General features: G+C 42.9%; 20 protein-coding genes and 1 long non-coding RNA gene across 38 annotated transcripts; 8 read left to right on the top strand and 13 right to left on the bottom strand.

The window, feature by feature from the left end:
• Nucleotides 1-10,438: 10,438 nt before the first annotated feature.
• si:dkey-12j5.1 (uncharacterized) lies at nt 10,439-32,125 on the bottom strand. 2 transcript variants are annotated; one of them, XM_056443664.1, is made up of 11 exons: nt 31,964-32,125; nt 31,687-31,799; nt 31,437-31,582; nt 31,160-31,313; nt 29,362-29,474; nt 29,118-29,241; nt 26,964-27,056; nt 26,250-26,318; nt 21,245-21,298; nt 17,952-18,104; nt 10,439-12,641 (listed from the first exon to the last, which is right to left on the bottom strand). In XM_056443664.1, exons 1-11 carry the CDS (start codon nt 32,025-32,027, stop codon nt 12,468-12,470), a joined length of 1,257 nt encoding a protein of 418 aa, XP_056299639.1. In that variant the 5' UTR covers nt 32,028-32,125; the 3' UTR covers nt 10,439-12,467. The 2 variants fall into 2 exon arrangements, with proteins under 2 accessions (XP_056299639.1, XP_056299640.1); XM_056443665.1 differs by having other exon boundaries at nt 29,362-29,471.
• Nucleotides 32,126-32,540: 415 nt separating this feature from the next.
• Nucleotides 32,541-52,136, top strand: mindy3 (MINDY lysine 48 deubiquitinase 3). Of its 3 annotated transcripts, XM_056443663.1 has the most exons (17): nt 32,541-32,631; nt 33,548-33,628; nt 33,746-33,863; nt 34,194-34,273; nt 34,547-34,607; nt 34,692-34,904; nt 35,042-35,084; nt 35,786-35,900; nt 36,171-36,244; nt 36,386-36,465; nt 36,664-36,734; nt 37,569-37,649; nt 45,969-46,041; nt 48,047-48,119; nt 49,515-49,602; nt 50,397-50,468; nt 51,209-52,136. In XM_056443663.1, exons 3-17 carry the CDS (start codon nt 33,770-33,772, stop codon nt 51,356-51,358), a joined length of 1,368 nt encoding a protein of 455 aa, XP_056299638.1. In that variant the 5' UTR covers nt 32,541-32,631; nt 33,548-33,628; nt 33,746-33,769; the 3' UTR covers nt 51,359-52,136. The 3 variants fall into 3 exon arrangements, with proteins under 3 accessions (XP_056299638.1, XP_056299635.1, XP_056299637.1); XM_056443660.1 differs by having other exon boundaries at nt 32,542-32,631; nt 33,548-33,863; XM_056443662.1 differs by lacking the exon at nt 32,541-32,631 and having other exon boundaries at nt 33,273-33,863.
• A 2,388-nt stretch (nt 52,137-54,524) lies between these two features.
• On the top strand, nt 54,525-92,563 carry itga8 (integrin, alpha 8). Of its 2 annotated transcripts, XM_056444556.1 has the most exons (31): nt 54,525-54,885; nt 55,193-55,323; nt 57,717-57,817; nt 57,897-58,020; nt 59,871-59,932; nt 60,396-60,441; nt 62,703-62,828; nt 62,976-63,020; nt 64,438-64,481; nt 66,228-66,284; nt 66,461-66,513; nt 66,595-66,800; nt 67,069-67,140; nt 69,165-69,362; nt 73,386-73,431; nt 73,606-73,713; nt 79,598-79,653; nt 80,017-80,174; nt 80,304-80,435; nt 81,719-81,786; nt 82,386-82,533; nt 83,157-83,249; nt 85,634-85,713; nt 86,180-86,260; nt 87,151-87,256; nt 88,439-88,597; nt 89,809-89,919; nt 90,034-90,147; nt 90,793-90,894; nt 90,992-91,114; nt 91,199-92,563. In XM_056444556.1, the coding sequence occupies exons 1-31, from the start codon at nt 54,692-54,694 to the stop codon at nt 91,286-91,288; spliced, it is 3,234 nt and encodes a 1,077-aa protein (XP_056300531.1). In that variant the 5' UTR covers nt 54,525-54,691; the 3' UTR covers nt 91,289-92,563. The 2 variants fall into 2 exon arrangements, with proteins under 2 accessions (XP_056300531.1, XP_056300532.1); XM_056444557.1 differs by lacking the exon at nt 67,069-67,140.
• Nucleotides 92,564-93,528: 965 nt separating this feature from the next.
• LOC130213311 (ataxin-1-like) lies at nt 93,529-106,493 on the bottom strand. 2 transcript variants are annotated; one of them, XM_056444803.1, is made up of 3 exons: nt 106,317-106,493; nt 98,164-100,198; nt 93,529-97,652 (listed from the first exon to the last, which is right to left on the bottom strand). In XM_056444803.1, the coding sequence occupies exons 2-3, from the start codon at nt 99,964-99,966 to the stop codon at nt 96,957-96,959; spliced, it is 2,499 nt and encodes an 832-aa protein (XP_056300778.1). In that variant the 5' UTR covers nt 99,967-100,198; nt 106,317-106,493; the 3' UTR covers nt 93,529-96,956. The 2 variants fall into 2 exon arrangements, with proteins under 2 accessions (XP_056300778.1, XP_056300777.1); XM_056444802.1 differs by lacking the exon at nt 106,317-106,493 and adding an exon at nt 103,605-103,944.
• A 4,813-nt stretch (nt 106,494-111,306) lies between these two features.
• Nucleotides 111,307-114,372, bottom strand: LOC130212841 (protein FAM8A1-like). Its single transcript, XM_056444082.1, has 5 exons — nt 113,946-114,372; nt 113,183-113,303; nt 112,945-113,068; nt 112,656-112,795; nt 111,307-112,548 (listed from the first exon to the last, which is right to left on the bottom strand). The coding sequence occupies exons 1-5, from the start codon at nt 114,364-114,366 to the stop codon at nt 112,404-112,406; spliced, it is 951 nt and encodes a 316-aa protein (XP_056300057.1). The 5' UTR covers nt 114,367-114,372; the 3' UTR covers nt 111,307-112,403.
• Nucleotides 114,373-117,338: 2,966 nt separating this feature from the next.
• On the bottom strand, nt 117,339-118,839 carry fabp4b (fatty acid binding protein 4b). The gene is given in 5 exon segments (XM_056444103.1): nt 117,339-117,448; nt 117,547-117,665; nt 117,721-117,900; nt 118,768-118,815; nt 118,818-118,839. Coding segments are annotated over 5 exon segments (420 nt in total). The 5' UTR covers nt 118,837-118,839; the 3' UTR covers nt 117,339-117,394.
• Nucleotides 118,840-128,869: 10,030 nt separating this feature from the next.
• hey1 (hes-related family bHLH transcription factor with YRPW motif 1) lies at nt 128,870-130,907 on the top strand. Its single transcript, XM_056444376.1, has 5 exons — nt 128,870-129,035; nt 129,193-129,265; nt 129,370-129,453; nt 129,574-129,655; nt 129,759-130,907. Exons 1-5 carry the CDS (start codon nt 128,950-128,952, stop codon nt 130,364-130,366), a joined length of 933 nt encoding a protein of 310 aa, XP_056300351.1. The 5' UTR covers nt 128,870-128,949; the 3' UTR covers nt 130,367-130,907.
• A 1,245-nt stretch (nt 130,908-132,152) lies between these two features.
• On the bottom strand, nt 132,153-136,032 carry stmn2a (stathmin 2a). The gene is made up of 5 exons (XM_056444757.1): nt 135,905-136,032; nt 134,185-134,280; nt 133,835-134,007; nt 133,548-133,739; nt 132,153-133,406 (listed from the first exon to the last, which is right to left on the bottom strand). The coding sequence occupies exons 1-5, from the start codon at nt 135,921-135,923 to the stop codon at nt 133,347-133,349; spliced, it is 540 nt and encodes a 179-aa protein (XP_056300732.1). The 5' UTR covers nt 135,924-136,032; the 3' UTR covers nt 132,153-133,346.
• An 870-nt stretch (nt 136,033-136,902) lies between these two features.
• Nucleotides 136,903-142,285, bottom strand: upp1 (uridine phosphorylase 1). The gene is made up of 8 exons (XM_056444756.1): nt 142,177-142,285; nt 141,603-141,647; nt 139,378-139,489; nt 139,132-139,290; nt 138,910-139,024; nt 137,859-138,068; nt 137,598-137,744; nt 136,903-137,489 (listed from the first exon to the last, which is right to left on the bottom strand). The coding sequence occupies exons 2-8, from the start codon at nt 141,641-141,643 to the stop codon at nt 137,347-137,349; spliced, it is 927 nt and encodes a 308-aa protein (XP_056300731.1). The 5' UTR covers nt 141,644-141,647; nt 142,177-142,285; the 3' UTR covers nt 136,903-137,346.
• Nucleotides 142,286-146,680: 4,395 nt separating this feature from the next.
• Nucleotides 146,681-152,941, bottom strand: rbm12bb (RNA binding motif protein 12Bb). The gene is made up of 2 exons (XM_056444403.1): nt 152,854-152,941; nt 146,681-149,697 (listed from the first exon to the last, which is right to left on the bottom strand). The coding sequence occupies exon 2, from the start codon at nt 149,673-149,675 to the stop codon at nt 147,753-147,755; it is 1,923 nt and encodes a 640-aa protein (XP_056300378.1). The 5' UTR covers nt 149,676-149,697; nt 152,854-152,941; the 3' UTR covers nt 146,681-147,752.
• An 863-nt stretch (nt 152,942-153,804) lies between these two features.
• Nucleotides 153,805-171,577, top strand: setd2 (SET domain containing 2, histone lysine methyltransferase). Of its 3 annotated transcripts, none has more exons than XM_056443874.1 (22): nt 153,805-154,102; nt 157,714-157,735; nt 157,826-161,805; nt 161,921-162,052; nt 162,391-162,519; nt 162,636-162,759; nt 162,870-162,947; nt 163,032-163,129; nt 163,313-163,445; nt 163,598-163,732; nt 163,820-163,948; nt 164,072-165,145; nt 165,265-165,313; nt 165,391-165,673; nt 165,795-166,131; nt 166,240-166,587; nt 166,865-166,990; nt 167,520-167,656; nt 167,743-167,857; nt 168,991-169,065; nt 169,186-169,287; nt 169,856-171,577. In XM_056443874.1, exons 1-22 carry the CDS (start codon nt 154,068-154,070, stop codon nt 170,015-170,017), a joined length of 7,803 nt encoding a protein of 2,600 aa, XP_056299849.1. In that variant the 5' UTR covers nt 153,805-154,067; the 3' UTR covers nt 170,018-171,577. The 3 variants fall into 3 exon arrangements, with proteins under 3 accessions (XP_056299849.1, XP_056299848.1, XP_056299847.1); XM_056443873.1 differs by adding an exon at nt 155,434-155,555 and having other exon boundaries at nt 165,795-166,587; XM_056443872.1 differs by having other exon boundaries at nt 165,795-166,587.
• A 1,244-nt stretch (nt 171,578-172,821) lies between these two features.
• On the bottom strand, nt 172,822-181,090 carry nradd (neurotrophin receptor associated death domain). The gene is made up of 6 exons (XM_056444157.1): nt 180,721-181,090; nt 176,925-177,057; nt 176,382-176,735; nt 175,499-175,706; nt 175,228-175,370; nt 172,822-174,534 (listed from the first exon to the last, which is right to left on the bottom strand). The coding sequence occupies exons 1-6, from the start codon at nt 180,757-180,759 to the stop codon at nt 174,221-174,223; spliced, it is 1,191 nt and encodes a 396-aa protein (XP_056300132.1). The 5' UTR covers nt 180,760-181,090; the 3' UTR covers nt 172,822-174,220.
• Nucleotides 181,091-185,113: 4,023 nt separating this feature from the next.
• On the bottom strand, nt 185,114-215,671 carry nbeal2 (neurobeachin-like 2). Of its 3 annotated transcripts, none has more exons than XM_056444170.1 (55): nt 215,103-215,671; nt 208,224-208,312; nt 207,908-208,072; nt 207,450-207,531; nt 206,986-207,098; nt 206,669-206,751; nt 205,986-206,071; nt 205,586-205,889; nt 205,362-205,468; nt 204,977-205,063; nt 204,048-204,131; nt 203,705-203,803; nt 202,925-203,559; nt 202,708-202,840; nt 202,245-202,364; nt 201,800-202,127; nt 201,519-201,601; nt 201,316-201,408; nt 201,012-201,183; nt 200,492-200,625; nt 199,372-199,531; nt 199,003-199,105; nt 198,697-198,847; nt 198,285-198,440; nt 197,988-198,147; nt 197,578-197,666; nt 196,732-197,439; nt 196,435-196,616; nt 196,133-196,289; nt 195,165-195,308; nt 194,063-194,386; nt 192,888-193,037; nt 192,615-192,772; nt 192,336-192,460; nt 192,126-192,243; nt 191,805-191,962; nt 191,579-191,712; nt 191,383-191,490; nt 191,209-191,304; nt 190,961-191,085; nt 190,682-190,822; nt 190,436-190,566; nt 190,217-190,326; nt 189,984-190,101; nt 189,722-189,819; nt 189,518-189,631; nt 189,340-189,426; nt 189,110-189,219; nt 188,385-188,557; nt 188,204-188,298; nt 188,001-188,117; nt 187,061-187,222; nt 186,809-186,957; nt 186,567-186,702; nt 185,114-186,353 (listed from the first exon to the last, which is right to left on the bottom strand). In XM_056444170.1, the coding sequence occupies exons 1-55, from the start codon at nt 215,175-215,177 to the stop codon at nt 186,249-186,251; spliced, it is 8,424 nt and encodes a 2,807-aa protein (XP_056300145.1). In that variant the 5' UTR covers nt 215,178-215,671; the 3' UTR covers nt 185,114-186,248. The 3 variants fall into 3 exon arrangements, with proteins under 3 accessions (XP_056300145.1, XP_056300144.1, XP_056300146.1); XM_056444169.1 differs by having other exon boundaries at nt 196,435-196,619; nt 215,103-215,670; XM_056444171.1 differs by lacking the exon at nt 204,977-205,063 and having other exon boundaries at nt 196,435-196,619; nt 215,103-215,670.
• Nucleotides 215,672-216,800: 1,129 nt separating this feature from the next.
• Nucleotides 216,801-222,598, top strand: ccdc12 (coiled-coil domain containing 12). The gene is made up of 7 exons (XM_056444067.1): nt 216,801-216,913; nt 218,583-218,650; nt 220,905-220,984; nt 221,196-221,257; nt 221,348-221,382; nt 221,490-221,566; nt 222,219-222,598. Exons 1-7 carry the CDS (start codon nt 216,830-216,832, stop codon nt 222,296-222,298), a joined length of 486 nt encoding a protein of 161 aa, XP_056300042.1. The 5' UTR covers nt 216,801-216,829; the 3' UTR covers nt 222,299-222,598.
• A 363-nt stretch (nt 222,599-222,961) lies between these two features.
• si:ch211-257p13.3 (kinesin-like protein KIFC3) lies at nt 222,962-234,689 on the bottom strand. Of its 2 annotated transcripts, XM_056445014.1 has the most exons (21): nt 234,422-234,689; nt 231,747-233,974; nt 231,425-231,547; nt 231,095-231,191; nt 230,767-230,924; nt 230,394-230,646; nt 228,287-228,459; nt 228,082-228,147; nt 227,764-227,901; nt 227,456-227,653; nt 227,146-227,319; nt 226,458-226,605; nt 226,120-226,250; nt 225,893-226,004; nt 225,639-225,820; nt 225,462-225,566; nt 225,208-225,338; nt 224,997-225,117; nt 224,772-224,901; nt 224,204-224,433; nt 222,962-224,124 (listed from the first exon to the last, which is right to left on the bottom strand). In XM_056445014.1, exons 3-21 carry the CDS (start codon nt 231,524-231,526, stop codon nt 223,999-224,001), a joined length of 2,775 nt encoding a protein of 924 aa, XP_056300989.1. In that variant the 5' UTR covers nt 231,527-231,547; nt 231,747-233,974; nt 234,422-234,689; the 3' UTR covers nt 222,962-223,998. The 2 variants fall into 2 exon arrangements, with proteins under 2 accessions (XP_056300989.1, XP_056300990.1); XM_056445015.1 differs by lacking the exons at nt 231,425-231,547; nt 231,747-233,974; nt 234,422-234,689 and having other exon boundaries at nt 230,767-230,917; nt 231,095-231,113.
• Nucleotides 234,690-235,112: 423 nt separating this feature from the next.
• Nucleotides 235,113-240,829, top strand: cep72 (centrosomal protein 72). Of its 3 annotated transcripts, none has more exons than XM_056443818.1 (13): nt 235,113-235,188; nt 235,415-235,542; nt 235,743-235,935; nt 236,018-236,126; nt 236,426-236,574; nt 236,663-236,721; nt 236,813-236,855; nt 237,184-237,384; nt 237,496-237,674; nt 237,785-237,878; nt 237,961-238,139; nt 238,236-238,362; nt 238,978-240,829. In XM_056443818.1, exons 1-13 carry the CDS (start codon nt 235,113-235,115, stop codon nt 239,064-239,066), a joined length of 1,626 nt encoding a protein of 541 aa, XP_056299793.1. In that variant the 3' UTR covers nt 239,067-240,829. The 3 variants fall into 3 exon arrangements, with proteins under 3 accessions (XP_056299793.1, XP_056299794.1, XP_056299792.1); XM_056443819.1 differs by having other exon boundaries at nt 236,423-236,574; nt 237,292-237,384; XM_056443817.1 differs by having other exon boundaries at nt 236,423-236,574.
• Nucleotides 239,880-253,555, bottom strand: LOC130212695 (tubulin polymerization-promoting protein). 6 transcript variants are annotated; one of them, XM_056443825.1, is made up of 6 exons: nt 252,048-252,212; nt 251,573-251,630; nt 247,219-247,299; nt 246,176-246,502; nt 241,935-242,088; nt 239,880-241,857 (listed from the first exon to the last, which is right to left on the bottom strand). In XM_056443825.1, exons 3-6 carry the CDS (start codon nt 247,230-247,232, stop codon nt 241,648-241,650), a joined length of 705 nt encoding a protein of 234 aa, XP_056299800.1. In that variant the 5' UTR covers nt 247,233-247,299; nt 251,573-251,630; nt 252,048-252,212; the 3' UTR covers nt 239,880-241,647. The 6 variants fall into 6 exon arrangements, with proteins under 6 accessions (XP_056299800.1, XP_056299801.1, XP_056299799.1 ...); XM_056443826.1 differs by having other exon boundaries at nt 251,573-251,625; XM_056443824.1 differs by lacking the exon at nt 251,573-251,630 and adding an exon at nt 251,407-251,572.
• Nucleotides 253,309-255,325, top strand: LOC130212697 (uncharacterized). The gene is made up of 2 exons (XR_008835398.1): nt 253,309-253,465; nt 253,551-255,325. It is a non-coding gene; the product is annotated as an uncharacterized LOC130212697 (long non-coding RNA).
• Nucleotides 254,087-259,589, bottom strand: zdhhc11 (zinc finger DHHC-type containing 11). Its single transcript, XM_056443820.1, has 11 exons — nt 259,337-259,589; nt 258,363-258,581; nt 257,781-257,959; nt 257,570-257,671; nt 257,338-257,462; nt 257,070-257,225; nt 256,860-256,972; nt 256,728-256,777; nt 256,583-256,646; nt 256,417-256,495; nt 254,087-255,571 (listed from the first exon to the last, which is right to left on the bottom strand). Exons 2-11 carry the CDS (start codon nt 258,579-258,581, stop codon nt 255,444-255,446), a joined length of 1,215 nt encoding a protein of 404 aa, XP_056299795.1. The 5' UTR covers nt 259,337-259,589; the 3' UTR covers nt 254,087-255,443.
• Nucleotides 259,590-260,013: 424 nt separating this feature from the next.
• brd9 (bromodomain containing 9) lies at nt 260,014-265,801 on the bottom strand. The gene is made up of 17 exons (XM_056444006.1): nt 265,653-265,801; nt 264,777-264,997; nt 264,564-264,689; nt 264,266-264,476; nt 264,117-264,174; nt 263,460-263,604; nt 263,214-263,324; nt 262,914-263,101; nt 262,687-262,819; nt 262,437-262,512; nt 262,261-262,356; nt 262,035-262,167; nt 261,821-261,932; nt 261,611-261,667; nt 261,422-261,527; nt 260,509-260,679; nt 260,014-260,285 (listed from the first exon to the last, which is right to left on the bottom strand). Exons 1-17 carry the CDS (start codon nt 265,699-265,701, stop codon nt 260,200-260,202), a joined length of 2,079 nt encoding a protein of 692 aa, XP_056299981.1. The 5' UTR covers nt 265,702-265,801; the 3' UTR covers nt 260,014-260,199.
• Nucleotides 265,802-265,855: 54 nt separating this feature from the next.
• trip13 (thyroid hormone receptor interactor 13) lies at nt 265,856-271,812 on the top strand. The gene is made up of 14 exons (XM_056444058.1): nt 265,856-265,940; nt 266,591-266,674; nt 266,908-267,067; nt 267,181-267,307; nt 268,408-268,463; nt 268,563-268,653; nt 268,753-268,825; nt 268,911-268,974; nt 269,067-269,153; nt 269,295-269,401; nt 269,591-269,744; nt 270,661-270,773; nt 270,904-270,973; nt 271,054-271,812. Exons 2-14 carry the CDS (start codon nt 266,601-266,603, stop codon nt 271,147-271,149), a joined length of 1,272 nt encoding a protein of 423 aa, XP_056300033.1. The 5' UTR covers nt 265,856-265,940; nt 266,591-266,600; the 3' UTR covers nt 271,150-271,812.
• The last annotated feature ends 1,679 nt before the right edge of the window (nt 271,813-273,491 follow it).

Genomic DNA, 273,491 nt, shown 5'->3' with positions numbered 1-273,491 from the left:
ACAGTTTGCGGCAGGTCCTGCACCGGACAGCATAAATAACGTTGCTGGCTGTCGGTAGCAGGACCTGGTCCACGTTAAAACCAATTCTAGATTGGGGGTTAAAAATGTGGGGAAGACGAATAAAACCGATCTCCGATACCCGAAGCGCTTCCCTCCCGGTCTCTTTTTTATTTAGGTTGGTGTGGACCAGGATGTCCTTCAGGTTTTTGTTTCTCCTGAAGGCGGAGATCACCCGGCTGGCCCCCAGGGCGGCGCAGTGTTCCCTCGTCCCGTTGAAGTCCTGTTTGATCTTTGTAATGAAAGTATAGATCCCTTCAGAAAATGTTAAGACCAACGGGACAAGGGAGTGGGCCGGTGGTTGGGCGGTGTAATTGCCGCCCCTGAAGGCCACGGCGACCTCCGCCCTGATTGTTCGGAGGAAGCGCCTCGAGTATCCCCTGAACCTTAACGCGCCAAACAAGGTGCTGGTTGCCTCCTCCACATGGAGTGGGAGGGTGCAGATTCTATGAAACCGGATCAGCTGGGACTTGATGAGGCCTCTGTAGGTGTGTTTGGGGTGATAACTGGTTTTGTGTAAAAGGGCATGTCGGTCGGTGTTTTTGAAGAAGACCTTGGTTGCCAAGGTCTTGCCGGGGTCGCTGGATTTCTGGAAGAAGACCCTTGTGTCGAGGAACTCAATGGACAGTGCTTGCAGATTATGTTTTATTTTGATGTGTGTTGAGGATGTTGAGAAAGGTGTGGAAGTGGTCCACCGGATGGTCCCAGAGGCTGAAGATATCATCCAGGTACCGGCAATAGAGAAGTGGTTTGTGGGTGAGTTTGAGAAAATCCGTCCTCTCCCAATGGGCCAGATAGATATCCGCATACGCGGGGGAATACTTCCGGCCCATGGCACACCCGCAGAGCTGGAGATAGTGTTTGTTATTGAAGGTAAAGTCATTCCGAGTCAGGGTAATATAGCTGGATGATTTCAGAGAATCCCTCTCCAGGATGGACAGAAGCAATAGATAGGGTTAGGGGTTAGGGTTAGAGTTAGGGGTTAGGGGTTAGTGTAGGGTTAAGATTAGAGGGTTAGGGTTAAGGGTTAGGGTTAGAGTTAAAGGGTTAGGGTTAGGGTTAGAGGGTTAGTGTTAGGTTGGGAAAGATGTGGGGTCCTCCGAGGAGAACCAAGAGGGGCACTGGCACAAGTATGAAACTCTTGGGGTCGCTACGGTGACCCCTTTCCCAAAACAGCTTTGAGTTACATCCTGGTGAGAAGGAGTGTAAGGAGAAGTGAGACCACTCAGGAAAAGTCACTGCATCTCCGTCTCGCTTTCCCTGGTTGTGTCTCTCTGCGGTGTGTCTGGTGAGCGGCAAAAGAAAGTTGCACTTGGATATTACATGTCGGGTGGAAAAAAAGAAGAAAATCCCTTTTTCATCATTAATGAAACATTGCTGATGTTCTTTCGTGGCTGTCTTGTCGAAGGCTATAATGGTTATTAAGTGTTCCAATGCATCCATGCTTGGTGATTGGTGAAGGCGCAGATGTAAATGCTGCTTGCCAAGCAGTTGATCACTGCAGCGGCCGGCACTCGGGGAGCAGAACACAGAGGAAAACAGAGCGGCATCCAGATGGTCTATGGACTTGGACTACCCAGAGTGCTTTGAGAGATTGCATTGATTTGCCCTCCGTGTTATCAGTGAACACAGCCCAGCACACAGCAAGCGGTGACATAAAGACAGAAACAAAAGCAAAACACAAAATGTACACTGCAGTCCTGAGGTGAAGGCTGGAAATATAAGTCAACCCCTGCAGAGATTCGAGCACTATTCTTCTTTCTCCTCCTTGTGAACCTTGAGTATGTATGTATATGTGTGTGTGGGGTTATGTGTGTGTGCGTGTATGTGTGTGTGTGTGTGTGTCGACAAATGTGTGAGTTTGTGAGAAACAGAGAATCCCTATCTCTCTTCACAGGACAGGAGATCAAACAGAGTATGTGAAATATAGAGCAGCAATAATTAGCATCAATCCTCTCTATAATAATAATAATAATAAATTTAATTTATAACGCACTTTACATCCAACGAAGGATCTCAAAGTGCTACATTGCACAAAAAGGGGAAAAACTAAAAACAAACAAAGGAGAAGAATTAAAATAAATAAAATAAAACCAAACATAAATGACTTTAGAGTTTAAAAAGTAGTCAATCAAACGCTTTTCTAAAAAGATAGGTTTTCAGGCCTTTTTTAAAAGAATCCACAGTCTGCGGTGCCCTTAAATGGTCGGGGAGAGCATTCCACAGACTGGGAGCAGCTGTACAGAAGCGCGGTCGCCCATGGTTCGGAGCCTTGTCCTCCGAGGCTGGAGGAGGTTGGCCAGTCCAGAGCGGAGATGGCGTGGGGAGGATTGGGGGGTGATGAGTTCTTTAAGGTAGAGGGGGGCAGTGCCATGGAGGCACTGGTGGGTCAGCAGGGAGACTTTGAATTTAATCCTGTACTGGACCGGTAGCCAGTGGAGGGATTTGAGGGCGGGTGTGATGTGGTCGTACTTCCGCACCCTCATCAGGATCCTAGCAGCACAGTTCTGGATGTACTGCAGCTGCTGGATGTTCTTGCTAGGGATCCCGATGAGGAGTGCGTTGCAGTAATCCAGCCTGGAGGAGACAAAGGCATGGACAAGTTTTTCGGCATCAGAGAGAGTGAGTGTGGGGCGGAGTTTTGCAATGTTCCTGAGGTGGAAAAAGGAGGTCTTGCAAAGATGTTTGATGTGGGCCTCATAGGTCAGGTGAGGGTCCATTCTGACACCGAGGTTAGTGACTGAGGATGAAAGGTGGATGTCGTGGCCGGAGAAGTTGATGCTGGTGATAGTGGATGACCGGGTCTGGTGTGGGGTGCCAATGAGAATGGCTTCCGTTTTTGAACTGTTAAGTTGCAGAAAGTTAGCCGTCATCCATGCCTTTATCTCCTCCAGGCAGGTGGAGAGTGTGGATAGGGCTGCAGAGGGGGTTGGGTTGGTTTTGATGTAGAGTTGGGTGTCATCAGCGTAACAGTGGAAAAATATTCCATGCCGGCTGATGACACGACCAAGGGAGCATGTACAGAGTGAAGAGGATGGGGCCAAGGACTGATCCTTGAGGGACACCACAGCTGACAGGGTGCATTTCTGACTTAGCACCTCCGAGGGACACATACTCCGTTCTGTCCGTGAGATATGATGTGAACCAGGCCAAGGTAGAGTCAGAGAGTCCGATGGAGGAGTGGAGGCGGTGTAGAAGAATGCAGTGGTCCACGGTGTCAAATGCTGCGGTGAGGTCAAGAAGGATAAGTAGTGATGGAGAGCCAGCATCAGCCGTCATCAGCAGGTCATTTGTGACCCTGACCAGAGCAGTTACAGTACTGTGGCCAGAGCGAAAACCAGACTGGAATTTCTCATACAGACTGTTTGATTTGAGATGGTTGTGGAGTTGGGCAGAAACTACCCTTTCCAACACCTTTGATAGGAAAGGGAGGTTGGAGATTGGGCGTAGTTGGCAAGTACTTGGGGGTCAAGGCTGGGCTTTTGAGTAGCGGCTTGATGACAGCAGTTTTCAGAGACGTGGGGACATGGCCAGACCGGAGGGAGTGGTTGATGATTTTAGTGATCAGGGACTTATTGCAGAGGAGTGGTTTTTTATCAGGGCTGAGGGAAATGGGTCCAGGGCACAGGTCGAGGGCTTCATCTTCCTCAAGATGACTTCAACCTCATGCTGTGTGATGTCCGTGAAACAGCAAAGGGGCTGAGTAGTTCCGGACAGAGGGTCAGCGGATGTGACTGGAGATGCAGGGGCAGAGAGGCTGGAGAGAAGAGGAGCAGGGAGCAGGGACAGCGGGGTGGCTGGAGAGATGGGGGCAGGGAGGTAGGGAGGCAGGGGCTTGGGAGAAGGGGGCGGTGAGGCAGGGGCAGGGGCTGGGGGCAGGGGCTGGAGAGAGGGAGGGGGGGCGGGGAGGCTGGAAAGAAGGGAGCGGATGATGCCTACTTTTGTTTTGAAGAAAGAGATGAAGCTGTTGCATCGCTCCTGCGTGTTGTCTGAGTGTAGGGGGGTCCGAGGTTTAAGGAGATGATTAATGGTTGAGAAAAGTTGCTTGGAGTTACCAGGGCTATTGTTAATGATGTGGGAGTAGAACCGGGACCGTGTGTCACTGAGGGATTTGCTGTAGGCCTTCTGATGTTCCCGGTAGGCTAGTTTGTGAACAGCAAGTCCTGAGTCCTTGAAACGCCTTTCAAGGACACGCCCCGTTCTCTTCAGTAGCCGCAGCTCACTGGTGTACCAGGGAGCTGAACATGTGAAGTTGACAGTTCTGGTCTTGACTGGGGCATGGCAATCTACCCCTCGCTCTCTGACACACACACACACACACACACACACATACATACACGAGCACACCCTACTGCTCAGTTGTTATCCCTGACTTTAATTTAGAGATACTAATATGAGCTACGACTTCTCAGTCCTCCGATACTGATGATTGTGGAGATGATACAAAAGCAACCCAATCCATTTCTTGCTACATTTTCTCTTCGCTTCTCAAGCATTAAAAATCACTCCCAAAGTCTTCAGGGGAAAAGGCACGAGAAGAGTCGCATCACAAAAAGCTTAAAAGCAATTACAGTACTAGAACGAAATGAATGTTATTTTAAAAGCAAATTCATGCATGAGTGCTTGGGTCCTTCTCTGTTTTATAAAGGAAAACATAAAGTCACACATACACACAGGAGTTATCCACACGAGGGTCATGTGGAAATAAGTAATCACGGTATCACTGTACTTTCTGTCAGTGACTGATTAAATCATTACCTAAGCCCTGAGATTTGCCCTCGGGTGTGTTCATGTTTTGCTGTTCTGTGTGGTTTGATTTATGATGGAGAAGAAGCGGTTTCCTCAGTCAATCGCTCCTGTGAATTAATGAGGTATAAAAACTAAAGCTGGCACTCAATCAAACTCAGCAGCAATCACAGAGAGCTCACTGCTCATTGGCACCACATTTGATTGTTAGATTGTGGGTATAGATTGCACAGAGGAAAAAGTGCCCCTCACAGCTCCTGAAGCGATCCATCGACCCAAATTACAATGCTGTATAAATGAGACACTTCCCGTCTCTTGCCCTCTCCCTTTCTTTCCCTTTTTTTTCCGTGGTCTCGCCTCTTAACCTTCTCTTTGATTCAACCAGGTCAGTGGGGCTGCGTTCAGCTCCCCCGGCTGTTCTCTGACTGCGCTGAAGAAAAGGCACCATTACATTTCGTCCTCTCAATTCCCTTCATTCAGAGTCTACATTTGTTTCTTTTATAATGTCGAATGCTGCACAGCGTCGACACTCAAAGCACACGGTGCTCTGCAGTATTGTTATTACACAGAGAAAGCACTTCTCATACCTTTTCTCTCGCAGTGACATTCATTAAAAGTTTTCTTGAGTCGTGGCAGAGCGAGACATACCGGACCAGACTGTTCCACTCCAATTTACATTTTTTAACTGAATGTCTTCTCCTCTTAGGAATAGTGCTGACAGCAAGGGTGATATTTCCACTCTTCAATTGAGCCAACAAATGACATTCAGAAGTTACAAGTGAAAATAGAGTTCAAAGGGATCAGTCCTCTCAAGATATAGAATAGAAATGATAGTTTTCATCAGTTGAAGAGCCGGGAGAATTCTTAGTTATCACATGTTATCATAAATATCTGATGATTTTAGGTGCTATATATGAAGAGCTACGTGGCTTAACCCTCCTGTTTTGTTTGTTTCTTACATACAGCCATGATGTTGCCGGGTTAATGTTGAATCACCCAGAAATTGTCAGAAACCAAAAAATCCTAATAACTATAGTTTGTATCTCATCACCAATGTAATTACTAACAATTCAATCAGTTTGTAGTGGAATGCCAGCACACAGTCATCCTCTTGGTGCAGTTGTATGTATCTGCAGAGTGTTATGTTGTAGGACTTCTCAGCAATCATTTTGTATGTTTGGCCCCTTCCTTGATAAGTGTGAAAAATAAAGGTTCCCATCAAAATAGTATCTGTATTTCTCACACAGGTGGGGTCATTAGAAGGAGATTGTGTGTGTGCGTTTGAGATTGGTCAGTCAGTCAGTCTATTAGAAGTACTATAGGACCATATTTATTAGGATAGGCATGAAAGAAACCCTTACATTAGTGTCCCATGTCCAATAAAGGTGTATTTAGCGGGAAAGTGAGAAGATGAGAAACATTGTTTAGTCTGGATAGTGTGCTTAACTTGAGGTGATGGGCACACAGCATGTCACAAGAGTATTAAGGTGGAGCCAAATGCACGACTCCAGAGACAGACTGCAAATAATTATCTTTACTGAGAGAATAATCCAGAACAGAACACTAAGAAATACATTGACTCATCAAGTAACACACAAGGGCTTGGGCTGGAAACACAAGCCAATCTGGCAGAGGACAAGTGCAAGTGAGGGGACCTAAGTAGACAGGGACTAACGAGGGAATGGGCAACAGGTGAGACGGGCATGAGGACCAGGTGAAGGGAATGAGGGATTTACTAGGGAGTGATTAGAGGCAGGTGAGAGAACAGGTGAAGGGAGTTGGACTGACGAGGTGGGAAGCAGGATCTGGAATGACATGATAGTTAGTGAGACAGGATGAAAACAATTAATAAGAAGGAAGGTGTAGAGTTAAACTGTTACACAGCAGGACTCCTTCACTTCGAGCTAATCACTCGAAATCCAGACTGTTTGCTGTCCTGGCTCCTCAGTGGTGGAACGAGCTCCCCACTGACATCAGGACAGCAGAAAGTCTCTGCATCTTCCGCCGAAAACTAAAAACACATCTTTTCCGACTCTATCTGGATTAAAACACAGATTAGCACTTCAGTGGCACTTAAATGGCTGTTATTATGGTACTTTTGTTGTTTGCTTTTTTTTAAGAAATGTTACTTTCTGGATTCTTGTTGTTCTGAGTTTGTACTCTTGGTTGAATGCACTTATTGTAAGTCGCTTTGGATAAAAGCGTCTGCTAAATGCAGTGGCGGGCCGTCAGGGCCAGCAAGGCCTTCTCTGCTGGCCTAAACATCATCAGAATATATATTTTTTTCTAAATATATTTCCCCACAAATATGTATTCAATTATTTCCCAGAGTAAGAGTTATTCTCTTAATTTCATAGCGTTCCTCTTGGTTGCGCTGCTGCCAGCGCCAGGTTGAGATTGGGAGGGCTGGTCTTTATGTTAGATCTTTTATCCAATCATATTCAGCCATCGTGTGTTGCCAGGGGGCTAACATCTGCCCTTAGGCCTTCAGAATCAACATTGAAGGCGCTGGTAGCTTCAAGTGAATGGGAATGACGATGTTGTGTCAAGCAATCAGCTTTAGAGTTGGCTCCTCTAGGCCTTCTCGAAGGCCCCGGAAGCGGCACAGGAGCCAGCTAGCAGGCGGAGTGCTGCAGGTCTTTGATTGGATTACCAATATTGAGAGGCGGGTCCTATGGGCAGGTAGATGCAAAACCTCAGAACTAGGAAACTGAATTTGATAAAGGAATTAATTCGCGGACTACAAAGCTGTTTTTTCAACCCACAATGGCGGAAGGAGGAGAAGATGTCGATTTGGTCGAGCATATACTTGAAATCTGCTTTGGGTGCGACAATGCCCTGTTTAGTGAACAAACGAGTGCAAGTGACTTTTTCTTCTTCTTTTTCTCCGTCCCGATGCGCGCATTCTGCAGCGGGCGAGACGGAGAGCCGAGAGAAATGACATGCTGTTGTGTAGATACGATCAACATCAGACGGCTGTTTAGTTTAATAAATGAACAAAGACGTGCTATAGAGAAAATGACGGGGGCGGGCCAATTTTTTTTAATGTCATGCGATCTACCAATACTACGCCGCGATCGACGTATTGAGCCCTGGTCAAGACAGGCGCGTCTCTAGGATTTGGATACATCCGGGGCTTAGCCAGTGCGAGCGTTGTTACGTGCGCCTGCTGCCAGTCTGACTCCGCTGTTTTGGTTGAAAACATTCGGGGCTAATGAAAAAACATCCGGGGCTTTAGCCCCGGGTTTTTTAGCCTAGGGACGCCACTGAGAGCCATGGCATCATTATGATAGTAATAAGAGGTGGATTAATTCGGGTGGGACTGTGTAGGACCTCACTGAAGGCCCAGGCCCCAGGCCCACGGCCCGCCACTGGCTAAATGACATGTAATTAATGTAATGATAGAGATGGTTCCCATAACAACCACCTGATTCTTTTGTTTGAAGTTTGAAATGTTTGAACTTCATATATAGGGCTTTAAACGTGTGTGCGTGTGCGTGTGCGTGTGTGTGTGTAAACATGGTGGGAGGGAGTAAGAAAGACTGTCCCACATTTACAGAGAAAGAAATGGTCTAAACTTAACACTTCTGACCACTTTTAGCCTCCACTTTCACTGCTGGGTCAAGTTGACCCGAACATCATCTCAGTAATATAAACCTGCAGGGGTTGTAAATACATGATTTAAAAAAAAATTTGATTACACTAAATAAGGTAGCCTAATTAGAAGAAGTTTGATACAGAAAAAATACTTGAAACAGGTCAATTTGACCCACCACATAACGGGAGGGTTAAGGCTGATTAGAGCGTTTACATCAAAAAGGTGTATCACCTTGTATATCAAAAGCACCTTTATCCTATCTATTTTCTGTGATATTATATGTTACACTGTATGCTTGGCCTTGTTGAGGAGAGACTTGTTTGTGTAGGACTTGTTTTATCCAAAAGTAACTATGTGAATTCTGTTCGACGATGGATTTAAGGATTAGAGGAGGTAGTGGGCTCCGTGATACTCTTAAAATTGTCAGGCGCCCCAAGGACGACACTGTCAGCACAATGCTTGCACTCAGCCGCACACACACACACACCTACACAAACACACACACACACACAGGTGTAATAGGGTATAATTTAGGAGGCTGTAATAGTGAGATGTGATGTTCGGTTGTGAGACAGCATGGCTAATTCCCTGGATATGTTATCGCTGAGAGACAGATGTTCCCAGGCAAGATTAGGTTCCACAAAACAAAAACCACGCGCACACAAACTGTTCATGCATCTGTGCACGGACAACTCTCAGACAATAAAAGCAGCAGGGTAATCTAAAATAGCCTTATTGACAAAAACACACCAATCAATGATCAGGACTTTCTCTGAGAGTTAATCATGACTGTTAGTAATGAGTTTCTGCAGAACACAATGGAGAGGAAAGCACGGGAACTTTTCCCCAGCAAACATTTCATTTTAAATCGTGAAATTATTTGAATTATGGTCATTGACTTCCTGCCATATGGATTTCAGGAAAAGCACACATTCTCCCAGAGGACCACTGTGATAAAAACGATATCACCTTTTAATAATCACATTAAGCGCCATACAGCTGTGAGTTTTAACCCTTTATGTTAATCAGCTGCAGAGCTTTTCCCGCATCAGATGCACTTCATCCATCACCCAGGAAATCCATCCCATTGAGGAAATGGTTTCACTGCAGAGGATAGAGCTGATTCATGGGCTTCTCACAGTAGCTGTCAGGAAAACCCTTGGGTCAGATAACCATCACTCCCATTATGTCGTTGACTCCCAGTTCAAATGCACGGCCACAGCATAAAGGGATGTGGATGAGTGGCATGGAGTCCCTATCAGTCAAGCCACACGTCAGGGGAGTCGATTCTGTGCTTGGTCTTTTCTTCTCCGTAGTGCTTGTCTGCATTTCTGTCTCAGAGTATCATTGAATATCCATTTAACCTCTCCTGCATCCAAACACATGGAGCTCGTAAGAATTCAAATAGCAGCTTTGAGAGGTTGAAACAATAGCTTGCACACCGTGAAGCAGATTAGAGTGCTAGCACGCAACTTCAAGAGGACAATTTACACACAAGTGAACATCTGAATGTGTGTAAACGGGAGGACTGCCTCTCAAACTTCCTCCTCCTCTGAGTCCTGATCTCCCTCCTCCTGTTCCCGTTTAACTGGTTTCAGCTTTAAGTCTCCAGATTCTGTTAATTTCCCCCTTAATCCCTTCAGAGGAACACCCCGCTTAAATCTCTAATTAAGTCCATGATACACATATACTACATCAGCACAGAATAAACAGCACATGCACACAGCTTCCTGACAAGTGCTGTGCATGTGTGTGTGTGTGTAGTTGAGGAGTGTTTGTGTGCATTTTAATGATTAAATCCAAATCGGGATGTTGTTATGATGACAACACATTCATTTTTAAGCTGTTAATCCAGGATTATTCTCCCCTCATCTCATTATGTCGATTATTAAAAAACACATACACATGCACATACACACAAACACTAATTATGGGTTAGTTTCCCTGGAGACTGAACTCATGCTGCTGGTCTCCAAAGACAGCTTGACATACAGCTAAAAAAGACATACCTGCATGCACCAACTGTTGCAAACAATATAATAAGTTTGTGTTTATTCATATTTGTGTCAATTCGTGGACATTTGAGACACAAACACATGAAAGATCAAACCATCCAAATCGACAGCGTAGACATATACAAGGCAGAATAATTCAGAATGCAAGTAAACCGTGATTGAATGTGTGTCCGTGTGTAGAAACTGCACTCTCCTCTCTCAGCAAGTGAGAACAGTCCTGCAGTGCCGAGGCTGATGTACAGGTGAGAGAATGACCGAGGACTTTGAGATCACCAGAGGCTTTGTGTCCACAATGGCCAGCTCAGAATAACCAGAAAGGGCTGACCGCCGATGTTCACTCACCCCTGGAGTCATTAATCACGGAGCACTGCAGATAAGCCACGCACGCGCACACACACACACACAATTATAAAGCCAATTGCTAGATGACAGCATCGCTCCAGGTAGTCGGTCCTCTAGGCCTGTACTCCTGGTGCATTATCATACATTCAACATCAGGCATGAATATCTCTGAGCCAAGCTGTGTCAACAAATAAAAACACATCATATCACATTAAGCTATCAATATCTGCAGCATATACACACACACACACACACACACACAGTGTCATATCTGTTGTTTCTCCTGAGCTTTATTTCACACTCCTTTAACACGGTCAGATCAAGGTATCTGAACTCCTGTGTGTTTCAAAACAGGTTTCCAGCTTGTAGCTGGGTCACTATCAGGAGCAGCATCTCAGATAACATTTACTGCTTATAAAATTTGTCAAAGGTGCCACGCAGCAGTGGATGCCAGTGGTGTTTTTTTTAACAGGCATGCTGCATTGAGATATACACTGTGTTATATGTGTGTTATATGCATGTCACATACTGACTTGGACGATAAACATACCAGGGCTTAAGCAAAGTCACAACTGTTATCGCCAATATATTTGGCAAGTTACATATAAACTAATGTAGAAACTGCATTCATGTTTATATGGCTTAATTAAAGACAGATTAATAAATTGAGCCAGTTAATCCCAATTTTGAATGTGTGTTTGAAAGCTTCAGATATATCAGGTGTTGTAATGTAGAAAAGTCCACATCCTCATAAATGCTCCACAGAAAGTGGCTCCACGTGTTTCTTCTACCACTTAGTTCCCACTCTTGCTCTTCACCTTGCTGAATTCAATTGTAAGAAAGCGTTGGTCATTGTGCCATTCCATTACACAAACCCATGCCGTGGCTCTGCGTAGCCTTGCCCGAGGATGTTAAAAGGCTGAGATGTGGAATTGAGTTGAAAAGGGTTTCTCATCGCTCCTTTCTGAAAGACTTTGTCGTGGCCACTTTGAACAGTCTCGAAGACAGAAAAGTGCGGGCTGCACAAGATAATGTGAAATTATCTCTGTTGCCTTGTTGAATCCAATAAATTAACAAAAAGAGGAGGAAAAACAAAGCAGAGACGGTAAACTGAATGGCATGAAAGTTTAAGATTTGCACATGAACGTGGAATATTAAAAACCGTGACATGTAACGACAGCATTGACTGGTGGCAGACACAGTTCTCTAATAAGGCTCACTTCCTGTTGTGAGGCAGTCAGAGGGAAACGCTGCTGCTGCTGTTGTTTTGAGGTGAAGTCATTAACGTGAAGCTTTTGTGTTTGTGTGTGCGCACAAGTGCCAAATATGTTTTGCTTGTAGACCAATGTGTGAGTGTATAAGAGAGGAAATATCATTCAAATGGTGTTTTGCTTTTGCTGCTGGTAAGTAGTAAAGCTCTGAAACTAATTTATTTCATCAAAATCTGTCATGGAGATTAAGGGAAGCATTACTCAAATATGCACTTATTTCTCCAAAAGCATTAAACAACTCGCAAAATAAATTGAGTAAACTTCTGCTGTTAATGCCGCTCTCTTGTGCATCTCACTTGATTTCAAATGTCCTCTTTGATAAACTGGTGTGAGAGGATAGTCGGTACAAAAGTCACTTTAGAGAGTGCATCAGAACATTTTAACAAGAGGAAAGCATGACGGGGAGAAGGGCATCGGAGTACAAGCAAGGGGCTGTTGTCAGTGGTCCATGGGGGACTCTGCATTGTCCTCCTCGTCATCGCTACAAGGTTCATAATCTTCATCCAAGACTTGGTCCTCCTCCTCTCCCTCCAGCTCTCCTCCCAGATCGCCTAACAGCTGCTCCACATGCTCCAACATCGGCTGATCATCACATCGCAACTTACTGTACAGCTGGGGAAAAGGGAGAGAGGGAGGGGGGGGGGGGGTCAAAAAGGACAGTGTTAGAGTGTAATGGCCCACTACGTAGACTGGAAATATTGAAAACTCAAAATAGAAAGTAGGTTATACGGCAGAAATGTTGACACCCAAAATTGAACCGTGGAGGCAATACACAGAATGAGATATGGAGAGGGAAAAGCCCTCGACTGAAGCTCCTCCATTGTGTCACTGAAGATAACGGTGCATCACCGCAGCATCAGTGAGCAGCAGCTCGGAGTTGAAGGAAGCGAGCAGCCCGAGGTTTTAAGTCTCCAAGTGCTGGTTAGGCCGCCTGAAATATCCAACAGCAGCTGCATTCTGTCACGCTCACAAAACGCTGGTAAACACTTTTTGTCTTTCATTTGGCAAATCAGCACATTTGATACAACGTTCATCCAGACCAGAGACAAAAAGACCATTTATCTTCCTTTTGCGGTCGCATCATGCACACACACACACACACACACATGCAGAGAAATGTATCCTGGAACACCTTGGTTATGTGGCGTTCATGTGCGCACACACATAATCAAAGTTGTAATCTCAGTGAAATATGGTGTGAAGGAGCAAGATAACAACAACAACAAAAGTCCCGTTCTCAAAGCAGCCAGCACATTTATCTCTGTGAAATATTCTGCTTGTGTCTAATTACTGCACTCAAAGTTAAGTTGGATGATACAACTACTGGGACTACCACGAGGACAGCAAAGCGTAACACTGCAGACTGTGTGCGCATACAGAGTACGGGGAACTGATACAGCAATTTATAGCTCCGCTTTTTCTTTCCAGAGAAAAAGAGGGTGAGTGAGGAATGGTTCATAAGATCTAGGAATATTATTACATTTTAGTCACACACACACACACACACCCACACACACACACACACACACACACACACACACTAAGCAGCAGAGTGCCATCATTCTTACTAAAAGTGTAACGAGGCCAGAAGAGTGAAGAAGAGTGTGTGTGACTGCTTTGCCCCAGGACCAGTCTCCAAGCAACAGCGGGACCAGACAGGAGACACGCAGCCTCCCGGGAACTCATTTGGAGTGTAAGAATGAGTAGTGTGTGTGTGTGTGTGTGTGTGTGTGTGTGTGTATATTTAGGTGGCTGCTGTCTCTGCAGGTTGGAGCTCCGGGGAGTTGGAGCGTGACCCAGGTCCAGGCTCAGTGTCTGATACCGGGGAGAGCTGACTCTCTCAGCCATCTTAAAGCAACACACACACACACACACACACACACACACACACACACACACACACACAGGAGGGGGGAAAACACAGATTTTCATTCTGCCAAAGTTACTCTGACATTCTTGGAGATGTTTATCCACAACAAGCCCTCTTAATAAAAGTTGGGTTTGCTTCACAATAGGCTTAGCTCAACACCGAGAGTGATAATAAACTCTACGTTCTACAACACTGAAGGCCATTTATAAATTGTATTTATAAGTGGTGATATTTCCGACCAATCCGTGTGTCTGCTGGATAGAACGTGATTCCTCATTGTGATGCGTTCAGCTAGCTAGACAAGCGGGAGGTATTCTTTACACATTCCACAGCGAACACCGCTGAGATCAGCATCGCCGTCGCAGGAAACACAGGCGCTTCTCATTTACAACCGCCGATGTTTTCTTTTCACTTTCACGGCCCAGAGAGCTGCCTAGAGAGGGCGGTGTGTGCGTATGTGTGAGTGTATGCAATCGTATTACTCTTTCATGGTCCGCTTTGCTCTACTTTAAGCCCGAGGTCACAGCCCAAAGCACAATTGACCACCACCGTAACAACTCACGTGCACACGCTGCATAATCTAAACGTGCGCACGACGGGACGCAGAGACAAATCGGTTCTAACCGTCTGTTCGCTATTCGTTTGAGCCACGGCTCCAGGAGCGGCCGTCGATATGTCGGTTCGGCCACAGATTTAAATATCGCCGGTGACGCGATGACCTCCTGACGAGCTCGACAAACTGAGAAACCGATTTAAAACTTTATTTTCAAACAAGATGTGGCATACATCAACAGAGCTGGCGAGTTTGACTTCATGACAGTAACGGCTCCAACTCTTGGTCACAGAATTGAAAGGCCTCTGGATTTTAATACAAAACTGAATTATGTTCGTTTAAGGTGCACAATGCAGCAGTGCTGAATGAAGACTCACCCGGTTTATGGTCATTATATTGCTTTCGGCTTGGTTTGGAGTACAGACCGGATAGTGAAAAAGTAAGAAAGAAAAAGGAAATGTATCAATAGATAAGAATACCATGTTGTAAACCTTTAATTAATTACTTTCACTACAATGACCTAATTATTTGGGCGACATAATAGTGTGGTTCAGCGTAGACTATCCTTAAGAGCTTTCGTCCGATGAGCAGCAGACAAAAGGGTAATAATAAGCACTTCATACCTAAATTGATTCTTTTCCCTCTAATCTTTTTGCTCGAAACATTTTCGCACAGCTCATATGGCAGAAGAAAGACAGGCTGATTGTGTGGTGAAAGACTAATCATTCCATCATTGTTCACCTTTGTTCCACACCTATGCTTAACGTCCCCTTTCATTTCAACTCTTCTGTTATTTCATTTTTTAATGACTTCATTCTTCTGACTTGTCTCTTGAGCACTTTCCTTTTGCTCCCACTCTCACCAAATGACCTTCCTGTCAAGGAGATAGATACCGCTTCACACACACCACACACCAACATCTCTGCAGCTTCCCTCGATATCCTCAGTCCTGCCCCCTCCATCCCATTTTTAGAGCAAACGGAGCACATCTCTTCATTAGCAGGAGAACATTAATGAGATGAATCGTTTCAACACATTTTCTTCCTCTCAAAACACACACAGACCCCCTCACTGGCAAATGTGTGACACTGGTGAAGATTAGACCTTCTTGAGTGTGAACAGGGCATGTCGCAGGAAGTCTCGAGAGGGCTGAGCGGCAAGTCTCTCTCACATGCACGCACACACACACACACGCACACACACACACACACACACACACGCACGCACGCCCTTGGTTGAGAAAGGCATTAAAATTACATGACAAGCACACCTTGGACCCGACCCGCAATCTGTGCTCATGGGATACCCTTTCAGACACATCAAATCGTAAAGCTTTTGACCTCCGCTTGCCCGAGCTGCCTCTGTGCACACTCACGCACACTAACACACTCACACACACTAACACACTCACGCACACTAACACACTCACGCACACTAACACACTCACGCACACATATACAATTGTCCTCTGTGCATACACTGCAGATCCTTCTTCAATCGCACCCTATCTGGCTGAGCCTCAAATTCCATTTCACGTCCGGTTTACTATTGATTTTTTACCCTTACCACTATTCACCAGCTACACCCTCTGCACCCACACAATCACACATCCACACACACACCATCCAATCTGTTCTCTCTCTCGCCTCCCCTTTCATTCTCCCACTCCCGATCACCCTGCTGCTCCTCTCCTCCACTTCTTTTTTGTCTTCTCAGCCCATCCGTTCCTCCCTATCATTCTTTTTCTTAGTATCTCATCTGAATGCAATCTGTGTGTCTGTTTTTGTGTTCGAGACAGAGAGAGAGAGAGAGAGAGAGAGAGAAAGAGAGAGCACCAGTATCAATCAGAGTTGAGGTGGCTAATGAAGACACTTCTTAAAACATAATTAGATATGCAAGTTGGCACACAACCATTATTAAATATGTACATCCACATAAGGTGCGCAGAGCGGCATGCATTCTCACAGACACACACACACACACAGTTAGGTTTTGAGGCCTCATTTCCATGTTGGAGCCCATTTTAACTAGCAGACTGACTCATCGTTAATAATTAACACTCACAGTGACGCTCAGAAACAAAGCTCGGATATAAACAAGGGCGAATCTTGACGACACAACAATGCACACCCATATGAGCAAAAGCTGCTTGATGAGGAATTAAGCGAACCACAGTGGGGACTTTACTCTCCACGTTCCACCTCACCGTTGCAAGGTTTTTGTGCATTTTACCCGTCACATTATTCTGCGCCTGTTGCTTCACTCAGTCTACAAAGAAGCAGCTATGGTGTTTACTTGTCACGCTCTGCCGCCTCACTCCCTCACGTCATTCAAGTCTTTCACCTTTTCATTCCTTTGCCTTCCTTTGTAGTACTTAATTCTCCCTATTTATCAATTTATTTCCATTTGTTTTGAACTCTTACTACACAGCTGGAAGCTCAAATATATATGTGCGGTGTGCCTTTGTTTTTCTCCCCACAGTTCCTGTCATTCTCCTTCTTGGCAGCTCAAAGCCCCCCCTCGCTCCTGTCCCAGTGGATGCTGGTAAAACAGGCCAATCACGACACTGCTGGCCAGAGACATTAATATATCGCCACTCTGCTGCCTCTACTCAGTTGGAGAGGAACACAATCTTTTAGGATGAGAGAGCAGGAGGTGGGGAGGTGAAAACGAGAGGAAAGGGAAAAAAAGGGAACAAAAAGAATTGTGGGTGGGTCCTGCTATCCCTCAGCCTGTGCTGTCTAATTTACAAGCCTATTGGATTTTAGGCGAACATGAATCATGGCCCATAGAGGCATTGCTCCCTGACAGAATGACAGAAGGAATGAGACGCATCACTCCGAGTGTGCGTGTGTGTGTTTGTGAGGGGGAATGGAAGAGAGACAGCGGTATATTTAAACTTCTTTGAGATGGTACTAAAAGACATTTCTGTGGTAACAATGGAGCTTAGTTGGAATCCTCTCACAGCCACCGGACTGCATGTACTCCATCTCCGACGAGAACTGCTTCTTCGGAGTTTTACCTTTTCTGACAGCGTACGTACATTTGCCATGCACAGTGGTGGAAGGAGTATTCACAGACGTTACTTCAGTCAAAGTATCACAGGATGAAAATACTCAATAAGTAAACATCTGGCATTTAAAATCTTATTGAAGTCAAAGTATAAAGGTTTTTTTCAGGAATATCCAGATTATCAGGATAGAACCAAAAGTATTGCTGATAAATGGGCCCTTTGTGTGTTGTATTATTGTGTGTTAGACCATAACGTTATTATTACTCATGCATAATTATAGTGTTAAACCCGGGATTAGGGTTGAGGTGGAGCTTAATTATAGTGTCACGGGCTGCAAGGAATGACTTTCATGATGCGTTAATCTGCCAATTGTCTTCCCGATCAAACTATGAGTAGTTTTGTTTGTAAAAAGGTGCGAAATAGTTTTTAAAAAGGCCCATCACCACTAGCCAGAGCTTTGTGGACAGACTTTAAGAGCTGAATTACCTTCGTAGCTTTGGTCAGGTACGATCTGGCCGCCTCCTTCAACGCATTCCACTCCTCTGTCTCCTCCTCTGTCACTTCTCTCCCCTCTCTTTCTTGCTGCTCCTTTGCTTTTTCCAGCTGGAGGTAGCACACCCAGCCGGAGAGGTACCACACCTGGGGGGGCAATGAGAAAGAGAGGCGGTTGGGGGTGTGTGGAGGATTCAGACAGAGAGAAAGTGTTTTTTGTTGCAGTAAGTGAGCTGTGACAAGGGAGACAGATCGGTAACCCTCACGAAGCACGTCTGCATGAAATCTCACATCCGTCTTTGACAAACAGGTTTCACACACAGGACTTTGAATCACAGACACACAAGCAAATCAATCACTCGCATAATAATAATAACTGTCAACCTGATCCAATTTTGACATTTATTGTTCTCATTTACAAATGAAGCATGTGTGTAAATGCACACATGCACAAAGCTTAACAATTAATTCAGACCCGACTTGTGACTCTACCATCTGTTTGTTTGTTATCTTTCTAGAGCAAAAAATGCAATTACTTTGTTGAAACATTAACCAAAACTTAATGTAATAAAATTAAAAATAAATTCCCTCAGGCAAATATCTTCCCTGCATTTAAAATCTCATCATACACACAGGTTGTGTACAATATCAGTCATTAATTTAGACGAGGACATTTAGTTTATTATTCTCTTCATCTGATTATTTCACTCTATTTTGCCTTGATATAAATTGTGGAGGAACAGAAGTACCACAGGCCTGGAGGAGGTTTCAAAAACGTTTTGAGAACCACGGGCACAAACATCTAATTTACAAAACCATAGATAAAAAGACAAAGCTTCTTACTAAGAAAAGCATCCACACACTCTATAGTTTGTGCCATGTGCATTTACTGAGTCTTTTGATCATGTAGGTTCAACTACTGAATGTTTACATGAGACCAGCAGTATCCTCTTATTTTAAATGCAGAGCTTTAGATCATCAATGTGCCTCTTAACCTCTTCTGCTAACGTACAACCCGAAGTAAGATCATGACACAGACACACAGAACTCATCTACAGACGGCACCATGCTGACTAGGTGTGAAGGATCTCTAAACCGGCTGTAATTGAACTTCATGAAAACCTCATGAATATATGTTAAATAAAAAAATAAAAAGCTAGAACATCCCTTGAAAAATAATCCTGTTGCTTCACACAGTGAGTGGAGGCATATTTTAAATGATAAATCAGTATGCTGAAAAACACCAAAACAGTCTTCTCTTTCTTTACCATAATCACACTTTCTTTCTACCACATAATGGAAGTACATATACTTTGTGCTATGCTTGCTCTTCCACTGAAACACAATCATGTTTAACTCTCAGTGAACTTTGAGGTGTGTGTGTGCCTCTCATCTCAGGCCAAAGAACCCACTGTTCTTCAAGCACCAAGACACAAATATTCACTTTATTCATTATTCATTGAGGGCAGAGGCAGTAAGGACCTGCCCCTCTGCCAAATGAACCATTTAGCTATGAAAAACAACACATCCTGAATACCACACTGAATTCAGAAATGCCACTAAGCATGCAGAGTGGGTGGCTACCCCCTGCAGCCAAACTTATCAGAACAACAGCTGCACTGGATAAATGTAGTAATGTGGCACAACCAGCAGTATGATATTTATATCACTCAAATAGTTTCTGTGAATGCAGATATGTCCAGAAAGAAAGTAAACATTGGATTAATTAAATGACTAAATGTATTTCATGTATCCAAAACAGCTAGAACAAGGCATCTTTACAGATGGTACTCTAAAATACATATTACAAATACAATACAAAAAGTTGTCTCATTGAGAATTTTAGAGAACCCACTATTCACAAGCACAAGCCCAGACAGAGGCACACATAATAAAATAAACTTTCGTCTGTCAGTCAAATCACTGAGACTTTTGTCTTTTCAAAGTGAAGGCACGTCTTCGTTCCCATATGGTGCTGCTGGAGGAAGAACAAAAGCACCATGAATCAACTGAATACCTTTGAAACAAGATTTGCAAGGAGCCAGCACAGTTGTTTGTGCAGCCGTAACATTATATAAGCATGGCTCCAACTTTGAGATACGCAAGAGCAAAAAGACGGAGACGAAAGCTAACAACTTATCGACTGCAGTTGAAAGAGGAAATAAGAAAGAGAGTAACACAAAGAGGGGAAAAGAGAGCGAGAGAGAGCGAGAAGTCAAATGCAAATGCATCTGTCATACACTTCGGGCATCACCAATATGACTCCCAACGTAACCGTGGTGCAACCTGGCAGAACACTTTCTGACCATTAGAGCTGGTGACTGTATGCATGTGTGTGATTGGCTGCCGGACGCCCAAATCGATTGTCACGGCTGGAGATCTGTGGAGCAAGTTTAACAGTTCAGCCCCCCAATGATTGCTCTCAATCTGTCAGCTCAGGGGTGCGTGTGTGGGTGGGAGGCTGAGCCTGAAGGGTGGTGCGGGGGGGGGGGGGAGTGACAGTGGGGATTTGGAGCACAATGACAGCACATACTTCCTAAAGTCACTCTCTAATACACATTCAAGTTCTAAGTGATACACCGTCGTGTACGAAAAGAAATCCTGCAAGAGGACCCGAGAAAAGACATCACGTATTCCTACGTCTTGACAGGTAACACACACGCGCACACACACACCCTGACAACAGAGAACCGTCAATTAGTCGAGACAGACGAGCCTGATAATCGGACTTCAGGAAACCATTTTAGTTTCCCTTCACTCATTCTGCCTGACGTGTGTTTGTGTTCACACATTCATTGTTGGAAGGGTTATTTTCTGAACTTTGCTCTGGCCAATCAGGAGGGCAAACTGATGGCTGGTAGCGTTGGTCCCTTTATGAGATGTAGGTTTTTCATGTCAATCAAACAAATATGCAGATTTAAGATTTGTTATTTCTATAAGCTCCATCAACTTCATTCATACTTCTTCTGTTGCTATTTGTTCATGGATGTATCTCGGTGACCAGTTAGCTTTGTGAGAAGTGCCATTGTTACTCCCTACAATGCTCTGATTGGTCAATTGCTTCTAAAGCCGCGTGCACAACATCAGACCGACTGCTGCTGCTAAACAAATAGAGACAGCCATGCTGGAAATACAAAACCAGTTCAAGAAAAAACAAAAACCCACATTTTCAGAGACGCAAGGCTTCCCTGTATTTTTACCAGCTAAATAAAAATAGAAAATGAAAACATGAATAAAGACAACCACAATTTTGAGACAAAAGAAAGCTGGGCCACTACATCGCTTACCTGGACTACTTCATCATCCTCGTCCAGAAGACCCTCCAGCACATCTACCGCCATCTAATGCAGAAAGACAAACAGACATCGAGAGATGAGGGTCAAGAGATTGAAATGAGAATTTAAATATGACTTTAACTTCAGAGAATATTACTTGTTAGGTTCAACAAATTCATCAGGGCACACTCATAGATACATCCTCGATCCATAAACAAGGAGCACACGCACAGATGGACGAGGGCGAAGTTGTGGGTGCTGTGCATCTCCCAGGCAGCTCGATCAATCAGAGTGATCAGAAAGTCTGATAAGCGTCCATGAGATCGTCGACCCAATCACGGCATCATCGATAGCAACCAGACAACAGACATGGCCGTCAATAGACACACTCACCAGTGCTTATCGCACAGTCAAAAGTCACTTCGGCTGCTCGGGTCGTTTGCCCTTTAAATCCATTTACAGACATCAACAATCAATATATTCTGAACCAGCTTCAAGGGACGAATGTCAGACTGTAATATCAGCCTGACCCATCGTCTCTATCACCCCCCCCCCCACACACACACACACCTGCCCCCCTCCAACTGAGGTCTAAAATGAGTTTAATGTTAGGTGACCTTTGCCGTAGAGCATCTATGTCTGGGTCAGACTCTGTGGGAAGTTTCTATTACAGAAAACCGACCTCGACGAAAGGAGGCTGCGTGTTTGGTTTGCTCTGCCTCTCTCCTTGTGTATTCTGTGGTTGGTCGGTTGGCTGAGGTGTGTGCGTGTGTGTGTGTGTGTGTGTGTGTGTGTGTGTGTGTGGCCCCAGGTGATGATATATTGATTTTTGTCAACTTCAGGTTGGAGGTGACTGTTAGCCAATCACCCGTGGTGAAGGGCAAGAATAAAAGACACGCACGCACCTGTGCATGCGCTCACACACCGCCACAAAGTCACACACTATAACAAAGCTACACACAACAGTGAGCACAACAACCAGCACTTGTTTCTTGTTGAGGCAGTCTTATTAGCTGAAGAGCTACCTCATTTTTTCCCCCTCCCACTCTTTATACTTCTCCTCTCTTTTCATTAAGCATCCGTGCTTCCGGTGGCAGTAAAGAGGTCAGCTGCCTGTGTAGACTGAGGGAGAGTCGGGTTAATTGAGGGTATCTCATTAACAGTGCGCAAATGTCCATGTCAGGGAGTCAGGTGATTGATTGCTAGACCAATTATCAGCTCAAAACCAATTGTCTTTAATTATTTAATGACCGATTAAAAGTACACAAACAAAAACACCTAATCCCAGCTGCCGGTGAATGCATTCATGCCCAGCGTTAGAATGATCAACTTGACTTTCATTGCATCAGGCAGACACACAAACCAAGCGCTAGATATACGAGATAGGAGTAAAGATCTGCCTGGGTATTAAACAGCTGACAGAGCAGGCAGTTTTGGAGCAACAAAAATAGAACTAGAGATATCTGGGAGCCGGGATAAGTACGCAATGAAAACAATTATATCATCTCAAACTGTACTTCTTCCTAACTACACTGGTCAACCCAGAGGCGAGTGATTAAAGATTCAGAGATTCTTAAGCCGCTTCACACTCTAAACAACAACACGATTAATATTCGCATGAAGATAAGGGGAAGAGAGGGGGTAGCACGCGGGGAAAACAGTGGGAATTGGAAGGAAGGGCACACTAAAGTATCTTAATGTCAAACTGGTCCACGAACAACGGTGCACTGCAAACACACACGGTACATGCTGTCCTCTTTATTTAAAGGTTTTAAAAAGCAACACTCTGGGGAAGAACGCATTCATAATGGCCATTGTGAGCATGTGCAGTTTGTGTGTGTGCGTGTGTGTGTGCGTGCGTGTGTGTGTGTATGTGTGTGTGTTCTTCAGGCAATTTTGTTTAAGAGAATCATTTTACCAGAGCGCAAAGCAGAGACAGCAGAAAGACAAATCACTTTACAAGCGAGGGCAAGCAGTATCTCTAAAACACAGACTCGTACAAACACACACACACACACACACACAAACAGGGACGTCTACCCTTAAGTAAATAAATCCTGGGGATGTCAGTGCTAACTGTACTTGCAAACAAAATTGGAAAGTACAAGCTGCTCTCCATCATGAGTGAAATTGAAGAAGAGAAATGTTCAAGGAACAACATGAAAGGTGACAAGAGAGACACCGACCAGGAGAGTAACTAACCATCAGCTCCGTGCGGGGGGGGGGGGGGGGCGCCCGTCTGTCCGTCTGTGTGTCTGTCCGTCTGCTATGTGGCTGGTGAATTAACGGTGGTGATAGGTGATGATGATGGTAATTTGTGTGTCTGTGTTTTACAGCGGTGAAAACATTGGTCTCTGAGGGTCGCACTGTTACTACAAAGCACATTTATTTTTCTTTGAATTTAACATGAAGTTACATGTCAGTGTAATGGAGCACACATTTAATGATAATTGTATCATGAAATAATCTCTTTTAGTTTTTGTTATTGAAATTAAAGACATTATAGAAAAGTTTCCTCAAACTGAATATTTAGACCAACCAACTTTTAAAAAACTAAAAGATTTTCTTCCTATAATTACACACAAAAAAGCAGCAAATGCTGAAATTGGGGGGAATAGAACCAAACATTGTCAGGTGTTCCTGCTTGATAAACAACTAAAACTATTCATCAAAATATCATGTCTGAACTGCTTTCGTCTTTAAAATATCTGAAAAAAAAGTGTGAAACATGGCATTCACAATTAGCCCACAGCGATGCCTTCAATTGTTCAAATTCTCAGACCAACAACACAGAAACTGGCCCATAAATATGTAAACAATGATATTTTGACAGTTGTCTCACTTATGCTGCTTTCAATCACCCCTGGTGGGCTTCAACTCAATTTCCATTACAGCTATGGAAATCAGACACATTTGGCATGCATTCAAGTGTTTCTCCTCAAAAGCAATGAAAAGAGGGGAAACAAGACCTGTAAAAGCATTTTGTGTTGCCTGCTTCCCCTTTACAAATGAAGTGCCACAGATCCACATCTTGCTGAGACGGAAGACTTTTGTTTTCAAGTATTTATGAGTAAGTGTTTTCTTTTCAATGCTAATTTATTTACAAAGCGCATGAGACGAGTACAAATCCTCCAGTTGATCACATGCTTTACATTCTCTTGACTCTTTATTATAAGAAACTCAAGTATCATAAAATAGCTGCTTTCTCAGTCATATTTCATTTCATTTTGAACTTCTCATGCACACTCGGCTTACACATTGAGATGAAAGCTGCATTTTAAAAAGATTCTTTCCTCCAAACCATTTTGGAAGTCATGGCCTTGACAGATTAGGTTTTATAAAAGATACATGTTTATATGGCACTAATAGAAAAATCATTTATGCTCAACCCATTATTGCAGAGGCTGTCCACGGGCAAATTGGTGACCACCTCTATTAATGTGATGAGAAATCAATTGGCTTTAATGAAATAACCCTGGAGAAAGTCTCCAGGCAAAAATGGAAGAGGTGCTATTTCAGATCGCAAAGGTCATACATTCAATGTGTGAGCAGTATGTGTGGACCGTCACCTCGTAAAGTCACAAACGATACGATGGTGTCCACCTACCACTGACAGCCTTTGTGGTAAACACCTCAAGGCCCTTTTGTATTTAATGTGTCACCACCATGCTCTACCCCCCAATAACTGTCGAGATAATATCAGTCACCCAGATCATTTGGACAACGTAATCGCAATATCATTTTGCTAAATGTCTAATTTCCTCCAATTCAAACTCAAACCACATAATGGTCCAAACTACATTCATGAGACGAATAGCTTAATCCAACAGTACAGACACATGCTTTTTGACAATGAACATGGCAGTTATTCTACCACTTTTATTCTAAAAGGAACTATTGTTTACCAGAAATAGCATTATACTATAGGAAACGAGAGAAAACACTCATTATCTGATGTGTATCTTTGGCATATATTTAAATTACATTTTCAATTCTATGGCTCAGTTTGGAAGACCAAATTAAATATTCAATCAAGAAAGAAATACAGACAAATTGTGGCGCTCTTGCAGCATTCTAAGAAGGGAAACTGATACGGACTAGAAGCACACAACTTTACAGATAGTTTACTTGTTAATAGATTTATAGTAGATAGTGAGCGCAAAAACGAGTGAATGTGTGGAGTAGAGGAAGGAAAGGGAAGAGACGATATCCCAGCCTCGGAGAGACGGACAGAAAATAGCTTCTTCTAGACGACTCCATTTCTATCCGTAAGCTCAATTTCCCTCAGCAACGTTCACATAGCTGCCGGCTCAAAGCACATGACCAACCTTGTTTATGGATATGTATGTGGATGTGTATCCATACAGCAAAATAAATAACTCAGAATGTGTGCAGTTTGAGTTTCGGGCTTGTTGACACCAACAGGAGGATGAAGACACACGACATGTCAGAAACTGTGGACCGAGACGTTGTCATTTCACTGACACACCTGACAGCCCAGTTCTCTCTCACTCACACAATTTAGGAGTGAGGGTAGGAAAAGGACACAGTTCTCATTTCCTGTCAGTAATAACCATAAACCACTCATCAAGAATGACTACAAATTAAATCGGAAAAATAGTTGAACCGCTGTTGGTGTGGCAGTAATCCCAGAAAATTACTTCAAGTGTTAATGACTGCTCGGGATTTTAGCACCGAACTGAAGGCAGCGAGCCACTCAAACCGAGGCCATTAATACTCAAAATTGATGAGGGATCTAGAAGTGTGCCATATCACAGATTTAGCGGCAATTCATCAGACTAGCCCCCCCCCACACACACACACACACACACACATACACACACTCTCTCTCTTCTATACAGCCCTCCCCCTGTACCTCTCTGTAAATATCACTCTTAAATTATTGAGACTGAACCCTGGAGAGGATAACGGCCTATTCACTAGAAAGGAAGCGCACACACACACACACACACTTCCACACACCCCCACACACACATACACCTACACAACAATTTACCTCAAATTCCTCCGACTCAATGAGCAGTTTGGCAGTGGTGACGCGAGACTCGTATGGAGGGATATTATCCTGGAGAGAAAACACAACACCGTCACCTTGGCAGTGTTCACACAAACATAGTTCTTCCTTTGTCTGATAATAACACGATTCAATTTCAAGGTACGCCACATTCTGCGGCTATGTGGCTGTTAATCACAGCGAAAGTGTTGGCAGGCTGAGTTCAGATCAACCTGCTCCTGAAGATAAGAGTCGTATCAGTGGTGCTACTGGGATTTTAGTCTCAAATCTTCATCCCAACACCTCTTGTATCACATTTACTCAGTATTTGAATGCCATCTATTTGGTGTCATTTAGAACCCATCCTCACTTTAAAATTACAACCATTCCTTTTGCTCTGCCAAATTACCTGAACTAATTTGCTGATGTATCCTTTATACACTTTGCTTGTTTTGCCTTGTGCTTTCATATACACTCTGCCCACACACACAAACGTGCACACACGCAGGTTTGTTAAATAGTTGTTCCATCTTTGTACTTTTTATTATCCCTCATTTTGATATCTCTTACTTTTTATCTCTACTGTGAACTCGTGTTTGTGCTGCATTGCAAAGCACACTGTGAACATCCTGTTAGTTGAAAGAGCTTTATAAATAAACAGGGATCTTATGAGTGTGTGTTGTTGTCAGAGAAGTACAAAGCACATCTCCAACTCACCTGCATTTCTTCCTCTGTGCTGAAAGAAGCTGCACTTTGTTTCTGGGCAGGGAGCCACATTCCAACACTCTTCAACAGGTATTCTTTGCCTTCCTGAAGACAGACAAATGCATACACAATTCAACTACAGCTAAACCTGCATATATATATATATATATATATATATATATATATATATATTAGGGCTGTCAGCGTTAACGCGTTAATCTATGCGATTAATTTGGCCGCGTTAACGCACTAAAATATTTTAACGCAATTAACGCAATTCTTTTTTCTTTTTTTAAAACCGCGGCAGTACGGTTTGACACTGTTTCCGTTTTTAAAACAATCATTTCTCCGCGAAAATAAGGAGCAGAAATCAGTTTAACTCGTGGATGAATCAGTCGGGTTTCCTCCTGCTCCTCCTTCCTCCCGTCTCCCCCTCTGATACACAGAGGAACGAAGGGGCGACGTGTCGGGTGACGCGGCGCGGAAAGAACGCGACACACGAAACCTTCAACGTGATTGGTCAATCCGTTTGTCTGTCAACATTTCGGGGGGAAAAAAACCAATGAACACTCAGTAAATCACAAAGGACCTCCCACCTCACAGGTTAGGCTCATTTAGCAGCCTGTCAGTCAGAGAACCAGAGGACACGCGAGGACAATGAGGCTCATTTCAGAGCTGAGATTGTTCTGGAATGTTTGATGTATAACACGTGGGGGTGTGTCACATGCAAAAGACTTTAAACGGTGAATTTAATTTATTTTGTAAAATGTATAAAATGCCCCAGCCTCCAGAGGGTTAACGTGACATATTTGAATGTCAGTCAGTTACCAAGGCCACTGGTTCTGCTGCTGTTCAATGTTAAAGATGACAGGACCAATGGGGTCTCAATATACTTCTTTTTTTTTTACTAATCTGATGTTTCACTGAAGAAACAATTTATCATCCACGATATTAAATACCTCGCTGGCACTGTATATGCAGGAGCCTCTGAAAACACAGCTCTGTGTGAAGTTTTGTCTTTAAAAAGAATGAACTTTTAACTTTTAACTTTTAATTGCGATTAATCGCGATTAATTAATCGCAATTTCAAAATGTGCGATTAATTAGTTAAATTTTTTTAATCGATTGACAGCCCTAATATATATATATATACACGGACACACACACACACACAGAGATGATGAAGACACAAAAGTCAAATAAAAAGGAAATCATTTGAATACAAATCACGTTTACAGGCTGGATCAGGAATACTCCATATGTCAATAGTCTTTTAATTAAACTGAAGTCAGGTTAATAGTTTTACAAAATGATTCCCAGAGTATTTCTAAATAGATTGCCTTATGTGGGATGATATAAAGTGTGACTGGCGCCAGTCTGACCCCTACAGCCTAAAGCTAGTATTACAGATTCACTTCAGCCCAAGATAACTTTTCTGAAAGAATATGTAAAAATAAAAGTGCCTCTCCGTGAACAATGCACACCATATCACTGGAAAACATTTTTGCTATAGTATTACTTTCTTTATGAAATGGTCTCCCGAAAACAAAATTAGAACATAAAAGAGCTGTAAATGGATGAAAATCATGTGTTGTTACTCAAAAGATACAATCGAATAAATAACTAGTTGCAACATCTTTCAATTTTCTTGCAAAAACAAAATGGGTCGCATTGCATGTTTCTCAAAGAAAGGTTTTGCCTTGAATGTTGTCTACCCTTAATTACAGATGGTAGAGCAGCAATACTTTAAACATATCTTAAAAATTAAAGTTTTTTTAATCAGAAAAAATATTTATAGAATTTGAAATCTAATTAAGACATTCTTCCAAACTCAATGTCAGATGTTTCATACTGCAAAGTTCTTGTGGAATATGTTCCTAATTAAGCCCAATAGGCTGCTGCTCTCTCATTCGTTCGACGACTTTATGACCTCAATGATCTGCACAGTAATTAACATTCCTATCGACATGACCTGTCTGTGTGTATGTATGCGTGGTGATGCAAGTGTCCATCTGCTGATTAATGGCATACAATTCAATTTGCTCAGAATAATTTACTCAGCAGATTCCCGCTTTAATGTGGTGATAACTCATCCTGTGTGTGTGTGTGTGTGTGGGTGCGTGTGTATGTGTGCGCGCGTGCGTACGTACGTGTGTATGGACTTACCTGGTTTCTCTCTGTACTGAACAGGTAACTTGCCATGAGCTGGAGAGCCTCAGGGTTGTCATGGTGATACTGTAATGCACGCTCAATGAACTCCTTGCACTTGTCTGCAGCTCCCTCTTCCATGCTACACGGACAAAGAGACAGACAAACACACACACACACACACAAATCTCAATTCATTAAAAAAGCAGTAAGAGGAAATGGAGCTTCAAGTTTCAGGGCGTTACTCGGTGTGCTCTCGTACCAGAGGTCTGTGAGGTAAATCTCAGCCATGGAGCAGTAGGCTACACAAACATCCTTTGCTGTGGGAAGCTCAGTGTCCTCATCTGGTGGGGCAGCAGCTCCGGCCTGAGCCTGCTTAAAGACCAGAGTGCAGAAGGCTTTAAAAAGGTGTGAAACGTTCTATTAAGTTTCTTAAATCAAAAGATAGTGAACATGGGATACAATTTGTTTTTTAAATTATTAACAATTAAATTGTCAAATAAAGGAAAACTATGCACAACTTTCCTGTATTCCCTGAAAAACTATTTGATATGTCATAGAAGAAAAGGGCTAAATAATAAAAATTAATGCTGACTGAATTCCATTTAGCTGCTTCGGTTTCAGGGTCGTGGTTTTGTCAACGCTGGCTCACTGTCCTGGCTTACTGGGACACTTAAATAGAATGGAGCCATTGTTAATGTTATTAGTATTAGTTTAACAGCTTTGCTTTTTCAAAAAGGCTGCTGTGAAAAAGGCCGATGAAGATTTGAATTAGATAGATAGATGATAGATATTTACTTTATTAATCCCCAAGGGGAAATTTTTCGTCACAGTAGCAGCACCAATAAACTAAACATACGAGAATAAAAAATAAAATATAAAATATATAATACAGGGATGAAAGATATAGAAGTATACAAGTGAAAGATATAGATGTATACAAAGTAAAATATAAAATAAAATATATACACTGCCGTTCAAAAGTTTGGGATCACCCAGACAATTTTGTGTCTTCCATGAAAAATCACACTTTTATTTATCAAATGAATATAAAATATAGTCAAGACATTGACAAGGTTAGAAATAATGATTAATATTTGAAATATTAATTTTGTTCTACAAACTTCAAGCTCAAAGGAAGGCCAGTTGTATAGCTTATATCACCAGCATAACTGTTTTCAGCTGTGCTAACATAATTGCACAAGGGTTTTCTAATCAGACATTAGTGTTCTAAGGCAATTAGCAAACACAATGTACCATTAGAACACTGGAGTGATAGTTGATGGAAATGGGCCTCTATACACCTATGGAGATATTTCATTAGAAACCAGACACTTCCACCTAGAATAGTCATTTACCACATTAACAATGTAGAGAGTGTATTTCTGATTAATTTAATGTTATCTTTATTGAAAAAACAGTGCTTTTCTTTGAAAAATAAAGTCATTTCTAAGTGATCCCAAACTTTTGAACGGTAGTGTATGTATAGATACAACATATATGCATACACAATACAATACTAAAGACTGCAGTGTAAAATTAAATTAAATATAAAAATATTAAATATAGACAGATTTTTTTATAATATAGACAGAAAACACAGAACAGCTTAAGCTTTTTCCTAGTTGTAATATCTTACATTTGCTATGAAAATAATAAGTCAAACACCTTTATGCTTTGTCTTATAAGAACTGTCATAAAAGTTATTTAAAATCACATCAACTATAAAAATGTAATAATGTTAGTTTGACAACTAGAAAACTGTTATTGTAACATTAACATCCGTAGACATAGATAATGTAACACCTTAAAGCTGAGTCATTAGGAATAGCTCTGCGCTGAGTATGTACACTACCATGTGATTCATTTTTTGTGACACTGCTTGATGGATCATGTCATAATAAGTATTTCATATGTTGTTCAACAGCACCCTCTTGTGAAGATAAATACCATCACACTAGCATTTAGCCTTGGGTGCAATAGCATCTCCCCCTAGTTGATGTTACATATGTACAACTAAGTAATAAAGGAAATGTGAGTGCGTATAGGGGTGCACTCACTGTGGTCTGTGCTTGTTTGTCCAATGTAGACAGCAGGACTTGTATTCCTTTAGTGTAGTAGTTCACTGCCTCCTGGCCTGTGTGGATTTGACCCAGGTACATGTACTTACTGTGGCCTTCATCTGGGCTCAGCTCCACTGCATGCAGAAAAGCTTAAAGATAATTGGTCAAGGAGGCTCACTCCACTCAAACAACATGATATATCAGTGTTTAAATGAGATGACTGGGTTACTGACATGCACACAAGAGGAAAGAATAAACCTGCATAAAGGATATTCCCTTAGCTTTCTGTGTTTCCCCTAGTTCAGAGCAGATGTGTCCCTGCATGTCTAGAGCTTGCAGGTTGGTGGACTCCACATCCAGGGCTCGTTGACAGAAAAGGCCAGCCATCTCAAAGTCAAAACTGTCCATGCATTCTTCTGTCTGTACAAAAGATGATCAAATGACATAACGAAGAGATAGATGATCAGAATTAACAATCCATTTAAACAGGCATGTCTTTGACGTGGGTATATTGCCAATATCACCTTTTCTAGTAGCTGTTGCACAGAGTACTTCTCAGCTGTCTTCTTTTTGGCTTTATTGTGTACTCTTAGTTTCATCCTTTCTTGAGGCGACAATCCAACAAATCCTGCATCTGCTGTACATACATAAGCGGAGAGTAAACGTTAGTGTGGGCTTATTTGGTCTTGTTCAGAGTTGAAATCAACGCGAACAGACTAATTTATAATAACATTAACTGTGATCAGAGAGGTTAAAATTACATACGAAATAGCAACATGGTGTGCTAATTAACAACATTACTGTTTGTGCGTGTGTCTTTCCTCTTCGGCTTGCTTTTCTTTTTGCCCTTTGCTTGTCCTCCCATGGTGGTACAAATACAGCTGATATTTTTACAATTTCTGTCTTGAAAACAGACTTTTTCCAAAGTGTGAAGCTCACACGCGTATGTCTAAGCTGGAGTGATTCAGTGCGCATGCTCTAAACGGTAACTGGGTGACTGCTACGGCGAGAGGTAGTGGACAGAACGAGCGGTTTGATAAAATGGGAAAAATAGTATTTACATGGTAACAAGTCTGATATTTGATTAGAAAATGTGTTTGAACGCATAATGTAATACTGACGTAGCCTTAGACTCACACAATGTACGTTTTTTTCACTCAAAGCGGTGATTACATAAAGCGGGCTTTACATGATTTAAACAAATCCCTTTTTGTGGGCGGGTCCTCAATCTGATTGACAAGCCTTGTAGACCAATGAGGTAACGCCTTGAAGCTGAACCCCTTGACGCTTCGAGAACTTTCTGGATTGCAACCAATTGGCAGCCACGTCAAAACGTACGTAAATTTTTTTAACAATACTGTTGTAAATAAACGATTGACAGAGAGACGCTGCTGATAGTGAAATAGCTACCACAATATATAGCTCGCTAACTATCAATACGAATTCCCGTTACTCGACTGTGTATCAAGGTAAGTTAAAGTCAACCTTTTCTAGCTTAACTGATGGCCAACCGTAACACAACAAATAGCTAGCTTTAATGTGAGAGGTGATGGAGTGACAAAGAAATGAAAGATTAGCTGCTATACTGCTAACGCTAACTGCTGACGTTATCACGCCAATGATAAACGAGGTAGTTAGTGTAACAAGTGTCAGCTGTTATCCAATCCAATCCAATCCAAATATTAAAACAGAGGGTTTAACGAAGTGCCCTGGGGGCTACTGCTGAGAAGGCCCTCTCAATTTTCTTAGTTTGATCTCAGAGTGTACACCTGTATGAGGTCAGAGATGTACTGAGGGCCAGCCCATTACAGGAAGCCAATGGAGGGTTCCCAAATGCATGAATTACACGCTCAAAAAGAAGCGAACCACAGAGTTTATCTGTTTAAAAGCACTGTCGATTTTAACGCCAGATTAGAGACCATGGGTTTAACCCAGGTCAATGGTTACCTCCGTTTACTCTCATTTATGTTTAAACATCCAGGCCTTTATGTCATTGAGACAGTCAACAGAGAGCAGGTGGGAGTCGTCCGCATAAAGGTGGTAGGAGAAAATGAGCCCAAGGTATAAGGAAAATAAATGGGCCCTAAAATGGAACCTTGGGGAACTCCACAGGATAGGGGGGCAGAAGACGATGCGAAGTCACCAAGCCTAACAGAGAAAGATCGCTGCTCTTAGTACTTCATTACTAGCCTAACTACTGGACGTTCACCCAACTGTTCGCCTCCTCGGTTGTTAATAATACGAGTAGGCTGCCCAGCGTTACACTGATAAGTATAAACTAGCGAGGTAACTATATCGCGCCATTATCGCCTGGTGCAATTAAAGTATGTGTTTAAACATGGTGTTCCCCTGCAGATGGTATGCTTGTGTCCCATTGCTTTGCAGGCTGCTGTGGTTACGTTGATGTCATTCCCACCCGCCAGTTTGTTGCCAGCCACTAGAGTCAGACTGTGTCGAGCAGCACAGGTAGCTCGTGGCCGATGCCACAGGCTCGACCTGCCGAGAAAAGGGGACTGCCAACCTCAGAAAGATCTGCCAAGTTGGCCTCAACAACAGCCTTACCGTGTTCTCTTGTGCATGTAGACTCACTGGCTGTAAATTAGTGTCATGTCGGATTTAAATAAAGAGGTGGTGGATCTGGTTTGGGGGAGACCCTCTCGTGGAGTTGTGTCAGCCTCCATCTTCCGTCGATGGACCCAAGGTAAGATGCTTTGTTTTTTTAATGTTTTTTTAAAAGGCAAATGCAATCAAACCGGGTTGTTCGCACAGTTGACGGCAATCGAGGGTTTAATTCTAACCAAAAGAGTGCGACAGGTAATTTTTATAATGGGTCCTCCTCTCCAGGTCAGATAAGTAGAAACATACCCTTCTGTTGTGTAGTAATTTAGTATGACTATTGCACATGATCATTCCTACTAAAGAGTTTATTTAGTGGTCTCTAATGTGAGCATGCATGCACTTGTGGCTTGTTGATGTCTGCAGGGTGAAATTGTAAAAGTTGGTTGTCTTGTTGCCTTCGTCTTTATTACAGGATTTTCTTTTTGTGAGAATGAGCAAACTGCACTGGAGCAGTTCGAAGGAGGTCCGTGTGCTGTCCTTGCACCTGTCCAGGTATGTTCTAGTTTTACATCCTTGCAGTATTGTCAGGCCCGAGTATTAATTTCCATTTACTCCTATTTTACAGTGAGCCAGCTTTTACACCTGGTAGACTTACTTTGTTACTTAGTCTGTGAGTCGTATAGGTGTATACATTGGTGGCAATGCTTAATTGACTAAAAGATTATTTATCATACTAAAATAAAGGAAACACACAAGTCTGTATCCATAATGCCAAGTGTACCAACATATATATAGAATATAAGAATAGAATATTTTCCTTTACAGGCTTTCCTCCTAAAGAACATTCTCTTCAACAGAGAAAGTTCCAACTGGAGAAAGATGACAGGTAGCTTGTCCATAGCTTGTGCTATTGTTTTATGGAGTTGTATGGTTTGTTATATCGTCTATCTTTTATGTTTGTGTCTGTTAGAGGAGGAGCAGAAAGCAGCACTGTGTTCCACGCTGAGTGAAATCCTTGAGTCTGCTTGCTCCAGCCCCTCCAATGGTTTCTGTCTGGTGACTTGGGCCAAAGGACAAAGCCCACACACTAGCACACACACTAACACACAGTCGCAAACACAAAAGTGGGACTTGCCGGTGCCAGAGAGCAGCCAGCCGCCACAGGAACAGCAACAGCAACCCAGTGAGTCCTATGTCTGTCACATTCAGAATGACAATGCACATTCTCACTGAACCATTTGACGGTGTGTAGGGTTATTTTCTATTCCATGCTCTGATGTTACTCTGTATGTGTGTTTTTAATGCGTGTTGCTGCTTTAGCTCCTGAGGACCTTGGTTTTGAGCGATTTCACAGTGCTCTCCAGTAAGTGACTTAGATAACACCTTGCGTATTTATACTCTACCTCAAAGCAGACAATCTTGCCATTATATAATACTGTGGGTTTCTGGGGGAATAACGACATCACAAATTCTTGTTTTACAATTGCCATTATGCAATACTGGGAACATCATATTCATCAGATTAGTATTAGTAGAGGGGATGGGTGGTATTTGATTAATCTCGTCTGCAAGAATTGGTTTTCACATTTAATTGGCTATGTCTCTCACAATTTGCTGACTCGGCACTCTCATTGATTGCCTAGTTTAAAAAAAGTTCTTACACACTGTCCCACAGGGCCAAACTAAGTGTATGCAAGGCTGAGTTTGGCCAGTGGAAATATTGATATTTCATCACCCAACATACTGCCAGCTGAGACCACAGTCAGCAGAAAGTAGTGCTGACTCACTCTGAAAAAGTGCATGGTAACTTAGACCATCAACTCTACTTTCTAGCTTTCCAGGGTGGAGCAAAAGAGGTTAGTGACTCTAAATAGACAAGCTTAGATTGTTCTTTGGCTTCTGATGCATTTAATAGATTTCTTAACAATTGTGAAAGTTATTTTTTACTAAAAGTGGACATTGCTATACAATTAATACGCTAGTGTCATTGATCGTATAAGCCAACACATCTTCTCTCTTTTGAGTGTTTTGTAAATGACCCTGATGTTTGTTCCCATCCTGCAGTAAGCGGACCGTAATGTCAGTGTCTAGTCTCAGAGAGGAGGTGTTGTCCCTCTACCACACCTGGAGGGGGTGCTGTGGAGTCTTGCTATTCCTCTACTCTGTCATTTTAACCAAGGTAAAGAAAAGCTGGATAGAGAGATGGATGGAAATATTGAATACCAATTGGAAATAATAATGTTGTCTCTGGTAGAACATTAATTAAGTAATGTGCAAAGTGATAATCAACTAAGACATCTTTGAAAACCTGCTGCAGTTAATTAGATTTGTTCATTATTAATGACTTTATAGTTATTGTGTTATACCATTTTTGTTGTCTTTTTTTCTTTTGTGTCGCATACATGTTCAAATAAACTCAATTAAATGCATATGTATCTCTTCTGTCCAGGGAATAGAGAATATAAGAAATGAGATCCAGGACACAATGGAGCCTCTCATAGACAGCGTGCATGGCCATGGCAGGTATTAAAAACCTTTCTTTATCAGTTAGAATTTTTCTTTTTTAAAGTTAAAATTCATTGCAATGTGTTTTTTGTGTGGTTACATTGGATATCTTTCGTTTTCTCTAAAACTCTTTGTCTCCTTTACTTTCTATCTTTTTAGTCAGAGCTTTGTGAACCTGCTTGTAACTGGCCATGCTGTTTCTAATGTCTGGGACGGAGACAGAGAATGCTCTGGCATGAGTAAGACTTCCATGAACCAACTGCATTTGCAAACACACGCCATGTATCCAACTCAGTTTGTGGCCCTCGATTTGAACTTTTCCACCAGAGGGCAACACATCTTGCATCCAACAGCACTGTGCACAAAAGAGACAAATTAATGCCAGTTTGATGTAATTTAACAAATTCTCATTTTCTTCTTTCTCCATGTCATGGTAGAACTGCATGGTATTTATAAACAGGTATCAGTTGGCTTCCTGACGCTGATGGAATCTCTCCGCTACTGCAAGGTACAGACACATACAGGTTCCCAAAACATTCTGCAAAAGTATAAGCAAATTGTTAAAAGTTTGTTCATGGCAAATTCACATAGGATTTTTTATTTATTTTTTAAGAAGAAGACTCCCTATGAATTCAGATCCCACACTCTATAAACTGAGTGCTAGAAAAAACAAATAAATGCTCACTGTTACTTGTGACTCTAAGATGTAGGTGTAGGACATATCCAATGTTTGAACCCCGACCACAGTGAATGCTGCACTGTTAAAATATGTTTTCTCCTATTCTTTCTCACTACACTTTTATTTTCTGGCACACATGCACTGTGCTAAAAATAGATCAGAAAATACATTTATAAATAAATGTGACGGGACATATTCATCTTAAAAAACAAATATTGTGTTTGGAATCTGTTTATCATTATCAATAAGTACGCTAGAAAAAGTAAGTAGCTGGAACAAGTAAAGAGCAGATTGTGCCTAAGAGTGTTAAGATTGATTTTAGAGACCAACTCGTATCAAATAAGGTGAGATATGCTCATATGTACGCAATCAAGTTCAAGCTGTCTATCTAGATCAGCCAACAACTAAAAAGAGAAGAACCAAGTGAAAATGTGTTGATATTAACATTGATGATATCCATTTCATTACGTAGTAGTATCTGTTCAGGATCTGAAGAGGTATTTTACTGTGACATGTAATCTCTGTTCAAATATGAATGTACTTGATGAAAAGACTAATGTTAATCTTCGAACAATTACTGATTCACGTTGAAGATGACTAAAATAAGACACTCATTTGTTCCATTTATTACTTTCTTTTATTGTATGTGTGTTTTTGTTTCAGGTCGGGACATTCCTCAAGTCTCCAAAGTTCCCTATTTGGATTCTTGGCAGTGAAACTCACCTCTCTGTGTTTTTTGCCAAGGCAAGTTGAATACGCTGCTCCATAAGCAACACATATTTCACTTGCATAGACACACGGTGTGTAAGGTGAGCCAGTCTCCGCACCATGTTGGAAAAAACAAAATATGGAATGTGTTTAACCGATTTAATATAGCGCAGGTCAGATATCAATGTGGGGATAAAAAGGGGGAGAATGGGAGGGAATATAGTGCAGAAGATAGTCATATATGGACATTGCTGATCTTGATTTTTCAGCTATCCAGGGGGAAAAAATGCACGCACACTTTCATCTTCATGCTCTCACTTTCACACACATCTTAACCATCGGTGAGCAACTTAACAATGTATTCATAAAATATGACAGTAATGTAAATGGATGAAGTTGGGCAGCAAATGCAGCGAGAGCTTCCATTTACTGTATATAATTCTGTCTACTCACTGTCAGGTTCATTTCAACAATATGGATCACATATTGTTCTGTCCTGGCACTTGTTCATAAGAAACAACACTCGGGTACTAACTAACTAACACTTCGTTCAGCATATTCATGTTTGAGTTTCCACTGCATCTCAATAAATGTTACGGATAGGAAAATTAGACTGCGATATAGAAGATTTGAGAAATTATGATAATCGCAATGACACACTGTTGATTTACCGAACATTAGATAAATGTCCCAAATAAGGTGTTAAGAGATTTAAAGGAAAGACTTTAAAAAGCAAGACACCTGTCTCAAAGGTAGTGGAGATATTGTGTTCACTCACTTGCCCAGTATCTGGTTTGTTTTTAGTTAGGAATGTTTCTGTTGTTTACATGTCGGTAACACCAAATATAAAACCTGTCTCCACTTATACAGACCCTTCTACAGTTTGTAAAGAATGATGACATGCAGAAGTGTACGCATGCCGTTTGACAAAGGAAGTAAAGTGGAATGCAAGAGCAAAGGTTATGTACCAGAATCAACCGCCAAAGATTGGGAATGCAACCTAAACAAATTGGCTTTTCAGACCTGTGTGCAATCAGTGAGTGGGTTGAATACATTAGCAAGTGGCCGGATATTTACGGGTCAGATATGTATTTGGTGGACACACTTGGCTTCTAATGCTACACCAGTGAGAAATTATGAGACACTCGATGCTTACAACTACGCTGTCTGTGCTCTTGTACTGAAAGTCAAATGCCACAACATAGACTCTTGAGTTTTGAGTTGAGTTTTAAAATCAGCGTTACAAACGTGAGTATCTGTGATCGTGCAGCCACAGACCCAGCCAATGTTTGGATTGATTGAGCGACCATCTTAACCGGTTGCTCTCAGGGACAACAGCTGTTAAAAACGAGGACACCTACAACTCGTTAAAAAAATAAAACTTCAATCAATTTAATTATCTATGCCAACCATTAACATAAGATTATATGAGCAACCATGGACGTCTTTGGGGCATTAAACTGAATCACTTGTTGCTCTGAAAGTGTAGAAGTTTAATCTGCTGTTGGAATATCAATTCTGAAAAATGAACATGTGACAACCAGACATTCTGATCCCGGTAAGCGTTTCACTTCAATGTTAAACGCTTGCTAACTTCTGATGCCAACATCCACAAGTATATCCAAAACGGCCTGTCATGATAATAACAAAGGCTTGATTCTGAAGGACGGCTCTGTGTGAGTTGTTTGCGTTCTGGACGTGTGTGTTCTGTGGGAGTCTGTGCTGCAGCACGGACTCTTGAGCTGTGGGTGGCTTTGTGCGACAGGAAGAACTGGAACCAGGTTCATGTTGTCAAAATGCAGGAAAAACAATCTAGACTTCCTGTAAGGGTTCCTGTGCTCTCTAAGAAGGGCCATGCCATCCTGCTCCTAAAGATGTGCACCATGCCACAAGGTGTATATAATGCACAACCTGATTGAGGTCAACACGTTTTTTATTTTATTTTGAGAGAAACTTTGGCTCTTGGATAGACGGTTCATCAGATGAGTGTGCTTGTGTGTACACACTTGCCCAGTTTCCACCCGGACCAGCATGTTTATCATCTATCGGGGAACATGTTACACGAGACATTGCTGTGGCCGGTGAAGTAAGCTCGCAGGTTTGATTGTAGCAAATCGATTCTCTCTGCTGTTGGGAAAATGGCACCAGAGAGGCAGAAAAATCCCAGGCAATCATCTCCATCATAACGCCACACCCTTATTATGCCATTGATTAAAAGCTCCGTTACATACATTAAGCTCGAGCCTCCGAGGGAAGTAGATCAGATGTCGGCTCGGCGATGAACCATCGTCGTCATGCACGCGCTGATGACCAGACTTACCGATTGCTACAACTCCCCCAACACTAGTGACATGTTCACATATACACACACACATTCCAGAGCCTGGGGAACCTAATCCTGATTAGCATTAGTGTGTGTGTGTGTGTGTGGCTTCAGGTGGATGGCTTCCTGTGGGGAATGTGATTCTAGAGTTCCCATCTGGATCCATTTGTCCCATTGGAGACTGGGAACACACATGCATGCATATGAACTGACGTACATAGCTGACGCTACACTGTGCTGCCTCTGAAACTTTGAGCCTAAGCTGAGGGGGGAAGACATGGGGCAAGGGCGGTCTGCTGGCGGACTCGGAGGGACTCAGTGTGACCCTGTCCTCCTTGAAAGGGAATCAATGTTTGGAGATAATTTGAAGCACACTGAGATTTCCCAGGCTTCGTGATACAAAAATACACGCTACCTGGTTATGTAGCTTTTAGCTCCGATATAGAGCCATCCCCACAAAAGCAGAAAACCTGATCCCTGCTTCTGATGTGTCAGCGGCTCCTTATGTCTGCCATTGGGGACGGGTGTGTATTCCCCTGAGTTGCTGTCGGTGTGTGACTGTGGCTTTCAGACCATCAGCTTAATAGCATTAGTGTTTTTATCTAATCTACCTACACAAAGGCCATTCCACCAACTCTGATTCCTACCCACAACACCCCCCACATTCTGTTGTATTAATGTGTGTGTGTGTGTGTGTGTGTCCACATGAGAAAGAGTCTGAGTGTGTATAATGGCATGTAATGGGATCTGTTTTTGGACAAGAGTTTCTGAGACGCCAGAGGAAGGAGACAGACAGAGTGAAGGAGACGAGGGGATGGGTGATGTATGAGACATATCATGCAATATGTTTAATAATATATTTCTTCCTTCCGTTCCCCATTCCTGTCTTTGAAAAAAAAACTATCCACTGTAAAGGTTTCTCTTGGGCACCTCAGCCAACCTCTTCAGATTATTGGTCCCTCGTGGGAAGGAAAGAGGAAGAAAGGAAGTAGAAAGGAAGGATGCACTTTTAAAGAGTGGAGCAGTGGTCACTCGGGAAATAAGGGTTGGGGGGGTGATCCTCCTGTGACATTTCTTCTCTTTCCTCTCCCACTGAGTGATGAGGTTCACAGACGTGTGTGTGTGTGTGTGTGTGTGTGTACAGTAGTCGTGTTCTGAGTCAGTGATTTACGACAGAGAGCAGCCGCAGTGGCGCTTTGTGTCCCCTAAGACTCAAACTCCTGTCTGCAAAATGTCCTTCATGGTCTTGTAAGGACCAGGAAGTTAAAATGCCAGTGAGCAGACAGCGTCCGTTTATTTCAGTCAGACTTTATTGTCGAAAACAAAGTAATTGTATTGTGCGACATATCAGTACTGTTAAAGTATCGCATTTAAAATCTAAACAATACCCCACGTTATTAGTGCCATCATTTTTTTTATAAGAGACGTGTATGTGTGTGTGAGAAATATGGCGCTAAAGTACTGAAGCCGAGGAGTATGAATTGCGCCTATACTTATGAATCAAATACAATTGTAACCAGTAGGCCCTATTTCTTGCTCCCACCTTGTCCACGGCAGTGTTTGTTGATTACACCTTTTCTTTATTATCTTTTCACAGTAAAAGCCCTAGACATATATGCTGCATCACTGTTTATCAGTAGTAACTTAAATTAGCTAAGTAGCATCTTAATTGCTGAAATTAGTGCTACTTTTTTGTTTTGAATTGAAATTGTCAATGTTCAGAATAAAAAAAGATTTTAAGTTGTGTCTTTTTATCTTATATTTATTTACCTGATCTTTTAGTTTTGGAATCAGGGATCATTAGGCAGGGACAAAATTGGTATTAAAAGAACTACACAGTAATTGTGCCGTATTGCCAATAGGACTGGGCTATATCTTTGAAACAGAATTTTGAGTTTAGAATAGTATATTTCAAACTAAGAGTTCAATAAAGAGACCCCAATATTGATATAGGAGCAAAATATGCTAAATTAGACGAGGTAAACTATGTTCCAGCGTTCTGCATTACATGAGACCAACTTTTCATATTAATAAAACAACCGAAAGCTGCCATAACCAAAATGTGGGTCATTTCTCACAATACAATGCCAGTAAATTTGTATACAATAATATTATATCATACTTGTCCCCCCTAGTGTACTGAAAGGTAGTCGGAAAACAAGTTGTTGCTTTCTTTTAAAGAGGATTACTTTCTGTCCCATGTATGGTCAGAGGGTGCGGGCCACAGACAAACACAAAGTAACAAAGCGGAGTACATTAACAGTCATTAATAATCTGTGACAGGTCAGACCATGGGTCATTGTATTTGGATGCGTGTTCGTTCTTCCTTTTCCCCTGTGTGTCGTTTTCTGTCATTGGACCCATCACTATCTAACTATCCTCTGGTGTTGCCTCTTCTGTGATGAGACACTGTCTTTCTCATCCAAGATGGCTCCATAAATCACTACTTTGTGCTGTCGCTCACATCTGAAACACACACACCATACAGTAGATACTGCAGGCACTCCTTTTGTACTCTGAGAGATAGGTTTTCCATTGTTTTCTGCACTTGTAATCACATGTGACACCGGCTGTTTAAGGTGAAAAAAACAAACGCATACTCTAGATTACACGCCATTGCACACAGATGTCCTCCTCAGCCTGTCATGTGGTGTGGCTGTCGCTGCCTGCTAGGAACAAGGCGGGAGACACTGGCCGAGACCTCTGCTTTGTTGTCTTGAAACTGATCCCTTCAACGCACTCTATGGCCACTCAGAGTCTCTCAGGACAAACAAAAGCTCTTTGGCTGGACCGGAGGGAAAGAGAGTCATTCTAGTAAAGGACTATGCCTACCTGTCTTTCTTGAAGTACCTACCTGCAAGATGAGATAAAGAAGGAAAAAAAGGGGAGGGGTTAAGCAAGAATGGAAGAAAAAGTCAAGGGTTTGAGGGGAGGAAATACTCAAAGTGTAGTAGCTACTTAGGAAAGGGGCAGAATTGGGCAAGAGGCAGAACAAGAGAGGAAAAAGACCCATAGGATACGAGTTGTCAACCTACGAGAGCCACGAAGTCTAGTGGGAAGACGGCAACAGGAGTGCAGATGGCAAGAGTTTAAGGTTTAGGCAGTGGTCAGTAGATCCTCCCCAAAACGACTCGAACACCGAACGTGGCTCTTTATCTCGGAGGGTGTTGTGCAGGAAGTCTGGTCTGATGATAAGAACCACAGTGAAGACCTGTTTGAAGTTCTGCATTACTCTGTGTGTTGTTCTGTTAAGGGCTTCAGGGGGTTTTGCAAAAAAAGTTGGATTGTGGTGATTTGGAATGTGCTCCTTGATTACTTAATGCATTCTGACTCTGTTGCTGATGCCAGGTCCTTTTGTGAGTGTGTGTCATTGCAATAGATCACTGCGTGGATATTTGGGCACATTGAATGAACTGGATGCCAGCTTGTATTTGAGAATAAGCAAACAACCTTCAGCAGGGGACAGGCCTATTCTCTCTTACACAGACATGCATATGCTCACACATGCTGTAGCACAGTGGGATTGGGAGGATGGAAATGCAGAGACACAGAAACACACACACACACACACACACACATACACCTTCCCTGTGGAGTGTGTTAGCTCCATGACATGTTTTCCAACTCAGCAGCGTCTTCCTCGGGCCTCTAATAAAACATAGATCAAAGACAGCCAGGCAGACCTGTCATCGCACACACAATCGCCTCATTTGTCTGAATGTGATCTTTTGCTCACGTCTTTTCTATGTGTTCATTCGCGCCATATTGGCGTGTACAGGTTAGCAATTACAGTACGTTTTTTTTTTTGTAGATGACCACTTTCAAGTGTTTGGCTTCCGGTAAAGTGTCGACATCTTGTAACTGTGTTATTACCAGGTGATTTACTCGGCCTGTGTCCATCCTGCTCCGGAAGATAATAAAGAGTTTTACCGAGCTTTGGTTCACGAGGCTCATCGGACTTTAAGCAGCGTGATTGTATACGACAGCCTAAGATTGGCTCGCCGCTCATCCCCTTGGGAAGAGATGCGTGTGTTCTTAGGAATATATACTGTCTAAATGTAATAAGTATAGTTCTAGCAACAGCTTTAAAAAACAGTTCATGTTTTGAGATGCATGTTCCACTGTTAATCCGACCCAGTATGTTCGTCTTTAGGCTGCAGTCAACTTCTTTTTTTAGCACTTTACTCCTCCAAACACACCAGCATGACCCTTGTTCACCCCTGGAAGTGAAACCCAGACATATCTAGCTTATGACAAATCTACCGTTAGACTTATGGAGCCGGTAATGTTAACAAACCAGGACCCAGCTATCCTCTGTGACAGAGCAGTGTGTGAGCGCGTGTTCAAGGCCTCTGCCTGTTTTTCTTTGCATCTGAAGAGCCGGCAGCTGGGAGTCGTCTCTTCTCAATGTGTGTGTCTCTCTCTCTCCCCCCCCCCCCTCCCCTTCTCTGTTTCTCTCTCTCTCTCTCTCACACACACAAACACACACACTCCCATTCCCTGAGTTAACCCTGAATACGTTAATAAGTTAACCATGAAACCCTCGCAGCCTGCGTGAATCTGAGGCTCGAGCTTTAATAAAGGCCAGCTAGAGGAGATGAGCAGGGTTCATTTGCTTTCCAAAAACATTGTGTGTTTGTCCAGCGCTTTGTTGTCATAAATACCCTCCCTCCCTCACTCGGAAGAAAAAACAGTGAGAACCCTTTGACTCTCGCCTAAACACACTTTGCGTGTGTGTGTGTGTCTTCTCTTTGAGAAGTATCTCATTTCATCCTCTCTTGTAAACATATCCCTTCAATCTCCTCTGATTTTCTGAATTAACTTTCATCAAATGGTTATGTCATGTAATGTATTTGTAAGGAACCATGAGACCCTTACTTTCATCATTGTTTGCAATGTTGATAATCAGAAAGTGATGGTTATTCAGCTTTTAAACGTACTGTGAGCTCTGGGCTAATACGATTCAAGATGGCAAACATAAGACATTCCTATCCCATGAGATCTTTTTCTGGGTTCTGAGTGTTATGTTTTCATTATGCCTAACACCAAATTGGGAATCCAAAGTATCATCCAACCACATCCGAAGGTCAAATGTGTACACCTGTTTATAAAGGCTGAACTCAAATGCACTCTTTTGATGTATTTTGTATTATCTCTCGTGGCATTTATGTTTCGATCAGTTGAACAATGGATAAGGGACGGTGGTAGTCGTATGAAAAATGTAAACGCCAGATGTGATTCTCTGTTTCAGAAAGTTAAACAAATTGTCAAGTGCATTTATGTGAGCTGACGGGGTTTTATATTCCGTTAGATGATCCGACAGGCATTTAGTTTGAAGCATATTGAGTCCCTTAGTGTAGAGGGAACAATGAAGTGTTCATTAAAGTAGCTTCTACATTATAGGCCAGCCTAAAGAGGCATCACACACACACACACACACACACATTTCTATTCTCCCTGCCCACACTGCACTTTGTAAACTTCAGCAACAAACAAACACGATAGAGCTTGTCATAAATCAGGGGTTGTGTATATAAGACTAAATTTCCTGATTGTGTGTTTGGAGTGAACACAAGCCGTCTAACTTCATCAGCAATCAGTTAATAACCCAATGGATTCTGGTGATTGCACTTAGATGACATATAGTCACACACACACATGCACAATGTACATTAGCAGTGCATTGCACACTACTGCTATGTGTGTCTGTATGTTGACGAGTCACTCGTGTGTTGTACATCACTGCCTTGACAAAAACAGTTAACGTTTGAGTTGCAAATAGATGGAGATGGTTGTTCTCATGTTTCAGCACTGATGAAGCCACATTCTTCACAATGTGATGTCATTGTTAACCCCATCCATGCTCCATCACTATGTTCACTGTCTTACTGCAACCCTGACGTTAGTCCCAAATCACTGTGTGGTCACTTTGAGGTCATACCTCTTATGTTGCTATGCTCAATCTCTCACCGTTTGCACTTCTCTATCTCGCTCATTCATGTCTCCCTATCTCTGTTTCTCCTTCCCTGTAGGAGATGTCCCTGGTATGTCCAGAGTCTCCATCAGAACAGGCAAGGAGGGTCTTCCAGTCCTTTGATCCTGAAGGTAATGAACAAGTGTTTCATGGACATTTTCACACATTATCATTACGTTGCTCTCTCGGCCGTCACGCCCACCACACTTGTTTTTATAAACCATTCTCATTAGAAAACCGGCTTTATGAAAACCCTGTCACACCGATGTACTTTGATTAATTCAAACTTTCATTGTAACAGAGCTATGCGCACACACACACTGAGCCAACATCTTACTGGACCTGTTGTATTTCTCTTCCCTTCTTCCTGGTTGAGCAGATGCATTTATAACCTCCACTGCCCTCCTCGCCTCTTCGCTCTTGTTTGTCGTCTACATTATTTTTCTTCTGCAGGCAGAACGAGGCTCTGTTTCTCTCCCTTCAGCTCCACTGTTGTTGTTTAGGTTGGTGAGATCAGCTCCTCTTACAGCTGAGTCAACCATCCCGCTCTTTTCCTCTCCTCCTCATTCTCCTAAACCGTCTTTCTTGTCACTTCCTGGGGACTGATATGAAAGGCACTGGGAAGGAAACGAGGGGACACACAACGACAGCAGACTGTTAAAGAGAAGACAGACTGTCATCAGATGAAGTAAAAGTCGGAAGTCTGCTGCATTTATTGACGTCGCCATAAGATTTTAGCTTGGGATGTGACGTGTTCATGACCACAAGAAAGCGTATTGAAATTAAACATTTAGTCCTAACAGCTGTTCTGTAATGTTTTTCTTCTGCTGTCGAGAGAAGAGAGGGAGAGAGAGAGAGAGAGAGGAGCACAGATGTCGGAAGTCGCACTCGAAACACGTTCATGTCCAGCATGAACATCCCACAGCTATCTATGTTGCAAGAGTGTTCAGCCGAGTGCCTGATTTCATCACCAGTCGATACGCAGACCTTTCCAAGTTATCAGTGTCAAGAAGTATGCTGTTCTCTGTTGCCATAAACACATGATTCACTTCCATGGTTTGTAGGAACAGCATGCTGATGTGTAGAGATCTGTGTCTCTGGTGAAAAAGGATGTTACAAGTAGATTAATCCTAACAGCTGTAGGCGCTCTGGCGACTTCAAAAACAGATATGTAAACCCAACTGTATGTCACCATATTGTTCCTCTTTGTTCTCAGTCTGTCTTTTCCTGTGACACAAAATACAGCTTTGCACGCTGTCAAGTCCACGTCTGCCATGTGCTGCGACAATCTGCACGCCATCTGGACTTTTCCCAGACACACTTGTGCGAAGAGACAAACTCATGCATGGACTACAGTAGATGCATCCACAGATATAAATATACATGTTTACACACATGCAAGGAGGATGCTCTGTACATGACTCACACTAATTCACACACTGCAATGTATACACATGCTGTAGCCAGCAGCACAGTTGAGTGCTGCGTAAAAAGCCCATAAATGTGTCCGTCACATGCGAGTCAGCAGAGCGCCCTGTGTTGTGGAGAAGGGGCGCCAGCCTCACACAACAGTGACTCACCAGACATTCAGCAACCTACTGTCTCAGGATGTTCTTGTGTGTGTGGTGTCATTGTGTGTGTGTGTGTGCTCGCTGTCAAAATGTCAATTATCACTCTGAGAGATCGACATCTGGCATTGAAAATGCGAGATTGAGAGAGCGCTCCTCAGATAATCTTTACAACACGAGGGGTTTATGTTTGCATCTAAACAACAGGCCACACTGGCTCGTCTAAATAAAGACAAATCATTCAGTACCTGGACACACGCAAATACTCTCAGGCAAAAACACATGTTAGTGTTTAGAGCTTCTCCACTCAGGTAAAGCAATCATGGCCATGGAATGTAGGTCAGCGATAAAAGGACACGGTGTGAGTGCGTGTGTGTGTGATTTTTCCTTTTTCTCTTTTAGTTGTGTCCGATGAATTCATTCCACAGGGTCAGTGATGTAAATAGTGTTTGTGCCATATGTGTGAATGCTTCCCCTGGTTCCCAGCTAAAGGCTGTATTTTATGTTCTGTCCGGGGTCAGCCAGTGCATCAGTTTCTCTTTATGTCTCACGCTCTCCCTCTTTCCAGATAATGGCTTCATCCCAGATTCTCTGCTGGAGGACGTGATGAAAGCCCTTGACCTTGTCTCCGAGCCTGAATAGTAAGTGCTTGCATGTTGGTGTGTGTGTGTGTGTGTGTGTGTGTGTGGGGCACCTGTAGAGCTTCTAAGGTTCCAACTCTTAAGTCATGGCCAGGCCAGGTCAGCAGCCCCGCACTCATGTTTCACTACCAGGCTACTATAAAGTCAGACCAGAGAGAGCCCACTATAAAAGTGCATAAAGAGTCAGAAACAAAGGCTTAGAGGGAGATCATTAACAGCAGGAAGAAAGACTGAGAGGGAGGAAATGCTTTAAAGTGCCGCTTCAAACAGAAGCACGTTTTCATCTGAGGAACAGTGAGCCCAAACGCTGCAGCCGTGGGCCTCGGCCAAGTAACTGGACCACTGATTTGCTCTGCAGACCCCCAGATGGGCGATGCATCACAACACGGCAAACAGGAGAGTTTACGTTCCCACACAACAAGAGATACTTCACAGATTCCGCCATGTGAAAATAGTAGCATATCTTAAGTGCTCGGGGGGGGAATGACTAATGGGAGTATAGATGGAATACATTGGGGGCTTTCATCACTCATGAAAGATGAGTGCAAGACCTCTTGTCCAGTTGCCTGTGACTTAGGATTTACACATCCCGTGATCAGCTGATTTCATTTGTGGCAAACCAACTATGTAAACAGTATACACTAACTGTTCAAAGAAAGTCAGGATACAGCTTAAGGATATAGTCTCTTGATTGTTTGCTTTTTCATGTTTGTGATAGTTATTCATAGTCAGGAGCCTAAAAAGCATGTTTTTATCTGTATAATAATTTTTTCCCTATGTAATAACATTATTATATGATTAGAAAAGTTTAAATTCCTTAAAAGCTCTTACTGCCCTTAGGTTTTACCCGTTGTGTATATACCTACATGCATGCGGTGAATACTTTACCACAGCACAAACGGTTGGTTCCTTTTTCCTCACTTGCCTGCAAGGGGAGCAGAGGGTTGCTATGAGCAACACATCTGATGCTTTTATGGATTCCTAGTGTTGCTCAAGCCCCTCCACCAGGGGCCCTGTGCACTCTTTATGTTTCCCTGCTGCAAACGCTACTTGTGGAGATCGATAGAATCGTTCCTTGTATCCCCTCTGTGTCTGGGTATCAGCCTTGCTTCTCCCCTTGCAGCCTTAAAAGGGCAATCTGACCACATTGTTTTATCACAGTGAAATAAAAACACTGATCCAACACGAAGGAATGTCTGGAAAGAGGTATATATAGTCGCACCACGATATTCATGAAAACATGCACAGGCCTCAGACGTCCACATTGAGTGATGAGATAATCGTAAATTGTACAAAACATTGCCGACTGCTATCTTGTACCGTTCTGATGGCTCCTTCCAAGCCCCTTTTCTTTTGACCTCTGCTCACTGCATCTCATCTCTGTTTCTGTCTCAGTGTCAGTCTGGTGAAGAGTAAACTGGATCCAGAGAGTTTGGGAATTATTCTTCTGGGCCCGTTCCTGTTGGAGTTTTTCCCCGATCAGGTGTGTGTGGACATGGACAAAGAGTTGTATACACACACATGGGTGACACTAATGTTTTGTTCCCGAGCATATGTGAATTGCTGTTTTAGAAAATCAAAGGTTTTTATGCATAAAACATTCCTGCGGTGTCTCATGTGAAATGTGTGTGCGTGTTCACCATCACATGGCGATACTTGCAGAGAAGCTGAGAAAGAGCGCTACGACTGCTTTATGAGGCCGAGGGAGGGAGGGAGAGAGAGAGAGAGAGAGGGAGGGAGGGAGGGAGAGCAGGAGAGATGGAGAGGGAGAGCAGGAGAGGGAGAGATACAGGGAACTGTGTTAAAGTGATCAGGGCTTTAGGGACTCACCAGAGGAACGGCCCCAAGCCGCAAAGAGATTATACTACCATTAGCCAACTGGACGCACACACTCAGACACACGTGGGATTGGGGTGAGGGTTAGGGTTTCATACACAGGCATTTAACACGAGAAGCTCGACACACTCGCAGACGACGCATCCTATTAGCATTCTGCACCTTAAGCCAAAGTCAATGGAGGTTTTTGGGCTCGATGTCATTATTTGAAGGTTTTTGTCGTGTTGGATGTTGTATGGTAGTTTGAGCTTCACTAAACAAATACACACACATGGGTAAATTGAACACGTGGGATTTCTCATTAAACTTTGGTTGCAGGCAGAGATGTGTCCGTTTTACTTTTCAGTTAATAAATGTTCTGCGTCTGGTTCCTTCCCTCCATCTCTGTGAGAACAGAGACTCTAACAACATTGCGTGATGTTCACTCTGCCCGTCTTTCAGGATTCAGGAATCCCCGACTCATTCCCCGTCTACCACTACAATGGACTGAAACAGTCCAACCACAACGATCGGGTAATCCTCTTCATATTCCCTCCGTCTGCCTATTGCTCTTCTTCAGTTGCTGTCATGATTTATGAACACACACAGTTGGAGGCGACCGCCCCCTCCAAAATAAACAGTAGCAATCCTAAGCCTAATCGCATGTCCGTCCATCTGAAAACCCTGGCTGAGCCTCCTATTTCTGCAAGTAATGTAAAAGCGGAGGCCGCTGTCAGCAGCCTCTCTGTGATGTCAGCAGACTTAGTTTGATGGATGATCGTCAGGGGATGCAGTTGGTGGCTGTGCAAAAAAAAATGGTACTCGGGAATATCACTTTCTTCATCTGTCCGCTTCGTCGAGTCTAGTTTTTCCATACATCTACGGGGAAATGTAGGAATGGCACCAGATGTGTGCCTCCACAAAAACACACGCCTACACACGCATCCACGCACATGGCGGCAGACGCCTTTAAGGTCGGTGATGGCAATTCCATTCCCATAGCTCCAGATGGGAATAACAGACCTGCTGACAGCAGTCCCCTTCAGCTGGTGTGTGAGGGGGGGAGAGAGAGAGGGGGGGGGGAGTGACTGAGTGTGCGAGAGAGAGAGAGAGAGAGAAACACACATGCCCACAGTACAAGTGTGTTGTTTACTTGCATCTCACCCCGACTCCTTCAGAAGAAATATGGCAAACAGTGTTTACATTTGTGTGTTTAGTAACTGTATATTGACGTTTGTGTGTGTGTGTGTGTGTGTGTGTGTGTGTGTACACAGGTGGAATATGTGGAAGGGACGGCTTTGGTGCTGGGTTTTGAGGACCCCATGGTTCGGACAGACGACACTCCAGTCAAGCGCTGCCTCCAGACCAGGTGGCCCTACATCGAGCTTCTGTGGACCACCGACCGCTCCCCGTCACTGAACTAGCACCAACACAGTCTGTGGACGTGGATGGACCGCTAGTGCTTACACACACACACACACACAGCCCTCTCCGACTTCCCCTCTGCACACTGACCCTTTTGACTGACCCACATCTACAATACAGATGAATGAGACTGAGGAGAAACACAAACTTCCACAAGAAGCTGACACAAACACGTTGATGGACTTGACGTACTTGCCTGAGATCCATTCTTCCATCGTCACTCACACATTCCGCAAGTGTCCAAACACACCTGTACAGTTCATGCTATTGTCTGTTCACCATGGCTTAGATTTGACACACAGGATATCGATGATGTAATTATTTAAAAGAGAAATGAATGACTGTTTATTTGTACAGCTCTGCCCTGTCCTCTGACCCCTGCTCGAGTTAAGCAGTAGACGGCTAGAAACTGTTTGGAGAGCAAACTGGTTTGGTTCAGCGACTTGAGTGTGTCACACACACTCTGAACCACATGTAAAGCCAGTCGACTGTGACGCACTACTGTTGGTGCAGCTACAGGACTGTGAGGGAAAACCTACCAACGCCTTCCACACTTGAGAACACACACTGTCACACTCACAGAGAAGTGTTTAAGGGACCAACCCAGATGCAGAGAACAAAAGGTTTCTCCCTTGTTTTCACTGAGATGGTGCGTGTGTGTGCGTGTGTGTGTGCACATGTGTGCGTGTCTTTCAGTGACACTAGGATGTTGGCCAAGTGTCCATGTATTTATTATCACACTGAAAGGTTTGGGAATAAACACTTCTTTTTGTTCAACTGCTGTGTGTTCTGTAACTTTAAGTCCTCCCTGCTCTCCTCCGTGTCCTTTTCTCTCACGCATCCCGGCTTCCACATAGGACGACCTCAGGTTTAGGACGTCTACGGTATGTCTGCTTCCCTCAACACTAAATCACACACCATCTCAAGTTGTGTGTCCACAGAGACTCTAAATCACTAATTCACTAAATCTCCAAGACACTGACGGTGACTTTAGTGCCTCCTATGAAAAGAGAAATGATTCTTCTTTAGGAAGAAAACGGCTTGATTCTATTTGCTCAACATCAAAATCCCCCCAAACATCGGTCTTTTTATACGGCATCCTAAAACACAGTGGCATGTAATTCTCAGTGCCAAATGTTATAGGGATAGTTTGTGGTACCATTTAAGTACCATGTTCTGGCTCTGGAGTTTTTAACTCGATGTTTATGCATTTGTGTTTGTGTATCTGCAGATAATCTGTCTCCAGTGCACAGGAGTGTTGTAATATTGGCCGGGTGTGTGTGTGTCTAATGGATTTGTCTAATGCAGAAGGGATGTGGGCCTAATCTGACACAACAATCTTCTTAACAGTCTCGGGAGTTTGTAAAGAGAGACGTGGGCGAGTCCGTACAATATAAAGCACTACTGTGCACCTACAATAATCAATCCAGCCGGACCTGCAGTTAATCTGTGATCTTAGACGAACAGTATGTGTGCATTCCTGGAAATGTCTGTGAGAATTTAATTAAATGTAAGACAGTGGAGAACATGTTGCAGATGAAGGCACACACTGAAACTGAGCTGCATTAAAACACGCGCTACCTGGCGTCCCGGAACAGCCGCCCTGAAACCACGAGGCAAAGGAACAGAATTGTTTCTGCTGCCTCGTCACTCCATCGTCATCACTTTTTTCTTTTATGTCTTTTTTGTGCTCATGTTTTTCTTCTCTCTTGAAGTCGCGATACAGAGTTGAGGGAGAACAGGCCCTCCTCTCCCTTACTCTCCTCTCGTTGCACAAAAAGGATCGGGTAAACGTGACGCGGTGAACCAAGTCTGCACATATTAAATGAAACAAAGGAGAGAAATGGGGTTAGTGGAAGGGATTGAGGGAATGATGGAAGGAAATGTGTTGACGGAAGAGAGCAGGGCAGGTAGAGGGCGTGAGGGTGAGAAACTCTTCCATCTGGCAGGTCAAAGGCTTCACTCTACATCCTCATCTCACCTGGTTCTTATGGACTCTCCCGACAGAAAGCGGGCCCTCCTGACTGGTGCTGCTCCCCTGCAGTACAACGGGAGTCTGGTGGTGGAGTTGAATTCATCTCTAATGTTTAAAACCAGTGGTCCCCAAACTAAGGCCCGCGGGCCGGATACGGCCGCCTCCACATTTGGCCCGGCCCCCTGAACAATACCAGAGACGCGTTGTGATTTTTTTTTCTTTCAGTCTGGGCACGCAAATCCTAGACTAGCCCCTGTGAAATAGAACAAAAAGATCCCGGAAAGGGTTATTCATATTTGGTTGTCTGTGGCTTTCTTGAAAACAATAAATGTTTACATTTAGGCACCCCTGCGATCATCACACTTTTTCTGCTACGAACTGACCCCGGCCCTCATCAGAGAATGGACAAGTTATGTGGCCCTCACGGGAAAAGGTTTGAAGTGGAAGTGAGCGCAACATCCATCTCTTAGCGTTGACACAAGTTTTTGATAAGAAACCTGTTCAGAAGAGTGCTGAGCTGAATGTTCAAGAGAACTGCCCGGTCTGGTCGGTCACTTCTTTCAAGCAGTTTTTCATTGCAGGATATTATTTTCTTGGAGAGTGAAGTAGGCCTGTGCTGCCTGGAGGTTTATATGTCTCCTGTGAACCTGAGTGGGCCCAAACTGCCTAAACGTGCACAGCTCAAGCGCTTTCTGCTGTAAACCGGCATGATAATTACTGACGTAATTACAAGAGATTATTCTCAACGGAAATAAATGCAGGTATGATTGCACAAAGTGGCCAGTATAAATGCAATGTGCTCTAAATCAATCTTTGCTTCTGCTCGTGCGCGCGTCAAATCGCCACGTGCGTATTTTTCCTTGCCAGATTTGAGCGGGTGGTTGTAAATCTCACTTTAATAATATTTATTGTTTTAGGTTGAAGCTCTCAATTCGCCACAGACAATATGCCTGCGCCATAAAAGGAGTGGTGACGCGCCTGCTTGTCCCATTGCGCGCTCAGATCAGATGTGGTCCGTGACTTTTAGTGCGTGTGTGTGCGTGCGCGCGCGTGGAGGGGGTAAAGTTGTGTTGCGGGGGCGGGGGCGGGGCTGAGTCGTCCTGGAGCGCAGACTGGGCAGACCTGGTGGTTTCAGGGGGTCAGGAGGCAGTTTTGGGGGGAGCGCAGTGATCCAGTGACAGCCAGTTGGACTTAACCCGGGACAAACCTACCTCACCTGCACGGAGGAACCTCTCTCTCCCTTTCTCTCTCTCTCCCGCTCTCTCCCTCCTGCTCTCTCTCTCTCTCCCGCTCTCTCCCTCTTTCCCCCAGTTCCCTCTCATTTTGGGGGGATAGTGCGCATCTGGCTGTTCTTTGGATGGAGCGCGTACGGAACAGTGCTTCCTCCGTGGGGATGTTTATTCTCGGGCTGCTGTCGGTTCTGTGGCCGGCGCTAAGTGGAGTTTTGAGTTTTAATCTGTATGCAGAGCACCCGACGGTTTACAAAGGTCCTGATGGAAGTTATTTCGGCTATTCGGTGGACTTCTACCAAGCTTCCCCCGACAGCAACACGTGAGTAGCCACAGCAGGACTGAAGTTGTCCCATCGGGGTTAAACTACCTGTACATCTAGCTTAACCTGCCAAGATATGCTTTTCAGTAGACTCAATAGAATTAAATGTAATCCAAATGATGTGATGAGGAAACATATAACATAGTAATGAGACAGAAGGAGCAGTGACTTAGATTCCCACTGCACAGAGCAAACCAGAGTTATGAACAGAACATAATATATGAATCAGAGAGAGAGAGTGCAGTGACTGCACAAGGGTGTGAAATGCATTGTACACTTAACGTGTACCTTGTTTTTTTCTTTTCAGGATCAGTGTGTTGGTTGGGGCTCCCAAGGCGAACACCTCTCAGCCCGGCATTGTGGAGGCTGGGGCTGTCTACTACTGCCCCTGGCCCGGGCTGCCGGACAGCTGCAGGCAGATACCTTTTGATAGTTCAAGTGAGTAACTTGAAAACTTTTTTAAAAATGCATCATTTCACAAAAAATAAATTCATGAAAGACCTCCTGAGAGCCCCACTGGGTTTAAACATGTTCCATAGACTCCTGGGGTGAAGGGTTTGCATTATTGTGTGTCCTTTTTAAATCATAGGTGGCCCTAGATGTTACTCCATCCATTGGGAACCAGTTGTGTAACCTGTGTGTGTGTCTGTGGACTTGGTGCATGTGCTGTTTCATAAAAAAGAGACATAAGACGTATGGGCCTCATCAGCTTCATCTAACTAAAGAGGTGGCTGGCTTGTTTACTGGTACAATCCTGAATCAGGTTGATGATGTTTTTTGAATATGTTATCATCATAGGTAACTGTTCATTCAGCTTGTGTCTGTGTGTCTAACGTCTCTGATGTACGCTTTTCTATCTGAGTAGTGGCAGGGAGAACAAGTGGGAAAACGAGAGACAGGGGAGGGGGCTAAACCGTACGCACATGGGAATTTAGTTCCCTTTCAGGGGAAAGGGGGATTGGGTGAGGTCTGCTTTTTATTAGATTTTGAAAATGTCTCCTTGTCTCCTCTCTCCATCCCTTGTCTCTCTCTTGCTCTGATTTTCTGGGTTTTCTTGTGAGGACTTGTATCCTCTTTTTGAGGACCACAAAAGATGGAGCTGATCTTTTGTTCCACATATAACTTTTGTGGAAGTGGTTCGAGCTGCAACGAGTATTCTGTCGGGAGGAATCATTTATTGGACCGGATCCTGAGAAAGTTGTAAATGTAGATGAACATTAGATTGTAGCAGCGTTCCACCATCAGCAGCTAAAGTCTCACAGAGAACGTTTTAACTGTAGATGTAGATGCAGCAGGAAGTGATACTGGCGTAAGGATGTCAACAGATGAAAGTCGTGTTATAGACACTACTGTGTGCACATTTATTAATATGATTGGATGTTCGGCCGGTCAGCTGCTTGTTATTGTTTCCGCGTCAGCTGATGTTTAAATGAGTTGCTGAAGCATAACTGCTGATAGCCGATCAGCTGATTGTGCATCACATCATCGTGCTGCCTGAACTAAAGAAAGGCTCCATGAAGATGAGGGTCAACTTCCAAAGTGAGGATCATTTTCTTGTCTTTCCCAAAAGTTAATTATGTGTTATTTCCCTCAAAGGGGTTAGTTTTAGTGTGAAATGTTATGAGGAAAATTTCAGGTCTGGGGGGTATAAGAATAAACATCGAGAAACAGATGTGTGTGCGTAGTCATGTGCATGTGCGTGTATCTATACACGAGAATGGGTGGCTGATTGATGGCAGTGGCTATGGTAGATATTTTTAGAGTTACAGCAGACCCTTTATTACAGGTATAAACCAGACCAGGAGACATATATGCTTATGTACTCTGTTAAAAAACGTCAGCATGAGTGGTGCACATCTGTATGCACTGTACCGGTAGATCCATACATCAGCCTCACATGTGACTGAGTATGTGTGTACCTGTGTGAGCTCGTATGGCTTCCATGACGTTATGCAGATGTGTCAAGTGTGTGTGTGTGTGTGTGGGGGGGGGTTGATTGCATGTCCATGATTAGAGACATCTGGTCCCTGAGATCTTCTTTCAGATCAATTGCTTTTTAATCTACCAAGAAAGGATACAGGCATCTTTCATATAATTATTTTGAGACATTTTTACATTTCTCTTTTCATTCTTCAGAGAAACTTGATGTAGCAATGTCGCTCTTGTCTTAGATACGCAATCATTTATATAAAAGCGTGTAAACACACACTTTTGACGAAAGTAGGATCTGCCATATATCCAGTTATTGATGATGGTGATAAGACATACATTTAGACTTAGATTTCAAATAAAATAAACTCTATAACTCTCCACTGTACACCTGCTGCGATGCATGTATTGTCTGCCTGTGTATGCGTGTGCCTATGTGTCGTGTTTATGCATGTGATAAAGGAAGGTGTTTAATGTGGAGGGGTCTGCACAGCTCTGAAGATACCCAGCTGGTCTTTAACAACGCTGGAAAATCTTTACAACGGAGCAAAGACACACAGGCACTCACACCAAATCTAACACTTTATTGTGAATCGGTGTGTGTGTGTCGGCCCAGTTAGAGTCTGAAGTGTTTACTTTATAGGAAAAGCTTTGACTGAACATCTCCCCCAGCATCCTGACAAATGTCTGTTTCTGGGGGGCAAATGGTGTTTTGATGTTGGTTACAGGCTAGTTTAAGACTGGCTGTTTGTTCTCACTTATCAAGGTCAAACGCTTTCCCCTCTCAAAGGCAGAGCTGCAGGCCTGGATCCACAGTCAATATCAGCTTTTACTGGTGTCATTATCTCTTTATTACGTCTCTTTTATTCTCTTTTTTATGTTTTATCCACTTCTCTCTCCAGATAACAGAATGATAAAGGTAAACGGCAGCAGAGAGCCTCTGGAGTTTAAGTCGCACCAGTGGTTTGGAGCGTCTGTCAGGACGCACAAAGGCAAAGTGGTGGTGAGCGGACGTGACATGAACTCATATCCAAAGGCAGTCATCTCTTTAAACGGAAATCAGAATTGTATTTGTTGTGCAGGCGTGTGCGCCCCTCTACCACTGGCGGACAGTGAAACTCCATGGGGAGAAGGACCCCGTGGGGACCTGCTATGTTGCCGTACAGAACTTCAGCGCCTATGCAGAGTACTCGCCCTGCAGGACCAGTGAGTCACGGGGCAGCCGTGTCTCCATCTCCCTTTGACTGCCCTCCATTCTCCCTTCCTTTGTTTTTCTCTGTCTCTCTCAACTGTCAGCATGCACACACATTAACCAGAGCACTCAGCATGTTAGGAACGTGGCTTTAACTGACCACGTCCTAATACATTGGATCTTGAGTCAGCCACATGTGTCATAATATGGCATAACGAATTTAAATACGGTACACTGATCATCATGTCAGGCCATCGATCACAATATCCGGGCATCAAGTTTAACCCTTGTGTTGCCTTCGGGTCAGTTTGACCCGATTCAATGTTTCACCCTCCAGTCGCCTTCGGGTCAATATGACCCGATTCAATGTTTAACCCTCCTGTTACCTTTATATTTACTAACATATTTTACCCTTGAGGTCAATATGACCCCAGCTATTAAAATCTCCAGAAAATTATTAGAATTAATATTGTTTTCCAAGTTTAAGTGTGAGGTACTTTATGTTTGTTTGTTGACTCCCGAAAGAACACCGACATTAAACATTGAATCGGGTCAAATTGACCCGAAGGCGACAGGAGGGTTAAAGGGACGGTTCTCCCAAATAAAGTTCAGAACAATATTTCCCACTTCCCTCTGGTAGTTTGTAGCAATGCCGATAGTTTACGCTTTATTTATCCAGGTTATGATATCTACCTCTGAAAATGCCATCTTCCATCCCACGATGGTACAATTGAGGTGAATGCCATTTTGTTTTTGTCATTAAGTAATTTAACTGCATACATTTCCTGTAATCGTGTGCCTGTTTCTCAGGATAATCCACAGACTTCACTGTGAACAATTGTCATTGGAATGACCATCTACTAAAGAAATAGTCCCAATGACGAACTGTCGATAGCGTGTTAAGACGTTTTAAAATGGTTCTCACAAATCTACTTCCATCAACTTCTGTTGTATTTCCGTGGCAGCAGGCTTTTATTGGGCTCAAAACCTGGCCCAATAAAACCAAAAGGTGAGACAATCTGTCCGTATGAAATGACTCAAAAGCAGCGAGCATTGTGGCGTGGCTTCCCGTCGCTGGTCTTCTTCTTTCTCTTAATGGTTCTGTAGATGAGATTGATGGGATTTTCCGAGTCTTTCTTCATCTCCAGTTGTTTTTCCCTGTGACCCCTCTCCCTCTGTGTCGTGATATGAGGCACCAGCAGAGTATGATAAGGAGAGATGGAGGCTATCAGGTGGCACATCGTAAACAGAAGATCAAACACAGCCCTTATCATCCTGTCCGTTATCTGCTCTGCATAAAATCTCACTTGCGTGCTCCCATACATACACAGTCCAACAGTTATCCTCCTTCTATTGGTTGAAGGTCGTTAAAGATCTTTATTTTGTTGTTTATGTCAGTTCTAACTCATTTAGACGACAATAATCACATCGTAAACTCAATTGTTCTCAAGGGGGGAATAACGCTGAAGAGGAAGTATTTCTTTATTACATGTTTAAGTATAATTTCGCTGCCTTCCAACAGCTGTTTTGCTTCTTAACATGAATCTACCACCACTCAGACGATGAAGTAACTCACCCTTTGTTTATACGCGCATGTGTCGTAACGCATGATTAGTCTTCACCTCGGGGTGCCTCTGAAATGGAGAACACTTTATTATGTGCATATAAGTTATGTTTCTTAAATGCACAGTTTAATGCAGTATTTTAAACAAACACATCTCAGTGGTTCAGTGTTCCTCTGATTGAAGGAATGCTCTCTGCTAAGCAAGTTGAGGGCTTTGTTACATCAAATGTAACATTTTACAAAAGATATGTTTGTGTTTGTGTGTGTGTGTGTGTGTTTGTGTGTGTGTGTGATTTACAGATGATCCAGACCCAGAGGGACAAGGGTTCTGCCAGGCTGGTTTCAGTGTGGATTTCACCAAGGTAAAGATGGTCGCAACACATTATACATTATCACCATGACAACCCTCTGGACACATCTTGTTTCCTGACAAAGTGCAAGCAGAGGGGTTTTCTTCAAACACAAGACCCCCTTCTGAGATTTACGGACACCAGGAAGATGAGAGCCCGTTAGTCCCTCGAGGAGCCGTCCCTCCTGACGTGACCCATCGCTTCTGAACACAATAGACCAAACACGCACACATGCACATTCTTTCACTGTAGAGTCAATGTGAACTGTGACCTCTGTCTCTTGGTCCAACTCTACCCTCCTGTACAGGAAGTTGTCATTCTCCAAAGGAATGACAGCAGCATTCATATGCTCGTGCACACACACACACACACGCACACACAGCTACACATGTTATATACCCCTGTAATCTCAAACACACACACACACACACACATCTGTCACATGACTAACCCTAACTAATTTAATTTATTCCAGGAAGGAATGCTGGTAGTAGGAGGACCTGGAAGCTTCTACTGGCAAGGTAACTGCAGCAGCATTCGTCTCTCTTTTGCAATGATTTCATAGATGGGAAGGTGTTCAAGTGTGGGAAGAGCATGAAGAGGAGTTTAACAGTCGGTCCGTGGAGCACATTCACACGCATGCTCAAGGACGCACTTGCCAAATGTTCTATTTCATTCCAAGAGTCTTACATGGAAAGAAATTTCTCTTTTTCTTTCATTTACTTTCCCTCCCTTGCTTGCTCCTCGACTTCATGCTGCTCTCTGTATGTAACAGTGTAAGAGGAAATGGGTGTTTGGGCTAATCGAGTGTGGAGGAGGAACTGCCCCTCTTCCCCGTGATAAAGCGCAGAGGGGCTTGGAAAAGTTTCAATAAGAAGAAGAAGCTCAAGGGCAGGCAACAGGGTTGAGAAGGATTGAGGAAAGGTGGAGAGAATTTAAAGACTGCTAGAGAAAGAGAGCAGGGAGCCATCGAGGATTGTTAAGGAGATGATAGAAACATGTTGAAGCGTAGTGGGGAGAAAGATGAGAAGTGAGGGAGTAAATTCGACACAAAGATAGGATAAGAGAGATGGATCTTCTGCTCGATTAAAGCAGTGCTGAGGTCAGCTAGTTTTCTGGATATGCAGGGCTAGTCAAAGCGGAGGGATGAAGTGTCTTAATAGGTGGAGACACAGATTGTGTCAGAGTTCAGCTGTTGAAGTGTAGCGCTACTCCCCCTACTCCAGGTGTGTGAGTGTGTGTGTGTGTGTGTGTGTTATCCGAGTTTAGTTTAGTTGAGTGAATCGTGTTCATGCAGCTGTTGTAAGGAGGAAGGAGACGGTTCGTAATCAGTTGCACAAATACATTTCTCTTAACCCTCATGTGTCACTTAACAGCACTTCAATTTTTTTAGAAAAGAAAAATGTAGCAAGAGGTCATTAAAATGAGAGAAAGACAAATAGGGGAAAGTGCTAACATGTTTATATAGTTTGGGGATATTGTTTGGCATTGATGCTGTTGTTACATATGGTTGAATAATAAATGCTCCAGCATACAAAACCACTGTAGACAGACATCACAGACGGCCTAATGGACTGCTCCCTCGATGTGCCCTCAGTGTGGCAAGGCTGGCTGCCTCCAGTTGAAACACTTCCTCTGAATGTTTATAAAAGCACTCAGCCTGGATTTTATAGCTTCTAATATACAGTGATTATCTTCAGCCTTCAACTTGAGTCATCGTGAATAAAAAAAACCGTTATATATACAATCTTGACATCTCTTGGTGTAAAGGGCCCTTAAACTTAGCTGCAGTGACTCATGCGTCTGTATTAACAGTTTGTTACAGTTTGTCTCATCAATCAGAGAGAGGTTTAATAATGAGTTGATATAGTGATATGTTATTCTGGGAGATAAACTCTTAGCGCAGTGTGAGAGAGAAGAGGAGGGAGAGGGGGTGGAAGAGGAGTGGAGGGAGGGTTAAGAGGGCACATTTCCTCCCATTCAGTGCATACACACACATATTAAAGAGGATTTATGGAAGGTTCAGTGCGGCCGTAGATAAAAAATCATTTGTTTGTTTGACCTCTGGCTCAAGAGCAGAGGGAAGGTGTTGTTTGAGCGTGCTCACCTATGATTCAAAATCCATCGCTGCAGAGAGGACAGGCGTGTTCATGACCTTCTAAATCATTTATTTAACCCTTGTGTTGCCTTATTAGGGTCATTTTGACCCGAATCAATATTACACCCTCCCCCCGCCTTTGGGTCATTTTGACCCGATTCAATGTTTCACCCTCCTGTTACCTTTATATTTACTAACATATTTTACCCTTTGGGTTCAATTTGACGCCAGCAATTAAAACCTCCAGAAAATTATTAGAATTAATATTGTTTTCCAAGTTTAAGTGTGAGGCACTTTATGTTTGTTTGTTGACTACCGAAAGAACACCGACATTAAACATTGAATGGGGTCAAATTAATCCTAAGGCGGGGGGAGGGTGTAATATTGATTCGGGTCAAAATGACCCTAAGGCAACACAAGGGTTAAATAACGTGAGAGTATTTTTCCAGCTTTTCCTCTGCCGACGACGTGCTTTCTCTTCCATGTGTCGGTAGCTCTCTGCCTCTTTCGTGGAGAGCAGATGGGTCAGCTCCAGCAGGGTTCTGTAGCAGAGGGCACCGCGGCACCTTTCATGGGGTCTGAGTGGAAACCACTGGCCATGAACAGATGTGACTCACCCTGAGTGTTTGTTTTCTATTTATCCGTGTGTGTGCTTGGTGTGTCTTTGTGTTCGTGTGTGTGCAGGTCAGGTAATGACAGCGGGAATAGCTGAGATACTGAACGGCTACTCTTTGAAGGCAGTCCTGAGACGGGTTCCAGGAGAGAAACACACGCGAGCTGCTGAAGACACACACGACGACAGCTACCTGGGTAACATTCAGTCACGAAACAAACACGCACAAAGTGATCGAAATCATTATGATGCACTGCTTTTTCACATTTCACACAGCGTTCAAACCGAGCATTGCACACAGAGCTAATTCTGCCCGCATGTTATCATGTGCAACCAATTTCTAGGTTACTCTGTGGCAGTGGGGGAGTTTACAGGAGACTCTGAACAAGGTGAGAACACCAACAATTCATTACAACTAACCACATGCCGCAATAGAGAAATACCTTCCTAACAACACGAGCAGCCACCCTGCAACACCGCAGCAACGCTCCACACGCGCCACGTTCTCTCCGGCTGGATGCCAGGACCACGGTGAGCGATAGGGAGAGGACAGCCGGGTGACAGTGACTTGGTCTGAACTCAAAGGCAGTAATGAGAACCGTCTCTGTATGTCTGGGTCGCGACCCTGAGGGGACAGGACTTGGGAACTGCTGATAAAGGTATTTCCTCTCCCTCTTTGTGGCTGATTAGAATGATTAGTGGCAGACTGTGCAGACCTCTTCAGGTTTAGAGTGAGTCTGCAATCTTTTCTGGACTTGAAATATGAGGTGGAATGACAGGCAGGCATCACGCAGCCTCGTTTTATTAAAGTCGTGCAGATGGTGAGAAGTGCTCGTGAGTTCATCTTTGTTGAACCTTTCAAGTGAAAGGCCAACATATTTGATTACTATAAATGTACAAATTGTTTTATTTTCCTTTGATGCACTTATACTCACACTCTGGGGACTTGCCAGCAGTGTGGCAGCGCTACAAAGGAAACAGAAGTAATTCAAAAACAAAGCTCAGCTCTTTTATTAAAGAAAATATGAAGAGATAAAACATGGTCAGCCTAGATCATTTTTGATTGCTTTCTCTTCAAACACTGTCACCACACACTGACTATTCTGTAGCTCTGAGACATGCATGAGACCTTCTCCCCCAAGGCAACTGCAGCTTCCCACTCATAGCTTCCTGTCTATCAGAGCCTCTTTGCTAATCACCGTTTAGTGGGATCTTTGCGGGGCAACTTTGCATTTACATACCCCCCCCCCCATGCCGAATCCAACAAAGGCCCTGAACCCCCTGCGGCACAACACATGTCAGGGAGTCTTAAAGTGAGCCATAAGAGGTTACACATGCCTGTTGATGTGTTATGTTGTGGTCCGAAGCTTGTTGTGTTCTTGCTCCCGTCACCGTCTGGGGCTGGATGACTGGTTGTTACTGGGAATTCTGAGTGAGGATGGAGCTGGGAAGTCCTGGTTTATCGGCTCGTGGTTGAACCTTCTGGGTCGAGCTGGAAGGCAGGAAGAGGAGACCCTGTCTTCTCTCTGTGTGGGTCTCTGAGATCATCGCTAGTAGTCCACTGCACCACACTCATCAATCAATACACAAGCACAGAGCACTCAATCACTCAGTGTGTTCTCAGCAACACTCGGCCCTCCTGACACGGTGGGCTGGGTCGGGGATTTGAGGGTTTAGGCTTTTGAGACAAACCTCTGATGAGCCCTTACTTTCTCTTTAAGTACTTCTCACACACACACACACACACACACACACACACACACACACACACTAGTGTAAGTCTTTCTTTGTTTCTATGTTTCCCAGAGCTCATAGCCGGAGTCCCGAGAGGAGCACAGAACTTTGGATATGTGAGTATGAACTCAAATTAAAAAATGTAAAGCATGTGTTTAGTGATTCAGCACCTGGGAGAGAATAGTCACACAGCAGCTATTTAAATGTATTTATTACATTTATACCCGGCCATATTCAATATGCTCCTAAATTTAGCAATAGGTAACTGGATGTAAGGTCTCAGGTGAGTCATTAAAATCATCAAGAATTATTTAACACTAAAACGTATTTTAAAAGCTCACTAATATTTAACTGTAAAACATTTATTCACAAATAGAGTGAATAACATTGCTCAGCTGTAAATGACCCACCGATTTCACACACTTATGCACCCATGCTACTTCTTCAGTCCCGATAATAATACAGAGTATATATATATATATATATATATAAATATACTGAATTGTTCTATATTAAAATAACTGCCTTTGTCACCGATACCTGATCCAGCTATTTGAGTCAGTATCGGACCAACATCTGATAGTCAAGGAATGGTTTGATGAGTCTGGAAATGACGTGACTCGTATGCTGAGGCCTTCCCGGTTACCAGATGTCGTTCTCATTCAACGCCTTCGGGAGATTTAGATGCGTTCAATGGTAATCTCCACCAACATCATCAAAACGCCAAAATAGGAAAAATATTTTTGACATGTGTTGTCGACCCCTCCAGTATGTTTCCAGACACTAGACTCGATGCCAAGTAGAACTTGCCTTGAGTTATTCTTTACTTTGCAAATGTATGTGTGGCAGTTGAGAGAGATATGAAGAACAGTTGTGTTTCTTTTGCAGACACACGCACACAATACAGTCTTCTAGATTTGAGCTTTTACTGTATACCTACGTATCTACATAGATCCGAGAAGAAAATGTATGTCTATGTAAACTGTAGATGGTCGAGTGTTCTCTTCTGGGAACATGTCCCTAGGGCTGACACTGTCAATCCTCCCTAATGACACACAGCTTCCGCTGCATGTAGAGGGCGGTGACCCCACCTAACCCCACTAACCCTTCTCCACACACGACCCCTAACCCTAACCTGCAGTGCAACCACAGGACTAGCTACACTGCACACGCATTGCAACAGTGGGGCTGGACATTGTAGCTGGTGCGAGGATCCTCCTTCCTGTACAGACAGTGCACTGTGAGTGTCTTGGAGGAGGGGGCTTGCAGATCGCAGCAGGGGGAGTGTCATTAGGGATGCAAGTAGGCCATGTTAGAGGCCCAGATCAGGTTTCTTCTGTGACAACTCAGAGTGCATGAAGGTTAACATTGAAGCTAGTGATTCAATATTGGTGTTAACACATCCTCATCTGTCTGTGTTCATATCCCTTTTTAGTATGTCTTTGAGACATCTGCGAACGGGTCAACGGGCATCCTCCTGCATGCATGTGTGTGGACGTGTAGCCCCCGGCTGTCTCCATGTGGTTGTTATTTTAGGTCTTATGGAGGAATTCTCAGCCTCCCCCCTCCGTCTCTCCCCACGACCGGGGTTAGAATGGGGGGAAGGAGAGAAAGTTGATGGGGGGGGAAATGGTTAAGGGACAAAGATGATGATGGTGGGGGAGGGCAGGGAAAGAAAAAGGGGTTTGAGTAGAATAAAAGCTTGTTTATGCTTTTTTTCCATTACTTTTTTTCAAGCATTGTTCATGTGCCTGTTTGTCAGACTGCTTGGCTATGTTTGCTCTCGGAGTGCTATGAGGACAACGTCTGGTGCTTGACTAGTCACACTGGATTGTATCTGACATTCTATCTGCTTGTTTCAGGTGGCAATGATCAAATCCACTAATCTGACCTTCATCCACAACTTCACGGGGGAGCAGGTAGGAGCATTACCACAGCATGGTCACAGTCTGTCATTTTTCAGGGCAGCATCTATACAGTACCACTGCACTATGGCCACTAGCTCATATGGATATTTAAATGGGTATACAAATTAAATTAAATCATTTATTGGGTTAATGGTTGAAAATATGTTCCTTTCTCGTCCGTCCCTCAGATGGCCTCCTATTTCGGCTACTCGGTGGCGGTCACTGATCTGAATGGAGATGGGTAAGTAGTACATGTCCACGTCACTCTGGACACATGCTCTCTTGTCTTTTGTCGCATTGAAACTGCAGCTTATGTCTCCAGGACCGACGATGTGCTGGTTGGAGCACCCCTCTACATGGAGAGAGAGATGGAGAGCAAACCCAGAGAGGTGGGGAGAGTGTACCTGTACCTGCAGATGGCCCCGCTCACCTTCTCCAAACCTGTCGCACTAACTGGAACACACACCTTTGGGCGCTTCGGCACGGCTATAGCACCCCTGGGAGACATCAACCAGGATGGATACAATGGTATGCTGAAAGAATGAAATGCAGAAAGAGACAGGGAAGAAAGGGAAAGTTAAAAAATGAAATTTAACCAGATGAAATGAATCTGAGAAACATAATATGTAAAATGAGAGAGACAGCAAAGAGGAAAAAGAGGAGGAGATGAGAAGATTAAACAAAATAATGTCACTTGTTGTATGTGCCAGTGTGTGAACCTCTTCCTGTTGTACTTGTCTGCCCGTGTGCGGCGGCTGTCTCCTGTGCCTCTTGGACTGTTATGTCTCTGACTGAGGAAATCCTATCAGATGCTGCTGCTCGAGAAGCTTTAAGCTCTTCAGCCAATCAGGAAGTGCGGCGATGAAAGGTCTGCATGAACTTGTTTCCTGCTGTGATGATCAGGGATAAGGCTGTGTGTGTGTCTGTCTGTGTGTGTCTGTCTGTGTGTGTGTGTGTGCATGTAAGTGTAAGTGTGTGAGTGAGTGTGTGTTGGAGTTATTTTTAACTCGCCAGATGTGCCCTGAGATTAAATCATCTGGCAGTTTCTGTCCGGCAGCCCTGAGTTCATTCCTCTTCAATGTGTTTGTTTTATTGTCACATTGATTGGACAAAGACACAGACACACACACACACAACACACACACACACACACACACGAATCACGGAGGCTGCAGCCCAAATGCTCCATGAAGCTAAGGCATGTTTAATGCTGCTTTAAAAATGAATGAACTGATGCACATCTGGCCCTCATCTGTCCCACTGATTTATGTTTTATTTATTCACGGGCCGTTATTGTGTGTCCCACCCTTGTAAACGCTTCAACAGATCAATAACCGTTGGATCAATACTGAAACTTTTCTCTGGCCTAAAACAGAGTGTAAATCCCACCAGGCTGTCTCTGAGAAGGAGATGGAGCCTCCGCCAGCTGCAGTGATATGCAGAGAGAATGCTTGTTGAGAGTTACTCTAATGAGTACAAGTCCATGTCCGTGCATGGTTTCATGATTCGGAATTACGGCGTCACCATGGAAACATTGTAATCAGGGTTTTCAGCAGCATGTGAAGCGTGTTGAAGTGTACCTGTGCCCTCGTGTTCCATCCGTGCATAATGGCTGACAGATCTCTGTCTGTGATGACACTGAGACTCGGTGTCCTTCCTCCTCCCATCGCAGAGACCTCATCACTCCATTGGATGAATTCTTCATATAAGCAGAACCATACCCAGGTCCTCTCATCTCTCACTTCATCCCAGCTGTAGAATGAAACCTTACAATTTAGCTTATGCAATTTGCAATATGTGGATTTTTTGTTTAAAAAAAAGAAGACATATCCACCCAAACTGAGTGACTGTCACCATCGCTCACAGCGTCAGCATGTTTCTGCCTGTGGGCGACAGTCTCCGGTCGCAGTGATCACAGTGGGTGTTCTGCCATTTTGCTGTGGATGTCTGCATTGAGTGGGACTTTCACATAACTTGAAGACTTTTTAAGTCAAATGTTTTTTTACACAGCTATTCGGAACACATACTAACGCATCGACACACGGACGTACGCACGCACAGGCTCATATTTACACTTGCATACACACATGGTTGCATTTATCCTCTCTGCCCCACAATCTGCTTCATGTGGAACGAGTTGTTTAGGCTGAGAAAGAGGGGGTCCGGAGACAAACAGGATGTCTAGAGGTGTTTGGACAGTCATAGCACCGACGGATAGCCTACGTCTATACAGGACAGTGCAATGAGTGGACATTAAGAGATGAAAGTAAACTAAATCTGTGTGCGTGGTCAAATCTAAGACGTATCTTATCACGGCAGGTGCTGTATATTGATTGCTTTACCTCTTTTTCATTTACCGTGCGCACACATCACCAAGGTAACGGTTAATACTGTTCACAATAAGGCCATTCACACAACAACCACACAACAACTATGCCCCGCAACAGAATCCACACAGCAAATTTCAACCCGAAACATTTGGTTCGTTTATGGCCACAAGAGGAAGTGAGAACAGGCTCTCTGTTAGCAACCCGGAAAATCTCTTCTCAAGGTCACCAGTAATATTTGTGAGTAAATGTTTTCAATTTAAATAATGAATACTGTTGGCCATAGTAGTCAACGCTTTTAAAATACTTTTTTAGAAACAATTGCAAGTGATGCAAGATAGAATGGGATAATCAATTAGTGAGGTTTAGAGGCCAGACGAGATTAACAGATGAGTGAAATGAAAGGAAATTGAAGAAAAGCGGTAAATGATCAGTGCAGGTAAAGGAGGGTCCAGCTCTTTTCCTTCCCTCTTTTCTTCCACAAGTATGTGTTCCACTGATTCTGTCTCAGAGGAGCCTTTATCCCGCTAATGTCTAAACCATGCGTGTGTGTCTCCTCTCTTAGACGTGGCGGTGGGCTGTCCTTTCGGAGGCGAGGAGCGTGGTGGCAGAGTATTGATATTTAATGGTAACAGAGCCGTATCCACGCAAGGCCTGAGGCTGAGCCAAGAGCTGAGAGCAGCCGGGACCCCCAGTGGCAGCTTGCCTGGATATGGATTTACTCTAAGAGGGGGCCAAGACCTGGACAACAATCAGTATCCTGGTAAATACTCTCACTCAACAGATCAATCCTTCTCTTCTCAACTCCCCAAGAACACACTTCTTTCTCAGGCTTGCATTCCTTCACTTTTCCACTTTCCTTCCAGCTCCTCTCATTACAGCCTCCCTCCTCTTCATTCTTGACCTCCACATGTCATGCCCCCCATCCCCATGTTTTCCTGTATTGCTTTCCTCCTCTACTCTGGTAAAGTCATCAGTCAGAAGAAGGGGGTACAGGGATGAGTGCCAATGAACTGCTGCATCATCCATTCTCCGCATGTTCAGTCCGCCAGACAGTCGCGCTTTGGCCCACATCCTTAAACCCTAAACCCTAAACCCTGCAGCATTCAAACAAATCACATGGCGAAAACTCCACATCGTATGTGCACCTTCATCTGCTGACTATACAAAACATTAGAAACCTCATAACAATCATAAGAGACCGGAAAGTCTTTTTTCATACAAGTGCAAAGCTGTTTATGTACAAGAGTTTTTAGCACAGAAAACAATCTATTTGAAACAAAGCAGGTCTGTAAAACCACTGTTTTAATACCTCATTTTCTCCCTAATTTAGAGCCACTCTGCACTCTGCATTACTTTTGCGTTGTGCTTACACAAATTAGGCTGAAAAGTAGAATTTGTTTAGTTTCACCTATTATTTTCTTTGCCCCCACTCCCTTTCCTTTTCATTCTGCTATAATAACGTATTCTTCATTCCACAAACGGGACATCAAGGGACACACAGGAGAACACACAAGTTCACATGTGTGGCTTGCGATCGGTTTCTGGCAGCGAGAGAGTGTGTTGAGCGTGTGCCAGGCTCCAGGTCAGAGCTCGACCCTGTGCAGACCCACTGCAAATCAAAGACCCCGAATTAAAAACATTGTACTGTAAATACACACACTGGGGCTACAGGTTGAAACTTCGGCTTGTGGAGGAGGAAGTGGAGTAGAAACTCATGGGTGGCATAGATTTCAGCCAACACACACACACACATCATCTAAACACACACACACAAAAGAACATGCAGCGCTTGTGTCGTCTGTCATTAGAGAGCTGGCTGACGGAAGTGAAACACACACGTGCGTGCACACACACACACTCACACACATACAGAGTGTCGTTAGCAGGGTAGTAAAGTCACACTGTTCAAAGGAGCCAGAGATGTTTGATCCGTATTATGAGAGGACTGCACAGGCGTCTGGGAGGCCCGCTCAATCCGCCATGTGCTCCCAGAAAAGTTAAATGTCATTAGTCTACTGCAGGAACAGAGAAGAGGAAGACGCTGATGAAGCTCCACTTTTTTAGTGGATTTGATTTCCAAAAGATGAAATCATATATTTATATTTTTATTTGATAGCTTACAGTAAGAAAAAAAAGAGGAAGAGACAGAAATTACAAAGATTCAGAACGAGAATAAAAATGTCGGCCACACAATCAACCTTCATTGAACTTCAGGCAACTGTTGTTGACACAGAAGCAGCACTGAGTTGATGTTTCCCTGATGCAGTGGAGGCAATAAGCAATATGGCTCAGGCTAAAGGTTGGAGTTAAGGTTAGGGTCAGCTCTGTATCGGAAGAGGGTCAGATTGCCTCAGAGCATTTGAGGTTCAGCCAAGAGGTGAAAGCTGAAAAACTGTCAATCAGAGTGACTTTCAAAGAGAGCCACAGACACAGAGACATGTTGGGGTCGGTGATTCGGATGTGTGTCGTTGCTAGGGGTCATTAGTAAGTAGGTGTGAAATGTATTTGTATTTCTGTCTTGTTTTGGAGTTTTTTTCTTTTTTGTTCCCATAGTATTATAATCATATACACCAAATTTACTTTAAAATAAATCCCATTATATTAGTAAATCCTAAGAAAAGCCAATTCCCCTATCTGCAGTGTGAAAAATATGCTTTTCAAGCCAAATATAGAGAAAATATGTAGTATATTTGGAAAATTACCGAATAGCCTTAACATGCACCCATAAATTAAGAAATCATTTTCTTTCTTAAATCTGCCTAGTTTTCCACTGAGTGCCATTGACCTTTGACATTTCATCATGGAGGCCAGTCCCCTGCAGATAAACAGGCAGTCAGGGCGAGCAGCCAGTGACAGCTTGACAGTCTGTCTACACTCGGGATGGAGGTTGTGTTTTCACAGCCACCAACAGCTGAAGCAGCTCAGCTACAGACTCTACCTGCATCTAGACCTGCCACCAAGGAGCAGAGTGTATACGAGAGTGTATGTACCGGTGTGTCAACCCATTTGTGTGGGGGTATGATTCAGTGTGTCTCTATACACACAGACACACTCACACTAACCTCAAATCAACAGTGGCAGTCAAGTATTCCTGTGCGTTAGGAAATAGATTGACACGAGAAGGAAAGTGGGCCGTTCTTTGATTTAGCCCTCGGTGCAGCCATGCACACTCTCAAACTCTCTCTCACACACGCTTAACCCCGAGGGTGCCCTGTCCACAAATCAGTCTCATGTCATGCAGCGGTTTTGAAAGCAAACATAAGAGTGAGGAGTGCAGACCACCACTGTGTTGAAGCTATGGCGGGACTGGAGTTGGATTTCCTGGTTACACAACTCCAACAGCGGGATGGACTGAGGAATTTGGACCGGGAGTCAGGGGGTCCCTCTCGGTCTCTCCCTCTGCTGAAAACACACCTTGCATCTGATGGCTTTCACAGATTGCACTGTGAAAGCCAAGTGCACTATCCTCTGCCCTCCCTTTTCTATCATTCCTCCTCCTGAGCTCTTTCCCCCCCTTTTCCGTATACCTCTCCAGCTGCCCCACAAAACACACATCTTGAGGTCCTTTCTTGTAGCAGACCTTTTGATACAGCATTCACACACACACACACACACACACACACACACACACATACTCACATTGCGACTTAACACACTCCAGGGGAAGGTTTAATGTTGTGGTTTCAGGGGGACTCGGTGACTGCAGCCAGAGGCAGAAACAGATGTTCCTCTCTCAGATTCAATTAGTCCCTTTCTTCTTAAATACGCAGGAGAGGAAAGACACAGCAAATGACAAGCAAGCTCGACAGGGGAACACGTCCACCATCTTATTCTAATACTGCCTGCAGCAGGTGACCACAGAGAATAACTGATATTGAGCTGCTTCTTAAATATGAATGTTTTATGACATAGTTTTATGTCATTGTAAACCATAATCAATTTGTTTTTAGATCATTTTCATGGCAATGTTTACTTTTCTTTTATTATTGATAGCCCAAACAATTCAAAAATGAATCCTAAAAAATAATAACAAATTACTTAATAATGAAAACAGTAAGTAGCTGCAGCCCAAGATGTTATTCTGTCTTTTTCCGGATCACACAACTGCTGCATTTGGCCATGATGGCTTGTATTCATTAAGTGCCTCTCTTCAGTTTCACATTGTTTTAATCATGTGTGTGTGTGTGGGGGGGGGGGGGGGGGGGTTTCATTGATATGTGTCCCCTAACCACAGCCATTAAATACGCGGCTCTATTTTAAACTCACGAGAGCCAATTAAAAGTGTGTGTTCATCACAAAGCCCATGACAACAAATAAAAATCACATCTAGATGAGATCTGTTGCGCTTACAATTAGGAGCTTATGGGAAATGTGATTGGAGCGATGTGAACTTTGTCATGGCACTGGAAGGCAACACGGGGTGCCTGTCTCGCATCAGACACACACATGCACAGACACACACACACACACACACACACATGCATCATGAACTCACAAACAAATAAACGCATCATTAGTGTTTATGAATTGAGTCTGAGCTGGATCATGTGTGAAAGTAAATGCATAGTGATATCAGATGTGTGTGTGTGTGTGTGTGTGTGTGCGCGTCCGCGTGCATGTATGCGCGCGCTTGTGTGTGTATGTGTGTTAAACATGAGAAGTCTGTGTTTGATGAAGATTAATGGAGACCTTGAAATCAATCCCATCTGTGACTTTCTTTGAAGCTCTCTTTTCCCCGTCTCTCTCTCACTTTTTCACTCTCTCTCACTTTCTCTCTCTGCAGATCTAATCGTGGGGGCGTTCGGGGCAGGCGAGGTGTCGCTGTACAGGTAAGAATGAACAAGGCGTTCTCTCTCATTTTAAAATGCTTGTGGATTTGTTTCTCACGTTTGTGCTTCTCCTGGAAGTCTGTGAGTCTCTCAAATGTCTCATGCGTCCGATTGTATTACAATACGTGTATTTGTGTGTGTGTGTGTGTGTGTGTGTGTGTGTTTTGTGTGCAGGTCTCGAGCTGTCGTGTCCGTGGAAGCTGCAATGATCTTGACTCCCAGAATCCTGAACCCCGATGACCGACAGTGTCACCTCCCTCAAACAGATATCATGGTTACCTGGTAAGAAGGAAATGCTCAAGTCTATTTAAATCTGACTGTGTGTGTGTGTGTGTGTGTTTATGTGTGTGTGTGAGAATGAAAGCTAAAGGGATACACGTCCAAAGGAACTTTAGACTAATGAGGCCCATTTCTGTACTGAACCCCATAAATGTACCACAAATCTTACCGCTTCTACTGTGTCGGCCGTCTAAAGTATACGCAGTCATAAATCTCTCACACACCGACAGATGTGACAAATATTTCACCCCTGTGCTCGAGACGTCCACCATCCCCCGTCTCTTTGTCTGTGGGTCTCATGCGATCATTTAGAAGCACACTGAAAAAGGATACTCGTATAACCTGGAAATAAAGATGCATGAGACCCTGTTATTCATTTAAAACAGCATATTTCTATTTTGATTATGTTATTGTTCCTGTGGGTAGCAGGCTGGCTTAGAAGAGTCTGAGAGGGGGTGGGGGGGGGGTTCAGTTGAGGGCAACGGGTCTAAAGGTCACTGCTGCTTCCCCACAGTCTGTTGTTGGTCCAAACTTATTAGGTCTGGAACCATCTGACTATTTGGATGAAAAAAGTGTGTTTGGTTAGTTTAACATCATAATGTCTTTGTGTGTGCGTGTTTGTGTGTGTGTGTGTGTGTGTGTGTGTGTGAGTCTTGGCAGCAGGTGAAAAAGAAACAGGGTTTGGATCGGATTGACAGAAAGCACTAAACTGTGGAATTCTATCAAAACATATCTCAGTTCATTTAAATAAACCGCCATATAAGTTTGGTGGGAGGTATGGAATCAGATAGGACTCGTAGGACACACACACACACACACACACATGCAGAGAGTCAAACAGCAGCTCGTAGAAGTCAGGGATGTCTGGGATTTTGGGATGTTCTGGACATTTGAGTTGTTTCCCTGTGGTAAGAGATGGAGAGACGCATGACTGGAGGTTAGCTGCAGTTGATGCTGATTTATTACCATTACATTGAGGCCCAGGGTAAAGCATAACATTTATATTTTTAAAAAGTATCCCGCAATCTTTTAAAAACCCAGAAAGTCTTTTTACCCTGAACACTGTTCTGGAGGTATTTCCAAAATCAAAATATTGGCATTTATATATGTACTTTATACAGTATTGTCATACAACATTGCAACGTGGCAATAATCATTCTTCTTATGAGATAAATATATATCCATCTATTAACTTCCGCTTATCAATTATCAAATAATAATAATTAGAGAAGTATTGGTCCACTCTGCTGCGGTGAGTTTAAGTACATTATTGATGATTGTCTAGATTACAAATGTACTCTTCTGGTTTCCTCCACCACTCTTATAGTCGGCCAACAGTTGCTGGCGAACAATCTCTCAAATTGGACTCTCTGCTACCTCCCTAAACTAAAGTAACTAGCTAGTGAACATAGTGGAGTATTTTGAAATGAAGAGCTGCAAAGAGCAGGATGTTTTTCACAGGAGTTGGTGGAGACCAAAACCAGTGCAGAAAGGAGAGAGATAATTCAACTCACATTCATCAGGTGGAAAGAAGCGCGACTCCAAATGTCCACTGGTGTTGCCCCGTGTCTGCAGGATGTGTGAACAGGCACCTGTTTGCTAACATGTTTCAACTTAGTAGGAGGTTAGAAATCAATGTTAGAATAACAGCTTGTTTCTGCTCCTCTAAAAAGTGCTAAGTCGACCTTCTGTTGTTTTTTTAAAAAGATGCAGGGAAATAATTTTTTTAAAGTCTGATGCTTTGGTTTGGGTCTTGCATGTAGTTGTGATGCTTAACCCTCCTGTTACCTTAGGGTCAATTTGACCCCATTCAATGTTTAATGTCAGTGTTCTTTCGGGTCAATTTGACCCCAGGCTGTTTTTCACTGTGTCAAACATATAAGAAATATCAACTTTTTTATATATTTAAAGGGCTATTTAGGTAGTCAACAAACAAACATAAAGTACCTCACACTTAAACTTGGAAAACAATATTAATTCTAATAATTTTCTGGAGGTTTTAATTGCTGGGGTCAAATTGACCCCAAGGGTAAAATATGTCAGTAAATATAAAGGTAACATGAGGGTTAAACATTGAATGGGGTCAAATTGACCCTAAGGCAACAGGAGGGTTAAGAGGCCCAAACTGTGGCTAGATGGATGAAGGAGTGTTGGAGAAGGAGGGGCAGCTCCTTAATGACCCGTCTTGAATTAAACGCTCTTTCTTTCTCATTTTGTGAACCCAGAGAAGTTAGGAGAGGGACTGAAGTGTTTCTATTTGCAGGGAGGGCCGTCTGGCAGTGTGTAGGGTGGTGGAGCACAGATGCATTTAGGGGTAAATTACATACAGTAATGACTAACCAAGCAGCAGAGCTGTTGTCAGTAAATTGGGGGTCATTTCCGCACTGCATACGCTTAGGTTTGACACACAGTGCTTATTAGAGTCACACTTGACACACGCACAATCACAAAACACACACATGCTTACATGCAACACATATTAAACACGCATGAAACCACCTGCAGAGGTCAACATGCCTTATGGGTAGGGTTGGGTACCGAAACCCGGTGCCAATGTGGTACCGGTTCCAATACAACCGGTATTACCCGGACCGAAACGCAACGCACATTCCGGTGCTTCTTTCCGGTGCCTGAGCCGATTGAAATTGAAAAAAACTATTGTTGTGAACTTCTCTGGTGACTCCGCCCTGTCAGCAGGTTACGAGCCTCTCATATTTAACTTTGACAGCGGAGGCTGCGCCGTGTGTGACTAGTGAGCCCGTGTGGAGCACACCAGCGTCAGGCTGGGCGCGATGGGGAGACCGTCACCGGTCCCCCTGAACACGGGGAGACCGATGATGACGAGCAGCCGTAACTCAGATTAGTACCGTAACGTTGATTGCAAGTCTTGCATTCATAAAAGTAGCCCAAGAAATAATAAATTAGCCATTATAACCATGTTTAAGCTAGCTCGTAGCTAGCGCTAGCTACGAGCTACGAGCGTGACAGTCTGCTAGCAGATGTGTTGATGTACAGCGGTCCCGGCTGTATACCCGGTGTTACCGGGAATATAATGACGGAGGAATAAAGACCGTGGGGCGTCACTTGTTTCAGTGTAACTCTCGCTGTCAGCAGGGTTGCCAGGTCTGTGTGACAAAACAAGCCCAATGGCCAATCAAAACCAGCCCAAAACCAGCCCAATGGCCAATAAAACCAGCCCAAAAACCAGCCCAATATCAGAACTCAAAATATGCCCATAACTCCTTCATGATGCCCCCCTGAGATAGGAAAGTGACCCACTGCGAGCGGATGTGTCGGCGCGTACGTGCTGATCTGGAGTCAGTTTGGTAGGATTTGGGTATAAATAAATTATTTCATTTTAAATATGGATTTTTATTTAAAGATATTCATGTAATTTGCATGCAAAATAGGTCTACCCGAACCAGCGGACAAAAATTCAACCCGCGGCAACACTTCAAAAGTAGCCCAATTCCGCGGGAAAACCGCGGACCTGGCAACACTGGCTGTCAGAAGCAAAACTTTATTTGTCACATGTCATGTTCAGTACCTCTGATTGGTTGTTCTCTTTGCCCATCAAAACAGTGACAGGTTAACCCTATAAAGTCTGCACATGACAATACATATCACATCATATAATGGAGAACATATATTGTGTATGTTAACAGTCTGATATCCGTTGTGTGTCGGTGCTCCATGATAACGGCTTCTACAGGGAATATGGCCAAAGAGGTTTTTAATGTCCTCATTGTGTGTTAATTAAAAAAAAGTATCGGTTCAGGCACCGTTTAGGCACCGGTATCGTTTTTAAAGTACCGGTTTAGCACCAGTATCGGAAAAAACCCAAACGATACCCATCCCTACTTATGGGGGTCATTTTTAAAATTGAAACCTGTATTTTATCACGTACATTAACTCACATCTGCATCCCACATCATCATCATCATCAGAAAAGACTACCTCATCATTACTGTGTAATCTAATGGGGATACTAATTATTTTTTTTAAACACAAGCATCAACCATCCAACATCTGCTTTTTGGAAGTTGGAGTTTGTGGACTGAAACCAAGCAAACAATATTCCGATGTAGTCATTTCCCCTCATGCCTCATTTTGCTTAGTCTTCAGAATCAGGAGCATTGCATCAGTAGGCTTCCTAAGATTAGTGCCTTTAACAGAGCAGAGCTCCCTGTGTGGGAGTCACTTTCCTGTTCTTGATTAGAGAGGTGATAACACACACACACACACACACACACACACACACAATATCTTACACATACGCTAATACACACTAAAATAGAGGAAATGCAGAAATGCTTCCCAGTCTCCCATGTCTGTGTGTCTAATTGAGGGGCTCACAGGGCCCTCAGCGGTATTTCCCACTGCCTCCTGGAGCACAGGAAGGAATTAATGCCTTGCTTAGGGGCAATGTATTTAGTGATATATTATTTTATGATTTTGTCAATTATGCATTTGTCATGCATTAGAGGGAAGAGTGGTTGCAAAAATGTCTGCAATTAATTAATAATATCATTGGAGCATCATGTGCAATCCTAATTTATCTTTAAATAAGTCACTGCTGTGAAAGGGACCGCATTTCTGGTGTAACTCATGCGAAAATATACAGGGAGCAAATATTACCAGCCGGCATTGGCTTATAAGATACCACAAATAAATATTAACCACGTTCATGCACTGCATACATGTTTTAATAATGCTAAAGTCAAATGTAAATGATAACACGTTCGCTCCGCTCGGCAACAGCCAATCGACTTGTGACTCCTTCACTTCGAGATAATCACTCGAAATTCAGACTGTTTGCTGTCCTGGCTCCTCAGTGGTGGAACGAGCTCCCCACTGACATCAGGACAGAAGAAAGTCTCTACATCTTCCCCGGGAAACTAAAAACACATCTTTTCTGACTATATCTGGATTAAAACACAGATTAGCACTTCAGTGGCACTTAAATGGCTGTTATTATGGTCCTCTTGTCGTTCGACTATTTGAGGAAATGTTACTTTCTGTATTCTTGTTGTTCTTAGTTTGTACTCTTGGTTGAATGCACTTATTGTAAGTCGCTTTGGATGAAAGCGTCTGCTAAATGACATGTAATGTAATGTAATAACAATTCACATCATAATTCCGGACCTTGATTTCTCCAAATAAATGACTAAAACATCATAATATCATTCTGTCTTACAACATACATTCCAGTAAATACAAATTAAAGACTCTGTATTGGCTCATTTTCAAAGCTTTTGAGGAAGAATAATTTACTATAAAACATCAACATTAACCCTTGTGTTGCCTTAGGGTCATTTTGACCCGAATCAATATTACACCCTCCCCCCGCCTTTGGGTCATTTTGACCCGATTCAATATTTCACCCTCCTGTTACCTTTATATTTACTAACATATTTTACCCTTTGGGTTCAATTTGACGCCAGCAATTAAAACCTCCAGAAAATTATTAGAATTAATATTGTTTTCCAAGTTTAAGTGTGAGGCACTTTATGTTTGTTTGTTGACTACCGAAAGAACACCGACATTAAACATTGAATGGGGTCAAATTAATCCTAAAGCGGGGGGAGGGTGTAATATTGATTAGGGTCAAAATGACCCTAAGGCAACACAAGGGTTAAGCAAGCTCTTATAGTGCTTATTAGCAGCACTTTGTTAGAGCTGCCACCCTGAAACTTGCATGGCTGACTGTTCTTACCAGTTTACAGTAATATCCTCTTTTATGGTATCATAAATGGGTAAATATTTCAGAATTAGAGGTGCCAATAGGAATTGGACCTCACATGTTGTCAACGGACAGATATGTGTTAATATTGCACAATATGCTAACGGTTCACACTATTTATCTTCTGATATTCTCTTCCTCCAGTCTAAAGGTGGACGTGTGTGCAGCAGTGAGTGGAGTGGGGATCCCCAGCGCTGTAGGTAAGCATCTGTGCACAATGTGATGGGATGAGAGGGGGAGGCAAAGGGCTTGAGCGGTTGGGACAGCAGTCAGAGCCACCGCCAATGCACATCTCATCAGTCTCCTCTGCCCCACCAATGAGAGTGGAAAACAAGGGCAAGAGGAAGGGTGGAAACCATAATAGGGTAAACAGACTCAAGCAGCGGAGGTTTAAAGTACATTGTTTCCACTATCTAATGATGCTGTGGACACAAGTGCACACGCAAAGGGATTAGAACAGTTGTGTCTAATGGGCTGGATCGTCTTATTCACGCTCACTGTCACTACACTCATGCTTTCCTCTCAACTCCATCTCCATCTGTGTGTCACTACTTTCTGTCCAGACCTGAGAGCAGAGCTGCAGCTGGATTGGTTGAAAGGCACCAGAGGCGGAGTCAAGAGAATATTGTTCCTGGACACAGAGCAGCCTCATCGCACTGGGCTCCTCAAATTGGGACACAACAGCCCACATGCATGTCTGAGCTACACCATTTACCTGAGAGTAAGCGGACCGCACACATATTCAAACACGAATACAGGAGCTTTTGCAAAATGTTATGTATCGTACATCAGCTGTGCAACGGCTTGGATACTATTCAAACCATTTCTCACCTCTTTCTGTTTCTCTCAGGAGGAGGAGGATTTCAGGGACAAATTGACCCCAATCTCACTGTCGCTGAACTACAGCTTGGCTCCACCCAATCATGGCCAAAACCTCCCACCTGTCCTCAACCATTACAGCAGCACATTCCTTCAAGAGCATGTGAGTACATATACAGTACAGATTTTATCCTGCTTTTCCATATTGTCATTTTGCACCATGTTGTTCGCTCCTCTGCTGCTGTTTCTGAGGTTTCTTCATCTACCCATTTTTTAAAGGTTTTTTTGGGGGCAGTCTTTTCTTCCCTCGGGTCTAAAGAAGGTGTCATATGCTGCAAAGATTGTAAAGAGGGACATTTGTGATATTGGTCTGAATAAATGTAACATCCTTGATTTGACTAGACTGAGCCCGAATCTGAGCACGTAATGACTCATAACGTTGAAGAGAAATGAAAACAACAAAATACCTAACGTGTAAATATCAAGCTTAACTTTGCCTTTCACAGGATTGATCAGATTATGTTTGCTGGACTTTTCCTACTTCAAACTACTTATACAGGACTGTCTCAGAAAATTAGAATATTGTGATAAAGTTCTTTATTTTCTGTAATGCAATTTTAAAAAACAAAAATGTCATGCATTCTGGATTCATTACAAATCAACTGAAATATTGCAAGCCTTTTATTCTTTTAATATTGCTGATTATGGCTTACAGCTTAAGAAAACTCTAAAATCCTATCTCATAAAATTTTAATATTTCCTCAGACCAAGTAAAAAAAAAGATTTATAACAGCTGAGTGTTTGTCAAGGCTCAGGAAACCCTTGCAGGTGTTTCGAGTTAATTAGACAATTCAAGTGATTTGTTTAATACCCTACTAGTATACTTTTTCATGATATTCTAATATTTAGAGATAGGATATTTGAGTTTTCTTAAGCTGTAAGCCATAATCAGCAATAAATCAGAATAAAAGGCTTGCAATATTTCAGTTGATTTGTAATGAATCCAGAATGCATGACATTTTTGTTTTTTTAATTGCATTACAGAAAATAAAGAACTTCATCACAATATTCTAATTTTCTGAGACAGTCCTGTATGTCAAAGAAGCAAGCCTGATTAAGAATATGTGAACACACGTTGCATGCTCTTCCACTTGCAGAAAGAGTAAGAAGTGTAGAGTCACGAGAGAGAAGAAAAGATTATTATTATTTTGTAATTGTTTTCATTAAACAACCATCCTCGGTCCGAAGTTGGGTGTGTGAACCAAAGACAAAATAAACCATTTTTTGCAGGACCTGGATAGCACATCAATAGTGTGCATGTTATGAGTCTATACGTCTGTATGTATATAGCACCTGCATCCCACTTTCTGTTTTTGGTTTCATGATGATGTCCAGTGTACTTCTACAATTTCCTCAATCCCCCTCTCCCTGCCCTCTTTCTCTCAGGCCTACATTCTCCTGGACTGCGGTGACGACAATATTTGTATCCCCGACCTCCAGCTCTCTGCCAGCATGTAAGACTGACATGGCCACGCCCCCCTGACCCCAACCTGTAAACACTCAACACTTTACACGACCAAACACAGGCACACACGCACACAGCGAAACTAAAGAAAGTGAGAACGTGTGTCTGTTAATCCTCACACAATGAGAACAGTACACGCTGAAGCTGCTCACATTATAATTCCATTTACCATGTGTGTGTGTGTGTGTGTGTGTGTGAGTGTGTGTGAGAGATGGGGGTAGGGGGGGATTGTGTGCTGATGTGGATGTGAATTAGCCTATACTCTCTATAGTGTTTCCAGCTGTACGATATCTCCATGGCAGCGTTATACAAACATCCTGTCACTGACTGACACACACACACATACACACACACACGCTATTTGGGGGGTCAGGGGTATTGCATTCCATGCAGTAGAGGAGATTGCACGCGAAACAAGAAGGTCCAAAAATAAAAGACATATATTCTTTTCTCTTTTTTTAAACCCTGTAGAGTTGGAGATTCTTTTATGTAACTGCAGCAAAGTCTTTTATTTTGACTGAAGATATTTATTTTCTTTGTGCACTGTTCTCTCTTTTTTTAATACAAAACACACACACACACACACAGGGACCGCTCAGAGCTGGTTATTGGAGACGACAATCTAATAATGTTGACCATTACTGCGGTGAACCGAGGAGAGGGAGCCTATGAGACGGAACTCCACACGCTGATACCACCAGAGGCCGACTACATAGGAGTAGAACGCAGGGTGGAGGTAATTAAACACACACTGACACACACACACACACACATCGGTCTGATGTATGTTATGTTGGGGGTCGGTAGGGTTCAAATGGACATTAGCATTGAGGCAGCGCCAGTGTGACGTATATGCTAAATTATCATACGAATTTAGGAAGTGAGCTATTTGAAGTCGCAGCTACAGAATGACATCACATCCTGTTTTCATGTGTGTTTGTTTGGAGAGATTAAGGCAAGGCATGCTATGCTCCACTGGCAACAGCCCAACAGACCTTTTCATGATTTACAAGCTACATTAGTGAGCACGGAAATGGATCGGGTCAGCGGCTGTGTGTGAGTGTGTTTGCGCGTGTGTGTGCGCTAATGAGTGTGTAATGGGGCTGTTTGATTGATGAGGTTGTTCCTGTCAGAGCATTCATCACTCTTCCTCTCATGCTTCCCCCGTCCCATTACTCCTCTTTTTCACTCAGTCGCTCCCTTCCCCCTTTGATGGTGTGATACGTCCCTTCATTGTTCTTTTCTTTCCCCCTCTTGGCTCTCAATGTTTCCTATTTGTCGGTTTCATTTAATTTTGCCTCGTCATCTCACTCACTGTGCTTGTCGTTTTCTCTCGCCTCTCTTCTTTTTCCTCTCTAGTCCTTATCTCAGCTGAACTGCGAGTACAAGATGGTCAATGAGTCCAGAAGGGTTGTGTGTGACCTCGGGAACCCGATGGTGGCCGAGACAGAGGTGGGTTTTTACACAAAAAAGCACTTATATACACAATTACATTGAAACATCCATTTCCACGCTAAGATGCTACGACTGCTACTCCTCAGGTTTAATTCAAACGGATTGATGGTGCAATGATTACTGATCACCACCTTGAGCCTCATGCCACACACTCCCTTGACTATGCTTCACACTGTGTGTGTGTGCGTTTGTGTGCGTGTGTGTGTGGGGTGTTTAATAATAATCCATTTAGCTCTTGGATGGATGACACATGCAGGATGTCAAGGCTTTGTAAAACTCTGGTTCTTCCCGACATCTCTACCACACCAGTGTTCGTATGTGTGCGACCACTAAGCATGTCACATGTGGTTCAGTGTGTGTGTTTGATCCAGTGTGTGTATGACTGTGACTGTAGGTTTTCTCTAAAGGTGTCAAGGCCGTCACAGAGGGGGTCTGGAGGTGACACATGGGATACTGATAAATCCATTCTGTGGTCATGTTTCACTGTTGGCATGTGAAAGGGACATGACTTGTGTGTGTAAGTGTTTGTGTGTGTGTGTGTGTGTGTGTGTGTGTGTGTGTGTGTGTGTGTGTGTGTGTGTGTGTGTGTGTGTGTGTGTGTGTGTGAGCGTGTGTAAGTGTGTGTGTGTAAGTGTTTGTGTGTGCTCCCCAGCCATCCAGATGTTTCCCATATTTAACTCCCCTTGTCCTATAGGATGTTTAGGAATCCATTACCGTATACAGAACATAAAGACTTTAGTTAAATGGTGCAACTTGTCATCCCTGAAGTTTGTTTGTTGTGTCACACGGCTGTGGCACAACAAAGTGTTGGAGGGACATGGCTGATAGAAAGCTGGTTTTGTCTTTAGCGTGCGTGTCTGTCTCTGATTCTTTTTGTTTTCATTTTTGTTCAATTAGTTCAATGTGTTTGTTTGTTGCATTAAGCAGAAGTTAGCATATTTTGCAAAAGCTTTGGTAGAAATCAATGAATTATAAAATTGTATGTCTGTCATAAATAAAATAATCCTCTGTTGACCATCACTGGAATCCTATAGTGGGGATTTCATTATATTGTTTTACTGTTTCACAAAATTAAATTGTTTCCAAGGTTCAAAGCAGAAAAAGGTGTTATTCAAATAGTTTCTTTATCACATGATTTATTGATAGTAAGGCTATTATAAATCTGTATTATTGAAAAGACTCCAAAATACACATGTATTCTTATAATGAACACATTTCAATCCCAGTTGCAGCTCCGTCAAGTCAAATGACAAATTGTGTTCAGGTTTTTAGCGACGGAGTTTAAATTCTTATTTATTCAGATAGATGCAAATTGTGAAAACTTTGTGTGGCTGACAAAAAGCCTCATAAAGCCCTGAGAAGTTTGTTAAACTGCTGCTGCAGCATAAACCACTTGTGGTTAAATACATTGCTTGTGGCAAATCTTTGTAGTTTCAAGGAGGGCAAGAAACCCAAGACAGAAGCAGTGCATTTAGCCATGTTTTGGAAAAAACATGATTATTTGGGATTAAAATACAGCATTCAATCTGACAACACTGCAAAAGTGCTTTGAGAAAGTTGATGTGGATGCTTTGATTTTTTGTCATCCACCGTAAAATTGTACAATCTATTGTAACCAGCATAAATTCAAGCTGACCACAGCTAGTGGGCTTTCTAAAGGATGAAACAACACTCTTCTAACAGCCACCTTTCAGACGGGGGGGTGATGCCTAAAGGACAATAAGTTGACCTCTTCACACTGTTATTGGGCTGTTTTCCCCCTGGGGCGTCATCACAGCTGAGAGGGATGTCTTCTGTCTAAATGACTCATACTCCTTTGCTGTCTCTTTAGATCTTTCCTGCCAGACACACACAGACACACACAGGCACACTCAGACACACACAGGCCTGCCTCCTGCAGTGGCAGTGTGAGTCTGCATGTTGTCATTTCCATCTCTGGACCATGTGTTTGACTTGTTCAGTACAGCTCACACACGTGCACATGCGCGTCCACACTGTCACACGGCGACCAGCACGTACACACACATCTCGTTTTACAGATGATGATGAACTTAGTCCTCCACGTTTTTTGAGTTAGCCTGAAGGACAGGATTTAAACTGGAGAGACAAGAAACTTAAAAGTAGCTTTTAAGTGTGTGTAGTCTGGATTGTCTCAGATTTTAGAATTATTCTGTTGCCTACACACACACACACACACACAACACAGACAGAGACCCAATGTAACAACAGAGGGGGTTGTAGTTAACAGGGATGTTTCTGTCTATTACTAGTCACTTCCTTCGTGGCCTTTGATGTTTTTCTGTTTTTTTCCTCTCAGTTCAATTTTCTCCGGTCACATGTTTTTCATACATTTTCTCTTTTTGTGTTTTCTTCACACTCAGCTGTCGGTTGGTTTGAGGTTTTCTGTCCAAAGGCTGGAAGACGCAGGACCAAAGATCAGCTTTGGGCTACAGATCCACAGGTGACAGGCCCACCAACTCTCATGCATATCCCCCAATATCACACACACACACAAAGAGCTGTTTGTCTGTCTTCTGAGCCATGTAAATAAGTTCTGTGTGTGTCCTGATCTCGCCGCTGTGGTTTGATGAAACTGACCGCAGAGACAGAAGAAGACAGATGGCCCAGAGGAGCTCCAGAGAGAGACGAGCTCAACACAACATGTCCTCTGTTTGCTTCATTGAATCAATTTCACATCACTAGACACAGACAGTTAAATGTCAGCCAAGCCCACAACCAGGGAAATTCTTCTTGGAGTCAGCTGAACATCAAAACACAGCTTTGATATGAGCGTTTGCTTCTATACATTTTGTATTTTAGCCGTCTGTGAAATGTGAGCAAATTGAGATGCAATGTAGGGCATATAGGCAGCGTGATGTGGGTTTTGTTTTAGATTTTAATCCAACTCCTTTTGAATCTCTCCACAGCTCCAACAAAGATAACTCCGACAGCAACCCAGTCAGTCTGAACGTGTCCATCATTGCCAAAGCTCAACTTGATTTGCGTGGGTGAGTCCAGCCTCTTTGCATGTGAGCGCGATGGCGTCTTTGTTGCCGTGTCAGTTTCACAAAGATACACTTGATCTGGTTTCGGTTTAAACTTTCTGGCGTTTGAAGGATATTACTGCCCCTTTTTATAATGTTTGGTATTTGCAGAGCATGTTTATATACATATGGACAACAGCATGAAAACATTTCTAGAAATACATTTGAACTAATCAAGTGCACATGAGATGCTTGTGAGCCTTTGACATGTTCATGGATGCCCACATGCCCACTGATACACACACAGACACACACTTCAGGGCTTGGAGTCTTCCATGGCTTTGTTTGGGTGTGGTCAGCTGCACATACAAACAGTGGAGGACCTGGGTTGAGATGCGAGGACATACGAGTTCCTGTGTTAGTGTTGTGAAATGAAGCCATGAAGCCTTTTGAATTGAATAAGAAAATGTCACGGACAAAAACTATGAAACTAACTATGACCTCAATTATAAATTTACTGTAGATATTAAAGGACAACTTCAGAAGTCTATCTTCTACTCTTTACAGTACAATGACATATTTATTGCTCTCTGCGGTAATCTCTCTTCCACGAACTAGACATCACACATCCTAGTGCAAACCTACTGTAACAAGTAGTGGCCAAAATCCTGTTGTTTATGTCTCGTGCGAAACATGTATACCAAATTCCAAAATTAATCTATAATAACACTTTAGTTGTCTGAGTTACCAAATCAAATAGTTATGTTCCAAAGTTATTGTGCCTTTGCACCATGGCTCGATCGCTGAGCCATGGTGAAAAGACATACACAGTCAACATCCATATGGAGTGTAAGTATCTTGTTTCTCAGTGTGTATACGCGTCATGTTCACTGGTCTGTTTCTGCTCTCTTCAGGGTGTCTCATCCCTCTCAGGTGGTGCTGCCGTTCCCGCGCTGGGAGCCCAAAGAGAAGCCGGTCAAAGAGGAGGACGTGGGACCGCAAGTAACACACATCTATGAGGTAAATGCACGTCCTGGTTCGAAGCACGGCAGGACAGCTAATGTTCCAGTGAAGAGGAAGGTAGAGGTGTGTTCAGAGATGAAGAAGAAGAAGGCTGGGTTGTTTCGGTTGTGTCGTTGCTGGTAACAAAGCAGGCCTCCGTCGCAGACTGTTGAGATGAAAAGAACAGAAAACTAGGTGTGTGAAGTTGTAAATTAAGCTCCAACAAAAAGGTGAAGGAAATGGCTACACGCACACACACACACACACACACACACACACACACACACAGTAAAACCAGTAGCTCTATAAATAATTGGGCTCTGGCTGATCAAAGGTCTCCAGCTCAGTAGTTAATTACTGCAGTGACGGTGGGGAAAACAGAGAAGAAGGGAGCAAGGAGAGTAAGAAGAAGGAGGAAGGAAGGAAGGAAGGAAGGAAGGAAAAAAAGATTTGTCTTTGACTGGACACAGTGCAATGTGTAATCACCACTGAGGGGTAAAACAAGGTCAAGCAGAGGTACAGACAAATAGATGGAGGGAGGGGGGATGGCAGACTGACTGGCGACAGTTGACAATAGGGCTGTGTGCACGTGTGCGTCTGAGCACCATACATGTGATTTATTTTTGTTTTAAAGGGACGGCTGCTTCATTGGATTGGAGTGCAGCCGTGTCTGGTCTGTCCTGCAGCTGATAATGATTTTCATTTGCGGTGCTTTTCCCAGTAGACAGCTGCTCATAGTTAGAGAGGACAGAGGGTTTTTTTTCTTCTCTTGTAGAATTCTTGCCCCGCAGCAGCAGGATCATGTCCTGTTTGGATGACTTGCTTCAGTGTTAATGACCGTGTGTGTGTGTGTGTGTGTGTGTGTGTGTGTGTGTGTGTGTGAGCTTGTCTGTGTGTGTGTGTGTGTGTGTGTGTGAGCTTGTCTGTGTGCATGTTTGTGTGTGTGTGTGTGGGGGGGGGGGGGGGGGAACATGATTCATTCATCCTAATTTTGATGTGGAACGATGAGCCAGGTGATCCCGTGGGAGTGAAGGCTGCATTACTATTATCTTTACTAAAACACAGGTGGCCTGTGTCATCATCCCAGAGTTATTATAACCTAATTATAGCCAAAGTCACATGATACCTACTAATAAGACAGAACAGAGCTCAATTCTGACGTTTTTTTCTTCTTTTCTTTTCCCCTCTCTCCGTCTCCAGCTCCATAACTTTGGTCCCAGCAGTATTCGCGATGCTGAGCTCCAGGTCGGATGGCCTTCCCGTTTCCGTGACGAGAACCTGTTGTATGCCATGGAGATTCAAACTGACGGACCAATTAGCTGCCGGACGAACACCAGCCTCAACCCACTAGGCCTTCAGGTAAACACCAATATATAATCATTTACACGCTTATGCATGCAGTAATGCAGACACAGTTTCAACAACTCTTATATTTAATTACGGACATATTGCCTGCAGTGGAAATAATATTTATAACTAACTTTCTTGTAATTTCAGACTTATTTGTTACATTGCTAGGGTCCTATTCATCCATCCATTTTTCCATAATTCATACCTGCTTAATTGAAACATAATTGTACCTGTTGTCTCGCTGCTTTCCATTGTCTTTGCCAGTTGGTTCAAAGAAGGGGGGGGGGATTATGCTTTTTTGCAAAAATTAGATACACAATAGTTCCAAATATCTGTGCTATCATCTGTAGTGTAATTCTAAAAGTAAACATGAAGTGATTTCTTTTTTAAGTTTCAGAAAGTGAAGCGCTACAAGCTGTAATCATATATACAAAAAACTAAATGTGGTTAAAGGTAATATCCGATTTCCCATCATCTTCACCGTCTGTCCCGGTGGAGCCGAGACTGATTGATTCTCACTGACAGTCAGAACTATTATTTCAAAAGTTAACATGCATGGAGCTCCATGCTGTCTTCTCCCGGCTCCTTCCTCGGTGCCTCTACAGAAGTATTGATCAATCTATTAATCAATCAGTCAGCTATTGGAAAATGTGTTGATCACTATTTTGAAAATTGCTAAAATCATTAAAGAACGTTGTCTGATGTCCGGTCTAAAGTGACTGTAAACTGAATTAAATACATAATTAAATGTCTAGCTATTGTCCGTGAGCCGTGACTCACGCCCCTCTGTCTGTCAGCTGTCTGAGCTGAACACCGCTAATGTCCTTCGATTAACGTTAACCTTTTGATCAGATCGATAAATGTCACACACGTTTCCACAGCTGGTGATTTCCTTGTACGTTGTTACCTTTCTTAAAACATCTTTAAATTATTGTTTTTACATGCATTCTCTATCCTAAGGTCATCCTTCACTAAACCACCAATATGTTATAATCTGTGTATTTTAACTAATACATGTCCTATAAAAGGCACGAACACATGCTATAGAAGGTTTACTAAAATAAATAACAGAGGATTGTGAGCAGGAAAGCAATCAAGCATTCATGTTCCTTTGTATTTTGCGTCATCATGTCCCATTTTTAAGAATCATTACCAGCTGAGTTGCTAAAATGCAAAAAGTGAAATGGTCACTTGTGGACAACTCTCGTTTTCTCTCTCAGATTTCCTTTCTCCAGGACACACCTGAATTATTGGGCTTCTTGAGGAACACCAGTGCTTCTTCTCGTCGCCACAAACGATCAACTTCTGACGGTTATAGCGGTAAAACCTTGGTGAGCCTCACACACATGAACATTCCCTCAAGAAACCAAATGTTCATTCGTAATTCACAAGTGTTTAATCTGTCTTTGCTTTTTTCTGCTCTGCGTCTTTTTTTTACCCCACAGAATTGCACCAATATCTCTTGTCTGAAGATTTTATGCATCGTTGGCCGATTAGATCGCGGTCAGAGCGCCGTGGTGAAGATCCGCTCCAGACTCTGGGCGCACACTTTCCTGCAGGTCAGTGTCTTAATAATAAGATTTTTTTGGGATGCTTTGCTTTTAAAAACAGCAGTTAATTAGAACGGGCACTCGGTAGAGCGCATACCTTCGCATATCACAAGATTGGGCATTGAATTATGAACATTTTGGCATTAGTTGCCAATTGGATACAAATTGACCGCGCTATGGTAAAAAGAAGATTTTGACCTTTTCATGACCTTGACCTTTGACCCGATCGATCCCAAAATCTAATCAAATGGTCCCCGGATAATAACCAATCATCCCACCAAATTTCATGCAATTCAGTTTAATACTTTTTTAGTTATGCGAGTAACAGGCATACAAATAAATAAATAAATACATGGCGATCAAAACATAACCTTCCACATTTTCAATGCGAAGGTAATAAGGCAAAGTCACCGAGGGGTCCATTTAGTATCATTTCTGGAGCAATTCTGATTACATCACATGATCGTCATCAACAGGTGGAGTTGGACCAGTTGTCATGGAATTGGACACTTTAGATGTTCAAATTATCGTTGTATTAGGTACTCGCCCATGTTACATTAAAGGCTAAACTAAACTCTGATAATTGTCTTACAAAGCAACATAATATTTATAATATGTGGTCGCTCAAATAACCGAGTTGTATTTGTCTCACAGCGGCGTAACGACCCGTACATGCTCAACTCCACCGTGTCCTTCGTCGTCACCGCCCTGCCTTACCGCATCCAACCCTCCACCCTGCCTCAACACTCCACCTCGGTAAGACGCAGGCTCAGAACAGAAGTGTGTGACTTTGAGAAAGAGGCCGCGTGTCAGCCGCTAGCAACACCTCGCCGTGTCTGTGCTTGTCCTGCAGATGGGGACCCTGGTGTTGTGGGGTACTCCCGATGTGTCGTTTGCTGTTCCGCTCTGGGTCATCATCCTGGCCATACTGCTGGGGCTGCTGGTGCTGGCCATGTTAACGTTAGCCATGTGGAAGGTACATGATCTTCATCCAGCATTCCTGGAGGTTGTTTGTTTGTTATTCCAATATTGCACTCATGGGATCATGTTTTCCCCTCAGTGTGGGTTCTTTGACCGGGCGCGGCCGCCAGCTGACGATAACGTCTCCGACCAGGAGCAGCTGACATCTGATCAAACAGGGGACGCCTAAGAGGATACGGACAGCTCCAGAGTGGAGGACGGTGGTTTGAGAGGGACGTGCCCCTTCTGAGTAACTTAAACCAGATCTGAGATCTGTATTAGTTGGACCCTACATTCCTTTGCTGGAGGTCTTCTACCTTTACGGTAATGAAACTGACACACTGAAGACTTCAGCGCCGCACAGACTGGGACCAAAGAACGAGGTTCAAACCAGCCGGAGTGGGGCTAAAACACACTTAACAGGCTCAATCTCACACACGGCCATTGTTTATCCGTCGGGATGAAGACCGAAGACAGAATGGACTTTGTTGTGGAGACAATGCTTTAAATTGTGTGTGTAAGTGGGGCACAAAGATACTTGAGGTCTATGCACAAGTGTGTGTGTCTGTGTTTGTGTGTACCTGTGTGTGTGCGTGTGTGGGTGTGTGTACGCATGTGTGTGTGTGTGTGTGTGAGCGCGTGGGTGTGGGAGTGTGGGGCTGTGTGTGGTGGGGGGTGGGGTGAACTATTCATGTGTGTGTGTTTATTCAGTGCCTCTTGTTTTATCCTTTCATTATTTCCCACCTGATTTAATTTATCCTTCAAATTAACTGGTCTGTGTACAGATGTATTACACACACACACACACACATGAACACACACACACACACACACACACAGATGCAGCCACATGCATAATCACAAAGCCCCAAAGTTGATGTCTATATTTATAAATGTATGTGCAATATTTCAGCGTTGCGTGATACTGAAGCTTGTTTACACTGGCATTGTTTTATTAGAGATTAATGTTTAAATGGTTTATGAATTAATTGATATTTTATATATTATTATTGCTGAGCAACAAAAGCTATTATTAGAAACAATTAGGACCGGTTTACAGAGACGCCTCACCACACTAGTTTGACAAGTGAATGGACAAATAACTAACTTATTATCTCTAATAATAGATTTACTTCAGAACTTTTATTTTGGAGATAACAAACCGTTTCTTATCAGCCGGAGCCGCCCTGCTACTTCGAGGTTTGATTGTATCTGTTTTGGGGGAATTTTTTTAAAGTCACAGTTGATAAGACTTTAAAAACTAGCTGTAAAGAAACAGAAATGCGCTGTAGACGTTCTGTGTACACACACGTTATGGCATTCAACAGTGTGTTTGATATTGCCCATTGTTACTATTAATGTGTTGTGCACAGGCAGCAAATAACTTTGAAAATGTCATATTTTAGTCATATTTGTTTTATCTAGACTGATGTTTTATCTGATTAAAGTGTTCTTTAATTATTCAGTCTCGTCCTTTGCTGTATATTAGTAAACTGAACTGTACGATGTATTCTTGTCCACCACGGTGTTAAGAGATGAAATCATTAATGCATTTTGTTGAAAAGAGCACAGAAACATGAAAAACAACATTAACCAATTATTTATACAAGTTTAAAATGATCGATCAAACATGCTTTGAAAATGATGTAATCAAAGTACATGCGGATAGACATGTAGCTGTGAAGGTATGAAGCCACCACTTTTCAAAGTCTAGTCCAGTCAGTCATCTAATAACGACGTGCCTCCACCTCAGAGGAAGCGCTCTAGCGCCCCCTAGTGGTGCGGTGGAGAAATACACAAGGAAGAGCGGCCAAGTGAAACGTGCGGCTCACGCGTAAGGCGAGACAGCGGCCTCTAGTGGCGATGATTTAAACAACCATGTGACGTCATATGCGTTTAACAGTGGTTAGAAATCTCTTCCTCAATGACCCGGCGACCTCGCTCACCCGATCGAGTACTTTTCTATTACATTTTATGACATACACTGATATGATTTATTTGTAAAGACATTTTTTTGTACACCGAGAAGACTTAAAACAAATATCAACATACGATAATATGAACTTGTTCAGGATTTTTTTAAATATATACTGTGACTTTTAAATGACATACCATATTCTGACTTTTTCGTAATATTTCTTGACATAATATAACTTTTATGACACCATCATGACTTATTTCAAAATACTTTACGATGTCTTCTAATACTATAACCTTTTCTGATATGCTATACCATGACTCGTTTATCAATATGTTTACTGTAGTTTATGTATGTACATTTGTATTACTTTTTTCAACAACATATCCTTTACCTTGTCCTGGTAGGGCATCAATGTTTATCACACAGCTGAAAAAACACATATTCACATACAAAGTGTTTCCATAACGCACACCTCCGTCTTTATCATGCTCACAAACAGAAGAGACATATCACGGTTATTCTTTAGATTTTATTTCTTTGAATATATTTGATCAAATGTCAAATCAAACATTTGAAGTAAAGATTAAACAGTTTCTGACACGCAAACCTCAACACCATCAAAAGAAGGGAACATTATTGATACTTACGACATACTGTACGTAGGACATACTGCATCTTGGCTGAGATGTATTCAACAAACAGACCGATTTACAAAATCCCCCCCTTTTTTAAAGTCTTTTACTCCCATAATTTCCAGTTTTTTGAGCTGGTGCGAAAGAAAAGTATCTTAGGTGACGCTATATCCTTTATTTCTTTCAAATAAATGACGTACTTTTAAATTAAACTTCACTTCAAAGGTCTGTACATCAGGATCAGTGTGTCTCCTCTCCACTGTCAGCAAGTCTTACCAACATTATAATGGAAGACTTTGGCTATTTACAAATCACTGAGATGCTGTACTGATGGAGTACAGCTTCTCTCAGACATGCTGTACATTACTTGTGTATAATTAGACTTAACCCCACCCCATATAACAAAGTGCAATTCCATAGATCACCACAAGGCGGTGCTTATACACCATATGCAATAGTATTTAGAAAGGCTCTTACAAATGTTAGTGGCCCAGTTTAAGCATATTTATGAGCATACACCTCTTGTGGGTGTGCGGGGCCTTTTAGGTACATTGCATCATTTTGGGGAAATGTGCTTATTTGCTTCCTTGCTGACGAGTCGCCTCACTCTCAGCAAGAATACGAAAAAGTGTCTTTCGCAAAAATGTGAAATTATTCCTTTAAGCATCGGTCCTTGATTTTAAAGATGTGTCTGTGTCATGATGTCATTGCAGGTCTGTAATTGGAGGAAAAAAAAGGAAAATAGTACAAACACAGGCCAGGCTCACAAGAGGAAATGACTACAAAGACCCACTGATGAAACAGTACCTCTACTATGCAACAGTGAAGGATATAAGACCACATCATTTTGGTGAAGAACAGTCGTGGGCAGTGTTACGCCTGAGCAGTCAAACACACACAGAAGAGAACAGTCTGGTTACTGGGGTTACTATAAACACCTTCCAGGAGTTATCAAAGGTTAATGGCTATTATGATTTTTTTTAAATGATGTTCTGAGGAGGCCAGATGTACGTCGACGTTTCCAAAGAACTGCAGCACATCCAAGAACATTAGATCAATACCTGAACTGACCGAAACGATAGCAGAACCACTTGATATTGGTGAGTGAATGGAATGATTGAAGAAGGAGGCGCTGTGGCACATACAGTACATAGGCTACATAAAGGTTAGATTATCTATATACACACACACACACACACACATTCACGCACACCTGTACACTCTCTAGGATACACTTTACTGTACATGATCAACTCTCACTGGCTCTACATCTCTTTCTTTCTCTGTAGAGTATCTCTGTCAGTCATCAAAAATAAAGTTGAGATGTGTGTTTACATTCCCTGCCCTGGTATCTCATATTTTCTCTCAATGATATATATCCCTGTGGCACGGATGAAAAACAGTCAGTTGGTTAATCTCTTTATATCTAACCGCTGAGGAACAGGGACACCACCACACTCACCTGCTGGACGCTTGATCAAAGTGCTGCTGCTCAGGACACAAACATGTACAGACTGGACAAACACCTGCTGTCTCGGACCCACACACACACACACACACACACACACACGGTTCCTGAGTATGAACTGCAGAATATGTAGTATGGCTCTACTCAAAATCATTACGTGTACACAGATCTACAAGAAAGAAATTGGTTTTAACCATACAGCCATACTCTGATATAACAGGTATGGACTTAGAAAGGCATGCCAGCATTAAGGAAAACAGGTTTTACCCTAAACTACATGTGGTGCTGTGAACTAGGTATATATATTTATATTATGTATATGCCATATTTACTTTTGTTTTATTGTGTGTTTGCATTTAAAGTAGCTTTCATCAGCATCTTTGTATTAACTTTGTTTGTATAATGATGGTTATGTGTCACGTCAAGAGAGTCTATGGTTGCCAGACTCTGCCGTTGCTCTTTAGCCTGCTTCAGCTCAATGTTTTGGTTTTATGCAACATTCTCTCACCCCGGTGGCTTTGAGGCGCAGGAGGTAGTTGTTTCAGTGAAAAGCTCTGATCAATCCATTCTACACTTCCTGCACAGGACAAAGTTAGAAACTAGCTGGTGACCAAGATTGAGAATAGGAGGGTCAACTGGACTTTATTTATCAGACTCCAAAAGTATAATCATCTGTGTTGATGTATAATTGCTCAGTCGTTTTCTAAGTTTGCCATATAAAATATGTCAGCGTTGCCCTCAAGTGGCAAAATAATAAATGAATGCAGTTCGGCAAGTCGGCCAACTAGAGTTTCTATTGCAGTACATACATATATTTGCTAAAATCTCATTTGTATTATGACATAGAAATACTATGTTGATTTCCTATGTGTACAGATCTGAAATGCTGCACACAGCATGGTTAAGGCTGCACATTAATAAGTGACACATGCTGTCTTTGAAAATAATTATGAGACTTCTAAACTATGGAGGTCAATTTAATGCAGGAACTTCATCGGAGAAAAGCACCCATGTGCAACTGCTGTCCCCCACACATTTTAAAAGCAACGGGATTGAACACTGATTGAAGACTAATTTAGAGACTTACATTCAGGCCTTTTCAGTCTTGATATTTGCAGGTTGTATGGACAACGGAGCTCACAGCTACGGCCACTTAGACACACCGTAATGCTGCGCTCCATCTGACAGCCACACGGAAAACACGGACAGACACACACACACACACACACACACATACACACACAGGCAACTGTGGCAGCGCACACATCTGCAACGGTATGACAATGAAAACAATGTAATTAAATAAAAAGTTCATCCGAAACTCAAGGCAGCAAAGATCCCGGCCTTAGTGATTGAGCATCGTCATGGAAACGCGGTCTCTCTTTGACTCCAACCTCTCCTAAACATCACGACAAACCAAATGAACAGTGAAACAAACCGGTTGATAATCAAAATATGGGTCCCCACTGTGTACACGCTGACATCGGGGTCTGTGCTTGTTCGTGTGATTAGAGGAATGGTCGACTGCCACGGGACAAATGAGTATCGGCTCACGATGTGCGACACGCAGCTCAAAAGTCTCTCGGGGGTCCGACTTCCATTCATGCTCAACATTCACGCTGCATTCATTTTTGCTTTCAGCAATGATTGCACTGATCTCATATTTGATACCACTTGTGAAGGCGCTCTACTGTACTTCATGGCAGATATCAGACTCGGGTGAAGAAAAAGAAAAGGTGTAAATACTGTGTAAACTCAGCTTATATTACAGTAGTCTGGAAAGAGAGGGAATAAACACAAAGCCGACCACAGGTAATCAAAATTCCTCCAAGTTCTCTCAACAGTCTATTCTTTTATTCAAGCACCTTCCACTCCCAATCCTGGAGTGGCCCTCTATGCTGATTTTAACCTCCTGAGGGATGAAGGAAGGTTTGGGCAGAGTCAGAGGAGGCTCCTCCTCCGCTCGGTCAGTCTGGTCGCGCTCTGGAGCTGACCAGCGTCTCTTGCGGGCTGCCGGTCTCTCTGGATCACCGCATTGTATTTTGGTAAGAGCAGGCGTGTCTGTTTTCACTGATTCCTGTCTCACTTCTACAGTCCCAGAGACTGCGAGCATTGGTCCAGCTCCATAGATCCCCTCCCCTGGTCCTGGAACTAGTCCCAGTCCCGGTGGTAGCTCTAGTCCTGGTCCTGGTCCAGTAACCTGCTCCCTCTCCAGCCTGTCTACACTGGAAGCCTTCATGAGGCCGCTATTTCTGCCCGCGGTGTTTCGTCTGGGACTCATTTTCACGACGGGGGGATCCACATTGTGACAAGAGTCAGAGAAGTGACCGGTCTTCAGCTTGGTCCCCAAAGCCTGGCTGTCTGGTACTGAAGTGGTCCTCAAGCTGCGGAGGGTCAGCGACACGCACACGTCACCCACACACAGCTTAGCACAGGAGAGCTCAAACAGCTGGGTGGTCCGGTCCGGGCAGCAGGAGGACCAGCCCTGGCCAAACACAAAGAAGGGATACTCCAGCAGCACCTCCACACACACCTGCAGACGCACAACGGACAGCGTTAGCTTTGAAATGGATACAGGCCGAGATATTGGTGGAGGATTTAGAAGAGAAACACATTTGAACGGTTTGAAGTCCCGATGCGTCTCGGAGTGAGTGTGACCATTTCGGTCGCACATGAAAACAAAAATCTGTCTAGTGTGACGAAACATTTTCACATTTTGCAGGTTTTAAGGGGAAATAATGTTGCTTTTTTTTTTGGACGACTCTGTTAAACATTCATTAATTATTCGCACAGCCAATAAACCCTGAGCTTATCGCAGATATATCAGTATTGTGTTTTAATCACATGTGAAATGCATCATGAGCACAAGGGGAGCTTTGCACGGATCGCTCGTGGATCCCGTTCATCAATTTCTCATCACTACCATTACATTCAGATAGAATGCACAATTATGGCAACTATTTATTTACGTGTGTATTGCTATTATATTATCACTGGCACCAAAGTCTGCAGCATACCAGAATGATGAACGGGGAGTAACTCACCTGGGCTTTGAGCTCTCCCACAGAAAACTGTATGACCACGGCATTGGGACTCTGTCCACTGTCGATCCGCTCAACGGTGCTGGAATCAATCTTCAGCTCACTGCTAATCTCAGCACTCTGAATGAAGTCCTCCGTCTTCAGGTCCTCCACGCGTTTCAGCTCCCCGTCGGCCAGCTGGATGATGGATCCTCGCATGAAGAACGGAGGAAGCGCCACAGGGGAAGAGGGAGAGGAGATGGAGTGGGAGGCTTGGATGGAAACAGGGGCGGGACTGGGGACCGGAGCAGGAGTTGGCGAGGGAGCTGCCACCATGGCCAGAGCCGGGTTTGAGGACAGGACTGGCATCGCGGGTGCCTGAGCGACAGCAGGGGGTGGCTGACTTCCATCTGGCCCAAGCGCCTCACACTTGGACAGAGCTGTGGCCAGATAGGCATGCGGCATGGCGGTGGATATATGAGGGGTAGTCGTAGCGGTCAGGGCGCTGACAGCACGACTCACCTCAATGTCGGTGCCGTTATTGGTCCCGCTGACTGGAATGAGGAGGGACTGGCCACTGGGGATAACCAGGTGCTGAGGCAGCGCCGCATGGTAGCTGACAGCGTGCGGATTTGCACTGGTGATGTAGCCAATGATGGGCGGCTGTGTGGTGGAATACAGACTGGCTGGCAGCTCCTCGTGGGCGAGAGTGGTCTGGATGACTGTGTGAGGAGCAACCGATTTAACCAAATCTGAGGAAGAGAGGGAGGTGAAGGAGGAGGATCTCGACACCGGTTTCCCCAAACAGATGCCTCCCTTCTCAGTCAGGACAAAGGAGAACTTATTGAAGCCAGTTTCCCGTTCAGCTCCATGGTTGGGTTGGGCCAACAGCACCAGGGAGGTCTGGAGTCCTGAAGGGTGTTGGCCGTAGTCTGCAGGCAGGAGGATGTGTCTGGTCTCATAGCTCTGGACATGCTGATGATTCACATGATGACTGGGAGTTTTAGTCTGTTTGACCACCTCAAATTCCCCATTCAGCACACCCGTAGCATGCCCCTCTGGTTTCTTTCCAACTGAACCATCTGCATACTGTACCACAAGTTGGGAGGGAGCCAGGGTTAGCGTTTGAGGCAGGACGGCCGTGTGAGGGTGGAGCTGGAGGTGGGCCGTGGGCGAAGCGATGGTGTTCCCGCTTACAGCCAGAGGCGTTCGGCTGTCCAGATGAATGTACTGGCTGGTGACTTGGGGAGAGTTAGGGAGCGACACGGGAGTCAGTTCTGTGGGGGAGAGGCCGATGTGGAACTGCTGCTCCCCTTTGGTGTTGGGGGAGATGAGGGCAGTGGTGTAGCCGTCCAGCTGGGGCCGCGGTGCCATGCTAGAGCTGTTAAGTGCAGAGCCGGCATTGGCGGAGATGATGTGAGAGGAGATGTAGCCAGCGTAGGGCCCAGAGCTGATGAACTGAACGTTGGGTCCCAGCTGAGCAAACTGGATAGTCCCGGCCTGCTGGTGAAGGGCTGTGGGGTAAACTGCAGGGAGAGAAGCCATGGGCACCGCAGACAGAGGGGTGGTCGAGGAAGGGATCGAGGTGGAGGGACAGTAGGAGGAAGTGGAGGAGATGGGACATCTTGGGGTTTCAGCGTCTCTGGATTTGCAGCGTTCGCTGGCGACACTGGCCAGCCATGCGAGGTTCTCTGTGTGTAGACTATCAGTCACCACTGCAGCTGGAGGGGCTGCTGTGGCTACGGCCATTGGCCTCTGCTCCAGAGCAAGCATCTCCCGCTTCTTAGGAGGCAGACATCCATTACTTCGCTCCAGGTTGGATTTCATTGTGCCAGTGGGGTTTTAATATTCCCAGTTAGTGCTTTTCGGTGGCTCTGGGTCGTCCTTTGTCTCCCTCTGCCTCTCTGTGTGGCTCCGGCTCTCTTTGTGTTCACTGGGAGACAGCTCCAGGTCTCAGACCAGAGAAGATGGAGTAGCTCCAGCTCACAAAATGAGCTCCATAGACTTCATGAGGAATCATCTCTGACCGATCCACCTCTTCCACGACGTCGGCAGGAATCTGATGGCAGAGAAAAGCTCAAATCAGATATTCAGGTAAAATTACATCAAATTCAGTCCAAATCTTATGCAGTTTAGATTTGTAAGCGCTCCAGCTGCAAATGAAAAACACTAAAAAACGTAACTCTAAGAAATGCTTCACCCTGATAAAAGTCACCACTATCATGTTTGTGGAGGTGCTGTTCTTTCTCTCGCCACGAGGCCATTCTGTGTACATATTTCTCCATGATGAACCTCTGAAGATGCCGATTGATGATCTACATCGACTACTCACAACTCAACCAGCAGTTCCATGTGGCGTACTGGAAAGTACAGTACAATGTTACGCGTCATCATTTACAGAACATAGAAAAGACTCTTTCATGTGCCCAGAACAAAGCAGTTACTATGTAGTAAGTGTGTCTAGGGTGAGTGTGCACGTTCATGTGCATGAGCGTTGCTGTTGGCTGTTATCTGGCTCCCGGTTCTGGAGTAAGAAAGCAGAGCGGATAGCAGCACCTCAGAATAACAGCCTCAGAGGAGCTTATGTTTATGTCTTTGTTTTAACACTCCCTTGCATTGTGTTGAGTCGGTGGGGCTACTTTAAATATAACATCCACCTCCAGACAGGAACTCTGGGTCAGTGGGCTCACCAGTGAAAACAATATGTCTTTAAAATGTGATTCTGGAACATTCTGCAAGAAGCGTAAATGAGTATTTCAAAAATATTCTAGCAAAGGCTTTACGCTTCACCCTGTTTGAGTAGTTTCAAATACAAAGTGGACCACAAACAATGAGTGAGTAGGTCCTTGAGTTGGTTTAGTGAGAGAGAGACAGAAGGGCGAGGGAAGTGCTGTTAAAAGCTCTTTATTCTGAGCAAGAAATGTGGAGGTTAGTGGAGATCATGACGTACAGTTAGCGAAAGGTAACTAACTGTGTCAACAAGCCACAACAGCAGCGAGCCGTTATCAATGTTTGACTGCAGCGCTGCCCCAAAACACAGTCTTGTAGACTCAACTCCGATGTATGCATGCTCATGAAGCCTATACATGCACACACAAGAAACCACACACACTGTGCAGTGCAGACAATCATTTAACAACAACTACAAGCAGCATTTTCCTTGCCACGAGCTCACGTTTTTTTTGTTTTTTTTAGACTGCCTGTTCTTTCCTGCAGGCTTATCTATGGGTCAACGCACACGTCTCAGAGTTATTCATTAGCCAGAAGCACCACAGAGATGGAGTGCTTGACACAAACTCACACATCCATTCATTCACGTGTCTACATCTACATTACAATCAGAGGTGCTCGGCTATCTGAGAGGCTAAATTGTATTTTCATATTACAGGAGGAGGTTCACTACAGCAGGCAGCCACGGACGTGTTACATAAAGACAGAGGGAGGGGTAAGGGGGGTGGACACACAGAAGGCGACCTTGGTCAGCTTCTATTTAGCTGCATCTACCTCCTTTGTTGGCTTTGACAAGGTCACTGCATCCAAAAGCAGCAAAACCCTGTAATTCACCTCGCCATAGAGCCTGGTGGATCCACCAGATGTAACAAAGGGGGAAGAGCAGCAGAGCTGGAGAGAAACAGAAAGAGGAGAGTGTGTAGAGGGAGAAAGGCAGAGCAAGATGACAGAGGAAAGGAGGGAAAGGAGTAAGAGGGAGGTGAGAGAAGAAAGAAGATTAGGAATGATAAAAAGAAGAATGGGGAAAGGGGAGAAGACAGAGTGCTGCTTCTCCTGACCCACATTGAGCAGCGCCTGCAGCATCAGAGCGCCATAGCCCCCGCCACGCTGAGAGGTTCCCGATCAGCAACACGGCCGCTGCTACAGCCCGAGCTACACTGTGCAGCAGCGCTCACTGGCAACAACCCCACCTCAGCAACACCGTGTTAACACTGTCATGACATCACATCTCAAGCACAAGTACCTTCTATTATTATAGCAGAAAAATGAAGACAAAGCTGGCAATATTTGATTTTCAAACGGCCACAGAAAACACAGCATCGCTGCCAACAGACACAGGATGCCCTGGAAGACGATGTCTTTCCTCATATGACCTGTACACAGCACTCTCTGCACAGAGTGACACACACGCACACAGCAGCCAAAAGACTCACACAATGTTCCAGCATCAGCCTATATTAAGACTATTGACACCAACAAACATGACGGCCGACATGATACAATGGAGAACAGCGGTAGGCTTTTGAGACGTGACTGTCAGCACCAAGCCACAAAGCACCGGAGCACCAGTCCCCTGGCCCAGGACTGTCACCTCTATGGGGGGATGACAACAGAGAGGGAGAGGGGACAGGACGCTCGCTGTTACGCTCTTCACGCCGACTCACAGACATAGTGGTCGAGCCAGCATTGCATGTGATCCTCTTTCATACTCCCACATGAAAAGCTGCACAAACCTGAGAAATAGGTTTGTGTAGCGGTGTTTGTCTGCCGTCTCCTGTGCAGGCAGGAGAGCAGAAGAAATGTTTTCATTCAACCGCCTCTCTGTTGTCTCCAGGTGAGAGCCCCCCCCCAGCAGCAGAGTTAAATCTCCTCTCTTACGCAGCAGTCGCCAGCTCCTCCAGTCCCCCACCTTGACTCCTATGGGCCTGTGTACCGAGTCTCCTCTCGTGCTCTACTCATCTCATAGATCCACACGGTTTCATAGCAATGGCATTTCTCTGCAGCAGACTGATGCAAGGAAACAATAGAAAGGCAATACAATATTTAGTGTCAAAATATGCCTGCAAAAAGCTAATGCAATGACCCTGTGGGAGGGTGGTAAACCTGTTGTCAATAATTCTATAAATCCTGTTTCACCTGTTATAACAGTCATACAGACACAGTGAATACCCCGTACAGCAAATGTCTATATATAGAAAACAAAAACATCATTATAAATCTGAGCTCTAGCTTGAAACAGGAGGGGGGGGGGAGACAATATGTACGCGCATGCATGTGGGATTTGCAGCATATGAGTAGGACCTCCCCTCAACCCGCTTACAAATACAGCTGCTTTAACCACATAGCAGATCACTACAGTGTACTGCTTTTTTCTAATGCCCGAAAGAGCCATTGTACTGGCCTTCTTTGTACAACAGGGGTGCCTGTGCCTTTAAGAGGCGGAGCGGCCGTGAAGCAGACAGTGAGAACAGGCAGTGGTTCAGGCTGTTTGTCTCCACAATGACTCCAGAGTTCTGCATCACTGCCCGACCAACACCAATCACACAGTGTACGAGCAAAGCCACAACCACACAGCGTCCACAATGCCCACAACTGAGACTCTGGGCAAATGCTGTGGTTGGAGTCTGGGAGGGGGGGGCGCATGAGTGTAGTAGTAGGGCAGAAAATACTATGCAACAAATCAAGAGGAAAAGATAACCCCCCCTCCTCTGGTTAGAGTACTAAGAATAACTCACCAGTCTCTCCACAGCCACTGCTTGCAGAGCATGTCCAATTATTCTTCCTGCCTCTCAGTGTGTGTGTGTGTGTGTGTGTGTGTGTGTGTGTGTGTGTGTGTGTGTGTGTGAGTGAGTGAGTGAGTGAGTGAGTGAATGAGTGAGTTGTGAGTGTGTTGGAGACGCGTTTTCCAGGAGTCCTCTTCCTGAATCTCTCCTTTGTGCCGCTCTCTCCTGCCGTAGCTGCTCCTCTCTGCCTCCCTCTCTCCGGTGTGGAGGCTCCGCTGCGCCTGCAGCGCGCTGACGGTGGAGAAGTTCCCCAACGCTGAAGCGAACACCAAGTCCTGCGTCCAAGGCTGCTCCAAATGTGTGTTATGCAAGGCCACCAGACCGCCAGCTCTCTCTCTCTCTCTCTCTCTCTCTCTCTCTCTCTCTCTCTCTCTCTCTCTCTCTCTCTCTCTCTCTCTCTCTCTCTCTCTCTCTCTCTCTCTCTCTCTCTCTCTCTCTCTCTCTCTCTCTCTCTCTCTCTCTCTCTCTCTCTCTCTCTCGCTCAGTACTCCACTGACACAGCTCCTCCCCCAGCCAGCCTCATCAGTCGCATCAGGTATTCATTCAAAAAAACACTCTCTACTTGGCTTAGCGCCCAGTCTACGATCACACAGAGAGGAAAGGAGAGAGCGAGAGAGAGAGAGAGATATGAAGATTCAGAAAGCGTTTCCTCAGACGGACATACTGCATGAATTGGGATATTCACACGGGCATATATATATGCAGAGACATATAAGCACACACGCCGTCAGAGAGATGAGTGTTCAGTGTGTTCAGTGTGTCAGCACGTCAGAGCTGTTATCATGCACTGCTTCCTTCTTATTCATTTTCATATGCATTTACCCTGCAGAGACAAATCTCTTCCTAATCTGCCCTGTGATCTGCTCTACAATTAGAGTATCAACCTCTATCCAGCTGCAGTGGCTCAGAGTAACCTCCCATCCCCTCCCCAGGTCTCCCCGGGTCTCTGCCTACTCATCTCTTACCCAGAGATAGTTCCCTCAGTGCAGGCGGGCAGCGCTGATAAACACCCCCACGCCACAGCCACTTGGCACTGGGGCCCTCGTCTTCGAAGGCCTCCTCCTTATCCTGTGCACACTGTGTACAGCACATAGCAGAAAGAGCCGTGCTGCAGTGGCCTCACCCCCAGGCCAGACAGCTGTCTGCTCGTCTGCCGGTGGGACAATCAGCCTGTCCCCTCCAGCTCCACTGCAGAGTGGGGAAACACGGAAAATGCAACAAGCCACACAATGCTGCTACGACAACAACGCGCCTAGTGAATCGTACTACACCCATGTAGGATCTTGCCTTGAGGGGTCGGGGGGTCTAAACCATCTCACGGGTGCATCCTACAAGAGTGTGCATAGCTAAAGGGAGTTATGTGACCAAATTGCATGTAGAAATTACCCTGTGAATTATTATAAACAATCAAACCACCTCAAGTATAATTTGAAAAATGTCTTTATCCCTCAACCTCACACACACACACACACACTGAACCACTTCAGTGATAAGATGTATTTCCTGATAATAAAACATAACACTGTTTTGCTCACCAAGAAGCTGCCAGGTCGATGCAAACAACACATTCTACATCTTCTACGCCTGCCTTGGCTGTTAGATGGTTCGATGTGTTTACTGACACACCACACCTCATCATTACAATGAGCAGCAGTGTCACGTGAACCTGAACCACCTAAACCACTGCAGTGGTTAGTACGATGTTGTACCTGCATGATAACAAAAGTGTACAGGCCTCCAGTATGTTCCTGACTATGCACACAACTTCTCATTGTTGTTTTCTTACCTACACGCATGCATCAATGTGTACTGTAATACTGTAAGTCCAAAAACATTAAACTGTAAATTAGGGAGAATTATCTAATTTTTATTAGATACTACTTCATATTATTGAATGCTGATTATTTTGGTCCAACCTGACATCTTACGAACATAAACTGCTGAGAGCTGATGACCCTGATGAGTTGTAGTTGTATAAATTGGGTAAAGTATTTGCAGCAGCGCTACTCCTCACCATCTAAACATTAATTTCTATGCTTCTACATTACATTTCTCAATTTTTCAAACACGTAGACGTGTCTAAGCACTGCTTCTCAGTGCTCTCTCTCCCTCTCCCTCTCTTATAAAGAGTAGCCTTCAGCAGAAACCACTATGAAATGTTGCTGCTGGCTACAACCCTGCATGACCTTTCCTGCGATGCAACACACCCAGTTCTAATTTAAGTTCTGGGTGAACCTTTTCCAACCACGACCTCCTCACTAATCTGAATAGATAGTCACATTACCTTGAAACTGTGCAGTGGCCGGCAAACAATTATCCAAGCACCATTACCCACATTCTGTTCTACATGTTCACCATAAACTCACTGGGGCCAAGTGAGCCTCCTCTTATGCAGCAGACATGTCCAGACATGTAACACTAATCCTCATGCACACAGCACAGGGAAGCACGTATGATGCAAACAGTCACACATGGGGAAATGGCAGGCTGATTCCCATGGTGTGCAATAATTAAATTAATCAGCATTTTTCATCAAGAAAATGTCCAGTAGGCCTACGTCTTTTCAAATTAATTTGCAAAAAAAATACTGCACATAATGGTTCAGACACTAGCAGAAAGTCGGTGATGGCTTACACATCAAAACAGTGTTGTAAGAGTACTCACTTCTTAAACTGACAGCCACGCTGCTTGATTCGTCAACACAATGACGTCACCTGTTGCAACGAGCCTGCATACCAATAATAACTCACTGAAACACCGACAGCAAGTTGTGATGACACTTTCTGATTGTTTTCCTTCTCACTCTGGTTTTTCTTCTCTCGCAGAAAAAGCCTTTATTTATGTTTTTAAGTAACATAACGTGAATCGAGTTTACATAAAGTCCTGAGCACCACACAAGTGAAACCACCGTCTGAAGACGAACTACCGGGATATTTCAGAGGACTAGTGGACGAAACCATGTGCACAGTTTAAAGGGGGGAATTGATATTACACGCTTTTTTAAAATATACAATAGGTTATTTGAGAGCATTCCCAATGTTTGGCCTCAATTAATCCCACTGCTACAGAATATATACTTTAGAAATAATCTACATTGATACCCAAAGAATAACAACAACGCCTGCTGGGGATATTATTAAATTGTTCAGCAAAGTCCAGCTTGATAGCCAATACTTTATTACTACACGTTAGTAATACAGACACCGGGAAGAGGAGCGTGGGCGGCTGGATTAAGAGGGCATCTGGTATCAGAGCGGGAGGTAAATAACCCTGGCTCGGCTCGTCTGAGAGCAGACCTGAGACCTGCTGCGGAGGAACAGCGTGCACGCGCTCCACGCGATGTGGGGAGAATGTGAAAGCGCCTGCTGCCATGGCAACAAGGCAGCCCCATTTAAGAAAGATGGGTGGTAACGTGGCTGCAGCTCAATGGTGGTGTAGCGTGACACGCTGAAAGAGCCTATTGAAAGCCAGTGAATTCAGCAGTTAATGAACAGAGCGGAGGCGCATCGATGCAACAGGCAGGTGAAACTGACCTCACCTCTGTTTGGGTGCACGTGACATGTAAAACAGCTACTCAGCTTCATTGCTTTGATCGGTGCACCTGAGGGTCAAATTCAAGAAAAGATTGTCACGATGAGAGCAGCTGTTGAGTGCTACCTGAGTCCAAATGACATTGAACAGAGTCCTTCATTAAATTATATTTAAAGATTAAATCATTGATATGTGTGCAGGGGGTCGGAACTCTGAAAACAAACAAATGCTGTCCTGTTACGCACATTGCCAGAACATAGTTTCGGCAACTAAAGGATTGGGTAGGAGGGATTTGTGGAGGAGGAACTCAGTCGAATTTGTTCAAACGTATCACCAATATTATCAGAAAAACCCCAAATGGTGTGACAAAAAAAAACCTCTGTGCACAAAGTGCAGTCAGAAAGCAAAGTTAGAGCAGAATTTTAGTTTCCAAAGATCTCCATAATGTGTTTGTTGGATGTTTTAACGGGAAAATAAATGAACTAAGAAAACGTCATTTTAAAAATCCATTGCATTTTGTACCATGTATGTCCTTATACACGTTACAAATAATCAACATGGATCCATGCTGTTGATTTGGTGTCTGATTTGGATAGTCAAGCCAGGAACGAAAAAGTCACTGAAATGACCTCAGTGACCTCAGTGAAAGCCTCCTGCAGTACCAGATTCATGCAGCAGAGGGCAGTGTTTGGCGTTATCACCTGCAGCTGAGACAATAAAACAAGCGAAATAGCCTACTCATTCATAACAATCAGAAGGCCAACAATAGTTATCCCCACTTGTTGTCATATTACAATATTCAAACAAACATAGCCTTTATATTCATACTAAAATAATTGTTGAAAATAAAGATGTGTTTTTTACATTGCTACATCGGGTAAAACGTTGGGATCGCTTTCATTCCTTTGCTGTCAAAGGTCAAGGTCATGAAAAGGTCAAAATCTTCTTGAATTGCATGAAATTTGGTGGGATGATTGGTTATTATCCGGGGACCATTTGATTAGATTTTGGGACAATTGGGTCAAAGGTCAAGGTCATGGAAAGGTCAACATCTTCTTTTTACCATAGCACGGTTAATTTTTATCCAATTGGCATGCAACTAATGCCAACATGTTCATAATTCAATGCCCAATCTTGTGATATGCGAAGGTATGCGCTCTACCGAGTGCCCATTCTAGTTTGGGAAGTATTTCAAGATAATACCAGGGGTCAAACATATTTTAGGACCCTTATTCTACAAACATATAATTGCAGTAAATGCACATCAGATATTGTGCTATTGCAGCTTACGTGGTTGTCTTGACAACTCAAGCTTTTCATCTCTTTAAAAAACACAAACACCCAGAAACCTAATGTTATGTCATAGTAAATGACATGAAGGTCGTCGCGCTCCCCCTCTGACACATACACACTCACCGTCTCTCTTTTTAGTTCTACATCACGCATCCTGAATTTCTACTCATCTCATATTCACTTCTATAATTATACCAGGAAAAAAGGAACTCCAGCATACTAGTCTGGAAATAAAGTGTATTTATATCGCACTCAATCATATTTATTCCTTTTCTTAGAAATGGGTTTATTCATGATCTGTATTGTAAATGGTAGAACATCCCGAATAGTACAGTGCTGATGTGATGCAGTGTAAACTGGCTTCGGGACTGTATGACAGTCATTTGGGTGAGGAGGGTAGCTGAACTAAATTATTTAGTTTTCATTTATTTTTAAACTTTTCAGTGGGCCCTCCCCTGGATTTAGATGAAAACTGAAAAACCTCCTCCCTAATATCTAAAACAACGCAACACATCTATTAACCTATAACAGTGTCCTATTTTTAACTTTAATATGTGACTGGAACAATACCGGGCTGCACAGTGGTGTAGTGGCGAGCACTGTCGCCTCACAGCAAGAGGGCCGTGGGTTCAATTCCCGGTCGGGGCGGTCCTTCTGTGTGGAGTTTGCATGTTCTCCCCGTGGCAGCATGGGTTCCCTCCGGGTTCTCTGGCTTCCTCCCACAGTCCAAAGACATGCTGCAGGTTAATTGATGTCTAAATTGCCCATAGCTGTGAATGTGAGAGTGAATGATTGTATGTCTCTATATGTGCCCTCGATGGACTGGCGACCTGTCCAGGGTGTCCCCTGCCTTCGCCCTATGTCAGCTGGGATCGGCTCCAGCGCCCCCGCGACCCTAATGAGGATAAGCGGTATTGATAATGGATGGATGGAACAATACCTTTCACAATATTAATTATAAATGATGGCGAACATAGAATAGTGCATCCTAACAGGTATTATCGCTGTCTAAAGTGACTTATGGTGGCGGCTCAAGTGGAATCTGAAAGAAAATATAATACTGGGGTGAGAACATTTAGGAAGACCTCTCCTGTTTCTTCCAAAAGGAGACACACTATCCCTGCCTAGTCAACAGGTCTCCTCTTCATCAACAGCCCATTCAGAACCCAGACAGTAATTACTGACTCCACTTGAGAGGAATACCATCGGGCACAGACACACTGGGAGGAATCACCACGCTGCTCAGCTCACCTTTCCACGACTTCAATAAAACCTAGAGCCTGCCCCGTGTGTGGTTGATTGTGCATGTGTGTGTGTGTGTGTGTGTGTGTGTCAGCTGCCATTCAGTACTTATAATAATGAATAATGACTTTAAAGACACACATTGTATCATTTATGAATATGTGAGTCCAGTTGAGCACAGACTGTTTACCTTACCCCTCTGCCCTTTATGGCTCTGTTAACACACACACACACACACACACACACACACACACACACACACGCACGCACGCACGCACGCACACACGGCTGTCAGAGAAAGCTGTGAGCCCCTCATGCTGCCTGTAGATGACTCCCTTAATTGTTATAAGAGCCACAGTGGCAGCCAGGATGCCATGTGACACGCCATGTGGAAATAAAGGACGAGATTTGTCAAATAAGACACCGAAAACATGAGAATATGACAGAAAATGGGGAGCTAAACCGATTGTTTTAGAGGTGAATACACTCACCTCTTCACGCTCCTTTATGCCACTTCTTCTGTCTTGGGTGATATATTCTTGAACAAAGAACAAAGTAAGCCATTTGATGAAGAGACCTTACATTCATGTATACAGTCGATGTGAATGGAAGGAGTCATTCTCAGCACTGCCATCATTAGAGCAAGAATACTGTAACTGTGATTTAACTACATTATTAGTGCTTTAATAATTGCTGATTGCTATTTGTTAACTCGCTGCAAGGGTTGTGGGGTTTATTGCAACATTAAGTAGTTTCACACAAAGGTCTGTCATAAATTGTGATAATAATTGTTCCCTTGAGCTTTTCTCAAATCTTCCTCCTGCACATTCACTTTGGATACCGGCCAGATCCTGTCAACATAAAAATAGATGATAAAATGCCTCAGTTCCAAACCTCTTCATTATACAGTGCAGTGACGGTGCCAGGGAAGTGTCTGCTCACACGTTTCTGTTTCTCTGATCCAGCCCGTCACAATTTGAGCTGTATTATTCCGTCACCTCCAGTATTGACACGGTGCATGGCAGCGCCATGTGTGTGTGTGTGTGTTGGTTGCTCTGTAATCCGGGAGCACCATCTGTGGCTGTCAGGTGAAGCTGCCACTTAGTGGGCCCGACACAATCACCACGTCAACACGTGGCATCCAGTCGGAGCCCCAACAGTCTTCTCCCAGTGTAGAGGACATGCCAGGCTGTCCCTCAATGTAGTCAAGAATCACCCGTGTTCTGGCCTACCGGTTGACTGTAATGGACTTTGTGTGATGATAATTTAGGGTCACACAAATATATATATATTTTTTGTTTAAAACATTAAATGCAGGCATCAGTGGTGTGGTCTTATTCAGCATGATGCATCAACCCAGAGCGATGTCTGTATAACCATCACACATGCACAAGGGGGCGCTAAACCCCTCTAACTAAGAAGAAAGCGATGACTCGGTGGTCTGTAATATAACATTTGTACATTTTCAGCTTCTCACAAAAGAGAAAATCATCAATTTAAAATTACTGCATTTCGGGATTTCATTGATTATGTTACAAGGTGATTATTTAAGACATATTTGACCAATGAAAAAATACATTACCAGACATCCTGAAGTGGAATATATTCACAAGACTTTACAGAGGAAGTAGTTTTGGACAACAACTCAAATTTACTGTAGCATATTAAATAGAAACCTTCAATGCATCTTTAAATACATTATACAAGAACTATGGAGGAGACTTTCTTTTTTATGATTTGCTGATTTTCAGTCTAAAATCTCCCATGGGTCATCAAACTATTCAATGCCCCTTCATGTATGTGAGATTATGCAAATATTGTGTATGTTCTACTCATTTATACACCCCTTGTGTCTCAGAGTATACTTTCTACAGTTTATTACAAAATAAAACTATACTTATGCACCAATCACACGATGAGTCCAAATTAAACATGAGACCACTTAATTTGTATCAAAACATTGTAAGAATGATCCAATAGCAGACAAACACCTCCAGCAGGCAGCGGAATAATGGTGGTTTCATTTAATCTTCTTAAATGCAGAAAAAATTAATCACGTGTCACATATCAACTTTTAAGTCACACACATGCTGTCCAAGAAAAAGGAAGATCATTTGAGATCAGGTTCACATTTCCTTTTGATGCGTTTGCATTTCAGCATCTGAGAAAAAGGTGATCACCAGGTCTTCCCTCAAAAGGTAAAAGTATACAACACTTAAGAGAACATTTTAATACAAAGAGATACTGAAGGCGTAATCTCATTAATATATGATCGTCAACTTCAAAACTGAGTGATACGGGACTTCATCCTTAATCTGGAGGTTTAGTATTTAAAGTGGCAAAACGTTAATAAAATGGTGGCATACACCAGCGTCTTTAAAGGAGCCATCAATTTGGCACGGAAAGTTTGTGAAAGTAGCTTTTAGAAATACATGTAGCATTACATGCAAGAATACAATATGTGTCCGAAACAAACCCGACCCAAGTTGTAGGGAATTGAAATAGTTCATACTGATGTGTATCAAACTGTCTGCAACCATGTCAACACTCCTCTGTGTTATGACAATACCTCGAAAGGCTGACGTCGGAGTTCTGCAGTCGTTTAAAAAAATAAAAATACACACACACACACACAGTGCTTCCCCAATCTTTTTGTAGTAGTACTCTCCTCTGGGTTCTTCTGCGTCATCTGATCCTGGAGCGCTTAACAACAATTGTACCAGCTACCATATCATACACAGTCCTGTTGTGCTGGAAGAAAAGGAGTGTGATGAAGGCCGGAAAAAAGAAGGCGATTGAAAAGTTCTTGTTCAAGGCTCGGACAGTTGATCTGTGGAGGGGGAGCAGAGACTGTGGTTACGATACATACGGAGAGAGACGCCGGGTCACGCTCATTAAGAAACCTCTGACAGACAACCTGTAAAATGAACTACTCACGCAGACAGAGAGACATTAGTTGCTGGCACAACCAGCACCCTGTTAGGTTGAACCAGAACTGATGAGTCACATGTAACAACTCTGAGTCCAATGAGAAACTTCCCTGGAGTGGCTCCCCCTGCTCCCCAAATGCACACAATCTGAAGGGAGAATGGTGTAGGAGCTGTCACTTAACTACAAGAGGGCCTTTCCAAAATGTACAAAGAAACAATTAACAGTTAAGGTTGAGACTACTGTTGTCTCACCTTACCTGTATGCATGTGTAGAAAACCTCTCTATGGGGGCTCACCTCATAAAAACACACTAATATGCGGTACACAAGCGCAACGAGCATCATTTTCTGGAGCTCCTCCATTGATGTGTCCTCATCTATTTCCTCCACTATGAAATGCATGGCGAACTTGGAGACATCCCTGAAAAGCAACGTCAACATATTTCTTCAAACGTTTTTATTCAATTTGTTTTTGCAGGTAGGTCTAATCATTATTTTAGCACCACTGCAATACAGACAAATTAAAGAAACTCACTTGATTCCACTCAGATGCATAATACTGATGATTATGGTTGCTTTGATGAAAAATAGTATGAAGAAATCCACGATCTCGGCCAGGAGTCTTTGGAGAGGTGAAGGAATGATATACTCTCGGCCTGGAGGAAAGGAGGAAAGGCGGAACAAAGCAGCCGAGCAAGTACAACTATATTGCCCAACACCTGGACATTACACCCATGCGTGCCCTTCCTATTCACATCTGTGCTGCTGCAGCAGTCTCCACTCTTTTAGAGCGGCTTTCAACCATTCAGGATCCAGGCTATGTTGGTTTGCTCTCATTTAGCCACAAGTGCACTTGGTGCTGTTGGATGATAATAATGTGGCCTGTAGTTTGTAGTCAGAGATCCAGTTCATCCTGCAGGTGTTCTATGCAATTAATGTAACTTGTCAGGTAAATAATGTGGTCAAATCAAAGCATCATTTGTTATGATTATTCTCACGTTGTGGAGTCTGGTTTCTGGTACACACACTTGTAACGCCAGGGTGCATTCTGTGTCCTGCAGCCGACATAATACATGTTGGCCAAAGGTTGGAACCATTTTGACAACCTGCTGAACTATAGATGTAACGGTTCTGTAATCAGTGCACGAACCTTCATCCACATTAGAAACGGTGTTAACAATAGCAATACTCTGCTGTCTTTGTAGCAGTGTGTCTTGTCGGCACCTGGCAGCGCCGGGTGGTTGTCTGCAACATGCATATGGACGACCTGCAGTCCGCGCAAAGCCTGCAGCGTTTACCTGGTCTCTGTGCGTTTCCATTCTCCTGCTGCTGCGGCTGAGCGACCACCGCGGCGTCACCTGACCGGGAGGTGACCGCAGCCTGAGAGGCCGACTGCGGAGCACCGAAGGGGCCATTATACCAGTTCTGGGTGTTAATGTCAAGCGTCGTGGTCCCAGTGTCTGGCTGTAAATAACAGGGGTAGGACATGGCTGACGCTGCCACCCAGCTCTGCCAGGTGACATATCCCGAGTAGTACTGCCACATCCAGCCCTGCAGCTCCTCGCAGTACTGCGTGGTGGCGCGCAGCTCGCCGGCGGCCCCTTTGCCGTCCACATTGTTCTGGTTGTCTATTCGTTGGGTAATTCCGGCGACGGGCGGCTCGACTGGGTTGGCAAGAGGTGTGTTCTTGTCCATGATTGTGTTTTCGTCGTCGGCCATGTTTGATGATGGCGCCGCGTCATGTATGACGTCATTCCGGTCAGTCCATCTGGTCGAAGATAAGATAACTGGAAGGTGAACATTGTGGACCGAAAATATCTATTGTGGGGAAATATATTTATTTAAATCAAAGTTAAAATACATTAAATATTCCTGGGTTTTTAATTATTGTCTATTTCAAGTCGAAAGGTGACTTTTGTCCCTCCAGTTAGGATATAATGGTACGGTTCAATCAGTGCCTGCTGTTACAAGAAACCACCGCAAGGCGACAGACTGAGGGTCAAGGTTTGCGGTCTTCAAACACATTATGTAATCATTCAGATGAGCATGAATTATTGCCGAAAAAACGTTTCAGGCTTGTTCTCAAAAAAAGTGTAATAGCAGTTTGAGACAATTTTATGTTCTGGCAACTTAAAGTTCTTATTTATATGTAACAAATTAAATCAATTTTAACCAACATATTCAGTGTCATTGCCTTGAATAGATCCAAGGCAACGACACTGGGCTTCTTATTCATAAGCTCATGCTGCAGTTGGGTTTAAAAGGGGTAAAACACAAAGGAAGTCTGCTTCTTAAAGCCTTCACCCACACAAATGGTTAATCCCCGCTGCATATTATCAGGTGCATAAAACCTTATTTCAGTTTAGAATAAAATCGAATATAATGTTCCCAGGAATTCTGCAAAATGCACTAAAACAATGTGTATGTGCACATACATGATCTGAGGCTGTGGCACTCCAGAATGTAATCCACATTCCATTATTCAGCACAATATGGAGTCAATCATTCACAAAAGCCTGGAAATCTTTCAGGATTTAAGTTAGGAACCCAAATTAACAAAAATGTGCACTTGCTTGAACTCGGTCTGTGCATCTCAGACAGGGAGGGAGAGATAGAGGGGGGGGGGGGGGGGCTGGCTCAGAGTAGGTCACTCGACTCCAACCCCAAGCAGGGATTTGGTCTTTCCACCTCCGATTCATCCACAGCCATATCATGAGGACGGCGCCGATACATGTTGCTTTGCATTGTTTGAACAAAAGCCTCAGTTAAGCCTCAGCCCATGTTTAAAAGCTTTAAAGATACGGTTTTTTTCCTCTTTATTGTGAGCTGGCCATTGTATCTAAATGAAACACCATGAAAAACTAACAGGGATTGGGGCTTAACTTTAATAAATGAGCATATGATATTTGAAAATTATGAGCCTTTTTCAGACATCAAGACCATAACAATGCAGGACCTCAGATGGTGCACGTGTATATATATATATACACTACCGTTCAAAAGTTTGGGATCACCCAGACAATTTCGTGTTTTCCATGAAAACTCACTTTTATTTATCAAATGAGTTGCAAAATGTATAGAAAATATAGTCAAGACATTGACAAGGTTAGAAATAATGATTTGTATTTGAAGTATTAATTTTTTTCTTCAAACTTTGCTTTCGTCAAAGAATGCTCCTTTTGCAGCAATTACAGCATTGCAGACCTTTGGCATTCTAGCTGTTAATTTGTTGAGGTAATCTGTTGAAATTTCACCCCACGCTTCCTGAAGCACCTGCCACAAGTTGGATTGGCTTGATGGGCACTTCTTGCGGACCATACGGTCAAGCTGCTCCCACAACAGCTCAATGGGGTTGAGATCTGGTGACTGTGCTGGCCACTCCATTACAGACAGCAGACCAGCTGCCTGCTTCTTCCCTAAATAGTTCTTGCACAATGTGGAGGTGTGCTTTGGGTCATTGTCCTGTTGGAGGAAATTGGCTCCAATCAAGCGCTGCCCACAGGGTATGGCATGGCGTTGCAAAATGGAGTGATAGCCTTCCTTGTTTAAAATCCCTTTTACCTGGTACAAATCTCCCACTTTACCAGCACCAAAGCAGCCCCAGACCATCACATTACCTCCACCATGCTTGACAGATGGTGTCAGGCACTCTTCCAGCATCTTTTCACCTGTTCTGCGTCTCACAAATGTTCTTCTGTGTGATCCAAACACCTCAAACTTGGATTCATCTGTCCATAACACCTTTTTCCAATCTTCCTCTGTCCAATGCCTGTGTTCTTTTGCCCATACCAATCTTTTCTTTTTATTGGCCAGTCTCAGATATGGCTTTTTCTTTGCCACTGCCAAGAAGGCCAGCATCCCGGAGTCGCCTCTTCACTGTCGACGTTGACACTGGCGTTTTGCAGGTACCATTTAAAGAAGCTGCCAGTTGAGGACCTGTGAGGCGTCTATTTCTCAAACTAGAGACTCTAATGTACTTGTCTTCTTGCTGAGTTGTGCACCGGGGCCTCCCACTTCTCTTTCTGCTCTGGTTAGAGCCCGTTTGTGCTGTTCTCTGAAGGGAGTAGTCTACACCGCTGTAGGAAATTTTCAGTTTCTTTGCAATTTCTCGCATGGAATAGCCTTCATTTCTAAGAACAAGACTAGACTGGCGAATTTCACATGAAAGTTCTTTTTTTCTGGCCATTTTGAGAGTCTTATCGAACCCATAAATGTGATGCTCCAGATAATCAACTAGCTCAAAGGAAGGCCAGTTTTATAGCTTCTCTCATCAGCAAAACAGTTTTCAGCTGTGCTAACATAATTGCACAAGTGTTTTCAAATCATCCATTAGTCTTCTAAGGCGATTAGCAAACACAATGTACCATTAGAACACTGGAGTGATAGTTGATGGAAATGGGCCTCTATACACCTATGGAGATATTTCATTAGAAACCAGACATTTCCACCTAGAATAGTCATTTACCACATTAACAATGTAGAGAGTGTATTTCTGATTGATTTAATGTTATCTTCATTGAAAAAAACAATGCTTTTCTTTGAAAAATAAGGACATTTCTAAGTGATCCCAAACTTTTGAACGGAAGTGTATATATATATATATATTTGAGGATGCCAATTATGATTACAGTTTAACCCATATAATATATGCACCCAGTTTGCGTATCTACTAATGCACAATATGACACAGATTGAAGTATCAGTTCAGACTTTATTGGAAATAGCATCAGTCCAAACAACTTGTGAATTAAGCTCCCTTCTCATAGGTCCTCATTGCAACCACATCATCCATGACACATTTCTGTTGAGACAATGTTTCAATATTAGAAATCTTGCATTATATTAAGCAACCATTAAAACATTAGGAAAGCACAGTTGCTCAACGCATTCTTTACTCACGGCGGTCAGTTTCCCATCCTGAACCTCTCGCTCGAGAGTCGTTTTCTTTCCATCCCAAGTCTGCTGCTGCACAAGTTTGCCATTCTCGAGGGTGATGGTTGTCTGAAAGTCACGTGTGGCTGTCAGGCGCTATGCACGCGAGACTGTGTCAAACGAGACCGGCGCAATGTGAACACATCTTGCTGGATCGGCCGTCTGCTGTAGTCTCGTCGAATTCTTCACTCAGCTTGAATTTGATCTCCGAGGTCTTGAACGTCGTGTCAGATTTTATTGAGACGAGCCCAGCCTCGTCCACGCTGATCACCAGGTTCGGCTTGGCCATGTTGCCCATTTGCCGGGTGACGAAGCCCACACCTGCAGAACAATGGAGGGTTACACAAGACTAGCTATACCTCTAGCGCAGCTATTCACAAAGTGTGGGCCGCGGCCCACCGGTGGGCCGCGAAGGTACTGCAGGTGGGCCGCGAGAGGTCATTTACAATAAATAAATAAAATGTTTTTAATTTTCAATTTTGAAAAGTTTGAAATTAATATAAAAATATTTATGATTTAAATTTCGTGTTATTCTTTTATCTGACCTATTTTTCTGACCGCCAAACAAAACAATGTCAAATGGGGCACCCTCTTGTAGTATTAAAGTAAATATATATGAGCTCCGGAGAAAATTGTATACAAAACATACATTGTCGGTTAATACATTTTTAATCGGTTAAAGTCTGAAGGTCATTTAATCATCCCTAGTTTATGTTTTGATCAGAGTTGTGATCAGCGCCGCCGCTCCCATAACGCGCACTACGCGCTGCGCGTAGGCACCAAGTCCTGAGGCTGCACCACAAAATAGGCAACTAAAAAAATCCTCATAATTATAATGCCGATATTATTTCAGTCTAGAAATATTAGGCGCCTTTTAGGCATGTATGTCACAAAACAGGCAGAACAAGAGATATATTTAATCGCTCAGGACCCCCGTTAACACTTCTCGGGTCGCATCGCTCTGCTGTGATGCGCGCCGACACATCCGCGCACACAGGTAAACACACTCCCCCCCCCCCCCCCCTGTCGACAACGCTGGTTGTGATTAAAGGCTTGGGTGGGCCGCAGAAGATTTTCAGATTTCAAATTGGGCCGCGGCATTCTTGAGTTTGGGAACCGCTGCTCTAGCACATCAGTAAACACCATCCTCCATTCACAATGTAACAAGCACAATTATAAGCGACCCACCGATGGCCTTCATGTATTCATCAAAGTTGTCGCTGCCAGTCAGAGTCAGGTCCCAACGAAGCCATCCATGATGAGGAGGAGGAGGAGCGACGTTGGGCTGCTGCAGGAACACGAGGAGCAGAGATTGATGCTGCTTTCACGCCAAAAGTGCGAATTTAACGTGAATCGCCCGGTTAAACACGTGATTGATTCAGGGCAAACCAATCAAGAAAAGGAGCGGATTAGGGGGCGTGGCGTGTCTTTTGAATGTGATTGTTCATGAGATGAGAGAAGCATGTGAGCCGAGCCCGAGTCTGCTGACTCCAGCTTCAGTCCGAGGTGAGGAAGTGGATTTGTTGTCCCGTGTTTGCCCCTGCAGAAGGAACGATGGATGTATATGAACAATAACAGCAACAATGAGAATCACATCAACTATGGATTTACTCAAATCGAGAGAAAAAATAATTATTATATTCATTAGAAAAATGCCAAACAAATCTATTTGTCACACAAAAACAGCAGCTAACTTTATAGCAACTTAAGAGTAAGATATTTACGTTACAACACAGATCTAATGGTGCATCCATATGTATTTGCAATGTCTTCTCTCACAATTGCAACATATCACAATTGTACATTTCTAGTCAAAACAAATCTGTCTAAAACTCCACGTCACCGTGTGATTTTAAAAGTTGTATTGCTTGACTGTGTTTTGAGAGCAATACAATACTTGAACGTGTTCACATTTGGCCATTAAAGCTGATCCTAATTCGTAATGTGTCCCCAAACAGCCACGAACAGCGCCACTCTCAGTGGGAATGTAGTACTGGTTTTCAACCAGTAGATGGCGCCTGTGAACAGCAAATAAAGTCGTTCCCAGAGGTTCTGTTCACGCGCTTTTCTAACACACTTTGTAATATATTGAAGTTTTGGAATGGATCTCCAAAAAGTTACTCTTTTATGTATTTAGACTTAATTCGACAATGCATTTTGTAAGTTGTATTTTGTACAATGCAGAACCTCCCGTATACAGTTGGGTTCATCAATAAGGGACTCCCACTGACTGACACTTTTACATTACATTACATTACATGTCATTTAGCAGACGCTTTTATCCAAAGCGACTTACAATAAGTGCATTTCAACCTAGAGTACAAACTAAGAACAACAAGAATACAGGAAGTAACATTTCCTCAACATAGTCGAACTACAAAAGTACCATAAGTAAGTGCTATTTAAGTGCCACTTAATCGAACACACTTCAAGTCAATGTCTTACCGTTATGTCTTGCACATATTTTTCTCCATTAATATACACATCACATGTTATTAGTGTACTTGTTTTTAACATACTTTTTGTTTGTTTAACATATTTTATTGTTTACCTTTTTATATTTTAAATGTTTTGATTATGTATTGCCTCGTATGTGTAACATACTTGGCAATAAGCAGTTCTGATATGATTTACAATTCAACTGCTTGACTTTTATCACACATTTCAAAACGTAAGGTTACAACAGTGGAGCAGAAAACAATCAGTTATCTGTGTCTAAATGTCATGTACTGCCTCCCAGTGGTTTCAGTAATACATTACAGTAGGCCTTATTAAGGCCTTTAAAAAAATACAACACAATATACTTAACAATCACAAGCCAGTGAGCTAAAGTTGCTTTTTAAAGAAACCAAAAACCCCAAATCGGAAATTGATCAAATTTATCTTCTCCTGCTGTTTGAGTATCCACACGATCTAGTTCAAATCTTTTAGACATGCACAAATAGACATGTCAACAATTACAGACTCCGCCACTGTATAATATTTAATTAAGTTACTATTTTATTAATTTAGTCTAAATCTTCTCCAAAAGCCAGTGCAATGCAACATGTTGACTGTGAATGCAGACTGTTTGGTTCATCAAACCAAGAAAATCAACCCGTGTGAAGGGTGTGAAGGGTGTTCATGAGCGCTGCTGACGGATGTCTGAAGGAGATCACAGGTAGAAATGATTTGAGATGCTCAGAGCATATCTGATTGACATATCTCTTCAGTGGATTACAATGGACTCAGCTGTGACGTTCTGCTTTGATTGCCATCGTATAACAGGAACCTTTCTCCAGCATGCAATTTTGCTCTGAGATTAAAAACTGTTCGAATTTATTTTATTCTGTGTAAAGCCGGAAATAGTTCAAAGAGAAACACCAAAGCTCTTTCGGTTATATAATAAGTAGGCGGAATAATAATAACGGAGCGGCTGACAGTGAAATGTCCCCCGAGATTCCATTTGTATCCTGTTCACTCAAAGAATTAAAAATGTCAATAGAAAGCCATGCAGTAAAAGCTACACAACATTTACACTTGCAATTTAAAAAAAAAGATTTAAATGTAAAATAAAAATGAATGACAGGAATATATATTGAAGTTTGATGATCAAGTGTGACATTTAGTTTGTTTGCACCCCTAAAAGAGTTAGTAGGGCACCAGGTTCTGCCTGCACTCATAAGTTAGTGTGAGTGTTTCTAGCTGTTGATGGGAAATGCTAATTCGTATTATTATTATTAATTAAACTGTCCTAGATCATGGGTATAACCTACATGACAACCCCTTTGAGGTGGACTCGTCCTTTTATCCCGGTGGATGCTTGATGTATAATGAAAAATCAGCCGTCAATATGAAACCAGAGTAACTACAATCAATGCAAGCCATATAGAAAGGCCATAAAGAGACTCTCACATGGCTGCACTATTTGATTTCATGGTCTAAAAGCATTCATTATTCATAAAGCTGAGGGCCAGCAGTCATAATGTGTTGGCCAAAGAGGCCGAATGTGACGTATCGAGGAATGTCGACAAGTTGTTGTTCTGCCACCAGGGGATTTTCCTGCGTACATACAGGTGCCATCCAGCAGGCGCAGGGCCCTTCTAATGAACATGAACTCTTATTGGCATCCGCAGACAAGTCCTTCCCTCCTGGTTTTCATCAACACTTCAGCTCCTATTGATGGGAGAACAGTGGCCATGGACAAAAGCTGTATATACTGTACAAACACAGCTCTGAGCGGCAGCACACTGACTCATTCTTCAGTGTGTGTGAGAACGGAGGGGGACCCCTTTCAGCTCCTTTGTGTTGGTGTCTGTCAACAGTGTCGTTGGAGGCAGAGCCCATTGTGGCGGCCAGTGTTTCGTATTGACACAGGGCCTCGCTCAGCTTGTTCCCAGGGTCCAACCTGAGGACTCATGAATAATGGAGAGAGGATCCTCAGGGCCAAGGGGGAGTTCACAAGTCTGACCGGGCTCGTTATAAGCTAAAACAGCTTTATATGTCGGCAGGTAAAACCGCGATCACGGCCGATCATGTTGCTGCAGCTCTCTGCAGACAATGATCTGACACAGTGGAATTCTGACGGAGGAGGGATGCTTTATAAACTACACTCAATAAAAAGAGACGCAATTATTAAATAACACCTATTTCCAGATCATATAAGAATTCCCTTCCAAGAAAAATATATATTATCTTTTTCCAAGAAAGCCTTTGCCAAAGGCAGGGGATATAATCTCCCCTTGTCAAGATTTTTGAGAGCCTTTCAGCAGTGTCTTTCACGTCGGCCTGTTGTGGAGACATCATCTATTTACTCCACAGATAATTTAACAATTATTAAGGAGACCTGCAGCTGGTTTGTCCTGGAAGCCCCAAAAAGTGTTGCATCAGAGTTTAACAACAGAATTGTCCGGAAATAGTTCAAAGAGAAACAGCAAAGCTCTTTCAGTTATATAATGTGTAATAATAACGGAGCGGCTGACAGTGAAATGTCCCTCGAGATTCCATTTCTATCCTGTTCACTCAAAGAACTCAACATATTAATTCAAAGCCATGCATTAGGCTACATAACATTCACACTTGCAATTTAAAAAAAAGATTTAACTGTAGAATGAAAATGAATGAGAGGAATATATATTTGAAGTTTGATGATCAAGCGTGTGCGTTGGTTCAGGTCTGGTTCCCAGCAGGTCCCAACCATCTGCTGAGAGGCTCACACGACCTGAGCGACGTGCCCTCTTCTCTTTTCCCTTTTCCACGGCTGCTGGATGAGGGATGAACCAGAGGCCGATGTTCTGCATCGCCAGGATGAAGAGAGGAGTGTGTGTGTGGCGGAGGTTAGAGAGGTGCCTCTTGCTTGTGTGCTTTGAGCTGTTTCATGATTCCTGCTTTGATCTTCTCTCTCATCCCTTCATCCCACACGCTCCCTGTGCCTCAGGCTTCTGATTTGCAGCACACCGACAGTGGGGGAGGTGGGGACTGCCTCTCACAGAGACACTGCTTGTTCTGTCGATACAGGGAGAGGGGCTGGGAGAGCAGCCCATGGGGAACAGCCACCGGGTGCAGAGGGCAGTGGGTGGAGGGATCACCAGGAGCTGTAGTGATGCATACTGTACAGCCCTCTGCTCCTCTTTTATGCTCTCTTAGATCCTCCATCAGTGGGCTGGAATTCTTGTGTGAAAAACAACTGCCACAGTGCTTAGAGGGCGGCCTCCTGACCCCTTACTACATGGGAAATTACACCCCTCAGCTGGTAGTTATATAAAGCCTGCATGTCATGAGAATCCCTGATAAAGCCCTTGGCTTGAGGCCTCTCATGTCTCTCTACATCTCACATTGAACGATTAAGTTCTATTGGTCAATAAAATATGCTTTCCGCTTTGTGTTCAAAGTGTTGTTGTATTCGGGCAAGAAGTGATAGTCTTGGGACAACGTGACAGTCATGTGAATATGTTAATACATCATTTGTATCCTTGTCCTATGGCCACCCAAAGACCGATAATCTTCATATAACCCTGGACACACACACACACACAAATATACAAACACACATACACTGCCCCCCCATACCCCACCTGGTGAGCTGAGACTGGGAAACACATAAGCAGAGGCATAGAGCAGCACCCCCTAATTGAAGATTAATTGAAATGGGGGGGCACTTATTTTTATTTAGACATGTGGTACGTGTTAGGTTGTGACAATTAAGTCACCCATGTCAACAGATGACTGCACTCAATATTTCATGACACACTTTGAGGGAGGGGGGTTTTCGGGGGGCTTCTGCCACGCACCGCAAAAACCAAAGAACAAGACTTTCAAGATGATAACAATATCGTACGAATCTGTGACATCTCCCTGGTAAACTAGCAAGTGCCCTCTAACCTTTCCTGTCAATTCAAATCATCTTGGAATCAAATGCGCGTATGACTGTGGACGAGAAAGCTGTAGATACATGTAACAAGTGCAATAGGCCATTTTCATGCTTCTGGGTCTTAATAAATGAAGCTCACTGATACAATTTAACACGTGTTTCAAAAGAAAGATTACCAGAATAATAGAGATCTATACTTTTATCATTGTCAGTATTTCAAAGATTTTAATGTAAGTCTGAAGAAAACATTAAGAAAACATTAAAAGTGTTCACATTTCTTTTCTCAATTCGTCATAAAACCATGATGAATTGAGAAAAGAAATGGGAAAATGACTAAAACATTATGAACAAAGAAGGCGGATTATAGGAATTAACGTATAGAAGCAGTGATGGAATTAACAGTAGGAGTTGGTGGATTACTGATGCATGTTTGTGTGAGTAGGAGAGAGGAGAGAACGAGTAAAGGGGCGGAGCTAACAGGCTTTCTGCACATCACTGGCAGTTTGACTGCAGTGGAGATTAATGGGGCTGGCAGGGCGGAATCAATTACTGGCCACAACAGATTTTCCCACAGGTCGGAGCTTGGGAAAGCAGTACTTTACTGCAGCGCAGACAGCTGGCACAGAGCATCCACTGGGAAAGGAGCCGGATTTTTAAAAAAGACCGCTTTTTTACTTGTGACACACCATAAATTGACTCTTTTCTGTTTCTCGGTTCTGTCTAAAAATATCAGTTATAGTCACTGCTGATCCGATTCCATTCCAAATTGCATCCGGCAAATAAAAAAACTGCACAAAAGCCCCCAAAAGAACCTCAGCCATAAGTGTACAAGGCAATGTAAAGTATAACTCATCCCATGAAAGGTGACCCTCGAGAGTCAGGTTTCTTCTAAAACATGCATGTCCTGTGGCAGGACCGTGTCCTGTACGCCACCTTGCCACATACACACACGCACGCACGAACGCACACACACACACACACACACACACACACACACACACACACACACTCCATTGATATGCAAACAATGTTTTTCCTGTGGCAACACAATGTGTGGCCTTAAAACCAGCTCGCTCCGTGGCCCCTTCTTTCTCCGAGAGGACATCACGTGCTGTCTCCTGTTGCGCTTATTTGGAAAGGCGGTCTTGTGATGTGCCTTCCTTCTATTGTGGACTTGCATAAGTGAACTGGTAATGGGCAGCATACTGGTAAACCTTATGAACAATATCATTGTGAAGGAGTGTGCTCCTTTGTGGAAAAAACGAATTAAATACATTATTATTTATGCAAGAGCGACTCGGTTCTCCCACATTTATTTAAAGCCAGAACATAATGCGGCCCATATCAGACTTTTCTAAACACTGTTCCTGCCCTGTAATTGACGCTAAGCCCTGTAATTGGCCACCTACTGAGATCCTGGTGTCAGTGTTATGACCTGAGGAGCTGTCCTCCTCAGAAAAAAAGGCTCCTGCTAAACAAAGAAACAAGGAAGTCAACATATCCTCCCTGGCTTTACCTATCCAAAAGCACTGGGAGAATGGATGCCAACAAAGGCAGGAAAGTAAAGAATGAGAAGGCGGGTGTATTACAATCAAACAGTGGGAATGGGTCTCAGGTCTGGTCTGGTCCCTGCCCAATATAGCCGCCTGGGTGCTGACTGGAACCAGAGGGGACAGACAGGAAGCTGTGGCCCATAGGATAACATTGTTGTATGGAAGTTGTCTGGGAGACATTTCTCTCAGTCAGACAAGCTATTTAGGACCAGCATGGGTGGCATTTTCTCTGCCTTGGATAACATGAATATGAAATAATATAACATGTATAGATGCAGCACAGTTAATACCCTTTTACATGTAGAGCTATTTGAAAAAAGCAAGGAGAAGGCATGATCTCACACATACACACATATCCCTCGGGTGTCCCTCTCAACACACACACACACACACACACACATGCATGCAAAATTCACTGCAGCAGTTGTTGAGTGACAGGTATAAGATGTCAGGATGGTGTGCACACAGGATGCAGGCACGGCTGCGAGCGCCGCTGCTGCCGGCAGCCCCAACGGTTGACATAGTAAATCAATCCTGATGGGAGGGTTGGTAGGACGGAGGTGGAGGGGGGTCCAAAGGGACTGAGCCGGCCTCTGTCAGACACACTCAGCCACTCAGCCAGCCAGAGAGAGACTGTCGACGGGTGGGAGAACACTCGCCGGGAAGCGCTCACACGGAGATTGAGTTACCACGGAATTAGATCAGGGCTGTGGGAAACAGCACCTCCTAAACACACTCGCACACTCTCGGTCACACACACATAAACACATGCAGACACACCAGCACACACTCTTGTGGCAGCACTCTTGCACACAAAGAGTCACCAAGGGAAACCTGAGGGAAGATTGGGGAAGGCAGCTGGGCACACGCCAGTTTCAAACAAATACTTGCTTATACCTCTTAGCTTCCTGGCACCGGTTTGACTGGTTTCTTCAAATCGATGCCGAGTTAGACCCACGGTCAACACGCAGACTGGCATGTTCAAATTATTAAATGGAGAAGATTTCTAGAAACATGGCATTCACTGACAAAAGAGCTCAAACCAAACACACTTTTTCACATCATCTAAAGTCAACCGGAGTGGAGGCTGAGAAAATGTTGTGATTCCACAGTCAAGGAAAACTCATAATTATGTTTAATGGATCACAGGAATGTCCGGGCCAATGTGAAGGGCCTTGACAGTCAGGTGTGAGGAGAGTGGTTAGTGTCTGCTTAATGGGGACCACATGAACCTGCCTGTCCTGTAGAGCTGGCCGGGTGTCGAGCCCTATTACCGTAATCGCATCGTAAACAATACTGAAGTGATCCAAGAGCTGCCGATCAGCGGAGAGTCATGGGAAGGCCGTGTTTGGTTTAGTCTGGGGTAGAGGGCAAGGAGAGGGCTTGAACTTAAACTGGCTGAGGATCTGCATTCAAATCTCTCCCATAAGTACACAATGTGTGAAGTGAAGAGAAATATACAAGCAATTTTGTCCAGTTAGGGAATGCCTCAGGAGTGCCTCACCACAGGATGATGCACATGTTATGGTCTATAAATCAATCAAATGGGAGAATGGAAGTGAAGAAATGCATGAAATGGTTGAGGATCGGCATACTTTTGAGTGAAAGTGTCTGCTGACAGAGAGGGGAGGGCGGTGCTCGGGATAGTATGAAGGCTCGTCCACTCAGAATGACTGAAGCTTGCACATTGTATCTGTCGCCATCGAAACCCTTCTGACATTCTGGGAACAGCGTGTTGGCCTGCAGTTGCTCCCTGAAATCAAGCTTTCATCCGCACTTGTCTAGCTCCCAACGCATCAAGTTAACAACTGACCTGACGGACAGAGCAGAGAAACAGCTGCTGCTCTACAAGGTACTGGAATGGACGACAGCAGGGGGGTCACGTTCCCACTGATGGCCTTTCCAGACCCGTCAGACTCAGGATGTAGGAACGACACCAGCTTCACGTGCTGTCTGTTACCAGACCTGACATTTGGCTGATGCTTTGTATTTGTGTGTTATATGTCTACTCATTGGATGGCGGTGTTATAATAAAGTAGCAATACCATCATATAAAAATATATGTATATTTGTATTAAAATATAGATACAGTATATTTTTATTGAGGCGTATGTTTTTATCTCTTTCTTCATTAATACATGTTAAACTAGAACGGGCACTCGGTAGAGCGCATAACTTCGCATACCACAAGATTAGGCATTGAATTATGAACACTTTGGCATTAGTTGCATGCTAATTGGATAAAAATTGACCGCGCTATGGTAAAAAGAAGATGTTGACCTTTTCATGACCTTGACCTTTGACCCGATCGATCCCAAAATCTAATCAAATGGTCCCCGGATAATAACCAATCATCCCACTAAATTTCGTGCGATTCAGTTTAATACTTTTTTAGTTATGCGAGTAACAGGCATGCAAATAAATAAATACACGGCGATCAAAACATAACCTTCCGCATTTTCAATGCGAAGGTAACAAAAAGCCGGAGGGGATCACAGTGGAGCATAAACATTAAAAGCTCCCGTGTTAAACATAGTTTGCCCTCTGACCCGAGTGCATGAGAGGGGTCAACATGTTCACACCTTCTGCAGACAGACCCTGCTTCCCATCCAGAGTGGAGTACTCATGATTGCTGCTTATGCCTTTGTATGTGTTTTTAATGTAGCTCACAAGAAAAACATTCATCTGAAGTTGCAGCTTCTAAAAACACGTTTGTTTCTCTTTCCCACTCCGCAGCAGAGCGGGGTTCACTGTTTTCACCCACAGTGGATGAATGATTCCCTGGGAAGGTCTGTCTGCGCCAGTCAGTTGACCTGTTTGCAGTGACTGGGGAGGAGGTGGAGGCGGAGGGGGTTTCCTAGGAGAGCCTGGCAACGCTGACCGATGAATGTCGGGCCTCCCGGCTGATCAATGCTGTTGTGGAGCCTCACAGCTGACAGCAGACAATGAACAACACACTCTGCTAATAGGCCGTGTGTCCTCCACAACACCAAAGAAGAAGAGCGCCCCCGCTATAATGGGGCCTGTTGCTCATGAACTGGGGTCTCAGCAGGGAGACTGTGGACCTGAGGCCAGGAGTCTCCTGGTCAGCCTGAGCTGTCAGGCCTCCAGTACTCTCTGCTAAAAGACATTACAAATAATGCTTTAAATATAACACTTTACATGCTGATCTGAATGAGCTTCAGTACCTCTACTAGAGCTTTACTCTGAAACTTTAGGCTTGTTCATTTTATATTTTTAAACTTCTCTAAAGCCTCAGTCGTTGAAATGCCAGCTCGATTTTAACAGGCTCAAATATTTCCAAGTCCCGCCCACATCGCCCTGGGGACCCCGCCCCCCTCTCCGCGGTGTGAAAATGATCACAGGAGAGCAGTCTGACGTTTAAACTGTTGCTCAGACTGTCTGCTGTCAGATCACCAGCGGAATTCTCTTCTAGGACTACTTTTGTTTTGCCTTCTCGGAAGCAAAATGAAGCGAAGCCACAATTACAGCTCGTCGGAAAGCGACCTGGACGACAATGTGGAGGTGGAGAAGGACAGTGGGGACGAAAATGGGTACGTTCAATATTGTAATGATCATTATATCATGTATACGACAGCAGCATTTCAGCTTGTGTTTTTATATTTGTATTATCTTGTTGATGTAGGCTATTCAGAATAACTCGAGGTTTTGTTTCGATGAAACTTTAATTATTGCTCTCTTACTTTCCAGTCCCCTAGATTCTCACGGCTCGATGTCACCGTCCACAACCACCCAGGTTCAAGCCAGAAAGAGGCGCAGAGGGGTAAGTGAACTCATTATCTGCGGTGCCAAGCTGCGCACTGCATAGATCCCACTGTGTTTCTCCCACTCAAAACAGGCTCCATTGTCTCTTTTACCCATTTTCAGATTATTGAGAAACGGAGACGTGACCGAATCAATAATAGTCTGTCAGAGTTGAGAAGATTGGTGCCAAGTGCTTTTGAGAAACAGGTAAAGGGCTCATGAGTACATCCTTTCGCGTGGACAGTCTCACATTTGATGCCTTTTCTACATGGACTCGCGTGGAAAAATCAATACAAGTTAAACATTTTCTTTTGAATTTATTTGCAGGGATCTGCTAAATTGGAAAAAGCCGAAATCTTGCAAATGACTGTGGACCATTTGAAGATGCTTCATGCATCTGGAGGCAAAGGTAACATATTATTTATTCGTCTTAAATAAACGGATGGGTTCCTTCATTTGTAATTCCTTCATCCCAAATGCTGTGAGTCACGTGTCTGCTCTGCTGTCTTTAGGTTACTTTGAGGCTCATGCTCTTGCTAAGGATTACCGCAGCCTGGGCTTCAGGGAGTGTCTGGCGGAGACGGCTCGCTACCTGAGCATCATCGAGGGTCGGGATGGTGCAGACCCCCTCCGGATACGTTTGGTGTCCCACCTCAGCAACTACGCCTCTCAGAGAGAGGTGCAGACCGGACTGGAACACTTAGCCTGGGGCTCTGCATACGGGACTGTGCCTGCTCATCTCCCCCACGCCCTCCTCCTTCAACACCCCCAGGGCAGGACACCTGCATCCAGAAGCAAAAGTAGCCCACCCTCCTCTTCCTCTTCTTCCTCTACATCTTCCTCCCCCTCCATTGAGGCATCTGGGACATCCCGACTCAGTGTCATGCCTCCCACAGAGACCCTCAGGGTGCCTCCCAACGGTTCGCTGGCCCTCGCTCTGTGTATGCCAACATCCAAGCTTTCGCCGCCACTCCTGTCATCCCTCTCCTCGCTGTCGGCCTTCCCCCTCTCCTTCGGTTCTTTCCCTTTGGTGTCCCCGATGGCCCTCAGCACATCAAGCCCCTCCTCCACTCTGTCAAAGCCTTACAGGCCGTGGGGCACAGAGATCGGGGCCTTCTGAAGCTAGGAAATAGACTGACGGCAACAGCTGAGCTGTGCCCAGCATCACAGACTTGGAAGGACAACCTGCCTCTGTTTTTATAGCAATTCAACCCAGAGAAGAAAGCAAACTGATTTCCTTTTTATACAAGTAAAGAAAAAGTGTGAGAGGTCTTTCTCAGTTTGTCTTTACTCTAAAGAAAGGAATTCTGAATGATTTAATGTTATCCATTGACTAATTAGTTAACATGCACTGTCTCCAGGCTGAGCACTGATATGGGCCATGAATAGATTTACTGTAAGCACAAGTATAGAGGTTATATTTTGTCGTCCACATACTGAAACTTCTTCATTTGTCGAGCATGATGTCTGTATTTAACATAACAGAGTTCTTTAATTCGGTCTGCTTCTTTTAGTGGTATCACTAAAGGAACTCATAAAGTGAATACATATTACATTTGCCATTGTTGAAAGACTAACCACTTAAGAATAAGAACATTGCATTCTTGTATCTATTTGTAATATTTTTGTACCAATAAATTGAGATAAAAGTATAAAACATGGATTCAAACCTACGTTTTTGTTTCTGTATAGCATATGCTCCTTAACGCTCTAGTTTTATTTGTACAGTGAATAATATGTAGTTTGACATGTTACACTTTGTATAAGCAGACTAGCCTGATTAAGACCGTATCTTCCCAAATGACATATTCTGCAGGTGCATTTATATTACAATACTGTGGAAGTTAATCTTGAGATAATAAGGTCCCGGTTATTGACTGAAAGGCAATTCCTTTACTGTGTGCCAGGTAAGTAACCAAATCTGAGAGCATTGTTGCCCTTATGAATACCCAGGAAATCATTAAGAGCCAGAGGAAATCCTTTACAATGTTGCCCTGACCTCACCAGCTCGGGTTGGTCTGAAACGGAGACAATAGTGTGAACAGGATGGGGACTTTGGAGGAAGGCGGTTAAAAAGTAACAACAATGCCCAAGACAGCTGGACCCATAAATCACTGTTCAGCTCCTCTGTGTTGTTTCTAGAACAATCTGAGTGACACAGAGTTTTAGGGGTTCACTGTTTTTTATCCATCCATGCAGCACCTCAGGCTTCCAGCAGGGGATGTCTGTGATTTGTTTTCTGAGGGTTTAGGCCACATGCTATTTATAATATATTTAAAATAGTGTCTTCCTTCAAGTAAGATGTACAAAAGTGTGTATTTCATGTTCTGAGAGCTGATGAATTAATGACACAGACCGTGCTCCCTCTGAATGAGAGCGATATTTAAATTCTAGATCATGCTCCTTATGAAAAGAAGAACACAAATTATCTTTATTAATGTAGATTCAATCTGGGGTTTTCTTGTTCTGTTTTTTCAATATTTGCAAGACTTTGGAAGAAACATAAAAACCAAAACACTGAATCTACAATAATACAAATTATTTATGTTTCTTCACCTGCTTTTGGATCCGTATCATCAGCTGGGTTATTAATATTGCTCATGCTTGGTTTCTTTGGCTTTAAGAAATCTTCCACTGCCACCTAGTGGAGGAACTTTTTCTTGTACCAGAATCATGGATCCATCCTATTTGTTTTAGTATATGTTAGTTTAAATGTCAAAAAATAAGCTTGATCCTATTTTGAAACTATACTCAAAATTATTGTCAATATCACTAAGTGATACAATTGAAACATGAAGACTAGAGGAAGATGGTTTATCTCAGGATGTGTAGATAAATGGTTATTTTATTTGTCAGTTTACATTTCCCCTCCTCTTTTAGCACAGAAAAGTATTGGATGGTGCATGCCATGTTCACAGAACCTCAAACCTTTATTCAGCAAAGCTTTCACAGAGAAACACAAGGAGCAGAGGATGCAGGCAGATATCAGTGGTACTGTATATTAAAAAGAGACTAGTTCAGTGTGCTGCATGTAAAGCATCCTGCATCCATTCTCCATCTAATCCCCTAAAGAGAGCAGAGGCTAATGATGCCTTGTAATAATTACGCATTCACACACACCCACACAGACATACGTGATGGTCACACTGTCAATATCAAGGTGGGACCAACAGCACATCCCACTGTCCAAGACAATATGCATGGTACCAGTATGGTGTCATAACATTCAAGCGCTTACTGCCCAAATGCCGTGTATGAAATAAAGCTTTAGAAGATGGAATCATTGAGAAATGCTGTTGTTAGGGTACATGGGAATATGCAAGTGGATAAACAGTTGCTCCCATTGAGCAAAGACATTCTTAATAACAACAATGCACCTATCAAGTTCATTATTCAGCTCATTTCAGAGGAGGTGGACACTTTATGGCTCTGTGGAGTTCAGCGTATTGTTACGTTCCATGCGTGCGTGTTGAGAATGAGTGGGTGTGCGTGGGAGATACAGATGGGATACGTTGATACCTCGAGGAGTCTGTGGTGTAGGTACACCGACTGTCCTTCTTTACAAAGACACAGAAACATCATCATCATGACATCATCAGGAAACACTGCAAAGGTCAGTCTACAGCCAACTCACAACACCGACGGCCTTCACAAGAAAATGGTTGTCGTCAAATCAAGAACTGAAACGTTAATCAATTACAAACTACATGTTTGAAATTGTACAGCGCAGTACAATACAATCTTGGTATGTACTTCACCTACCATGATAGATAGAGATAAAGAGAAAGAAAGAGGGAAAGACAGATAGATTTTAAGAAAAAAGTATTTACAAAATAATAGCCATATTCTCACATGTTCTTTAAAATCAACAAATTAATTAAGCTCTCAAGGTGAGTGTTAATGATGTTGGTCTCCACTGATAATACTGATAGTGGTGAGTACTGGTGGTGTGGGGTGGTGTGATGTGGAGGTGAGGTCCTCGAACTTCTCGGCCTCCAGTGTTGGGTGTCTGTTGGGTGTCTGAGGGCGGGGCGAGGAAGGGGGGTGGGGCTGGATGGGGGGATGTTGATGGACCATGGGAGTCAGGCCTTGTGCGAGGCTCATGCTGTCAGCTCTTCCCTCAGCGCTTTGTTCTTGCGCACCAAAGCTGCATGTATCTCCTGAAAACACAAGAACAACAGAGAGAGGGAGGGAGAGAGAGAGAGAGAGTAGTAATTATCAGGTGGTGCCCAAACTCGATTATAGCCGTCTGAAGGTAGATTAAAAAAGAAAACACAAACTGAGATCTCATCATTTCTCACCTTCTCCTGTAGACGCTCAATCATGGCGGCCAGATGGGCGTCACGGTTCTCCTTGATCTGATCCATCTTCATCTGGAGCTTCTCCTCGGCCATTTTGCTGAAGTTGCTGTTCTCTTCTATGGCCTTTAGCAACACGTCCCTCTCATGGTCTCGTTTTTCGGCAAGAGCCCTCAGCACCTGGGCCTCCTGATACTAAAGACACACAGAACCAAACATGTTAGAGCATCTGATTAATGTGGAATAGCTTAAAGTACGATCCAACACAAAGCTACAGGTAGAATGCTCACCTTCCTCCGCTCTTCAGCAGCCTCAAGTTTCTTCTCAATGTCCTCCAAGGAGATGGCCCTCTTTGGGGGTGAGGGCAGGTTGTGGGCCCCATCTGACACTGGAGACGGGGGCTTGAGAATCACCTCAAAGGCCTGGCCAGAGCGTCGCTTGTTTATCGCTTTCACCTCTATGTCTGTAAATCAGACAATTATGATGGGAAGACAAGCAAAATCAATATCCAATAACACAATATATCAGTCCAACAATATGTCACTATTACTCCCGTCTGTATTTACAGGGCAGACAAAACCTCCATGGGGGGCAATAGGTTTGATCTAAAAGTAAAATCAATGTTTATGCTGATCCATACTTTCAAACTCAGACACAAGCTTGTTTTGTGCCTCCGGGTAGAAGCAGGAGCAGATGAGGGAGAGGACGGACAGCTCCTTCATCTTCTCCTTATATGCTGTGGGAACATAAACACACCATCCTAGTGAACCTTGTGTTAATCATGAAAACAGTGAAATAGACACGCTGCGGTTTCCTTCCTTACCACAGAACACTGCACAAACAATGTCACACATTCATAAGTATAATTGAGATGTTTCCAAATTAAGATACAACGAATTAGATGACCGATAGATCTGAAATTTATGTAAGTGCCCTGTTCATTAATCAATTGGATGAATTGCAATGATTCTTTGGGATCTTAAGACATCTGTGCCTTGCCTAATGTACCCTGCCTAAACTCAGAATAGACAGGACAAAGCCGTATTTTCAATTTCCTGCTGTCTCAGCATTTTATACCGCCATGCTCACAATAATAGGAAGCATGTATATCCATCTGTCTAAAGCCACCGGATTATTGTCAAATGCAGTTGATAAATGATCTTGCCTTTCATGCTATCGGGGGTAAAATGTGCTTTCACCAATTCCTCACTGTTTTTAATCTCATCGGCAAATTCTGCCACTTCTCTCCTGCGTTTGTCCGAGTGCCCACATGGCTGTCGAGAGAGGACATATTGTGGGTGCTGCTGAGCCTTCTGCTGCAAAGGCCAGTGTGAAGCGGCCCCTTGCTGCAGGGCTGGCCTGCCTCCCACCCTGCTATACACCTGTCTCCTCCGCTACATTTCTGCCACATTGAAGGCAGTCTGCACACCCTGCTGTATTTTAGAGAGATCTATTGGGTTATTTATGTTTAGCCACCACTAATATTTTAGATATACGTGTACAGAGGCGAAACAAACCCATGAAAATAATATGCTAAATGCATGGCCTACAACAATAACTGTCCATCAGAGGAGATGACTGATGCAACCTAGTCTGTTCATATAAGGTGTGCTAGCTCCGACGCCTACTTTGCATTTCATTGAATGCCGATGGGGTATTATTTTGAGAAATAATTAGCAGCATTTCGATCACGAATTCGAGACGCGAATTAAAGGAGAAACCCCAGATAAATGATCAATTGAAACAATCGCGTTCAGAGGGCGTTTGAGGTTTATAAACACGTTTAAAAAACCGTAGCGTTTAATATGGCGAAGTAAAAATGAAAGTCAGGCGGATGAAGCCCTCTCAGCTCTGCTGTCGGCTAAATGGTCGGCAGCACAGCATCTTGGGTGGGGTCCGTCTGCATTATGCTGCATGTCGGGGCGGCTGTAGCAGGTGCGGCGTGTTCAAGAAAGCGGCCATGGGCCAATCCGTGTTATTTTATGAAATACGCGTTTACACAACATATGATCAAAGCAAATGACGACCAGTACTATGACGTAGATGAGGACAATGAGACATTTCAGTAAGCTGACAGAGGACGCTGCTTGGAAGCCCACATGAGTTCATTCACAGACTCTTTACCCGAGACAATAGACTCACAGTCGATAGAGAAATATCAAGGGGATTACATTTATAGTTTGAATCATTCATCAAAAGAGAACATTTCAGAGTGGAGATTTTACAGAAACACGAGCACCTAGACAATACCGGGCCCACATGGGCTCTATACAGAAATGATCTGTCACAAGTCCATCCATCCATCCATCCATCCTCCATCCATGCTTTGGTTATATCGTGAACAATCTGAACACGCTTACCGATTGCTGTTTTGGCCATGGCTGATGTCTTTCTCCGCAGAGGATGCTGTAGATCTGTGCAGGTGAACGGTGATGCTGCTTAAGGCACTGAGTCAGCGAATAGACCGGGGTAGGATCGGACCGCAAACAGGAGGTGGGCACGCACGGGAGCGCGCAGACAGACCCTCCTCCAGTCCTCTGACGCGCGGAGCGGTTTTCAGCATGCAAGATGAGAGCATTGACTTAAAAGTAGACCTGCTACTTGTGTTTCATTTGATCCACATTTAAGATAAAATAAGCATCAATGTGTTGTGTCATTCTTAGAATTCACGCTTGGTCTAGAAATTTCTATTAAAATGTTTTTTTAAACCTGTCAATAATACGAGACGACTTTACTGTCTGCTGTGAGTTGTGACTATTTCGCCTACTTCTCACAAATAATAGAAATGCTATTAGTCAGACCGTTCATTAAATGATGACGTCATCTCACGTCAGTGTTGGCCTGTGGAGTGAGAGCCAAGGAGCAAAGTTGTAACAAATATCATCCAAAATAGCTGGTGTACCTCAATAGATATTTGTAGGAATTCAGGTGGAACCCAGTGACACCAGCTGGATTTCATGACAACAATGCTGTTTGTTGTTATTAAAACTATACACATAACCTGATTGATCTGAAGACAGGAGGCACATGTTCTTGTTTTGGTGTAAGTTTAGGATGAGGAATAATATCTGTGTCACCTAAAATAATAGAAATCCATAGTCAAAAAGTCAGTGGTGGATGTTACAAACCTCCTGCTTTACACAAAGTGCTACCTGCATCCAGAAAAGCTGTCGGATGTTGTGAACCTGTGCTACTCATGAGTCAGAACATCAACCTGCATGAGAATGTAGTGTTAAGACATTACACTGAAAGACACCGCTTGACCTCTTCATCAGCTTAACTTCTTCACTTGTTAACATGCTTGACGATGAAGAAAAGATGGGAGCAGAACTTTGGTAGCACAGCCGTTAGATTTTAATTCATATTTTCTTTGTATAGCCCAAAATCACAAATTTGCCTCAGGATTTTACAATCTGTTCTAAGGATTTTACAATCTGTTCACATACTACATATTCTGTCCCAGGAGCCTCGCATCAGCTAGTATATATATATATATATATATATATATATATATATATATATATGGCAAATGCAGAGTGGGACCCATGCAGAGCTTCAGTGTGCGAAAACAAATCTTCTCACGATTGCTCTTGCATGCGAAGATCAACCCAAAAGGGACAGCTCCTAGGCAAGAGCCTACACCATACACAAATAGGATTAAGGCAGTGGCAAAAGATAAATAAGTACATAATTAAAAAATCTACTGAATAATAGAGCCATTACAGGTATGGCTGTTGATCAGTTTAAAAAATGTATACACTTGCTTTCATAACAATGTAATAACTGTTGCACTTAACTACGATCAGCTCATTTTCTTCAATTGCTTCTTAATGTAGTAGCCAACCAGTATCTGAGGTCGTTGTTGGTAACTGTGAAGAACGTCTTGAGAGGTGTCCAGCTGATCCCCATTCAGGCGATCCAGTAATGTCACACAAACCACAGCCGCTTTACACAACAACAAATACATGTTAGACACTTAAAGAGGTCTGAAGACAACTCTGTTTCTAGACACTGGGACATTCCTCATGTCACGCTGATATTGTATTTTCTTACCTCGCAAACCACTCATTTTGCACATTGCAGCAAAGACAGATGACTCCATTTCAATATTGCAGATTCCTGCTTCACAGGCTTTCTTGAGGTAATCCTGTTTATCCTTTTCGGTGTAGGAGCAGAAGGCCCCATCCAAACGGGCCTGGCCTGCAGGGTGATTGACATGACAGACAGAGAAGATAGCAAAAGATGAACATTTAGTAAAATACTTTATAAAAGGATGAAAATGTGATTCACACATCCATGCATCAGAGAGCATACCTTCATAGAAATCCAGCGTACACATGGTGTTGCCTATGATGGTCTCAAACTGGTTCAACTCCTTGCTGCACTGGAGCAGCTCCTCGGTCAGGCCTGGGTCAAGATCAGTATTGCGTACCACCGTCTTCCCAAGGATCACCTGCTCAAACTTGGGCAGGAAGCTGGCATCCATAGACTGCTTGGTGACAACAACCGTGCCCGGCTGAAGCCCTGAACACCAGAAATGACAAGTGAGATAAACAAATTCTAGTCGAGAGAGTTTCACATGAGAAGTTTTTTTCAAACATGTTGAAACAACATGCTGGACTCATACAGCCTATATAAAGTCAAATAAGGACCATTTTAATTGTAACCATCCAAAGAAATTCTTAAACTACCTTTTTAAAATAATTTCACTTAACATTTCAGTTCAATTAGTAATTAGTCATAATTGCTACAACGACCCTTCTCCCAAATTCTACCAAATTACTCATACATAAATAATCAATCTCGGTTTTCATTTTGATCTCTACTACCCACCAGTAAAGTTTTGTGACCCCGTCTTGCACTGGTGTGATGCTATTGCGTTGGCAACACACACTGACAGACTGTACTCAAAACCACTCCTGGGGTAATTACCATCTTCAGGATAAAATGTTGCCATGGCAACACACACAATCATATCGACAAACCATGTGAAAACAATAGCTGCCACACATTGTCAGGACATTCTTAAAACTGGAGAAATACCCCCATGGGCAAAGAGCAGAAATACACAAACAGTCCTATTGGATGACACAGCTCAGGCCTTTGGGCTCTCTAGTGGTAACACTAAGAAAAGTGGCAATACCAAGAAGTCAAATGTAATTGACTGTATGGCCACAGTAACCCATTTAAGGCAAGGACATCGGACCACACAGGAAATCTATAGGTCAAGTCAAGTAATTTCCTTTTACAGAAGTCTGTGTTTGTCTGTAGAATCACAAGGACCTAGCATCCTTGCTAACCCAACACATGAATAATCAAATGTCACTCAGAAAACCAAAACATATTTCAATAATAATAAGCTTACCTATTCCACCGGATGTGCCAATTCGAACAATTGTAACATCTGTGCAGTGAGCGTGATGGAGGAGCTTTATAAGCTCATGCAACATTATGGCAATAGAGGGGATTCCCATTCCATGCTGCAAGACAAAGCACAGACCATGAACATCGATGTCGATTTTAAATGGAATAACACTAGGCACACAGATTAATATGATTACTAATAGTCATGATAGGTGGTACATACACTGACAGAGAGCACAGGGCCAACTTTGTACATAGCATAGCGGTCCGTTCCAGCACAGATGTTTGGGTACTCAGATTTGGGGTCTTCCATCCTGAGCTCAGCAGCAATGTACTCGGTGAAGGATTTCATTCTCCAAGGACTGCCCCCGATGCACACAAACTGAAAGAAAACATCCACACACAATTATTTGTATAATATTCTTTAATTATATAAATATAGATTTCTTTAGGTCATGAAAATGATTACTTTGACATCACCAAACATAGCCGGTAGGTTGTGAGTCCCGGTTCCTAACCCAAAGTGGTAGAGGATGTCCTCTTTCATTTCTTCCAGGTGTGGGTTGTGCACACAAACAGGTCTTAGGGGGATAACAGATGGTATAGGTTTAGTTGTAGTTAGATAATCAGGCGGAATTACCATTTAATTTAATGAAGTGGCTGACCATATCTGAACTGTTGGCACCTCCATACCAGGTCAAATCAACCAAATCTTAAATACATGTTCTCACTTTGTGTTACCTGGCCATGCAAATGCTTCCGGTTTTAAAAGGATATGAATCAGGTTTAGTGGCCACGTGGGTATGCACATACAAGAAAGTAGACTCAAGTTGTTGCCTGTAGACAACCCAAGCAGTACGCAACTGAACTGGATAAAGCTACAGTCCAAATCTCCATCCCTCATTTATCCTCCGCTTATCGGTCCCATGACCCCTCCACGAGCAAAGAGCTGCTCGACTCTTCCAGAATCACATTGCTCCTCTTGGATCCTGTAGGTTCAACAAACGGTCGGCGCCTCCTTTCCAGCGGTCAGATCGGCACGTCCTGATTGGCCAGCTACGCTCATGCAAATCCTTAGTGGGCAGAAACATGACCTTGATTGGAGGAGAGGATCCCATAGAGCGCAGTAGAGGGCGCAGCCTGCATGAAGAACAGTTCTCCTGTTGTTGTGGCGTCATGTGCTCTGCTGGTGGTGAATGAATGCTCTGCAACGGTGTTACCTCCTGTTTTCTGACTGATTGTCCCGGTGCTTTTTTTATTAGTTTTTTCAGAATCAGAACACTTTATTGCCAACATACAAGGAATTTAGCTAGGTGATGATTGGTGCGTAACAGTAAACACAGAGTATAATAGCATGATACATCATTTTAAAATATGAACATTTACCACAAATTATTGTAAACAAACAAATAAACAGGAATACGTTCAAACAAGTATACTATTAAGGTGTCATGTGTATATTAACAAAGAAAAGACGTGCAAGGTGGAGCCCAGGAAGTGGAAGTACTCCACAGCGTCGACGAGGCAGTCACACAGGGTGATGGGTGGGGCAGGAAGTCCACAACCATCTCCACGGTCTTTAGAGCATTGAGCTCTAAGCTGTTAAGTCCACAGCAGTTCACCAGATGGTCAATCTCCCACCTTTAGGCAAACTCATCCCTACCAGAGATGAGTCCAATGAGGGTGGTGTCTTCTGCAAACTTCAGGAGCTTGACCGATGGTGACTGGAGGTGCAGCTGTTGGTAGACAGGGAGAAGAGCAGAGGGGAGAGAACACAGCCTTGGGGGGAACTGGGATGGGTGGGTGGGAAGCGTGGGCCCCTGCTGATCTGGGGGAGGGGGACCTGGGGTTGGGACTGTCCCATTGTCTTTCAAAGAGACAATAACATACGTTCAACTTGTTTGCCAGGTGGAGGTTGTTCGTGGAGTTTTAGGGATTTCGGCTTGTAGGTGATCAATCTGAGATCCCTCCGGACAGAAGCAGAGTCACTTGCTGAGAGATGGCGCTGCAGATTTTCAGAGAATTGTTGTTTATCATCTCTCACGACTTGCTAAACCTGTTTTGGAGATTCTTTAAACTGTCCTTGTCCCCACTCCTACGTGCCTGTTCCTTTATCAACCTCAGCTGTCTGAGTCGAGTAGTCCACCAGGGTTTGTCGTTGTTTTATTAACCTACCCTGGTGCTTGTTGAAACACACCCGTTTTCCAGAAGCTGGTGTATGACGCCACAGCCTCTGTGTACTCATCCGGACTGTTGGTAGAAGTCCTGAAAACATCCCAGTCTGAACACACCGGAAGATCCTCCCTACTGGTCCACTGCTTTGATTTGATTTCCGGACAACAGGACTTTACCGATCTTTAATGTCTGCCTCTATGCAGGAATCAGGACATTTTTGTCAGATGTAGTTTGAGGTGCGGTTGAACTGTTTTGCATTATATGGAGAATGTTATGTAATTTACTTCATCCTCATGGAAATGATTCTTACCTAATTAATGTATTCACTTAATCATACTAAATAATGAATTAGATACATTTATGTAACTATGTGAACCCAATCAAGTGAGTGTAGATATACTCTTTACATCAGTGAGCAAATCTATTAAGTGAGAACATGTGATTTAGGTGAAATGACCCTTTAAGGTGAGAGTATCTCCTTTGTTCTAGCTCGGGGTTAATTAAGCGTATACGTTTCACCTGCTGCATGATTCGGTCCACCTGTCGTCCTCTGGATTCATTTTCCTGAAAGAGAGCCGAGTAGCCTACGTTCACACTTAGTCGGGGACCGAGAACACAACCATGAACCTCACAACCGATGAGGAAGGAACAGTCTACATTTTAATACAAGATACATTTGACCCCCGCGTAGTTAAATCAGGGCTCTCAAGTTTTGAAGACAGCCCATTTATTTATTTTTTAATTGGCTGATAAGTGGCTCCTCACAACAGAACTCGAGGGGAGGGCTTGATTCCTCCACGGTGAGGGCAACGCGGCCAGCTCATGTTTGCGCGCTGCGGCACATTAAAACATTAAATAGCCGAGAGGTTTTTTCAGCGTGAGAAATACGATGTGTGGCGGGAGTGCGTGAGTCCCACGCTCAATGCGTGACACTTGAGAGCCCTGTTAAATAGTCAACCCGGCATTACGGCAGAGGGCACTTTCTCGCTCACATCCGGGCAAGAGAGACAGTCGGCTCCATCTTTCCCTTCGGGATAACGAAAGCGACACATCCAGAACGCGACGACGAAACACCGGGGAGACGGTCGGTTACCTTTGCTGGGTTGCGGGTCGACGGCTGGCTCCTCGGTTGCTGACAAATTAATTTCGCCCGAAACACTTGGTCAACAGCTCACCTTTAGCCCGCAGCCTGCAATGACGTAACTCCGATTACGTCACGAGCGTCATACCCTAGCCCATTCATTGGAAGTGGAGCACAGTGGTACAGGTCAAAGGTGGTGGAAGAACAGAGGACTCTCTGCACACGTGTCCGCACAGGAAGATGGCAGTGGTGATAGCCGCCACACTGCTCAAGCCCACCATTAGTGCTTCTGGAGTGAAGAGGCTGTCCTGTTGTGAACTATAGGTGAAGTCAAGTACTTTTGAAGAATGGTGTACAGGATCAATCAAATACGGACTTGGTATTCAGCATTCATTCATTTGGTGCCATTTCTGGGTCTGTACAAATGCAACTGGCTGATACGGAGTGAAAATATACTTTGGATACCAGTTTCCTTGATCTTGAGTGCCTTCAATACACCGAGGTCACAGAGGTCCACTTTGAAATACCTGCGGTGTTGAGTATTTAACTAGTTTTTTCGCTGCATAGCAAGTGAAAGAAAGGAAATGCTTGATCATGTGGATATATTATTTTTTAGTGATGTATTATGTGAAAATGAGACATGCCATATCACTTAATATATAAAGTTGAATTAAAGGATTGATATTTACACACCCAACAGACAATTAATGCTCAATATTCACTCTCACTTCAGCTCTATTTTGGGCTCTAGCGATTCCTGTGGGAAAATATTAACGGCTACTCACAAGCAGGTAGAATACAGTGGCTTTAATAGAGCATTTTTATTAGAAACAGCTGGAATTGATGAGATGAGAGTTGAGGGCCTGAAAACTAAGCTCCGAAAGATCCTAAAATGCTCCATAGAACTGACGAATACTGCAGAGTTGTGTTATCTTTCTTCGCGTTTGTTGAGCAATATCTTTCTCATTACTCCGTCGATTGACAATTTGTTTTGATTGTCATAACTCCAGCTTAATTTTGAATTTCATGTAGGAAAGAAAATGCCGTCACACAAAACTGTTGAGCCAAACATTCTTTTATCAGAGAAATGTACATGTTTAGTGAGACACGTTAATATGAGTCTGCATTCAAGGGCAATCTCCCAAGCCCAGTTTCTTTAAATGAAACATAAGTATCACAGCTGAAGAATAGCTATTAATGTCTTGTGTTTAAAACATTTATTTTTTCAAAATGAAAATACTTCACTCTAGCCAACATCTTAGAGCAGAAAATGCAACACTCACACTCGCAAGTAAAATGTTGTTTAGTGTTACGAATGAGTGAAACTTCACCTCAAACTGTTATGAAATCACATAAAGAATAAACATGCAAAATATAACACCTTAAATAAACTTCACCAAGAAGAGCAATACACAAACAAACAATGAAAACAATATTTTCTTAACAATTTAACATTTCTTTAGGTGAGTGAAGCTTTTCCACCGCCCTAAAAACAGAAAATAATGGCAAATAATCAATACACTGTAATGTTCATAAATACTGTTCATCTTAATCGAGTAACCAAACTGAACCCAGCACCAATCGTAAAGCATTAAGTAAGAATCTTGTTAGCCAACCACTAATGAGTCACGGTTAATATAGTTTTTAACTGTAGTGTTATACTAACGTGAATTAGACTTCAAATAGTAAAATGCATTGAATTAAAATCATAATCTCTTTTACTAAAGTGTCAAGAAGGTTTGCTAAAGACACAAAGTGTTCACATTATGACACCAAACTCACACGTCTTCTTTTCCCCCATTCCTCCTCACATTTATTGAAGACCTGGGTCCCCGAGATCTCTCTGTTAGGATACAAACATCATTCAATACAAACAGCAGTTATGACTTATGGAGGATGCCACCGTAAAACTGAAGACATCCAACTTACTGCCGCCATGAGGACAATGGGATGATCTGGCAAGTATTCCGGCCTCTTCTTGGCCTCGGGACAATTTGCCAGACCAACTAAAAAATCTCTTGTGTAAGCTATTCTGACTATGAAAATATAGACACACACACACACAGACACACACACACCACATTACAATAATTAAAATCAAGAAAATAAAAAGACAAAATAGATTTTGCACCCATATCTTGGGTTAAAGTAAATTAGTTAAAATGATAAAAACAGGATTAAGGACTATATTACTAGATTAGACTATAAGTGTACATGAACTGTTACCAAACACGGCTAATTCATTGTTTGATGTAATTTTCTGTTTTCTTTTATGCTGGTTGCATATTTATTTTGTTTGCGATGACATATGTTGTTTGTTTTAACTTGTTTTGTTTGAGGTTGGTTGTTTGTTCTTTTATGTGAAACTTTCTACGCCAACATCTTGGCCAGGACTTTCCTGTCAATGCATGGGCCTTTTGCCAAACCATTACTGTGGCTAACAATTTGAGAAAAACACATCAGTGTTACAATAAAAGCACACGGTTTCCAAGTGAGCAGAAATGTAAACACTTCATTTGTCAATAAAAACACGTTGTCTTACCTTCTTTCTGTTTGTGGAGGTTGACAATCTTGAGGAAGTCCTCTATGCTAATAGTTCTCTATCAACGTTAAAACAGTTTTAGAAAACCTACTGGTACATTTCTCTAAATCAACTGCCTAACAACCAAAGAAATTATCACCTGAAATGATTAGGTGATTGAAAGAAATAATAAATCGTTTTGATAATTTATGAAATTGTTTGTCATTTATCAATAAACACATGTCTGGTTTCAGACCCCAAATATTATTATTCATTATATTTTTAGACATGATCGTTAAACATGTTGCAATCCTAAAATATTGTTTGAGATTTCTTACTTCATTCTCTTCTTCAATCAGTTCCTGGGCACATGAAGTAGCATTTATTTGGGGCTCTAAATGAAGTAAGACAAATCTCATATGAGCATGCCATTATATATGGACACAATAAATATAGAATTGACAGCTTTAATATTCCTATAAGTTTGACCAACAGGTGCAGGCTGCTTACCCATGTTCAACGGGACGCAGCGGCGCAGGGGTCTGGCAGGCTCCAGATGTTTTTGGAGGATTATTCTCCTTGATACCTCCATTCTGGTGTCAGTGAGGTTTAAACATGTGTTCACTCTACCACACTCTGCAAGGTGTGCCAGGCCTACACAGAGTAGTGCTGCAGGAACCACAGGCAGACTTTTCAATATTTTAGAAAGCAATGCATTGAAAAGTGGGGTTTGCAGACCATTAAGGGGCCTGCAGCATGGGGGGGTCACAGGCCAGCCGACACCACGAATGGTGTCAACTCTTTAACTCAGAGTCTGAGAATGTATTAACACGATTTAGACAGAGAAAGTTCACTTGATCTGTCCAAATATCCAAATAAAGGAGTGAGTATCCATGAGCTATGCTTCTTAGAAATAGGCTAATAATGCCAGGGGGAGCGGTTGGCACTGACCAGGTTAAGTGTAGCTCAACGGCTAACGTGAGCAATTCAACAGCATCGGCTGGAATTAGGCAATTAGCTTGATGGCAAATTAATTAAACATAAATCAATGAACATTGTGATCAAAAAGGTCTTCAAACACTTTGAAAAACTATTTCTACTGGGAACGAACACGCAGGTGGAGGACGCGTGTTGCCCATCGCAGTGGTTCAGACATCTGTGGACTTAACAGCAGCTCACGCCCCCGTAGACGTGAGCACCTGTTCACGTGTACGAGTTGACCGTTAACATAAGTTAACGGTACCGACTAATAATCTAGTAACACGAAACACGACTTTAAAAAAGTTAACGTTGAGTGATAAATGCAGCTCGTAAATGTTGCAGAAGTTTTAACTGCGAAACAGTCATTTTAGCCGGTACCAACGGGTCAAATAACGCGAACCGGAAAGTTATGAGTTCACTTCGAAGTAATTTTACTTTGAATGAAGGACATTTTATGATAAATTAGTCACCTGTGTTTTCAAACGGCTCCTTCCGCGTGCTCTGCCTGCCCTGCAGTGATCATGTCAACCGGGATACGGCAGTTAAGGGAAATACATAACTTCCGGTTAACATTTTTCAAAATAAAACGTATTCTCAACATTATCAGACCAGAGGGAATACTTTACATATTGGGGAAACGGCAAGTGTAGATTGTTTCTGATATTGCACATTATAAATGTTGTGATCGTTTTGGATATAGGGTTTGCCTATCGAAGGTATACAAGAACAGTTCACCTCAAACTTTATTCATCTCAAAAGGTTTGTAATGCTGCAATATGGAACAGCAAGCTATTCAAAATCCAAAAGAATATTCCCCAAAAGTAGTTTATGAGAATACATTTGTGTATATATACCTTTTGAATACGAGATCCGTGTCTGAGATTTTTCCTACAGCTAAAATGTTGTGGATGAAACTCAAATACTCTGGCTTTCCATGAGCTGAATATATTTTTACATTTATGACTGATGCATTTGTGTTAAATCCATCTAACTGGAATCGCAAGAGGATGCAAATCAAACTTCATCGTTTTCTTTTATTAGGAGGGACATTTTCACAAATGATACTTTTTATAAAAAAGGCAAACATCCCAACTAAATCCTAACAATTAGATTTAAGGTTATACCCTTCAGAGCGGTGAGTAGCTCATTCCTGTTATTATTGGTGATTAACAAGCAAGTTTTATACACAGTTAATGTAAGCAAAATGCATTCACATTGTATGTGACAGATCTATGAAGAAAAACTGACAATTTAAAAAGGTATGTATTTTTTTATAAAAACACTTAAACACCAGCCACATGTAGCAAAATGCAATTTACATACATTTGCCACACTGTCGGAAGTTAAATCCCCCACAAATGTCAATGATTGAGCAAATGAGAACCCCAAATCGAGTGCTTATTTTTAGGATAAGCAAAGAATAAAAACCCCAAAGTCCAACATGTAAGAAAAACCCACAGTAAGACCAAAAATGTATAGCAAATTTCATTATATTCACAATGATTGGCCACTAGTACATTTGTATATATTTATATATACAAAAAACAAACAAGACACCACAAATGAAAGGGACGCTAATTTATTTAACTAAAGCAAACAAAAGAACAAAGGACCTCCTCATGCTTCTTCTCCCGCTATTGTAAAAAAATAAAAATAAACATAGACCTACCGAGGTTCATGCTGGTCCCGCCCCTGCCTACTCCTACAGATAACCCCAAGTGCCCACAGCATTACCCAAGGAATAAACAAATGAACAACCAAAAGACTAAGTATATCCAGACAAAAAATAATTAAACTAAAAGTTATCAATGAAAAAGCTATCCTAAAACAATCTAACCTAAATAAGAAAACTTTATTTAAATCATTAAACAATGCTGCTTGTAAAAAAACAAAAAACTAAATATTAACAAAATAAATAGCTTCTACAATCACAAAGCCATGGCATAAAGAGTAAAAAATAAAAATCATATAAAAAATAGAAAGAAAAGCCTATAGCTTCCTTTAAATAAACTTGTTTCATCAACATTGTTAACGTGTCCTAACTACACTGCTAGGGCACATAAGGTGCCGTGAAAAGATCTCCCTTTCACACAAGTATTAGATGTATTTTTCTTGGACCAATGGGTCTTCCACTCAGTTCCTCAACTGCCGTTAACGCCTCCTGACGGCACTCAAATACTGCAGTTGCGGTGCCTTTCGGTTTCCCACTCTGGTGATAGTGAAGTGTGACAGATCCAGGGACAATGCGAAACCCATAGCAGAAGTCATAGATTTCTTCACTTCTGATTTGAAATGGTAAGTTAAGTAGCTTAACGCAGGTGTGAATATCAAAATGCTGCACTGGGGGACCAAAGCCACCATGAACACCATTACCTCCGCCGTGTGGGCCGTAAGGGCCGACTGCATAGGGCTGATTCTCACAGCCTCCATAGCCGTGGGCGTGTGTATTAGCCATTGGTACATTACCGTCCTGAGGAATCCTAAGGTCAGGATATTGTGTGTCACCGGGGTGGTAGGACGCCTCGCTTCTCCTGCCTGAGAATCGCTCATCTCTTTGCAGCGGCTGTTGCACAATTGGTTCTTGCACCAGTGGCGGCTCAACACCCAACTGCCGCATCTGAGAACGTGAAATGCATTTGAGTAGGACTTCTGACCCAAGACACCTCTGTCCATTGCGAGAGAGTGCACTCATAGCCTCCGCCTCCGCCCGGAAGAGAACCAAAGCCTTCCCAACTCCAGCACCTTCATGGTCATGCAGCACAAACACCTTGTCCTCTGTGATATTAAACCCGAGGAAGAAGTTCATGATCTCAAATTTCTGCACATCAAATGGTAGGTTCCGCATGAACACACAAACTTTCTCTGAGTCATAAGACGGAGGCCGATCCTGAAGTTCAGAGTTTCCAGAAGGTCCGACATTGGTGCTAGACGGTCCGACATCGGTGCTCTGAGCTTCCAGAAGGGCGATCATTTTCTCTCTTGAGATTGGCCGTGTATAAATCCACCGGTTGAAAAACTGCCGTTTTTCAGGAGATATGGCGTCACAATAGTCAGGCAGATTTTTGAACAGCACAAATGTGGACCTCGTTCTTCTCCCATCATTGCCCATCAAGTAGAGAATCTGGTCATCCTCAAGCTTTGCATTTCGAAAAATACTTTTTACGTCTTCTTTATCAGCTGTAAAGGACAGATTTTCCATCAAAACGCAGTACTCATTGTCAGAAGCGGCAACGGGCATCGGAGCAAAAGGTGATTGTGACCTCACAGGATGTGGATTCCTTTGCTGGCGAATGGGTGATCGGTCCCTTTCAAAGTTATCATCCGTGTTGACAGCCATCGCCATTTTGCCTGTAACCCGGCGCCAATCGTCTGCCGTTGTTGTGGAAATCTCCACATACCTCGAGCCAATGTATCCCCTATCCCTCTTCAGGGATTCATTTGCATCCTCTTTTGTTGCAAATTGGACCAGACCTTTCCCATCGTTTGTACCATTTGCATTTTTCAATAAGACAATTTCATCAATTCGTAAACCACAGAAAAAGTCCCGGACTTCCTCTTCGGTCACAGAAAATGGCATTCCTTTTAGAAACACGTGCAAAAAGTCATTCGAGTTTGAAGCCCTCTGGTGGTGGAGGGGAGAATAATCCGATCTGCTCGCCGATCTCCTGCCCATCTCCGGGTCCACAGATCTTCTAGCGCACCTCGCATTCTCCTCGAGTCGCCTCTTTTGATCTGGCTCTGCATTTATTGCACTTTTTTCAAGCACGTTCTGCATCTCTGCTTTACTACTTAGTAGCAATGCAACAGGTGACCCCTTAATGCAACCTCCTGACCGTATCATGGCTCTTCTTGCATCTTCATCCGAAGCAAAGATAATGAAAGCTTCATCTCGCTCCCCACCAATTATATGCACCCCTCCATCCGGAATTTTGAGGCCAGTGAAGAACTTGCGAATATCCTCAGAACCTGCTGTGACCTTTAGTCCCTGTAAACGGATGACGACCGCCATGCTGAAGTACAAACAACAGCACCTGCAGACAGAGGGGTATAGAATAGCATTATTGCCAACGGAGCTTTTCCAGCTCACTGTCCACTTCCTGGCATTCCAATGTAACGCCACTGAACTGGAATAGCAATGTGAGACCAGAGACATCAGAGACAAGGGACACCAGTGCACTCGGTGTCCACACCACTCGCTTTCACTACCGCAGAGGAATTAAAACGGTTGAGGTCGACATAACAATTGCACATGTACCGTAGCTCACTCTTGTCTCAACCCACAATATAAACAAGCAACTTCTGTTTTTTCAAACAATTCAAAGCCAAATTGTTTCCGCTACATTCAGACGTATCACACATTTATTCATACCCAGCTGCAGGTCCTTCACCAGTGCCTTCAGAAATGCATTCCAATATTGGCTTAAAAGTACAAAAGTCAGCCAGTCAAAATACACAAAGCAACAATCTATCTGGCACCATTGTCCTTGATCATCTTATCAGAACCTCCTATTAAATCACGCCATAGGGTAATTATTCCAATTCTCCATATATATTTCGATGAAAGCAGTTGAAGTTCAAGATCTGAGAACTAGTACTGGATGAACAGATTCCGAAATATGTGTCACAGCACATAATGCGACAGTCCACAAAGTCACAATGGCCATCTTTTCAAATGTAGGTTCCTTGCCGTGATCCTAGTGCCGAGTCCAGTGTGGGTCAGAGATGTTCAAGCTTACCACCAAGTAGTTCCACTTATTCAACCAACCAAATGATCAATAACACCAGTTCAATGCATTTGGTGGGTCCTTGAGTATGGGACAGCCTTGTTGATCCATCATAAATTAGGTCTTGAATTGCAAACTTGTAAGGCAGTTCTTCAAGTGGGACACAGGAAGTAACTCACACGAAAAATATCACTGTTATTATTCGCAGAAACTACTTTCCAACCAAAGCTCCAAATCTGTCACAACAGAACCACAAGACAAAAAGCCCAACAATTTACAATTAAAACCAAGAGAACTTCATTTAAACTCGCACATTTGACTATAGATCCTTTTACAGCCAGTGTCATCCAAGATATGCCCCGGCCATTCTGATGAGCTAGTAAGCTTTGAACCGTGAATCAAAAGTACTGGTTGTTGCATGTCCTGTTGTCAAAATCGATATTCCAACAGCGGCCTCAAGTTCTACAGACTTGCAGAAAGATTACAAGCAAGTGACGAGCTAATTGGGGATTTTCAGCTGAATGCCTCTTTGGTTGATCCGAGTAACATCTGTAATTGGCTTACACAGAAGACAATTCATTTTGAATTTGATATATTGCTTGACAAACTGTTGCACTTCGCAACTGCTGTTGCCAAACTGGGTCCACAATTAGAGATTATTGCTTAAAAACCTGTAAAGGGGTCAATACTTATCCAAGTGGCAGTTGTTTCCTGAATCATGCAGCCGTACATTTCTGTGCAGTTAATGAACAAAACATACGAGCTACAAGGGATGCCAAACTAATTTTGACTGCACATATGCAGGAGAGCACTGAAACCAGGATGTCTCGTCACTCAAAAGGTTAATCGACTGGATCGCAACCGTGCGCTAACAAAATATCCCATTCATGGCAGAACAAACAATGGTGTGGATTGCATTGTTTGGCCATCTACACCACTGCTGCAGTCTGTTCATTCCAGAGGCTGGCGTTCTGGTTAATCCAATTGCGGCAGTGTCCCCTCTTGTTGCTTTTCCTGTGTCATGCTCTGCTCGCCTCAGCAACATTTCCTCTTCTGTATATTCTGGAGTAAACGAAGTATAGTCTAGCAGTTGTCCCGGAGAAAGAGTAATCGTCTCCTCTTCAGAGTTCCCATTCATTACATTTGGGAGCATCGTATGTGCCGCCATGAAGCCAAAACTGTCCTCCATCCAGAAGTCAGCCAAATTGTTTTTATACGCCATACATCTGTCAAACGTATGACATATTCTTACGACACCCATGTTTCATAAACCTTTGTATGCCCGGTTGCATTTCCAAACCTCATAGCTTATAAAGTCAGTCAATGAAGGCTATGTGCCAGCTGAATGGTAGTCCTATAGTGCGATCGTCAGCCAGTCAACGCGCAAACAGGAAAGATTCACGAACCACTACTCAAATGAGCTGAAACAAACAGGCAGTTGGAAATGTATTCAATTCATAAAAATAAAATGTAAAGAAATCCTGCTCTTGAATGTGTGGTACTTCTGTCAGGCAATGGGACGGAGGGACAACCTGGGCTGGAAAAAATCGTTCCCGCAATTAATTGAAGGTAAACAGTGCGTAACAGCGGCCCGATAATCTCTACACAGTCAAAAGCTTTCAGCTCAAATATACCATTAACCCAAAAGCATTTCTTATGAATAATATATATCATCGCCCACACTAAACAAATTTAAATCAAAAGAGCGATTCAAATCAAATAACAAGCTTGCTATAATTCTTACACTATCCGAGTCAGCATAATGCACCTGAGAGATGGAAGGTATTTCTCAAATGCACCCTGAATGACAAAACCCAACCAATATCAACTGCCAAGTAACCAGCATTAGCTCTTATAGTGTAACTTAAGCTCTTATTCTAACAGACTAAATTGAGCTCTTATAGACTAAAGTCAATTCATAAACTCTTATAGACTACGTATGACTAACTTTAGCTCGTATGCACTGCGTTTGGGCTTTTGGTAGCTCGTGACACACATGCGCATTAATCAGAGAAACACTAGTTACCAAATGAAGTGAATGGCATGTAGCCAGCTAAGTTGTAAGCCCACGTAGTAAAATCCAATATGAGGGCACCGACTTGAGAAAAGAACCACCGCCCCGGTGTGAGACGGTCCACAGTGACGTTAGCCCGCTTGTTACCATCAACGCCGCCAGCATTTCATCCCAGATGCAACGAGTTTGAAGCGATTAAAACAGACATAATCTGAGACTACTACTACTACGTTGGGTGGAATGGGACGAGTCCAAATGTGCTGGTTAGCCAGTGAGGTGGCGGACAGCGAGCACGACGCTCTTGCTCTTCACACAAGGCTCAACAAGATGCAGCTAGCTAGGCCTGGAGCGTTAGCGGGTGGCTCATTTGAAGGCCAACGCGATGAGAATACGATCTTTATAAATAACACCACAGTAAAGACAACTCCCCGACCAGCGACACAACTTACACAATCGACAGTCAGAGACTCGTGCGAAAGCAAGATAGCGATCAGATCAGTCTCGTTTGGCTTCGTGTTGCTCAGTCTCTTCTCAAAGTGCATATGGGGGAAGCAATGTTCATCTTCCGCCCAACTTTATGGACTTGTTTGACTCACCGTGATGGGTGAAGGCGCCACCTGCCGGGTCGGGGTGGTACTATCATGATTTAATGAAGGATGTACGTTATTAAAGCATGGATATACAGTATATAGTTACTTTATGAATACCGCAAGGGGACTTTTTTTTCTACATTAGCATTTATACATACAGGTAAGCAATACAATATAACAAATGCAAAATATAAAACTAAATATAATATATTATTAAATTAACTAACAAAGCAAACAAAACAATAGTGCAAAGATGTAGCCAAATAAACACATGTTTGCACTATTGCTTTGTTAGTTAATTATATATTTTATTCTATTCTATTTTAGTTTGTCCCTGACCTGACCTCCACAAATTCAGTGAATCTTTTTCTAAATCAACCCGTCAATATATTCTAATCTAAACCCTTTCCTCTCAGTTAAAGCAAGTTTTATTTCAAGATTTTTGTTGTGAAACACACATTCAATATCAAGGCAATTTCATCTCGTCAGATTATGACATTTTCTGTTTGACCTGAATAAGTAGGCCTACATCTAGCAACATTTAGAGTTGTATCTGTATATTTCGTATAGGTCTAAATTCAGACCAAGTAAAGTTGTTTCCATTCAGTTTGACTCTCGGTCTCCCTGAGGTGTGTCCTCAAACAAGGCACTGTGGGGCTTTCATATGTATCTGTGTAATAATATTATATATATAATTCTGGTCTCGCTCGGGCCCGCACTGCGCTCCAGGTTCGCGCTCCCACGTCATGTGATGTTGTTGGAACAGCCGCCACAGAGACACAGAGGAATACAAGACATTTCAAAGAAATGTTGACAATCCTTCAAGCAGATCGTCGTTGTCACTCCGATTCTAATCCACCAATTGGACCAAACTGAAACACTTTCTGTCGCTGGGTTTCCTCGGAGGTTTGTTGTCCTCCGCCTGACTAACTATGTGAGCTTCTGTGAGCTCGGTAGTTGACCAGCGGAGCCTCCAGCCGACCGTCGTCTCCGACAGCTCCGTGTGGGTTTGACGTCGGCACACATTGTTGCTTGATGTTTTCCAAAAGGCTCGATTGCCGGTGATTTCGAAGATGGAGGAACCGTGTGACCTAAAGCACTTCGTAAAGTAAGTACCTCGTAGTTTGCACTATTTATGAGGTGAAGTAGTGTGGTTTAGTTACACACCAGTCAGACAAAACACGACCAGCTAGCATGCTAGTGAAGCCGGTGCAGAGGCTCGAGGCTGCGTCGTATAAAGAGAAACAAACACTCAAACCCGTCGTTTCTTCTTCATTCAGTTAGAAACGTGACGAGCTCTCCGTGAGATACGTATAACTGTGACTTTCCCCATTCGATCCCATCTCGATAGCAAAACACAAGTTATCAACAGCAGCGTTAGCCCAGTGACTGCTAGTCCCGCTAGCTAACCTAGCTTGCTTTAGCCTCCGATGCTAGCATAATTCCGTCACCGTGTATATACTGATTTGTTTCCTCAGCTGCGTGACCGAAACAACCCACCAAACGTCACACGGATTGCATTCCCGCATACACTTGTTTGCTAGTCAGCATTAACGACGTGGATTAATCACAACATCTTTAATGGTGGCTCTCTGGTCACGTTAGCTGACACACGTTAGCTTAGCTTGAGCTACTTCTGATATATATATTTAAATTTTTTTATTATTAAATCAGCGTTTGCGTCGAACAGTTCAGGTCGTGCCATCTCCGCTGCCAGTTTACTACTTGTATATGATGTAGTATGACTAGTTGGCACATCTTGGTGGAGTATTTCACTGTGTTGGGCGGTTTGCGACACATTCTCCGGTCACAGTGGGCAAAAGCGACCTTTTTAAAGGCCATATTTAGGCTGGATCCAATCCTCCGCACAGGCCATGCTTTAGTTGGTTCCCTAATTAGCCTCGAAACAGTCCCCGTTTGTCTTTACAAAAGGCTCGATGTGCCCCTGCGCTTAAATCGTCATTATACAGACAGCCTTTGTTTTCTGAAGGCCATTTGCTTACTCTTGCTTTCACGTTAACCTTAACGTTACATGTCTGTTATTGAGATGCGTGTTCTGAGCTCACCCTGCATCCATGTTTTTTTTAAATCTTCCACCGTGATAGTAGTATTAAGCTTTACCTTGGTTGTGTATTACAACCTAACAGTTGTAACCAAAGCGACACGAGAAGAGACCACCGAGCTGGTAAAATAGAAGACATTGATATTAAAAGGTGAAACCACTAACGTTATCTTTGCCACATTGCAACGACACATCCCAGAAGTCTCGCGGAGGGAAGCCTGTGTTTTGCAGAAGCAACATTCACTCCTAAACACTATTTAATATGTCAACCTCTAATTGAAATGGACAAAATGACAACAAGTTCCTGACAGAGTAGCTGTAAACTGTTGTAGACAAACAGGACTCAGTTCATTGCAACCCTATCTTTCTTTTGTCAGGTGTGGCGTCACTTTGGAGGGCTCATTTCTCTGATTTGGATTATTCTTGGCCAGCAGCCTCTTCAGGCCTACTAATCCTAGACGAGTTTCTCAATGGACACTCCGCTCAAATCAGAGATCAGGTATTAGACAGCACAAAATGCAACTCACAGTGTATGTTTTGTTTGGAGTAGATTGATATGAAATTGAGAATAATCTTAGTATGTTTTCCAAATTTGATTTTGTTTTGGATGCATTCTGTGCATTTCTTTACCATTTTAAAACATCTTAATATCAAGTTCATCCCAAGGCATTCCCATTATTTATGCACTGAGTTATTTTACAATTTAAACTACAAGACTATCCTCTTCGAAATGTGTTGAATAACATGTCTTCATATGCTTGTACCCATCCATCTTTGCCTGTGACATTGACACACCTCTAAATGAAATGTGAAGATGTGTAATTTAACATTGTTACATACAAAAAATTACATAATTAGTCGGTAGGAAATGAGACTTAGTCACAATATATAAACGATGGATCCAATGCTTGTTCTTGGATCATATGTTCAGTGCTCACAGGTCATGTTTATCACCGTACAACATTAAACAGTTCTTCAATACAGTTACAATAACATCCTTATATTTAGTGAAAAATACACCTGTAACATCAAGCTAAAATGCAAAGTTCTTGGTCTGGTAGGCCAAGACCATTAATCATTTGACTGTAATCTGATTTGTATAGCCCGTTCTATACAAGAGAATGTCGCAGCAGACGTATCTCATTTTGAAGGTCACAGAGAGAAAGGGAAAGAAATAAAATCCCAAAGGATTAAATGACCCAATAGTTGCTCAGCACCCTTATTGAGCCTACCCAGGAAAATACACACACTATAATGGGGGAAACGGAGGAACAAAAAAACAGCTATTCATCTCTGCACATTTTTTGGGTGAACCCTTGGCATCTGCTGGGTCTTTCTTTGGGGGGGGGGGCTGCAATGTAGACAATTTAAGATATATAATGTGAGTTGGAGTTTATTTCCACCCTTGTTTCGGGATCGAGTGTATGCTATATGGGTTCAGGATTAGGAATAAAGACCAGTAGTTTGCACATATGTCATAGTTAAGAAAGGGTATAACTGCAAGGTGGCTCATTGTTTACCACTGAAGCCTCCCAATAAGAGACAGGTCCTCTGGGTGAATGACACACCTGTTTGTTCATCCTTTGCATGGTTTTCCGAGAGGTGCATTGCTGCAGACTAACCTATTACAATATTTGAACCGGTTCACCTAACTATTTCATTTAGTTGCACTAATGCGTTTTAAGTGTTACTTTTGTAATCTGTTTTAAATTTGTCACCATATGTAGTTTATTTAATTATTAATAAATATGCTGATGCTTTTTTTTTTTTTGTTAGATGAGGCCATCTCTGCCAAAGATGTTGGGTTAGATGGCACAGAAAGTCCAAGGGGCTATCAACAACCTTTCAGTTTCAGAGCACTGCAGCTTTTTCTTTGAGAAACAATCAATAGTTCTCTTCATTTAATTTTCCCACTTAATTACCGTTAGGTTTTAAGGTCAGGTGAACCGTTGAAATGAAAATGTATGATTTTTGATGGCAATCGAGAGCACTGCTGTGGATCAGTTCTCTGCATCACCAAAGTCATGCTCCTGCTACTGGCCAAAGCTTCAGCTTTAGAACCGTTTGGTTCTAACATTAATATTTTATTTTAAAAGGAGCTGTCTTGTCGTCATGACCCAAGAACAAGCAGCTATTTTATCATCCCCATCTTTCATGACATTGTCTCTGTTTGTTCCTACTGACTTCATATCATTCTTTCCAAATCATTATATCTTCTTTTTTTATACAAAGGAATTGGGGCCCTGGGTGCCCAAGTTAAACGTCTCAATGGCTGCCTATGCAGTTTTAATAAATACAATCAAATAGATGGATACAATTCTTGCCCTGGGTCATAATTTGAAGCATCAGGGGGGTAGGGCTACAGATGCAGAAAACACATTTCCTCATGTGCTCTGTCTATTTTCAACTTTCAAATTAACTAACTTTAATAAACAAATTAGCTAATTGTTTTTTTTTCCAGATTACTATTATGCAATATTTTCTAAATACATTTAGCTGTAATGGTTGTTTCTTCTTGGGGACCTCAGTTGGTAGTCCTTATATTTGAAATATGTTGAAAGAATGAGGGTTAGGGTTGTTGTGCTACATGAACTGTGTAAATTGATTTGTGTTTTTCCTCTTTTTTATGTTCCCACGATGTTAATGTATAACTAAAGAGAGGAGGGGAGTGGCGCCTCGGTAAGTTCAAACAAAATTGATGAGCCCTATGTCTAACTTTCCAGATCTTCAAAAAAACTCAAGTTACAAGTGGTTTCCCTTTTATTGTAGGTGACGGTGGAGGGCCTATCCAAGGCAGCTCTAATCAAAAGCCTGTCTCCCAGAGTCATGCTATCCAACCATCTCTTGCCGAAAGGGACCAAGATGAAGGTCAACTTAGAAGATCAGGATCGTCAGAAAGTGTCCTTCAGCTTCGCACCAACCAAGAAGCCACTGCAGAGCCCGTTCTTCATCCCTGGCAGTCCTGACAAGTTTGCTGCTGAGCCTAACGCTGCCTCATTACAGTCAACCTCAGACAATGAAGAGCAGGATACGGACAGCCCAACTGAGCAAAACCAAACTCCCATGGTGCCGACGATCGCAGAGACACCTTCTCAAACACCAGTCTGCTCACCCACCATACTGAGAACTGATTTAGCTCAAATGCATTTCAAGAAACAAATTCTAAGTGTCTCTGTGACTGATGAGAAACCAACATCTGTTGTGCCGGAGGAACCTCTCTCTCCTCAATTGCAGGTTCTACAGATACCAGCAAGTGTAACTGAATTTCCAGTTCCCCCACCTCAGAATGTCGTCAGTGTCTGCCCATCTGAGAATTCTCACATTGAAGCCCCGGAGACGAGGGTAACCCCTAGCCCCAAGAAGCCACCTGCTTCCTCAGGAAAAGATGGAGAGAGTTCCAGCAGTGGTGAGCAGGATAGTAAGGCAGACAAAAGGAAAACAAGGTCCCCAACTGATAGTGCTCCCCCTGGCTCAGAATCCGATGGAGATTCAGGCCAGATGTCTTCTAGTCGCAAATCCGTCGACTCTAAATGTAGAAGAAACTCTGACAGCAAAAGCAAAGAGGTAAAAAAGTCTTCCTCTGGTTCACATCTGGAAGAAAGGGAAAAAAGTTCCTCTAAGCGGTCAGAGAATCATGAACGGTCTTCTAGTTACTCCAAAACAGACCGTGATTCCAGACACACATGCTCGCGTTCATCTCGATCAGACAAAGATCGCAGACGGTCCCGGTCTAGATCACGTTCTCGATCAAGAGGGTCGCGAACAAGTTCATCTCACAGATCAGAGAGATCCCGAGGCGACAGAGGATCTCACTCCGAAAGGTCATACTATCATGATTCTGATCGAAGATCTCACCGTAGTTCTCCACGCAGAGAGATAAGATGTTCACGCTCTCGCACTGACAGAACTCGTGACAGTTCTGACTCTGAGGATGACCACAGGAAGACACGGACACGGACAAGTGACTCCAGTAGATTGTCCGCCCATTCAAGCTCATATAAAGACTCAAAATCATCTTCCTACTCAAAATCGGAGAAAGCCTCTAAATCTGCAAATTCTCCTCACTCTTCGGAGTTGGATAAAAGAACACAATTGTCAAAGTCTGAAAGGACTTCAAAGCGACTATCAGACTCTGATTCCCAGCGAAAGTGCTCTCCTGATATGGACTCCAGTTACCGTAAATCTAGCAGCCATCACAATTCAGAGAGCAATCGCAAATCCTCTTCTTCCAGTATGCATATCCACTCTCAAACATATGAAAAACGTCAAAAAAGCAGCTCTAGTGACACTGAGGCAGATCATATGGGAAAATCGCAGGCCTCTGGCAAAAACTCTGGCTTGGAGGAGAACTGTAAAAACTCACTAAAGAAAACCAGTAGGCCAGACTCGAAGCAGACGACCCCTACCAGATCTTCTCAGAAAACCAGCAGACATGATAGGCAATCAAATGACATATTTCACAGCCCTGGCGAAGCACCGCCGTCTACAAATGCCACGGATTCATGTTCCCAGAGTGAAAAAGAAAAATCATTTCCTCAACAAGTTGAAATTGAACATTGTGGTCAGGATTTTGTCTCATGGACTGAGACGAGTTTGCAAGAATCGTCATCCAAGAGCTCAACAGAAACTAAATCATACCTTGAAGTTGAGACCTCAACTGTCACCATAAGTGAAAGCCTGAGGTATGAAAATGCGGCCCATGAAAACTTGACCAATGTGAAGGATACACTCTCTTCTAATATTCAACCACACGTGAACTCAAATGCAGTGGACTTAAATGCATGCAGTAGTAATGATAGTGTAATATGCAGCCAGGACAAGAAGGTTGTTGACTGTTTGCTCCGGTCATCCTTAATTGACACAGCTGGTTTACCAAACACCCACGGTGTCCTGCAGAACTCTGAACCAGAGACTGTTAAAGTTTTGACCGTCGAGGAGCCGTCTGGCACAAGTATGCCGCTCATATTTGATTCACCGTGTCTTGAATCTGAGGGTCAGTTGACACTTGAACAGCAAAATATGGATACTGTTAAAAAGAGCAGCGGTTCTACCAAAAAGTCCCGATGGGATATTGTTGGGCAGGACACCCCAGAGAGTGATAACTCACAGAGGACACTTTGTGCAGAGAGTAAGCATAGTGTAAAAAAAGTCATCTCTGTCAAAGAAATTGAATTTTCTAAAGACTATAACCAACAAGACTCTGACATGAAAGATACTATTCAGCAACATTCCATGCTGGTGAAGCAGACTGAGATGTCTAAGCAGGAAGTTGGCTCGGACACGACCGATAAATACAAAGACCAAAATGAGCACTCGCAAGCGAGCGCCAGCATTGACCACTGTGACTTAAAACTGAGGGTTTCTCAAAAAGCAAATACAGACACGCCTCTGCACCTCAAAGATGCATCACAGGTCTACAAAGATGCAAAGATGCAGAGCTGGAATGGCAATGATCGTGAAGACAAATCCAAGGGCAGCTCTCACAAGAACAAATTGAGTAAGAGAGCATTACTTCATCAGCATGCATCAGGAGAGCAGAGCGAGATCAGTGATAGTGACAACTCGGAGTATGACTCTGATTGCGGGGAGGCTATAAAACGATTGCATTCTGTCGTGGTGGTGCCAAAGAATTCTTCGCTAACGATGAATTCACATGACACTGGTGCTTCCTCGCGCAGTCTGCACAATGTGAATATCAATGAAATCCCAAATCCAGGCGTACAACAAGTGGAGGGGAGTCCTTCCGCATTCATGGAGACCAATGCTCCGTGTGTTGGTGTGAACGAACTATTTCATCGCAGCATGTTGTGTCAATCCCAGAGTAATATGATTGATAGCACCAGTCAATCGGAGGGTTCCAGCTCCGTCATTGCACAGACGTACACGGCTGGTCTTATTGGTGCCCATGGCAGTGCCACAGATCACAGCCGCGATAATTCCAGACAGTGTGGGCCAGGGCACACAGCGCATAATATAAGCAGCAGAGGGGACAGGGTCTACTCCCATTACCAACATGATGATTTTCCCACTGTTGACAATGTCAATGAAAGGAATGGATTCAGCCTGGGTTGGGATTCTACGCAACCGGAGCAGCCCAGTAGTACATACCAGCAGCCCGATAGCAGTCATGGGCCACAGATACCAAACGCTAAACTGACTGAAACCTCTCTCACAGAACAGGAGCACAGGCAGAGCAATGCCACATGGACCCACCAATCCCCAAACACACAGACTAGCAGACAAGCCTACCTCCATGGGCATGAACATTATCAGGATCTCGCAGGTGAAATTCATCCTGACTCTCTAACTAATGACCATGACGACTACAGTGGCGAGAAACTATCTGACCTCAGTAAAATAGCCGTTGAATGCAGGGGACTTCACACTCCTGGGTCATCAAGCTTTGTACAAGGGCATGAAATAAGCAGCAATAGCAGGGGCTCTGCTGTGCCTGACCCCCCGAGAGAAGACCACTTCAGACCCCACAGAGGCCGGGGCCCTCCCAAGAAAAGGCGGCCAGAGATCGAGTCGGATTCAGACAACGAGGCGGAAGCTGGGCCAGCAGGCAAAAGGGAGCGTCAAAGAGATGCCGACGTCCCAAAGGAAAGTCACGTCAAAGATGAGGTGCAGCGGCCGACGCTCAATCTGCGAGACTTTCGAGACGGCAGTAGATGGAAAGAGTGCGCCAGGTCTAAGAAGATGCCCCCTTACTTTGACTTGATTGAGGAGAACATGTATCTGACTGAGAGGTGAGTTGTTGTCCCGCCGGAGAACAGATTATTTTCTTGGACAAATAAGTAGCGTCGCAATATAAAAACATTTTTTAAATTCTTAATTGTTTACTTCTTTTAATTCTGTTCACAGAAAAAAGAGCAAATCTCATCGAGATATCAAGAGAATGCAATGTGAATGCCCGATGCTGCCTAGAGAGGAGCGTTCAAGGGGAGTCATGGCATGCGGGGAAGACTGTTTAAACCGGCTGCTGATGATTGAGTGGTGAGTAAATTATTAGATAGCTGTGACGGCATCTCAGAATGCAATGTTTTTTGTGTGTGTGTGTACCTATTTGAATTGGTAGTCAAATTATTGCATTGGTAGAGTTCAAATACTTGTATCTGATTTTCAACTACCTAACAAATGTTGTTGCTTTTGCATTAGTAAAATATAGTTTGCCTAATTATAAGCTGGACAGCGTCAGTATAAATCATGCTTTTTAACATCCACAATCATTTAATTTAACAACAGTTAAAGGGTTAAACCTGTTAACATATGGAGATTTACAATCAAAACAGTTCCTGTTAAAGTATTTGTTTTGAAGAATTTGTTGTTTTCAGCTCCTCGCGGTGCCTGAATGGAGCCTACTGCTCCAACCGACGCTTTCAAAAGAGGCTACATGCCGACTTTGAGGTTATCCTCACAGAAGACAAGGGCTGGGGTCTACGGGCAGCGAGAGAGTTGGCTTCGTAAGCCGTTTTAAAATGTTATCCTTGCATGTAACATTACAATATTTACAAAGACTGTAGTAATTGTGGAGCGACCTACTCCATTTTTATTGTTTTATTATATTTCAATCTTTCAGAAACACCTTTGTGCTGGAATACTGCGGGGAGGTATTGGACCACAAGGAGTTCAAAACAAGGGTGAAAGAGTTTGCTCGCAACAAGAATATCCACTACTACTTCATGTCCCTAAAGAATAATGAGGTATGGGATGATACAACACATTCACTTAACGTTAATATGTAAACTGCAATCAGGCTTCATGATTCAGGTAAAGTGGTAGAAATCGTTGACATTGCATTATGTCTCTTCAGATCATTGATGCAACGCTGAAGGGAAATTGCTCTCGATTTATGAACCATAGCTGCGAGCCCAACTGTGAGACCCAGAAGGTACAGTGGCAAAATAAACGGTTATCTTTCAGGTGAACTTACTGAACGCTGACTCGCCTAATGATGATTTTTATTCCAATCCAGTGGACTGTCAACGGCCAGCTTAGAGTCGGGTTCTTCACCTCCAAGGTGGTTACTGCGGGAACTGAACTGACGTTTGACTACCAGTTCCAGAGATATGGGTACTGTTTCTCTGCAGTTATTCTTATCCTCCACGCTTTTTGTGCTGTCTATGTTTGTGTTGCCTGTCTGAAAACGGTTATATGTTATGTTGTGATACTTTTAAAGTCTTCAGATATATTATTTAAGAGTCGTTATTTAACCTAATTAATGGCTTCACCTTTTTGTTGTTTCTGTTTCTACAGCAAAGAAGCACAGAAATGCTTCTGTGGAGCTCCCAGCTGCAGAGGCTTCCTGGGTGGGGAGAACCGAGTCAGTGTTCGGGCAGCAGGAGGGAAGATGAAAAAAGACCGCAGTCGAAAGAACGCTCTCACCACGGTCAGTGCTTTCAGTCAAATTTCAAAGGATCTTCACATTGGTTTACATCTGGCTGCCAGTCATGTTAATATGGTTCCACATTTCTCTCTGTCTAAAATGTCTTGAAGTAAATGTGTTGTTTTCGACGTTGACATTACTTTGTCCTTCCTCAGGTTGATGAGGAGCTTGAGGCGTTATTGGAGAATGGAGAAGGCCTTTACGATGAGAAACAGGTGGTGGCTCTCTGCAGGCTAATGGTCCGAGTGGAAACCATGGAGCAGAAACTCATCTGTTTTAAGCTCATACAAGTATGACATGAGTGGTTGATGCCCGTTTTATATTGTTGGTACCTGTTATCATTTGCATCAAGTAATATACATGTTTGTGCTTCATAGGATACTCAAAATCCATCATGCCTGAAGCAGTTCCTGGACCATCATGGATTGTCTTTGCTGTGGATCTTCATGGTGGAGCTTTCTGAAGCCAAAGGCAACAGTGCTAATAACAACAAACTGCAGTTAGAGGTGACATATGCCATTGAGTTTGCATTAAAACATTCATAATATTGCTACATCTCACTTGCGTATCAAGGAATTTGAATCTTGCACGGTTATTTGTTTGCTAATTTTATATGATTCTGCTGCCAGATAATGAAGACCTTGGCTGTGCTGCCTATCTCTACTAAGAACATGTTGGAAGAGAGCAGAGTCCTGAGCTTCATCCAGCGATGGGCCCAGACAAAAACTCTCCCTCACCCTGTCGAGATAGATGGCTACTCCAGTGAGAACACCTCCCGTGCTCAAACACCCCTCAACACTCCCGATGGGTCCTCCACCAAACTGGGATCAGAATTGGACGGGGACACGTCAAAACCTGCTGTGTATCGCCGCCTTAAAATCATCAGTGAAAACAGTCTGGACAGCGCTCTCTCTGATGCTAGCAAAGCTTCTGATGGGAAGGATGAAGAGGAGGAAGACGATGATGAGGAAGAAGATGCCTCCTCACATTCAGGACTTCTTGACAGCAAACGGTTGAAGGCAGAGCCTGTATGTGAATCTGCAGAGCCAACTAAAGAAACAATGGAAGAGCCGGTGAAAGAAGAAGATCCGATCAAAGGGGAGAACGAGGAAGAGCCGGGGATGAGTGTAATCAGTCCACAACATCAAACTGAGGAGGTACAAGAACAAATTGAGCTAGATTTGGAGGAGGAAATTGAGATGAAAACGGATGCGAGTGAGGGGCATTTGGGTGAACTTGAGGCGCCAAAAGAGCCTGGTGAAGAACAGGAGAGGAGGGAGGAGCAGGCCAGTCAGCCGGCGACAGAAAAGGATAAACTGGAAGGAGACCAGCCCGCCGTTGAAGTCCTCGAACCAGAGAGTCAGTCCATCCGAACAGATGAAGCTGATCTTCCACCGGAGCGGCCTTTAGAGAATATGGAGTCCCAGGCAGAGACACAAGAAGCTGAGAAACCACCAGGCAGTGAGGCACAACCTGGTGAATCTACCACTGATGCAGCCCCGAGCTCCGAGACCCCGGAGGCCGGTGTGCCCGCTGAGGTTATTGCGACCCCCGTCGACCCATCAGTGATAGGAACTCCTTCTCAGGATGAGGAGGAAGGTGTCTCAGATGTGGAGAGCGAGAGGAGTCAGGAGACCCAACTCGGTGCATTGGACATTAGCGGCATGGCTGCCCGGCTTCTGGACAGCTGGAAGGATCTGAAGGTGAGCACAAACCGATTCCTTTTTAAAGGCAGATATTGTGAAACATGTATAACAATATAATCTCTTTGCATACTATTGTTTTCGGAATTTAAAAGTCAAAGTTGTTCTCGCACTTTCAGGAGGTCTACAGAATACCAAAGAAGAGTCAGGTGGAAAAAGAAGCAAATGGTAAATTTAATCCAATGCTAACTTTTGGCCTAGGTTTGTTTTCCATTTGATTTTGGCTAACTTTACATTTCTCACAGATCGCAGCCGAGATCGAGACGCAGCTTTGACGCCACGTACAACTTCTGGTAGCCGAGAACGTGAAAGAGAGCGAGAGAAGGAGAGAGAACGTGACAGAGAGCGAGATTATGACCGAGACAGGGATCGAGACTGGGACAGGGACCGAGACAGAGAACGCGATCGAGACCGAGACCGCGATCGAGTCTCTGACAAAACTCCACAACGCAGCACAGAGAGACGGAGGAGACGCTCAGCTTCACCACCGGCGTCCTACGAGAGGAGCAGCCGACGCACTGAAGAGCGGTAAGAATTGTTGTGATTGGGGGAACATTGTGAAGAGTGTCTTCAAAGCAGACTGTAGTCTTGGTCATATCATAGGATACTTTTGGCAGTCATCCGTGGTCTTGTTCTCTGGATTCTTCAGGTTTGACGCATCAAACAGCAGCAAGACTCGGGGCAAGGAGCGCAACAAGCTGTCCACAGAGGAGCGCAGAAAGCTGTTCGAGCAGGAGGTTGCTCAGCGGGAAGCCCAGAAACAGCAGCAGCTTCAGCAGCAGCAGCTACAAGAGCAGCAACAACAACAACAACAACAACAACAACAGCAGCAGCAGCAGCAACAACAACAGCAGCAGCAGCTCCAGCTCCAAACTATGGCGTATGACCCTGCTTTGGTCTATGCCTCCAGCTCTGGCTTCATCACCTACCCTCCTGGCTATCCCATCCAGGCCTTTGTGGACCCAACAAACCCCAACGCAGGCAAAGTACTACTTCCTACCCCTCCGGTTGATCCCGCCCTGAACTATGAAGAGACACCTCCTCAGCATCTTATCTCAGAACTGGGTCTGTCCTCTCCATCTTCCACTTCCCAGGCTCCTCCCATCGCTAATCTTTCTCAGCACATCGCCACCACCGACCTCGCCGCTGGGAACCCCGAACAGTATTCCCAGCCAACTGTAGCAACTCAGGATGCAGGCGTAGCTGTCCTCTCTGTTCCCTCCCAGGTGGCCCCTCAGGTACAGAGCCAGCAGAGCTACACCACTCTCTGGGATCCCACCACTCAGCAGGCAGTGACTGTGCAGACACAGCCTGCACAGCAGTACGCCCCGGCCCCAGCACCGCCTCAGACACAGACGGCCATCTATTACCAGGGTCAGCCGTGCCAAACCATCTACAGCATCCCCACCGCCTACCCACAAGCCAACGCTCCCGTCATACAGGTAGGGTGCTCTCTGCCTGGGGCTCATATCCTCTGGTTTGTTACCGTAATAGTCATAATCATTTGCCTAAACAATGTAGTGTTTTTTTACCAGCATGTTAAGCTTTAAATCGAAGCAAAGTAATCAAATATGGTGTGGAAAAGAATGGCGTCATCTCGGTACAACAATCAGAACTCTATTGCTGTAAGCTTGTAATCCCTTGTGTCAGATGAACTGTTGTTTAGTGTGATTTCTGGATGTCCACAGTAACCGTGTAATCTGATTTGTGTTTGTGAAGGCGTACACTGAACCCACAGCGAGCTACCTGCATGGCCAGCCTGTGTATCCTGGCCATCAGCAGGGCGTGGTGGTGCAGCAGGGTGGCACCGTCACCACCATCGTCACGTCCCAAACTGTCCAACAGGTCATTCATACACACTGCGTCCTTTTTACTTGCAAACAGACTATTGGGCAAGATGTAAAACATTGACTGATCCTTCACAACTGCAAATTAATATTGGTGAAGGAAAGATTTATTTATATCCTCACATTATTGTCACTGTTTTGGGGGATGTGATGCAAGAGGCTTGTTATTAAGTCTCTGCCTTGGGATTTTCAGAAATCTGAATTGTGCAATGTGATTTTAAGGAAACCTATTGTCTCAGTGTTGCCACAAGGTGGTAGTATATATCTAAATTATTCAGCTACAATATGTGGGTCCTGTCCATGTAATGCCAACATGACTTTTAAGATGTGACTAAAGATGGACTCAATAGGCTACATTTGTAAATGAGAATCTCAACGCGATGCCGTCATATATGACTATAAACTACATGTAGACATGCAGCTAAAGGGAATCTGGTTCTTTATCCGCACAATCCAAAAGAGATCTTCAAAGAGAAATGCCATGTGTTTGCTGCTGATGCATATTCTCCATTTCCTCTAATCTCCAGGAAATGATTGTACCCAACAATGTGATAGACCTGCCTCCCCCATCTCCCCCCAAACCCAAAACCATCGTCCTACCTCCCAACTGGAAAGTGGCCCGCGATCCTGAGGGCAAGATCTACTACTACCATATTGCCACCAGGTAGCTATTGCTGTGAAGTGTGCTTCTGCATCTAGAACCTCCCCACATTGCATTTCTATCAAACATAACTTTCCTCTGTGCATTAGGCAAACACAGTGGGACCCTCCCACAAACTGGGATGGATGTAGTGACAACACTAGTGTGGACCATGAATCGGAGATGGACCTGGGAACTCCCACCTATGACGAGAATCCTTCCAAGGTATGCTTCAAAGTGTGCTTCACTTTTTATTTTGGTTCCCAGAAAGTGTTTGCTTGGAAGCAGAACATGATTATAGTGTTTGTTCCTTCAAGTAATTGAAGATGCTGCACAAGAGATTACTTGCAGCTGTGTCTCACAGAAGGGGGGGTTGGGTGGGGGGGGGTAACCTCAGCACGACACCAGATTCAGTGAGTGTTATGTGCTCGTTGATGAGTGGCAAAATGGCGTCATCAGAATCTACATGGAGACAAAGATTTTAAGAGGGATGCCACTCACTCCACCCCCTGCTCAGCTGTCTGCCTCAAGGCCGTGAGGGGAGGGGGGGGGGATGACTCGGCTCATCTCTTCTTCCGCTGCCTCCTTGGTTTTCTCTCTTGGTTTCTTCCCTATCCTGACTTTGAGGATAATATAAACCATCTGGATGACCTAACATTCATTTATTTGGGGTTTCTTGTGTTATAGTTTAAGTACACAAGTGTCCCCTTTGTCTCTTTTTAAAAAAAAATGTTATTACAAAGGTTTAACAAAAACAATGTAACGGCGTTGGGGGAACAAAATGCATAACAAAGCTGAAATTGAGACGTCGATGCTTTTCATGCAACATTTCCCGCCACGAACAGCGACAATGTCGTGCAGCGTATGCCAGCAGCACGTGTGTGACGGCGGTCCACATCCAGCACGAGGCACACGCTCCGCACTTTTAAAGCGTCCCAAACTGTTTCTGGAGTCCTCGCCCTGGCACCATGTTTGTGTGAATCCTTGGCGCTTGCTGTTTTTACAGTACATGTCATTTTGATCCTCACCACTTTGCTGTGGGTATAGGCGGTCAGCTGTTGCCTGCTTGCCTTTGTTGTTAATGGCTGGGGCCTGAGAGGCGGCATCCTGGCAGGATATCCCTGCTTTGTGTCAAGTAGCTGGTGAGCAGGTGCTGTTTGATGCCCCACTGACCTTGAGAGCTACTGCTGTGCAGCCAGTTGTTGTGTTTGATTGAGCTGCTGCACAGGTGTGGCCTCACTTGTGGTTTTAATTGTAGAAAATGACTGGTAGGTTATGTCTCGATAATATGATATAACTATTTTACACTAAGTGTTTCTAATCATCTTATCCATCTCTTCTATTGTGTTGTATTACAGTTCTCCACAAAGACAGCTGAAGCGGACACGTCCAGTGAGCTGGCTAAAAAGAGTAAAGAGACATTTCGCAAAGAGGTAAGCCTTTGGAAACGAAATGTCATATTCAAAACCTCTTCTTGCCACCCATGCACTTTTTTATTTGTTTAGATATATTCTTTTATTTTGAACAATGTTTTTCTGTGTTTCTTTACTCAGATGTCCCAGTTCATAGTGACGTGTCTGAATCCTTTTCGGAAACCAGACTGCAAACTTGGACGCATCAGCAACACAGAAGATTTCAAACACCTGGCTAGAAAGGTAACAACCAGGAGTTGTTTCCACGTCTTGTTGGATCTTCCTTTGTAAACCTTTCCTCGGCCTCTACGCGGTCGCGGCACAATGAAAGTATTGGTCCGCTTTTAACTTTAAAGGCAACGGTTTCAAAGCTTCCCTCAAACCAGAACTAATTAGTTGGGCTCACATAAATTCTCTTTCCAGCCATATGTTTTCGTGTTGTATCTTTGGAAGACACTAAAAACACATTGAACCATTATCTCCCTCTCCTTTGTTTTACTCGGCCCTTTCTAAGAGCTCTTTTCAACCAGTGTTTCTTCAAAGGGAAGCATTCTTGTTCCATGGATTCTGTGTGTAGGGAGTGCCACTCGGACATACCACATCTCTGAGGACACGGGACAATAAACAGAAGGACGAGTCGGGCTTCGCTCATTTAGAGATCGCATTTTATTGTCTACAAAGGACAAAGTCTCTAAAAGAGAATTAGCCACCCAACTGCCACAACTTGCATACATTGTTATTATATCATTTATTGTAGTTTTGTGACAAGAAACATGTCTAACTCTTTCCTCACCTCTCACCTTTCCTCTAGCTAACTCACGGAGTTATGAATAAGGAGTTGAAGGCTTGCAATAATCCCGAGGACCTTGAGTGTAACGAGAACGTGAAGCACAAGACCAAGGAGTACATCAAGAAGTACATGCAGCGATTTGGCACCGTGTACAGGCCCAAGGAGGACACCGAGGTGGACTAGCCTCCGAACTCTCCTGCTCGAGCGCAGGAGAAGCACAGATTTGCCTTTCAATTCACTCCTTCATGTATGTTCTGGCCAGCCTGAGCCGTGAAGTAGTTTCTTAAGCATATTTATGACGAAGAAGAATTGCACTGCTGCCCATAAAGCTCTCCAGGCCCCGTGGATCACAAAGTACCCTGATCGCGAGACTGACTTGAGACTCGAGTGTCGCTGAACGACCCGAAAAAAAACTCCAGGTGCAGTTTTCTCAAAGGATGACGCTGCGGGGTGCTACGGAGACTCATGTTTTCACTGACTGTTTTTTTTTTTTAACCATTTTTTCCTTCTTTTCATGTGTGGCTCTTAAATGTTCCCAAGATGATCCCCTCAATTCCACTTTTTAAACTCGTCTGGCCCTGAATGAGTATTACTCATTAGAATCAGCATTGGTATCCTATTCACCAAAGTCTCTTTGTTACTTTCCACTGTTAAAATGGATCAATGACAGACAAGTCCAGTGCTTTGCCCCTCCCACTTCCCCTTTTCTTGTGCACGCTTCAACCCCCCTGACACTGACTATCTGGTGCTGCTTTTAACTGGGCTGTGGAGGTCCACACTTCCGCTCCTCAAACCCTGCCTTCTCAGCCACGAGACTTTGGAGCCTCTGTTGTTTTATGAATGCATGATGCCGAGGTTTGAGTGGTATCCTTGTGAAAAAATCGTAAATCTTTCACGTCTCCTGCTTCATAATATGAGATGAGCTTTTACTCACGACACACTTAGAGATCAGTCAATAACCAGCAGGTTGGCAAGGTGGTCAATATGTCTTTTATTAATGTGTGTATTATAACGGGTGCCGGGTTTCAACGCCATGTTTGATGTGCCGTTTCCAGTCCAACCCCTATCTCATCTTGTTCTGCCTGGTTTCCTCTTCTTACAGGGATGATGCTGAAGGTCAAAAGTTGTAGCATTGCAGTTTTAACCGTTTCTAAACCTCTTGTGTGTTCTGGTTCATCTTTATCACAGTTAGTCTTAGTTCAACAACACTTGCTTCACAAACTCACTCATTAATTTCCCAGATTTTTACGGTTGTCAATGTAGATTCATTAGCATTAGGTCACCGTTTTGATTGAATTGCATTAAAACAAAGTTTCAACATATGTATATTGCTTTATATGTGAATATATTGAATAATGGTTTTGGGAGTGTCTAAAAAAGCAGACACTTTGTAAAATGACTATCATTTCATGATTGAAAGTGTAAATAATGTGTAAAATGACAGAATCTGTATGCAGGAGAGTCGTGTCAGGGAGCACAGGGAGCCCACCCACTCACCCTCACCAGCTCAGCCCTCCGGATGCAGTTCCCACATCAGTTTGTTAAACGTAGGACCCCACGGACTCGGCCCTCTATTTTATTTCAGTGGTGGGGGACATTTTCAAGTGTTTGCTTTTTTGTTTTGTTATTATTTTTCTATGTACAAAGTAAGTTTCACCCTACTTAACTGTAAGTATTGTGTAAGCACATTGTCATACCGAGTGTACAAACATTTAAAAAAATAAAACCTTTTGTAAAATGATATCCGTTTCCCAGTTGTGTCATTTGAATTGGGTTCACATGGGTGTCGGTCGGAGAGACTTGACCAGATCCAAGACGACGTGAGATCTCTTGACAAACGACTAACTGTGCGCACGACCCTCTTTCAGATCGTTTACCTCCTGTAATAAGCGGAGCACATGGCAGGAATGCCACGACAGCGCGCACGCAGCGTTGAGCCAGATGTTTGTCCCCAGCAAAGGGAATCCAAGCGATCGACTGCATTCATTAGAGACCTTCAGCGTGCTCTAAATGTGGAGACCCGTGACGAGAGAAGAGAGGCGCTGCTGTGCTTCCCCTCTCTCGGGTCCCAACCCCCTCCCAGCGTACGCACATTCCGCAGCCCGATGCCTGTGTGCTCCAGACCGCAGTTAAGCAGTCCCGTCTGGAGTGTGTGACGGCATCTAACACGGCCTTAGGCCATGCAAGATGCCTGCTCCCACTTACAACTGAATGCAAAAAGACCATAAACAGATTTGAGTGGGAGCAGGAATCAGATTGTGCCTCAGAGAGAAAGAGGAAACTTTCCTCCTGAACGTTTTGGATGATGCTGTTCTATTCATTTCGCCCTCTAATGACAAAATTCCTCCTTACCTGATTTACCTCATGCTTTTGGAAAGTAAACGTTCTTTCACACTAATTCCCTTGATATGGAGAAGTGTATTCCAAACATGTCCAAACTTCCTCACTGTGTAATTCATCAAGGTTTTTATCGTGAGAGAAATGTCTCTACGACTTTGTGGTCCAGTCATTTTCATACACGTTAAAAAAGGTTGTTGCCATTTGGTGGAATAATAATGTTTCAGTTTCTTTAAACACAAAGGTATTTAAATTACATGAGCAAAGCCTTATTTTATGCTAAAATGCTAATTGTTTAGGCCCCTGGAGAGTTTTACTTTTAGAGATATCTAATGGTAAAACTATAAGTATCAAACTAATGTTGAATCATTTGTTCTTCTAAACCTGAGCAGAACCGTCCACCGATTCATTAGTTCCGTGTCCAACTCGGTCAGCTTTAAGGTCATTATCTTAACAGTTTATCCATTTGTTTGAGCTATTTTAATCATTATTACTGAACTCAGTCCGAATGTCTCTGCTTGCTTACTAACTGTAGTCTAGCTGCCTCCTCAGCGGACGTTACTTTCCAATCACACTGCAAGCAACTGCATGAGCACAGCATGAGGAGAATCCTCCACAGCATCAGGATCATCTGGGGTCAAACGAGCACCGACTTATCAAAGTTATTTATTATATGAATAAAACTCATACAAAAATGCATTGAGGCATACAATTAGGAAATATATACACAAAACCAAATGTGGCTGTCATAAAAAAAATATCAAACCATCTGAGGCCATCACAGAGTGTGACTAGCACACAGCAGATGTCCAGCTTCTCAGAGACCGCAATTAAGTTGTATTCCTAAAATGGTGATGAAATAAATACAAAAGCATGATTACTTAGGACACAAGCCTTGATGTTAACAGTGTCTTTGGCTTTTTTGTGTGTGTGTCTAATATAAAAAAATCTAGGTGACAAAAATGGAGCTGTGTGAATGCAAAGAGAATATGTTGTCTATCCCTTTCATTCAGTCTTCGCAACCATTACGTATCAAAACAATCAATATTTAAGATATTTACAATAAAAGATGATTATGAGGAAGAGCTAAGAATGGTGTTTTTATATTTCACAAAATGCTTCATTTTTGTCTTCTAATGAGATTTGAAACATCACTGCTGCAGAGGCGACTGTATGTGGTGACTGCAGCAGAAAGAAGAGAAAAACAACAACAACAACAAAAGTACAAGGCAACAAACTTCAACAACCGAATGAGTAGTTTCAATCTACACATTAGATAAAGTCTTCTTAGCAACTGAAAGCACCGTTGGGAGGATTGATAAGTTGGCCATTTAAACCCTTGATTTGGTTTATTCTCTTTTTAGGCACATCGCATGGAAATGATCCCAAATGGGGAGAGTCACATGTCATAAAGCAGTGTTGTTGGACCGTCTCATTTCGCCAAAAATCAACTGCCATACCAAAGGGATTGAGAACAAAGAGAAAACAAAGCCATTTAAATGATAAACGTGATGATCTGTGATCTGATTTGTTTGCAGCAGCACGAGGAAGGCTGGAAGAGAGCGTGGGATCAAGCAAATTTGTGTCCGAATAATATGTAAACAGTGGTATTTAGAATATTCACACTTGCGCAACACATGTAAACACATCATTCTGTTTCTTGTCAATATGCAGTTCTAATCCAAAGTGACCAGGTTTCTGCAGTGTCCATTGTGCGAGGCGTGAGGCTTGACCACAAGTAAAAACGTTGTTTCCTCAGTAGTGGTAATGAGAGGTTGCAACATACTGTAGGCTACATGGAGAGGTTGGTGATTTGCTCAGAAGCGATAAAAGTCACATCCCAGGAGATTATGTCATGTTAAATCTAATGGTGACATAAACTGGGTCAAAAGAGAGTGATGCAAGAATATGTTTAGAAGCAAAAGCAATCATGAACCATTGGTGACGTCCTCCAACAGTGACAGAGGTGATAATGTCAGAGCGCCTTGTCATTTCAATGAAAGTTCTTCACTTGAGTCTGTTAGTGTCCTGCTTGTGTCTGAGGAGCCGTCAGACCAGAGAGACGCCCTGCGTGGGGCTGTTAAGAGCTGTGACCACATCGGGCCTCTCAATGCGGGCCAGTGCAGAGCACAGCAGTCCCAGAGTGGAACCTTCTTTCTGGGCCCAGTTAGAGAGCAGTGTGTGAGAAGGAGCCTCTCCCCGCCCAAACAGGTCCAGCTGTTCGGGCTCGAAACCCAGAGCTGCGCCCAAATGCCTCCAGCCTCGGCCCCCTCCCTCCTGCAGGAGGCGCTCCACCTCTTCCTGTCTGTGGGGTGGTAGGTTGATGTACAAACGGTTGTCCTGCTTGCTGTCCCTCTTCGTACCTGTGGAAATATAATTTTTTAAAATTGTGCTTGTACTTAAAAAATGATAGAAAACAGATTTTCAATAATACTAGTTTTTATGTCATTAACAGATATGATAATCCCAAAAACTTGGCAAACTTAGGTCTAATGATACTTTCATTAAAAAAATGGTCATAGGTGTAAATAAAAAAGCTTCTGCGTCATTATTCTTGTGGGGAACAACGGGGAAATAAAGGTGCCCTGTGGAGTTTTCTTAAAGTCAGTAAACTACATTAAGTGTCTTTCCAAAACCCTTTGGCTGAAGTTACTTCTTCATGAATCATTTCCAATGCCGAAACAAACAACTTAAGTTAATTCAATTTTTAAACCTGCATTGTTTACATCCATGTTAACTAGCATGCAGACTTCCTATTGTATGCTTTTTTGCACATTACTATGTTTCTTGTACATTACTGCCACCGGATAGCCTGAAGTTGGTACAGGGCAAGCACGAACATAGGCAAGAAACACATGGGGGACCCACTCACAATCACAACGCTCAATAGCACTGCTAGTGGGCAAATACTCCACAGGGTAGCATGAAAAGAAAATGGAGGAGAATAGTGTTCTGTCTGCAACTGAATTTCCCGTCTTCTAATTGGCTACACCTCCTTTCTATTAGAAAGTACCAGTCATTTGAAGTTGTACACACAGGGCCTGTGTGTTCCTCACCTTTGCTGGGCTGGTTGTCCTGTATGCTTTGAGAGTCCAGAAATACACCACTGTCACTTTGGAGCTTCTCTCCCTCCGGAGACGCTCCCAACTCAGCTGCCCGGGCCTTAGAAAGAGCCCTCTTCTGTTTACACGATCTCCAGCTGAGAAGAGCCGAAAAAACAATTCCAGTAAAGCTACACAGAGAGAGCTATTTTTCATTGCACGACCAGTCTTATTATCTTTATTACATCCATTTAAGGATCAGGACCCAGGCATAGTGAAAACTCACCATTTATAAGCCACATAGAGGAGCAGGCCCAGCACCACGGCAGCCAGAACAGAAACGTAGGCCAGAATGTGGTTGCTGCCTCCCTTGTCCTCCAGTGGTAACTTGGGCGTTCCAGGAGCAGGACTGGTCTCCCCCTCCTCAACACCTGGCCAGCGAGGAGCATCAGACCCCCCCAGAGCAGGACGAGAAAGAATGTGCAGCTGCTTATCTATTGAGATTGAGACAGGAAGACATTGCATCTGCACATCAGAAACACATTTGGGCTGCATGAATTAAGACCATCCCATGGAAGCCTGTACGCCGGATGTAACGATAGCCTCAGTCATCCCGGTCCCCCGGGGTTTTCAAACCTTTTATTGTCCCTGTTTCCATCCTTGTTCTCCCTCCTGCCGGCTGACTATTTTAGGATCAAACACTACACGGTGCTGTGCTGACCTCTTGGAGGTCAAAGGGTCATGACATATGGACCCAGAGTGTGTACAGACGACCGTACTCCTGGGGAGCGAGTGTAGCCATTTGGGAGGAGGAGGCCTAGTTGTCAGGGTCAGCAGCCTCCCTTGGCCTTCAGGTTCTTGGGGGCAGTTAACCTAAAGACCTGTCAAGCTCATACCAATTGGATTACAGCACTTAAATTGGCTTTTTTTTTTACTGCTCATGTTTCTCAGCTCAGCGTGTTCAGTTGACGAGTGGATGCAGGTGTTGACCACATGTCTTTGTATTGTCATAGAACCTCCCATGCCCTGCTCCCCTCCCCTATCTTGTTTAACTATTGCTGCTTTCCCTGCATTAGATCTTAAAGGGTCTAGTGGAAAATTCCATTAAAAAAAAAAACTAAACCAACAATGCCTTAGTCCGTCTTTAGATACTCTTAATTACAACTCACCCATGCACAGTGAGTCAAAGTTGGGCATGCAGTGTTGGATTTCCACTTCACTGTCAGAGCACCGGGTGCAGGTCTGGCAGGGTTTGGTGCTAATTAGCTCCTCAGAAAATGTTCCCGGGCCACAGATCTGGCACTGCGTGTCACCCTGTATACCGCACGGCCGGATAGCACCCTGAGAGCGGGTGCATTTGGAGCAAGGTGCACACAGGCCATGGCTGCTCAAAAAGAAGAAGCCGTTGTCACATTCACATTGTGTGTCTTGAGTGGCCGAGCAAGAGGCCACCATGGGAACACTGGGGGGGCACTTAGCACAGGGAAGGCAAGGGCCGAGACCTTCGGATGAGGAAAACGTTCCTGAGGAACAGAAAAACAAAATCAGTGTCAGTCTGGAGAAACTGTTCTTCTCTCTCAAATATCAGTTGCAATGGGGATACGTGCTGCCATTTAAAGCATCCAGCCTCTTGAACAGATGACAGAGATAATGATAAGGCAGGTAAAACATTTTCCACATTGGTGCAGTAACATTATATTTTAATAGCTTACCCTGTGGGCATGGTGTGCACTTGGTATCCTCTTTCCCACAAGCTACCTTCAATCCGAAGCCAGCAGGACAGAGACGGCAACACTGCCCCGATTCAGTGAACCGGCCACTGGCACAGGCATCTCCAAGAGTAATCTACAGAAAATAAATGATGGTTAGAAGAAATAACACCAATGTGAAGCTCAATAAATACTATTGTACGTCTCAGGCCTTTAAGAATCACCAGTCACAGGGTTCCTATTTAATTGAGATAGTTGCCAAGCAACAAAAAAAAAAAAACATATATTTTTTCTTTGTCCGAGGAGTTCCGTTGCTTGAACCACATGCAGAAAATCAAACACATCCTGCCCCTGTGCAATTGAAGAAGCGGGAAACTGGGCGAACTGAAAATTGCCTTTAAAAAAAAATCTTTTATCCGCCTCAGTTTTCACCCTGAAAGTGCCCTGAGTCCTTATCTGCAAGTGGGTAATGGAGAGCCTGCTTGAGTTATGACATGAGGGATAGATCAGACATTCCTAACGGCCTGTGCAGCGGGGCTGGTGCCTGTCAGGAGTGGCTGGCTTTAATCAGATGGCTTTAGACCACTGGAGAGATTAAGACGTAAAGAGGTGAAGAAAAACACTCAGAAAAAAGGAAGGAAGGAAGGAAGAAGTAAAAAGAGTTTCCGCCCTCCCACTCACTCCAAATAAGTGTGAGTGACATTGTGAAACTATGTGTGTGAATACGGTGTGTGTGTGTTTGTGTGTGTGTGTGTGTTTATTTCCCTGATGGGGAGTGGGGGTAGGGGGGTAATATAAAGGAGAAGGTTCCAGCCCCAGGCAAGGGTGTCAGTTCGCCTAGGCTGCCCAGCATGCAAGTGCCTGTGTGGGTGAGAGGGGTCCTTTGAAGTTGCAGGTGTGTCTATACGAAGGTCAGTATTTCGCTAACTCACTCTACACAACGGCATCTTAAACATGCACGCTTTTAAGGGAGATTGGCCTTCACAGCCGGAGGGCTAACAAGAGCAAACAGATGTCTAACAACCTCCTGCAAAGGGGAGAAGTAACAACTAAACAACCCACTGATGTCTCTCTTTGTCTCTGAAGTCTGCCAACAAACACAGGCAACGTGTGTGAACCTGTAGAGCCTCCAACAAAAAGCCCACCAGCAACACACACACACACACACACACACACAATGCCGCCAGTCGGGAAAGTCTGAAATGTTCAGTGCTGATACTACAAGAGGAACAGCTTTGAAACGGAGCTCCATCTCCTCGTTCCAAAAACAACAGCCAGATTTACTGCAGCACTTAGAGGAGCCTGATGATATCTAAGCAGCAGCCACAGAACCCAGATCAGAGGAATTTGGGTGTCAGGGTGGTAGGATCCAGCAGGCAGGAACCAGCGGGATGTTTGGACTTAGTAGACTGTGACCGAGTCTGGACCATAATAACTTGTAGCACGAAGGCTTCCTGGTACCCGGTCGGTCCTCTGCTAACACGAGCTAACCGTTTAGCCCTCAATCCATGCTTTGATAAATATTTGGTGACAGTGGCTCAGTTTTATTTTTACCTCCAGCTTGGATTTCTGTCATCTCGCAGAGCCTGGTGTGAGTCAGTGCTGGTGCAGCTCTGTAAGCCTGGAGGGCAGGAGAGGCCAACGGCAATGTGCAATGAAATATTTAGTCCGTGCCCCACTTGAGATGAGAGGGAACAGTGATCTAGTCAGTAGAAGTATGACTAAGTCATTATCTACTGTATACGGTATACCAATAATTTTACCTCATAAAAAAGGGTTATATGCTTCCTTACTTTTACGGCTTTGTTTATGTTTTGTAACACACCAGAGGACAACACCAAACTTAAAAGAAGGGTGCGTTTTACTTTAGTGGTACATGAATCGCCAATATCCTATTTTGCTGTTATATCTTATTTTCAAGCAAATATTTATTTACCTAAGAGTATTCAGTCTTCAGATAGCCTGAAGAAGAGGAGGCTGCAGTTGCTTTTTCCATTTGGGTAAGAAGCTGCAATCTGAAGGGATTCCCCAGTGAGAACAGACGGACCAGCAAACAGCACTGGTCAGTGTTTTCAACGAGGCTCTCAAGTCCACGGCTGCCAGAGTCACTCAGTCATCGAGGATCTCTCTCACACACACACACACACACACACACACACACACACACACACACACACACGGTGACACCACTTTTGAAGCGCGTACATGTTGAAGTCTCTACAGTTAATCTAATCTGTGTGAAAATAAACACACAAAGGGATGCTCTCTCCCTGAGAAGACAACGACCACATGAGCCTTCAGAGTCTGTGACGGCAACAGACAGAGATGGCCTGAGCTGAGGGAAAGTTGAAAGCTTCACCCCATCTGTGCTGATTACTGTCATAAGTATACAGGGAGCATAAGGGATACATTAAAGGACATGGCTTTCTTTCTTTTTTTCCCCAGACAAAACTATGATCCTAAATCAAACAAGACATCACACAGTGATATGTTGACTTTGAATCTACTGATTTTCAACACATACCACCGAGTTAAGAGGCAGTTTACATTCCTAAATGAGCCTGAAGTCTGGCCCCCATAGAGACCTGCTTAACTAGTCTATGGAAATTCAAATGACTGTGGTAATAACCCCCCACCCCCACACTCACACACACCACAGACTGGGAGAAAATTGTGATAATTGCTTTGCTCCGGATATCCAAACTCTAGCTATACTGAACGCTATAGGCCCCAGTTTCACCAGGGATTGGCATAAGCAACATGGCAACATGTACAGTAAACATGAGTTTTACTGTACACACATCGTAGGAACAATCGACTTCTGCACTGAATCATCCAGTGAGTAATGAGAACATAATTTTCCAGCATAAATACAAAGTGGGCTACAGACAAACACTTTGAGTTACTTTGTTAGTTTGACAAACAGCATCTTAGATTTAAAAAAGATTTCTCACCATTATAATGAGAGAGAGATACACATCTTTTTAAGAGCTATGTTTTATCAAAGTACTTTGTACTGTTCTTCCTAAAGTGTTTGAGTGTGAGGAGCGTGCCCAGACAGGACTACAAGCCCCATGGGCTTTTTGGGGTAGATGAGTGTCACATTATTGTCGGCAACTGTCGAGGAAGGGGCCTTCTTTTCACACGAATTCTGGCTTAATAATATGCTATCAACCCCCACTGGAACTGTAACTTGTTGATGAAATACCTCATGTCTCACACTATGTAGGTGCATACTCTTGGTTCTTAATGTGCTGCTGTGTTTTCTCTCTCTGATATTCACACTTATTGGGCTTATTCTCGCCCAGAGAGTCTGCACATACTTCCCAGGATGTTTTGTGAAAGTCTTCCTCAGCCAGATGTGCAGTGCGGGCCACACGGTCCGAGGCACGCAGCAGTAAAGCAACATAAGCAGTAGTTTAACTTTAGTCACGAGAGACTTCAAAAGAAAGATTTGTTCTCTCACTCTTTCCACTGATATTGGCCAACTGTAGAATGACAACAAACATGGTCACCAAAGTGCCACAGCCTTCATGAAATATGGCTCTGTGGTGTAAAACACATTTCCTTTGGGAACAATGGTGCAAGACGGAACTCGAAGGTTGAAGCTTACAATGGCTGCTAGTATGATGATGATAAGAGTAATACAAAAAAATCACAGACTACAAAGACGGGTGAGTGTTGGTTTATGCGTGTGTGTGTGTGTGTGTGTGTGTGTGTGTGTGTGTGTGTGTGTGTGTGTGTGTGTGTGTGTGTGTGTGTGTGTGTGTTAGTGAAGCAGTAATGAACAAATGCTTACTTTTAAGAGCAGCAGCGCGCAGATGACAAACGGTCTCATGTCGGCAGTCTCCACACTCCTCCTCGAGTTAACGCGTTGGGTTCCTCTCTTTCAGTCTGCAACCTTCAACAATCGCGGAAAAAGTGTCATCCAAACGTCCGCTTCTTCTCTCAATCTGAAACGCGTTGGTTCCGCAGACGGGGAAAGAGTGCTCATACTCCAGGAATGAGCCGTTTTTACGCACGAGAACGCGGCTTCAAAACGCGGCTTCAGTAATCCGTCGCCTGTCCCGGTTGCTCCTCTCAGAGCCTTCCCCTGCTCACGGTAACACAACGTTTCTTCTGTTCCAGCGGGCAGGATGCACGCGGTGCCACCTCTCCCACAGCTTTGCAACAGATGAGGGAAAAGCTCCTGCAAACTGTCCCGGGCCCTTTCTCCTCCCATCTCCTCATCTTTCAGTGCGGCTTCGTGATTGGCTGCATCTCTGCGACGCGCCTCTGCTTACAGCAATGTAATGCAGGAACAAGTCTGCTATTATTACTGTTAGACACTCACATATATGAACATACCAACAAGCAGTATATAATATGTCAATTCTACATCGAGTGAATAAACGGGACATTATAAAATTAAAACAAATACAAGAATAAAAGCAGAAAAAAACATCAGTGGTGGAAAGTAAGTAATTAGCCTATTGTAGATAAGTACAATGCTAGTCTATGTACTTTACTCGAGTACAACTATTCATGACACTTTTGTTGTTTGTATGCATTCATTTGTATAGTGGCTTACATACACAACACTTATATTATACCGGTTTATTGCATTGTAAAATATATAAAACTACCGTGTATGAAATAGTTAAAATACTACGACATGAATGCATCAGTAACACTAACAGTAACCTAAATAAATATTTTAAAGCTAGACTTTTACTTGTATTTGAGTATTTTTCTTCACTCTCATACCTTTATTTAATGATCTGAGAACTCTCTGCACCACAGCAAAAATAAATAAATTGTATATATAATTCAAACTGCTTCTTTTCACAATAACAATTTGATTTAGTTTACAGGGATTTTTGTTTGTTTTTTTGTCTTATTTATTTATTTATTTATTTATTTAATGCTTCGGGTCATAGTAATATGTTTATTAAATGATTGCACTCAAGTAAACATGTTAGGTACTTATGCTTTCCGACATCTTATCCTACTAATATTATTCTTTTCACCACAGTTATATGGCAGGTTACTTTGCAGATTCAGAATAGTAATACAACATATTTTGAAGTTCATTATAATGTTTTATTATATATTCAACTACCTAAACATAATAAAAAGTACTTTATAATAATATAAGCACATTATTATTAAATGGACAATTCTGCATAGTGAGTACTTTTAATTTTGTTACTCTAAATATATTGAAATGATAATATTTGTATACTTTTCTTAAGTAGCATTTTGAATGCATGGTTATACATGCAACAAGGTATTTCTACACTGTGATATTCCTCTACTAAAGTGAAAGGTCTGAGTCCGTCTTCCACCACAGGTTGCTGAGAATTCAGTTTTGGGTCGGAGGATCTAAAAATGTAGATGTATAATAAAGCATTATAATAATATACTTGTTCATATTAAACAACTATTATGTGTTTGACCCTCAACTATATATTCATTACAGTGAACCTAGATGAGGATCCATGCAAAAGCCTCACTTAACGGATCTGTGTGACGTGACACTGTTTTACCATCAGGGATACTGACACAGAGCTGTGATCAGTTGTTATCAGAAACAAAAGAGAGCATGTGAATCAAACAAGATGCTCTGAAGAAGGAGCATATGTTTGATCTCAGCTATTCAAAAGATTAGAAAACCAACGCGGGGTAAATTACACACCTTGTAAATTCTAGTGAATGCATCGCAGGGGGGGCTGGAGACTTCAGAGGAAAACAAATGGAGAGATCTCTCAGACACAATACTACTTGCACTTCAAAGCCTGCTGAGGGATGAGAGGAGACACACAGGATGTTCCTGTTCTGATTAAACGCAGAGCCTTAAAAGTCTTATTTTCATAAAACAAGTCAAACATAAACTGTTGGTGTTTTCATTTGATCTGTTTATTTGATATGTATTAGATGTTTTTACCAATAAACTGTACAGATCTCCATCTTGCTAAGCAGTTTTTGTCTATTATTGGCTTTTGATATTTTTTATTTTGAAACATTTCCAATACAAATCAACTTGTTTCAAGATTTGTTTTTGTCAAGTGTATTTTTATTTTTATTCCAATGAAGCAATCTGCCTTCTATGGAAGCCCGTTTCCGCCACTGTGATAAAAAAATTAAGATCCTGTAAGTCATAATTATGAGATACGATTATGAGATACTATCTCATAATTATGACTTACAGGATCTTAATTTTTTAATCACAGTGACGGAAACGGGCTTCCATAGCCTTCATCTGTCTTGCTTAGAAATGTTGGTGATTGTTTTATTGGCAACGTGTTGTATTAATCTTATCACACTGGTTCATGTTTCACTAGAAATAACAACAAAAAGCAAACAGACAAATAAACAGCTCCCCTCACTCACGTCTATATTCTTTACTTGTCTCCATCGTCTCGCTGTGAGGCCGCAGACTCTTTATCTGAGGCCTGAGTTCCTCTACGGTCGCACATGGGTGGGAACGATAAGGCGGCTACAACAAAAACAAGGTTGTGCTGCCCACAGAGAAGAGCTCAACCAGAGAGAGAGAGGGGCTGTCATTGTCGGAGGCCTGTTTGAGAGTTGCTGCAGTTCTTGGCAGGAACAACTTGGACAACACCAACATTTCAGCAGAGGTCAGGGGGAGACACCGCCAATAAGCAAGAGTGAGGTGTCAACCCCTCCCACCATTGTCATTGGAGACACATAAGAGTGACTGCAACCCTCTTCACCCTCCCACTTCCCTTCTCTTATTCACTATTCTGTGGTTTGTATTTGACTGGGGGTCTTCAGGTCGGGTTTTATCACCCACATCACCCCTCCCCACCTCTCTGAATTGTACCCCCGGAGGTGTTTATGGGGAGGCCGACAGGATGTTCGGCCCACCAGAAGATCAAAGTCTCCTCTTCAAGTAAATGTGCCGTTGCTCTCCGTGACCTTTTCAACTCTAATAGAGTTAACATCACAGACACATGTGAGACTTGGATTACAGGAGAGGAGCTGGATGATCTGCGCTGTGGAAGCGGATCGGTTTCCTTCCTGCTGTGGTTTACAAACAACAATCAGGTCTCATTTTTCAGTAATGGACGGTCATCCTCAGGATATTGGCAGCGGTTCACAGAGGAGAGGATTCCTGAATGTGTGCGGTCACGATCATCAGCCACAATAGGACACATTCAAGAAGGAGCATTCAGGCTCTGACAGACAGACGCACAGACAATCAGGATCTCACCGTCATGTTTAAGGCGCAGGCCGCTTGGTTTTTAGAAAACAAAAACAAAAGTGTATTTTCACCATCTTTTGAAAAGGCAGTGCTGAAGGTTATTTGTAAAGGATCCCTTTGAATGTAAATCAGGACATTTATATTACCCAAAAAATCAGAACTTCAACTTATTGTTTTGATAGAGGACTGTGATTGTATTTAAGACCCACTGCTTAATTTATTTAACTAAAGACTCATTGTTACTGCATAATTAAGTTAAATATTACATTAATAACAACTAGTAAACTGGAGCAGCATTATGAAATCAATATAATTATGCACAATACCAAATTATCAAACGTATCTTTGAACAGCTGCTTATGCAAATAAACATTTATATTCATCTTCTATTTGCAGAATCAGTACCTTCTTTAAAATCACTTCTCAAAACCCAATTTATAGAACAGCTTTTAAATGAGGTCGTGCTTTTATGCAGTTATTTGGTTCCCCTAATTTATTTTGACTGTTGATTTTTATTATTTTATATTTATATCTTGCCATTCTATTTGTTTTGCCTTGATTCTCTGTAGAGCACTTTGTAAACTCTGTTTCGAAAGGTGCTATATAAATAAAGTTATTATTATTATTGTTATTATCTTACAGTTGTACGATTGGAATTAAAAGTGATTTCAGAGAGCCTGAATGTTCTGACTTTTCACAGTGGAAAGCAGATGAATTGATAATTAAACACATTTTCCAAAATAGTCTCCTGTTGCTTACACTTTGGGTTATTTTGAGCATCGCTTACAGAGACAAGGTCATGTGTATGTGTGTGCCTTGTTCTGGAGGTATTGCAGTTGCCCTAATAGGTCCCTTTGTCTGTGGCCCATCATGACGCTGTGTAACAAGCACTTTGTTCCAACCACTGTAAAAGAAGCATGAAGGGAACTCCTCTGAAACTCACTCAGACTTACGCTCACGTGTTTTAGAGTCACCATTGTCTGCAGATGTTTCAACGCTTTATAAAACAGAACAATACCAGCACAGGCAAGTATTTTGCTTCCAGCCAACAGTTTATGTGTTCATTAACAACATCGTAGCCACATCTGAGTCAAATAGAAGAGTAATGCGTTTGTAGATCAATAGTGACATCGTGGTCTCACATGGAGCGATATGATTGGAATCCAGTGTTGATAAATGGCTCAAGACACAAGTAAAAAAAAGGCACTTTCAGATGAATTAAACAGGGATATAGTTGTGTGATGAACAGTGTATTAACACAACTCATACAGATGTATTGGTAAAGGTCTTCCCTTCATTGTGCTTAAGAAAACAGAAGGCACCGCTCATTGCATCCAAGCTCCACAGTCATGATAAAAAAAAGTGAATGAGTTTCACATGCTTGACCATTAAAGCCGTTATTGCTTTACTTTACTGTAACAGTTTTACATTGCGCAGAGCCTAAAGGAATGCAGGGTGGACACTGTGGTGCAAGAGTCAGCACATCTTGACCTCGACTGCTTAAGATCACAACATAGCATTGATTCACTTTAGTGACCAGTTACCCCCCCTTTGTATCCATCTTTTACAAAGTCAACCGCCTTGTGGTATATACCAGTATTGCAATGTGGAAATCTACAGCAAGAACTACAGCAGTTTCAAGTTTCCAGGAGTTTTTTAAAAGGTGCCATTGCCAAGACAATGGGTGTGGGACAATAAACAATACAGAGACCACAGCTGTTCCTCTGACAAGAAAACAGTCAAGAACATGGAGTGTGGAGAGTTCACAGCGCTGCTTCTCTCTGTGTCTGATGCTGCATCATGAGTCACATCCCTGACACGTGACTCACTGTTCAACAGCAGTTCACCACCTCAAACACTGAGATCTCCTCCCATCCACACAAACAAGGCCACTCTTTGGAATGATGCTGATTAAAAACAGGACGGGAAATACACAATAAAATATAAAAATCAGTTAAGAATAAAAAAGTGCACAGTGTACAGTTATTCTCTCAGAGAAATCCGTCGCTGAGGAGGATAGTTTTCCAGCTTGTAAAGGGAACGAAGGCCTCGTTGAGTCTGGCGAGCAGCTTGGTGGAGCAGGTATCTGCAGCCCACAGAGTCCTCCACCATTGCTCATCTCATTTACCGGCATTCTCAGCGGGAGTATACTCGGTTTCACCTGACGACACCTGGGAGATGCGTGTTGAGCCCCAAATGTGACGGGTGAATTTTCCTGAGCGAACCTGGGAACGAGAGCGGAATCATGTTAATCTTCACTTGAGGGCTAAAATGGAGATGTTGGACTAAAGACACTTAATTATCATTTGAAAAAACCTGGTTTTCAACTAGCAATTAGCATATGATTAGCCCCCCTTCTACTCACACACTAACACACACAAACATACATTGTCACCCAATTCCCGCATTTCACAATCATTTGAAGTCTTGCTTCTCACCTCCTCCGGCTTCCCTGCCCCCACCACAATTAGCTTCCCGTCCTCTAGGCCCACGAGGATGTGGCTGCACTCTTTGGTGACAGACACACTCCTCACAGGAACCTTCAAGGCCAGGGGCGGGATCGAAGCATCCAGACTGTCAATCAGAGAAGAGTTAGAACGAGGAACTCAACTTTCAGACTTAAAGGTACTCTATATGCTGCACTACAACCAATGTGGAGCGATGATCTCAATGCCTTTACCTGCATAACTCTCGTATGTGGAGTCTGCCCTCCACGGTCCCCAGGATGATGTGTTCGGACACCAGGTGGAGAGCGGTCACCTTCTCCTCCAGGGTGAAGGAGGACAGCAGACAGCAGTTTACTGAGTAAACATGGATGGAGTACTTGCCCTGTAGGAATAAGCAGTATGTTGATACGGGTGAAATCAGGTCGAAAAAAGACTCGTTTGGAGTGTGTGTTTGTCGATACACTGTATCGTACGTATTGAAGTACCTTTCTATGAGAGCCTTCCTCCAGCGAGGTTTGGACCACAATGTGGCCCTCCATGCCCACCCGGAGCTCAGAGATTACGGCAGGAACGCAGCTGTCACCAGGAGGATGCAGCGTCCTCAGAAACTGGCCTCGTCGAACAGAGTGCACGATGACAGTCCCATCCTGACCCAGGGAACAGCAAGGGAGGGTCAGTGAAGGTGCCATGTCAACCGTTCTCTACTTTGTCTATTTTTGTGTGTGTTTTTTGTTTGTTTCCCAATGCAAACCAAAGCCACATGGCCCACAAGTCGCTGGTTTATTGGAGTCTTGGCAGCCCGTCAACTATTTGGCAACAGAGTCTTTAACAGATCAATGTAAAGCCCCTAAAACTACAGCGAGGCATAACACACTTGAATGTTCCAGCTCTCTTCTCTAATTTAACCGGTTTAACCAGTTAGGAACACTTGAAAAAACAAAAGCTCAAAATGAAAGTCAGCTAAGAGTTTGCTCTAGCTTAAATTAGTAACGCCACGGTTTCCGGGTTTGAATGACCGCTGGCTACAGGATGGCAACATCTGCCTCTTCATATCTATAAAGTGTGTGTTTTGGGGTTGTGGCTGGTAGAGATTACATCTCACTTCTAATGAGCAACTTCACAGTTTGCTTGGAGAACATTCAAGAGTTTTCAAGTTTATTTATATATATATATATATTTCCCACCTGCATAACCCGACAAAACTCAAGCAATATGATAGAGAGAAAAAAATACTTCTCATATAATTGTTGATTAAAGAGCAAAAAAGGTTAGTGGAGTTAAAGAATTATAAAATTAGAGAAAATTTGACATTTATTGTTGTATTTATAAAATGAATAATGAAAATAATAATCAGTTGACATGATTACCGATTGAGCAAATTCTGTGTTTTGTTTAGAACTGTTCATAGCATGTGATATTGCTGACCTTTGACCCTGAGACAGCCATGTCCAGTTCAGTACTGATGGCCACACAGGTGACCTCCTGGTCATGTCCACAGAGGATCTGCACTGGCCGGGGAGACAGACCGCTGGAGAAGCCATCCTGAAAGACAAAAAAAACAAGTAAAGCCAAAACTTTGAGCGCAGCCTCTAATCCCACATGTGTACGACGGATTTGAAGATGTGTACCTGCTGTAGAACCTGCCACACTATGCAGGATGTGTCCCTCGAACCAGAGATCAGGTAGATGCCACAGAGATCCAGAGCCAAGCAGGTAACAACGTCTTTGTGGAACACATACACATTCAAATAAATATGTAACATGGAATCAATGAAGATACAGTACATGCAAGTCAAACTTAGGACTCACCAATGTGTCGGCAGATCCTGCCCACCAGCTTGCCCTTCCCCAGCTGGGTGACACGGAGACTGCAGTCCCAGTGCCCTCCACTGAACAGCAGGCGGCCGTCGTTGGACACCACCAGCACCTGAGCGCTGATCTCCACCCCGGGAGAGAACGGGCCGCTCAAGAATCGCTGCGTTCTGCACCACAAAGCGGAGTTGGAAAGATCAAAGTTATAAAAACAAGAAAAGAGAGTGAGCTGTGGCCTAAATGTGGAGGAGATTTATAATCAGCACATTAAACTGTCATGACATCTGCAAATTACAACCTAAGTGAAATCCAGTGTCCAAATGGTTTCTTATCCTGATTCATGCTGCGTTTATGCGATCCACGGTCAAGGTCAGTTTAGAATAACAACCACATTTTAATTAACTAAAACCGTCTTTGAAGCTTCACAGACAAAGAGGGACTGTGCTGCCATCCAGCTGTCATGGAAGTTGTGTGGATCTTTTAAAATGATGAGGTGAGGTAAGCAAGCTATCCTTGCCTCAGTTGAGGATTTCTGAGTAAAAAATAACATCCATCTGAAAAGTGAAATGACTGAGAAAGATGTTGCTGCTTATGACATTTCCGGGAGATTTTTGGTAAAACAATATTTAACAGACTGTCACTTTACATATCGGATGATTGTGTAAATCACAAAAACGTAAATATGTCCTTCACGTCGGCGTATGTTTTCTGAGGGCACTCACTTGGGATTAGTCATGGTGGGGTCCTTCGTGAAGGTGAAGTAGTTGGCGATTTTTTTGTCGTATGCCAGCCAGCTGTGTGTCCCTATCAACCCGTTTGAACTCACAGTCACCTGGAGAGAAAAGTTGCCATGAAACAAAGCCTCAACTATTTAAATACAATGTGTTATTGTTGCAATGATTGTGTTGAGTTTTACATGTGGCCCGTGTGAAAGTGTCTCACTGAAGCGTACCAGTATATCTGAGCCTTGTGTGATGAAGGAGCGGTTCTGGCTCTTTGGTACCACTGTCTGGACCAGAGGAAGGCCTTGACTCACCAGCTGAGACAAACACACAAGTTAACACATACATACACGCCAACACATATGAGTTATTTATTGAGAGGAATAATGAGATTTTGAAAGGACACACCTCCACAAATGGCCGGAGCTTGTCGAGATGCTCAAAGATATTGGGAGGCATAGTGTCCAGGCGGGACAGCCGCTTAGATGCGTTCAGAGCTGACATACGAGGAGGATGAGGCTCCTGATTGAAGATAGGAACGTGGTATGAAGCCTTTTAAACAGCTCTTCACAGCATGTTGTTGATAATCAAGAATTAGTCTGGGAGATGTACCTTGAGGAGCTGACAGGGAGTCTGTCCAAAGTTGCTGATGATGCCTTCCAGGGCCTTGCGCTCGGTCTCATCAGCAATCGCATCCAAATCTACTGCACCTACAGGAGCGGCAAACAAGAAGCAAAGAGGGAGTCTCATGTAAGAACGCAAAAAAAACACAGTTCATGTGTGGAGACGGAAGTGAAATGTGTGACATCAGGAGTGGAAGACAATACTATGAAAACAATCTAGCAGGTTGTAAGAGTCATCACTTCTGCCTTACCCTCATAAGTGCAGTAGTAGAAGACGTTGAGGGCGTTCACTGCCTCCTCGCCCCTCTGCTTGTAACCGAAGATCAGGTCAATCCACTCATGGAGGTGACCGGACACATGCTCACACTCCTAGAGTTTAAGATACAAGTTGTTGAATCGTTGTCCCGATACAGGGTGTTGGAGAACAAGTGAACGATTGCCAAGCATAGTTTGAGGACTCAGTTCAATGTGTGTGCAGACTCACCAGGGCCTTCCTGTGTTGCTTGATGAAGTCTTCTCTTGATGACGCCCAGCGAGGCAGCAGAACATCCGCCACCGGGTCCTGAGATATCTGCAAACGTCCCAGGTCAAAGCCTAAACAAAAAATGCTGCATTAGGTTTCAATAAACAAATCCAACAAATCCAAGCAGATTACGTTTTTTTATCAAGCTGTCGATTTGCCCAAAGATTCAGTCTTCCTCACCGTTTATGTTCTGTAGGAATTCTGGGTAGTAGAAGAACTCCGGGATGAGCTCTTTGACATCCGCTGGACTCTCCATGCGAGCCTGCCAGGCCGCTGCCACCGAGTGGAACTGCCTGTCTGCGCAGTCAAACCTGAACCACGCAGACGAAACACACCAGCATGAGGCCACAGTATACATTTTATGAAATATATATAAACATAATATAGAAATGTACTGAAATATAATGCACGAGCCCGAGTCCCCACCTGCCGCTCTGCAGCTGGATGTGCAGAGTTGTGAACGGCTCCATGCGGATCAGGTAGTGCATGACTCCCGCGGCGTTAGAGTAGTGTGTGCCATAGTGGAATTTGTCAATGGTGCCCGTTGGGTCCTCGAAGCTCTCATATCTAGTGAAAAATAGAAATAAATGATTTCAGTAGAAGACATTTTTACTTGCTTATCTATGAATTGATGCAGCCTCAGTTGGCTATAGATCTGCAATCATTTTACTACAACCAACATCACATTGTCATATTACTGCTTACTTTTCTCTGACATTCTGAGCATGGCGGGAGTTGACCACACCTATGGGTTTGGACAAGTCTCTGAAAACCGCTGGGTCCTCCAGATCCAGAATGGGAGAGGTATAGTCACACAAGATCCACGGGAACTGAAGAGAAACAAAAAAACACAACCGCAACACTCTTTTATCCTTTTCCTAATAAAAGGATAACACATTTGATATGAATACACAAGGTAGTGCACACTGTCACAGGAGCGGGCGTGTACTCACCACAGGGTACTGCGACAGGTCGTTGTAAGTGCGTCCCGAAATGGTGTTCAGTTGCATCAAATACTCGAAATTGGAGATTTCTCTCGACACCCATTTCTGTTCAACACATCAACATCATATCGGTCCCACACGATAAGCAACATTCAGATCATAGGAACTGAATTGAACAACTACCTGTGTAAGTCCAGACGCCTTCAGCAGCTCTTGAGGGGAGCGAGAGCCAAAGTAAAACAGGTTGGGGGGCCGCAGTCCCAGGATCCTGGAGTACACTTTGTTTCGTTCCTGTGAGCGCACACATTAGGAATGAAACAAACATCTATTTCATTCTAATTATACTGCAAAATTAAATTAAATTAGATCTGAGCATCACCTCCTTCTTGAAGTTGAGGAAGTAATGCGACTGGTCGATGAAGAACAGCTCCAGGGCTGATCGCCGCAGGTTGTAGCGCCTCAAATGCACTTCTCTGAGCTGAGACAGAGGTCTCTTGAAATCAAACCCGATTCCTAATGACACAGATATTATTCACTTACGTGAGAACCTTTTGATGAAAAGTACAGAAGTTAGGTGCGATGTTTACGAGGGCGTATCTTCTTACCCTCCTCTGTCTCTTCTTTCTCACTGCTGCCATCGTAGAAGTACAGGTGGTGGGTGGTAACCTCCAGACGACCCAGAACAACCGCCACAATCGTGATGAGCTCACAGTCTTCAGACAGAACCAGTTTTTCTTTCTGGCTCTCGTCTTCTCCCTCCACCCTGACAGCACGGGAAAAGGTTCAACCTTTACACATTCAACCTTTACATATTTTTTCCAGGCCTGTTTGGTGAAGTAATTATTTTCCCTTGTGTGCTTAGTTTGTGGCCCACAGACAAGCTGTCTACGACTCCGGCACAGAAGTTAAGCACATTAGAGTCTCACTTGTTATCCAAATAGACAAGGTCTTCTTCTCCTAACTGATCATCCTCCATGTCGCTGACTTTGGCTTCCTTTGCGACCACCAATGGGAGTGGTTCAGAGTTACGAGGGCTGTCAGCCCCTGAAGACAAAAAAAAAAAAAAAAAACATTCTTTGTGTGTTTGCTGCGATGACAAATAAGCAGAGACGACGCGTTTCTAACCAGTGACATACCCATGTTGTCCCTCAGGGCACTGGCCTCAATGTGAGGATCGTGGTTGTAGTCAGGCACCAGCTTGAGACGCATCTTTGAATAAGTCTCTGCATTGGACAACTTCAATTTCACCTCTGGTTGAACTCTGGCAAAAGAAGGCAAAAAAAAAACTAATAGTGAGAACAGTCTGGACCACTAAGAAATGGACATTATATTGTCAGATAAATGTTTTACTCATACTAAATATATATAAATCTCAGGTCAGAGATATTAAAAAGAAAAGTCGTAGATTGTCATACTTGTTGGCCCATGCTCCTCTCTCACTAGTCAAAAGCCTGCGAAGAGCTCTCCAGTGCTGCCACACCATCCCCTGCTGATTGGAGCTCTGCTTCTGCAAACTAAAGTATCTGTTGTTCTCACTCTTCACTCGCTTCAGGTAGGGATCCATGATCACTTCCTGCTTTCACACAAACACACACAAAGGTGAGCTCCGTAAAGTGAAAGGTTTAACTCTGTATCATTAGCAAGCTGTGACATTAGGGCTGATGCATAAAGCGGGAACGTTTTATAACCTGAAACTTGGACTTGCTGTCGGATCTTTCTTTGTCCCGTTTATAGGCTGTACTCATCAGGTCATCGAAGCACGAATTCCAGAAATTAGACATGATGTCATGGCTCCTCCCAAACGTGTCCAGCTCGTACTGCTCCATGGCGGGCTGAACCTGGAGGGGGGTTTTACAAAGGAGGAAATTAACACACACACACACACACACGTCAAGGACAACTCAACAATATATAATTATGACTATAACTTAAAAAGAAGGACATGGCTACAATTCCCAGAAGCCATGATTCGACATTTGTATTTTTTAACATGAAAATTGGCACAATTCCTAACGGAAGAGTACTGTACTGCATGTTAGACGTACAACTGGATGATTGTTGTTGTGCAAATGAGAGACAGGAGTGGAAATACACTTCCCTATTTCTTTAACAGTTTACCCGTATCTATTTATTGTATTAAAGAAGATATCTTCTACAACATTGTTTAAAGTCACCTTCTGTTTTGTCCTTTCTCCTTCTACTGTACCACTTCATGCTCAAAACATGAAGTGGTATAACACACAAAAACCTATAGAACTACCCTATACATTCAAATAAAATGCGTAAACTGCAAACACATACACACTTAGACATTCATGCTTGAGAAATGAGCCTGGGCCAAGTTTCAAAACTTGCAGCCAAAGTTATGCCACATTGACGAATGTATTGTAGGATCTGTATACAAAAGTAATTTAAACAAAACAGATTTATGAACGTGCACTGTCACACAGAGCAATGAAAAATCCACCTCTGAGCTGAAGGTGAGCGCGTCTGGCATCAGTTTCATGTCAGAGCATAAACTGCTCTCCGCTAAAAATACATTGAGGGTCAACTAGAAAGCACTTTGGGGAGTTTAGGGTTGTTTCTTTTTCCTTTCTAAAGTTGTGATAGCAGTTTTTAAAATGTGGATAAGATTTCTCAGCCACCCACCATGAGGTTACCGGTCAGACCAGGAGGCAAGATTGCGAAAAATGTATACTAATAGTGGTAAATGTATACTAATGTGACAAGGAACGGAGTCAGCAGTATCTCAGAAAGGTTTGTTGATTACACCTTCCTGGTCACACAAAGACTGGAGGAGCTCTCCAGACTGAAACTGAACTTAAATGGCACCTATTTTTAAATGCACAGCCAAGCCACTGACCTGCTGCTGGTAAAACCCTTGCCACTCCAGTGTGTCACAGTACGCCTTCAGGTCCTGGGCGAAGGTGGTGCTGCCGTTAGTGATGGGCAGGTTGGGGAGGAGCTTTTGGAGAGTCACGGGGTCAGCATGCTGGTCGAGGAGCGTGCGCACCACGGGCACAAGCTGGGAGAAAGTCTCTGCGTGTCCACAGTCGGTGCTGTCCATGACACCTCCTAGCCACAAGGGGGCGCCCAGCTGCCCCAGCAGAAAGCACACCTCCTCCCAGCTCAGACACAGCACCGTCTGGAGGAGGCTGTGGAGCTTCACGTAGGCCATCACACACACCTGAACAGGGGACAGAGGCAAAGCACTTGCTCACTACTAAATCAGAGCTTGACCAAAAATCACATTGTGAAAATACCTAACTATCAGTACAAATTCTACTTAAGTAGTTAGATAAATAAATTATAGATCAGAAGTAAAAGTATATTACATCATTTTATTGAATTTAAAATACTGCAGTATTGTGTCGAGGTAGAGCTATTTTCTTAAACGTTGAGTACAATACTTCAAGTAGAAGTATACATTATATATCTGGAATACAAGAGCTATGTTTCTTTTATTTTTAATTTGCGTATTCACTAAACTTAAGTAGCTAGTTTAATTGCCAGGAGATCTGCAGCTGTGGTGTCAGGGTGCAATTAAATTCATTTATTCAAAACCTGGGACTGTGAAAAACAAATGGCTTAAGGGGAGCTGAACAACTTGGAGATGAACACAACCAGCAGAATGCCTGATGGTCAGTTCATTTATGACTGCTCTCTCTATCTCAATCCTACAGAGAGGGCCGCAGCAGTCATAACTCAGAGAGGAGCTGCCCTTTCATACAGCTCACTCCCTAATATGAATAACTGCAATGTCTCTGAAAAGCAACCCATAGAAGGTATGGTATTTCTAAACTGGCTTTATCGGAGTTTCCTTATCAAATTTGATAAATACTGTACCCCCCTTTCCAGAAAAGTTTAAGGTCACATGTGTTTGAGTTCTGAGAGACATGTTCAGTGAGACACAAGTGTGCTTGGTGTACTGGCTCGGTGATGGACAGGTGGAGGGCGCAGCAGACCTGTGAGTGCTGCTGTTTGATATATCCAGTGATGATACGCAGGCCAATCTGGGCCATTTCCTTAAGTTCGGTGTTCCCAGGGCTGCCAGGGGTGCTATGCCAGGCCTTCAACTTGTCCAGCAGGTTCACCACCCCCTCAAAGATCTGCAATACAAAAACAAGCGTCAACAAAGGATTCAACAAAAAGGCTCGACCTGTTTCCACACCTAGCAGCATCTACGACATCCTAACCCGATCAGGACATTAAATTCAGCTTAACCCGCATTTAAAAAGATGATTCAGAGGCGACCTACACCCAGCCACGACTCTCCCTCCAGTTAGACATGAGAGGAACATCTTTTCTGACATCAAACAGAGTAACTGAAAACAACCACACCTAGCTTTACTTATCCAATGTAACCAAGAAAATTCTATCATCACGTCCTGAGAATTTAGTCCGACATTCAAAGATTCATGTTGTATCTTAGCAATAATGATGGCTTCTTTCAAATGGTTTCCTTTCCTAAAGTTAAAACACACCATGGCTTCAAAGACAACACCCGTAATTGCCATCCGCAGGAATCTGCTGCGTTGCTTTTTGGCAGGAGGAGATCGAATGAACTGAACATTTGGAGTTCATCAGTAATATAAATTGTGGAAAGGAGAAGGTTAAAAGCTGGACGCACGGACGAGGAAGTAAGTTCAAGTCAAATGTGATATTTTAGGATGTTTTTGGGCTACAATTTGTAGGTGTTACATCCATGCTACTGGAATATCATCCAATGCTTTGGGTTCTGTTTGGTTTCTTAACAAAGTTCTTATATGGTTGTGAGATATAATATCAGACTTTGCCAGGGATAAATAACTTATTTACTTTATTGTTGACCAACCTTTATCAAGATGGAGAGAGCCCTTCCATAATCATGAAATCACCCGAACAGAATATGTCAGTGGTCTACATGTTTTAGATGGGATCATGCGTGATATACCTTTTCACTCCACAGCGTGTGGTTGTCCGTACCCTCGGCAAACAGGAAGTCATGCAGCAGCCTGAGGAGCCGGACCAAACTGGGACAGAAAGGTAGACACACTCCCTGGGCCTCCCTCAGGTCGGACAGAGACGACTCCAGCATCATCTCCAACAGACTGGCACACAGAGTGGACTATAAATATGTTGCCCCAGTGGAACACAATAATAAATCTGGATAATCAGACAAAAATGTGGCACAGCCGCATGTGGGACTCAATTCGTTTTTCCTTTGCGAGATAAATTAAAATCACAGTCACCGACCTGCGTTTGATGTAATCGGGAGGGAGAACCAGTTGGCAGGAGGAGCCCAGTTTGGTGAGAACAGAAAAGACCTGTCCTCTCTCTCTCCACACCACATCCTCCGTCGCCTCCGCACAGCTGCGGCTCCACAGAACGGAGAAGACAATGTTGGTGAGCAGGTTGCACAGCTCTTCCTCAGGGGTCTGCTGTAAAACAAACAAGACTCAGTCCCACATCCCCAACACAAATCTTTGACATTAAACTCTCATATAATGGTCGTGATTAACAGTATTATCTCAGCTGAAGAAGCAGTCATACCTGTGGGTTGGATGTATTGGAACTTGTGTCTCCAGTTGGAGGGTATGTCCCATAGCTGGTATCATCCAGCACGTTGGACAGACTGGAGCTCTTCCTTGCTCTGGTAGGTGGAAAGGGTTTGCCGTGCTCGAGAGGAGATGGTGTGTTTGTCAGACTACCTGCAGGGGTGTGTGCACCGATCTCTCCCATGCCCCCTAGTTCCAAATCATACGGGTTACCAAAGGGGGATAGGGGATAGTAGTCTCTCCTCTCCTCGTTTGGGCCGGATATGGGGATATCAACCGCGTTGGAAATGGAGGACGAGGGACTCCCTTGGTCCAATGAATCAAAGGACCTAAAATCGTGGGAGCCAGTGAAGGTTTTCAGCGCGCCTTGGCCTCCACTCGGAGGCGACTGGGATAAATCTGAGAATCCCTCAGAGACGTCTCGCCGGCCACCTTCATCCTTCTCCCCATCCTCGATGTCCTGCGAGGTGGGATAGCTCAGGAAGATGTCCGAGTGGGGGTCCTCTATCACCAGAGCCGTATCCCTGCACAGCGGTGGCCGGTAGTTTGGCTCCGAGGAGCTTTGTTTGCTGGAGCCTGCGATGCTGGCAGCGTGGGACTCGTAAAACTCTTTCACATACAGCTTCGTTAAAACATCCTGCCAGCCGTGCTGCTTTGCAAGCTGCTTCACATAATCTTCGTTGGAGTAGATCAGATGAAAGAGCTGGAGAAATATGAGAGGGGAACAGAGAAAGAGTTTGTTTTTATTACCGAGATGATAAGAATGCTTGGGCTGTAACTTCACACTCAGAAGTTGACTACGGTTATTGTAGCAGAAACGTAAAAAGGCAAACAGACTGACCTTGCGGCAGATGTCCAAGCGGACACCCAGCTCAGCTCGATGGGATAGACAGACCACAGCCAGGAGATCTCGGATGTTCGGGGTCTCATCTGTGGGCATGCGGCACATTTCAGATTAGATTTTACTTTATTCATCCTCAGGGGGCAATGTCTCGTTTTTTTGTATTTTAAAGTCCTTTGGACTTTCAGAGAAAGCTAATCTTTTAATCAGCTTTCTGCTATAGAGTATGGGTCCTTCATAAAAGTAAGAACTATGTAACATACAGTAAGTATATAATAACAAGTTAACATTTCTAGTTTGACGTTATGTAGTTTTATTGAGAAACACTTAAGATTTGAGAGAAACTTTTCAGGTGCTTTAAAATGTAGAGAAGTCTCTTTGTCATACATTTCAAGCTGTTTCTGTATTACCTGTAGCAAGGACCTGCTCGTACAGACATCGCACTGTGGTCATGGTGATAGGAATTTCATCAAGGTGACAAATAAGACCAAGATATCCGAAATCCTTCAGTTTGATGCGCTGCTTGTTGCGCTCAGAAACATGCTCGCTTTTGAGGATCTTGTATAAAACCTGCAAAACCGAAAGGGAAGTATTGTACATTTTTCTGTTTTGACAATATATTACATGGGAGTTTGCAGTGAAAGGCAAAAATCTGTCGAGTGATAAGCTGAAGTATTTTAAGAAGAGGCCAAGTCTTCTGCTCTCACCCTGAATACCCTCTCTCTGGCCTCGTCTCCGAAGCTTGGAGTGAGCAGCAAGCAGTACAGCTGCTCCACGCCCCAGTCCAGCAGCACGGCCTGCACCTGCTCACGAAGAGGGCTGCTCCTCAACAGCTCATAGAGCACATCCAGGGCACACATGGCCTGATGCAGAGGAGAAGGCATGAGGACAGAGGAAAGAGGCGGAGGTAAGATAAAATAAAATAAAAAAACAAGAAATATGGATTTAGGGAGGGTTTACATTTTAAGAGGTCAAAAGGGGAGTTTGAAAGTACAGAGATGCCAAAACATGAGAATAAAATAATGTGGAGGATCATTTGGCGATAAAAGTCAAATATGTTGCTAAAAAGGTCAACAGATAAAAAAAATGTAACTCTGGAAAGACATATATGATTTCTACCTGCTTCTTCTCTCCGACAGTCAGAATGTAGGCGAGGACACTGTGAAGGTCGTCTGTTGTGGGAGACTTGAGAAAGTCTTGCAGCAAGCCGAACAGAGAGTTTTGAATCATCTGCTTTTCATCAGACAGACTACTGCCATCTTTCTCCACACTATGAACAAAGATATTAGGAAAGAAAGAAATCCATTATCTTCTTCTGAACAGTGAAAATCATGGTTTTAAATATATAGCAATCAGTATGTAATTATTAACTTTCATCAACTCTTAATATATGTCTGTGTCATATTGTGAATGTCAAAGGTTCACCTGTAGAATGTGCGAATGGTATCCAGAATATACTGGACTCCGTACTTCCTCTTCATGCGCTGCTTGCCTTTGTTTATCACAGACGCCAGATACTGCACATGAGCTTTGAAAGAAAGAAAAACACTTTGTCATCTCTCTCCCATTTTTAGAAATGTCAAACCACGATGCAAAGTTGTACTGAAGACGTAGCAGGTAATTAAAGGTTAGCTTAAAGCACAGATCCTCTTTTAATCCTGTCCACAGCCAGAACTCAACACAGTAATGTATTCTGTCTCTGCTCAGTCATTCATATACATATATATATACAAAGGGACACAAACAGGTTGATAGGCGCAATACTCCACAGCACTAGGGCTGCTTGTGCCTTACCCAGGCAGACCGAAAAATGGCTTTTAGTCCAGATGCGGAAATCAAATAGAAGGTGGTGTTGGAGTTGCTGGAGAAGGGGGATGTTGCCCTCGTTGAAAACCTGCTCCAGCAGCAGTTGACAGGCCATTAAAACGTTCATGTCCATCATACTGACAGGAACCTGCAGGGGAGGAAGCACGGTGGAGGAGGGATTGGGTTTAAGTTTGTTTTCATATATTTTTATTTATCTTTGAACAACATAGAATGGATGTTTTTAACACTTGAGGCAGAATAAGTGTTATAATTACATATATTTTGATAATCGCATATATTCAAAACGAGTGTGTACTACGTGTGTTCCTGTCTTTGCCGCTCTCAAACATGGAAACCTTGTGTGACTATTGGGACATAGTTTCCTGACATATATTTCAAAATATCCTGACAGACTAAAAGCTGCACCAACGTAACACCTGATTGGCTGCTACCATCAGATTCACATTAACACTCTGACAATGTAAACTTCTGAACTCAAACACGTGTCACTCGTTTGGAACAAATCACTGCTGCCATACTGAATTAGGTCTTCTGCCCCTTTACAGGGCTCCGCATCAAACACAGCTACCATTGCCATGAGCAACACCGGGCCTACGATATATAGAGCTTTCCCCTTAATTCACAATATTACTGTTGCTACTATGCAGCAACAAAGCTAACAAGGTGGCTCGTTATGCCTGTGTGAGACCCACAAAGCAGTTTAGAAACTGACATTTATCAGAAAAATATGACACCAAATATTACAACAGTGTCTCACAACTCATTGTGGTTTCCATGTCTGCCATAATGTGTCATTTTTCAATTTGGTTTCAATCTCCATATAATTTTCCTAGATTAAAATTTCAGGCAACATATTTTAGAGCTGATATTCATTGTCATTGTCACGTGTATTTCCACACACAAGCATGTGATATTGTTAATTTAAAAGAGTCAGAGCTTTTTCAACGACACCATACCCACTCATTTCACTGCAATTACACTGCAGTACAACAATGGATAAGGTCAAATATTCCTTTTCAAGTGCTAATCCTTTCTTCTCACAATTAGTTCTCATTTGCTAGAGCGAAACGGTGTATAGAGCGCTTACTTTGCTGAGCATGGCTCCTATTGTGCTCGGTCCGTGGCAGTGCAGCAGGCTCTCTTGATTGACAGGGTGATGACGAATCAGGTTCTTCAACATCAGCAGGAAAGCGGCGATGCTGTGTCTCTCTAGTCTTCCCTCTAAAAGACAAAAATGGGGCAACACAACTTTTAAGATTTCCTGTGTAACCCACAGACATATATAAATATGCATTATGCATGTTACTGAGGTTATCTCAGGATGAGTCATCATGAGGGTATTTGTCTCACTACTGTTTGTTCCATTTATCTCATTTTATTCACATTAGACTTCTGACTGTCTAGCACATCCTGTTTGTCATTGCATCATGCATTGTATGTAAACTCTGACTCGCTGCCATGTAAAACGTCTTCTGACTCTGAACTGGACTGGAAACTATTTTGCATTTAGCACTGCAAAAATAAGCTGGAACAACAACACAGTTATCCATTAAAAATGCAGGAGATGGATAGCATTTTGATATACCAACATTTTAAAGAAACCTGACCTGCAGACTTGTTCAGTGGCAGCAGCATCGCAGCAGGGCTTCTGGGGGCGGTGAGCTCTAGTCCCTGCTGGTCTGAGATCTCCTGACTACCATTGTTAACCTGCTCAGCCTCACATACCTGCTCAAGCAGGGGCAGCAAAACCCCTATACCTCCCACCACGTTTACAACATCCTGCAGGGGAAAAACACAATATGTTTTGAAACCTTCAACAACGGGCACCTGCACAAAAAGGATGCAGCATGACAGCATAAAACGTCAAACACGTCATTTGATTCCACTGATCTGACACTTGTCACATCTAACCTTGATGTCCCAGTTCACCACCCTGTGTCCAGTAAACCTGCCATCATACTGGCGATTGGGCGACAGGTCCAGACATATCTGGCCCTTGAAGGCCTGTAGAAAACATATGCACAAATGTAAACAAGAACATTTTACTGCTGTTATTCACATAATAAAAGCAGTGCACTAAAATGTGCAAGTGTGTCTGTGTTTCAGTGTGTCACCTGTGGAGTGTAGTAGAGCAGAAGCTTGCTGTTGAGATCGGACAACTCTCCCTCTGCTTTGAATAAGGACACGTGATTGGGGCCTGTGATAAGAAGCAGAGAATAATATCAGCCATTATGCAAACTTTACTTGGTTTACAGGAACAAAAAATACTCTGAGGAGGATTCTGTGATTTTGTTTACTGCTGATGTCCTTTACGTTTGATTGTCGGGTGAACTCTGGATAAACTGGGTAATGTGTACCACAAACAACATTTGCATTGTAGCAGAGCGTGACTTACCTGCAGCATGCAGAGCTTTTGTCTGTGCCTGCTGCAGAGCCTCGTGGCAGATGAAGGCGGTGCCCAGGAGCCCATCCAGAGACGTGGGTGTTCCCCACTCTGTGTCTTGCCGTCCTGCTGGGATGGTCTGCACTGGGGCATCTCCCATAGGTCCCCTGCGGCCACCGGCAAAGGTGGCGGGGAAGGACTGAGAACGGATGAGCGAAGGGCCAGAGGCGGGGAAGGGAAACTCATGCGATGGGTTGGACGAGGATATGGGCAGGTTGGGGGAGGTGGTGGTGGTAGTAGTCCGGTGGCCTGCAGATCCAATGCAGCAGGAGGTAAAAGGCTGCAGGAGTCAGGTTCAGGCGAGGGAGTGAAAGAGGAAGTTATAGATGAATAGAGGGGAACTATTTATGAGTAATACGTACATGGCCAGGACACATTAGATACTAGTTTCAGTTACCTCACTGAAAGACGGAAAACGAAGCTGAGCAGTTTTACGCTGCTTTCCATCGATGTAGATGGTGACCATGTTCTGACCAAATGGACGACGGCCTGGGATGTGGACGATAGCCACCGAATGCTGCGATGAGAAAAACATGAAAGATAACACACATTTCTACTGGTGAAAACACACTGCTGATTTGGTACTATATGTTTGATGCTTACAAAAGGTGTATTGAGGAACTCGAGCAGACTCAGCGGAAAGCTTTAATGTAACCTATATTGGTAGAACTCTAGCTACGTATCTCTTCAAGAGGTGCACTCTTCAATTACTTGTAGTAATTATGCTCCAAGGTTACAGGCCCAGACAGGGCCCCTTAGTAAATTGATGTGTGATTTTATCCTTGAACAAATCTATTTTCTTTGGGACAGGCTATGTTGGGCACATTTAAGCTGTAGCTACAATGTGTGTCCACACTTACCCAGCATGAGTCAGCTAGTGGGTGCTCCGGCAGCGCAACAGCCATGTAGTCTTTCTTTGTGCAAACAGCCACGACCAGCACTCCCTCCATGGTGAAGAAGGCCTCCAACCCAGTTCCACTTGCTGTGAAGAAACTTCACACAAATAAACACGTCCCGTCACAACGCAGTCATAAACATGAACATAAAAGCTTACAACTTCCCTTCTTACAAGTGTACCTGTATAGCTGTTTCCTACGTGGTCCCTTTCCCATGTCATGCTGAGCCCCTGTACTAGAGGTGGCAGAGGTTTTACGATTGTTGGAGAACTCCATGTTGAGGCAGACCCAGGCGTGAAAGGCAAAACCGCTGCCTGGCCAGCGTTGGACCGTGGGCACCATAATACCAGCCATGGGGGGCGTAAGATCAAAGTACTGCAAGGCACTATCCTGGCCTTCTCTTGCCGCCATGGCCGAGAGCACCTGAATAATGCGAGGGCAGTAGGGGTGCATCTTCCCCACCACTGCGCCATTGTCCTGATCCACCCTGAGCAGTCTGAACAGGCTCTTCAGCTCCTCTGGTCTTAGACACAGGGAGCCTAGGTCCTGCAGGAGGCCCAGCAGGGTGTCTGCACACTGCCTGTCAAGATTCTGTGGCTGTGAGAGCACCTGCAGCAAAGCCCCCACCATGTCTGCCTCCACTGCCACGGTGCGACAGGATAAGGAGCCACCACAGACCGTAGCCAGCCATTGGGCCACCAGCAGCTGAAGGTCCCTCTGACCCGACAGGTCAGGCAGCCACTGCAGGAGCAGCAGCAAAGGCTGCTCGTTACTAATGCCCAGGTGATGGGCGTGGGCATGCTCGCCTTCCACTGCCTGGAGACACAGAGGAATAAAAACAGTGTCAACATAAAATAGGGATAAAACGTGGTCAATAATTGGAATAATGTCCTAAATACATGTTAATTGACTTCTACTGTCTCTGCCCTTAGTGGGGATTACAAGGGAATGAGTCGTTCACCATGTTCATCAGCTCCTGCAGAAGCCTTTTGGTGGGTTGACCTTGACTCTTTAGCACATCAAACAGCTGGGAGTAGCCAATCCTCTCCTTGAAAACCTCCTGAAGGGGGAAGGAGACAGAAATAGGCTGAAGAGAGCTGCTCCACAGGGGATAACTAGTCGGCACACTGCCATACATTGAAAGAATTATAATGAAAGTTCCTAAATGAACGAAAAACAGCTTCGCTTATCAAGCTCTAATTTGTACTAGCATTGTAGGCATCATAGTATGATATGCTTTATAATACATGTACAGAAGAATGAAGAATATATGATTTGACCATAGTGGAAACAAAGGGCCTTACCTTAGCAGAGGGTGAGTTACTCATTATAGCTGTGAGGACTCCTAAGGCATGAACTGTAATACTGTCTGATCCTTTCACCAAAACCTACATTAAAAAGAATTAGCGCGTTAAAATAAGGTTGACAGCAAAAGCCAAATTAAGTTGAACATTGTAACTGCACATGACAAAAAATAAAAACAAATCAATTCTAAATTAACCTTTCACCATGGAAAGGAATGTTTATTCCACAGCGCAATTATTGGAGCACCCACCCAGTATTATGCTGGATCAGACACTAAACAATCGCCTCCTTCTTAATTACTGATAAATCCCAGCATGCAAAAACCAAAGCCAACCACCAAGAAAAAAAGCAATCCCCAACCATTGCGGAAAATTAGGCAACATCAAACTCCAGGACACGAGCCAGGTCTTTCACACAAGCACGAGCAGCAGAGCAGTCAAGATACGAGGAAAAGAAGGAGAGACATGCATTTCAAAAACAACCATTTCATGCACTTTCAAATACAAAAACATGCTCTTCTTGCTTCTTGTTGTCAACAGGGAATTCAGCCTCTAATTACGAATTTAATATAAGTCCACACAAGCAAATATTAATCCTTCGTTGATAATTTCAATCTTTACTTTTTAACGGGCACAAAACTAGCACTAGCTTGTACTTTCTTTTATTTCAAGTCACGCAAAATAACAGAAAATCACAAACAACACATGAAGTAAGTGAATACTTCACATGGACAGGTGTGACAGTTAAAGAAGGTCATTCCAGACAACAATTATTACAAAGAGACAAACTATGTACAAATGAGTGTAAGTCATTTGTCAGACTTCCTGCCCAAAGCTTCCTGTTTAAGTAGCTCAGAGCAGCTAACGGGTAGACAGAAGGCTGAGTTTCCTGCTGACAGACCAATATCAACACCAAGTGGGGAAAGTACCTGGTCCACTTCAACCTCTGAGAGTAAACATGTTGTAAGGTCAGACACAACCTCACACTCCGGGCTACGCAAGTTGCTCTGAAAGAGCTGCAGGACACAGACACACACACACACACACAGGCACACACATACACATACAACACAAAAAGACAGACAATTGGACAAAAAAGATCAGGTTTGAATCTCGCATGTCTCTAGCCGCAGCAGGACACATCTCTTGTAACCCTGTGGGAAAACATAAGCTGGATGCTGATACATTATTTGTAAAATTTTACATGGAACAGCAGATGTGGCATCCTGGCAAATGAAAGGGGAAATAGAAATGACATGAATAAAAACAGGTGACAGAACAGACAGACTCATTTTAGATGGACAGGGATCTGACCTTGCTGTTCTGAACAAGCCTGAGAATGTGTTCAAAGCAGTTGTTGTTGAGGAACACCGCCTGCAGGACTGGCCTGTCAGAGCACTGCAGGATCTCAGGAATAGCAGCTGAAATTGACAACAAGGAGGACAATTGCTAAATTGGCCTTCATAGATTGAGAGAGAGAAATAAAAACGAATGCCATACGCTAAAATAGATTTGAGAGCGGGTGGACATGATCTTACTTAGCATTTGTCTCTGGAGGGAGAGCAGGCTGTCTTCCCAGCTCTGCCTCTCTAGCTGCTCACTGATGAGTGGACGGTTCCAGTTGAGAAGCTGGAAGTAGCTCTCCAGGATCGTCTTGATCTCCACCTGCCGCTCCGCAGGACTGCTGGAATGCAGGAGGTGGATCATTGCGGTCAGGCACTGCAGTGTCAGCCGTGGGAGTCCTGTGCTCTTGGGTTCAGTGGAGGTCCGGTTGCACCAAGCTCGCAGAACAGAGAACAGGTCATCAGCAGAGTGAGGGGTGATGGAGAGAAGGCCATTCTTCTGGAAAATAAATGGATAAAGTCACCTCCCTGTCATCAGTTATAATCTGCACGTGTAGTGTGTTCACGATAATCAATGTTGAAGAGGAAAGCAGACCTTTCCTCCACTGATGACAGCACCCTGGAGATGAACGAATCGGAGTGTCAGGAGCTCTGGGATCTGCTCGCCTTCCTGGAGACTTTCTGTGAACATGTATTCAAGCCAAGGAACAACGTCATGCAAATCCGGCTTTCAAATAACCACAATACAGAAAACAGTAACCCGGTGCTATCAAAATATAATTTAGGTTTGTAAAATTCAGAAAAATCAGAAGAAATGTAAGATGGTCATCATATAATGGTTGAGCAAAAGCTTCCCTGAGAATAACACCTCTGTCCTTCAGAGTTAGGTGAAAAAAAGAATTGCTAATTTGTTAAGTTATGTATTACACAATTATCACAATTATCATTTCTAATTAAAGCATGCTTTTAATGTTGGATCCTTCTAAAATGTGGACATACTGAAACTTTGCCCAAGCTGTGATTTCCCACATGTCTAATAGATTAGTGCACGCTGATCAAATAGGCGTTTATAATTAGAAATGCTTGGACTCTGGTGACTGAAACCTGATAATTAGATGCTAAAATATTTAGGTTTTTAGCCAAAACCCAACACTCTGACTGACTGGACTGACCAGTTATTTTTCAAGCAACATGGCAAATATTGATGAATTGATTTTGGTGTTATGTGAGGTCTGACAGAGATCACGGTGAAAGAGCAGACGAAAGGGAACGTCTCACCATGGAAGAGAGCAGGCAACTCCTCTGGCAAGACCAGCGGGGAAAACTTATACTTGTTCCTCTCCAGCAGGCTCACCGCCTCCCTGCAACAGAAAAAGCCTTGAGTCACCGCACTGACTTCCATCACGCCTAGTCGGTCAAAGACTGCCAAAAATACTGCCAGCACTAACAAGGTTAGACACAAGGTAAGTTACTCATCACACAACGGTTGGGGCCAGTTGGTAAGTGCACACAATAGTGTAAGGGTATTGTGACTTAAATTCCAACTCCCACACATTCACACAGTGAATCTCCAGGGTGAAGCAACACACACTCACCCTGCCAGGCGTCTCCTCCACGTCTGATAAGGGTCAAACAGGCTTTCACACAGCACAAGTCCATACTGCACAACCATCTGCAGAGAGGACTGCTCCCCTTGCCCCTTCTTAAGCTGAACAAAATAAAAACCCACATTCATGTGTAACTCATCACCAGCACAGATACACCTGTCTTTGACATTCTTCAAGCAACAAATACAACAAATTCCAGTACATTGAATAGGACGACTACACACCCACTTCTCTTTTCAGTGTAAACTAGTTCTGTAACTTTTGTGTGAGGATGTTACTGTAAACAGTCAACATTCTGTTCAGGTTCACTGTGTCTCCACTGTGTGACACATTCTGCTCAGTTTGGCTTCACGGGCACTAAATAATCTTAATATACTGAGCATGCAGTGGAGCCCTGATATAAATCACTGAAATCTGTGTCCTGGTTGAGCTCCAGTTCATAAGGGCCTTACCTGATCCAAACAGAAATTCAAAAGCTTGATGGTTTCAAAAACAAAATCAGGGATCTTCTCTGGGTCGATGTTCTCCATATTCCTAGAAGTAGAGAGAAACGTGTGAAATTGAGTGTTAAGAAAATCAGCCTGATGCTAACACAATATAATCATTTTAGGTACAAAAAGAGACAAATACAACTTCCTGTGTGGGAGTTGCAGCCTGTTTGCACAACCTGCATTGCAGTTTAATTATCTTAATTCCAACAGCAGTTCATCTAATTCCCTTTTCCACCATTGTCTATTTTGTTAATGAGTAATGATAACATTTTAAATAAAGGAAATTGATACCTAATGTGATACATTATTTCAACTGTTTACAAAACGGTAGTCCCTTTGGTCTCTAGTAACTGCCTGAATATATTTTTACTCTAAATAGTACTACGACGAGGCATACACACAGCAGGCTGGGCCCTTACCTGCAGATAATGATGAAGAATTTGATGAGGAGCAGGGGGTGAGGGCTGGTGCTGTTGGGCGCAGCAGCGTCGGAGAGGTGCTCTGCACTCTCCCGTAGCTGGCTGCCGAGGAACACCAGGACCTCCCTGGGGAGCAGGGGCACCTCGGAGCTGCACTCCTCCGGCCTGGAAGATGGGAGAGGAAGATGTAATCGGCGTTTACACATAACATAAACATGTCAAAATGGTATCGCCGCAGAAGGTCAGAGTTCATCTTTTTTGGGGGTATAACAACTGGTGGGAGCTTCTGGCAATGTATTTTGTTCCTACTACTCACCTCCGAGACTCCAGTGAATGCACATCAATGAGCCTCTCAAAGGACGCCACGAACGCCTCCAACCACTGCTGCAGGTAGCCCACGTCTTTCTGCAGGAAGGAGCAGAGAAAGCATGAGTGAAGAAAGAAGCCTCTACGCCTCCAGGCACATTATATGCCATATGCAGAGTTTGTAAATAATAGTTTATGTGAAGCATGTGGATGGTTACACAAAAGATATCAATGTAAAATGTGTTTTTCTTGCGCTCAGTTGTTGTGCTAAAAAAGTTGAACGGTTAGTTGAGACACACTGTGGCTGGAAACATGGCTCCGACTAAACCGTATGACCTGTTTTTGTAACAGGATGTTGCGAAGAGATGTAATTCACAGAGAAGAACACATGCTGTCCTTTTTCGAAACAGTGAGGTAAAACATAAATAAATCAATATCTCCATTCCAGTCATAAATTCCAAACATTCAGTAAACTCACTATACAGCAGTTAACATACAATAAAAAATTATCCCTGATACACATGTCATTGTCATAAACATTCCTGCATTGCTGCATTTCTAGTGTAATAAAAGATGGGTTCAATAATGTGAGTATGTTGACATACAATCAGTCGTTATCACATTGTTAATCAGCATATCCGGCCACTCTTCCCTCCTGACATCACTCTCACCGTCACATAGACCAAGTAACACAAATGTCACACGGGTCAACTTTAAACTGAATTATTTTGTTTTTTACTTTTGATATAAAGCCACATTAAAAAGGTCCTGGCTGCTGGTGCTACTCGTGGGAACCCAGTGTTTCAAAATTCAAATGACCAAAACCCAAGACATCTCAAAATGTTCCTTGAAGTACTGTGTGATAACACCACCGAAACATGTTGATAGCTGAGTGTGCACAAAGCCACAGTTGCAAATATTTGAGACAGAATTTGTAGAGCAGGCATCAGGAGGGTTTCAGACTGACTGACTCATTGTACACAAATAACAAAAAGCACAACAATAAATCAGATACTTCCCCTAAGCCATCAGGCAAATCGGTAAACAAATGTGTAGTGTGCTGCAGTTGATATGGGTTACTTTAAAAGCGGCTGCAGTATAGTGCTCCTACTGTAACTGTAACCATTGCATTTTTAATATGTAGCTAATAATCACAGTTCCTCTAGAGAAATGGAAATGTAATGCAGTTGACCCTGAGCTAGTTTCTAAAGCTGCATTAAAGTCCAATGTACATTACCAACTGGCATTGAGTTATGAGCCAGTCCATATCTCATTCTATGTGGCTGAGCAGGGTGCCAGGTTCTTGTGAACCCAGTCTCAGGTGAGCCTTCAGTATCGTCTCCAGTTATCAGCTCAGAAGCTGCACACCGCTCTTAAACCAACACGAGCGACTCGCCCCTTTCTGGTCCTTCAAATGTCAACCGAGCAACCAGGAAATGACAGTTCACTTTAACCGTAGCATATTTCCTTTATACTCCTCACCAACCCTTTCCTCTTTTGTATTTACTATAGATGTGTGTAGATAGGAGGGGGAGGGGGATCTAAACTTCACACAGCAACAGCAAAGCACTGAAACTGCATTTGCGCTTCCTAAATTTGACACAGCAAAAAATGGACTCTCAGTTGGATTAGTTGTCACCGACAGAAGCAGTGAATGTCATAAATTACTGAGTACTGTATTTCCAGTTGGACAACAACTCAGTCCAATTACCTTTACCACGTCATCAAATGCTTTGTATGCCAAATCTGATGAGCCAGCTATTGGAAAAAAGAAAATTGAAACAAATGACGTAAATCATACACATACTAAATCAGATCTCTGCATGTTCTCTGTGGAAACAGGAAACCCAGCTTAACAACCTATTGTTTTGAGCCACCAACATCTGGACATTCAGGTACTAGGAGAGGCAAACACATATTGTCAACACCCATTCAGCTTTGTTTTACTTTCCAATACAAGATTCAGTGACTGAATGACTAAATCCTCCCTAACATTACTCACGATGCAATAACAGGTTTTTTAATGACTCTTAATTATCCAGTGCAGTTTATGATATGTCCTCAATTATTATTCTACTGGAAATCACAATGTACAAAAAAACACAACAATAGGGCTCAATGAAGTGACGCAATTTAGAATTTATAAGTTTACAAATTGTATTGTATGACGTCAGCCCTCCTTAGCCGTGACAGCAAGTGGCAATACTTGTTTTCATGTAGTGAGTCTATGTGTATGTGTCATGAGAAAATATGTTCCTGGAGACACCTACTTGTGAGAACTAAGCGGTTTTGAGTACTTTTACAGGTGTAAATGGTCACAAATTGGCTCAGGGAACATGGGGTTACACTAGTAAAAACCAAAAAGAATTTCTTCAACTACGGTTCACTCAAATGAATAATGGAGAGTGTGGATCAGCAATGTCAGCAAATGAAAGTAGAGCACGGATGGGTGGCATATGTGCAGCACCAGTGTTGAAGGGGAGCTGTAGAAAGAGAACGGCTTTTAGAAAGCCCAGGTGAGCGTCATCAAGCTAACGACCATGCCAACTGCCTGCTGCGGTTGGCCAGGCCCGCCTCTGAGATAGAGGTTCCCTAGTTGTTACACTAAGTATGAATAAATGTAGCAAGTTAGCTGTGCTTTCTAATTTTACGTAAAAGGAAGTATAATTTTTTCTGTTCCCTGTCGAGCAAGGTATCTTTGTCGTTTTTTTACATACAATAAACAAGATTAGATCACAGATATGAAGTGAATCTGGTTTGCTTATGAGAAGTTGAACCAGGGGAAAATACATTTCAAGACATTACAAGCGTCTTTGAGTACTATGAAAAGCGCTATAGAAATTGTATGTATTATTTACATTTGTCTGCAGTGAAATTGGTTCAGACACCAGTTAGAGCACTTATGTCTGCACCCTTCACCCAAACATTAATCCTTACAAAATGTATCAACAGCGCAGAATAAATACACACTTTCAGTTGTATTAACTTCTTTCCCTAAACATTGTCCTGATCAACTTGCTCAAGGATTTGTTCAATAAAGACGTGATTAAAACTGACGTCACAAACTAACCATGAGGTGCCGACCCCTATAAACGGTGTCATTTATCTCCGTTTTCTCTGCACATGGCCAAGCAGCTGTGCCGCTCTCGGCTGCTTGGCATTCTGCTTCGCTCCAGCTTCCTGCACAAGTAAAAGCAAAGAGCACTTTGATTTTCCTGGTTGGCCCTTCTGTTGGTAAACAGGGGAGATCGAGGCCCACAAGGGAATTCAGTGTCACGGCTCACAGCACAGCCAAAGTGAGCTGCAGGGGTGGCTGAGTCATTGCATCTCTCATATGGACCTGAATCATATGTGATCAGCACACATAAACAGTAAGGTGACCGACAGCGTGACGACAAGAGCCAACAAATTGTCTTTTTCTTCATAGCAAGCAGATTACCCAGCTGTGTGAATGGAGGGTTGTTACCGTGCTCCATCATTACGGCTACAGGCTTCAATTAGTCCCTCTAAGTCTCTCTAGCTAATAATCACGGGATAATCACACACTATTTATGCACCAGCTTTACAGCTTACTGTATCACAAATGAAAAGCTACAATGTGTTTATTTAATTTTTTTATTTTTTGCTGAAAATATATACAAAAATGTATAAATTATTATAATAGTTGTGATTCATTTACAATTATGCGACTAATGTCTTAATCAACTAATTTAGTTTCCGCTCTACTTGAATGTTTTATGTTTAAACATTTAAACATGACACATTCAAAAACATAAAACCTTCTCTTTGTTTTGTTTTGTTTATATTAGACTTCATTGAACTACCGTCTCCCGGAACTATTGACGGCTGAGTTGATTTGTTGATTTAACTATTTTGGTAAAATACGTAAAATACCATTTTTGTTCTCAGTTATTTAGACTTTAAATTTAATGCAACAAAGTGAAGACATAACTTACCATGCTCTGGTAACTTACCATGTCATCATAGTGGTCTCAAGTTTAAACTAAATAACCTATTAATCAATTGCTTAATTCCTCCTCAAAGTTGTCAAAGTAGAGTCTAACAGTATTACTGTATTCATCTAAAAACATACCCTTCGGGTTGTCTTCAGAAGGGATCTGACAAGTTACTCTCTCAGTGATTATAACACTCTTCTGTGTATGTCCATACAGGAACGAGCATTTATGACGGTCTGAAAATAATTCTCACATATGAGAATTGGAGCTCTGAAATTGTGCCAGTAAGGTGGGTTATAACTCATTAAGAGTCTTTATGTGCACTGAGCACGGCTCTCACCACACTTAAAACTGAAAAAACTTAATAATTAAGAAGCATTAAGTGAGTTAACATTGTACAGTTACATTGTCAATACATGTGTTCATATAGGTCTAAGATCAATTATGTCAATGGTGAATCCATACATATTTTATACAATACTATTATATTATTATATAGATAATAGACAAATAATAAACTCTGATCAATAACAGAAATGCTTATCCAGAAAACTATAAATTAATCTTCCATTGCGTGACTGTTTGTTTTGTAATTTTTACAAATAATGTTGATAATACTTAAGTAAAATGATGCTTTTACTGTATATCACAATTACTTTTGTCCTTCTGAATCTCAGTTGATCCAAAAATCTCACAAGGGGTGTGAAATTTCTTTCACAATTGTAGGAAGCAAAGCTTCTTTATCATCGACAAGCCTGAGCACATTTTGCTTTCTTATTGCAAATACAGAACAATGGCTGAGACACTGCATGTACTCAACCATATTGGAATCATCTATTAGGATTCAACTGTTTTTATTCGATTCTGTAACTCCCATAATCTAATTGTCGAATGAGTTTACCACTTATATGAAGATGCTGCCTGGATACAGAGGCTGATGAAAGCAGGACAAACTTTGAAACAAGCATGAAACCAATATATGAGGACATCTGAGGAAATTCTGCTATTAACAGAGACAGAAAAGACTGAGATATTTACAGGTTCCAGGGTGTGTTTGTTGTCCGTCAAACAGTGTCAGGCCCTTGCCACAACAAGTAAAGGATTGTTTACAACACTAACAAAAAGCCTATTAAACAAAGCTAAGATACCTTGACCACTTTGACTCACTTGCAAAAGTCTAAACTTTCATTGATGTGCGCGATTGGACAAACAGACAGACAACGAAAACATTGTGTTGATTTCTGAAGGAGAGGCAGGTTCTCTCATTGTTCTCTAAAGTGGTTCTGCTGCCTTTCTGCAGCCTATTGTGTTCCTCTGAGTCATATTAGGTGGTGGCGTTAAATACTGGCAGGCTCAGTTAAAACCCTCGCCTCTGCCATCTTTTACCGCAGCTTGTCAATAAGGGCAGGTCATTTGCACACATGCAAAATCTACATTAACGCTTGCAGATGTATGTGCCCTTCACTGGTGGGAAATGTGTAAAGTAAATATAGTAAACTTTGTTCCTTTGGCCTCGAGGGCAATTAATGAGAACTAATTGAGAGCCAAGAAGCGACAAAATAAGGAAGTGGTCTTGCAAATAGAGATGCTAGACAGCTGTCACAGTCAGATTCACACACACACACACACACACACACAAACACACACACGGATGACTCTCTCTCATGGATTATTTGTGATAGAGGCACGACTAGTTTTTTAAAACTTGCTTTTGTCCCCGCAGAAGTAACAGGGCTGATCAGAAACACACAAACACCTCTTTGATAGTAAATGCTGCAAGAGGTGTGTCACAGATGCATTGAGAGAATTTTAAGGTTCTTCAAGCTTTGACTTTTTACAGCATTTGGTTAATTCTACAAGATTGAAATCAACCCTTAATTAAAGAATTTAATAGAGAGGTGTCAGGAAAAAGGTCTAGTCTAGGACTTGACGTTGTCCTTGTCAAGAAACCGGCGACCTCACTTCCACTGTGAGAATAAGAGATCAGCCATGAGGCCCCACAGTGAACATACAGTGCAAGTAAACTTGGAAAGAAGTATCATCTTGTTTTCTCTGTCCTCAGGCATGGGAGCAGATTGCAAACAGATTAAATAGTAATCCTGAAATGTATTCATAGCCAAACTGTCTTTCTCCTTCATGAGGACACATGGCATGAAAGCATGTGCAATCTCATGTAACTATTAATTTGTTTCATCGTTATTACTGAAGGGTTGTACTTTAATGGATTAAACTGAAGTCACACATTCACAGAGGGCAACACATGAGACCAAAATGTCACATTAAACAATATAACACGCCATTCAGAATATGTTCCTACATCAATGTTTTTTCGTTCTGTAATATTATATTTTATATATATATATAATTATTCTTTTTTCGTCATTGTTGTAATGGCACCAAGTCAAAAACATATGTTTCAGTTCTTTTGTCAGACTATTTTCCTGAACAGTATTCCCATTATGGTTTACATGTGACATGCTTATCTCAGAAACAGGAAGTAGCCTCAGTGACACCTGTGTCGCAGGTATACGCTTCAGACTCAAACACGCTTCATGAATTGGGTTAATCTGATATAAATAGCCTCCCATCATTGCTTACGAATACCTCAAATGGCTCAGCGACACTGCTGATGGTCTGTAACAGCTCCAGAAGCCGAACCACTCGGTACAATAACAGCTGTTGTGCAAACATAAGCGACTTCCTCGTGTAGCCGTTTACAACCAACGACAGACACGCTCACGCACGCACGCGCGCACACGCACACACATACACATATATATACACATACACATACACATACAGATACACGTACATATACACACACACACACACACACACACGATGGTCATGTGTTTGACCAGGTCATGTTGCACAGTGTAGGCAGAGGACCCGGCTGGCTGCAACAGGTGTCCCCGCAGGTTGTCCACACTCACCTTTGTGTAATATAACATCCATAGCTCATTCAGCCTTTCCTTCGATGCCATCCCTCCGCCCGTGTGGGTGCTCATATCTCCCTTTTGTTTTGTTAAATCATGAAACTGGCGCGCTTGGTTAAAGCAGGGGCTGTTTGAAGTTGTTTCCTAAAGGCAGGAGGACGCGGCACGCTCCTTTGAACCATTCCTGCGAATCCAGGCACATTAATCTTCGCAAAAGTGCTTTCTTTCCGGACACGCAAAGTTATCAGAGTGCCAGAGAAAAGCAAAACATGACGGTGTGAGTTTCTGGCCACGGTACGATCGCTGTTGAAATTATAAAACCAGGAACAAAATTGCGTGGAAATGCATGCCTGGAGGAACACCCATGTCCGCGTTCAGAGCGAGCTTGTTGCTGTATGCTTCCTCTTGGAGAGAGTTCCCACGGAAGCGACAGATGCCATCAAGACCAAGAGATGGTGCCCGTGCTGCCCATGTGAATTCAGCAGAGATGTATAGTCCTGTGTGATGATGAGCAGCAGCTCTGTGTCGTCAACTCGTGTCTGTCTCTGTAACAAGACATACAGTGAAGAGTTGACCCTAGATCATGCTCACAGGTAGGCTGACATTCTTAAAGACACACGCACACGTAAACACAGTGACAGCCTCCTGCAGGACTGCTCTGACTCATTGACTGAGGGAAATTTAAATCCAGCTACATGCTTTTAAAAAAAACACTCAGCAAGCAACACTGAGTACTGATAACATTAAACACACACGCTGCACACAACTGTAACGACGACTCATAATGTCTTCAGGCACTGTCATAAATGATTACTACACACGTTGTATTGAATTCCACTGAGAGACCGATATTGGTACAATTTATCGATACTGAAAGTAAAATATAGGAATATAATCAAACTATACAGTTAAAGTGTGAAATGATGTGCAGAAGAAATGTATCGAAAATTCTAAGTGCTAATTTGGAAGAATGCCATTGTATTATTGAGTTAAATACCAGACTTTTTGTTTGAGAAGTCAGGTTAATTTTCCTTCCCATTTGCAATGGTAGACTATAATCTATAACCGTACTTAATTTGTATCTTGATGAACTACTAACAAGACTACATATGGGTACAGTATTGATATATTAGTGTTGTGATCTTAAACTGTGTTTGGACCTTTAACACAATAAGGTTTGTGTTGTCACACACTTGGTCGTGAGAAGGATGGGCACAGTGAAGGCCACTGTATTACCATGGCGATGGCCTACATTCCTAAACAGGACCTGGTGTGACCACCAACAGGCAGCACAGTGTGCCAGTCCATCCTATGTATCCCCCTTAATCTATAGGTCGGCTAATAGACCATTTGCATGTCCAAATACTAATCAAAATAGCATACAAGCTGCTGAAGGTTAGATCAGTTCAAGGAGGATAGCCGACCTATCCCACCTGCCGAGACATCCAGCACAGACCCCAAAACAATTGAACTATGTTTAAATTATGTAAAATGTGTGCAATCTCATTAAACCTAATTAGGAATTATTTTTTGTAAATATTAAAATGGGATCAATGTAATTCATGACGTTGAAGAGATTTGTCGACATAATAATATCTCATGATGAGGCAACGGGCCTCTGCAATCGATGTGCTCGACGGTCGGTTTCACGTCCTCGGTCAGGCCTGTGAATGGATTTCAGAGCGCACTGAGCGGCGTGTCGCGTTAGCAATTGAGAGATAAACATGGAGCGAAATGTTGGGTCGCTGCAGGAGCAGGCTTTGAAGAGAAAGGAGAGACTGAAAGCTTTAAGAGATAAACAACTTTATGTGAGTGTTTTGTCTGCTGATGTCTGTTTTCTTTCATGGCCGACATCATAAACAGTTTGGTTGGTGAGCTAGCGTTAGCCGACTTAGCTTGTAGCTAACAACGTTAGCATGTTTCTGTAGTGAGCAAATCAATTGTAACTTTGTTTTGTAGCTTTGTTGTCGTCCTGTTAGAGCATGTGGGTTTGGATAATTTATTTAAAATGTAATGTATTAAGTGTGTAATTCCTACAGTGCGTTTGCAGGTGTATCGCTTGTTAATGAGAAGTCGCTAAATATTTTTTAAATATTCTTTTAGAAATTCAAGCTCTACTCAATAATACTTTTATTATTTGTAATATCTTATTTATCTTTTATACAATGAATGATAACTTTTACGGCGTTTATAAGTGAAACGCACTCCTGGCTGAATATGATCAGAGACATGTTTGTTACACTAACAGGATCAATGAACTTATAGATCTGCATGAAAATACTATAGCCAAACACAAGTCATAATGTTAAACAATCCTCTCAGCAATGCACTTGGTGGTGTTTTATATCCACAGATAAAATCATATTTTTCTCTCCAGACTGATGTATTTCCTTGTATTTTGGTTGATGTTCAGCACTACATGTAATAGATGGAGCCTCAATATCTTGCTGACAAGCTGAGGTAAAGGATGAAGGTGGCTGCAGGGAGAGAGCGCTGAGAAGAAGGATATCTTCTTAATGAAAGTAATCGGAATAATTTTATTAAGAATAGAAGTCTGTTGCTCAATATTTAATGACAAAAGCACAGTTTCTCTGAAATACATCAGAAACATCGGGCTGCCACTTGCTGTAAAGGTCTCGGTATATTACAGGACACAGATATTTTTCAGATTGGGACATTGAGGAATAGATCAAAATAATCAAAGTCTGAAGACATTTGGGAATTTCCACTGAATGGTAGTTTCTTAAGAATATATTGTTTTACTTCATTCATTAAAGTATTGTATTAAATCAAGTGATTTTAAGAGCATGCCTAACCATTGTGATATGCTTGTCAACTCAGTTGCACGGAAGATGAATAACTGTAAAATCTGTGGGGGAAATGTTTTCAAGTAGGAATCAAACACAGCAAAATAATAAATACTAGCATCACGACAACTCTTTTTATTGGAATTGTAATATATGTGTAAGAAATGTTTAAGAAGTCATCTTTTCAGTTTGCCTAGATCAAAATGACATTAGCAACTGTTTCCAGTGACTACAAAGTTCACCTTTTAAACATTACAGTTATTCTGCGTCTCTACTATGGAGATTTTTCAATTCTGGCTTTGAATTCTTCTGGCAAAAGGAAACTGTGTTCAAAGTGCAAGCCACTGTGTTTGCAGTTGGACCAGAGTGTGTCTAAGCTTGGGTTAAGCACTGGCACACTGGGTTTGACTCGCAATCTCTGAGACATGACTGTTGACATTCCTGAAGCTGGGGCTGTTTTCCTTTTGTACTAAACTTCAAGAATGAGTCAGTCCCCTGAATTGTTTCAGCATGTGGACAGGAAGCATCTTTAGGAAAATACAACATGGGAGGGGTCCAATATCATTTATCATTTTTCACTTGGGGTCAATATAAATTTGTCGCATTTCTGCAAGCCTTTTTCATAATTTATTTATCCTTTATTTTAATGATGGCATAATTATTTTAACAGGGGCAGGAAGACGGGGAGCCAGAGAACAAAAAGGCTTCACTAGAGGAGACGACTGAAGAAAGGCACAGGTTGGTTCATCACACAATCCACATAAATGGCTGTTATTTTTTTAACCCAATTATTTATGAAACCATGTCATTACTTCTTCACCTCTTAGTCTCTCTTGCGCCCCCCTTCAGCTGAATTTGTTAGAGCTGCTCAAACGGAACAGAAACTGATATGGCTGCACACGATCAGAGCATTTATCTCCCCTTTATCTGGTCGCCATCTTCTTGTAACACTGTATTGCATGTCTCAGTGCAGGTCATGAGCTGCAGTGTTGACACTGGGCTGCATCACAGCCTCCTGCTATTAGCTGCTCAAATATCCTGCAGCTTACTCAACCTTGTGTGTTAGCAGGTTTGAAGGAGCAGCCATCTTTCCTGTCCTACAGGACCTTTTCTCCATTGTTTATATTTAATGACGGCACAGAAGGAGTGCCGCTGTACTTCCTCCAGTCCAACCGGACAGATCTCTCTCGTGAGCATGAACATAGCTGCAGCCTTCAAATGGTTCATTTAGCTATTCGTCATTGAAGCAAAAAGTTCAAACAAGTTCAAAGTTGTACTGGTTTTTTTCCAGTGCTTTGCTAAACTAAGATACACATTTGTAGCAGGGTTTGTCATGTATCTTGTATGAATATTTGAATAGGACATCAAATTTCCAAATCCAGGCATAAAAGAAGACGACAATCAACATGTTGACCCTGAAGTTGCTGCGACTCAGATGAACGATCCACAAGAAGACAGTAGAATTTGGCCAGATAGTTTGTCAACTTCCTGTGTGTTCTCATACATTCCTCCCAAGCATGTTCCACAAAAGGCACCATGCGGTTTTTCCTGTTGCATCTTGTTAAGTGTTGTCAGGGCTTCTGTTTTTTTAATTTTTAGATAGACTGATGGGCAAGTCCATTTTAAATTCTAGGAAACTGCAAATAACATTTGAGGAAGTTCAAAAGCCTCCTTAAATATTGATATGACTAACTACACGCTAGCTTTAACAATCTCTTCGTCGCACGTGTCCATAAAAAGGCAGCTTGTTTTTGGAAGATTGTTGTGCTCTGGTGAATGGAGCAGGGAGCTTGATATCAGTGTGCACATTGGAACACTGCTGCACCCACTCAGCCCCAGTTCACTCTAAACATTTGAAGAGAGCCACACTTGCGTCTGGACTCTGAATGTATCACTGGCTCTCTTTGATGCCACAGTGTTCTTGAAGCGGAAACTTGTAAACACACTTTTGCATCAAACTAAGAGATAGTTAAGAAAAAAAGGAGTTATGTCAAACTCAACAAGCAGAACATGTACTCATACAGTTTATTGTTGGGTGAGTGTTGGAACATGTTTCAGTCTCTGGAAGACATTAACGGTCGACATCAAGTACAAAATAAATGTGGACTACCGTTACTTATCCATCGTAAGGGATCCTAACAAATACGCCACAGTGTCCATTCAATTTAAAGTCCTCAAATTATGTTTATGAATGTTATGTTTGGTGAGCCATAGCTCACTGTTAGCTAAGATTGTGCTGGGCACATTATTGCTTCCTGGAGGAAGAACTCTTCAAATGTGTTGATTTTAATTTGTTTCACTTCATTTATTTGCTTTATGTCATCACATTATGAGATTTGAAGGCTGATATATGCTAGGTATGATATTTACATTTTACGGATGAGATGGATAGGAATACATATTCCTGTTTCGGAGACTTTCAGGAGGCCTGGAAATAGATTTGTGAAGTCGGAGCATGGCGAGCATTCCTGCCCATACCCATACAAGGCATGCGTCTGTTGGCAGCAGGGGTCTGATGAATGTATCTCGAGTGTTCCCTCGAGCCTCATCACAAATCCATGTTAAGCTCAGAGCAGCTGATAACGCTCTTGGTTAGACAATAGTTTACCTCTGCCTCTGGACTGACGTATGTATAATCTGCAGAGATGTGAGGGGTTCTTGCCAAGAATTCCTCCATGCAGCGATGTGATGAAAGACGGTAACATCAAGGACAGCATTCCTCAGCTGTTTGCTGCTCTCCGCAAGTCTGTCCTTAGGAGCAGGTGGAACATGTTAATCAGACGTGTTCATAGGAATAAAGAGGGACATTATTCCCAACATCCTCTCCCATTAGATGTGCAGCTGTGAAGGGTTTGCAGATGGTCTTTTATGCTCCTGGTCTTCGATATATTCGGTATATTTGTCTACACTGCCACCTCCTGGACGGTCACATTAGTGTGGAAAAAGGAATAGGAGCGCATTGATGGCTGATGGTTGTGATTTCTGTCCTCAGAGAGTTGAAGCTGAGGAATTACACACCAGAGGATGAAGAGCTGAAGGAGAGGCAGGTGCCCAAAGCAAAACCTGCATCAGGTGAGAACTCTTCGATCGCAAACAAGCTTTGAATAACATGAGCTCGGGTGATTTGGATGTTGCCTTGCTGTGGCTACTGTAAAGATCACATTGCCTCTAGAAAGGTCCGAGCACATGGTGATCGGCTCAACGCGGCCCTTGATCAGAGACTCCTGCTGCTGCTACTATCTTATATCATTGATGAAAGATGATGAATATTCTTTGTTTGCAGTGGAGGATAAAGTAAAAGACCAGTTGGATGCAGCTAATCCAGAGCCCATCATTGAAGAAGTGGTGAGTAGCCCTTTCTGTGTAGATGTGATTTATTATGTCGAAGAAGCATCGTGGTTCCGGTTGTTTTACTCGGCTGTTTTCATACCTCAGGATTTGGCCAACCTCGCCCCGAGAAAACCAGACTGGTACGACGTTTTTGAAAATTATTTAACAACCTGTATGGCGCATAATATCTTGGCAAGATTCAAGATTTGTTTCCCACATTGTCTTTTCTTTGTGACTCTGAATCTAGGGATCTAAAGCGTGATGTTGCAAAGAAACTGGAGAAGTTGGAGAGGAGAACACAGAGAGCGATCGCCGAACTCATCCGTTAGTATTTCCTATTTCATCTTCTTGCGTTTTATCACCAACTTTTCCTGACACCACAGAGACGAGCATGTGTAAGCCAGGCGTGAATTATGAGGCTAATTGCTTTGCGGTTTACAGATTCCCCAGAGCCTTGAACCCACCTGATAGCATCAATGGTGCGACTCCTCCACTGATGTGTGAACCACATTCTAATAATAGGCATCCACTCTAATGGAAAACACAAAACGGGTTTCAATGTTTATTCCCCCTCTGTTTTAATATGTGACATTGTTTTGTGTCCTCAAAATGACACAATTAGTAGGTTTATAGTTGGATGTTAACATAAACGGCGGCCATTTCTTTGTTGTGATTTAACTTTCTGTGCAAACACAGACAGCATTACAGCAACATGTTGATTTACTATTATTGTGAAAAAAAACATTGTTAAATTAGCTCTGTGTTCAGAGTAACTCTGCAATCGACCAGCAGAGTGGTCTGTCTGTTGGGGGGACAACAGGAATGCTTGTTTACAGGAAGTCACTGGTGCATTCACCATGAATAAGACCGTAACCAGAGCTGTGGCCAATAAGCTGCAATTACACATAAATGCAACTTGTGATCAGAGAATTCAGTGATTCCATGAATCAGATTGACAGTGAGTGTTTGTGTCCAGGGGACCGTCTGCGAGGCAGTGAAGACGAGTTGGCCGCAGCGGTGGAAGCAGCAGGATTGGAAGAGGGAGACTCGGACTAAAGATGACCGATTTAAAAAAAGAAAAGAAAAGAGACTCCCGAGGGATTGCCTTGGGTTACTGGGACTGTTCCTTCACATCTGTGTTGTGCTCACGGAAATGGCTACTTTCCTCCATGCAGAGAGTAAAGTCATGTCAGGTCTTCATTTCCCCTTGAGTCCTGCCTTGGATCATTGCGTTATTCCATATTAATATGTAGTCGTACATTCTGTGTACGTGGTTTATTGATGTGCAGTGGTAATGCAATGTCCATATTTTGTTGTACATTTTACATTTTCAAGTAAAATAACTTTTTCAAATGGCTGATTATTATTTTCATGTACTGTATTTTGTCTTTATTTGGAAGTGGGGGTGGGCAATATGGATTAATGTCTATCACGGCTTACATTATCATATATTGTAATATTTTACATTATGGAAAATATCTAATCACACTGATGCCAAAATCCTTTCAGGAAATCTTTAGAAAAATAATATTTAACGTAATTGATAATAGATTAAAAAAATAATTCCCTCAAGCAATCCTGCCAACTTGTTTTTCAAATTGCCTCACACATCCAGTGATGTTTAAGGGATAGCAGTTGGGTTCACGTTTCACGCCTAATTATTTATACATACATTTATGCTTCAGTGTTTTGACGCTGAGCATCCAATAATAGAAGACAATTTTTAAATACATATTTATTCAGAAAACTATGAAAATTCACTCTCTAAACATCAAGTGCCCCCTATGCACTCATGATAGTTACTGCAACATTAATGTCTGGCTACAGTTGAATCAAGTTAGTTTTGATGGGTGATAAATAGAGGAACGATGAACAGCCGAGACATTTTTGGTATGACATTCACTATAGTGAGATCTATTGCAAGCACCTACATATCTCATGAACTGCAATGTTCCTATTCTTTCCCATTAAAGTGCATCGTCGGTCTACGTAGGCCCAAGCTGTCCCCTCAATAAGGAGGGTATTGCACAGTTCATTATAGTACCACTCTTAATACAAGGCCAGCTGCTCCTTCAAACGCTTTCCTCTATCCTCAAAAGGTAAATGACCAAGAGTCTAAAGAGATCAAAGCATTCAAACACAGCTCTTTTAAAGTTCACAAGAACTACACGAATATGTGATTTAAGTGTCATTGAAATGATTAATAGCCCATACTTTGACTAGAAAACAGATTCTCTCCTTTGCACTACTATCTTCAAAAAATATACAACATTGGAGATGAAGCTTACAAAGTACAGACATTTATAGCAAGATGATCAATTGTGTAAAAACGGAAGTTGTTGATAATGTGGCTCTGGAAAGCTTGTACAAGCTGTTTGAACATAATGCTGCTCTAAATACTTTTATGATCAGCGAGAACCGCTGAGATGAATCCTGGATTTTGGTATTTAGTCAAAGGAAACAGATATTCTAGTTCAAGGAAGTGTCAAATCTTAGACCGTGTGGGAGTCAGAGGTTGTTTTGGCACATTTATAGTGGAAGAATAAATATTCCTGCATGCAGATGATAAAAGGTTTCCACTTGTCGGAAGCAGAAAATGGCAGCGAGGAGGCCTCAATACCGAACCGCAAGAGGTTGGCATTCGAATGACACGCAGCCCTCCATAGATTTAGCCCTTGAGCAGGATTGTTGTTGATGCTGCAGCGTTATGATTGCTTGGTCATCACTGGGAACAGGAAGCGGCTGATTTGAGGCTATCAGTCGCATTGCCCTCCACCAGATTCAATCTTCCTGGCTGCAGGACCGAGTTCCACCTTACACACCCTCTGGGCAAACTTCAGTGAGCACAATGTCTCTCCCACGTTACTCTCCAGAGCAGAAACCTAGAGGATCATAACATGCATCAGTGAAGACTTGGAATTGAATTACCTCAGTAACATACAGTTAGATAAGTGATCTCACCTGCACCACCATGACAGTCTTGCTGCCTTTGCCCAGTGAGTCTTGTAATAAGTACGTAAGGCGGGAGTTCCTGAAAGGGATATGATTGTGGCGAGCTCTCAGCGCCTGTATAACGTCCCCCAGTGACAGAAGGGAGCGGTTGATATTCTGGGCCTCTTTCAGCCTCTCTCCCTCTGCACCAGACTTCCAGACCCTCTCCGAGCCAGCCAGGTCCACCAGGTTCAACTTGCCTGACGAAAGAAAAGTTCAATCATCGTAAAAGTGAAATGAAGAAAATCCTCTCTGGATCCCTGTGTCTTACTGAATTCTGATCAGAAGCTTCTCTTTTGAACTTCTGAACTTTATTCTCTTTCTCAGCATTAACTTAGCTGAAGTAAATTCCCAATGATATCCCTTGGATTATTCGATAATGTATTTAGCATTAAACACGAGCAAGACTGCACTGAGGGTTAAATACAAAAAGAAGAAAAAAGACGGATTCAATGAGGGAAGCCACATCTGATTCAGATTTACAGCCAATATGAACTTGTTGATTCCCTGTCGCAGGAGAAACACACGTGTGACTGACCGGTGGTTTTTGAGCCGGTGGCGAGGTCAGTTCCCTGAACAGTGATGCAGAGCAGAGCATGGGAGCGGGAGCTATGCTGGTTCATCTGAGTGCCGAAAGTGATCCTGTTCTTTCGGGCTGTTGCCAAAATCTTAACAAGAACCAGAATAATGAGCATAAATGTCCCAATTTATTGATATAGTGATTGATAATTCAGTACAGATTGTTTAAAATACACGGTGTCACCTTCTTGATGTGCTGAAAGCTCTTAACCTCGATGACCCGGAGGCCTGGCACATGCAGCTGCCCTGTTCCATCCGGGTTGATCTTAATGTCCAGTTTATCTCCATCCTTACTCAGCAGGTCTCTGAGGAACACAACACGAGGCCCACAATAAAACAAGTAGCTACCAGCAGGTCTGGTATATTGCGGACTAGAAAGGCGCAGCATACAGTACCTTAGCACCTCGTTGTAGATCTCCACAGAGTTGACGGTGACCGTGTAAGACCACATGTCCTTCCTCTCCTCAATCTCACTGAAGAGATGTTTCAGGGCTCGCTGGTTGATTCCTGGGTTCTCTACGCTGCCCTAAAAAGCAAATGATAGTTTGAGTCTACATTATGGCCCAGTATGTGTGCTGGTGTGTTCAGTGGCTCCAATATATGTTATTACTCTTTGGCTACAATAATGCTCGAAAACTAGTAAGTATACCTCCATTGTGTGAGTTTTTCCAGATCCAGTTTGTCCATAGGCAAATATGCAGACTTGGTAGCCGTCGATGCAGGACGTCACAAGAGGCTCAATCTCCTGGAAGACCTGAAGAAGAAAAAACAGAGTTAGAGTTCTCGTTATGGTTACATTTCCTGCATGTGCTGTTCATTTTCAAACCTCTTCCTGCGTGGCCTGCGGGTGGAAGACCTTGTCCAGTTCAAAAAGGCGACTCTTCCCTTTGTTCAGCACATTGAGTGAGGATTCATTGTTGGGGTCCGTCGTCACCACCACAGACTGGCCCTCCTCATGCTGGTCCTCCTTCAGCACAGGCTTCACGCGACACAGCACGCGGATGTTGCCTAAAAACAGGTCGAGTTGATGATAATGATTTTATTTTCTGCAGTGTTTTTTCTTCCGTCTGCTCTGCATACCCTTAAGCTCCACCAGCTGCTCGTGGTACTTCCTGCGCAGTGCAACCTCCTTCCTATATTTATCCAGGAGATCTTTGTTGGCATCAGACATCTCACTAAGAGCTGCTGAAATCTGAAAAAACACAGCAAAATAGTGCAAAAACATTCTTTACTAGGCTTGTCGATTGGGTCGGATTTACCACCTGAATGCATTGTGTTGACTTCGTGATGCGATGTCATGTACACACCTGTTTTTTTGCTTCACTGATAGCTGCTCCGTAAAAGTCTGAGAAGTTTCGAACCTGGCTCTTCAGACTGGTGTAGTCTGTTTTCATGGAGCGTAAAGTTGGAGGTAGTGCAGTCAGACGCGTCTGCAAGCCTGACAAGATAAATAGGAAGAATCAAACTCACATCGAGGAAAGTAATTGGAAAGGAAAAGTTCAAAGGAATCGTTTGGCATGTTGGGGAATGTAGTTTGTTGCTTTCATGCTGAGAGGAAAAGGAGAAGATTGATACAGTTTCTCAACGGGATTCATTTTTCTTTCTTCTCTTTTCTTTGGGCGTTTCATGATTTGCTGTAACTTACTGAAAAACTTGTCCTGCAAGTTCTGAAAGTGCTCGGCTGAGCAGGTGGCTGCAGCCTTCACGGCCTCCTCCTTCCTCTCCTCCAAGTGGCCAATCTCTTTCAACAGCTCCTCTCTCAGTTTACTGATTTCTCGCTCATACGTTGCAATCTGTAAAAGGTTCAGCACAGCAATTTGTCAATCTGTCAGCTCGACTGGTCCAACCTGTGGAGGCTCAGCTCCGTAATGAGTTCATCTGTCAATTAAATGGATACAGGTTGTGAATTTACAGCAGATAAGTGTAAACTTCCTCTTTCTGCCTTTAATTTTCTCTCCTTTCATCATCTGTTCTTAAAACAGTGTGTGGTTTGTTTCACGCTCTGGACTTCTCCAATTCTGTCTCTTTCATTTTTTTTCTTCTCCATTTTAATCTGAGTCGATGGCACCAGGAGGACCCTTCCTCCTTGTGGCCGGCAGCCAACAGGAATAACACATGTGCTGATGGTTATTTCACATTCTTATGGAGCATTAACGTCAAAAGTCCACCTTGCAATTTATATCCAACCTGTTGCTGCTTGAGACATATTCAAAAAAATGTGTAGCACAATTATTTACTTCAGTTTTATACTGCATGTTAAAATCTGTTTAATCTGTGTATAAATACTCACACCAAACGGGTTAAATGTTAATTCAATGGCCTCTGTTTGTTACCTTGTGCTGCAGATTACAGCTGTATTCATCGGACTTCCTGATATGTTCCTCAAGCTGTTTGCACCGCTCATTCTGATTGGACAGTTTATCGGACAGCAGCTCATTCCTCTGTCTGGCTTTGGTCAGCTGCTTTAATGTGGCCGGTGATTCCACCTCCACAGTCTGGGTGACATACTGACAGAAAACATATTTCATTAGTGCAATCTCTGAAAAATAAGGAGACAATGTCCAATTTTGTGAATTATTCCCTCTTCGTATTCAACATTGTTGCGTTTCCAGTGAACACATCTCACTCTGAGGTGAGCGTTACCTTCACCACTGGCTCCTTGCCTCTCTCTCTGTCCAACTCCAGCTGCAGCTCCCTCACACGGTCCTCTCGTTTCCTCAGCTCCTCTCCTCTCCTCCACTCGCTTTGTTCGCTCTGTCGCTCCAGTTGTGACAGCTGCTCAGCTCGCTGCTGTAGGGACATCTCCAGATGCTGCACTCTGCTGCGGAGGTTTTCATTCTCCTAGCCGAGCACATAAAACAAGGTACATTTTTAAATATTTGTGTTTCCAGTGACTTCTGGCTGCCTTGGGAGCCCGTGAGTCAGCCCTCAGGTGTATTGGTGCATCTCACCTTGATGAGCATGGTGCTGGACTGGGAGGGGATGGTTGACAGCTGCTGCAGGAGGCCTTGGGTTACGCTCAGGTTCTGCTTCAGACTCTCGTTCTCTGCTGAGAGACACAGAACCCGCTTCTCTGAGTCTGTTGCCCCCTGAGGAAATTAAACATGAGGTTCAGCTTAACAATGAGAGACAAAACCATCGTTCCTCACACATGATTTTGTAGATGAGATTTATAATGTCATATATGGTATGCTGACAGCGTGGCAGCTTGGCTGATGACGTGAAAAGTGACTTGACAAATGATGAAATCAATAGTTCACATTGCTTACACTGGCTGTTCTCAGTCTTGAAAGCTCCTCCTCGCGCTCCTCGATGCAACTCTTGAGCTCATCAATCTGTGCAAGGAATGCGAAGGGTTAAAAGTGACAACAGAGGATGCCTTTTGAAGATTCAGTTCCATTACATTGTATTTGAAAACAAATTTATTTTCCCAAATGGATATAGCATTTGGGATTTAACTAATATGAAGCCTACCTGCTGTTCAAAGGCCTGTATACGATAGTGTCTGTCCTTTTCCTTCTGCTCCAGCTGTGAGTGCAGCAGACGGAGTTCTCCTCTCAGCTGACTCCTTTCCCCCTGCAGACCGGACAGAGACTCAACCAGCCTGTGAACACCAGCTTGTGTCCCTGCATCACTGCTGGACTCGCCTGGGGGACATTACATAAGCAAGACTATAAATCAGCCTTTGCATCATCACCATCAGCCTGAATACTGACGCATAACGAACACAAAATAAACGTAATCATATTCTTTCATCCCTTGACCCCGATTCATATTTCGCCACTTAGAATTAGAACCAGCTAATATCCTTTAACCGGTTTTCTGTATGTTTTCCGGTTGATGCTTGTGCGTGTGTAATATTAAAGGACATGCACTCGAGCTCTTTTACACACCATGCAGTCACTGTGTATATAGCAGTGAAGTTACAGTATCACTGCCGTGTTTCCACTCTCACGTCTCCTGGGCAACACGTAGAGCCTGGAGTGAAGAGGAGTGACAATCCTAAACAACCTGCTAAATCTTATCTATTGTTCATTAGGAACAGTGGCATTCGTGATACTTTCTTTCTTCTCAATGATTTATCAGGCGCCGTCACCTCTTGTGCTAATTACATCAACAGTGTCACAGTAGTGCAGGGATCGGTGGTGGTGGAATGAAGATAAAGAAAAACATGGAGGAGAGGCTATATCTGAGCATCACGGGTGTTAAAAGAAAAATTCTCGCTAGAAACACGAAAGTCTGCAGAGGCACTGAGATAGCTTTGTACGTTATAAAATAACAGCTTGAAAAGATACAAAACGTACCTTCTCCCACTGAAAAACAGATGATGAAGATTAAAAGAAATATAATTTCTTGTTTTTTGTGATCATATACTGACTTTAAGATCACAACATGGCCAAAATGCACTTGGGCTGTAAATACTGCACATCAATGATGCATCAATTATGTCTGCAAGTTGCATTACAGTAAACAAACAAACCAAACTGCCTTATAACACTTGGGACATGAACTTCAGGATATTTTTACACGTGACGCCTGGCATGTGCAAGACCCTGCGTGTGCTTTTGCAGGACCTAAAGCAGCACTCTCAGCCATGTTTTATTCATGACAGAGCCACACGAGAGGCAATAGCCAAGTATCAAAGACCTGCACCACAGAATAATGTAACTTTGTCCTGTGACTAATGAGAGTTGGTGAGCATGAGGTCCTTTCCTTAAACACACCTACAAACTGAGATTCATATAACCCTTTCTGGCTATGGCCCACATCATCGTACATGATGACATGTTTCTCTGAGGCTGTATCAGTCAGTCTCAGGACAGAACTCTGATCTGTCTACAGCTTCATGCACTTGTCAACACGCTGTACATGTGCACAGAAAAGTGATGTCGGACAGGGCAGTCGGTATCGCTACCCTTCTGCTCCTAGGTCAAAGAACCATCTGGTCAAATCTGAAACACAGCAGATACCAACATCTGAAGCTTTGAGGTCAATCCCAGCTGTGTTGGTCTGGCGAAAATCTAATCAGCCTGCTCTTCTGCTGATGACTGCATTCTTCTATAAAAAGGTATACACTGTGTTCCTGGTCGAAGAAAAATCAAATCTAAGGTGAACCAACGATGGAAAAAACACCTTGTAGTACACTGAAGTGAACGATGCGGGACAATGTTTTAAGAATGAATGACTCCCAGTAATGGAAACACAACAAAACACTCTCTCATATATATTATGTAACCCGGTGGATATGCCCCTATTATGGCGATGATGTGAAATTGGCTTTCTTTATTCATTGTCCTTCTAATCCATCTTTCTCCATCCATCAGATGATCACATCCGCACTAAAGAGTCATATCAGCTTAAATCTACCTGTAGTCCACAAGGCCATGTTCTGCTTCTCCTTTCACACAAACCAATCTACTTCAGTGTGCGGTTATAAAAACCGCCTCTTGACCTCTACCTCCCTCTTTTTCATTCCCCATACACCCACGACATTGAAATGTAAACCCAAACCTTCTTGCACCTTAATTCCCCCCCCGCCCCATCCATTATTTCTCTCCGTCTCCTTCCCTTTCTCCCTCACCCTCGCTCAGCGGACTGGGTGTCTGTTGCTGGCTGATGGCCTCCTCCAGGCTGCTGATGATGCTGCTCTTGTCCCTGAGGCGCTGGCGGTATGACGCTCGCAGGGCCTTCATCTGGCGGCGGTGCTGGACGCGGTGCCTCTTCAGCTGGACCCGGTACTGGTCGGCCTGCTGCTGCAGCTGCTGGAAGTGGGAGTACTGCTCCAGAAAAGTCAGCAAGTGGGACATCACCGCTAACAGGGGAGACTCTGTCAGCTGGACAGAACAGAAGCACACGCGTACAAAGTTTAACGTAGCAGAAGCTCCGGTTTAAGGAAGAGCTCATTAATCTATGAGCTGAGCAGCTCAATCAAGCTGATCATACAGTTTTGCTACCTTTCCTGTGGTTTCCATCTGGACCTGTGATGCCCTCCTCTTCTCAGCCTCTTGCTTAAAGGACAGAAAAGCAGCCAGAGGAGTGCATGCTGGGATGTCTGGGCCTTCTTCTTCAGCTTCATCACTCAGAGACATTTCATCGCTGTCACTGCTACTGCCTGGATGACCAACATAAAATCGCATGAACATAAAGTCATAAGTGAGTAAAGGAATGTCCTTAATAATCAATTCAGTAGAAACTATCCATATCATAAATGTTGTATCACTATTCTATATCATATCACAGCTTTTATGTTGGACTATAAATAAAAGCTATTTGAGCACTCACTGGATTCACCAAGATGAACACCAGCCTTTTTCCCCATTTTGGGGGTGTGGCCATTTTTCCTCCTGCTCCCTGTTTCCATGGAAACAGGTCTTGGCTCCTGAGCAAAGCAACATGCATAAGGGTCAGACAATAATAGGCATAATATTTACACAGTGCACCCAAGGCACACAAAAGCCAGAACAATGACACCACCAATTTCCTCATCATATATAATCGAGCCTTTTTGTACGTTCTGCATCACGTGATAGATGACGCAGGCATGTTCCCAGAAAAAAAGTATTTTCCCGAACAGAAGAACCCCAATGCGGGACATGATGTGGCTAGACCTACGTCTGAGGAAGATCCCCGCGCCCCCTCCAAAGCCTCATCCTCCTCCTCCTTTTTAAAGACAGTGTAGAAGATGTAGACTAGGAGGGAGTAGAAGGCGTACATCTCTACACCGTCCAAGTCCCCCTGTAAATGACAGATTCATTAAATAATCACATATATCCCTATCATGCAGCAGATAAATGGTAACACCCGAGTCTCAACGATAATCAAAGGATGCATGAATGTAAAAACTAGTCTCGATACATCAGGACTCAAGAGACGGCATTGTTTCTATATTAACTGTGAACCCACTCAATCATGCTGAAATATTTTTCTTTTTTACCTTATCACATATCTTTTCCTCTTTGATGACGACAATCTGACATCCATTTCATTTGTATTCCCCCTTCACGCTCCATCTGTGTTGCCAATGACAAATCTTCCCATGCAGCCCTTGTTCTCTGCAACAGCATGTGTGTGCGCCTCCCTCTGTGCTGTTTTCTCTCCTCTTTCTCCTCCTCTCCCTGCTCCATCGACAGGCAGCGAGCATGCTCAGTGCAGTTTCCTGAACCACTGCAGTGGAGGAGTGACAGATTGGTGAAAGAGGGGGATGAGACGTGCCAGGTTCCAGGTGCTCATGAAAATCAAACTACAGCATACGGCACGTGGAAATAGTGAGTCATATGTCCATGTGTGTCCAACAATCGGACACATTAACTTTATTTCAATGTAAAATGACAATACTGGAGTGTTTTTTTATTATAATTTAATTTGTATCAACCAAAAGCAATTAAATGAGAATAAATATAATTACATGAGACATTTCTAAACTTTGAAATACTTCCGCATTGCCAAATAAAAGACATGAACTCGATGAAAAAGCACATGCAGCACGATTAGCATTATAATTCTTGAAACTCTAAATTCACAAGGAGTACAACATGATGACGTGTCCCTGGTTCTCTGTGTACTGAAGAAAGCACTGTCCCAGACAGGAACACAGCCACAGATCTATGTGTGTGTGTGTGTGTGTGTGTGTGTGTGTGTGTTATACTGCAGTAAAACTGCTGAGGCAGCTCATCACAACTCTGAAATCCTGAGAGGGAATCTGCAGTGTCCCCTACAAATATCTGGAAAGCATATTAATATCTTGCAAGGACAACACTGTGGACGAAGATAATTGCCTGAAGAAGTATCAAATGAGGATGAGGTAAACGCCGAGGAGTTTAGACCACTGCAGATATTCAAACAGCGATAGCGCTGAGGCTGCAGAACAAATAGGCAGCTGGATGTTTTTTTAATCTACAACACTAAAACTGCGAGAGAGACATGTAGAGGGTGTGAATAGCTTACAAGTGAGTAGAGGCTGCTTGACATTCTTGGAAATAATCACATAACAAATTGAAATGCATACATTTTGAAATTGAAATGCATAATACATATTATCAGGGCACACCAGATGTCTAAAGAGTATTGCTGCATCCCAGTGATGCAGTATGTTACTAGTTGTAAAGTGTTGTCACATTTCCTCATGCAAATAAGTTGTAAAGTGTTATCTGTGTGTGCTTTTAGATACAGTAAAACATCCAATGTGGAACTTCAATGTGTGAAAAACAGTCATCATCATATTCGTTTTTTCCATATAGTAAACACCCATATGTAAAATCAGGATATTCTGAAGTGCGTGTGGACTCAAATTCAGGAACTCATACAGCAACTAACATTTCTTCTTCATTTTGGATTACTCTGTATTGTTTTGATTTACCAATTAATCAAGTTGTCTATACAAATTGAAAAATCTGTAATTTCCAAAAGCCAAAGTTGAAATCTTCGAAAAGCTTGTCTAACAATTTGCACTCTGAGCTCATCAAGGCAAATTCATAATATGTGTTCTCATGACAATGTAAATAAAAGAAATACAACTAAAATCTTCCTCACAAATATCCTGAAATGCTTTTAAGTTAGGCATATTCCTTTTTGCAAAGGTCCATTTTGTCACCGTGTCTCCCACCAAACATCTCTACAGGTTTACGAAATGCCTAAGTTACATCGGTCAGTCACATCCAACAGAAACTTGCTGACGGCCTGTGTGGAGGCCCAACAGCCAACAGACATGGAGCCCTTTAACAAACACTTGGTGAGACCATCAGTTGCAGCTGGAGAAATGAGTGGAGCAAAAGTATTTGTTCCAACTCTCTGAGCCACAAGCAACGGGAGGCTGAGGGCCACACTGCCAAAGGCCCCTAAAGCATTCCCGGCAAACAGACACACCGTCAAGCAGCAGGACAGGGAAGACAAACCCAGGCAGCGGGTCATGAGCGTGAGCGCATCTGCTGAGAGCCAGTCACTCAACCCCAGCAGCAGACAGGAACCACAAAGGAGAATGTGTGCCGTGTTGTGGTCTTCACTGAGCCAGAGGAAGTCAAAGGCGAAGAGCGCTGGAGCCAAAACCTCGCCGACCCACTCTGCGTCTCTCTGGATGGAGGCGAGGTACGAGCTGGAGGGAAGCACGATGCAAAGGACTGCAGAGAGTCCAAGCAGGAAGAGGCCTACTGAAGGAGCCCTGTGATCCTGCAGGGAGGTAAATGCAGAGATATCAGCATTCGGGTGGCAAAAATACACATTCATTACATATTTTTTCTCAAATATTTAACAGACAAAAAAGAAAAATAATACATTAGTTTACATATTATTTTCCTGGATATTAAAATGAAAAACTAAAAAATAAAGTGACAATGAAACGACATGTGTTGCCCAACCAACAGTCCGAAATCAAAAGATAAACATTATAAAGAAAATGTAGAACATCCTCACGTTTAAAAAGCTGCAACCAGAGAATGTTTAGCAATTATGCCTGAGAAAAAAAAACCGACTTAAACGATCACTACTTTATCAGTATGATAGATCATCGTTCTGTACCTAATAGCATGAATTGATCAATCAACCAAGGTTTCTAAAAGTGTGTTCGTAAGTTTCAACATCATCTACCGACGTGGCACAATGGTGAATGGCACCGACCTTAAAGAGCCTGTAAGAAGAGTACAATGCTGTGGCAGACAACATGCTGTTGCAACAAGATGTTGTGAACCACTCTGTTACAGACGCCATTGATCCTGAGGACGAGTGACACTCCTGTCAACACGAACAGCAACAGTCCATGTTGTTTCTAATGAATGTCTGAAGTAAGTTACTGCAACTGTCGCACGAGTCTGAATATCGGATAGTATTTTAAGAAGTCAGCTCAACACAAAGACCAAACTTTGGGGAGGAACACTTGCAGGTTTGTTTTGACACGTGAGGTAAAGTCCGGATATAGACAGTGCGCATGCTCCAAGAGATGCCTTCCCTGCTCCTCGTAAACTCTGTCGCTGTACCAGCGATCAGCGCAAAATGTACCACTGGCCGAAGATAATTCTTTTTAATTTAGTAAATTAGCGTTACTTAAGTATTGAGTTATAGAGTTTTATTATTTTCTAATGAGATTTTACTTCTTTTTAAAAAAATAGTACATTGTATTATAAGTGTTCACCCTTTCAAAAAGTGTATTATGATTTCTGACTACCATATCAGGTTATGTGAATTAAAGGCACATTCATATCCAGCAGTCTGGCAAACAGAATGTTGTCAATGAAGTAAAAAACAATTATTATGAAGTGTCTCATTTCCTCCCGCAGGAACGTCCCCTGAAGGCAGCTTCAGTTCGAAAAGTATGGCGGCGGAGTGTTTGACAACTATAACTGAGCCATGGATACGGGAGAGATTACAGCTTAAACATCCATGTCTCGGTAATATTACGATCATATATGTCACGATTACACACGTGTTCTGTTGGAGTAAATACCAGTTTGATTACGGGTTAAGTCGCAGTTCAGCGTTTGTCATATAAAACATAATTAACTATCTTAACTAGCTCCCTGAGCTAACGGAAGCTAAACAAGCAATTACCTAGCTAACTGTCGCCTGTGGCAAATGATTCAGCGGAGTCTCATTTCTACATGAAACTCTTTACAGGTGATGTCCGCTCGCTGAGCCTCCCGGGAACTTCAGAAGAGAAGATACGAAGTCTGGGAAACGCACTGAGTAACTTTGTCCGTCTGAAGTCTCTGGACCTCTCCTGCAATGTGCTCGTCTCCATTGAGGTGACGTTAGGTTTGAATGACTCGCTAGTTATATTCACCATATCCTTAAGCTGAATGCTGTAAACGTCTCCAATACAATTCCAAATTAATGGGCATGTGTTACAAGTGGAAAAGATCCAGTCATCCTTTTATTTCCTTTTTTTTAAAACACTGACAACAACTGGTGACCCCCTTCTAATACTGAATGGTTTCCTCCCCAGGGGGTTAAACATTTGAAAGTCCTGGAGAGGCTGATCCTGTACTATAACGACATTCCTTCCCTTGAAGAGGTGACGGTTCTGTTCGAGCTGCCAGCTTTGAGCGAGATTGACCTCCGGCTCAACCCTCTGACCAAACGATACCCGAAATACCGTCCTTGTCTGGTGCATGCCATGCCCAACCTACGCAAACTAGGTAAGATAAAGCCGTGTCGCCCATATTACGCTAACCCCAGGTGAGTTTTGACCGTAACTAATTGTCCTCTCTTGCCTGCTAGATGGTTGTTCAGTCAGAGACACCGAGCGCAAAGCTGCCATATTGCAGTTCTCCTCCGACCTTCTACCTCTGCAGAAGAGCTCGTCTTTGACTCAGGTTGCTGACCAAAGGTACACTGATTGTCAGAGGCTTCAGTTTAGTATCAGCTCTATTTAGACTTGATACAGGGTCTACCAAGGATCGTGAAAACATGGGAAACAATCAAAACTGATTTTGATGTTTGCTTTGTCTTGAAGAGTATGAAAGATAACAAATCTTTGGGGATGTTTGTATGAAGTTTTTCCCCCCCACCTCCAAAAAAGGGACTGACTCGGTGGCTTGATTATAAAGAAAGCAGTCACATATGGATCAGTGGATTTCCGACATGCTGTATTTGTATCTTTACTGTCTTGCTTGTCTTTCCCAGAAGCAGTGATCAGAGACTGGCTTCAGTGGATCGCTTAACCAAGAGGCGCTGTCTCCTGACCGACTCTGATGATATTGTGTTGAATTTTGTTGCAACGAATCCAGGAGACCGAAGTGCAACTCAGGACAACTTTGTTCTCAAGGAGGTAAAAGGTAAGATGTCAAAGTCTGAAAGATAATTGTCAAATGAGTTGTTTTTGTTTTCAAACTTCTATTATCTTCAAACTGTCTTCTGTCTCAGACCCCACAGAGGAGGAATCACACGACTTTACAGAACAGAGGAGTTCAACTCCAAAACCGGTGATTGTTATTTCACTGTAGGTCAAACAATATTATCAGTTCTACATTTACATTATTGTACTTACTGACTTACATACTTGTTTTCTTTTAGGAAACAGCTAAATCCATCCTCAGGTATCCTCCCACAATATATGGTACGTTTTTGCTGCTCTCTTTACTCTGGGGTTCAATGATAACTGTCTCCTCTTTAGTCCCAGCTTTATATGGAGCAAAGATATCGTGTTATACAAGCAATTATTCAGAAAATGTGTTATTTTGACATTGGATTTGAAAGGCGAGCAGGGCTGGGTGAACACAGGACGACACACTTCATTTGGAAATGTAAACAATAAAGGACACTAAATCAGTGGTACCCTAAGCACTGTTCTGTCTTCTCCACTAGGTGGAGACGGAAGCCAATTATTTATTTTGAATATGCACATTATGTATTACCCTGTATTATGTCATTTGAAATTTGACCAGATATCGCAACGTCCAAAGTGCCACACATGAAAGAACCTTCTCATACAAGAAGCTCTACCTCATTAAAAGTCACTGAAAGACCAAAGGTGTCCTCTGGCCCCGATGTAGAGAAATGCAGATCTGTGCCTGGAAAACAAAAGCAAAAGGACTCTCACAAACAATCCAGACATGCAGCCAAGGGACATTACACCCCTAATCCTGGTAGGAATAGCATCTGTACTTAATAAAGTAATTTCTCAGACTTTAATATACATCTGCAAATGCACTTTCATGACATGTTGTTGAATGTGTGTCTTCAATGTTTTAATCCAGATCAAAGTCATGGTCATAGTTCCTCCTTGGCTAATATCCGGCCTCCCAGTCCACGTCATCTTGGTTTGACTTTGTCTGACCTCTCAAACCCCATCCTACACCCGCCAAGACTGACCTACTCCAGCTTAAACAACACTGAGGGGGGCTCCAACCAGCAGCAAGGGGAACATAAAAGAAGGGTGGGAAGTAAATTAAGTCTAATTAATATTTCAAATACTGAATCATTATTATTTTGTTCCTGCTACTTGCACACATCATATTTGAGGTTATCTCTAATTTCAACTTCCAGGGTAGTTATAGGAAACCCCTGGAGATGCTCCTCAACCTTGTGGACAAACACTGGAGCAGAGAGAGGTCATTGCATCATAACAACAACTTCCTGTGTGAGTTTGGTTTGGGGAATGTAGAATCTAATTCCAGGAGCATGAAGATAATCTCCGTCATCATTTCTATTTTTGGCTTCAGCTCAAGCAGTCCAGATCCTCTCTATGATGGAAGATGATATTTCTAGTCGGGAGGCTGAGGTCAGGACCCTAAGACAAGAAGCTGATGCACTAAACTTTCAAGCAGCTACACGAGAGGAAGAGCACAAAAGTGAAGTCCGAAACCTCTCCGCTCAGCTGGAGACCGCCTGCAGTGGTGTTGTGAGTGGATTCAGCACGAGAAAACAATGCTGATCTTCAGGTGGCCTTGATGGTTTGGAAGAGATCCCTGTATTTATTATCTTTTCTCTCACACAGGGCAAAGACAACGAGAAGCTGAGGATTGTCTTGGAGGAAAATGTCGCTCTGCAGAAACGGCTCATCAAGTTAGAAGGACATTATCTCAAGTCTAGGATGAAAAGTTCACCTATTACTCAGATTAAAGGTGAGTGTGAATGCCAATGGGAGAATGTACAGTGCCTTGCAGTATCACCCCTGTGTTTTTTTTACCATGTTGTTGCTATGAAGCCCTTAAATAAGATCTGATGCTACCAACTACCATTAGAAGTTCCATATTTAGTAAAAAAAAGTCCACCCTTGTCACATAATATGTATGTGTGTATATATATGTTATTACAAAATGGAAAGAATTTAGTACCACAACAAACCTGAGATGGCGTTAATTAGAAAGACAACAGAGGGACCACAGATAACCCTGAATAAGCTGGAAAGCTCGATAGCGGAGCTAGGAAGAGATTGGACTCTTCAACTAATTATGTGACTTCTGATGGTAATTGCGAGCACCAGGTTCCATTAACCGGCTTTATAGCAAAGGGGGTGAATATACTTTTGGACTATATTTCATTCTTTTTATTTTTAGAATTTAACTTAACCAATTTTGACAATTTTGTGTTGGCCCATGACATAAAATCCAAAGATTAACTCATTTAGATTCCAGGTTGTAATGCAACAATAAAGAATTGTTTGTCGAGGCACTTGAACAAGTGATCAATTTGCTGTTTCCTTTACAAACTAAAATCTTGTACTTTCACATTCTTAGAGGCTCAGACAGAAGTGGAGGAGCTGAGGAAGGAGATTGAGGGGTTGAAGGTGAAGGTAATGGAGGCTGAGAAAGTCAATGGTTTATAAAATATGCTGCTAGAAAGGTAAGAAGTCGGGCCATCTTAATGTCGGCAGCTGGTTTTACTGCAGCCACACAAGCACAACGGCGAAGCAGCCCTCCCTTGTTTGTGTCCAGCAGGATGAACAGTAAGTGCTTACTGGCTGAGCTGAAAGGAAGTGGGCAGCTTCAAAGCAGAACTTGAATGAAAAGATGACACAGGGATGAAAATGTCAAGCAAAACTATGCCAAACGGAATCTTAGCACTGCAGTGTAAATATTATTAGTGTATATTATGATTCTTGCCCTTTTGAAAAGATGTTTCATTTTATTTTTGTATCTGTAGGGACTGCATTTGGTTGACGTAAACTGTTAGGAGGAAAGGCTCTTCTTTCATGGAGGTTTGTGTATAAGTGTTTGACAGGGTTGTTATGTTAAATTAATTTAAGGGGGAAAGTGTCAGTGAGAAAGTCATAATGTATTTCCTGGATCTGTAGCAAGATTGTGTCTCTCTTAGCTGCTTTCCCTTTTTTTAGGTCACTAGTGCCTCCATCTGCTTCGTACACTACAGTGGAATGAATGCATCTAGATTCCAGCTGCACTGTGACTATTTATACCTCTGCCTTCAGGGCTGTAGGGCTACACACACACACACACACACTTCCCTTTCACAAACACTAATGCGTGACCTGGCAAACGTGGATGGTCCTCTATGAACTGAGTGTCTGTATTGTTTTTATGTGAATGCTAAGGTTGAAGGTCGTTGCTACTGGCGGGGAGTTATGATGTGTTTCCAAAAAACCATAAGAATATAAAACATTGTGTTTTGACTAGTACCGAACTAAGCTGACACTCCGGGGGGTGTTTTTTATTTTCAGTAATGCATTACAAATCATGAACACACATTAAAAGCTTAATAGAACAAGAACACACTGCATGCACCGGGGCACTATAATACTATACGTTATTAAAAATAAGACAACATTGTTCCTCCACATTAAAGGTGCACAGTATTTGGCATTAAGCGCAGAAAACGGATCAATCTACTGCAGACGTCAAATAAACACACTAATAGCTGCTAGAGGTGCATTCATGCATGATTCTTCATCAGCTGAGGCTACCGGTAGTGTGTGACACACACACTGTCACCATGTTGGAAAAATATTGTACAAAAGTAGATTACTTTGCAATTTTCCCTTTTATCTCATATAGATGTGAGTATGCAACAGTTAGAGACCTGATTTAGTTTTTAGTTAAATTTGTGCCGTGGATGATCGTACCACACATAAAAGGTTCTTTAAATCTTTACCAACAGACACAAACACTAGCATTGGTGCGGAGCTGACTTTGTATGTACAGATTAATACATATTGATTTCAAGCAATACAAGATTTTATCATGATCCCACAATTTCATCACTAAGTTATTTAAGTCGTCACAGCAGTTCAGTAAGATATGACGCACTCCGACTGTCATCTATATGCTTCTGAATCAAATGCAATACACATGAACATGCACAAAGTACAGCAATACAAGAAAAACAACATGAAGCCAGTGTTTTAAATTCAGCCATGTGGCTATCACTTTCGAATATACACAATCTTACCACAAATATATTAGAACTACTGTATGGAAATATAAGTAAAATGTTAAAAATACAGTCTTGTACAACGGAGCTCATATATTGTGGTGAGAGCTTTCTTCTTTCGCTAAAAACACCAATTAAAAAATCTAAATGCATGTTGGAAAAGTGGTTTGTAATCTGAATAAAGTTGGTGAAAGAGAAAATGGATTCTTCTATTGTATTTTTTGTTGACGTGTTGTAAGCAGGCATATTTAAAAGGTTTGCATGGTAGGAGGGGCTTTTATTTGTTAAATATCCACAAAAATAAAAAGATATGGCAGAAGTCAGAAATCTTCAGTCCAACAGTTCACCACATTGTGTCTGCAAACATTTAAAAACAAGTTGACAAAACCCTTAATATCTTTTCTTGGTTTGAGCTCAAGGCAAATTGTTCAAAAGACAGTGTGAGGTTCTACAATAACAAGAACAGCAGATTTCATGAAGACTGGAGTTCACTAGTCGGGATGGCAGACAGACAATTAACAAGGAAGATGGAACTATTGAAGTTTTAAAAAGATATAAACATTGATAAAACAGTATCTCTCAAATGGTGCAATTCTTACTGAAATGCATTTCTTTAGGTCAGTATGGGATTAGAAAAAATTCCACTAAAAAGTGCAATGTTGTTAATTAATCAAACTCGTTGCACATTGTTTTTTCTTGGCATGTTGTTCATTGTGCTGAATAAATATAAGGCCCTATCGTAACAACAAAGCTTCAATATTCAGAGCGCTTCAGTTGTTTCTCTCGGTCTCTTAGGCGTTTGGCAGTAACTTGCAATCAGACAGGAATGTACCAGCTCGTGATGACTTGGTAAGAATAGATGTAAACAGTTTTCCAGTTCTCACACTTCTCAAGGAGAGGAACTCAAAAACAGAGATGGCCGGGAAAATATATGAAATCCTATTCATTTGTGCTTTCTTTGAGTATTCATTTAATAGAAAATGATCCTAGATGATCGAATGTTTATTTCCTTACGCTCCCCCTCACATGGGCTTGCCCACCGTCGGTTTATTCACTTTCTTTTCGTATGACCCTCGATGTTTGTACCCCGAGACGTATCCCGAAGTGTCAACCATGTCCACGCGTCCCGCTTTACCCTTCCCGCGACCGGTGTCGTCGAAGCGCGCCTTGTGTGAGCCGGTGAACTTGGTGGTGTCTGTGAGACGGCTCACGGTCGAGGAAGCCACGGCTCTCTGCGAGGGAGTAGAGAAAACATTTGAGTTTAGTCTGCGATCGCTGATATGAGAAGTCTTTACGCTTCGAGTCTTACCGTGACTCCTGCGATGACGGGCGTTTTCCCCTCAATCAGCTGGAACACCTCGGTCTCGGCCTCCTCTCCCGTCTTCCCTTTATATTTCTTCCTGGCCAGCTCTCCGAGCGCAGCTTTGAACTCGTCGTATGTGATGGTGCGACAGGATTTCTTCCTGAAATGTAGAAAAGTTGCTTCATTGTGGGATACCACTTTATAGCACATCCAATCCCAGCAAAACAAATGATCTCCACTGTGTCTCCAGGGGCAGAGACGCTGTATTCAGGCTCGCTGAATCATCTTTCCAGAGTTTGAAATCAAATGAGAGCGGACAGTCGTGTACACAGAGCCGTGTGTGATCACTTTAACACGGCAGATGTGAGACACGGCACGGAGATGGTATCCTGCTGACATAAACAATGAGGAACCGTTCCCTCTTTGGATCTCGTTTCCCTCGCTGTTGTCTGAGCAACCGGACTGCCTGATACACACGCAGGCTGTATATGAGCACGTCTTCAGATCGTGTTTCACAGTGGCTCCAGCTGTGGAGTTCAGCCGCAGGAGTCTGGATGTTTTTTATTCCAGTTAGTAACTTTTAGAGCTGCTGCTTCCCCGTATTCTCATTGATCAGATCAAACTGTTGTAACCGCTGACGACACTGCACTTCAGGTCATCATCATCATCATCATCATCAATCATTCTGCTTCTCAGCGAGCTCCAGTTGTTGAACTGGCCATTCGCCCGTTACGCTTCCACATAAAACGTGCATAGTTACACAAACACAACTGCCATGGTGATAAATCCCCAAAACAACAGCCAATAAAGCCTGCGGTCTTCCTGGGCAACCTGCTGTCATAGCAACAAGCTACAGTAAACAGTGGTGTTTGGGTTTATTATTAATTTGACTCCTCCAGTGAGAGGTTTTGTTTGGGCGATCCATCAGTGTTGAACATTTGAGGACTCCATTCCTTTGCCTGTTCCGTGCTGTCTATTGTCAGAAGGGAAGACAACCGTGTGTCCAATGCAGAGCTCCACAGAGAGAGTTAGTTAATTCTCCAAAGCAAAAGTAAAGGACGACTAGGCTGTGTAAACAAACCGCTAATCACCATCTGAGAAAGCTGCGATAAGGTTAAGGAGGACAAAGGTCAGAGCGTGAGTTGAGCCTTGTTTTAGTCCGGGATACTCCGGGAGCTGACCCGCTGACCACTTTAACCTGCTGGAAATTCACTTTGATCACTGCCTTGTGTATATTTTGTTTCCTCTGTATATTTAGTGTTTTAGTATTAGTATGTAGTATTGTATTTTGTGTTTAATTTCTTTAATTAATGCTCTAATGTGCACCCGCTGCTGTGATCCTGAAATGTCCCCACTGTGGGACTAATAAAGGAACATCTAATCCAATCTAATCTTTATTATAGTTCAGCCATCTGCAGTCCATGATCCTGATGAATCAGACACGGCAGTAGTTGAGTTATCAGCCCAAATACATTTAGTACACGTGGTCGGTGTTAACACAACTGTACAGATGAAACGTTTTTCCTATTTGGTGAAGTAATATTGAGATCACAGCTTATTATTAGATGCTTCTTCACTGAACTAAAGCAGGAAAGGAGAAATCAATATGGCTGAAGGAGATGCAGGATGAGCCATCTTGGCCTCTGAATCTGTTTCATGCCGATTGCTCCTGCACCGCCTCCGATCCTGTTCACTGATGAGGACATACAACCGAGGTGAGGAAGCCACCGTCGGACCACGCTGGTAACTAATTAGTCCACGCCAGATTTCTTCTTCCTCCTCCGTAGTTCATGCCGTGGTGTTCTGGCTCCAAGCAGACAGCACAGCAGAGACTCAAGGTGCTGCAGCAGACCTCCACCCCCACAATAAATACGGATTCATTCGGCCATACTGTGATTAGCCAGAGCTCATTAAGATGTTTAATGTTTCCTGTGCAAGCTAAGAGCGTTGACACTGATTACAAGGAGAGTGCAGATCTGCATATTTGGCACGGCAGCCCTGCTGGCTCAGTCATGCCTGGAGTCAGAAACCACTTGAAAGCAAGCCCCTCCCCCCAGTATGTAGCTCTGTTTATCCCGTGGCTGACGGTAAAGTGTTCACACACCACACGCTTTGTTCAGTTTTACTGTACAAGCCCCCCTCGACACAGCTGTGGTTCAATCTGTAAGCATGCCATCTGAGCATCGAATGTATACAACATTGCTCAAATTGACCACATTTCTAAATATTGCTCTCCGTCGGAGTGGGGGCGTAAACATGCCTAAATCCTGCAGTTAGCTTTATGTTCACTCTAGTTTTGCCAAGAAAATTGTTTACAGTAGCAAACATGAAAGCCCATGGCTGAAATTATTAAGTTGATTATCATCTTTCAGCAGATATGATAAAAGCTTCAATTATCGTAATACTTATGATTCTGGTAAAGGACTGAATTCTGCCATCACCTCCTGTGACATGTTTTATACATGTTTTTAATTTAGGAAACTAACAGGTGCATTAACAAAATCCATTTCATAGCCAAACAATTGGTTTTAAATACCTTCAGATATCTTTGTAATAGTAGTAAGTAAGTCCAAAAGTTTTGTGGAGATACGTTTTCAGGAGCTTCTGGTGCTGCTTTTTGAAATATTGTATTTTTCCTGAAGACAGTTTTTATTGAAATAAAAAAACCATTTCAGATAAAAAAAATTCACGAAAATATTTTTGGAGAATCTCCTCTATATAAGTGGATACAAAATGACTGAGATGAAACTACAGTTACACACAAGCAGAAGACGGAAAATTCACTAAATCAGTGTGAGAGTCACAATCCTGAAGACCAGATGATGAGTGGCGTCACTCTTCTCTATTCTGGTTCATAACATTCAACCAGGATAACCAAAAATAAGAAACAATAAGCTGCTTTGTGCAAAATAATCATACTTAAAAACAAATGCTCTGACCTTTCCTACACTGGCTTTATTATGTGTCCCCATAATGTACGTGGCCAACTCTTGGCCGCTCTGTTTTCCTTCACAAAACATTACACTGTTTGCCAGCTACAATAAAAGTCCCTTAAGTATGCCTGACAGGACTCCTGATGAATGGACAACAGCGTAATAAGGAAAAAACGTTCCACTCGGTGAGAAGGAGACCTGCCCGTTGGCTCATGTGACGGTTTGTATCATGAGAATAATTCAGCAGCAGCATAAAACTCACTTTGAGTGAGTCTGTCTGTTCACTCGTTGAGGAACTTTATTAATTAGCTCAACGCATCACAAAAAGGCCGCCGGTTTAAGTTAATACAGGATTACAATTTAAATTGGAGTAACACAATTATATGTAATCTAGGTTTTGAGTAAAAACTGAACTTGAGGTTTGAAGAGAAGTTGTTTTCAGCTAGTTTGAAAGGAAAACATGATTTAAACAAGTTTTTAAATGAATCCTTGTAAATCCTTGAAGTGGTGGGGAAGATATCATCACACATTTGTCAATGTGTTATCAGCCCAAATACATTTAGTACACGTGGTCGACTGCAAACATGAAACGTTTTTCTTCTTTGGTGAAGTAATATTGCGGTCACAGCTTATTATTAGATGCTACTTCACTGAAATAAAGCAGCAAAGGATGAATCAATATGGCTGAAGGAGATACAGGATGAGCCATCGTGGCCTCTTGCTCCGGCTGCTGAATCTGATATACAGCCGAGCCAACGTGACGTAAGAACCAAAGGCCTCTTCCAAAACAATGCCTGAAAACATGGAATTCAGTAACTACAACATATGTGTGTCAGAGCAGTTTCTATGATGCTCATGCCAATTTCAGTTTGGCAAACATTATTGTTTGGTTAATGTTCCATTGGAGCAAGCACAAATGAAACAGCGGACATCTTAAGTAGGTGTTATTAATAAGGTTGCCGTCTGTTTAACTGGACTGTGTGTACAGATGATACCACAGATTCAATGCTCTGAACACGAATGAATCAGAATAGAGACATTTATCCAGTGCAGTCCAGAGACTGTTTTTTATCTCCACGTCTGTGTTCCTCACAACAATAATGGGAGCACGTTTGCACTTTATGGGTCTTCTGGGCATCTGATCTGGGTGACTAAGCCTGTCGTCATCTCAGCCGCTGCAACAGTAAAGTACCAATGTAGTGAAATCATCCTGTCGTGGCATGTCTGTTACAAGAGCTTAGCTTCTATAGTGTTGGCAGATTAAGTAAGAGGAACTGACCTTTAGGCTCAAATAAACAATTCCGCCTTTCTTACTTGACTTTGCTGAAGACGATGTCCACGTCAGTGAGGGTGATGTTCTTGCCGTCAATCACTCCACAGTCCTTGCAGAGCTTGGACCAGTTCTTGCCGTGCATGTCCTTGCCGGTAGCGCGAGTGTCACCGTGGATGGCGAAGCGGCGAAACGACTCTTCCAAAGCGGTCACCTCCACTGGTGTGGACGAGCCCGCGCCCCCGTCACTGGTCCCGTTGGAATCAGTCGAAAGCCTTTTGGTCAAGCGGTCTTTAGTCTGTTCACTGTGCGGCCGTAAAGGGACCGAGGCCATGTTGGAGTGCTTGGCTGTCTGGACTTTAAAGTCGTCTCTGAGGGAAGGGGGGAGGGGGGAATACATTATCCATGTGATGTAAGAGCGGTACATGGCAGTTTCCAGTTGAGGTGATATCACGGAAAATGTAGCACACGCACTGAGGCACACAACTAAATACATTCAAAACACAAGAGATCCTATTGGCTTTGCATCAAGTGAGTAATTGTTATCAAGATTTACAGCAAAAGTTAATGACGTGAATCACAATTAACAGATTCAAGAAAATAGAGACATGTATTCATAGTCTGTGCAGAAAGGTGGAAAAACACCCGATCTAACTCTTTTCTCCAAGATGTGCAACAACAAACTCTCTGCAGAAAGATAACCACATGTGTCTCAAAGTCAAGACACAGCTTGTCCACTTGTCTTTGGCTGTCTCTTTTTGTGAGGTGTTTCTGATACAATGAATGTGGGCTGTGAATTAGCGTGGTGTTGTAAATCAGCGTTGAATCAACAGTGCCTCTCTTTGTTGTGCACATTGTAATGCCACTGTGATGTCCACGTCAAATAAAGTCAAGTAAATTAGACTCTTTAGAGGTGTGTTTTTGTGCTCACACCACCTGCTAGTGGGTATTGTGTGTTCTAGGACAGAGGTGAAGGATATAAATAGATGTCTGTAGAATTCAAAAGGTGCACAGATCAACAACCAAGAGAGCAGATGGATATTTGAACTAGAACACAACATGCGAGGTGAAGGCTCATGAAACTTACTTCTGGTCTGCCATGTTTGAGCAGGAATTAGTTTCCTTCTGTGCAGTGCTTGGATTAGCTGACTTTAGTTTTCTCTTTGTGCTGTGGAAAAAATGAGAATGGAGGTGAATACTGGGAGAGGGTGTGTCTTCACATAAGTGAGTGCCAGAGAGTGGAGGGGATGAAACAAATAAAATAAAGCAATAAACACAGCAGCATATTCCACTCATGCGTGTCACTGGTTAATCGTGCTCCAATAAAAACACAATTATTTATGACATAATGTCTAATCCAGTCTTAAACACTGACGGAACCTTAAGTAAAACCTTCAGATTGAAGTGAATAATAACCACAGAAAAGGAACAAGATCAAAATCCTCATCACCATAAATGTCAGATTATCCCCAGATAACCTCTGTGTTGAAGAAATTGTTTGTTGTGACGGATCCTTAAAGGTTGGATTTGTGCACACTGAGCAACATCGTCGCTTTCCTCTCTTGCTGAAGATGATTTCATTCAGTCTGAGTTCAGGGATTCCTCTTTGAACACATCATCATCAACCTGACTTGCATCTCTTTGGACAGAGCAGCAGCATTTCACCATCAACTCAGCCTCACAACAAAAATAGCAAAAAAAAGCCCCTCTGCTATTATTAAGAGGAAAATGTAAACCAGTACTATAAGTGTAGCCAGTGATGGCGCTCTGCTCACCTTTCAGCTGTTCCCATACTTAGCTCAGCATTCTCAAAGGACCTGTCGCCTCATGGCAAAGTACACTGTCCTCAACAAAGTCTCTAGAACCAGTAGCTGCACTAAACTAGATACAAAAGAGGTGAAAACTGGAGAGAGAAGTCGCGTCCTGTGGACCGAACCGTCCGCTCCGGCTACCAAAGTTTCAAGCAAGTCCCTCAAGTTGCCAATGAAGCGCTCCCACTCGCCCCCAGTGGCGCCGAGTCAAGCGGACGCTGTGGCTAACAATTACAAATGTGACCTCGCTAAGTACAGTTGACACTTGAATGGGTACAAAAGCTCCAAGATTGACACTGCACATAGCCATTATCATCAGGATGTCAATTCTTCGAGGTTATTAATGTCGATGAATAATGGCATTCAGAGCAGCAGACACTGGGAGCCCATTGTCCAGCGCTGGGGGCCTCTCCGTCTGACCGAGGCCTTTTCCTGCACACACACACACGCATGGTGCCGTCGCAGAGTACCACTATTCATGGGAGAGTTCTGTAGTCATATGTCATCGAGCACTCGGGCCAAGACGATCCAGACAGTGGTTGAGGTTGATGAAGCCTCAATGTTTCATTTATCTATGAATGTTATTATCAAAATACACATAAAAACCTGGTGACATATCATCATTAAAACAATTATATGATCGATCTTTGTAACTGTGCTTATTTCCAGTGAACATTTGCACTCAATGTTATGGGTATGCTGTGGTTATGAATGGGATCTTATCATTAGTAGTTGGTTTTGGTGAATTATTTTATAACAGTTGATTACAGTTACAATGTAGTCCATAATTTGCTCTTTAAGCATTTTAATGTTTAAAAGAAAATAACAACATTGCTTACATGTGGAATAGGAAAACAAATAAGTTATAACATAAAGCAACATGCTTACATATCAATACACTATCTGAATAAATAATCAAGCATAAAATCCATTAATATTTTTCTTTTTGCTCAATAATTATAATTAACGGTATCAATAATTCAGTCTATGAAATGTCAGAAAATTATGTCCACAAGTTAATGCTTAAATGTACGTGTTTTGTCCAACAAACAACCCAAGTGAAATTCAATTTACAAACAATATTCAATTTGACATAATATAAAACATAAGCAGCAAATCGTCACTCGTGATGCTGGAACCAGAGACCAAATATTAAGCATATTTGCATGATAAAATAATGAATTATCAAAATAGTTTTGACAAATCAATTAATTCCCTTTATATCATCACATGTTGAGGTTTTATATCAAGTATGTCACATACAATAATATGTTTATGTGGGAGATTTACTGATTTAAAATCAATAGAATTACACTGCAATTAAAAAAGGAAATTTTATTATTACAACTAATATTTATTCATTATTAATACTAACGAGCCTTTCAAATAGAGTAACGATGTGCTGTGTGTTTTCCTTTGTGCTTAAACGACAGCAGCAGCATCAAAGTGAAACAAAGGGGTCTATTCACTCTCTCTCCTCCAATTTACAGTCAGACTCGTTTCAAGAGTCCAAGTATTCAGTACAACGAGCCTCCTCAAGCCACATCATGTTCAATACATGAAGGAGAGGTCATTAACACAGTGCAGTGGCCTGAAGTCGAGCACATACTGAGATGAAATGAAAGACAGTGCTCGTAGAATAGAAACTCATTATCAGCCGTATAGGATGGAGTATCATTTGGTGCTGTGGAGCTGTACTTTACCAATGCAGTGGTTTTGGCCAAATTCATCCTCTGTTATAAACAGTATGTTACACAAATTCGACCATTACAACCATCGCAGTAGAATGCTTTGCCGTCTGTTTCTGCCCCACTTTCACACGAGAAGCCATTTGGTTAAGGGAAGATCTCCAGAGACAAATCTGTAACTGGATGACAGCATGCTTACATACACTCGCCTTCTGGCAATACACTGCACAGATGAGTGCTTTTGCCATAAATTGACCCATTTTGAACTGCATCTATTCATAGCAACAATACATAGCTGGAACATTCTATTCATTCTCAAGGGAGGAGATCAGCCGGGAGACGACATGCAGGCTGAAATACCCCAAAACTCAACTGTGTGTTTTAATTGCTAGTTTGGCAGATGGCGCTTCACTCACAAAATAATGACACTGTTGTCTGTGTGACGTGAGTGTGTGTGAGAAGAGATTTTGACAGATGCCTCCTCCTCCAATGTGGTGAGTCGGCATGCAGAGAGCCCATCTGCTGTGCACCTATCAGTGTCCTCTCCAGATAGCTGCTCAGGAATATGACAGAGACCATCGTTCTGACAACGAAGCCCCCAGTGTCCTCAAAACCTTCCTCCATCTATACTCCACCATGTCTACCAGCTTTCTGCTACCTATACTAGTGACTACTCCTCTGTGCCATCCCTCCATTATTGTCCTAAAACTATTCAAACACATTAGTGAGCCATAGAGCTGTATTGAATAGTGGATTATTCTATGAGATGCCCAAAAGGTAAATTGCCAATCGTCGATTAATTGCTAACATCATCTCTCAACGATAACTAACCAACGTGATGGTTCCCGCTCTTCAAAATGTAGAATTTTTAATCATTTTGATATTTTTGTCAGAAGAATGTATCCCAACTAATGTTTCGTGAAAACTAAAGTGTGTGAGCTGTTTAAGGAACCTATTTGTCTCTTTCTAAAAATAAAATTAGACATTGTGACCCTTTTTAATATTTAAATCTTCAATAGAAACTATAGGGAAATAAGGAAGCCCTATCCTTCAACATGGTCTGTTTTCTGATATAACTAAATAGAAGCGTGTAACCATTTCCCAGTTTGGCCACAGTCCCCCCCCCCCCTCGCCCTTCCCCCAAAGTCATAAGGAGAGCGGGTATGACATCACATGCTGAGGTCACCACCACGATGTCTCTATTCAGTCCTCTCCTCCCTAAAACCTTTAACTACTCGGTGAGTCAAAGATCTTGGCAAGCATGGAGCAGTAGAAAAACAAGATGTTTGAAACAAGCAGCTCCAGTGGTTATTGTTGGCAGCAGCAGCAGAAAGCCAAATAGAGGTATGAGGCAGTGTAAAGACAGCCATGGGGTCCTTATGCAACCCTGTTTTGTGAGGAATACATGATGCCATAAACAGCATGAATGTCCCTGATGAGGCATGCTGATGCAGCAGCAAATTAGCTCTGAGTCCAGTTGAAGATTTTTTTAAGCCGGACTGTGTTGTATAATGTCTCTCTTAGTTCATTAAGATGAGTCATTATAAAGTCTTTGAAATGACAAAGAAACACCATGTAGTGTCTGTGTAACAACAATATATTCTCCAGCTGCCACACTGAAACACAAAATGCAGTAAACACACAATGGCAACTCTACCCTATGTAAAGGTTGATGTGAAAAAAAGAGATTGCCCTTTATTGTAGCAAAGACAAGGCTGTCGGCCTATGGGGATTGTTTATATAAAACCATTTACTGAGAACAAATAAACGTATTACCTTCCTTAGATGTACTGTCTTTGAAGAACCTCCTTGTATGTATTATCCATATAGAGCAATTCACAGTAGATCAGGATGATTTTCTTTGTGCAATTATGTAACTACACATAAGCCAGCAGCTCGGTTAGGAAGCTGCAGCCGCATGTCAAATGCATTGTTGTTTTACCTGAGAAGAAACCTTGATTATTGGAGACGCCCTCACACAGGTGCTCCTTGAGCCTGCTCTAAACAATAAACAGAGGAGGAAACGCTTGTGTTTATGTTGCCGGACATGGCTGCAGCTGTGTCAGTGCAAAACATGTTACATAAACTCGCAAATGCCAGATTCAAGTCCACGTGATCAGTTTGTTATTGTCAGGCCCTGATGGGTGTCTGCCAATGCAGAACATGACATTAGGAACATGCCCTTTCAAATGTCACTGATGTACAGACAGCGCGTGCTGTCACGCATCCTGACAGCGTTAAAGGCATCGTGTGTTGCTCAGTAGCAGACAGGAAGCATGCAAAAACATGAAAGCAAAACAAAGAGCACCTTCAGGAATCACATACATCGGAACCTTCATTTGTCATAATGTGAAAACATGCATGAGCCAAAACAAGCAACAGTTTAAATATGAGATGATGGCAAATGAACGTATCACCTGGTGAGGTAATCCTCCAACTCCTTGTCAGGATTCACAAAATCATAATAGCGCGTCGCGGAATCCTGAAGTCTCTTTCCTCCCCGCTGCCTCAACTAAAGTCTGCTCGACCGTTGAGTCTCTCCGAGATGCTAAAGAGAAACCAGCGCTCTGATTGGCTGCCTCCGTGTGCGCGAGCTGTTTTCTCCTCGCCTCGGTGTTGTCGGCTGTGATGGTGCCACCGCTCATAAACCAGCGGAGCATCTTTTTGGTGTTGAGACGACAAAGAAGCGAGACGCACACAGGAAGTGGATGGTTTTATATTGAGGGTCATTTCAGCTTCATTTATAAACAGCCACGTCTCTGTGCGTGCGCGTGCGACCATGACCCACAGAGGGAGGGAACGACAGGCCAATGGTCACATAAAGTAGCAATACATCATATGTTTAAGTCGAGTGCATCCTGATCCTGGCTCTTGCTCCAGCGCAGCATTGTTTACTGTTCCGGATGGTTAGTTGGGGGCTGGAGGGGATTGTCTCGCGGGACTTTTTATCATGATGGGAAATTCTTTGTCGGCAAAAATGATCCGTATCTTCCCAGGACTGCCCTCTGAGTCTTACTCGTCTGATGTTCAGTGTGCAATGCGTTACATAACCAGTCGCCTAATGGGAGGACATGGATGGACATTATGTAACCTCGAGCCTTAATTAACGGTGGTCCAAATAATCTAGTAATACCAAGCTCTACGATTCTATCCAAAGACAGGGGCAAGTGGCCAACACATACATGTCTATGAGGAACATACATTTCTTGTATCGCGATGGAAACAACCTGGACTGAGTGAAACCACTTGATGACATAACAGTCCGTCGAAAGCTGCTTCGAGAGCGCCACTGTGTGGTTACTAGCAGCCTTCACCTCATTTAAAGTTTCTCAATAATGTTCCCTTTCATGGGAAAGACATAAATGCAAGGGCAAATAATATTTAAAAACAACTGGTGTACAACAGGTATGATATTATTGAATACACTCTAATGGTGCGTTCACACCGGACGCGTCGAAAAAATTCTCGCCGCGTCTGACGCAGCAGGCTCGACGCGCGTCGAAAAAAGGGTGTTCACACCAGACGCGTCGGACGCGGAATAATAAATGGATCGAGGAACGACAGGACCGCAGAGGACTTCCACTTTTTAGTGGACTGAGCTGCACTCCCACTGCGCTTCCTCTCTCTCCTCTCTTCTCTGATACGTGTCTCTGAGACTTTTCCACCTATGGCGGCAGATCTCCTCTGCCATGAAACACATATGCCGGCGGTTGGTTCATAGTAAAGTACAACAAATAGCGAGAATAAAAGCAAATACATACATTCAAAACTTACCAGGGAGTCCCACGGCTTCTCCGACCTTGTTCCACGCTTTATCTTTATAGCTCCGGTTTCGGTAAGCATAAAGAGTTGTATCGTAAAGTTCGGGGTGCCCACAGACGGCGATAATAATCTTGTCCTCCATTTTTTTAAACCGGCAGGACGATGACGAGCGGAGCTGCTCAACGCTGATTGGCTGACGCAACTATGACTCACGCGTCTTTGCTGCCAAAGTTGGGAAATTTCAACTCGCGCGTCGAGGAGCTGCGTCTGCTCGCTCTGTTCGCTGAGTTCGCCCCGCGACAAACTCTCTGTTCGTGCTGCTTCAAACGCGTCTGACGCGCTGCTCGCTGGAAAATACGCAGCTACGCAGCTTCGACGCAGCTTTGCATTGACTTAACATGTAAACTCGACGCGCGTCAACATTTTGACGCGTCCGGTGTGAACACACCATTACATGTACACTTCACTGTTTGAGGCTTCAGGCTTTTGATGGCTTTGCAGGTATTTTTCTTCCTTTCAGACATTGCAAAGAATGCATACTTATTTCATTTCCATTAAAAGGATTGCAATGAAATATTTGCTCTGGCCTAAACTGGCTCAGTGTTGACCAAAATACACACAGTACACCTTCCATATGCCCCATGTCACACTTTACATTATTAAGTGGGATTTAATAACTGAAAATGACTTCATCTCACAATTTGTCGAGCAATATTTTATTCAAGCCATACAATACATTAAACAATATTATCTTATGTATGGTAGGTCACATGAGAGGCAGCCCACTCTGAAACAATAGAGATGAAATGTTTTGATTTCCACTCAAACTGTTCCTCTATTTGAAAACCAGACTATTACGGCCACAGATTTGTTTTTCTGGGCTCTTTTTGTGTCATGTCTGCCGAGCCCCTTTCTCAGAGCCTATCACACCTGAAGCTGCACATCTGACCCCAGATTCAGTGTTCTGGTCTGTTGTTGCTCTGTGTTGGAGATTTACTGATGAAACTGTATTTTTCGCCATCTTAAAATATTGATACTTTGTTTAAAGAAACCTTGTTGGGGTTGTCTGTCATTTCTTTGGCACTATGTGTTTCCAGGTCCATGGCTAGTAAGGGAGTTTAGTATTTAGTATTATATTTTTTTCAGTAAAATCATTGAGTTTATATTGTATGGCTAGTTTTTTTTCCTGTTTGTTTTGGCCTCAGACATCCTAAAGCCATTTTTTGCTTCCGTTTGTTGTTCTCTTTATTTGTTAATAAATTCAACTAATTGTAAGTGCTAAGGTAGCCTTTTCCTTTCTGTGTCGGCCCATCTTATTTTTTTATTTAAAGGCTACTCCTCGTGTTCCCTGAAGTGAGGTGAAGGTTGTAACGTCGTCCTCTCGTGGCGACTATTTGAGACAATTTACAAATGGACACAAACTACAAGAATATAAACAACACTTGAATGGGCTGCTACTGTCCGTGCTTAAAATTATTGAATAAAACCGATACGTACGTTTATTAGACTTTTTGGCTCAGAAATGAAAATGTACGTTACCATAAAAGGCTCTCTCTTTGGCCATCGGATTAAATGGGTCTAAGAGTTACTGTCTACATTATTCAATACCAATTATCGGCTTACAATATGAATAGTCACATCCAGTAGCATGTTCCAGCCTGATGCCAGAGTACATCCAGCTATCTGACTCAGGCTAGTGGAAAAAAGGCCAACATGGACTTTGACTTTCTATACACGTGAGTGAGATAAAACAATGCTTTAAATAAGTCAACTGTTATAAAAAAACACAGTGTAGATTTTTTTTTAAAGAAGGACAAAACACAATGACAGCTCCACAGCTTTAGACTGCATACAAAATGTCCACTGGATGAAATAACTGTCCCCAGATCTAACTTTGGTGTAAAGTCCAATGTGTCCTCTGCCCTTATAACAATGCTCCATGGTTGGGTGGCTCAGTTTCATGATGCATATTTTCAATATACATTCATACTTTCTCCGAACAGCACATCCTGATGCACAACCAAGCAAACATGAGTTACTGGTCAGTATCATCAAGTCATAACTGAGCTCCCCAGAGGGTCCTGCACTCCAGGAACATGGGGGTCACACTGCTCACTTGCACTCTGAGCCTCTTTCGCATCAGGCTTCCAGCTTGTGTTGTCTGTCACAGACATTTCCCCTTTCAGAGAGAGGAAACAAAAGATGAGAAGCATTCATTACTAACGGCAATAAACGTAACAGAACACATTATCCGTGTGCAGTGAATTTGCATGCATCCTTTATTTCCATTTAATGTATACTACAGTGGAGTCGACCGACCCTCTCATATGTAATGTGAAACATTTCCTACCTGTAGTTTCTGGTGTTTTAGTTATTTGTAATGCATTTCTGATACGTTTGCTCTTCCAACTTTGTAAATGAGGTCAACACAAAGAACGATGAACAATAAAATAAGTGCTGCAGGTTTGAAGTATTTTTGTCAGCCAACCCCAGATGTTATAACGCATTGCACTGGTTCCCCTGACAAAAAGCCCATGGGAGTTTTCTCTTGGATTTTGAAATATTGCAGAAAATAAGCACTTAAGTTTGACATACTTAAATGTTTTGTTAAGCAAGATCCTTTTAACAAATAAACACCACGTTTAAGATTTTGGAATAGTGAATCGACAGGAAGAACAAGATAACACAGGTTTATAAAAGAGTTTAGGGCAACAAGGCTGTGAAGGCAGATGAGTCAGCGTCAAGACATTTAGTCGTCTCACTTCTTAGCAACTACCTTTTTTAAGACGCGTAGAAGCTCCAAAAATTCACGAGAGGGGTATAAGCCAACGTATTTGATATTAAAGAGCATATGACTCTTCAGGTATCTTACCAAAAATCCATTCAAAAGAACAATGGTTTAAAAACTAGGGAAGGGCAGAAGCACAAACTCATGTTCAGGTTGTAGCACTGTAACAAAATGCAGTGCTGCAGGAATCTGCACCGCTTAATTAATAGTGTCAATAACGAAAGTAAAATTCTTACTTGCTGTGTTCTTGGTGGGATTTTCTGTGCCATAATGGAAACTATTCTCTTTATCTGCAGATTTATTAAAGTTCTCCACCTAGAAAACAAAACAGAATTTTAATTTAGCATTTGTACCCATTTGATGAAGGTAAACATAATTCAAGATATGAGTAGACATGCGTACCTCAGTGCATATGGACTCGGAAAGTCGGCTTGTGAATGGGCCTGTATCGTCAAATTTACAGGTACTGCATGAAACCCAGAATGCCATTAGTTTTCTACAAAGCTAGCTTATGAACTAGTATAACAGGAACTTTAAGGAAGTTTACCCCAAACTATTTGATAACACTGGCTCACAGTCAATCGAGCTCTCTTGATTCTTTAAAAGAAACAGAAAACATGTTAAAATGCACACACAGAGAACAAATCGCTGCCAGAGAGAAGCAAAGGACAGCTCTCACCTGCGGGGCCTTGCTATTGATTTTCACATCTTGTGGATTTCCTGCTTCGATGTTTCTGGTGTCTTTTTGGCGCTGCCTCTTTACATAATCGTATGTGCTTATGCCTTTATAAACTGTAATGCCAAGAGGAACATCGTGAGTAATAATGACCGGAGGAGGGGGAAGAAAAGAGCCCGATAAACTGTGTCTGGTGTGAAGATTGTGACTCACAGAGGTAAAAGTGGAAGCCCAGCAGATGACCGAGGAGCAACATACAGGTGATGCTCAGCATGCCCGTCATGAACGCTAATATAAGGAGACCCGCTGAACTCGTCTTTATGGGCGCCACGGGTAAAAACACCAGCCAGGTACCATTCCCCAGCATACCTATAGAAAGACAAATACAAGTGTAACACTCAAACAGCTTTTAATAATGCAATTCACAGAAATGTGATTCACGCCCTTTTTCTTTTTTTAACTCATTAGTATGGTGACTCACTGTCGTACTGTGGGGCGGTCCGGAGGCTGTTTGGATCCAGGTAATGCTGAATAAATATGAAAGAAATTACCCCAACGAGCAGGAAGACGCCAAGCATCGCAGAGGACAGTGCCAAAAAGAAGCACCTGAAAGCACACACAAATTAATGTTAGTGCACAAAGCATTACAACTTTTCATCTAAACATCAGATAAGAAGTCAGATGCAGAAAGTCCATCCACAAGCTTCTCTTACCAGAAGTTTCTGCCACCCACACAGGTGTTCAGCCATTTGCAATGGTGATCAAAGTCTTCCACACACTTGTTGCAAATGCCACAGTGCTTCACTCTGGGGCCACTACGTGAAGATTGATTATGTTAAACATTATAAAACACAACTTCGGCACGATTGTCAAATTATATTGCGACTAAATAAGAAAAAGCTCATCACGTCATAGAATACGTACACCTTGACGTCACATAGATAACAGTGTAGGTCCTGGATGACGTGCGGTTGCTTAGTCCTGTCAAAAATGACCATTGGGCTGGAATATCTCTGTTTGGCCCTCACACTGATGTCAGCCGGGTCTATTGTCATGGCAGCAATATGAGCAAACAAGTGTACAATAAATGCTATGCCAGTCAGCTGCAAACAACAAGTCAAGGAAAATAGCAAAAACATTAGAACAACACTGCAATATGTGACAAGATAGTGTTGTATAGTTAGTGGCCCTGCAAACAAGTGGATCTTTTATGTGAGAAATGAAGTCCGTTCTAAAGAAATCAACTGTTATTATGTCCGAGTGACGCCTCAGTTAAACGAACCAGTGTTGACATCATGCTGCATTCAACAAAAACACCACTGAGCATGTCTTTTGGGCTTCATAGGGACCACAGTAACCAAGACAGAGGCCACACAACAACATCCTTGTCTTGTCCTGCAGTGCAAACTAAACCAGAGCACAGACTCATGTGTGCTTTATCTCCATTGTGCACACTGAACAGGCAGCTAGCACAACGGCAAGATTTCAGCTGCGTGTTAAGGATACAGCATAGACCACGAGGTTCCACGGCAGAGGCAGAAGAGGGATATAGATGCCAAAGCCGACGATGGCGAGGTAGCTGTACACCAGCCAGCCAACCACTTGGAATGCCTGAGGGGGCCATGACCATCCGTTCACCCTGGGAGGCTTAGAGGGGACCAGCTGGTTTCTACTGCTGCCACGCACGGGAGATGTGCGTCTCAGCTTTTGGCTGAAGCAGTTCATCTAGAGAATAAACACAGACAGATGAGAAGAAGTTTCTTCCAGGCGCCTCCAAACATCCGGCCACACATCAGGCGTATGACAAGCAAGTCGAGCGCCAGCAAAGCGTGGCTGTATTTGCTGGGGAAATGAGTTAGGAAAATGAGTGGAGCACAATGATAGAGGGACTGTTCAGCCATTATGGACCTATTCTCAGACTGCATTTAGCTAGGTATACCCAATACACTGGCAACGATTTCAACAGTCATAGATTAACCTCATTGGTATATATGGTGGAGAAAATATCAGGAATATTAGTCACAAGTATTACATACATGACCAACTAACAGAAATTGAACATAATAAACTTCATGAAGTGGACTTAATACAAAGCTGTTGTATTAAATTGCTACGTAGACTGGCCACGCTGCATGTGTGACATTGTTGATATTGTCACACAGCTTAAGAAAACAGCTGATCCAAAGAAAAATAGTTAAAACCTGGAAATAAACATTATAATAATGCTTTTCGTTCATCACTACCATTAAATAATTAGTTAAATGCATGTTCGCACATAAACTACCAATGGTTTGTTTTATTCAGTAACCAACGTTACTGTTCATTTAAAGATGGTCTGCTATAAGCTCACTCTGCATTGTGTGAGAAAATCTCCGTTCAAATATTTTTTGCGGCTTAACAAAACTATAAACAATAACTAGACGAGCTTCATTTCACAGTATCCGTTTATATGCAGTTTTAATCAATGTGGAATTACTTACTTCTGCAGATGAAAGAAAGCGACCATGAGGTGAGAACAATCTGCTCCCGTTTCATTACAGACGGAGAAACCTCGCTCGACACACATTGATTAATCTATCAGAACACCTGCTGCAACAAGCAAAAGTATCATCATGAACAAAAACGCATAACCCGGACAACGCGAGTAGGAAACAGCCGTAGAGACCATGAGAAGACTGCGACGACGTTAGATTTGTGTGTATCTCAAGTTAGAGAATCAACTTACTCAGCAGGTCCGAGCGGCGCTATGGAAACACTCCGACTGCGCATGTGCACTTAGTTTAGTTTTGAGTGTGGCCCTTCACTGACCTAGAGTATCTGCGCATCCGTGAGTTGCCAAACTCAATCTGGAGAATAAAAGGCCCCCAAACAATGAGAACTATAAAACATAAAGCCGAAATCCTGTAACAGCTGACTTTTATCTTACACTTCTCTGTAACATAGGAGTGTCTGTGTACGGCTTGCTTGTTTCTTTATTTTCACTTCCCTTTTGTTTCCCTCACACTGAGACAATGGTATGCATTGCTCAATGCATGGAAGTGTACTGCTGCATATATATATATATGTATATATACATATATGGATATATATATATATATACACACATATATAAGCAGAACAAAATAGTTTTGAATATGCTTAATGAACCACTCGCATATATACACACACACACACATGTGCAAGCATTTATTTGTTGCACTCATACAAAACCATACAATAACACTAGAAACACTCTGCAACCATAATCAGTCTTTAAAACAGCTCCTGCTGTCTCTGCGGTGTTTAAACAGTCCAAGTACCCAGTGCTGTTCACACCAACACAACAACATGGCAGTGTGTGTGGTCAGCTGTTGGCGGTGCTCTCCGGAGACTGCAGGAACTCGTAGGGATCGTGAACCATTTCAGGCTGGTCCAGGTGTGCTGGGCTTCCTGCGAAATAAAGAAGATATGGCTCTTATGTTGTTGCACTGATGTTACTTCTATTGAAAGCAATTTTACATTAAAAGGGAGGTTTAGTTAATACTCAGCCAAAAGGTATTAGGACGTGCTAGCATGCAAACAACAATAATGTGATGTTTAAATTGTAGCTTATAAATTAGCCGTTCTCCTTTCTGTGCACCTAGTTTTTTAGTCTTAGTCCTATTGCAGATACCTAAGTGGTGCTGATCCCTCTCTGAGGCATTAGAGAGGGAGGACACGTTGGACGAGGGCCTGGAGCCGACTCGGTCCACTTGAGCCTCCTGGAAGTCCTGCAGGAGTTTGTCTGTATCGTCAAAGTGCTGCTGGCCCTCCTCGTTGCCCGGCTCTTTTTTCACTGTTTTACCTGTTAAAGAGGGAGGATCATTGTAGGACAGTAAAAGAACAAATATTACATTACATGTCATTTAGCTGATGAGTACAAACTCAGAACGAGAAAGTCACATTTCTACAAGAAAACCAAACTACAAAAATACCATGAGTGTGCAATTCAAGTGCCACTGGAGTGCTAATCGTTTTTTATTCACGGTATCGTCGGAAAATATGTGTTTTTAGTTTCCGGCGGAAGATGTAAAAACTTTTTGCTGACAGTCTTTATTTTGTCGAGTGATTAGCTCTCAGTGACGGAGTCATAAATGCACTACCTCCATTTTAAAGCAGAAAAGACAGAGTGGAGCATCTTACACAATATTTCTGTTATGTATCTATCAAGTACTTTGACTGCTGTGTTTCAAAATGTAGTCAAAAATGTTATTAAGAATTTAATAGGATTGGTGATTAGATGGCTACAATGTCCATCAAAACTGAGACTCCACACATTAATGCGGAAAGGGCCGTATCTGGTTTTTGTTGTTGTTGTGGTTTTGTGTTTTATATTTATTTTCATTAATGCTCTGATGTGCACCGCTGCTGTGATTTTTGAAATTTCCCCACTGTGGGACGAATAAAGGAATATCATATCATATATATCATATCTGTTTAAATTAAGTTGAGCAATTCTATGAACTCCGCCATACTTATCTTTTTACAATAATTACATTTATGTACACGTAAATGCAGCCACTCAGAGTGTTGATGGGCATAATTACCTAATGAGTTCAGCATGGCTAAATCCATAGACATATCAGGATAGTTCTTCATTGACATGAAGTCCAGGACTGAGCCACTGTCTCCCAGACCGGTGCCGTCTGCCATCTAAATAAAAATACACAACGTCACTCAGACAGCCGGCCAACTACATAAATGTATCATTACTGTGTCAACAAACTACAGCATACCTGCATGTCACATATGTTGGACTTGTTTTCATCAGGTTTTAGCATAATGTTTCTTTTCTGAAATGTAAAGTAAGCATCATAAACATCATATATATATATATATATATATATATATATATATATACACAGAGTAGAATTGGTCAAGACAACACTGGAGAAAATGATGGAAGTAATGTGTGTAATACTGTATATTCGGTAGAAGTCAGATACCTGTCGGATTTGACTGACAGCTTTGGTGTGATCGTCTGCGGTCATCTTGTCCAGAAGCCTGTCAACCCAACACTTCGTGACATCTCCGCAGCCCTTGACAAACTCCTGTATGCTTTGGGTGAAAGTGAACACATAAGAGCAGAAACAGGGATACATTATTTTCACGAGATCTTTTCACATCTAAGTTCAACCAATAACAACAAAGTCCCCCTACCTGAGGGCACATTGCACCCCTGTGTCATCGCCATAGGCTGAATAGAGCGAGTCCACCTCATCAGGTAGCAGGTCTGGAAAGATGGAGTTGTTCTGCAGGGTCTGAACATTGTAGGCGCTGCTCAGAAACGTTACTACAAAGAGCAAGACGAAAGAGCATTATCCATTTTAAGTCTTAGAGGCAAATTTGAGTCATTGTTAGTTATAAAGTTTACGTTCCTGCAAACCTTTGTGTCTCCTGTCATCTTTGAAACCCAAGGTTGTTAATCCAGGCATAAGTTTATTTGACAGAGAACTCAGGTCCACTTTATCAGTCTCCTCTTCTGTAATACATTAAGAACAATTATACTAATGTAGTGAATGTTTGAAAGATGTTTAAAAAGCTGACACTGTGAGAACAAACCTTCTGCATCAGGTTCCTGCTGATTCACGACAGTGTATAGAAGAGAGCTGTCTGGCTCTTTACGCAGGTAGCCCATCTGAAAACAGATCAGAGAAAATAAACGATCACTACTAACTGCATTGAGGAAGTAACTTCTTAAAGAGTGGACGCCTTACTAGCACATTGTCGTTTCATGTGTAAAATAAAGCTATAGCTTGTAAAAACAGTATGTACGAAGGGCAGTTTATACACAATAAGTTAAGAGCAAAACCTTGGAGTTGGGCATGTATCTGTTGATCCGATCTCGAGCTTCGTCTGCAGAATGCTCAACGAGTGCCAGGACATGCTCCTCTGCTGTGCTGTCAGTCAAGCTGCAGGCGTTTCCTTCTGGTTCAAACAGGTAACTGAAAAAACAGAAGAGACAACGTTACAGGATCATTATACTGATGTTAGACACAAAAAGACACATTTATTCCAGATATTACAATCGAAGCATACCTGATGACTTCCTTCATGTCTGTAACTGGTTGTTTCTTGGACTTCTTAGCTGATTCCACTGGGATGGGGGTTATCTCTGGAGGAGGTAGATCCGCTGCAAGGTCTTCATTTCCCAAAATGGCTGACTGCTGGGTAAAGTCCATGTCCTGCATGAAAGACATGCTGCGTTTCAAAGCCAACAGTCGTTCCTGTGCACAGGGCAGAGGAAAAAAGTGGCAACGTAACTCGACTTAATGGGAAATGTTGATAATGACAGTGATGTTTTCTTGGGGAAATTCACTCTCAAACATCCCTCTTTACCTTGCTCATCATCTTAAATCCTGTATGTAGCAGTTTCTTTGCAGATTTGTAATAGACAGTCTCTGGTCGGTTGTACACCATGGCATTGTCACACATCAGTTTAAAGTCCGCCTGAAGGCAAAAACAGTGTTCAGACAGGTTTAAAGGCAAGCTTGATCTTCACACATTTTATTACCCTTTATAATACACTTAAAACAATTAAATATTCAGTATCCAAACTCTGTCTTTGTGTTTAAGTATCCTCACCTTGAATTCTGTAACCGTGTTATAGTCATTGTTTTCATTCTTGTCTTTAATGGTGCTGAAGTCCATAGGATGTTTGATGATCATTGAGTAACCAGGGGCAATTGCATCTGTTACTGGAAAGGAGAAGAATCCATGGGGGTCTTTTCTGGGAAGACAAGAGATATGTGATGTTATTCAACACAGCATCGACCTGAAGATGTGTTTAGAGTTGTCTTTTGAGTGTCCTGATCATGTCAGTGTGCGTTATGTGTCAGGTTAATGTGATCAATATGAATGGCTCTTGCTTGTGCATTTTTGTGACCAGTCCACATCGTAATGTGGCCTAATTTACATTTAGTGCAACGTTTTCTCAGTGTTGACAGCAATGTATGGCGAATACAACAGCAAAGTCCCCGAGAACTGTTCTGCTACAACAGGACTCCCCCTCCACTCACAATAATAAATGCTTAAATATATTGAAGACAGCCTATGGACCATAAAAAGCATTAATATATATTGCACTCTCCAAAAATATATATTGTGGGTGGTCCATATGAATTTTTGTTTTTTTATAATTAAAAAGCGTTTCATGTTGGTGTCTGAAGGAACAGTGCTGTGGCATTAGACGGTCTGCATCACAGGGGGATGCAGCCATTACACTGAATCCTTGTTCCTCACCTCTGCAACTGCCTCAGAAAGTGCTCTAGAAGTTGTTGGCGAGGAGTGGATTCACTTTCTGCATTAGCAAACGTAAGAAAACACAGATTTTTATGAACACATTTACAAGTGAAAAGATTTATATTTTCCTCATAGAGAGGCATTTTTACCTTGTTGTGTCCTGCAGGCTCGGACCGGCCTGTCTCCTTGTTGTTCCAGGTCCAACTGCATATCGGAGTGAAACTCATCCACTTCAGGCTCAAGCTCAGGCTCAAGCTCAGGCTCAGGCTCAGGCTCAGGCTCCAGCTTAAACTCTCTCTCTCTCTCTCTTTCTCTCTCTCTTTCTCTGTCTCTCTCTTTCTTCTTTTTCTTCTCTTCCGGCTGACGAGATAATGAGTCAGTGTCTCGTCAGCAAAAACATTAAGAATGTATTGATCATATTATCAGTCTAAAGTTAAGTTTACTCACCTCCAATCCAATACTTATACTTTTTGGCAATGTAAAAGGCTCAACAGGTACACCGGCACTGGCAGCAGTAGAAGCTGCTGCCTCTGATTCCTTTTGCTCTCGCTCTCTCTTCTTCCTCTTTTCATCCTATAGAACGGGATTTTAATAAAAAATGTTACTTATAGTGTAACAAAACGTAGATTCACAAGTGATAATGTTCTTCTGTGAACTAACCTTACGCCGTCTTCTCTCCTCATCATCCACATATTTGTCTTTATCCTTTTCTGACTTTTTCTTCTTCTTCTTCTTTTTCTCTTTATGGCGTTCTCGCTCGTGGTCTGATCGGTCATCGTAGTAACTGGAGTCATGGCCCGAACCCGAGAGCTCTGTCACCTCACTTCCTCCAACTTTGAGAAAAAGCTTTAGGGGCTTCTCAAGGGCCTTGTCCTCATGGTCTACAGCCAAACAGGGGATAGTTGAGAAAGAAAAGATGAAAAGTTTTGGGAGGAATCAAACGATGTTGCCATTAGTATGGTAGTAATACTGTAGTTCTGGTATAACTTGCCAAAGAGGTTGTGTATTGCAATAAGAGAAGTTCACATTGTAGCTTCTCTAGCTGATGAGAAAAAAACGCACACCATATATTGTGTGACTGTGTTTTATTGCATTTAACGGCATTGTTTATTTGGAGGTAATTCCATAGTACTTAAGAACAAACTAAATGGGTTAAATGCAGGGAAGAAGTTCCCCACTGTGGGATCAATAAAGTTCACACCATTATTATTATTATATTACAATTAGAAAAATGAACCCTAAAATTCGAGTATCATATATTAAGTAACTTACTGGCACAGACACAACAAATCTGTATATACAAATTGAAAATGGTATCTTATATTAATGATAAATAAATGGAACTCAATAAAATTACTTTTAGCAGGACGCTAAAGCAGATGAATGTGGGTTGTGTATCGAGGTGATGTGGTCGATTTGTACACACACAAACAATGCAATATATGCTGTCTTTTCCAGTTGAGATAAGCTAGCTAACATAAAGCTAGCCTGGCAAAAGCGGTGCAGTAACAGAGAGTGAAACGTGCATGCAGGTACCATCAACTGTTCTCCACTCCGGTTTATGTTTCTTGTGTTTTTTCCCCATTTCTCCGTTTTTATATTAGAAGAGCCGTGTTTATTCCAGTTACGCTGCCAGTGGTCGCGAGCGTCGCTCGAAACGTAACGACCCCTTTGCGACAAGAGAGCTCGCGGCAGGCGGAAACGACAACGCAAAACAAATGACGCATTTCCGGTGTACCAAACCTGCGCGCCCATTTCGAGTGACTGTCACGGCTTTCTGACAGCACAGTGAACTGCCGATAGTTTCTTGAGTGCGGTGTTGATGTAAGTACTAAGATTGAGAACGTAAACGGTGTAAGCTATGGTTTAGGTTTAGGTTTTTGTCGATGTAGCAAAGTGTTTACGTGTACTTTGAAGGGTGTTAACGTTAGCCAGCTATGTTAGCTAGCTACAACATCGCGAACTAACGCTAACACGTAACGTTAGCTACGGTTAACGGACATAAGGGCTCGCGTTTTTCTTGCGTTTTTCTTGCGTTTTTCAGGCGCGCTTACAAGTTGAAATATTCTCAACTTTAAGCGCCAAGCGCGCTCGGCCAATGCAGCCAATCGAATCAAACAAGAGGCGGGTTTTCTTTACGGTTTTCCCGAGGAGAACCTCATATTAGCGGTATTTAATTACGAAGAGCTTTATGATCCTAAATCTAAACACTCCTCAAACTGACTCTTGCTCGGTCGAAAGTGCAACTGAAAGCGCTCGCCATCGAAACACAATTCGCGGGATAGATGGTGGTATTCGCCGTACCCTTTCCTTTCTTTTTTTAAATATCTTGAACCCAAAATTAACGGTTGGTTGCGCACGCAGGTCCGTTCCACAGGTGCGCCGCGCTGGTTTGCCCGGCAGGTTTTTGACACGGCGTTTTTGCCCTCACACTCGTGCTTTTTAAGTTCTTAATGCCTCCCCTTTGTCCTCAGTTTTACAGGGATGGACGGTGACAGAATGGAGTCGGGACATCAGAAACAAGACGTTCATGTTGAAGTCCATGTTAAATCTCACAGGTGGGTTCGCTGAGTAGTAGTCAGTGAATTAACGTTGTGTGAATGTTGCCTCAAACTGCAGGACACAGAGGCTGGGAATCATGTTGTGGGGTAGTTATATGTGTGAGAACTGAAAATGTGTTCTAAACAATTACATTGTGAAAAGAGTCTAAACAAGTACTGGTATGGTATCAGCAATGTGGGGAAATGATGTAAATGATAATCCTTCTCTCCTATACGTATTTACATTTCAGCACAGCTAAACTGTCTGAGGTGAGGATACATGTTCTGGGTCTGCTGAATCGCCACAGCATGGTTTTTGGAAACTACAGATGGGCAGAGTTTGATGATGACTTCCTGCAGAAACACGTGCAAACTGTAGATGTAGTTGATCTCGAGGATCTCGTAACGCGGGTTTGTAATTTTGGTTTGCTTTGTGAATGTTTTCCATCATCTTTTAGAAGTAACAAACAAAGTATTAAGGCTTTGCGGTTCATTTTTTCATTACCTTTTTCTCACCCACTCAGCCTCTTGATTTGAAGAGCTGCAATGTCTCTGTTCACATCTTCACTTTGAATGAGGATGGACCCAGCACGCTCAGTTTGGAGGAGGACGAGGAGCTTTCAGCAGCCAGTCACTGGATGCTGCCAGCAGGTGACATTAAACACCACGTTCTATTTATTTATAGTTGAAGATTGGCAGCCAGGAAAAACTTAATACAGAAAGTGATCATTCGAATCTACAGTATAAACCAACGGCGAATCATTTAGGCGTGCAATATATTCCTCAGTATTACTTCAATTAACACTCCAAAACTCTGTAGGACAGAAGGGGTTCCCTTCTGTATCTCTGCTCTGGAGATGTGTGGCTGAATTAGCTGCTTCTCACAATAAGAACATCACACTCCAGAGGGATGAAGAGATTGGTTGACACTGCCTGTAGGCTTCAAAGGTGGCTGTGAAAAGTTTGTCATTCTTCATGGAGAAGAGTTGTAGTCAGTTTGGATTCATGCTGTCCATAGCCTCAGGATGTATCAAAATGTTATATTTTCATAAAAATATGACTAAATATTGAGCTTGATTGGAAGTAACTTTGATAAAAACAATAGTTTGTGTGAAACTTAACAATAGGAATTACAGTATAGCCTTGTGTGCACAGAGTGGGAGGCAGCTCTTTACCTGTCTATCTTAATGTCACTATATGTATCACAAGCAATTTCTTATATCTTTATTTTCTTTTTTAAATTCTTATCATATCCCATACTGGACTTCTGAGGCTAATACAAATATCAAAATTGAAGAGTTTAAAATTATATATATACATTCTTTTTCTAAACGGAAACAAAACAGTGTTTCTAAATGACACAGAAACTAGTTTGGCATTTCTTTTTCTTTAATTTCTTGGCCAATGGATGCACTGCCTCCAATATATCTGGTATCAGCTGTTATTATTGGAATCCATTCTTGTCAATGTGAATCTAACCTGACCAAAGCCTTCTTTCCCTTTTGTGAAGAACGCTGCAATTGTTTTATAACCATCTTTTAAGCTTTATTAGGGATATATTTTTGATAATTGAAACTGTAAGCAAGATAAAGACTAGCTCAAGTGTTATTGTAAAGGTACAATTAAAGTAGTGATTGATAAATATTGTTATGTTTCATTATGTTAATGTACATCTATATATACACTTTGGCTTGATTCAATATTTGCTGAATTTCCCCTAAAATTCCCTGAACACCTTCTCTGTTTAACAGCTGAATTCCACGGGATTTGGGATAGTCTGGTATACGATTGTGGAGTCAAACAACAGGTAAAAGAAATGATGAAAATAGCAGTTGAGAGAAAATGATTGCATAACTTTTTCACTTAGCACTTCTAAACTTCCAATTTGTTTTACATTTTTCGGCAGCTCCTGGATTACATCACAACAACAATTTACTTCTCAGACAAAATGGTCGACAGTAACCTGATTTCGTGGAACCGTGTTGTTCTGCTTCACGGTAAATAACTAGTGAGAAATAGTCATGTTTATCAGTTGAGGTCATCCCAGGGACGATGTGCGTAATATAAGCGACGTATCACTGTGTGCCTACATCCAGGCCCCCCGGGCACCGGGAAAACATCCCTGTGCAGAGCTCTGGCCCAGAAGCTGTCAATCAGGCTGTCAAGTCGGTAAGTCGATCCTCTTTTCAGTGAAACGCTTTAGCAGGAAGTGCTCCTGCTCTTTTCATTTCAAAAGACCCTCTTCTCCCTGCAGGTATTCTTACGGACAATTTGTTGAGATAAACAGCCACAGTTTGTTCTCAAAGTGGTTCTCAGAGGTACACCTGGCTTCTTTTTACCGTACAATGTTAGATTGAAGCATGTTTTAGATCCAACTGAAAGTTATTTCCATCACGTGTCTTTGTTACAGAGCGGAAAGCTGGTCACGAAGATGTTTCAAAAGATCCAACAACTGATCGACGACAAAGATGCTCTCGTGTTTGTTCTGATTGATGAGGTAAAAATCTGCTTCACTTCAGGGAAAACTTGACTTTAAAAAGTCTTATGTGAACCCCTATAATTAATGAATGATTACATTCCCTCATTGATTGGCCTGAGATGAAACTGAACGCCTTCTTGTGCACATGTTTCATGGTAGGTGGAGAGTCTGACAGCAGCTCGCAGTGCCAGCCAGGCAGGAACAGAGCCCTCCGACGCCATCCGAGTGGTCAACGCCGTTCTCACTCAGCTGGACCAGATCAAACGGTCAGAAGGCAAAATGGTCTACGTGCAGTTTTTTAAAACCTCTCTTATATTATATTACATTGGAAGCCTCAGTTTTTCCTCTCACAATCACTCTTAATTACTGTTTTCCCTGGGAAATCTATCCATCAGAGTTGTTTTGTCTTATTTACAACCGTTTGATTTGTGCTGACTTTTGGTCTCATATTTCAGACATTCCAACGTGGTGATCCTGACGACCTCCAATGTGACAGATAAGATAGACTTGGCGTTTGTGGACAGAGCCGACATCAAGCAGTACATCGGACCTCCATCTGAGAAGGGCATCTACAATATCTACCTCTCCTGCCTGGAGGAGCTGATGAAGGTGACCCAACAATCTAGCCTCATCCTTTGTTTGGTCGTTTAGGTCAATATCTTGACTCGAGACAGAATTAGGATGGCCGTGGGGAGCAAGGCTCAGCAGGTAGAGCAGGTTTTCCACTAATTACAAGGTAGGTTTGATCCTCGGCTTTTCTTGTCCGCGTGTTGAAGCGTCCTCGAGCAAGACTTTCATCTCCAAATCCTCCAAATATTTAGGTCGGCAACTTGATGGAGCAGTTTGGATAAAAGAGTTCCATTGTGCCAAAACAGGACTTAGAAGATTTTTCTTTTTTTACCGTGATGGAAAGGTGGAAGAGCGGCAGGGCAAGGATGAAGGAGTGCCGCGCTAATAACAAGAAGACGACAGTGGAGTCCAGAAATGTCTTCTTTTTAATAAATTATTATATGGATTAAAAAACAAACAAATCTTACTGCTTTTGATGCATAAAATAAAAATGTTGGGCTCAATATGTAACTTACTGAACAGTTACAATTAATATTTATATATATTTAAATTGTATATAATATATGCTTATTATATTTACATGTATTACCAACATGCTTAAAAAACGGTCCTAAGCAGCAAGAGTTAAAAAGCAACCTTCGGGTCAATTTGACCCGATTCAATGTTTAATGTCGGTGTTCTTTCGGGAGTCAACAAACAAACATAAAGTACCTCACACTTAAACTTGGAAAACAATATTAATTCTAATAATTTTCTGGAGATTTTAATAGCTGGGGTCATATTGACCTCAAGGGTAAAATATGTTAGTAAATATAAAGGTAACAGGAGGGTGAAACATTGAATCGGGTCATATTGACCCGAAGGCGACAGGAGGGTGAAACATTGAATCGGGTCAAATTGACCCGAAGGCAACACAAGGGTTAATGGATGGATTTCCCGTGTCTGTTGTGAGCAGTGCCAGATCATCTACCCCCGCCAGCAGCTGTTCTCCATGTGTGAGCTGGAGACGATGGGCTTTGCAAGGAGCGAGGTGTCCAAACACAGTCTGCACCTGGGGAACATTGCTGCGTGAGTAAAGCCTCCCATAATGCAATAGAACCCAAATAACACCGTCTCTGCGCCGCAGTCACAGCATTGAGTGCCCGTGAGAACTGAAACCGCCCGGGGACTAATGTTTTGTTTTTCTTTTCGCTTCCAGAAAGAGCAAAGGTTTGAGTGGAAGAGCCCTTAGGAAGTTACCATTTCTGGCCCACGCGCTGTTTGTGAAGGTAAGGATTTGATTTAGTTCTACAGATTGAAGAAGGAAAAGAGTCCTATTGTTTTTTTAATGTCGTTTGTTCGCTTGCAGACACAGATCGTAACGCTCGAGAGGTTTCTGGAGGCAATGGACCAGGCAGTGGCTAAACAGATGGAGGAAAAGGCTGACCTGGCCAATGGTGTCTGAACTTATTACAATGCCCAACGGCTGACACAGGATTGTTTGTGAGCTCTTTGTTATCAAGCTCAATCCTTTCATTCTGCAGCAACGTGTTAAATAGATTGGCAAGTAACATTGTTTTAACAAAGGCTATCTGTGATGTAAGTCTTTGTTCAGGTACATTTGTTTGGTGCTATTACCTTAAAAGACCGAGTTGGCTGCAGTACAGGCAGTTTGGTTTAATGTTCTGTGTTTACGCTGCTTTTAGTTTCAATGTGTTGGTTTTATATCATGTTAATGCTTTAACATTAACAATGCTACTGTGTACACATTAGCTCAATCTATGGATTGGTTTGAGTATATCTCAGTGAGATGAAAATGTGTTTTTGTTAACTGGTTCTGTGTTCTGCTGTTCATTTATCTCCAAGCCGTCGGCTCACAGAGGCTTTCCCCCTCAGGATCTGGAGGATGAGCTCATGTTCATGTGCGATACCGGCTTGTGTTGAAAACTGCCACTTTAATATGACGTTTCTTTCTCCACTGTTCATTTGTAATGTGTTTTTAACAAGGGATGTTCCTCATAGACCATCACTTGGCAATGTTCATTTATATCAAATCTATCTGGATATGTATTCATTACAACTTTATTTTTGATATACCATTGTAATAAACAGTATTGTTTATGCTCTTGTCTGTTGTTGCCATTTTGGAGATTTTCACAAAGCCCTCAGGCCACCACTTGGTGGCGCACTGATACTGTGATACAGTTTTAAACATGGAAAGACTGATTTTATATTGTGTATTTAATGAGACGTGATCATTACAATAAAGGCAGTAAGTGGAAAAAGCCCACAATAGATTACAATGGACCTTAAGTCTGTCGCATGTTGGTTATCTAGATATCTTAAAATAGTAAATCTACAGATATCAAATAATATATTCAAATAAATTAGGGCTGTCAATCGATTAAAAAAATTAACTAATTAATCGCACATTGTGAAATTGCGATTAATTACAAACTTTTAATCGCAATTGAAAGTTTGTTCCTTCTTTTTAAAGACAAAACTGCACACAGAGCTGTGTTTTCAAAGAGGCTCCTACATATACAGTGCCAGCGAGGTATTTAATATCGTGGATGACAAATTGTTTCTTCAGTGAAACATCAGATTTGTAAAAAAAAAGAAGTATATTGAGACCCCATTGGTCCTGTCATCTTTAACACTGAACAGCAGAACCAGTGGCCTTGGTAACTGACTGACATTCACATATGTCCTGTTAACCCTCTGGAGGCTGAGGGCATTTTCTCCATTTTGCAAAAAAAAGTAAAATCACCTTTTAAAGACTTTTGCATATGACACATACCCACGTGTTCTAAATCAAACATTCCAGAACAATCTCAGCTCTATATATTGAGGCACATTGTCCTCGCGCCGTGTTCTCTGCTTCTCTGACTGACAGGCTGCTCATGAGCCTCACATGTGTGGTGGGAGGTCCTTGTGATTTACAGTGTCAAACCGTACTGCCGCGGTTTGACACTCAGAGGAGTGTAACAACTTCAAGTCGAAGTGTCCTTGAGCAAGGCACTGAACCCCCAGTTGCTTCCCGGGCGCATCACTGCAGCCCACTGCTCCTTAATAACTAAGGATGGGTTAAATGCAGAGAACTAATTTCCCCTTGTGGATTAATAAAGTATATTTTAGTGCGTTAAGGCGGCCAAATTAATCGCATAGATTAACGCGTTAACGCTGACAGCCCTAAAATAAATACATTTGCTCATCTGGAATTTAAAAGAGCTCATCCCGGTGTGACTTATTGTGCAGCAGACAGTCCTCCATGAGACGGGGAATCTTTAAGTAATTTAAAGTTACGTTGACAGACTGATGGCCAGTTGTTGCCACAAATTTGACCAAACAACAAAGCAGTTGAAAGAGGGTTGAGTTATGAAATGTATCGGTCATATGCACAGTTTACACAAACAGATCAGTGGTTCCATTGTTCGTGTGAGCATGTTTTGCATTCTGTGAATGCTTTGCTGCTTTGCATGTCAGCTGCCGGGTTCAGACAATGTGCCCTTTGTTTGAGCAACAGCTTTTTTACTCCACTTCAAAGGTTGATTCTTCAGGCTGTTCCTGAATGTAAAAGAATAGCAAACAGTTCACACAAGTTCATCTTCATTCACACGCTTCCTTTCAGCTCTATCCGGTCTCTCGCCTTTGAAATGTCCTTTCTAGGTTGTTCTATAGAACACATTTTGTATGTCATCTTTACGGATTTAATTTTACTGTCTTCCGGTAAGATCAAGCAAAAGATGTATACCTTGATCAACATTGTATCCTTTTTGTGTGTGTGAATTATCCTTTTAATGCTAC

Source organism: Pseudoliparis swirei, chromosome 22, assembly GCF_029220125.1.
Source record: "Pseudoliparis swirei isolate HS2019 ecotype Mariana Trench chromosome 22, NWPU_hadal_v1, whole genome shotgun sequence".
NCBI lineage: Eukaryota > Metazoa > Chordata > Actinopteri > Perciformes > Liparidae > Pseudoliparis > Pseudoliparis swirei.
This window is presented reverse-complemented; position numbering and strand designations above follow the sequence as displayed.

Excerpts from the sequence above, each read along its gene's own strand:
- si:dkey-12j5.1 (XM_056443664.1), bottom strand. The coding sequence starts at position 32,027 with ATGGGAGGACAAGCAAAGGGCAAAAAGAAAAGCAAGCCGAAGAGGAAA. Across the intron at positions 31,583-31,686 it reads TGCAACAGCTACTAGAAAAG|ACAGAAGAATGCATGGACAG; the intron begins GTGATATTGGCA and ends TCTTTTGTACAG. Across the intron at positions 18,105-21,244 it reads AGGATGATGAAGTAGTCCAG|GTGTGGTACCTCTCCGGCTG; the intron begins GTAAGCGATGTA and ends TTGCCCCCCCAG.
- hey1 (XM_056444376.1), top strand. The coding sequence starts at position 128,950 with ATGAAGCGAAGCCACAATTACAGCTCGTCGGAAAGCGACCTGGACGAC. Across the intron at positions 129,454-129,573 it reads CAAGTGCTTTTGAGAAACAG|GGATCTGCTAAATTGGAAAA; the intron begins GTAAAGGGCTCA and ends ATTTATTTGCAG. Across the intron at positions 129,656-129,758 it reads TCATGCATCTGGAGGCAAAG|GTTACTTTGAGGCTCATGCT; the intron begins GTAACATATTAT and ends TGCTGTCTTTAG.
- mindy3 (XM_056443663.1), top strand. The coding sequence starts at position 33,770 with ATGTCGGATTTAAATAAAGAGGTGGTGGATCTGGTTTGGGGGAGACCC. Across the intron at positions 34,905-35,041 it reads GGAACAGCAACAGCAACCCA|CTCCTGAGGACCTTGGTTTT; the intron begins GTGAGTCCTATG and ends TTGCTGCTTTAG. Across the intron at positions 36,735-37,568 it reads AATCTCTCCGCTACTGCAAG|GTCGGGACATTCCTCAAGTC; the intron begins GTACAGACACAT and ends TTTTTGTTTCAG.
- upp1 (XM_056444756.1), bottom strand. The coding sequence starts at position 141,643 with ATGAATCCAGAGGACGACAGGTGGACCGAATCATGCAGCAG. Across the intron at positions 138,069-138,909 it reads TGGCACATCCGGTGGAATAG|GGCTTCAGCCGGGCACGGTT; the intron begins GTAAGCTTATTA and ends TCTGGTGTTCAG. Across the intron at positions 137,490-137,597 it reads CAAAATGAGTGGTTTGCGAG|CGGCTGTGGTTTGTGTGACA; the intron begins GTAAGAAAATAC and ends TGTTGTGTAAAG.
- rbm12bb (XM_056444403.1), bottom strand. The coding sequence starts at position 149,675 with ATGGCGGTCGTCATCCGTTTACAGGGACTAAAGGTCACAGCAGGTTCT.
- si:ch211-257p13.3 (XM_056445014.1), bottom strand. The coding sequence starts at position 231,526 with ATGTACGCCTTCTACTCCCTCCTAGTCTACATCTTCTACACTGTCTTT. Across the intron at positions 226,251-226,457 it reads CTTGCAGGACAAGTTTTTCA|GCTTGCAGACGCGTCTGACT; the intron begins GTAAGTTACAGC and ends TTATCTTGTCAG. Across the intron at positions 225,118-225,207 it reads ATCTACAACGAGGTGCTAAG|AGACCTGCTGAGTAAGGATG; the intron begins GTACTGTATGCT and ends TGTGTTCCTCAG.
- brd9 (XM_056444006.1), bottom strand. The coding sequence starts at position 265,701 with ATGGGGAAAAAACACAAGAAACATAAACCGGAGTGGAGAACAGTTGAT. Across the intron at positions 264,477-264,563 it reads GTATAAGTATTGGATTGGAG|CCGGAAGAGAAGAAAAAGAA; the intron begins GTGAGTAAACTT and ends TTATCTCGTCAG. Across the intron at positions 264,175-264,265 it reads AGCCTGCAGGACACAACAAG|AAAGTGAATCCACTCCTCGC; the intron begins GTAAAAATGCCT and ends TTGCTAATGCAG.
- LOC130212695 (XM_056443821.1), bottom strand. The coding sequence starts at position 247,427 with ATGAGTGGAATATGCTGCTGTGTTTATTGCTTTATTTTATTTGTTTCA. Across the intron at positions 242,089-246,175 it reads ATCGTCTTCAGCAAAGTCAA|GAAGAAATCCTGTCGCACCA; the intron begins GTAAGAAAGGCG and ends TCTACATTTCAG. Across the intron at positions 241,858-241,934 it reads CCGTCATCGCAGGAGTCACG|AGAGCCGTGGCTTCCTCGAC; the intron begins GTAAGACTCGAA and ends ACTCCCTCGCAG.
- itga8 (XM_056444556.1), top strand. The coding sequence starts at position 54,692 with ATGGAGCGCGTACGGAACAGTGCTTCCTCCGTGGGGATGTTTATTCTC. Across the intron at positions 69,363-73,385 it reads GGACAACAATCAGTATCCTG|ATCTAATCGTGGGGGCGTTC; the intron begins GTAAATACTCTC and ends CTCTCTCTGCAG. Across the intron at positions 90,148-90,792 it reads GGGCGCACACTTTCCTGCAG|CGGCGTAACGACCCGTACAT; the intron begins GTCAGTGTCTTA and ends TTTGTCTCACAG.
- nbeal2 (XM_056444169.1), bottom strand. The coding sequence starts at position 215,177 with ATGAGCACCCACACGGGCGGAGGGATGGCATCGAAGGAAAGGCTGAAT. Across the intron at positions 205,890-205,985 it reads CTGTCATCAGTGGAGGAAAG|AAGAATGGCCTTCTCTCCAT; the intron begins GTCTGCTTTCCT and ends TTTATTTTCCAG. Across the intron at positions 197,440-197,577 it reads GCTTGGACATCTGCCGCAAG|CTCTTTCATCTGATCTACTC; the intron begins GTCAGTCTGTTT and ends ATATTTCTCCAG.
- setd2 (XM_056443872.1), top strand. The coding sequence starts at position 154,068 with ATGGAGGAACCGTGTGACCTAAAGCACTTCGTAAA. Across the intron at positions 162,760-162,869 it reads TGTCCCTAAAGAATAATGAG|ATCATTGATGCAACGCTGAA; the intron begins GTATGGGATGAT and ends ATGTCTCTTCAG. Across the intron at positions 169,066-169,185 it reads AAGAGACATTTCGCAAAGAG|ATGTCCCAGTTCATAGTGAC; the intron begins GTAAGCCTTTGG and ends TTCTTTACTCAG.
- nradd (XM_056444157.1), bottom strand. The coding sequence starts at position 180,759 with ATGAGACCGTTTGTCATCTGCGCGCTGCTGCTCTTAAAA. Across the intron at positions 175,371-175,498 it reads CTCTATGTGGCTTATAAATG|CTGGAGATCGTGTAAACAGA; the intron begins GTGAGTTTTCAC and ends GGCTCTTCTCAG. Across the intron at positions 174,535-175,227 it reads GGACAACCAGCCCAGCAAAG|GTACGAAGAGGGACAGCAAG; the intron begins GTGAGGAACACA and ends ATATTTCCACAG.
- zdhhc11 (XM_056443820.1), bottom strand. The coding sequence starts at position 258,581 with ATGAACTGCTTCAGCCAAAAGCTGAGACGCACATCTCCCGTGCGTGGC. Across the intron at positions 257,226-257,337 it reads GACCGCCCCACAGTACGACA|GTATGCTGGGGAATGGTACC; the intron begins GTGAGTCACCAT and ends GTCTTTCTATAG. Across the intron at positions 256,778-256,859 it reads TCAATAGCAAGGCCCCGCAG|AATCAAGAGAGCTCGATTGA; the intron begins GTGAGAGCTGTC and ends TTTCTTTTAAAG.
- LOC130213311 (XM_056444803.1), bottom strand. The coding sequence starts at position 99,966 with ATGAAATCCAACCTGGAGCGAAGTAATGGATGTCTGCCTCCTAAGAAG. Across the intron at positions 97,653-98,163 it reads TGGGAGAGCTCAAAGCCCAG|GTGTGTGTGGAGGTGCTGCT; the intron begins GTGAGTTACTCC and ends GTGCGTCTGCAG.
- ccdc12 (XM_056444067.1), top strand. The coding sequence starts at position 216,830 with ATGGAGCGAAATGTTGGGTCGCTGCAGGAGCAGGCTTTGAAGAGAAAG. Across the intron at positions 216,914-218,582 it reads TAAGAGATAAACAACTTTAT|GGGCAGGAAGACGGGGAGCC; the intron begins GTGAGTGTTTTG and ends TTATTTTAACAG. Across the intron at positions 221,567-222,218 it reads AGCGATCGCCGAACTCATCC|GGGACCGTCTGCGAGGCAGT; the intron begins GTTAGTATTTCC and ends GTTTGTGTCCAG.
- trip13 (XM_056444058.1), top strand. The coding sequence starts at position 266,601 with ATGGACGGTGACAGAATGGAGTCGGGACATCAGAAACAAGACGTTCAT. Across the intron at positions 266,675-266,907 it reads GTCCATGTTAAATCTCACAG|CACAGCTAAACTGTCTGAGG; the intron begins GTGGGTTCGCTG and ends TTTACATTTCAG. Across the intron at positions 270,774-270,903 it reads CACCTGGGGAACATTGCTGC|AAAGAGCAAAGGTTTGAGTG; the intron begins GTGAGTAAAGCC and ends TTTCGCTTCCAG.
- LOC130212841 (XM_056444082.1), bottom strand. The coding sequence starts at position 114,366 with ATGGCCGACGACGAAAACACAATCATGGACAAGAACACACCTCTTGCC. Across the intron at positions 112,796-112,944 it reads TATTAGTGTGTTTTTATGAG|ATTGTGTGCATTTGGGGAGC; the intron begins GTGAGCCCCCAT and ends TTCTCCCTTCAG. Across the intron at positions 112,549-112,655 it reads ACTAATGTCTCTCTGTCTGC|ATCAACTGTCCGAGCCTTGA; the intron begins GTGAGTAGTTCA and ends CCCCCTCCACAG.
- stmn2a (XM_056444757.1), bottom strand. Across the intron at positions 134,008-134,184 it reads GCTTGTGTCTGAGTTTGAAA|ACATAGAGGTGAAAGCGATA; the intron begins GTATGGATCAGC and ends TCTGATTTACAG. Across the intron at positions 133,740-133,834 it reads CTGCTGAAGAGCGGAGGAAG|TATCAGGAGGCCCAGGTGCT; the intron begins GTGAGCATTCTA and ends GTGTGTCTTTAG.
- cep72 (XM_056443817.1), top strand. The coding sequence starts at position 235,113 with ATGGCGGCGGAGTGTTTGACAACTATAACTGAGCCATGGATACGGGAG. Across the intron at positions 237,879-237,960 it reads TCATAACAACAACTTCCTGT|CTCAAGCAGTCCAGATCCTC; the intron begins GTGAGTTTGGTT and ends TTTTGGCTTCAG. Across the intron at positions 238,140-238,235 it reads AGACCGCCTGCAGTGGTGTT|GGCAAAGACAACGAGAAGCT; the intron begins GTGAGTGGATTC and ends TCTCTCACACAG.